The following is a 225,065-nucleotide window of genomic DNA, read 5'->3' as shown; positions in this document are numbered from 1 at the left end:
AAAATATCCACATCTCCCGGGCCATGGGCCTGCTCTGTTTTGACGCTGTTTACTTTAAATGAGACTGTGTAAAATGTCGTAAATGAAATGCCTCTTCACAACAAATCACACAGCAATTTATCTGGCAGCTTGAACCTCAACACAGCCTGATTTCCATCTTCATCTTTTCATTTTCCTGTTGTCATTATCCACACGTATCATGTCGGAGGCGGCTTGATGGACTCAATGTGTCAGAACGGCTTGTTCTCACATCCATATTACTGCAGGACTCCCCACAGTACAGTGATGGCCTGTCGTTGATAAGACTCTGGGCCGGTTCTCACTGTGATGGTCAGTTGGAGATTATTTTTATTTTGATACAGTTATCATTTCCCATTTCCCCACTTGATTGGAGCTTAAAAGCCAAAGCAGCTCAGATCGTGCCAGCATAAAACTCCAGGCCCATTAATCCGGCTTGGTCTCACCTCTCGCACTGAACTGCCCAATTGTGTCTGGATATTCATAGGGAAATATGCAGAGGCGGCTCACCATAACAGCAGATTGGATTTTAAAATAGATGGGCTGATTTGTGTGTTTGTCGTTGATTATTCTCATACGTATAGGATATAAATTAACTGCATCTGTAGAGACAGTTAAGGTCAAGAGCCTGTGGACTCTCAACTACATTAACTCAAGCAGCCCTTTCTCTTTTATTTTCTGCACCCTGAATTACCGAGTGTGTGACAAATATGATATTGAATGAATAGGAAACCACCTGAATAATAACCAGAGATAAGCAGAAGAACAAGCTTTGAAATATAAATTTGATTTCAACTATATGTTAATGAATATATATTTTGCAATTGAAACAATCACAAGCAGGAAAGACATAAACACCCACTTACTGCAGAGATCTATGATAAACAAGGATCTATTTTTACTTGACCTACACTAACTGAATTTTGCACATTTAAAATACAATTCTGGAACATTTAGTGGTAATATTTCCATCAACTTCCGTCAAATATCTCTCAAATGCTGCACAAAAATGTAGGTTATATATTTTTTTTCATTTGGTGTTCAGACTATTTGACAAAGCAACCATAAAATTATTATGGAAAACTTTTTCCAATTCTATCTAATATGACTTCAGTCATTACATGACAATGTTTTCCACCTTGTATCTTAATTAACTATTTTATTCCCAAAGCAACTCAGAGCCTACCATCAACTTTTAAGGTAATATAACAATTATACAAGCTCTCTTTGTGACCCACACCGGTAATGATTTGGGTCTTCATTGTGTATTGTGTTTACAGTTACCAAGCTGATACAAATAGTCAATACCAACATGTAGTCTGGTAGTCAGTTGAACAGAAACAACTTAACTAGGTCAGAGAAATACAACAGTTCTGCATTAAATCTTAATGAATTAATCTTATGATGTTCCGTTTGTTTTTGGTGAAATTGTTGAAAAATGTGTTATTTCAGCTGTGAGATCATTTGGAGGACACAGTCTGTGCTGCCACTGAACAGGACTGTTCTATTAAAGTGAATTAGACTGGGTGTTAGTTTACTCATTTAGATTCTCACTTCTGATCATCTGAACAATTAGCAGATGCTGGAAATCATTTTGCCATGTTTGACTGGAGGATTGCTGTGACATGGGAAACACTGATTTATTCTCATAATGTCTAGTTTATTTTATGTTCCCATTTTACCTCTTATGGTCCAGTTTGTAAAATGCACACAACATACACACACACAATCTCTACAATATCATTTCTAGAGTCCCCTGGCAGCTAACCAAGTTAAAGTTAGCTATTAACAGTATTGCACAAAGAGGAACCTTTTGTTTTTGTGGTGAATATTAACATCATCCAGAGAAATTGTTTACCTCATTTCTGCTTCTCTCATCCAAAATCTAGTTTTCTTGTCTTCTAAGAAGGATTTGCATCCCCCCCTCCACCGTTTCCATAAAATAATTAAAATATATCCTGTCTTCTTTTAATTTGGAGCTATATTATATGTAATCCTCCTGACTTTAGTCTTTGCTTACATCTTACACTCTTGATTTGATTTTGGTTGCTGTTGTTTTGATCTGAGTTGAATCTTTCAATCTCCTTCTGGATAGTAAAACTGACTCTCAAGATGCCCAATGCTTTAATCCACGGCATTAATCTCAGACTCTGTTTCTTAAGAAAGCAAGGGGAGGGGGGATAGCACAGATTAAAAAATATGTATTTTTTACAGCCTGCTAACACAATATCCCTCTCAGCTGATTTCAGAAACAAAGAAGGAGATGAGTAGATCTGTCCACATTCACCTTTATTAAAATGTTGTTGGTCTCAGTGGGGTCTTCTAGAAGGCAGAGGCATGATACCTTCACACATGGAGCAAAAATACTTTGGGGAGTGAATACTGGGGACATGCAGTACTTGCATACAGGACAACACGGGGCTCTAAAGGTACAGTATAGAACAGCTGACAGAGGGAAAGTACAGGCAAACTTCACTTCCCGTCATCCTTAGTAAATGTGAATTCACCCCATCACACATCTGTAAATGGAGTGACACAAACGGAACAGTCTCTCGAACTAACTCAAGTGGTGTAAGAGTGAACATATGAAAAAAAAAATAAAAACACTGTGATAATTATAAACAAATTGCCTGGCTTACACATCTTACACATCTACTTGACAAAATAAAGGTCAGTGAAATGTCAGAGGTGTTCAAACATTTGAGAAAGTGAAGCCAAAGGCAGTTTGACTATGTGCCAGAATTACTGACACATTTATTATAAAGGATGAATACTGCTCTTTAATGCTCTGACGGAAGAGATGGAACTAGACGAACTGATTGTGAAAAGAAAAGAAACATTTGATGACATTAAATGTAATGAATCTCAATGTTCTTGAAAGTCAATAAAATTAAATGTTACTCTCACCCCCCGCCCTTTGTTACTAACTTGCTGAAAACAACAGAGTTTTCCACCTCTAATTTACTTATCTCTGGTTAATCTCACTAGCACTGCTAGCACATAGCTCCATAAGGATCCTGGTTATACCACGACACAGATGACGCTGTTAACAATGGAATAACATTAGGTCATTACAATAGATGTCACGCAGAGAGAGTGCTTCCTTGTCATGTAAGAGACTGAAGTCTCAATGTTTTATCACTGTGTCAAAAAAATTACAAAACTTTTGATCAGTTATTCACTGCAATGACCCGGACAGGGAACTACTCACAACACAACCAAAAAGACCAATGTGCTGCCTGTAGCAGAGACAAAAACATAACAAAATGCTTCCAGGGGACACAAAAAAGTGATAAACCCAGCTGCGATGTTAGTGTATCTTTCATGGCGACCGTAGAGAACAAACACAACACACACCATTAAAAAAAATCTAAATTTCTTGCTTAAGAAATCATGCTTATCCATCCAGAAAGTAATATGAGGCTCTTTCCACCCCATTACACTGATGCAACATACAGCAGCTGCACAAAGACAGATAGGCTTGTCCATAAACTTGGGTACAACATGGTCATCTGTATTGCTTAAGAAATATTATTTTGGGAATTAGTTTGAACTGTTTTATTCATTTACCATTTTTTATTTATTTATTATACTGTATATATATATATTTTTTTTTTTTTTTTGAATGGTCAATCTAATCTGAAACCATCAGTCCAATTTGGAACGAACACAATAACAGCAGGCTAAAAAAACATCAATTCTTGTCACAATTTCACTTGGGGCCACACATTTTTCTGAATATGAAAATCTCTGCATCAAGCAAACACCAAAGCACCGAGACAGAGACTGTGGACAGACAGGAGGGAACAGTACAACATCATGTTGTTTATACCTGCCAAAAACGAACTCAAAATACATGCAACTGCCCTTTAATGTTGTTTTGTATAACTTCTTAAAAAAGGCTATTTCCATGATGAGTATTCCTTATCATGTTTCTGCTACTAATTTTGTCAGGGTTTATGTTCTGGCATTATTGAAATTGACTTATTCAAGGTCTGATCCTTCAGTACTTGGCTGTTTTGACTTGAAGTTTAAATGTTAAAGATTGATGAGCGTGTAAGATACATTCAGGTGTTTATAAACACAAAATGCATGAAATTAATTCTGACAGAACTGCAAACAAACAAAGCAAAATGAAAACCTGACAAAGCAAACGCTGGAGGGAAAACATTTGATGCTGGGTCAGTCTTCTTTGGACCTCACGGAAAGGCTATTATGTGTTCCCTGGCAGTACACCACTCACACTCTGAAGAGCTATATCCTTGGAGTTTTTAGGACCTTGGATCTAGTTATCGTTGTCCTCCTCATCACTGTCCTTCATGGAAATGCCCTGCATCCCGCCCTCTCTCACTGAGGCAGTGGCTTCTTCCAGGGTCAGACGATTTCTCACGGTTTCATACATTTTACTGTTTAATGTGGAGTCCAGCACCCCTTGAAGACGGAAGTCACGGTACTTTTTCTGTCACACACAAAAGAGTCAGAGACAATTGTTAAAGGAATAAAAGAATTCAGATGTTCAATGATTCTTCATATTCAATAAGACAGCAATGGTTTTTGTTCTTTTGATAAACTTTAAACGTCCACCCATATAGCTTATCTTCTAGATTTTATTAACAGACTAAAATCATTAAAATCACATGTACTTGAGACAGGAGGTTGGTGTGGAGAAATAACTGTTAATAAAAGTTGACTTAAATCATAGTCTCCATTTAAACCCCGTAGTCATAAAAAAAAAAAAAATGCATTCTATCTAATGACCATCAGGGGGCTACTCCACTGGTTGGAGAAGTCAGATTCTATTGAAGGGTCTGCATGAAGGCATTGCCTTCACACTGTGTGACTGACAGTCAGGAAAGACTACAGGATAGCTCAGATCAACAACTCACTCATCTTAAGCTCCACCTTCTCTTTCAAATGTGATTTCAAAAAACAAAGGTGACAATGATTCAATTACAAAGTGGAGGCGTCAAAACAGCAACTCATAAACCAATTACTTTTGGCACTTGGTCTGATCATACACAGTATCTTATAAAGGGTGTAGAATAATCAGCAAAGCTATAAAGTCATTAAGACTAGTCTAGTTTAAATTGTTTGTGTTATGATGGGCTTTTAATTCATATTCAAAGACATACATATATTTACAAATTTGACAAAGAAGTTATTTGTCAGAATTTCCAGGAGATCAACAATGATATTTGTGGTGAAATTGAAAAAAGGTCATAGAGGTCAGATCTAAGGAAGGTAAATAAATGAAAATTGACTGAGCCTAGAAACGAGATGTCATCATTCTATCTTGATAAAATAAACTTACTTTCCATATTTGATTTTAACTGTAGACATCAAATGAAATAAAAGAGGTCACCGCTTCTGTTTCCTTTAGGTTTTCAGGAGAGATTAAGTAACTGAAGGAGGATTTCACTTATCACTGTGGAAGGTTCTGAGTCAGTCAACCACATGACAGGCATCAAAGCCTCTGAGGGCTTCACCATATTAATACCTTACACTGGATTATTATTACTGATGCACTAGCATCTACCCAGTAATTTGAGGTTTAAGTTGCTTTAGGGAAATGCAGGATTTGTGTGCTGGTAGCTAATCATGTTCCATAATTTGTCTTGTTTAGTTACAAGTGGTCCTGAGACAACTGTGTCTCAATTCAGGGACCAGATCCATTGGAGGTTCTATTTATGTAAGGCCTCTGAACCTCAAGGACTGCGCAGGCCGAAATGCAATGAGGACATTTGTTTCATGTGTCCTTAATGGCTATTTTATATGCAGAGTCCTCTTTTTGGAAAGTGATTAAATGGCTTGTTGTGAACCTTGGTTGGGCTATGGAATATCCAATTCTCAAATCCTTTATAGGACTAATTTCCCTGCATTAGTGCCATATCTTAAGATTGAGGTTTCTAAAACATATTAGGCAGCTGATCATCACCTTGACGATCCTGATGAGAATCTTCAGCTGATAGACATGGAGCTGGAGGTCCATGCGGTCAGTCAGCCATGTTCCTATAAGGTTCATAGTGCTGGTGTACCATTGCTGTAATACACATAAAAACACATACCCAATAGATATCACTATCTGTAAAGGTTGTCACCTTCAAAAAACAGAAATTCAATGCTCAGGGCAATAAATACAAAACAGTTGAAATTAGCATGTGTAATCCATGAACTTGCTCATAATGAATTTGGCAGGATGTGATGTCAACCTCACAGTGTATCACTTGTGGATGTGAGGGTGAGCACAGAAAAAATGTCTCTAGTGGGAAGATCATGTTGTGTCACTCCATGGCCTCATCACCACTGAGCTGTGCTTCTTTGCAGCAGGGTGTTGTTCAGCTGTAGCCTCCAACACCAAAGCCTAGGACATAAGCTTGGAAAATAGTTTCTCTTCTTGTCATGTGGGTCTCCATCAGATGCAATCCCACAGGCTTAGGATCTATTTAAGTCTGGACTATGGACCCCGGGAAGGTCCAGCAGTGCCAGTTCATAGAGATGCTAATCAAGAATAAGGTTTGCTTTGCTCCTGGCACCCAACTGCACGTTCTGAGACTGCCAGTGACTTGTCAAAGTGTATGCAACAAATCTTTTAGTTGTCAGTTTATCCATATGCTCCTGACTGTGTTGCCGTCTAGAACTGAGGCATTGCTCCTTAATGATGCACACGTGTCTCTTTAGGGCTCTAATGACAGACAATGACAATGAAATATAAGCAGCATTAATGGATAAGAGAGTTTAGGTAAAATATATTTATCGGATATTGGATTAAAATATTTTATTGTATTGTATTCAAGTGAGTCAATCAGCTGCAGAACTGCAGGACCAATAACAGTTCTAAGTTGAGTCCAACTGGTGTCATTACCCCAGCAAGAGTGGACCAATTACACCCCAGTGTCACAGGCAAAGATTTCCTGGTAAAAGTGTGGTTAGATTAACTTGATTGAATATGGCCTGATTATTAAAGTCTTCACCAACATTAAAAACAGACACCTTTTGCCTGAGGTGGTTCTCTTATGGATGTTTAATACAGTGAATTTGATCTCAGAACTTGTAAGGACAACTTAATATTTGACATGTCAAACATTCTTGAAGTGTTGGAATGAACATAAACTTTCAAATGTCATCTGTGGTTCGAGCAGTGATCATAGACTGGCGGACACAGGCAGAGAAGCCTATTTTGTGTAAGTGGATTAGTCGCTGTAAAATTGCCTCTTTTCCCCCTTGGGTGACTAAAACATTTGTCTGGTTTACCTCTCCTGGCCAAGGACCTTTAGTACTCGGAGGTGGAGACACATCTCTATCCAAAATTGATAGATTGCAGCGTATATAAAAGTGGATGTAGACTCTGGGTCTGTAAAGTACATTCTATCTAATAACTGTTTGGGGGACAACTCCCCTGGTTGTAAAAAGATTATCTTGAAGACAGTCTGAAATTTGCTTCTTCTCATAAGAACAAGTGTACTAAACAAGACTATGAGAGGGCTTTAAGCGTTGAATTATCACAGCAAGCCCAGCACTGTAAACACAATGACCACAGGTGTTACAACTTCATTCTTCAAAGCAGGGCCTCTGTTAAGACAGGCCTCCTGTAAATGGTGACCTCTGTGAGGCACTACAAGCTCGGAGCAGCAGCCGCACTCAGACTGAGCCGAGAGGCTGCAGATGTTTCTCTGTGGGCCCTGGCTGTTGCCAGTCTAATTGATGGATAATGATGAACGCAGGCTGATACTAATAGAAGCGGACTGACTTTCAACAGTCAGGGTCACAGCAGATTGGATGAAGGGCTTCGGAAGAATGGGAAACGAAAAAAGGGGTGGGGCAGTGTGAAGAGAGTTTTTACGAAAGCAAACAACCGATGAAGTCTCCGTTCAATCAAGCAGATAATTCTGGCTTGGTGTGATCAAATTAGTACACAGTAAAACAACATCAGAGTCAATTGGGCTGAAGAGGAATTAACTCGACAGATTATTTAAAGTAGGGTTGTCAAAAGATATAACCATGATAATTATCTATAAAAAAAATTTCATAATTTGAATTCCTCTTCACCTGCTTTATTGTATGTTTTGACTTCTTTTCCCTATGAAAAAATGACAGTAATAGTTTATTAGGACACCACTTATTTGGACTAACAATTAATCATCAACAAATGTCATTGATGGTAGGGTTAGTGATTTTGGACCTGCAGAGGCCATGACAGGGAGAGGAGATTTGCATGTAGGTCAAGCTCAGTACAAGGAGCTGAGGCAGTGCTGGGGTGAATAAGTGAGGCGACCCGGTGCCAGCAGCTTCTTATCTTTCTCTGTGTGCCTGTGAAGGCTTCGGTGTGGCAGCAGGCCTGTGATCTCGCCCCGAGCACAGCCCCCCACCGAGAGGCCAGGCCTGGAGTGACTGATCCACATGCTGGCTGCTTTCCCTCTCTCCCACCATCCACTCCTCCTTTGCTTCTCTCTTATTCTTAAGACTTTGCACCACGCCACACAGCTCCCATCTGCAGCCATTTTTTTGCAACAGCGGCCATTTTTTGTTTTGTTCTGCTTTACTCCCCTTCTTTGATATAAAAAGATACTTCACAGTTATGTCGCCGGCCTTCGGAGGTTTGTCAGGGACATCTTGTATAAACATGATGAGTGTGATTTTCATCATTCTTTAAAGCCAGTCTGAACATAGAGCCAGATAATATTAATAAGATATAATAATAATAACAATTACAGTGAATATTGATACATCATTAGAGTGCCTGTCACTTCAGGCGAAATATTCAACTGTGTTTATGGCAGTTTTTTCTCATCAAGTCAACGGACATAATTTCTTTGAAATTTTTGGAACTGTAAATAGTCCTCATTGTCATTGAGATATCAGATGAACCATATTATTTACTGTTGAGGAAACCGAGGGGTCCAGATTTCCATATTCAGATAGGACAAAATTGTCCAATTGAAAGAATAAAGCATAGCGTCTGTGTGATGAAACCAAGATTGAACATATTTGGAAGACACCTGACATCATGTTGTGTAGCTGTTCTAGTAGCTTCTCCACAGCCTCACAGGACCTCTGGAACTCAGCCAAAGTCACCATCAGGCTCTTGGTTTCCAGCTGTTGCAAGAAACCCTCTCCCTTATATTAGCCTTAGTCCAGCTCTAGAAGAGTCCTGGTAGTTCCAGACCCCTTCATGTCAGAATGATTGAGCTTTTGGACCTTCAGTGAGCCTAACTACAGTCCTGTCTGAGCTCTGCAGCAGCTCCTTCCCCCTCAAGGTCTTAGCTCTGATCAGCTGTGAGACCTGACATAGACAGACATGTCTGTCCAAATCAGGTCAGACCTGCTGGCAGCTACTCTTTACATTGTGTGCTTACCATTTCACCAAACTCTTGATAAAGATAGACCCATAGAAGCTCATAGTGATATAAAAGTGGACATGACTCTGGGTGTGAAAAGTGATGCCAATGCTGTTGAGCCAATGCTGTTGAGCCTCAAACCTGCATTCTCTCTATTGACCAGCAGGAGAAGACTCCACTCCTTGGAAAAAAAGAAGGTCAGATTGTATTGTACTTTACCTCTGACTGATTTGATAGCTCAGAAAATGTTTTCCTGAGTTTCTGGTCTCAGTCTCTAGATTCAGGTCTTCAATACAAGACGATGTCATTTAGAGGATAATAGACTGGAAAGCAGGGCATCCATTAATGAATTGGTAAAGTTATATAACCCTGTATAGATGTCATGAAGAAGGAAATTATGTAGACAAAATTATTTTTGTACCAGGCTGTAAGATAACACAGAAGTCAATGGAGACTAACTTGGTGATAAAGTCAAACTCATTCATCATCTGATCTGAGATCTCTGAGGGGGTTCAAACCCTCAGTCCAGGATTGAGATCCTGTAGCCTTTGTTTGCTAATAAAGTTTAGTGCTGGGGTCACTAACTCTGGGCCTGGAAAGTTACTGCCCTGCATGTTTTAGATGTTTCTCTGCTCCAACTCCAGAACTGGAGTTGATGACCCCTGGTTTATTGCCATAGTGACACCTGCTCAGTTTGTTAACTGAACGATGACTGCACTTTTTGCTTTGTTCCTTTTGGCAGAACAAAAGAAAATTATCAGAACAGAAGACTACGCCCCAGCTCTCGTTTTTAGTCTGCATGGGGATCAGCGGGGGGGGGGGGTGTGGGGTGGGGGGGGCAGCACTTGCAGACAGCCAAAACAAGCGTGACATGGCTCTGAATTCATAATGCCATAACCCGACAGGAATCAAATCAGTGACATTCTAACGAGTTCCATCTGAAGGAAGGGCTCGGATCCTTCAACCCCGTCATATCATTGTGTGTGTTTTGTCACCTCACAACATGCTGATGAAGCCCTACCTATACACAGGTGACACGTACGCCCCACAAAACATACGCTATGACATACACATATATAGATCTGCCGGTCCACCCCCCCCTCCCAGTGATAGCTGGGAGACAGAGCAACCTCCTGCCCCCATCTGACACCAACCTACCCATCCCACCAAAGAAACCTCTCTCCCACCAACACACACACATAAACCACGCCTTGAAGCCAGCATTCACACCCAAGTCTTCACATGGCACTTGGCAGGGGGCCCTGCCACCAGCAGGATTTGATGCAAAAAATGGCACACTTTTCTTCCTCCTCCCCAGCCACCTACTCACCTCTTTCATGACCCTTTTGCATGCATTTGCTGTGTAGTGTCATGAAACAAAACTTACATTTTCAGATTTGTGGGCAAACAACATCAAAAGCAAAAGTTTTATTGGAGCTGCCGCAGAAAGTTTCCCCTCAGACTGAGAACAACCTGAGTAAATAAATGGAGCCACCAGAACTTAAACACAAAAATTTAGTTTTTCAAATTATTAACATGTCTATGTAGTGTTTGTGTTCTGCTACAAGACATTTCAACTGCAAAGTCTCTAGTGCGCACCATAACTGAGCATTTTAGATTTGAAAATGCAGTTTCAAAAACAGATCTGAAAAAGTTGTATTCAGTTTTTCAGCTCCTCTGTTGGATTTCATACGTCACAAATCCTAGCAACCAATCCCGTGGATTTTCTTTCCCAGTTAATTTACATAATATATGCAAAGACTGGTATGCATGAGCAACGTAAAACAGACAGCGATGGCGAATGCTTGCTCTGTGTTTGGGTGTGGAGAGGCTAATCGTGATACCAGCCTTCATCTTTTACAAAAAGATCATACCACGCGGGAGAAATGGTTGCAATTTGTTTGGAATGATAATGTCCCCGAAAACATTCCAGCTAAAACGTCGGTCTGCAGCAAGCATTTTGAGGACCGCTGCTTCTTGAACCTGGCGCAAAAACGGATGGGTTTCGCCACAAAGCTCATCTTGAAGCATGATGCTTTTCCGAGCTTTTTCCTGGGGTTTCGGCAGCGCACCGCTGTTACCGAGCAACCCAGATCAGGCAGTGGGTGGGTGCAAGTCTGACATATTTGCATGCTCATGAATATTCATAAAACCTGGATTTTTCAATGAGGAAGAAATAGTGGACGTGTTTTTAGCTTCTTTGAGAGCTTTTTTAAACAATTTTTTTGTGGGAAAGCAATTTCAATCAATAAATAGTCATAGCAGAGCATTTTTACACATTTTAAATTTTTTGGTTGGGCGTCTTTAAGTTCCTCACTCACACCAGTAGTTGATGGCATCATGCTGTAGTGTGGTATCATGGGAATTGTTGTGTTTGATCTGGTTCTTTCAGAGGTTCAAAAGGTTTGGACCTGCAGCTGGATTCTCCAGCAGGTCTGCTACTCTCCACAGTAAACAGAGCACCTGATTCTAACCAATAAAGCAAACACTGAAGAAAACAGTGAAGCACATTTTAAGTCAGTGACTGAGGGCTGCTCTTCAGTCACACAGGAAATCTTTGAGTGGATGGAGCTGAACTGTGTAATATTTACTCAGCTGCTTTCTCTGAGAGCTGAAGATCCAGACATCCAGGAGACGCATCTCATTCAGATGCAGAACCACTGAGTGTCTCCTTCTGTTGTCTGATGTCACCTTTCCACAAGTACATAGTTGCATTGTTCTCATTAGTGAACTTTAGATTTACAGGAGTGGGGTGTTGTCTGTTGTATAAGATCACGACTCATCAGAGATGGGATGGCATCATGAGAGGACTGATCTTAGAAAACTAAAAGTCACTCGAACATCAAGCCTCTTGAGGTTTGGGGTTCCAGTTTGCTGAAAGTGTTGCTGTTGGCTAAAACTGCAAACATAATACATCGACAGTATCGATTTCATCTTGACTAAACATGGTCAAGTAAATTGAAAGCAAATTGAGAGCAGGTCAACATATTGAATTAAAGGAAGTGTAACCACCACAGGTGTGAGGTCCAAAACAAGTTCCCCTTAGTTCCCCTTCTTTATTACAACGGAAGTTTGAGAGTTTACAGTCAACCATTCACAGTCTACTGAATCAGTTTAAAGAGGATCATTACAAATTAAAGTATGGACTGTGAAATGATAAGAACATTAATCTTAATTCTAGGTAAGTTAAGGGTGTTATAAAAGTGCATGAGAGTGTAAGGGGTGAATAAACTACACACACACACACACACACACACACACACACACACACACACACAAACACAAACCCCAAGAAAGCCAACCGATTTGTTAGGTCAGAGGCCCCTCCTTGGTGGGGCCGCTCAGGATGCTTTTGTGCTGCTGAGAGCTAGGAATGTTGGAACTGAGGAGGGGCCTCACCACAGGAGGTATACAGGGATTACAAGCAACCTGGGACTCTGCCTCTTTCTGCCTCTGCTCCTGTGTGTGTGTGAATTCAGGGCTGAGTAAGAAACCACAATAGCTGTTAAGTGCTTACAGGAGAGCATGCAAAACCTGGTGAGATTATCGTCTGGTATATGTTTTTAACAAATGAAATTACAATTGAGCTTTGGTGTTTATTTGGTGCTTTTGATCTCACACAATGTTCTCTTGCATTGTAATGTTTTATTTAAAGACAATGTCATTAGTACTGAAATAATTGGCAAAAATAAAAAAAAGATATTTGTATAATGAAAAAGTATTGTGACATTTGGCCTTAAATACTTCACTGTATCAAAGATAAGGAGCATGGTTGAGATTTTTAACATGTATTTAAGTGTTCATATTAGTGACTTCAGCAAACGAAAGTCATCACATATTGAGAAACACAGACGTAGTTGTTTATTCCTTGATTACATAGCAGAGAGTAGCAGTGACTACTGAACTTCCCTGCCAGTACAATAATGAAAGTTTATGAACAGTCGACCATCTAAACTTCAAAAGTGTTATCATTAAGGCCCAAATGTATCAGGCATTAAAAATTAGCAGATTGAGTGAACACAAATATTTTTTTCTTCCTTTTTCATCAGAACTGTGAAACAGTTCCTTAAAAACATAGCTAAGCTGACAGGTTAAATTGTAAGAATGTCAATAAGCTAAAAGGCTAGACCAGGGGTCGGCAACCTGTGGCTCTGGAGCCTCATTTGGCTTTTTCATCCCTCTGCAGTGACTCCCTGTGGTTTTGATAAAATAATGTGTATAAATAATGGCTATTTAATTTAAATACATTTTATTCTGTGTGATTTTTTTTTAGTGTAACAGTTATGATTCTGGAGGTTCAGGTGATCTTGAATTTTTAATATTTTGTCAATCAAAATATGCGTCCCAGCTCTTTTGCATCACCTGTTGCAGACAGACTGGTGACTTACTTTGAGCTCTCAAGCCCCGGTAAGCTAACCATGGATACATAAAAAAAATAAATAAATAAATAAATCTGAGGAAAACAATGTAGTTCTTTTATTTCATAAATGAAAGAAACAGTTCGATATACATGGCATGACTGTAATAAAACTATCTTCATTATAGTGGTCAAATACATTTTGTGGCTGCAGGTGGGTTTAATTTGGTGGGAATCGCGTGCGCCTAAATGGCTTTTTTGATGCTGAAGGTGGCCAACTCCTGGGCTAGGCTATGAAAATATGTAAATGTGCAAATGGGTCAAAAAGGAAGGAAGTGTCATGTGGGTTGAGGTTGAATGGAAAGATATTTTCTTACTTTTCATCCTCACCAATTAACCATTTCATTCAAATTGGAATGGGTTCTTTCACATTGCTTGATGACTGACTTTTAGAAATCAAGCAATCCTTCATTTTTTAGCAGCTCCTCAAGCTTTGAAAATGTATCCACATTTCTATGGGATTGTGTGATCTGTGGATATTTTATGTTGTCAATTGGAGATAAAGGTGTTGAAGTGTTCTTCCGGTGTGCTCTGCAGCACTACACCTATGCTGCCAGACCACATGAGGAGGGTGGTGAGACCAATGGAGTGACAGATTCACACTCAGGAGACTGTAAAAGACATATGTTCAGAGATGGAGCTCTGCATTTCATTCAAGAATATTGGAATGGTCAATTTTATTTTATGTCATATTTATTTTTGTACCGAAATAACTGGTCCTAAAACATGCAAAATGTTAAAACAAGCATCAATGTACTAACACTAAGTGTGTGAAAAGTCAGACAGATTGTTTAATGTTTATATCAATGCAAAACTACTGACTCCAAGTGCATGTCTCAAAAAAATGATTGATTCAATTCACACTTTCATTACTGTTAATTACTTACAGGTAATCAACAGTATTGAATGATGGCTGAGCCCCTTCAACTGAGCACTCAGTGTGGATATTTGACCCTGTACTGCTCTACTCAACACAAGCGATTAAAAGTCTGCATTGTCATCGCTACACTAAAGCCCTGTATGCAAGCTGAGATTGTGTGTTTATTTGTGTGTGAGTGAGAGAGCGAGTGAGAGAGAGAGAGAAAGAGAGAGAGAGAGAGAGGATGTCCTGCTGAGACCCAGCTGTGTCTGCAATTAGCGGGAGGCAAAGAATGATGATTGCTGGTGAGGCAACACTAATGCCAAGTGACAGGCTTCCTTGTGAAGGAGAAGGAGGCTGCTGAGCACCATAACGCAACATTACTTCTTCTCTCAAACACACATGCTTATTCTGGTGGACACATAACCAACACTCACATAGATGAGGAATCCAAACATGGATGGTGTTGTTTGGAAACGAGGGGGTGTAAAATCTGACTGCAAGACATTATGCAGTTTGGACAAAGGGTTTGTCTAATCCTACCTGAGTCCACTGCTGGTCTATTCTAATCTTGCTCAGCAACTCAACAGAGAGGCCTATTGATGACAACACTAAATTACCATAGTAACTCACACCCCCCACCCCTCATTTTTTTAAACTGGTCACCCCAGAGTTCTTCAGCCACACTGTTATTAAATATGCATCATATGAGTAATTAATATGACCAAAGACCAAAGAAATAGATAAGCTGCCTGAAAATATAGAAAAACCTGTCATCTTTTTCCTCAAGCAAGCTATAATAAGCTGTCTATGGCATTCCTCCATACCCTGCCTCTTTCTCCCATCACAGGTCCTCTAGTTGAAGGTAAGATTCAACTACAGCACCTTTGTCAGGGGCAATTATTTGTCACCATATGGACTGGGGATTGTCTTAATTTTTTGACAGTGGATTTGGTTAAAGGCCACCTGATTTGACCAAATGCAACAAGTTTATATAAAAATTTCAAACAGCAATTTCAAGACAGGATAAATGTTTTTGTTGCCAACTACACCTCTGCACTGATGGCCAATCCCTTAAAGTGGAACGAAGACGTTTTCCCCTTTCAGAGAGTTATGAAAATTGTACCCATCCTCCACTCAATTTTTCTGTTCTTAAGAGGGACATATATTTTAACAGGCATTTAAAAAAGGTGGATCTGAAGCAAAAGCACTTTTCAGTGGGTTAGATCATACTGTGTCAGGATTATCCAGCCCGCTCAATGTTCCTATGGTTGTGTTGTGTGTATGGATGAGAAAAAAATTATATGAAGGAAGCTGCATTCGACAAATCAACAAGAGCACCTCAGTGTGGAAAGAAAATGGCCTCGTCAAAGAACCTGAATGGGGCCCTGCATCTGGTACTACATACATACTACATAAGTGTCCCCTACATACTACTTCCCTTAGAATCTCTCTCTCTCTCTCTCTCTCAAGACATTAGACAAGTCGGAGCAGAGGAGGCAGCCTAGAGACTTTGAAAGTAGGACTACAGTAAAGTTTTGAGCTCAACAAGCTGCAGTCTCAAACTGTTTTGATTGTGTTGGTGGCACAAAAGACGAACCGCAGCTGACCATTGACCATGGTCTGAGCACAGCTGGGATGGCAAAAAAACAGGCTCAGTGGGGATTTTGGCCAGACAGCTGGTTAAGGAAGCTGAGGAACAGGATGGCAGTCAACCCCCAGTGCAGCATCACAGGAGAAAGGTAAATGTTTATCTCAGGTCTGGGTTTCTTTTCAGGACGGCAATCCAGGTCTCTTACGAAACAGCCAAGTCCTTCTACCAGTAAGTGTCAGTTCAATGAGCAGGAGACTAAATAAGGAGCAACTTTATAAAAACACAGTGGTTTGGAGAAGGGATGGGTGTATATTTGGGGCAATGGGTGCAGGGGGTTGGGGGCTCATGTTGTGAGGAACTAAACAGTTGGAATTACGGTCAGCGACCAGTCATTGAGTAAACATACAATGAGCGACAGAAAGGCTCTGTGGTGGACAATAAAAAAAGAAAAAAAGCCGCCAGCTTCAGGCCCTGAGAAAAGTGAGCCATTCTACTTACAAAGAGCCGCTTAGGGGTGGACTGAGGGAAGGAAAAAGAGGGCTAAAACACTTGTGGGCTCAGGGAACTCTATAGGGGGAGTGAAAATGGAATAAGCCAGCAAGCACTTGAGGGTCCCGCCGAGCACCTGAATGGGATAAAGGGGTGGAGCACCAGAGGGGGGTCTGGAGAAGGTGAATGGCCTTCTTTTTGGGTCCAATTTGTTTCTTTTCACCTCGCTCGCCCTGCTCCGGCTCTGACAGATGTACAAAGAGGGAGCGGCACTGGGCCACTCATCCACATACGCCCGTGAGCAGCTGTCACTTTTGTCAGACAAGTTAATCAAACAAATGCCACCGTACCTCCCTTTTTAACAAGGAAGAGGAAAACAGGGATGGAAGGGGACTGTAAAAGGGTGATAGAGACCCCAGAGATGACATGTGTGTCCTCAATCAATTCACCCTGGCGGCCCTCATCAATAACCCAGCGGGACTCAACAAAGGAGAAGTCTCTATTAAACTTGTATTTTCCTCCTCTTGAGATGATCGTGGCTTTAGTGTCCTTAGCTGTTTCCTCCCAGCAACAAGGCTCTGGGAATGCTCGCAGAGGATTTACAACCAGAAAGAAATGAAACAAAATGCTCCCTCTCGGTAATTATCAAGGACTCTAAGCTGCTTACAGACTTCATTAAACGGAAGTGAAACCTTTTCAGAGTGTGTTTTTAACAGTCACACAGTCAATCTAACCTATTCTGCTTGGCTGGCCTTTTTTTAATTATTGCGACCAATGACAATTTTTTTCTTTCCTGTTAGTTGTTTAATCCTGTTGTTTCAACCTAAAAGAGATTACTGGCATAAAAAAAAAAAAAAAAAAAACAGAGGGCGTTGAAGCAGTGCCACAGTCATATTTTTGTAACAGACAGAAACAGAAAATTGATCTCATGATATAATGATGAGTATCAATGTAAAAAGCATGTTGCTGCTGTTGCAGTGTTATCATTTATTGGTCACTTTTATTGCAACAGAAGCACATTAGGTTTTTATGTCATTTTACAATTTCATCCAAAATTACAGTTTCAGCATATTTTATTTAAAATCTGTGGCTAATTAATTTTAAAGGTAGTCTTGTATTTGTCATCTTATTTGATTTGATAATTGTAAATATCCAGATTTTAACTACTATCATATAAAAATCTCTTTCAGTTGCTCAACTAAAATGTTTATTTTTTAGTTAACACCCACAGTCATGGGTTCATTGTGATTTCATCCTCTAAATTTGATCAAATAACAGGAAGAGGTTTCCACCTTTTCCACAACGGTAATTAAAACATGCCGTCTTTACTAGGTCAGTTGAACAGAGTGAGACGTGAAGGGGAGTGAGTTAGACCTGTGTGTTGACTGAGCTCAGTGTTGATTAAATTGTTCACTTGCTGTAGCTGTGGGGCCAGCAGTTTGTGACCGGAGCTGGCAAAATGGTTAAGTGTCCTCCCAGACAGCAAAGTGGTATGACGGCAGCTCCATCAGCACAACAGCCCGCCCCCCCTACGACATCAAAATACACACACACACACACACACATACAGACACAGATCAACTTTCCATGACCAAAGTACGACGATGGCCAAGACAACAATCCCAAATCCTCCAATCAGCATCTGAATCTGACCCCTGCCCTCACTTTGCTCCATTGTCCAGCAGTTGGTAAGAGGAGCGAGACTGCAGCGATTAGAAAGCGCTTTAACTCTAGTCACACAGAAGTGCAATTTTGCCACGCTTGTGAATCTGATAACTACTCAAGGTCAACGGAAATACTTCAAATCAATCAATGAGTCACGCTTCTAATCCCCTCTGGGCAGAGGCAGATTAAGTGTATAATTGACCTGCGTAATCCCAGTATCTCCAGCGACTCTAGTTCCATGGGAGTAGGTAGATGGGGGGTATTTGTGTGTGTGTGTGTGTGTGTGTGTGTGTGTGTTGGGGGAGGGGGGGTTCTGAACCATCTCTATCTTCCTCTTCCTTCCTGCTCTCTTTGTGGTGTATCAGTGCTGGGCTGGATTTGGCTCAGGCTAAAGACATGGCTTTTTTTAATCAGTGATCCCTGTGCTGTGCCGTGTTAAGCCCCCCCACCAGTGTCATTTAAGCACATCTGTTTTAATCCGGGCCTCTTCAGCCACTCTTTCAAGAACTAAATCAGGGAGGGGAGGGAGGAAGGACACCAAATTAATTTCTCCCTATTCTCTGTCCCCAAACACATGGACATGCACACATCATCTGCAAAACAATGATGAGCTACGGGAGGAATTTCAGCACATTTGACCATCCCTCCATGTACACAACTGCCTTTCTCCAATGATCTGGTCTAGGTTGTGGTCCTGCATGGTACCACATATAACTATTTAGCTCCAAGCTATTTCTGGGAGATCCTGAAGCTTTCCTCAATCAGGTGGGCAATGTCTAGCATTTCCTGCAATGACTTCAATGCACTGGAATGTTGGCCACCAGCATCCATTAAAAAGGAGATGATGAGGAGGATAACAAACCATACATGAGTCACGTATGAGTCATATTATTATTTAAAAGTGAATGAGCAGAGGGTCACCCTGAGGTCTTCACTCTGCCTCATCCCTAGAGGGGAGCCAAGTCTCTGCAAAAATTGTTCAAACCATGACAGGTGAGTGCAGGACCTTCAGTACTGCAATGCACCACCAACTTGTCTTCCACGTGTTCCTCACCATCTTACCATCCCTTGTGAGAAGGCCCTAAGATAACTGAACTTGTTCGGCTACATTTACTCCTGTCCAAAGGTAGACAGAAGCCCATTTTCTGGCTCATCACTGGTATCGCACCTTATATCCAAAATGTTTCAGTGATGCAGATTGTCCAATTGTACTCAGTGAATTTCATGGTCTGATGGAGGCAGTAGAAGCATTTCATAAACAAAATACGTATGCAGTCCTGAAGCCATCATACTGGACTCTGACCAGTCCGCCTGTGTCTACAGATTCTGTCCATATGAATCACAAACAGAACGAGTAACAAAGCAGGACCCTGCAGGCTGCATCCAGTACCCACTGAGAATTTCCCATGCAGGTGCAACTTCCTGCCAAGACTGAGGACAAAGCTGTCAGTCATTTACATAGTTGTACAAGGACAGGTCCTGATAACCCCTTACTGCAATGTACCCATAACAAAATACCCCAAGGACATGGTACCAAAATACATACACTGTAGACTTGGTGAATTTCCATGATGAAGCTATCTCCATTGGCAGAAGGCAACACCAATTATAACTCTATTCCCATTACAGATTCTTCATCTGTTGGAGCTAGCATGGCTTGTTAGTATGCACTGTAATGTCCAGTCTGCCCTGAAGAAACTGCTCTCCTCCAAGTCTCCATTATAACCGTACAACTTCTACAATAACATTTTTAATGCAATGCAATCCAACGATATCTGACCATTTTTTCTTACTCTGCCTTTCACCAAGCCCACTTTAGAGCATGTGAATGCTCAAGACTTTGAATTGTATCTGTCTCACATGGATATGATCACGGCAGGCAGGGGTCACAAAATAATAATAACACCCTAATAGGCACCTCTCTGCAAGGGATTTCAAGGGAAGTTTCATCACAATACCACAGACATACACCTGCTTTCAGAGTAATTTTCACAACAGCATAAAATTAAAACGATTCCATGATTGGATTGCTGGTAGGGATTATGGCTAGTCAAATGGCATAAAGAAAATCTGATTTAAATGCCAAAAAGTGATGAGCAAAAATAACAAGTGGAAGCCCTTTTTCCCTTGAACGATTGGCCAAAGAAGTGGGTCACATATCAATTAAAAATGCCCTGCTCCGAGGAGCCTCACTGCCCATAAATCTATGTCACAATATGGGTATTAGCTCCTTTTAATATGTCTCAGATTATGATGCAATTCTTGAGAAGTTGTTGTTTGTTTAACATTATCAGCATTAGGCTGCATATGGGCCTATCTGCTGTCACTCTAGACATGCAATTGTTGACACATATTAAGAAAATAATCTTCTTAGTGTGCCTGATATTAGAAGTTGTCTTGAAATAAAGTATGTCATAACCCCAATTAAAATGGCACATATACGTCTTATTCACTGACAGGCAAACATGATAAAGAAATGATTTTCAGGCACATGCAAAGCCGGTACTCCATATCATACTGCTCTTCTACCACACACCAGGCACGTGTAAAACAAAACACGCCTAAAGGACTTCATGCATTGATGTGATTTGAAATCTAATCTCTTCACAATCAAATATGATGGTGCCGGGATTTTTGACGGCATTGATAGATTTGAAGATGCTAATCCTGTCATCCAGAATAAAGACTGTCCTGGTGAACAAAACATCATAACTATTTTTCTTTTTACCTGTTTGTTGCTTTTCTTCACACATTTTCCAGTTTTTGTTTTTTTAGCTAAACATTTGATAACATGTATTGATTAAATGGAGAAAGTATGAACTTTATTATTACCTGTAATTTATCATTGTTATTCATGATGGAATTTTGCTTCATTAAAGGGCCTGAGTTCAAACAAGTCATAAGACAATATACATGAGTATATGAGCCGCCTTGTAAGGACACAGGTTGAAGTCATCACCAGGGAAAGAGATACAATAAATTAAGTCAGAGAGGGGAGGGGACGTCCAACAAAACACAGATTAAGGGAGTCCACGATGACCTTATTTCAGACACACACAGACACACACATCCTTGTGGGTAATGCATCATCGACATAATACGTCTCCATAACCCCTTCCCTTGTTTGAGTAACATTTCATCAAACTCCTTGCAAGACTGTCAAGGAGCAGTTTTCAGACATCACTAATGTAGTGAAACGAGGTGGCACACGCTTGCATGCACACACACTGGTATCTGTTTTGATGGCTTGTACTTCTCTAATTTAAGGGGAGTTTAGTCCTCATCCTCGCCCCCATACTGAATTATTGAAACTACAGGATGATCACCAAACACCAAACTTTTATATATATTTTTAACATCTCTTGCATTCCAACAATTTGAAACTTGAATTTGGTAGCTTTATTTATTGATCGTAATGCTCACTCACCCTCCCTCTAACTCATTTTCTACCGCTTATCCATAAGGGGGGTGCTGAAGCCAGTCCCATCCAATGTTTCAGGTGAGGGTTAGCCTGGACAGGTTACCAGTCTATGGCAGGGCCAACACATAGAGATATACGTAAACAAATAACCACTCACACTCATGCCTACAGGCAATTTAGAGTCACAAATTAACGACCATGGGAGGAAACCAGAGTACCCAGAGGCAACCCATGCAGGGACGGGGAAAACATGCAAGTCTAAACAGAAGGGTTCCAGGACCAGGAGTCAAACCCAGGACCTTCTTTCTGTGAGGCAACAGCTCTAACCACTATTCCGCAGTACTGCCCAAGTTATTTCCATTCCACAAATTTCAAAAAACAATTTGATGTAGCAGCAAACAGCTGGTCAACATATCAAACTCTTCGTCAGCTCCTAGATGACAGATGAAATTGCATTTTCTGAATGGCCTCTTTTACTGTACTGAATTTCTAAATCATATTCACAATCAGAACAGGAGGGCTAGTGATACTGTGTCTTAAATCCCACCTTGTTGGAAGTTGCAGTAGTTTAAATTTTATCAGGAAATATATCCATGATAGTAAGCGTTGATTAAATGGAACTGAGACAGATGGAATGCAAATGTACATGTCTGATGCAATCTGCTCAGTTATCATCCATAACAGAAAAGAAAAAAAAAATGAGAGTAAGAAAGAGAAAATTGTGTAGTGACAAGAAAAGCACATCAGAGCTGCAGAGAGCAGTCAGCGACACCTTCATCTGCCTCTGCAGTGCAGTGGGTAGAACTGATCAAGAATGACAAAGAAGAGAAGCCGGGGCGAGATGAATGCCGGCAGTAATGCTCTTGTGGAAGAAAAGGAGATACATGGCAAGGCAGCGGATCAAGACACAGCAACAAACAAGAAACATCCAGCACCGGACACCTCTCTGTCACCCTCAGTCAGTTTGAGAGTGGAGAGAGAGGAGAAGAGACAGATCACACCTCAAAGCCTCAACTCTACACAAAGGCATGAACACGGACTGTTCATTCTGCAGAGACTTGGCACTAAATCAGGATTAAGAGCTGGCAAACTGGAAGGCTGCTGTCACCCCTCAGCCCTCAATGACATAAATAATCATCTAAATAGCATTTATTTTTCCATTTATATAGCTAGTAATCTCCCTATGTAAGTTTGATTATTAGAATATCAGTGAATGAAGAAGCACATGAAGAAGCAAATGAAGCCAAACACAGTTAAATAGTTGAGTAATAGTTCTGGTTATCTGAAAAGACAAGGCTTCATCTGCATGTCCACAAGACCAGCATGGCCAATGTGGCCAATATGGCCTTCAAGATGGGCTAAGTTTGAAAAGGGTCAGAGTTATAGAAAACATGTTTGTGCAATTGTTTTCACTTGAAGATCAGATACTTTCCTCAGTAATCTTTTAATCCAGATTACTTAGCTACACAGTAAGGAGACATTCAGGAAGTCTTCATAAACCTGTTATTTTTAAAAATCATTCCACTGTGTTTATTTTTTGTCACCGTCAATCTTCAGGTCTCCAGAGATGCTCCATTGTGTTCAGATTTATCCCAAAGGTAATCACTGGCTCTTGGCTGTGAGTTTGGCAGTATCCTGTCCTGCTGAAAGGTAAGTCCTACACACTCTTGACCAGGTTTTCAATAGTGACTTCTGTATACATTGCTTCCTTCAGATTTCCATAAACAATGACTAGTTTTCGTGTTCCTGAAGCTGCCTCCATCATCCTTCACTCTTGGGATGGTATTAGGTAGACGATGTGTGGTGCCTGGTTTCCTCCAGACATGAACATGAGACCAGTCAATTTAATACTTGTTTCATAAGACCAGAGGATGTCACAGTTTCAGAGCAGTTGAGGTTTCACAAATTTTCACAGAAGAAAGGCTTCATGCCAACACTACCATGAAGATGAGTGGAGTACTTCCTGGTCACCTCTTCAGGCCCTTCTCCATCCATGTTCTTCCACATTTCTTTTTGTGCAGACTCACAATTGCAGCCAGTTGCAGTTGCATACAATTTTTCTTACAGGTGAGCAAAAGGATTAAGGTGAGTAGTTAAGCTAGCGGGTAAATAAAAAGGAACAGGTAGCAGGAAGGATCTCTGACACCCAGCAGGGTTAATTGTTTAACCTTTGGCGTACTAGCCCTCAGCCATCTATCTAAGCCTGATGGAATTTGTCAGCTAGAGTATGTAAGTCTCCAGTTTTTGCTCTGACCTACTATCTTCTAGCATTCCAGCCTCAAAGAAGGGACTGGCTGAAGGCATTAACTGGTTAGCTATGACATCACAAAGTCCCAGAAGTCCTCCTGCTGGTTTCAAGTCTCTGAATGCAGGCAGAGAGCATTTCTGTGTGGACTGAGACCGTTGAGATTTTCACTGTATTAACACAGAAATCAGAGATCACATGGAAATCTAACTTTACAACTTTACAAGCCTTCTGTTCAGCTTAGTTTTAACCCTCTAACATTAGCTTTAATGCTTTTGTAATGGCAGCTGATGACACGTCCTGTTTGTCTGCTGTTGAACAGAAAATGTGGAGAGATAAAATCTGTGGTGGACTGTAAATATGAAGCCACCTCACAAAATAATGTGTTGTGTCTCTTTTTCAGCTGAATAACTGCTGTTTACTGACAATCCCTCCTCAAGATCAGCATGCACTGCACACAAACACCATGAGACAAAGGAAAGAATGCAATCATACAAACCCAAGAATTTGATTCTGGCCCTGTTTGAGGACCAGAGGTGGCGCTACAGAGTGAGATGCAGCTCATTATGCTGCAAGAGATTGCTAGCATGTTTTATGGAGAAAACAGAAGCGAGGCGTAGAGAGCTGGGCAATGGAGACACAATCTGCCATTACACTGTTTTGCTTGCACTAATGTGTGAGCCAGTTTCATAAATCAACACACAGAAAATCAGAAAGACATATATCTGCAGTAGTCAGCGGAATGACTAGCTGTAATGTTGTAATAGTAATGTTGCTCCCTCTGTGATGCCGCAAGTTTTATTTGGCATCATAGCAGAGGTCCAAGCAGCATCAGAACACATCAACATATCCCAAACATCTCAAATATGCCCATTTGATTCATAAAACCATAATGGTGTTACGTGTCTCAATAAAACTGATTGCTAATCATTACCAGATTTTGATGGTGGAAAACATGAATTCTACTACTGCAAGAGGGGTTGTTTCATGCCAAAAGCATGCTGAAATCTCACATCATTAAAACATTCTTTGAAGTTGACAGCTCACAAAGTTGAAGTTGACAAATTCAGTCTTGATTTTTATCAGGAGAAGTTATCAAAAATCTCTCCAGTTGGGAACATTCTTCTTTATGCACAGATGGTGTTTGGTTTTGCACTAGACGCATAACGGAACTACACTCCCTGTGAATTCTCCAGACAGTGACCTGCTCAATTCACAAATCAGCTCATTCAGAAATTACACAGGCATCATTCTCAGCAGCTGGTTGTTTAAAGTTAAACTGATTTGGGCATTTGTGTTTTCACACACAGCTTCTGCAGCTTATATATAAAGTGCAGGGTTGCAATAATTGGAAGCAACAATACTGACTCCATTGCTCTTTCACATCCTCACTGTCTGCTGAAATCTTTTAAATTCTAGTCTTCTAAATTCACCACTGAACTGCGACTCAGACAGTCCCATTAACTTTTTGTCTGTGCAGACATCTCATTTTAAAACATGTGTTTAAGATAGCTAAGTGTGTTGCAGTCGAGCTAAGACTTTCTATTTTCTGGTTCTTCATATATAGACAGAGTGAAGAAAATCTTGTTGAAAGCAGCAAAAACTATAGATGAGAAAAAACATGGAGGGCTAAAGCTCTGTCATTCTATCGAATTTCAATATTGTGACATTATGTTTTTTTAGAATTTTCTTCCTGTTAAAACTGATGGATACACATTTGGCCCAAATTGTGTTTTGCAATATTAGAAAATGACAAAGATGGAAATCAGAAAATGAAAGTTCATGTGCGCTGAGCAGATATCAAGAACGTATCACACCCCCACCTCCACCCCACATATCGGCAGAGGACAAAGTGCTGTGGTTTACTCACGTCAAATAATCTCTCTATGTACACCTCCTCATTGACCTTCTCCCGCAGCATGTCCTGGGAGTGACGAACAAACGTTACATAACTGTCGGCCACATCCATCCCTGGTTTCTGCAGGAGAAGGAAGGGAGAGAAGGGATGTTCACGCACATACTGAGATATCAGGATATTATTCATACAAACAGCAGCTAGTGGTATTGCTGGTAAGTACTAAATTGAAGCAGCCTTTATTCTGAAAGGTAATCTGCAATTTGAGGAATGTTTCCATTCATTGTTAACAACAGTTAAAACTCTGCCACCTCAATTAAGATCCATGATGAGCTTTTATATTGAAACAATAAGCATAAGAAAGTGACTGTAAGTTTGTGCCACAGCTGTTGATCAGATCCCAATTTAGTCAGTGGCTAGATTAAAGTTTGAGTATAGACTTTTTTAAACAAGACTAAATCCAAACGGTAGGGACACTGGTGACAATGAATGTGTTCAGTCTACCTTAGGTCATGAACAGTTAGTCATGCATGCGTGTGCTATTGTCCCAAAAAACAAGAAAAAAAAAAAAAACCAAATTGATCGATAAATCTATCAATCCTAAAATCTGGCAACTGAAATAACCCCAGTTTTTTTTTTTTTTTTTAACCCCAAATCTATGGCTTCTACCAAACTTGCATTGAGGATGTTTGTGTAAAGGCAACTAACTGACTCATGCTCGTCTACACTCTTCTACACTCTATAAATATATAAATAATATAAATATTAATATAAATATTTACTATTTTTTTACTATAATTTTGACTGGAGCAATCATTTTAACAATCAAACTGACGCGGGTTTCTCAAATTTTTCCAAAGGCAAAGAAAACTTTGTTCCTCCAAAGTAGTGTTCCATTTTCAAGGATGCAGACTGATGCAGAGTTTTCAGGGCAATTCTTCAGTCAGCTCCAGTCAGTTAGTTTGGCTTGGCTGTGAACCAGCTGTCAAATTGTGGGCATGTGCAAAGTAAGGTGGGTTTAATGAAGATAGCAGCTTGTTCGGAGGCCTCCCTGCCATTCACTGAGGATAATGCATTTGTAAATGGCACCTGAGCTTCCCTGCTTCCATTATCTTGTCTTACAATTTTCAAAACAACACACCCTCTTAACCTTTGTTCCCTTGCATGGATCCCAAAGTTATGTGAAGAACTTGTCACTAACTGCCACTAAACTTCGTTAACACATCTGCAGTGGGGCTTACAATGTGTAAATGAGTGTCTTTTTCACCAGCGAAACTCTAATTTTGGACATTAAGGACATAATTAGCGTGCCAGGATGGAATCTGCGACCCCTGCCAGTGTACACAGTGCCTTGTCAAATCATTCACAGACAAGGCATTAATTTGAAATTTGGCATGTTGATACTGCCAAAGCGTTGTCAGCAAATACAGATCTTATGCACACACACACACACAAATACACAGCCCCACAATCACATCACCCTGACAGTAGAATGGGCATGTGTTGTCCAATATGGACTCATAATACATACTGCTCAGAGACAAGGCATGCCTGTCTGTTAATGGCCACATGCATGTAAATGGACTTTTGGGAGAAGGAACAGGAACATTCGATGTGGAAATAGCACAGCTAGTACCGTCTGGATGTCAAAGCATGGTCAAATATTGTTAAATGGGATTGAAACACACACAAATACATACAGTACATCACAAAGCAAAATCCCTTGATTAAAATTCTTAAAACCACTATAACCACTGTAACCACTCATTACATTATTTAGAAGAAACTGAAATACCAAAGACTTAAATTTTCAATGCTTCTTTTACATCTGATATTAAAGGTACCGTGCAAAGTTATCTTGTAAACAAACACAATGCATTCATCCCTAACACATTTTCTTTAGTTTATACTGTTAGGAGGTTGCATTTCTTGGCACGTTTTTTACTAGAAAAACAGATCTCATGTCACAGGTCACTGTGTCATATATTTGCTGATATATTTGGGATACTTGTTTTGGGATCAGTGTTTTCAGGGTTTTACTTAAGTACCTGAAGAAACTGCACATGAGCCTTCGGGCCTCACCGATAGGAGCGTGAAATACAGCAGCCCCCTTTCAACAATAGGCCTACTGCCATACTGGGCCTAGGTTGCCATAGTTACAATAATAAATACCCAGAGTTTGCCACCAATGATTTGATGTTGAAGAAACAATCATACTGGAAGTACTTCCTTATGTTTATACAATCTTTGTTATCAAGGTTATCAATTCATTCATATAGTTATTTCTGCTCTCATTTGGAAACCATAACCCTAATGATCATCCTAATTTGGTAAACCATCCACAATCCTCATTTGCATTGAAGCATTGAGACATTTCAGTAAAGTCTCCATCTTCCTCAAAACCAATAAAAAAGAGAGGACATTTCCTCTGAAACGAAATGTGTCTTTAAAAGGCTAAAGGTTGCTTTTCCTGTAATGAGCATGCAAACAGAGTCAGAAAAATGCATAAGTCTCACTTACAGGTACGTCCACATACTTGGAAGCAGCTTTCACCTTGACGTAAAAGGAGAGAGAGTTGGGTGAGAAAACAGTCTGGACTCCAACTGTGGCACCATTTTACAGAATAAAGGCTACAGCGCTGACACTGAGCAGCCTGCAGTTTAGAGGCAACAATGACTTCTGATTTCAGCTGGAAAAGTGCACTCGCAAATTCAATAACCTGGCTTTTGTCATGTTGAAGGAAACCAGCTGAGTTGTTAAGCTATTTGGTGCTGAGAAGCATGAAAGATCAACAGAAGAATTTAAGAAAATAATCAAATAAAATGCACATTGCAGCTGAATTTAAACGCATTGTCATGATGGCGAAAACAACAAGATCCTACTTCTACATTTCTAATTTATTCATCAGCTCAAAACAGCTATTGCTGAGCGATACTAAAATAATAATAATAAAACAGTTGGAGGAAACTTTGTTAATTGTAATATGACAATACACCAATCAGCCATTACATTAGGACATTGAGGTGAGATGAACAACATTAATTATCTAGTTACCATAGATACCTGTCTAGGGGAGGATATATCAGGTATCTAGTGAATATTGTATACTCAGGTTGATGAGTTAGAAGCAGAAAGATTGTCCAGTGTGAAGATGAGAGAGACTTTAACAAAAATCAAATTGTGATGCTGAGATGAATCAGAGCATCTCCAACACTGCAGCTCTGTGGGATAATCCTGGTCTGCAGGGGGCAAGACCTACCAGAAGGGGTACAAGGAAAGAGAACCAGTGGACCACAAGATAAGGGGGAGTGAAGGCCGGGCCTGTTCTGATCGAGCAGAAATGCTATTGTAGCTCAAACTGCTGAAGAACTGCTGAAGAAGTTCATGCTGATTCTAATAGAAAGCAGTCAGATCACACAGAGCATCACAATTTGTTGTGTAGTTGCAGACCAGTCGGTGTGTCCATGCTGGACCCTGTCCACCACCAAAGCCTCCTACAGTAGCAACAGAAGTGTCTGTGTCACCTTCCTCGTGAGCACATGGTACTAGGATGCATTATGGGAAGAAGACCAGTTGGTAGAGACAGTGTGACATTTTGGACAACGTCCTGCAGGGAACACCTTGGGTCCCTCATTCATTTGGATGTTACTGTGACACATAATACTGATCTAAACCTAGACCAGACCAAGTCCAGGTCTTCATGGAAACAATATTCCCTGATGTCAGTGGTCTCTTTCAGCAGGACAATGTTCCCTGCCTCACTGCAACAATAGTTGAGAAGGTTTGAGGAAAAACAACCAGTTCAAGTTGTTGACCTGGCTCCCATATCTCAATCCAATGCAGTATCTGCTGGACAAACAAATCTGATTCACTTCCACTTCACAACGTTTTGCCATTTAAGGATCTGTTGATAATGTCTTGGTACCAGTTAGCAAAGCTCACCTTCAAAGGTCTTGGGATTTCAGTAGTCTAGTGGTGGCTAAAGATCTACACTTTTTTTATTCAACAGGTGGTCATAATGGTGTGGCTGACCAGTGTACTCCCCTTGAAATAATTTGTTTCCCCAACAGGGTTACACTGTGGGCCCATTTCAAAGAGGCTTCATCACTGATGATCTCCCAATGTACTGCACTGGATATTGGGTCAAGAATTTTGCTTCAAGGGGTTTTAAAGAAGAAAATGGCATACTTACTGTGAAAGATAGGAAGGAGGAGAAGAGTGTTCCTTCATCATATCTGGAGAGCTTGGCTAATACACTCTCCAGGATGACCACAAACTGAAGCGGAGGAGAGGAGAGTGATTAATGGAGTCTTCATTCTGCTGCAGTGTAGTGGAAGCCTGGATCTGATATTGAGAGCATTTCCCAAATCTCAGAACAGTACACCATCAACTTTGCTCTGAGGATATTGGACGATCCATCCTGCCCATTTCACGCTCACTTCTACTGCCTCCCTTTTGGACACGTTTCGAATACCCGAAACAAAAACAAAATGAAGCATTGCCGCCTTTGTACCCTTTCAAAATGCACTACCATAATTTCCAGATTATAAAACAGATTATGGATTTTTACGTGTAACGAGTTTACATTTAACGTCAGATCAGACCACGTTAAAGTCGATCGATCTGGCGAAAAGGCGAAATCTTTCTGTGTAACATAATTCCTGCCATATGCCATTTCCTCCCATATTTCCAACACCTACGGCTTATAAACAAATGCGGCCTTTGCATGTACAAAACTGTTTTCCTCTTTAAATTTAGCAGGTGCGGCTTATATTCATGTGCGCTCTATAGTATGGAAATTACGGTATTCATTTATTCATTTCATAGTTTGTAATTAGTTTTAGGTATTTTGTTAAATTTGTGGCTCCTTTGTCTGCAAGACAAACTCCCCACCAGAGTATTCAGACCCCTTCACTTCATGTCAGCAGATTTCATTTTAAATAGACATAAATGCAGTGTCATTCCAGGTTTTCTGTTCTGTTGTCATGAATTATTAATTATAGAAGGTAATGCACAGTTTAATTGATTGGAAATTAAACCTGCCACAAAACTCAGCTGGCATCACCTACACTCTTCGAAATGAAGTTTGGGTTGGAAAAGAAAATTAGGTTCAAACTCCTATGCGAGATAAGCTTATGCAGTCTCTTTCTGATTGTAGAGGCATGCACTCTCACATCAGCAGTAGCAGAAATATTTTACCAGACCCATAAACTGATACAATCTTCTTTTTGAGCCCTCAGACAGCTCTTTTGATCTCGCCATGGTGTTCATTCTCACTTCAACATTCAGGAGCACACCAAACTAAATGTCGAAGGTTTAAATGGGGTAAATTGGGTCTATTTTTAAAAATGCAAAAAAAAAAAACTACAACAACAAAAAACAAACAGGCTTTCACAGGCATTCATTGTTGGTTGGTTTTATATGGCAATATCAAATTTGGAAGGCCAAAATATAGTGACATCAGCTGTTGTCACAAATTGTCCTCGTATTCACTGGGTCAGAACCGACATTTAATGAAATACCACTGCTACCTTTTTAAGTGAATGTTACCAACACTTCTAATATGCCTGGTGACATATTGACAAATTGAATAAAGGGTTCTCCCTTATCCCTGAAAAAAAACGCAATGGTCATTGTGCGTGTCATAGAATCTCTCGGCAGTAGTTCATTTGCAATCGCCCAGTGTCTCCTTTCGTGTCTGTCTGTGTTCATATGCTCTTCTTTCCAACAAGAAATGTTCACAGTCATCCATTGGTGGTTTAAATGTTTTGTAGTATATATACCTTAGCTACCAGCAGAGTAATCATCTCCTTCACCGTCTCCTCTATTAGATTGTCAATTTGGGAGTGGTATTGTCTCTAAGGAGGAAGAAAGAAAAAACATGAATCCTTTTATCAGATCACTGAAACCCACCTTGAAGACACAGTACACATTAAAGGGAACAGACATCAATACTTGTGATTGTGAAATTGAGAGTTAGAAGGACCACTTAATTTGGAAAAGGTTTTGGCTCATTGGTATTCAAATTTAATTATGACTTAGACACTTATGACTGTCATCGTTTTTATAGCAATATTAACGGTTTAATATTTTTGAAGAGCACTGCTAAGTATGACAGGACATATTTGGAGAGACACCTGGAAGTCTTGTCATTCATTGGACAGCAGGGTAAAAATTATTCAAAATTATAACCAGTATGAAACTCCTTTAATTAAGCATTGACAAGTATGTGATTCATGCACCAGCCTAACAGAATAGACTATTAAATTACCCTTAGATGCAGATGAAGACACTAGTTCTGAAAAGTGAAGCAAACTCCACTGGTTGTAAAAAGCAGTCAGATTGTCTTTAAGTCCATGTGAAAATGTGACTACCGTTCAAACATTTTCCTACTGAGTGTAATAAAGTCTTCAATACAACATGTTTTAAAAGATGGTTCAGTTTCGAAGAAAATAAAATAAAGCATAATTCTGCTCCAGAAGTGGTTTCTTCTGGTTTCATATAAACCAAGATGGGCAAACTGGAGGCTTCAAAACATCAGTTTACAAACTAATGTGGAGATTGACTGAAACACCATAGGAACCAATTGTAAAGCATGTTTTTTTTTTTTTTTTAATAATTTGATATTTTTTTACTATGCTTTTATTTTTATTTTCATCATTATTATGCACATGCCGTTAGGTCAACAGATGAAAGGTTTTTAGAGTAAGGTATTAGTCTAATTAGTTGATGTTGTCATTTGCTCTCACAAAGCAACAACTTTAAACAGTAATAATAATAATAATAATGATGCAGTTTTTTTGCATGAGTTCATTGCTCAGTATTTCAATTTCTCATATTTCTCAGTACAAACAGTGGCTGTAAGTACTCCTTATTCATTATACATTAATGAAACATTATTTTTTACATTAAATAAGCTGCTTCATTGTTCTCTTTGATGTAAAGTCTTATTTATTTATACTTTTTGCTATTATCATTTCTCTTTGTCTTTGTCTTAATCTTTATCTATTTTATCTTTGTCAGGGGCGTAGCTCTTAGTCAGCCTTTTCAAAACCAAGATGTTCTTGAGTTAACCAGAACTCAATGAAATGCTTGCAGAATTCATGCGTTTGAATTACTGCAGTCATGGACACCCAGCCACAGCATCGTCGTCAGAAAACCTTTTGCTTAGTTTTGTCGCCCCAACAGAGCAGCGAAGGAATTAGCAATAATTAATGCATTGTTAGTAATTGGTATCAGTCTCAAGATTCTGTGAAATGAAATCTCTCACTTCTACCACATGTATATTCAATGCTATCTACACTTATGATAATGAAATCCAAACAATTCAAGTGGAGGAAGGCAGACAGTCAAAACTGATGACTAATTATACATTTGGGAACTGGGGGGTGAGATTTCAATTGAATTCATAGCCACACTTACCCAGTCTCTAACAAACTTTCACACAGGACGGAAAAAAAAATACCAGCAGAAAAGAGGAGAGACAAAGGTGACAGGGAACATGTAAAATTCTTTGAATGCTGCAAAATAAGTCACACAAAAAAGAAAAACATCACTTATCACTATCACTCTCACACGTTATTCTGGTAATGAAAAACTTTTCATTCACCTCCATACAAGAATGATAAGATATGTATGAGGAATGAGTGGCAGATTAACTCGATCTGAAACGTGGCGGGGGTTGCTCATTTGAAAGATGAGTTTTCAGGTCACTACTTCCTACCTCCTGTCCCAGGTCCATGGCACACAGCTTGGCTGATTGGGCCTTGGCGTCCACCATGACGTTGAACATGGTGCAAATGGACTGCGGTACACGGAAGTCGATGGCTCGGCTGCTCCTCTGAAGCTTGGTCTCAAACGCAGCACGCGTTCTTTAAGGGGAGAAGAAAAATTTCTGGGGATTTATTTTCTAAAAATATTCATTTGTACTCAATAGCTTCCCCACATGAAGTGAAATATTTATTCAGTCTCAGTAACCCAGTAACCCTTTTTTTCTGCATAAAAATATTTAAAATCCATTATATTTATGATATTTATGTTAATATTTTATCCATTATATTTAAGTTTCCAGCTTGTTGGTTTTTCCCTCCACAATCTAAATACCTTTTGGATGGATAAAAATTCAAACTTGAAAAATGAAATGGATAATGGTTATAAGAAGCTGACACTGTACATGGAGGGTGAGTTTCTAATTTCAGTTTCATGGTCTGCTGATAAATTTTCCCACCATGATCTGTCACAAAAGGTTCCTGTGTTGAACTTGTCGCCTTTAATTGCCATGTCATAAGTACATCAATACGCACGTGGCATTAAAATGTGTCTCAGCATCTTTAGATTAGACCTCCTTGCCTCACTTTGCGGGCAGGCTCCACTTTTGCAGTCCAGGTGAAATAAGCAAAACCTGTTTTGCTTATTTCAGAAGATTCAGAAATTAAGTTAGACCCCATAGACTCCAATGTTAAAATGTTTAAATCAATAGCAGAAAAGATGTTGAAAGCCTGCAACAAAAAATATATATATATATTTTACTTTCTATAAATAATTTTGTCCCTTATTGCAACTGTATGATGGCATGTTTTTAAACAAAATTTGCCCTTTTCACATTTTTATTAAGGATTAAATTTAAGTACTATCCATGGTGCGACCCTGCATAAACCCGCGTCTCAGCTCCAGCTACCTTAGGGGGAGTCACTTACTTTCAACAGTGGAACAGCTAACTCTGAACTTCAGAAATGTGTGGATGGCATCGCAAAGCCTGTGTCCAACTTTGCCTTTATCCTAGTTCACTCTCTCTTCCACTGAAACTCACCCCAATGTTTTTTCTTTAGGGGGCTTGTTGACAGACAGTTGATGGTTTGAAAACCCAGTTTACAAAAAACACACATTACTTCTAGAGTATACACAAATCACAAATTACTCACTGTTCCTTACAGACACTTTTAACCCTTACATACACAAATGGGTCAAAAATTTTATTTTCTTGCAATGTTTTTGAAACGAAAAGTTATCACTTCATATTCCAGCTATTACCCAAAAAACATGTTTTTGATATCATTAAATTATTTATTTATTTATTTATTTTACCTTTTATACTTTTAAAGAAATTGTAATTTTTGTATGACTACCCAAAGCCATAAGTGGGTGACCCATGCATTTCTTATGGAATCTCATGGGAATCTGTGATTCTTATTAATTGTGGCTGTCAGAAATATATTTAATGTGGACCAAACACTATGCCAAAAGCGTCATTGGTCAGGAACATTCTTTTACATTGCAAGAATCTGAAATCTCTGACATCTCAGATGTTGAGGGCATGCTGGAGGCATCTGTTGTCCACCTGGAAATCCATCTCTCCTAACTGAACAGGATCAATCCCACCACCCAGAAGAGGACACCCAGCCAAGTTCATTCATTCTACCACTTAACCATTTCCGGGTCGTGGGGCTGCTGGAGCCAATCCCAGCTCATATTGGGTGAGGGCGGGGTCACCCTGGACAGGTCACCAGTCCATCACAGAGCCAACACACAGAGACAGACAACCATTCACACTCACACTCAGACCTACGGACAATTTAGAGTCACTAATTACACAAATATGATGTCTTTGGACAGTGGGAGGAACTGGAGTACCCGGAGGAAACCCACGCAGGCACGGGGAGAACATGCAAACTCCACACAGAAAGGCTCCAGGCTCGGACCGAACCTGCGACCTTCTTATTGTGTGGCAACAGCGCTAACCACTATGCCGCTGCGCTGACCTCCTGAGAAGCTGAAAAGCAGAAAAAAATGTTGGCTGAAAACAGCAGTAAGAAAAACCAAAGGAGGTGTTGACACCATGGACCAGATGGTTGGCACCTGCACCTGAAGTTGCCCATGGTGCTGTGCTACTATAACATCCTCGACATTGCCACACTGAATGCCTACACCTTTTTAAGCACCCTGACTCCAACAGACAGCTCTTCCTCAGAAGAGAACTTTCAAAGGCTCTTATCTGACCACACATGAAGTATGGACTATAAGGTTGCCCACAACTGCAAACCCTGATCATTGAGACAATGGGAAGGTGTGGGGTGACAAAAGCCACAACCCAGCTAGAGGAAAGGAGCAGGCAGGACCAACCGCCAGCAATAGGTATGGGAATACAATTTGCATGTGTGCAGTCATCACAGCCAGAAACAGTCAGTTTGTCACAACTGCATGTAGTTAGGTGACAACAAAGCAAAAAATGGACACTTGCCTGCAAGAGAATACAAACAAGAAGGGAACTGTTATTGACGGGACAGTTACACGCACACACACAAACACACAAAATGGATGCTGACATCTTTCTATTTCCTTTCTGTGTAATATTCTTCTTTTTCAATCAGCAAAATGTTCAAAATCTGTTATAAAGTGAAAATGAACATATTTCAAACATGAAGTCATTCTTGTGTGGAACAAAATACAATACAAACAATAACATAAATGATTATGCTTAACCAACACAAAGATTCTTAAACAGGTCAAATTTTTTTACCCATTCATGGAGGAGTGTCGGGTCAAATCACTCGTGCATTTCAGAGTTATCACTGTCTTACCGTTTTATACAAGATTCAATCATGTCACTGGACATCAGCTTCAGCCGTGTCTCCAGGTGTTTCCCAAACTCCTCCTCGGGCCAGTGGAGGTCTCTGATGAAGGTCTGCAGAGCATCTAGCTTCCAGAAGAGGTCCTCTGACGTCCCTGAACCATGGCTGTTGGAGAACAAGATCAAGAAGTTTGAAAAAGGGAAAGTGATGGTTCTGCTCAGACGAAAGTTCAAGATCCAATGTTTGAGAGCTTACTTTGGGTTCCTGCACAAGTCGTCCTACATAATTTTCACTATGTGATCCTTAGTTCAGATGAGCTCCATTTCCTTGTTTTTGCTTCAATGATGAAAATAAAAAATGTTTTATAGTGCAGATATAAAGCAGATCTTTGCACAGCGTGTATGTGATGTGATGGTGATGCCAAGTCTGGCTGCAGCTTCATGGTCTGCTGCTATATACATACAGTATGTGTGCTGCAGTGTATATTTTAATGACGATGAAGTGCTCAATCTGAGTGTGTATAGTCAACATATAGTGCACTGAGTGCAAACACAATCCCACCTAATAGTGCTCTACACAAACACTGAGTAAAGGTGATAATTTACACACATCCCATCTTGTCATTTTCATCCTATCACCAGGTTAGACTGTGAATGTGTTCGCAGAGTCCACATCTTTATGCTGTATGGGTGTCTAAAAGACAAAGATAAGGATTGAATTCATTTTGTAAGGTGTAAAATATTTACAATTAATAAAAAAAGACTTTTGATTATTGCTCCAATTTGAGGTCCCATTTGTAATCCTAATAACATAGTATATCTTGTAATTCAATAAATAATTTTTTGACATATTATATTTTGACATTTTTTGACATATTAGAGGAATATCAATGGCTATTAATAACAGATTTTCCAGGGTGTGTGGGGACCTGCTGCAGGGCTCTTTTCATCATTAATAACATCAGATAGCATCATTACATCATTTGGTACCTTTGTTTGATCTTATTCTGCCGTGATTAGCATACCAGGTCTAGAGTACCGGACAAAAATGCGTTTGGTGAAATTTAACACCAAATTTTTCAGCTCATCCTTGAATCCGAGGGTGAAAGTCTGTCCTCTGTTGCTTTGAATTTCAGAAACATGAAAATACCTCTGGCACTTAAAAAAAGTTCACACAGGTTGGGGGGCCTACTCAACCATCCACCCCAGGAGAGGAGAAGGAAACCAGGGCCAGGGGGTGTACAACACCAGGTAACTGAGGGAAAGGCTTTGGAATAGAGGGATGTGAAAAGATGCAAAAATGAATTACCAGGATTAGGAACCCCCGACGGTAGCTAAGGCTGCAGCCAACAATGCACAGATGTTTGCTGACGTACACATTCATTTACTGGTATCAACACCAGTAACACAGATCTGCTGTTGCCTAATCACAGGCGTTACTCACTTAGTTGCAGGAGTTTGCTACAGTGATGAGAATTATCATCATTATCATTATGTAACATCATGAAAGCATTTAGCTTTAAATTAGTTGAGAGATATGCAAGTAGACATATAAGCTATTGTTTATAACCAAATATGCTCAAAATCAAGGACAGTCTGCAGAGATTTTGCAGAGATTTGGAGAATCAACAACAAGAAGCAATGAGGCCTCAATGACACACTTCATGTTGTTTTGCCCTCAGTGTTAACAACATATATGATTTTTCTTTGTTTGAGTTGTTTTGTTTTGGCCTTCCTGATAAGTTGTTGCTTTTGCATCATTTCAGTCCATGGAAAACACAAATGTGGGAGTGAAAAATGTGGGGACAACGTGGCTTTGTCCATCCACAAAACTACACACGCACATGTTCTGATGTTGGTATGAACATGGCTGCCAGCCTGTATAACCCCAATTAGTCTGTTATCTCTGGCAAGTCAGTATGTCAAGCTTAAACTGCAGCTCTTCTCCTTTTTTTCAGGGCTGCGTATCGACCAGATCCCAGCAGAGGGAATAAGGAAGGAAGTGCTGCAGTGACGACGTCGCACTCTGTGGGGTGCTGTGGCATATGAAGCTGCTTTTACACCTTTGAACTTGCAGACATTTCTTTTGTTTTAAGAGTGGTTTAGAAGATGTATCAAGTGTATTTTGAGATACGCAGAGAATATTTAATGTCAGCATATGTTTTCAGTTGATAAAAGTGCCTGAATTATGATTTTATGCTCAATATGTACAATGAAAAGGAGCAAGTTATTTACTAAAAGGATATACTATTCAATATAAGAGAACAGTACAACAGTTTATTTCCCTTTATTGGTTGCATGAATCATAATACAACTAACTATGGAAAAAAACTGATTTAAAGCACAATCAGGAAAATGTTTTGAATATTTAAATATTTGGGGTCATATGGCTTCAATTCCATGCTCATGCTGAGGACATGTGCGCATGTCTCAGGCTGCAGATACACACTCTGAGTCATGATTGGCTGCCATCCAGTTGTTTGGAGAAAAGCTTTGTGGCACTGTTAGATTTGATACTTTGGGCATTTGAATATTGACATTGGGCAGAGAGCTTGTTACACTCCTGTGGAGAGAAACAGAACAACGGGAGACAGACGTCAAAGCTGATGCAAAAGAGCAACTCAGGATAAATAAGAGACAGAGCTTTGATTAATATGAAGCCATTAGCACCCAACTGGAAAGTCTCACTTAGGTCACTGTGTCTGGAAAGTCTAAAAGCCCAATATTTTATTAATTCTGAAAAAAAATTAGTTTTTGATTTTACTTAGAGCTAAACCTCAGATTCTGGGTCTAATCAATGGGACTGACAGACCATAGGGCCTGAAAAACCGGCATTTATTTATCCCCTCACTCATTCTTTTCCCCTTTTGAAAAGAAGACACAAAATTGAACTTTCAACAAGACAATTTCTCAGACCTGAATTCATTAGTATTAACAGAAGCTTTACTCTTCAAAGCAAAAAAAAAAAAAAAAAAAAACTATTTCGCATTTCATAAACAGAAGACTTGTTTCCTTTAGTATTGTTTAATATTAGGTTCTCATTATTTATTATGGGTCATTCTGTTTATTTTAATGTTTCTTGATCACAGTTTCAGAGCCTCCTTAGACTGATGAAGATGTGCCCAAAATCCAAGTAAAACAAGGCAAAATTATAAATTATGAGTCTTTTTATAAATACAATAATACTTTCTCATTATATGTTTTCATATCAAGTGACATCTGTCTTTTGGTGCGTCCTTTTTATCTGTAGTTGTGTCACCTCTAACTCTGTAGTACTTTCCTTAATGTTCATTTCAAAATGCCTTAGAGGCAAATCAGAGATCAGATCCGATGAGGAGATGATAGCTTCAAACTGAAAAACTGAAGAAAAAAAAGAGGCCATATCCTGATACTAAAAGAATCATAGCGTGGATTTATGGCTGATTTATAACACAAGAGAGTGATACCACTGATTGAGTCGACTCTAAACAAATGATAAATGACATGGGGGTGCTGTGGCAGAGGCAGAAAAACAATAAAGTACAAATACAGAACAAAACAGATTCCAGAACATTATCTTCATGTTTTTCATATAATAAAAAGGATGACCTGAGTACAAACAAAAGTAAGTAATCACCCAAAAAAATGTCTTTGAGAGGAAATGAAAAAAATGTCTTCATGTCAAAAAAAGAGAGTGAGAGATTTAACTAACACAAAGGGCATGATGAAGAGGACAGAATCAGCAACAAAAGCATTGCACTAAATGATATTTATGGCTAAAATTAATTAGCATGAGTGAAAAGGACATCTTTTAGCAAGAGGGCACCACATGAATCTGTCTGGAAGTGTAAAGAAATGTGGTGATAGAGTCAGAGGAGTCCAAGTTCAGTATAAGCTGTGAGAACGTGTTTCTTGATCCTTAAATGATTGGGCAGATTAAAGGTCCAAAGTCTGCCTGAAGAGATCTGCCCTTATTACAATTCAGAACCAATGAGAAGAATTAGTCCCGTTCTCCATCTGGAAAATGACCACACCTCAAGCCCTGATCTCTGCTTTGCTCCGCACTGCTTTAGTCTAATCAGGCTTTGAACAGTCAAAGCATACTGGCCCCAGAGCAAGAGGTTGGCGATTTTACTCCTGGCCAGACAGACATATAAATTCCTCACTCTGTCTCTCTCTCATTTCTTGTCTGTCTTCCCTGTCCCTATTAAACATAGGCATGACAATCCCTGAACTTTCTGAAGTTGTTCCAAGTCACTGAGATTCTAGGACTTCTCAAAGAGAATTCAAACTTTAGCTTCCATCATTTTTACTGCTAAACATGTTTATGATGTTGCTGCAGGAATCTGGTTACACCTTTGAGGTGAGGAAGATAAGGGTAAGTGTTAAGTTAAAATAAAGCATCCTTACTTGACAGGTTCCCAGGATTCCCTCTCAAAGCCTCTGTGAATGGACTGAGCAATGGAAGACTCCATCAGGTCCACGTATCGCACCACTAGCGGGGCATACAGGTCCTGCAAGTGTTTATGGAACTTGCCATTGCATAGGTTATCTGAGGGAAAGAGTAGAGAAGTCATGAAGGTGACACACCTGAGCACTTGGCAGCAGATGCTGCGGTATCTATGCTTCACATGCTCATGTTGGATCACAAAATGAATGTGAAGGACAGTGAGGTCCTGGAAGCTCCATGCTCAATGCTGATATTGGATGCTCGTGTTTGTGGCTAAACTCGGCGCTTCATTAGCAGGCATGACACAGCATATCCACTTTTCATAATCTCTAAACAAGAAGTCAGAGTCTCAGGGTAATTCTAAATTGCAGTCGTCAAGCACTCTGACGGCTCCCAACTGGTAAAAAGCCAACACTGACGAAGACCACAGGAGATAAAATGGAGGCCAGTGTGCACTAATGTGATGCCTTACGGCTCCATGCAGTGTGCTTGCTTTTTGTTTCCCTCTCCCTCTTTGTTTTTCTTTCCCCCTTTGAGCATGTGCGCAATGGTGTTTGTGTGTGCTGGCATTGGAGTCAAGGTCGATGATACGCAGTAGGTGCAATGATCATTGTGCTTCCTTATTGCCACTCTCCCAATTAGCCACTTGAGCGGCTGCTGTCCACTTGGATGTGTTGTGTCCAGGAGTGTATTCTCGGGGCTTGCGTGGCCCAGCTACCACAGCTTTAGACATAATTAACTCCTCGAATGGCAGCCCGACTTTGGCGCCTGTCTGGTGCCAAGGCTATTTACTGCTACATAAGTGCACCGCTGTGGGGCAACAGCACAGATGACCTTCTGTGCAAAAGACGTTTGTGATGATATGTTCTTCTACAGTGGGTGCTTGTTACACTGTGCGGGCAGTGGGTGGCTCCAGTTGGCAATGATGATGGCCTGCAACTCGTTCTGGTGATAACATGCTACATAATAACACTGTGGGTTGAGCATGTGTTTGATGGTGGTTGGACAGAAAAGGACAGAGGGGCCCAATGTGTCTGCATTCCAGGCAGATGGTTAAAAAAAGGGGGCTGTTAGGCAATAACTGAGGATATAACAATGCAAACTGTGCTTTCAGTAAATTATAGGAAGTTTATTTACATCTTTATTTATTTATTTTCCATATTATTATTATTAACATGTTATGCTAGCCTTAGTTTGCAATTTATTATTCTTATTTTGAACTTCATACAATACAAAAACAGATTGAATCTTATCTTTTTTCTTTGTAAAGTGACGTATGAAGTAATTCCAACCTGAAACATTATTCATGAGGTTATTCATCTGAGCACATTAATAAATTGTTCCTAAATTTGCTGGCTTTAAACTGTAATTGTGGAGTATTTTGTTAAATAATCATCAAAGTCACTCTATAGTGAGGACATGAGAGTAAACAGTAACAGGTTTTTCTTTCTGGTGGGCTGCTTGTATTGATAAAAATTAAAGCAGACAAGGGCCTTAAATACTACTTATCACGAAGACCATTGGCATGTTTCTTGATTTATGTCTACGATAAGTTGGCTATATTCATTGAATCATGCAAAAAAAAAAAAAGAAAACTTTGCATGTATATTCAGAATGCAGACTGTGAGACAGAATGACACGCTGCTGATTTGATCTTTGTGTTGGATTTTAAAACATTAAGTAAAACAGAGAGTTTTGCAGTCCTATTCTGTGCGGTCAATCTAGGTGTTATGGGAGAAAAGACAAAGGTGCAAGCATTTGATGTTGCTGTTTTCATCTGAGGGAAAAGAAGAGTCGAACCAGTCCTGCAGCTTTTTAACACACTCTTGGACCGATGCACCCATATTATTATAGATAGCTGAATGATTTGTCATTTCTCACTGTGTAATACCAGGTACTTCTGTTCCTCTGTTAACTGCTAGCTGGTGTAGCTACGTCCATTGCTATGCACTTCAATTGCCTTTTTCACGCAACAAAGAATATGCGACAAATGAGACAGCAGCAAATTTGATGACAATAACAAGTGAGCATAACGAGCTATTTGCAGTTGTCTCTGTTCAGCTGAATGAGTGGACGGCGCTCTGCCTTCTCCTTGACTCCCGACTGGCAAACTGAAAAGGGGAAGCATTCCCCAGAGACAATTAGCACCCTGCAGATTGAGTCGGCATGGTGAACAGTGGAGCGTATCCTTTACAGCACCACGGACAGCTCCACAGTGTTCCTTCAGGCGAGGACGTGCAGTTCATTAAAGAGATGACTGGCCAGCAGCAACCGGCATCAAGGGCTGGCCATTATCTTCAGTGAGACACTGCTGGCTCTGTTCTCTCTCTCACACACTCTCACACACATACACCCACACACACACACACACACAGGCCAGTATGCAAACTGCTTCAGGCCAAATCTCATGTTGACAAGGATGATTTCAGAGACATTTGAGGGATGTTTGAGGGTGACTGGAGGATGCAGTCGACAACAGCTGTAAAACTTCATTGGAAATTCTGTTGATAGGTGATGCAAATGTTATAAAAACTGTTTATTATATATACATATGCATGTATACAGTTATACTGGTGCACTTAGCAGAACACATCTGCTTCTATTTCAGTTTGTCCAGCTTGTATGGACCACAAACCACATAACAGATCACATCATGCTTGAGCTGTACGCTGAAAATGGGCAACTGAAGTGTATTGTGTTATGTGTCCTACACTGAGCTGATACAATGCATCTGACCTACACTTGGTATTTTGCTTGCACACATCCTATGTTTCCACAGCTGCTGCTAACATGCTAAGCACATCGTGCTTCCCTGTAGACGCAGGGAATCAAAAACAAGACAGAGACTGAAAACTGGCCAAGTAAACGACAAGCAATGCTTTCCTGGTAAAAGTTAAATAGCTGGAAGAAAGAGGTCTTATGAGCCTTAAACATTCCTCATCAGCCTCACCCTTTCCTCCAAATATGGTTTCTTCGAGTTTCAAAAAGCCAATATATCAAAAGACAAATTACAAACCAGGTGATTCAGTTAGCCAACCAATGAGCGAATTCATGGGGTTTGACAATTGGTCAAGAATCTATCATAGCACTAACATATAGAGACAAAGAACCAGTCACCTGACATTTATGCCTTCAACTGGCCCAATGTACAAGTCTGTTTACTGCAGTGAAAGTAACAAGGAGAACATGGAAACTCCAAAGGCCCTGGGCTTTAAGTTCAAACCAAAAATCTCCTTGCTTTGAGCCTTGGTTGCTAGTTGAACTATCCTCACCTTGTCATCAATACATATTAAAATAATATCAAACAGAAGGAGAATAAATACTATTGTCACTATAAATAACAAGGATATAAAGTTAAACAATGCAAATGGGAACAATGATTTCTTTTGATGAATTGTCAAACTGTTTTAAAGATAAAAATAACTTCATTTCTGCAAAGTTGGCTGTTAATTCTTTTCAGCTTTTACCCTCAGACCCACAAATAACCCCCGCAATCAGCCACAGGGTTTTTTTTTTTATGTAAATGGTGAGTTATGCTCAGTTTATCATACTGTGTGTTCATTACATTTTTTTCTTTTGTCGCTGTGAAATTATGTCACAGTTTGTCAGTTTATACAAGTGGATAAAGTGACTTTCCATCTGATCTTACTCTTTATCAAGCCGAAAGACCCAGTGCCTGATCCCTTCAATGCAAATCAGGCACGTTCAGCTACTTCAGACCCCTAACTGAGCCAAATGTGTTTTCTGTTAATTGTACTGCACTCACAGTCCATCCTCAGGAAGTCGTTGAGCAGTTGGAAGAGGGGGAAACTGTCCCAGCTGTCAGGCGGCTGAACCTCAAGAGCTGCATCCATGTCAGCTGAGTAAAGACACAGGAAAGTCTCTGCGTGCTCCACCATTAGGTCTGACCACCAAGCAAAGGCCTTTAGATGGAGAGAAGAAAAGAAACGAGAGAAGAAAGGGAGAGAACAGGGAGTGGAAGGAAAATCAAGAGGTTGAGAGTGAAAGAAAAGACACAAATTAGACCGACAAGGGACTTATCAGAGTTCTCCAATGGGAATGTTTTTAAGTATTTAGTTATTTATTAGAATCTCATTTACCATTAGATCATTAGATGTAAATGATCTACTGATTGACACACTCTCTGACTTTCTATCGTATGAAATGAAGCTGTTGTCTCAATGACTTCACTGCGTGATCTCTGGGGAAGGATCCTTCACAACCCGGAGCAGAGGAAACAGCGTGTGGGCACAAAAAAATTCACACAGCTTTCTGCTGGCCCACAGAGGAAACGGCAGCAAGTCCTCGACAGGCATGGTAGGAAGCTACTTAAACACTCACCCACAGCTCCTTCAGCTAGTCAATCAAAACAAAGGCACCAAGTTGCACCACGCTCCCATCTCCCCATCAAATAGACGCAGTGAAGTGACTGTTAGGGACCAGTGCTGCTCTCATGCACATCAGAAACAATTGCTTTCCTCCATGCACCCCCGCTATTACTTGGACTCCTCAAAGGGATCCCTGAGGACCCATGGAATATGCTCATTCACATCAAGCTTTCAACACTGTAATGTGAATGTACCCATAGGCTTACAGGGTGGTGGTGGAGGTGGATAAGGAGGAGTGAAAGGGTGGGGGAGGGTCATGCATTTGCCATGGTAGCTCTTGGATTTGAGAGTTTGGGGTAATTTTGCAACGAGCCATTCAGTGCCGCTCATGTAATCCTCATATTCATGTTGAGACTTGATTCACAGAAAGTCTAAGTTCTCTCTCAACACAAACCAACTCCAGGTTCCATGCAGGTTCAGAATTCAACTTCAGTTTTCAAGGTACTTTCCCAAACTATCTGGATGTTAACTATCCCAAATAAAGATGGTGACTAAGCTCTAAACTTTGCAACCATCTTTTAGAGGAGGTCCACCCTAGAAAAGATTTCTGCACACAGAAATCACATTTCTACTTTCTACTTTCTGGAGTGGAGTGCACCGACTGAGTCAGTGACGGCTGGTGTTGTTACTGGATGGGTGGGCGAACAAATGCAACTGACCAACTAACAGTTCATTCTTAACCAGCAGTAGCATCATTTCAGATACCATGCTGCAGCAGCAGAAGTGCTCTACAAACTATTTTGCAAATGACCAGAGAACTTCCTAGGGGGATTAAAAAAAATTCTCTATACATTTCCTAATTTTATTAGATAAGTGTTTCAAGTGCAATAATTGAAATAAATTTGTCCATATGTATTATTTAGAACTTTCTTTGAATATTGTTTCCTCAGTCACTTCAAATTTTCCGACCAGAGAAATCTCTCAAATGAATGAGAAGGTAAATAATCACCCTTGTTAACGTCAAGTGTAACTTTTTGTTCAATCTGCCAGTTTATTCTCTATCATTAAGAGGAATATATTTTGGAGCGGCACAGAGGAGTAATTTCTGTAACCTGGAAGGATTAAACAGCCTTAAAATCTTGAAGTTAAAATTTCTGATTCTATGAGAGGCACTGAATCAGGAAAGTGAAGAAGATGCTGATGCTGAACTGATTGACCTGACGGGGTATGACATTGTGATCTCTGATCACAAGAAGCGTGCCTCACATTTCCTCCATTGCATGTGCCTAAGGATCCAATGGAGAGAGATGGGTTTGATTGCAGTGACAGATCACCTGGATCAAGCTTTCTGACTGGATTTTAGAGTGACACAGTGACACATGGCTTAACACAGGAAACAGGTTTGCATATTCAGGGATGATTGGGGCAGACTCATAGAAAACAGGGGACAGAGCAGGACTCTTTGAAATGTACACATTCAATATACAAAGTCACAACTCTGCACTTTTGTTTTCTCAGAGCTGACGTTAATGAGCTCAACAAATAAAGCACGTTGTCTAAGTGCTTGTCTGTGTTCCTCATCATCAAAAGGAAAAACTGCTGCTAGCTTATAAGCTAACAAGCACCGCCACAAGCACTTAATCAGGAGTGATCACAAGCTGATAGGGGTTTTGGTTCATTGTTGAGAAGAGAAACATTAATGGTCCTCCTCAACAATAGCTTTGTTGTTAAGTGCATGCATAGGACTTACAGTGAGGATCGGGTAGGAGACGGGACATAAGGCACTAAGGCAATCACATACCTCTTTTCCCTGTTCAAACATTTCCCCAGCAAACCAAATAAATCAATGAAATAAAAAACAGAAAAGGAATAAGTCAATTTGGTTTTGGTTCAATGATGAAGGGGCAAAATAATGACATTTAGAGTAATGTGTGTTAACTGCACAGCATTCAAAGTAAAAGGGCAGAGAGAGTGAACAGATTAAAAAAACGTTGAATGTTTTCTTTTTCCTTCTGCTGCATGATTTTTCTCCTTATCCTTCAATATCTTTTGCATTTACCACATAAACAGAGATGTTGCTCTGCTCTGATATAAGGACAGACCAGATTTATAATACCACACTCCTATTACAAGACTGTCATAGTGTGTATTTGATTTCAGGCCACCGTGGAGGTACGACACACATGATGAATCAAAGCAGCAGGGGGTCGCTGGTGGAGGACTTTCTGTCAAACATTTCAAATCTTATTCTACACAAAACTACAAGGAACAAAGGGAATCTGAAACCATTCCCAAGATCCCCTGTAGATATTTGAATGTATAGGAATAGTATAAAAAAACAATCAACCTGTACAGCAAATAAATGTGGAAGAGAAGTAAATGAATAAATAAGAAAAAGAATAAACATGTTGTTTTTTCTTGAGTGTCTGTCTAACAGGTTGGCCTTTCAGCTATTTTAAAATTAACGCTTCTTTGAATTACATCCCATTATATTTCAACATTGCAGTATTTTCTCATTCCCGTTCACAGCACTTCTATCTTCTTTAAATTAAATTCAATGGGAAGTTGAGTGATGCATGTCCATATGTGAAACTTCAGCTTAAACACATTTGGAACAATATACTCTAAATGTGTCACTTCCACTGTCCATATGTGACAAATATTCATTAAATTCTTTCCACACTTTAGATAACTTTTCCAGGTGATACCTGGAACTGTGAACACTGTGGAGAAGATCAGCTGATCTAAACATATTAGGATGATAGTTTCAGTGCTCTGATAATGACATTGGCAGCGCTAAATCCACTTGTTGGCTTAGCTGGCATTATTTTACTGGAACATCACATCTTCTACAGGCCATTCTATTTCTACACAACTGTAAGACCTGGTTTGGCCATTCTCCTCCAGATTCATGGTGGTTACTTGAGTCCCTCGTTCTCCTTTTTCCTTATTCATGGTCGCAACTCAGCTCTGTGAGTTGCATGGCTGATTATGACTACAGTTTTTACACCAGATGCCCCTCGTGTCGCAAACCCTCAAACCGTTAAGTGTGCTACGTCCCTAGGTGGTCACTTGACTACTTATAAAGCAAAAAATATAATAAAGTCACTGTTTATTGGCAAAATGTGGATAAAATCGAGGCACAATAATAGCAAGAATTGCAGAAATATTTTGCAAGAATTATATCTTATTAATATGTATAATATATGCAAGAGATTTACGTGTGACTTGAAATACAACAGTAAGTCAGTTTGTGCTGTTTTTTAAAATATTGAGCAGTAATAGTTAATAGTTTCTTCCCAGTTTCTTCATGTTATCAGTAATGTAACACACTGCTTTCAACAAGGTTAACTCACACACTTATACGCAAGATACTGAACAGTATCTGAACAGTAGTATGATGATGACAGCTTGATGATAAATATTATGTGTATTACTACATTATGTGTTTGTGTGTGTGTGTGTGTGTCCACAAGACAGAGAGAGACAGAGAGACTTGCACACTAACCTCAGCATGGTGCTCCTCGTTTTGCTGAAGGACCTCAATCACCAGCTCAGCCAGTCGAATGGTGTCCTCCAGCTTTTTGGCGGGAGTGACTAACCGGCCTACATTTTCTGCAGCACAAATGGAAAAGGTCAGCGTGGGAGGCTTTGTCAGGGTCTGATCAATACTATCTGTTCTTTCTGAGACTGATATTATATGCATGCATCCTAAGGTGTACAGCAACATACCTGGTCTGAGATATAAAGATAGATGTATTCAACATGCATATGCTTTCTCCCCGCCACTGCAGCTAAAGTTCACTCACAAAGTTTGGACATAGTGTAGCTGTTGCCTCAAATGTCCAGTGTAAAGCCTCAACCTAAATAATTGGGACAATCTCATGGTCATATTAAAAGCACATAATTTCAACTAGTTATAATTAGGGCTGGGTATCAGGTAGAGACAATTGAAGATTAAACTGGGACAATGACAAGTTTTCGAGAAGATTTTGACAGATTTAGATCATTGTTGTGTTATTTCTCTACTACATCTTCATTAAACACATTGCATGATTTACCCAGCCCTAGTTATAGTCCGATCCCAGCTCAACAACACAATGATTGATATCAACAATATCATCATGAATGTTAAGTTGGTGGCCGGAGGTTGTGATCACCTGTGGCATGTAGCTAATGAGTTACATCTCTGTCCCTGTGACAGAGCAGTGATGATGCTGTCCAGAGAGAACATGGGCATGAGGAGGGATGTAAACAGCATACACACTGAACAATCATCATGCAGGAAGGTGGTTATGTTGTGTTGATATGGGCAGTTTTAACTCAGCTTAGCTTTATTTTTTGACCATGAAATGATCGTTGTAATACACTTTAAGAAACACCGCCATTTCATTCATTATTCTAAAGTATCAGGACACCCCGTTGCGTTTTGTCACTAACAGTAGAGTCCGGAAAGGAAGATAGTTCAGTTGGACAGCCACAGTTCAAAGGGTAACCATTGGGATGGCTTTCAAATTCATCTTGTGCTTCAAGGTACAAAATATTTTACATAATAAAAAAACTTAGCGGTCCCTCAGAGCATTACAGCGAAAGAAATCCAATCGGAGAGCTTCGAGTTCTGCTGTCATGTCATTGGTGGCAAGGGTGAAGTTAGAGGAACATGAAGTGGCAGATCGTGGGCAGAGACCTGAGCTGAGGCCAACGATGCCAACAGGACATTTGTTTCAGGGGTCTAGTGCAACATATTGTGGCATACTTATTTTATACCACATTATCTTTCTAAAACGTAAAAACTGTCCCCTGAACCATGTGCTTATTATTGTTTCTATGGTGACAAAGGCTCAGCCTTTTATGGGCAATGTCCCAGGGTAAGGACAGGGTTGGGCAGGGTTTTTTGTTTGTTTGTTTTTTTTTTACAATCATCTTCATGTCTCTTTCATGTTGGTTTGGCAATATATTATATAAATAAGCTTACTGACTGTTACTTAGTCAGGAAGCTAAATACTTGAAAATGTTGAACCAGTTCAACAGTCCATGTCATAGTCTTGACTGTGTTCCGTCTACCTCCTCACAGCACTGGCAGATCAGTGGGATGACGGGAGATGCCATCATGGCCTAAAGCTTCCACAGAATGGAGCTTTGTACTGGCTCAAAGGGGGCTGTTGGGATCTCGTAAAATCAGAGCCATTGCAGCTCTGAATGAAGGACAGAGTCTTTCCTAGAATATATTAAACTTTTATTTTCGATAACCGATCTATGGACTTTTGTCAGATATAATCAGGTCAGGAATTTGACAGCATTTCATATGAAATGGCAGCTTCATAATTGTCATGTCTTATGTAAAATAGCACCTCGGGTTGCGATGGTGATTAATACTATACAGTGAAAACACTGAAAAATTGGTATTTTATCTAAAGTGATGTCTAATGCAATTTAGTGGCTTTAAACACATATGAATGATCTAAGCTATTTGAAGATTGAAACCCCTTGAATGCCACCTGCATACAAGCAGTGATTTTAGTCAATGTGTGGATGTTATTCTGTGTATTTGCTTTTATTTTTGCTCATTTTAATTTCATTCGACTGAATCTGTGTTGAGTTTTATTTATTTTTTCCAATTCCTGCAGCTCAACAAAAGCTTCCATCTCCATTGTTTGATTGAAAGCAATGAAAAACAACACATGCATGAGAAACAGTTAATATGTCCCAACGTTCCTGAAACATTTTCGGTAAAGTTGGTGTGCCAATGCATCAGGAAGGTGGTGACAGGGATCATGGCGCCATGGGTTAAGGAAGACTGAGTGCTTTCTGGTCAGTAACATCAGAGGTCATACATACAGTACAACATCACCTGAATCCTTCAGTTTTTTCTGAGAATTTTCCTCTCAGTAAGAGTTAAATTTGAGAAAAAAAAGAAAGAATATGTTGCAAGGAGGGACAGAAGGTAGAGAGGGAGGTGATAAAGTTTGAGGCAGAGGGTGTAAGAGAAGAAATCATTCAGTAAAGATAGAATAGGCAGAGATAATGGAATTGTAAGAATTAAAGGTCAAGGTTATATTGATTCTTCATTATCAATGCTTTCAACATATATGAGCAGCCTCTGAGCACAAAACACAAAAACAAAGTATCTTCACTTTGACCTAAAATCCAATAAAAGGAATGGTATTTTCATTTCATTTCAAGACAGATGCATGTTCACTTCAGTGGGAGATGTTTGCTTGGTAGCTTCTCTGATCTGAGTCCAAAGACGGTTCACTGAAAGGACTGAGATGTGACCCTCTAAGTACCTGCAAGATATGGGTACCCTGTTTGACTGTACAATGATCTCACACACTTGAGAGGATTTACACACAAGCAAAGTAAAAATGCATTCAAGTCACAGACAGACAAAGAACAGGTGGTGCTGGTGTCACAAACGGAATGTATTTTGAGTGGCAAAGAGGAAAACTGAGCTTGAAACATATTGAGAAAGTACAAGATGTAGATTTTAAAGACTACTGCAACAGAGACAAACCAAAGGACAACAGAGACACATAGTCGCTTGAATTGGGTGTATGTGCAGACTGGTCATAAGAGAAAATGAGTGCAGAGGTAGGGGGAGGAGGGTTAGGCTGGGGGATGAGGAAGGTACTCACGAATGGTTAAATCCATCACTTGAGACGCCAAGCAGAAGACAGGATGCTCATACATCTCTCTCTTTTTCCCTAGAGAAAGAGGGAGGATACCGAGGCATGCGAGAGGCCAGGGTCAGAGTGGATGAGCACAGAGGTTCACTAGGGTTCGACCGACATGAGGTTTTAAAGGCTCAGACCTGCACTTTCTTGATATTGAACTACTTTCATGCCATAAAGACAAACAGGTACATGCACAATCAGTGCATTGAACGAAAATATTTTGACCATCATATGTGCAATATGTGTGATTTTAAAATGTTTATATATAATCAGATTTAAGATTTCACATGACAAAATGAAAACAAGCTAAATTAAAAATTTAAATACATACTTTATATTTATAGGGAATGTTCAAATTCTTTGGTTTTGTTTTTCCATTGTGACATGACGTTTAAATCAAGTCACAACTCTGAAAAAGTGTAGGGATCATTACATATTAGTATCGTCCAGCAGAGGCACACACAGAGCGGACAAAACTAAACGCGGATTGCCAATATTTTGAAAAAGGAAGCCAACAGGAGCTTTTACTTTCAAGAGGAAAATGAAAAACAATGATCACAGCCTCGGGGAATAAGTGGTGACAGCCAAGTATACTCAGTTGCAGCCACAGTGTGAATGTGCATTGCATTTAACTCCAACATCAAGGCCTTCTTTTGCATGTCACTTGTCGCATGTCGATAAAATGAATAAATGTTTGATTGCACAATCGGCAGAAAGTTAATGGACTGGTGGGCCAATTAACCAATTTAACTCAATGAGTATGACATGATTATCTCTTGTCTCACACTTGGCTCTACAACTAATTTCTTATCTCAAAAAAGATGAATCTGAAAATGACTCAAAGTCATGACTACACAAAAACCTCTCATGATGCACCAATTTCTACATTCTCTATGTATGGTAGTCATGCCCAATACTGCACATGGGCCATTAAGACCCCAGTGTCCTGGGAAATGCAAACTGGAAACATGTAAATGAAGATTACTAATTTGGCTATTGTTCAGAATAAAAAGCTCCTCACGGCGACAGTGGTGAACAAGGGCACAGAGTGTTAGTGACTGCCTACAGTCACACCACTGATTGCTGAAGTTGGTCAGGAAAAGTGACAAATTATTTTTTTTTAAACCAAACACCCTGTCCTATTTTAGACCTGTGGGAGTCTCAATTCATTATGTTGACACCAAAAACAGCATTGCTTGTGCTGAAAACCTTGAAGATCCTCTCCACGCAAAATCATAGTCAAGAGGCTTCTGTGCCAATCAGGGCTTGACATTTTGCAAATAAGACCCATCTGAGGCATTTTGGACTGAGACAGCATCTATGGTAGATGACACAGAAGCTAAAAGTATCCACTCGACAAAGCCCTGCCTAACCCTACTTCTACAAGCACGCTTCATTACAGTGATCGGAAGACATTTCTAAAGAGGCAAAGATTGTCGGTCACCCAACTTTTCTGTCAACGTTCAGGCTTTTGGTGATTTCTGTGTTGTTCTTTCTGGATGAGATTAGTTCTTCTATTCATTTTCATAGAAACATCTTTCGATTAAAAGATAAAATATGCGATTCAGATATGATTGCATAAGTTTTTACAGGCTTAGCATTGCAAATGTTTGTGTTTCATCATATTTCTCTGATGTGGCTTCTATCTTTGCAATAATTATTCAAGCCTTTTTTTTTTTTTTTTTGAAGACCCTAAAACAGTGTTTGACTCTGCATGGTCTCTGAATATAATTTCTGCAGCATGTTGTCTGATACAAGTCATCAAAATGAATAAAAAAATTATGTAAAATATTCAAATTAATAAATTAAAATGATACACAATGCACATTTTACACACAAATTGCATGAAATCTGAGTTCGATGATGGTAATTTTCACTGATTGGCCAGAGTCAGAAAAACAGCAAGTCAGTTGACCCTAGCGATTATAGTTTCCAGGTGATGTTTTAGCCGGGTAGGCACAGGTATCTCTGCAAGCCAGCAGGGTGAGCAAGATGGTATTACCCACGTTACTGTGAGAGACAGATGTATCTGGGGTTCAAAAATTATGGGGTGTCTACATTGAATCAACCATTTGTTCTGCCAAGCAGAGGTAAATCCTAAATCCTTTTTCCCCCATAGATTAAGAAGCCCACCAGTATGAAGGAAAGGGACTTTGGGGATTGTCAACAATCACAACTGAGATACAAAGGTTCAGTGTTTCCCATGTATTGATTTATGTGTTGTGGCCCACCACAACACTCAGCACTGATCACCACATACAGACTTTCTGTACTTTCCTCTTGCTTAGCTATTTATGATTTGCTGAGCCCTTCTTGACCAGTTTCTGTGTCTCCTTTCTCCTCATTAGATATGTACTTGTCATAGACTGTTTACAAAGATGGACTTGACCTCCGTAACATCAACCTCAGGTGCCTGAAGAGTTGTTGTGAAACTCAGAGTGAGGGAGGTGGTAAGCAAATACAGCAATACCTGCCAAGTGCTACTAACATAACAAAAATTTCTAAATTTACTCCCTACATTAACTCAATTGTTTTCTTGTTTACAATCTGCCTTTATCTCTAAGCCACAGCCACTCACATGCTGCTGTCGGAGAGCCATCGAGACCAGAAGATACAGGTTAGATAGACAGCAAACACTGATATCATGTCAGTTATGTTATTGGAAAAAATTACTAAGCAACTAAATACCATACAAAATACCTTCATATGTGATTCCTTCCTTATATAAAGCTCTCGCCACCTGGTGCCACTACACATAGAATCTAACTCTGTGGGAAACACTGAGGTCATCACCCTTGGTATCTCCAGAGAGGTGGTGGTTTCTTTATAGACATCGTCTTAAATTGTCCATTTGAAGAAGTATCATGTTAATACTTTGGGAAATGTGCTCTTTCTCTTTTCCTTTCAGGGAAAAGAGTCAATAGAGTCTGATTTTGCCATGATCTTGCTACATGCCTACTGTAGTTAAGAGTCAAGACTGTTTATAAGAAAAAGGACAGAGCAAATTGGTAGAGGTTGTCCTCTCTGAGATTAACCTTTGCCAACATTCTCATATAAATTCAATCAAACACATTTTGCTTGACTGTGTCTGTGTATTACCCAGAAAATAGAAATAATAGGTTTGGAGATTTGTCCTGTATATGTTTAGCCTCTCAACTGTGGGGAAGCAGCCTAGTTGTACCACATGTTAATTTTCAGCTCCACCTATATCTAATCAAATCATGGGCAGAACTGGATCAACAGTCGCTTTAACCAAAAGAATCCATGACTGAACATGACTGACATGAATGATGGAAAAACCTGAAAAACTTCTGTTGGTTTGATGTAACAGAAGACTAAGGCTGAGCTACCAAAACGTTACAAAGTTCTTACTATGTCCTCACTGGGCTCTGGCTGCAATTCAGGACACCTGTGGCCTAAAGCAATATGGCATCTCTGATAGTATCTCCAAATGAGGCCCTTAGGTCAAGCTCTCTGTCCACATACTTTGGAAGGCGTATGTACCAAGAGACATTATAGATCAAACTTAAAACGGCTCTACTCAACTTACTTACTTGCTGGCCGCGAAAAAGGCTGGCACTTTTTGCCACAGCTTAAACTGGGGTGGCTGAACCAACTCTTGGAGGTTCTTCATTTTCACATGCCAATGCCTTCTCTTTCCCAATGGATTGTATTATCAACCTTGTTTCCTTGTTTCAACCCTTCTCCTTGGAGAGTAAGCTAGCATGCATTCTATTCTATTGTTGCTGTTGATGAGAAAATTGTCTCCCTCCTTGCAGATCTGGCTGAATGGGATATCTTTTGAACCAGAGTAGAATTAAATCAATATGGCAACTATCTCAAAATTGTGTTTGGCGTAAACAAAGTTTACTTCTGCAGCAGCAGCATTCTCTTGAGTTCAACTTCCTTTCACTGGAAGGAAACAGCTAATCACATCGTGTTACTGGGCCTGTTACTGGGCCAGAAGTTCTACATCATCTGCAAATACTTTATACTTTATTTATTTAGAGGTCTCTAATGGATTGTTGACTACCTTTCAAATTACATTCAACATGTACAGTACATAAGACAGCTTTGGCAGTTTTGACTTCCTATTTCTAAGAGGGTATACATAACAGGACTGATCTACGTGCTGGAAATACAGAGATGAAACTGGCCCAAACCTTTGTCACTCACTCTGAATGAGACAGCAAATTTCCCAAATGTTCCTAAAAAATTTTAATGTCACATAAACATCAACATAAGAGAAAATCAAATTTGAAGACCTCTTTATGTAAAAATAGAGAACTAAATAAAAAGTAAAGAAGCTACCAAATCAGTGTACAGACTTGGGATACGCTTGATATGTTTTAAACTTGAAAAATGTTTATGATGCCTACTAAAGAAAACTGGTTCCATGCAACAGAAAAATACCATTGATCTTCCACAAGTGGCAACCCATCATCTCGTGTTTATTGGCCTTTGTGTTTTCAAACAGCAAGTAATGAGAAGGAGCAAAAGCCAATAAACAAGGAAAAGAGAGGAGTGAGCATGGAGGTCATCAGATAGTGAGGAAGAAGGAGGCAGAGGAAAGAGAAAAAGAAGGAGCAACACTTCAGCTATTTGTAGGGCCAAGGTGGGAGGCAGAGGCAGTGTAGGACTCTGAAAGAGAAGCTTAGCCATGGTGGACGAAGTCAGCAAAAAGATTGAATTGAATGCATTTTTACTATCAAGCCTATCAAGCCATGAAAGAACCTTCTTTCGGTGTTACCAATGCTACATAGTCAATGTCAATTTCAGAACAAGAAAAAAATCTACTCAGAAAACAAATAAAACTGGTGATTTTCCATGTCTGGAGTCAGCCATTGATGAGTGAAGAAATAAAGTTTTAAGCTTAGATAGTAAGATTCTCCCAGGCTGGTAAGAAAACAGCTATTAAAGCTAACAGCGGCTACATAGCAATAGCAAAGTCTACAAATAGCTCCTTTAAGAACATTGAAAAAGACAACAATACTGGATCTCTTCAGCTGTGAAGAAAATTGAAATTAGCCTTTCTTTCAAATTCACAATTTCATTGCCGTTAAATAATAATCATCTACACTTAAGCTGTTTACTTCTAGGGACCTTTATAAAGGGGATCTCTGTTGCAACAAGTGTTATTAACCGTCCAAATGAATTCCAGAGCAAGAAAATGTGTAATGCAATTTGTTTTATTAATATAAAATTTAAAATCACCAGAATTTAGGAGGAAAGTCTCACCCGAGCCTGGCAAATGTTACATGAGTCAAGTCTTGTGCTTGTAGTGTTCACGTAAAAGTCAGAGTCACCAAAGACGAGTTTGAGTTGAGTCTCCAGTTGTGTTTGTTTGGTTCAGTCTGAATTGTGTTACAAGATAACCTCAAATGGGCCCACAGGCATGTGAATGCTGTCTTGGAATCCAAATGCAGTCAATCCTCATGTGACCCGATCACAAAGGAGCAGTGACTCACCTTCCAGCTTGGCATACTCTGACAGGCGTTGGTAGTTGACCAGAGCTGCCTGCTCCAGACACTTGTGGATCACAGCTTTGACTTCCTCTTGTGGAACCGGAGTGACAATGTCTTTCATCAGAACCTAAAAACCGTATCATGGCACGAAAAATTGAACGATGAGGAATGAAATCAGGTTGAAACTAGGAGTTAAGGCTGAATGTGAATACATTTACTTGCTTCATATTCATCATTCATAATGATTTACCCTTTCAAGTAAGGACAAAGTTGCTTTCAGTGCTCCTTCTGGCCGTCCAAATGGAAAGCAGTACCTGTGGAGGTCACAGAGTGGATTTTTGTTTCAAACCCCAGCAAGCTGATGTAACACAAAATTGTTACTGAGCATGTTTTTTACCTGAAGTGTGTAATCTGGTTTTCCAGAAGCACCCGTAGTCTCTCTTTGATCTCCTCAAAGCGTTCCTTCTCTTCCACAGTCACTGTGCCAATACCGTCAGGCCTGAAACACAGTGGCATTCACCAATTAAACTTTTTGCAGTCCCTGTGTAGATACTTAGAAGGAAAATGTGAAGTTAAAACTGATGAACATTGCTGGATATCATCGCTTGATAATGTCAAAATCAGAGAGCTGGAAGCCTCGCTGAATCTGTTCAGCTTCTGGGAAAGCCTCAGCTGTGTGAGTCACAGCTCAACAGCACTTCAGTCCAGATGATGTTAATAATCTGAATTTAAGTTTGGCTCGAGACATTTGATTTGCATCCATCTGTATGAAACCTGTGACGAAGATTGCACAGAACTCAGTTTATATATCGCCACAGCACAAAGTGATATTTTTAATGTTGTTACTAGCAACTACTGACTACCTCATTGATGTGTTACTAAAAAAAAAGACATTTGAGTCTGCTCAGTTATTAAAAGTGTAAATCAGGAAAATATGGGGTATTGGCTCTGTGCTACATAAAATATTTACCCAGTTTATCCTTTTTATCATCTGGAAGTAAAAATCTGAGCAATGTTCAGTTAAATTTTTTATCATTATTTTTCATTGCACAGTAGTCTTCTTATCATTTCAAAAATGTTACAGCAGTTACAGCTTTACAGGCAGGTGTATGCATATGTGTGTCAGATGTGTTTTTATTGATTGTGACATGGTTGGGTCAGGGGTAGTGTGAGCAGAGTGCATGTGACAGAAGAGGCGCTGGACTGGTGGCTCTGACAGCATGACAAGAAGCAGGAGACACGAGACTCTCTGCCTGTGTCTCATTCCCCCAGCTCACCCACCCCATTCCCCTCTCCGACACACACACACACACACACACACACACACAGACACAGGCCCCCGACCCCTCCACCCCTTTCACATGTCATTTCAGCACAGTGACACGCTCTATGCATGCTTGCGTGTTTGTGTAAAGGGGGGGTGTTGTGGCGGTACATTGAGTGCTATGTTTGATCTGGAAAGGTACCAGTTTGCTCAACATCAGCAGAGATCATCTCATCTGGACCTCTCTCAGTTTGCATGGACATTTGAGCAGACACTGTCAGAGTGTCACTGCCACCTGTAGGCCTCTGCTGTAGGGAAACATGACGCTGAGGAAGAAGATAATGCATGACGCTCAACTTTTTCAGCCTGCAGAGCGTCTCATCAGCTGTGTAACAGGGAAGATTTGCTCTTCAGTGAATCGTGAAATAACAAGATTATGTAGAAGTCACATGAATTGTAAAAAGGGTTTGTTTTCCAAATTAAAGCAGCCTGGTCTTTGTATTAGTGAAATGCTTGTTGATTATTGTTCCTATCGGAGACTAATTCTTGTAGTTTATACTTCCCTTGGTTGATTTTACTATTTGCTTTGTTTTTTGGTTATTTGTTATATTATATATTATGCAATTTAAAACTTTCACAAGAAGTGCCATCTCACCTTTCACGTGGTGACAGAAAATTAACCGACAAAATTTCACACTAATTAACTTCTGCAGGGCTCTTTATTTTTTCGTTTTTGTTTTTGTTTTGTGTTTTTTTTTTTCTTCCTGCCATGTTTTGTTTCTTGACAGCATCCTCATGTTTGCTTGACCAGATGACCTCACAGCCCACATGACGACAACACGCAAATGAGCCATCAGTGACAGACGGATAGCAAAGGCAGCAACACTATCACACACGCTCCCTCTCTGTGCAGCCGGTATCCACTTCAAGGCCTTGAGGTAAAAAACCATACAACATGAATATTCTAACAAGAAGAACTGCTGTCTTGTTTCAGGTGAGAATTTAGAGTTTCATTATTTATGAATGACAGAAAATTGACAAAAAAAATGCAGTATTTTATTAATAATGGTGTTGAATATGTTGACTCTATATAGTATTTTTTAAATGTTTGATTTCCACAGGTTATTTAAATTGGTCTTTAAAATGAGTGTGTTAAACTTGCATCAGATTTGTTTTTACATTTTGAAGTAAAGATTCCAGACCAGAACACTTGCTATACCTATGCATTTCAGCTTATCTGTATGGCCAACATGACTCACAATCTACAATGGAACTATTTCTTATAGATGACCTCGTTAACGAGTGATGATTTATGTACACATAACTATTTACAATTAAATATATAAGCATTTCCTGAGATTTTTATATGACACCAAATGTGCAATGACTTTTGAAGATTTCATTGATTACAGCCATGTAACATAACAGTGAATGTAAGCATGGATTTAGGTTTATATTTATAAAATTATTATTTTGTAGCAATCAGTCTACGTTGAGTAAACATTCGGCTGGACGGAACTTCAATCCTGACATATAAACTACCGACTGGGCAGCATAGTCCAACTTGGAGCACCTCCAGGCCAGCAGGGTAAAAGGAAGGGGGGTAGTGAAAGGAGAAGGGAGAGTAAGGGGGGGCGAGGTGTGTGCACAGGGGCAACACCACCAGTGGCAGCAGTGGAGACTCGGCCCATCACACATGACAACCTGTCAACCTGTCATGCCTGCACCTCCAGGCATGATGGCTGCACTGAAACACCAGGTTTCTGTTTGATGTGCAGATATGTGGGCTGGCTTTTTTTTTTTTTTTTTTTTTTGGGGGGGGGGCAACATCTCTGTAAATATGAATTTACATACAGATGCATTGATATCTAATACAGTTTAAGTTTTTAACAACTTTTTAGTGTCTGTAATGGAATCAGTACTTCTCTCCTTGCATACCACCTGCTGTTAAAAGAATATGATAACTCCGCATTTCTTTCCCCACAGATTTGAATGAAGTCTGTGGAGAAAAGATTACTCCCCTTGCCTTTAATTTGTACCTCCTTCTATTCTATCTTCCTCTCGGAGCAACTGCTGTCCATCTGTCAATGCTGATCAGAAAAGACCTCTGTCCTCAGTCATTATTTGTCAGCAGTACAGACGGAGACATGGATGGATGGATGGATGGATGGATGGATGGATGGATGGATGGATGGATGGATGGGCAGAGGGGAGCTGGAGGGTTTAGGGGTGGGGGGTGGAGAGGAGGCACTGTCAGACAACCCTCCCTGACCTTTGCCCTCAGCACTGGAGTGGCCCTCGTCTATCTTTGTTACACTTCATCTGCAGACGGCCAACTGTTATGTTGACAGATTTGATGTCCAAATACATTACAGCAGATAAGACACAAGATAAATACTGCAACTTAGATCACAGTGTACAGCACAGTGCTGAAATACAGGCCAGATAACTCCTGTATCCCAAACAACTGAACCTTAAGGACATAACACATGACATCTGGTCTTGGACCAAAAAACTGCATCTCTTAAAGTTAAATAATCGGCCTTTGTGTCTAATTTAGTTTTCTACCTGGGGGCATACCTTGATTTCTCATCGTTTTCTTTAGTCATCAGAATATTAGCCCATGTTTATTGGCCTGTAACCACGATCAGAAGTTCAACCTGCATTCTATATTATGAATTTTATCACGATTATCCTGTGCCAATTCAATTTATATTTCTGTTCTCAAGTATTGTTTTCATATTTTCCAAAAAGTGAAATGATGAAGGTTGTATCACAGTTGGCTTAGAGTCTGTCAATTTCTCATACACCCTAAATATTCACATACACCCAAATGAACTTTCTTTTGTTGAAAGTGTTGATAATTAAAAAAGAACCAGAATGGGAAAGCAGGATTTAACTAACAGCTGTTTTGAATTTTTCAGCGGAAATATCAAACTTTTCAAAATAACTCAACTCTGGTTGGTTGTATGTTTTTTGACCGAGTGATATGGGGTTTATTGGGAGCTCACCATCCAGCCCTCCTTCTTCATTCAGGCTTGGGATAGGCAGCGTGATCAAGGGACTGCTGCAGTGAGACTGACTGTCTGACTGCTCTGAAACTGGGGAGGGGCTCCCTGCAGCCCCTGCTGCTCATTAAAGACATGAACTGCTGAACGAAGGACGCTATGTGCTATCATGTCAAATCACTGTCTCCAGTACAGCCAGAAAACGTAGCTAGATTTGTCGCTCCTTTGTACTACTCCAAGTACTCCTTTGCACTTGTCTGGAAAGTAATCATATTTAGCCAGTAAGTTGCCATTTTCCTGCTACTGCTGACATGACATCATGTTGTAACTGTCCACTCCAGATGAAACTACATATATAAGATTGCCCCATAACAGTCTCTAGTTTCAAGTCTTCAATCCAAGATGATGCAAATTTTTTAAATGATAGCCCCATTTAGAGGACTATAGACCAAAAAACAGGGGCTGAATTATGGATGGATGATACTTTGTGACAACCAGGATAGAGTACATTGCAGGTCAGATCTACCCCTCTCCTCCTCAGCTCAACCTTCTCCAAACAATATCCCAGACACATTCAACCATCAACTTTTTACAACGAGTGGAGTCTCCCCTGGCCATTATACAAATGTAGGTTTGATACACTATACAGTCTCAGAGGCAACATCTATTTTTGTATACAATTCATGGTCCTGTGTTATTCTTTTCCTTTGACAACATTTCAGAGCTTCATAAGCTACAATGTTAAAATGTATAGCTTAATATATAGCTCAGTTGAAACTCACAGTTCCAGGGAATATGCTTCAGGCATGCAGTCTTTCATAGATGGATATTTGATCATTAAAAATCATCAACAAAAACAATGAGTGTATCTCAAGTGGTGTCTCAAGTAGTGACAAAGATTGAGCTAAAATTAAAAAAAAAGAAGAAATCACCACTTACATCACTTAGCTTAATTGTGAGATCACTTACCTTCTAGTTCCAGAGAAAAATGGGAACATAAAGTCCTTCTTCTTCATGAACTCAATAATTTTGAGTTCTCTCTTTGCGGTTTGGTTGGGGAGGTCAGGGACAGAGGTGCAAAGGGCTTGTTCAAGTTTGGCCTGAGATAATGGCCAGTTTAACAGCTCACACACACGCTGACTACATGCAGTTGTGTGGAGGGGTGGTTGTGGGGGATGGTGGAGGAAAAACCATGTTGTGAAGGTGAACAAGGATTCAAGAAAGGAAAAGTTAAAATAAGACAGGGAAGAAAGACAAGAAAAGAAGTGAGTGAGGAAACATGGAAACTGAAAAATAATCAACATGTAAAAATAAACAAAATAGAGGACACATCTGAGGGCATTAACAAAAAAAGTTGTGGGCTGAAGAAGGGTCATAAAATGCTTGTGTAGGTTTATGCTGACAAACCTGTTTGTCATCTGTAATAGTTTATGTTTTTATGGTTTTGGAATCCAGCATGTAGGCTGAGACTGGGACTGACACGCAGTTCAATCTGTACCTGTTTCCATGGACATGAGAGGCACAGAAGGCAAAGCTGTAGTGCAGCAGGGTCGGGTCAATCATTGCTCCATTCTCTGCCCTCTCCAGCAAATCGCTTAGGTAACATAAATGGCGATGACAGCCTCGAACACCATAGCGAGCGCAATACTCGTCCAAGACAAACACCTGACCAGGACTGAACCAGCCCTGAGGACAACAAACAAGTAAACAAGAAGTGGCTGTAAAACTGGCCATTTATGGATTCAAAGGTCAATGGTCGATGGCCAGGTATGTGTTCAGACTTAACTAAGGACTTTTTTATTTTTTAAATTTTTAATGCTTACAACAAATACAACCGTTGCAGACTGGACTGAAATAAAGCCTTTCCTCACCAGGCAGGAGTAGGAATCATTGAGTCTGTGGTCCAGGGTGAGGCGCTGTACCAGCTCGAAGAGTGAAGCGTGGTCAAAGTTACAGGGGTTGGCTGAGATAAACTCATCCATGCCATGTTTCTGGGCTCGATCAGCATCTGTGCACACGTATTTACCCATCCAATCAGGAGACAGACAGACAGACAGAGAGAGAAGTCAGTTATCAGAAGCAACAAAAAGGCTAAATGCATTGATATGTGCAATAAAGATCTAATGATGCCCACAATAAAGAAGCATATTTAAAGATTAAAGTGAAATCAAAAGTTGTGTAAATGTTTCTCAAAAGAATCAGTTTTAATGTAATTTAACTTTTTTCTACACAAATGATAAAACCAGATTTCACGAAATCTGAATCCTGATGATTTTATTTTTATCTTATCTATCTATCATAAATTCAATGACAAACATGTAATGTCACAGAAGACGAAGCTGCCAGTCATTAGGTTGTGAGTTCTCTATAGGCCTTTCATCTGGGTTGCCAGTTTTGACTCAGCGGGCAGACAGGAGAGTTTTCAGGAGTGTGACTGTGATGTGGAGGTTGAAGCTTAGTTTTCGGGTTGTGTTTTGGTCATGCCTCAGATCCATACACTGAAAACAATGTTTCAGGTTCAAGTTTATTTTGCCATGACTTGTGCTTGGAACGAAAGGCTGAGACCGCAAAACCAAGACCAAGAAGGTCACAAACAGTGGCGGCTGACATTGTGACCACAGTATTTTACTGCTTTAGAGGTACACACTCATTAACATAAGAACTACTTCCCTGACTGTAGAAGACAAATCAATCGAGTAAATAAGAAAAGAGAATAATCCATCTGACATTATCGGTATACAGTATGTAACCCATACCAGCTGAGTACTGCTAAGAATCGGTTTATGGCAGATACAATATCAGTTGCTGGCAAAGACAAAGAAGCACTCACAGAAATTAATACAATATGACATAAACATTGTAAATCTTGCTTAGGCTGCACAATTTGCTTTTTTTTTTTAGCAGTGATTCCTTGTGGGAATTTTTGCTTTGCATCACCAACTGTTCAATCACAAAGTGTGGCTCCTATGGCCTACCACCCTGACAACAAATTACTTTTTTCATTAAAACTGATATCCTTGGTTTTTCCAGTTGTGTGATTAGCTAAAATTAATGCCCACATTTAAAAGTCTTCTGTTGGTGTTTTTTTTTCCTTTTTTCCAGTAGATAGATAGCTAGATAGATAGATAGATTGGGATAGTTTCAGCCACTTATGATCCACCTGTTCTGGCCAGCATTTCCCAGAAAAGGAAGGAGCCTCTGGACTGAGTTTTGTTTTCAAAAGAATGAGCCCTCTAAATTGGGACATAGCTAAAGACCACAGAATCATTTACCCAGTGGGCTGTGACACTGTGAATAGCCATTTCAGAGGATGCTAACAGTCTTTCCAAGAATAATGTGACCACCTGCTTCAGGTCAACTCCCCTGTAAACAGGAAATACTACATATACTAGTATGTTAATCCAAACACTTTAGCTTCAGTTTGAGATAACTATGGGCCAGAGTTTCCTAAATTAGAGAATATAATCCTCCAGTCTCCATTAACAATTAAATTTCTAATACCACTTCTAATACCACTACCAGCCCCCTGGTGTGATCCCTCCTGAAAATCTTGTGTTTGGGATGGTTGCTGCCCCGCACTGAACTGAAGGCTTTAATAAAGTTTGACACCAAATTTTCACTTGCTTCAAGTCGTGTGTTACACTTTAATTAGGCTGGAAAGCAGCATCCAACTACCTGTCAGTCACATTACAACTTTATATTAACTATGTATATAAAATGGTGAACCGTTTAGAAAATAATTCTATGAAGTTTATGGTATATATGGAATGAAAGTCTGAATATGTGGAACGAAAGTGCAAATATATTGAAAGAAGTTTGAGTATATGCAATGAAAGTCTGAAAACATGGAATGAATGATTGTCAGTGAAAAAATCTTAGTTAAAGTCAGTGGTACCAATGATAGCAGTTTGGGTTGTATAATGTGAAAATTATATTATATTTGAAATAGAGGAAGGATTTTTATTTCGGGATTGTAACTGGACAAGTTCAAGAGAATTAATCAAATATCAAAAACAAGGCAGTTATGGCAGATTTTGAATGACAGAAAAAAAAAAAAAAAAAAAAAAAAAAAACAACTCATGACATCTTGGTTCATTGGTACTGTTTTAAATGTTTGTTTGAATGAAACCACATTAACACTTACCATCCCTGCACCATAAATTGAACTACAATGCATGAGGAGGGAGAAGGGCAGATTTGATTTAGATATACGAGTAAAAAACAAAATGGAGGTTTGAAAAAAAGGTTGTTGTTCACTTACTTTGGGTTATGGTTCTATTCATGAATAAGATTAATGCAGTTTTTTATCATTTATAGAATTTTTATTGTTAACATAATTTTATTTGATTCATTTTAGTGCACTATCTCTTTATTCTTTATTTATGATGAATTATTCTATTATTAGAATTTTTATAACTCTTAATTTTTTTAGATTTTGACCAACAGATCGTATGATTAGAGAGTTTTTGTTTGTTTGCATTATAATTTTATAAGAAAACAGAGAGTGAAAATGAGAGTTTCTGCTTACACAAACCTTCTATCAGTTAGGAACCAAAAACGCAGATATCAGGACCTGGAACCAGGAATTATTTTTTCAGGTTTTAGGACTAACTCCTAAAATCCACACTGTATTGAGTAAGTAGCATTCCCAGAATTTTAACATCATAGAGATGAAAAAATGAACAGTAAAAAGGACAAACAGTAAAAAGAACTCCACAGTCAGTAACTGTACAGGTCATCTGGGACTCAGTGTAAGTTTGACCATGTGGACACAGTCTGTCCCATCAGTAAGGGCAAACTTTGGATGGACGAGAATGAAGGTTATACCAAGCTACAAGGCTATCTAGAGCTTTATGAAGCAAGTCTTCTTCACTGCTCAGTGAAGGCACCCCAACTGTCAATCAACAAACAAAACAAAGAGCAGGCCGCTGGGAGCTGATTGTGTCCCCTCAACAAGTCCCCCCCAACGAAAAAAAATCTAAAAAGGTGACATTGTGGTGCCCCTTTTGTCTGTATCTGGTGGCTTGTCAGGTCTGCTTGATATGAGTGAGCAGGAGTGGCGGCGGGAGGGCTGGACAGTAACATGCAGTGACATTAGTCACCCCGTCCGTCTGGGCTGGAGAAGGACTGCCCTGACTGCCCTGACAGTGATTGATGGCTGCTATTCATTTATAGATCCAGAGGAGAGGAACCGGAAGGCAGCAGACACGCCGCTCGGCTGCTGATCACATGGCTGGCTTTGTTGTAGTCTGACCACAGAGCTGGCCTAATGAAAGAGCTCGCTCTGTCACCAATCTGCTGAAGATTCCCATCAATCCTCCAAATCTATCCCTATAACACTCCATATATTCACTGCCTAATTTTCTAACAGCTTCCAACAGCTGACACTTTCAACCTCACAACTCCAGTTAGTCAATAATAGATTTGGGGGAATTTCTCATCTCCAAATTCTGCTGTGAACTGTGTTGAATCAGTGGGTTGTTACTATAATAATCAAGCGGAACATCAGTGAAGCGTCACAGTTGTATTGCATTGAAATGTTTTTCTTTGTTTCTTTCCTTACTTTGATTGTCATCTGTGACACACTATGAGTCAGTGGTAGCAGCTCACCTGCATTCAGTCCAAGTTTTTCACACAAGACAATATAAGATCTAGTTCCTGTATGTAATTCAGTCTACAACACAGCAAAGTGTACAAAAGATGAACAAGTCTGAAAGATGTCAAATGCTCGAAGACAAACCTTACAGACCAGATTAGTCCATGGTGAACAGGGCAGCACGTGAATTAAAAAAGGGTCTGCACAGCAGGTGTTAAAATGTTTAATCCTGAGGCCATTTGGAGGTGATTAGGGAAGACATTTTTTGTTTTTGTTTGAGTGTGAGATATTTAACAATGTTTATATGATTCATACAATGTTGATGTGAGACAGTATTTTCTAATTCTTTGTGGACGGTCCCAACAGTTGATATCGGCAGTCGTTTTCTAAGGATTGAGAACAAGCCCAACCGAGTGTCAAGTCTCCAGTTAATTATTTATCTTTCAGCCTCTTGCTTTTCAAAACCAGAATAAACTTTATCTGGAGCTCTGACCTACTCTGCAGTCCGTCCTTATTGGGTAGTAGTTACACGGTGGCTCTGTCCCCTATTCTAACCCCTACTTCCTGGTCTATGTTCCTCTAAACAGGAGTATCATCTAAAATATTGACATGATGTTGTATTGAAGACTTGGAACTAGAGACTGAGAACATAAACTCAAGAGAACTCAAAACATTTACTGCTACAGTTAATAAAGTGAGAAGCGGGAATATTTTCCAATAGACTTCACCACAGGTGAAATTGCCTCCTGGTTGCCATTAAATGCAAAGTCTGAGCATTTTTTTAAATACACATATATATACACCAAGTAGCTTGATATAACTAAAACATATGTACCCTCTTACTGGAAAAGAACAAAATTGCCTATTAAATTTCATAAAGCTGTTTTATTGCACTAAAATAAGTGAAATCTCACTATCATTTTCAGAGTTGAAGATGGATTTGTTGTCTCAGCAGCTGAAAATAAAAACTGTCTTTGTTGTTACAATGTTTTAATATAGTCTATTCTGATTTGGATCAGAGGGTGGGAGTGACATGATGTTATATTATTCATTGCGCTGATCCAGGTGTGAACCGGCAAGTAGTTATTTGGTAACATTGACTGATTGCTGCCTGATTAAATTGTGCAGCAGCCACACTGTATTATTCATGGCCTGGCACTTTTAACTTGGTAATTACCAGCTGCTGGGACTTAGTGGGATTACAGTGGTTGTGTCAAAAACAACTTGCTCACTGAATTCACTTAAACATATGCAGTTTGATATTTTTTTCGTTCACTGGTTGTCTTGATATGCATGCACTTGTCTTTGAGGTAACTGTGCATTTTGCATTCTACAACCTAATTTTTCTTTTTGTGTAACAAATAAATGACCTCTGATAAGCATTTAAAAACATCTGTTTATCCAGTTGGAATAACAGATGAATCCAGATGGAGGAGTTGAACAGCAGTAGCTCAGACAAAGATTAAATTCCAGCTGATGTAAAGAGACCAGTGCATCATGTGTTTATAATGAATATCATACTACTAATAATAATGAATCAAATGTATATAGTGCTATTCATTGTATGCAAATACGCTTTACATAGAGACACACAAAAAAGAAAAGTAAATACATAACAGGACAGATACATATATATAATATATGTAACATGTATAATGAATATTGACATTACTGCTCCTATTTCTGGAATAATAAGAAGTGAAAGAAGAAGAGGAAGTATAAAAAGAAACAATCAAACAGCCAAATAAATTTTTGCTTTAATGCAAACATCTTGAGGTCAGAAGGAGGATCCATAAAGGCTGGTTGGAAACTGCACTTTTAAATTTACTTAATTTATAACATATAGACAATAAGTAATCATTTCATAACCTCAATAACAAAGCGAACCGAAATTTTGAAAGAAATTTAAAAGTTAAAATAAGATTAAAGGAAAACACAGAAGTCAATAAACAGTTTGAATAGAAATATAATGGAAGTCAGGAAAGAAGTGGGTGGTCATGCATATAATATCCAGTTTCCTGGCATGGAAACCTTTGACTTTATTTAATTTGTTAAGTAGAGAAAAAATTACAATGAGAGTGAAACAACATATCAAGTAATTTGTTCTGATGATAATGTGCAATTTTTGTGTTCTTGTTCTTCATGACTCCCAAGAAATCTATATTTATGGGTCTGGAGCTTAGCTGATCACTACATTTGCTCTTTTGTTACAAGGCCGGACGGATTCTATTCCGAAGGAAGGTAGCAAAGAGTTTTTTATGTTAATGGAGGTAATAGATCAACAATTTAATGAATTTTTGCTCCTTCCCTCTGCATTAAAAGAATTGGAGCAGCTCTCAAAACAGTATTGACATTTTTTCAGTAAAATGATTTGTTCAACCACAGCTAAGAAGCAGAGGCAAAAAAATAAAAAGAGGCAGAATAATGACAACAATGAATTGTGCCTCTGCTGTACAGCTTGCAAATATGCAGACAGAGGCGCAGCTAATGCAAACTGCAGGTCACAGAGACAATAAACGGGAAGTTGTTAAATGAGGAAAGGTGATGGATGACAACAAGAGGAAAGAGAAAGTGGGGAGGAAAGCACTTACCTTGTAATCCAGCTACAAGAAAGCAGGGTCAGGGGTTAGAAGAAGAAGGAGAAGAAAAGGAAGAAGGAACAAACAGAGAAACATAAAGACACACAAAGAGCCACCAACACTTAAACAATACAGCTGTTATACAACAAAGAGCAAAGCAGCACACAGAAAGAATAACAGTAACATGTAGAGCACAACACCGCGAGCGGATGGACTAAGGGAATCATTGGCTGATGCGTAAAAATGTGAATTAGGCACAAGAAGAAAAATCAAGAGACGAAGAAAAAAAGAAAAATCTTTTTTTTAACCTTGTTTTCTTCATGAGCTGATTAGTGAACTGATTTGTTCACTTTCTATGATGATGACCTCCATGTGACAACACAATATGATGATGGAATAATTAATGACACCTTAAGGTGCCAATTGAATGAAAACTGATTTAATAATAGACCAACAAAACGGATGTTATGCCATCTGATTAGGTGGCTTTAGGCAATTCATCGTGAAGCAAAGAAGTAGAGGTTGAAACTTACAAAATTGAGAGATAGGTGCATCCAATTGTGGCACTGTGCCCCCCCTTGAGTTCAGTTTCTGTACTTGGGTGGGAGGAACCGGCTTGTGTGATTGACCAGTGGCTCGGTACATAGCCTGCACCCACAGGATTCGGTCCTGCTCATCATCGCTAGCAAAGATCACAGTGTCACCCTCTTTCACAGCATTGAAGAACGTCCGGCCACCGTCCAGACCTGAGAGAACATTCAGAGCTTAACAGGATTCCACATTCCTTCTTGATCATCAGAACATAGATCTAAATATCTGATCTGCACAGCTTTATTCTTCTTTCTCATCTGTCTGCACCAGAGAATTGTGACTTTGTGTTTTAGTGATGTTACAAGTGTGACAGTTCAATAAATCAAATCAAATGTATTTATACAGCACCAAATCATAACAATGTTACAGCAAGGCACTTAAAATTTAGAGCAGGTGTCACAGCATGTTTACAGCTATGAGTCTTCATCAGATCATAATGAAGGGATAGAGTTTAATAAACAGATTAATGCCAAGACATCCTCACTCGCACAAGAATAATAACATTTTAAGATGTCGCCATAGCTGCAAAAAATCACAGAGCACAGTGAGAGAGATCTCCCCATCAACACGCACCAGCCCAGTCCTGAAGAACCAGTGTAACCGAGCAACATGAGGGATCTGACATCTGCATGATGCTTTTAACGAGAAGTGATCTGTGTTACCTGGCTGGGGATCAGTGTAGTCCACAGTGTAGCCATCCAGCTGCAGCAGCTCCACAGGCTCGGCCTTCTTCTCCCTGTAGCTGCACATGGCAAAGGTGTACTGGCTCACCTACACCAATCACACACAGGACATGTCGACTCAGCAGGAAGGAAGTCGGCTATCAACCACCCAACTCCCACCAAACTACCACTTTCTTCAAAATGTTGGGCTTTTTTTTTTTTTTTTTACAATACCCTACAAATAAGATAATGTACGACCAACATTTTGGAGATGGTTATAAAACTGATATTGAAAGTTGTAACAGTATCAGAGAGAATGATGCTGTTGGCCTCTCTTCAAGGCAGATAATAGATGGGAGGACCAAAAATGATGAATGAAAAGCACAACAAACCAGCTCAACCCAACAGCTCATATGTTAAATGCGACAGACTTCATTTAAGCAAAGTCAATGTCAGGAAATGAAATTAAATAAAATTACCTTACACTTAACCTGTTTATCAAATCAAGTTTATTTATATAGCGCCAAATTATAGCAAAGTTACATCTAGGCACTTTACATATAGAAGAGGTCTAGACCAAACTCTTTATAAAATCATTTAAAGAGACCCATCAGATCCCCCCATGAGCAAGCACTTGGCAACAGTGGCAAGGAAAAACGTCCTTGCCACAGAATGTGTTAGTGGTGGAGCACTAAAATCATCTGTCCTAACAGAATATCAATTTTTTATAACATTTCTACCAACATGTAAATACATCGTGGGAGTAAAACATGAATATCAGAGAGAGAAAAAAGTGTTGAAAAAGATTATTTGTTGTACATTTTAGTTCAGACACTGCATATTTCAACACTTCATCACATCATCACCTGTATTTGACCTGTAGTCTTACTCTTCAGTGTTAAAAGTGACAGACAGGAAACACTTGTCATCTGCATAAAACATGTGGTGAGTGTAACTATGTTTGCTTATTTCTTGATTTGAAAGTGAAATTTACTTGTATTTGGGAATGAGTATGAGGAATATTGAGTGTAGCAGGGTTGGGGGGGGCGCTTACAGTTAAAAGTGGAGAGAGGGGTGTGCACGCAGTTAATGCGCCCTTTTTATATTTTCATCTTTACCCTAACACTGCTGTGAGGTCACTGCATTCTCATCATAGGGTAAGTTAAACCTACACTACAATTTTGGTTTTGTTTGCAAGTTAATGTCACAGTAGCATGACAGAGTGGCCATGAATTATTTGTTGTTGACTCTATCAGACAAAGAAGTGTGTGACCTTGGCAACTGTGCGTGGATTGTGGATTGGTGTCTGTGGGTGACATTTGACCCGTCTGACTGAACCCACCCTTGAGCGAAAATATATGAATCCCAAATCCTTTTGTTTAGTCTGCTCTGTAAAAACCTGGCGCAAGGAAATTAGTCTTTTTCTGGTTATTCTCTATCTTTGTGTTGTGTGACGCCAGTATGGCCTGTTGTGGAGACAGCAATTATTTTTTTGTGAAATTGTTCATAAATGTGTGTAAAAATTTCAAGGCGGGGTTGTCAAGAATTTCATTCTGACACAGAAGTGAGGAGGCGCTTAGACACAATTCTCCCAAAGGACAGACCTTTGACTTAAAGACAGGCTTTTCTTTAGTGGCCCCTTCAGGACACATGGAGTGGTGTAGTGTCACTTGGCCTTGACACTAGTGCAGCCCTGGTTGAGGTGAGTAGCTGTGGACTTGATGCTGCTCTCTGCATTGGTGACAGAAAGTGTAGTCACACTGTGTTGCTACTGTAGCTGCCAGTCACACAGGCAGGTCATCACAAATCACTAGGCCTGGCCAATCCGCCACTCTCGCCACCTCTGCCGTTGCAAGTGGCAACTCTCCCTTTATTTGCAGCTGCATTCGTGTTTGTGTGTGTGTGTGTGTGTGTGTGTGAGGGAGAGCTAGAGAATGAGTGAGTGTCTGTGTTGGATTTCCCTCAATGTGTGACAAATGAGATTCTTCACGACAGCACTGATGAGACCTGAGGCGAAGCAAAAGGATGGAGGGAATTGGACTGGCTCTTCCAGCAGCTCCGTGGCCTCCAGGACACCACAAAGGCAAATCAGTCGAAACTACCCCCCGCCGCCCCCCAAACCCCGTTCACCACTCCACACATAACCCAAAAACACCAGCTTCCTTTCTCCCCATGTCTCTCTCTCTATTTTTTTTTCAGCTGTCAGTCAGCTGAGAGGAGGGGTAGAGAGACAGTGATGAAGAATGTGGAAGAAGCAGAGAGTGGGTTGGGGGGTGCTGCAGTCGTTTATGTTCACATCATTACTGGAAACACATGGATATGAACACTGGAAATGATTTTCTGGATGTGGCACATGTGTTCACAAATTTCAGAGGCCATAAGCAAAAGTTCCTATTCCAACTATGACACGGGACAGATTTTCTTCTTTTTTCTTTTTTTTTAATAAGATCCAAAATTACACATCTCCTGTCAATATAGTCAACATGTGTCCTTCTGAAATATACATTTTCAATTTTATAAATTATATTGCTCGAGTTAGAGTAAATTCATTGAAAAAATTTTGAATTTTGGGGACGATTTTTTCACAGACTAAAAGGAGTTAGTTAAATTAACTCAATGGAGACTAGATGAATTAACACGACTGAATGAAAATTAATTCAAATCAATTTACCTGAACTCAAGTGAGATGAATTATATTCATGTTACCTTAGAATAAAATGAAGCTGAATGACAATGAACTGAATTAGACACAAAGACAGTCATACAGATGTGGAATGATGCAGACAGATGTGCAATCACACTTGGCCCACCCTGAACACCTGTAATTAATCTGAATGCTCTGATCCGGGTCAACTCAGGCCACGACCACTGGACTGATTAGAAAGTTCTACAGGAGGATGAGGAAAAGGAGGACAATGAGGAAGACATGACAGGCACAAGCTAAACGAAGCGACAGAGACTGGGACAAATGGTAAGAGACAGAAGTAGGGGAGAAGACATGTGGCTTAGCCGTGGCATCATCACAACTGCCGATACATTCAAGAACATGTTGTGCCAGTATATAATGCTTTGAACTAAAACTCAGCAACTGTAGCTGTAATACAAAATGAGGCATTTTAAATGCTCTTCACATTAAGCCGTTTCAGTGGTTAAATCAGGTTTAACTGTTTCTTTACATACATTGAGCCTTTCAAGGGAGATTTAAAGGACAGGAGGATCAAAATAACATGAGTTCTTATTTGTCCACTTGTCTCCTACAGGTGAAACAATAAATTGTCATCAAGAATCATGAATGAGAATCTGATGACTGTGTACTGGAGTGGCTCAAAAGGTAGAGCTGGTGTGTCACTGAAGTTTGAGCCCGTTAGTCCAGTCTGCATATTGAATTATGCTTGGGAGTGTATGAGTTAGAGGTGCAATATGAGATGCAGTAGTAAGCAGTGTGAGAATGGGTCAAGTTGACTTTGAAATAACTTTTACTGATCAGTATGTCTGGAAGTGTTTTATGTTAGTCCTTTAACGTTTACTTACTTTTAAAACACACATCATTTCATCGAATTGAAATTCATGAAATTAAAAAGTTACTGTTTTGTAGACGCTTCCACATACAAAACGAAAAAAAGTAGCATTGACATGGTAGACCTTTCCATGAAATCAAATTTATTAAATATTAATTATTAAATTAACATTATGATGAAAGGGTATGACTCAGTGACACAAGTTAAAAGTCTGAGCTCAACTTAATTCATAAAAGGGAAAACACATGTAAGACCCACGGAGCAGCAGTCGATACTCAAAAAAAAAGGGGGGGGCTGAGTGAAGGAAAAATGTCACAGTCTCAACAACACATTTAAAACAGCAACAGCAACAACAACAACATGAGCACTCAAACACACAGCAACAACTAGAGAGTTAATGTGTTCCTCAGAACAAATATCCACAAACAGACCTCCATCTGTCTCCCATTTACAACCACATGCACATTCTTATTTTACTATATTGGTGAGAACCTCACACATTGAATTTCCTATCCCTTCATGCTCTCATCCTAACTTAGACCATCACGACCCAAGGCCTACCTCTGACTCGAGACCTGGTCTTAATCCTCAAGGTCCATCATTTTGGTCCCTGGGACAGTCTCAGATCCTACGAACACACTGGCTTTCTAGATTTATGACCCCATAAATACAGTAAAACAAGCCTTCCCTACCCAAAACACACACACACAAACACACAAACACGCAGGCATGTGTGCAGTCGATTGACCAGTATTTGTCACTTGCTATATATTTAGCTGGGAGCAAATGGGAGGCTTCAAGTTGGCGGCACTCAGGCTTTTCTAGCTGCAAGTGTTAAACCAGCTAGTGTTCACTCGACTTTGTCAATCCCCTGTCAACTTGTAGCTCTGAGACATATCCTCTCCAACGCACAAGAGACAGGCCGCTACCCCCCCCAACCCACCCACCCACCTCCCTGCTGCTGCCCACTTCCTAACACAGAGCCACCAGGAAATGGCCGCTTCCACCACCCATCAACAAGCACGCATGCACATAAACACACACACAAACAAACACACACTCCCCACCCCCCTCTCCTGACAAAAGCCTGCTTGGCCTCTCTATCGCTCCTCTGACAGCCACGGGAAGACAGCTCGGCTGCATCTCTCTTTTGGGCTGCACACACAACATGTGGCCAATGAAAACATCATGGTCATGAAATATAGCTTGTGATGACGTGTGATCGGGTCATACAGCTTGCTTCAAATTACATTTGATCATCTATTGTTATAAATGATAACAGAGTGAAGATAAACTTGACAGTGTTTGGCCACCGTGTCTTTCAGATGATATTAAATAATGTTATCATGCCAATCCTGTGGCCCTGAAGTTGCTTCTACAATCTGACTTTCATTTAATTTCATTTCTTTGCCCACACTGTGGGATAAAGTGCCCAACAGCTTGTAAGAAAACAGAACTTTAGAAACAGAACTTTAGTGGAAGATATAGTTTTGACCGCATCCTTTAAAAAAGCAAACATTTGTGGCATCTAGTGGGCAAATTACCAACAGCTACATACACTTGCTATTTCAAAGAGTTTATGGACAAACAAAAGTAGGATTGATGTAAAATAAAAATATCAAAGGTTTCTCTTGAGCTAGTGTTTGGACATCATGGTGAGCTCTGTGTGATAAGACCTTTACACTGATAAAGTGTGGCACAGAATATCAGTCCTGTAAAGCTTCTGTCACGCCAATGTAGCATGGAGATTTTTTTCATCTTTTGTACTTCTTCAAGTATATTTGTCAACACAAAATACAACAAACCTTGTGTCAGCATGTCTATCTGTTCTTACCTGAACCAACACAAAGAATCTCTTTTTCCATCTTTTCCACACATTTTTGCCAATGGCCCACAGATACCTGCAGGGTAGGGAAAAAACGTAACTTAATACAAAATGTACTCAGTATGATTTTTATGCAGCTCTTCTAAACTGTCATCTCTGTGACTGCCCTCTAATTCTCCATGACTGAAATGATTGCGGTTGAATTTGCCTCATGGTAAATGCAGCATCAGTGTTGAGCATCAACTGACATCTCCTGGCAAAGAACCATCACTGCAACCAGTCACATTGTTCTTACCTGTTCATCTCCTCACCCTCCATAGATCTAATTAAATAATTATACTTATAGTTAGTTATTGTTATAATTGCAAACATTATCATTCATATGATCTCAATCTGCAATACTGCACAATGTTTGAGTCAGTGTCCTGCATATGATCCGTTATCCATACTACAACCAATAAAACAAAGTAAATGTGTCAGTCCTAAGGCTTGTTGAGTTTTCTTTTAGACTGACATTAAAACATGCTGCAGACAAGTAGGGGCTTTTATTGTAAAAGAACATCCGAGGGTGAAGACCCCAGTTTGATCTGCCTCTGCTGCTCCTAGCTTAGCTGTGGGTCTCTCTGGTGAGCCTGCCTCGGTCTGCCTCGGTCTGCCTTTCCCCACAGTGCCTCCCAAAGCTGCTACTGTCTGTCATCCTATATAAACAAGCATCCAGGAGGCGACATCTGAGGGCCCTGCCCACTCACTGTGCAGAGGGTGGCACCAGTCACATGACACTGGCAGGCAGAGTGTGCACTTTACAGGGCAGCCCAGAAGCCTCCTCAAAGGCTCCAAAAGAAAGCATATGGAGGTGAGGAGGGGAGATGCATGTACAGACAGCTTCTGAAAGCTGAACCAAATCATGTGGCTCAGAAAAACTACTGTAATTCAGCAATGTTTCAACCTGCATGCACATAAATTGGTTAATTATTCGAGTACTTACTCAATGTACTCTCCAAAATATGTATACTTACTTATTCTACATTACTCTTAGTGTAAAAACATGAATTACACTAGCACATAGGATCTACCCTTCAATCCTCCTCAGCTCTACCTTTTCCAACTACAGTTTCTGCTTGGTGAGGCCAATTAACAAACTGTAGGCATCAGAATGGCAGCATGCAAACCAATAGGTGATGCCACGGTGGGTAGATATTTAGTTATTTCGGAAACTACTTCAAATACCTCCAAAATCCAAAACCAAGATATGGTTAGATACTGTAGACAGTAGAAAATACTTTAATAGATAAGAGAAAAATGTTCTTTTCCCCTCAGGCATAAGACAATCTTACTGCTTATCCACTTACAAGTACCAACATTCATGTCTTGTGATTATTTTTCCCTTACACTGATCTCACTGTATACTATATACTACTATATATATATATATCCTAAATTAATTGATTATGTTAGTAAGTCTTGTTATTCATTGAGCTTCCTTCTTGCTATTGAAACTGCTCTGTTAATTGTTTTATACGAACTGGACAGGTTAAAAAGAACACGACCTTGTGACTGCAGAGCTGTGTCAGATAATTATGTGAGGTTCATTGTCCAGACTTCATGAGCTAACAGACCTTTGTCACAGTGCATTGACTATTCATATCAGATATAATTAAAGCTTGTTAATGGCTGGCTGCAAATAATTTAGGCCATTTCCATCTGCTGTTCTCTGAGGTGACTCATCCATAATTACTGTCATTTACATTTCTCCTGCAATGACAAACTGTCTTCTATAAGAACATCTTTAACAGATGCTTTGTAAGTTCAACAATCTACACTGGTGAAATAGAACTGATTGGAATGGAAAACCATTGCTAATTACAACCTTATACTGTTTTGATGTTAGTCTGTAAAATCAGTCAAATCTTCTACTGTGATAGAAAACACTGCAGTGGCATAGTGGTTAGTGCTGTTGCCTAACAGAAAGAATGTTGCAGGTTTGGTTCCCGGGCCTAAGGCCTTTCTGTGCTGAGTTTGCATGTTCTCCACGTTCTTACGTGGGTTCCCCCCACCCTCCCCCGGCAACCAGTAAATGGATAAGCAGTAGAAGATGAATGTACGCAGTAACAACTGATTACCACAAGAGGGAAGCAACATGTTGTTATTTGCAAATAACCCCAGATAAATAACCCCCAGCAATACATTGTCCCACTACACTCACAAAAAAATATCGATATAGTGATAGTACACAGTAGGTTAATTCTTCTCTCTGTTTCTTATCTTCCAATTAAGGCCAAGTAAAGAGTAGACTCTCAGATCTTGCACTAAAGGTCTGATACAGTGATGGACTCTGAAACAATGACAATGAAGGTTTCACTCTTTGGAACAACCATGACTCTATAATGTGCTTAGCTGAAAACCTGATTAGCCTCATTACTAGCATGCAAGTTTACAGTCACTTACCCACAATGCTTCATGTTTTGTGGTTTGTCCATGCGAATAGCCAGTTTAATCTTGAGGTCACTGTCAGGACACCCTTTAGACACCGTCATTTTGTGGAGCTCAGACTGCTTGGGACTGTTGGGAGTCGGGTGGAGGACAACCTGAGAGTAACAATATAACAATAATGTACGTGAGCTACACCAGGACATACAAAAGTTAAGTGACTTACCTAAAGCAAACTTTTACTGAAGTCACATCTTACCCTCCCCAGCTCCTTGTCTTCCAGAGCCAAAACCCCTGTGCTCTCAGTGAACAGCTTCACTTTCACAGCAGGTAATGGCTGGGTGGTGGTGAAGTCACCCTGAGTACCCCAACTAAACACACACACACACACAGACACACAAGAAGTGAGAGAAAAAACTGTGTTAGAGACAATGCATCAGAATCAGAATCAGAATCGTCTTTATTGTCATTGTATTTTACATTACATGATATATCATGCTGTGTGACTATCCTAGCTTTAATTTACAATGCATCAGGCTAAATTAGCCCTGATGTAAAAAGTCCAATTCAGGCATCAGGCAATTTTTCAGCCCAATTTCAGTTGAGACAGGTGGCAAGGCAAGTTTATCTACATCGCGCTTTTCATAAATAAAGGAAATTGGACTGTGGACTGTGGGAGGAAACCCACGCAGGCACAGGGAGAGCGTGTGTGCCGGCACTGTTATGGACTGGCCATCTGTCCAGGGTGTACCCCGCCACTCGCCCAGAGTGCAGCACCCCTGCGACCCGGAAACAGTAAAGCGGCAAAAGATGGATGGATGGAATAAAAATGGGAGATGTATAGAGTAAATAGGAACATATGTGAGTGTGTATGTATGAGGTTGGAACCTGTTAAGTGATGGACCCAGCCACACAGGATGCTAGCCAATAGAGTGGTGAAACAGAACGCTGGTTAGTGTTCACTGCTTCACTCAGGTGAGGCCAATGGGCTTAAAAAAGCCCAGCTGACCTAAGTCACTGCAGACCCATCTCCAACCTTCCCTTCATTTCCAAAATCCTTAAGAAGGTGGTCGCCACACAACTACAGTCCCACCTTGACACTAACAACTTCCAGGAACCCTAAACTGGTTTCCGCCCTCAACACAGCACTGACACAGCCCTGGTCAAAATCACAAATGATCTCCTCCGTGCACCCAGCTCTGGATTACTCACCATCCTCATCCTCCTCGACCTCAGTGCAGCCTTCAACACCATCTCCCACACACTTCTGCACCGCCTGGCCGGTATTGGGCTCACTGGTGTTGCACTCTCATGGCTCTCATCCTATCCTATCATCCTATTCAACTTGGCAATCTCAAATCTTGGTGTTCAGGTGTCTCACTGGGTGTTCCCCAAGGTCCCTTGGTTCCCCTCCTCTTCACTTACCTTCTCCCCCTGGGCAAAATCCTCTGTCACTTCCACTTCTGCTACACCGACAATACACAGGATATCAGGAGCTTCATGAACAGAAACTTCCTAAAGCTCAACGGCAGCAAAACTGAGGCCCTGCTCATTGGCTCCAAATCCACATTCACAAAGTTACACCTCAACTCAGCTCCACCCATCACCATTGATGGATTCCCCATACCCTTTTCACCCCATGTCAAAAGCCTCGGCGTCATTCTTGGAAGCACCCTTTCATTTGTACCACACATTAAAAACATGACCCGGGCTGCATTCTTCCACTTCCACAACATCTCCAGACTCCAGCCATCACTGAAATCCTGGTTCACTCATTTGTCACATTCCGAATAGACTACTGCAATGCCATTTGACCAGATTCATCAACAGACTGCAAATCATCCAGAACTCTGCCGCCCGGATCATCACCTGCACCAAATCAACTGAACACATCACTCCTGTTCTTATCTCACTCCAATGGCTCCCTGTACAATACCGAATTCATTACAAGAATCTCATTCTCACCTACAAAGCTCTCCACAATCTGGCCCCCACTTACCTGTCTGACCTCCTCCAGGAATACACTCCTTCCCGCACCCACCACTGAACTCCTCTTCACTTCAACCCCACACCTCGGCCCCATGGGCAGAACTCAGAACTCATCTGTTCAAACTAGCTTATTCACTACAACTCAACTTTTGCTTTGCATTACCCCCCCCACCTCATCCCCCCTCCCCCACAAAATAAAATATCGTCTTTACTTTATTGTTTTGAACATGTTTTATTATGTCCCATTCTTTGTTTATTGTCTATTTCTTCACGGTTTATCTGTCTTAAAAATGGTTCAATCCAATCGGTCGAGGCATTTTGATTTAATATGCTTGTATTCTCCGTCAGTTTTCCCTCTTTGTGTGTGTGTGTTCCTGCTGGGCATGTTCTCACTCCATGTGTCTGTATGCCTGCCTGCCTGCCTACCCAAGAGGTCTCCAATCTGCTAGATTGTAGACAGAGACAGAAGGAAACCATTTCTAACATAGTCTGAGAAACCTTAAGTGTAGGAGATGAGGCAATGAATGAGTGACTACCATGGAAACATGATGTTCCATGATGTTTTATTATCATTGATATTTAATTAATGAAATAATCATGTAACTGAAGACTTGTTACTTACGTCAATCTTGAAAGTAAATGCTCACCCTCTGACTCTAAACACTTCACAACGTATTTTCTTAGACTCTCTGCATGCTAAGCACTTCAGCAAGAATCATGCTTTCATACACTTTCATTCGTGAACAGTTATGAGGAAGTGTGATGAATTCTGCCCCTGAGTTCACAAACTCCCCAAAGACAGCCTGAGTTAAATGAGACTTATCTGAATATGGACTCTAATGCTAATCATAATGCTGATTGTTCAACCATCATGTAGAATTACATAGGAACACTGAAGAGACAAGATGTGGATGTGTGTGAATATACAGTTTATGGACCTTTTATACCTGCCTGAAAAACAAAAAGAATGAATTATAATAATCTCTTAAATTAAAATGTTTGAGTCAGCAGCAGAAGGCATTGAAGCTAGATACACCAGCTCAGATGACAAAATCCAACAAAAGCACAACATATAGAGCTCACAAATCCTCTGGCATTTACCTGAGATCACAGAAAGGCTGTTTTTGTTTTCAGGGTGTTTGTGTATTTCTGTCTTTCATAGAAATTTGTTCTAAAGGGTTGTTTAGCCTTGTAGTACAGTAAGGCTGGATATTTACACAGATCAAGCACTTCAGCAGGAAGACCTGTAAACCATGTTATCTGTGCAAATATAAAAATCCTGCAGATCCAGTCAGGACCTTCACTAAATGCTCACAGCAAACATTAGAATGAAGAAAACTGTGATCTGAGTGACATTGATTGTGACATGATTTCTGGTGTCATGGTCTGAGGAGAAAGGACAAACTGGTTACAGTCACTCCGATAATCACTCTGTAGTGGACCCAGATTATGGGTTAGTGGGGGGCAAGAGATTTTTTCTTGGTTCTTTTTGGGCCCTAATTAATCTGGCTATCAGCTCTCTGAGTACAGTTGCAGCCCATCATCATTTTCCATATTTATTATATGTATGCTCTTTTAATCATCTAATGGTTACTTCCTGCAAGATAATGTTCCATGTCACAAAGCTAAAGTACCCCCCTCTCAGTATGTATGTGTGTATACGTACGTGGGCTTGGACGCCTCAGCTTGGTCTGTCTGCAGCTTGTGTCCTCCTTCCACCTCCATGGTGCAGTAAACAATCCTGTTTGGAGCCAGTGACTTAAGACCCTGCACCTCCATAATCACTACCTGCAACACACAGATGCACAGTTCAAAAACAAAAAAACAGACATTTAAAATAGCCAAACTCACAGTTCTGAACAGCTACTTAGAAAAAAAGAAAAAAATACAGCCAAGCTCATCGGCATAACACGGTATTCAGAGGCCTCAATCACATGACTATTCTATAGTTAGCCAGTTGTGTGATTGTATAAAAATATCAGTGTTGACACCACTGTTGAAATGCTCAATTTAATCCATTCTAAGGCGAGTTGAACTGGAAACGTAGGAGCTTGACTCCAGTCTATTCAGGCTGTTTACCACATGGCGGCAGTGTTGTAAAATAAGATTTCTTTTTCATTGAAACAGAATGTGGAAGTGATTGATCCTCCTCTTTTTTGTTCCTTTTTTTTTCTTTTTATGTCTGCACTTCTCCTTATAGTTTAACACCTCATGGGGTGTCTACTTTTGATGAGATTGATGCACTTTTAGTCTTCCAGCCACAGATTTTATTTCAGTGCATCTGTGACCATCACCATCCCTCCCTAGACACTAATTTGTCCATCTGTATTGAGTGAAATTTCTCTTTGTGAAGCAGAGAGGGCATTACTACACCACAGTTTGTTTTCTTCTTCCGTTCATGCGCAGGGTCTAATGTCATATTAAAATAAACAATGTTAGTGGACAGAAGTTTACATTACATCATTCATCATTTCCTTCCACCTTCCATTGTCTTTCATGAACAAATGAAGCCAAATGAAGACATACATGTTGAAATGAATGTCTAAATATTCAAGGACAAATCAGTTGTTGTTTGAAACAACAGAATGTTTCCTCACGTGTGTCACCAACCCATGAGAAACTATTCAAACTGTGTAAAACTAAACTCTATACGTATATATATATATATATATACTTCCTCGATTGGCTTCCCTGTTTCTAGAGATTCAATAAATAGTGCACATTAAAGCAATCACAAAACAACTTTAATCAGCAAATGAGACAGTGTTGAGTGTGAGTCACACTCACAATTAGACATACAGGCAATGTAGAGTTGCCAATCAACCTAAACATGCATGTCTTTGGATAGTGGGAGGAAACCCACACAGGCACAGGGAGAACATGCAAGCTCCACACAGAAAGGTCCCAGGAATCAAACCTACAATCTTCTTGTTGTGAGGCAACAGTGCTAACCAATATCACACCATGCTGCCCCAAGTCAACATTACACATTTATACTCAGACTGATTAGAAGTTGAACTTCGTCCTCAGTAAGGTTCCACAGAGGTGGTCTAATTTGGTGTAGGAAGATTTCTGTTGATGTCTTGAGTAACCATCTTCAGAGAGAAAAGAGATACACAAACTGTGGGCAGGTGCTGCCAGGCTTCAGAAAGCAGCATTTCTCCCACCACACCCACATTGCTTTTTTTTTTTTTTTTTTTTTTTTTTTTACTTGAAGATGGAAAAAGCGCCTTATTTTTCTCAGGGATGCTTAAAGGCATCAACAGGGAGGTAATAAGGCATTTAGGCTGCTGGCAGACTGATAAGAATTATTTGATCATTGTGGAAGATAAACACCCACATAGATGCTGGACAGGAAAGTGAGCATCAGAATGGAGAGTTATTTACTTGCTCTTCTTTTCTGCTGGATGCACAAGCCTGTCAGCCATTTGAGGTGGTTTTCCAAAAGTCTCTCAGTCACCGGAAATCCTCAAGATTTCTCATCTCAATATCAGTTGCAGGTGCTGATCCAGAGAAGCTAATTATGGTTCATGGGGGGGGGGAGATTTCTTAAATACTCCAGGCAAGAGCAAGGTGTCACTTGGGATGTAAAGCTCTCAGCGTCCTGGACTAGAATATGGTGACTGAACAAGGGTGGCTGAGAGAAAAAAACATTTTATCGCTGATGGTAAAGCCTCTCTGTGGAGGCCTTTTCACTTGCAACACCAAGGAGCAGTTCTTCTTACTGTGAAACTCTCTCTTATCTCTCTCTTTTCTTTGTGCCTTGCTCTCAAAAACACATTTTCAGATTATTTCTTCCATGTGGCAATTTCTAATGACCACCAGAGTCTGCCTCCAACCCCAGACCTAAAGATAAGTCAGTTTCATCACCGCAAAATGAAACCAATGTCAAAGAGCTTTAAACCTGCTGGCTCGGAATCGAAGTCAGACTAAAGGAAGTCGATAGGAAATAGCCCCTCTTCTCATTTAATTTATTACCTCGGAAAGCATGATCTAATCTAGTTTGTACTTTTTTAGTCTGTGGTTTCTTCAATAGTCTCCTTCAATAGAACATATCATTTCTAAATGATGCTACCATTTACAGGAAAATAGACCATAAAGCAGAGGACTGACAGACGGTACCACACAATCAAAATAGAAAACAAAGAAAGAAAAAAGGAAAATGCTAATGCTAAATGCTAAAAACTGAAAGCTTCTAAAAGGCAACAAACCAATGTCTAAATAAGTCTTTGCATTTGGCTCCACCAGCAAGTCGGACTCCATAGACTACCATATAATGTCCAATATTACAACAGAATTAACATGCTATAGTTTCAGTCTCAGTTTGGTCTCATGGTGCAATTTTGGTGATTTTCTTATATAACCATCTGCTCACATGGTTTCAGTACAATTGAGGCCATGTGTCTGACAAAGTTGGGTGGAATTAGGTACTCAAATACAGCAGCAAGCCCATTCAAACAAGAAACAAAACAAAGTAACATGTTTAAAATTAGCCAAAGAGATGAAACTTTCACATTTTAAAAATAATCTGCATTTCATCACATTCATAAAGCAGTGGAGGGCTGTCTTCCCAGGTGTAGTATTTACCTAAGGACTCACCAGGGGTATACAGAACTTAGTCCTGGAGGGCAGCAGTTTTAAATCAAGGTCAAAGAAAACATTCAGGGTCAGGTCCTGGATGAATACATAAATACCAAACCAAACCTCTACTCTCCCTTTCTGTCAAACATATCCTTTTGATGAACAATAATTTTCCTGTCCTTCAGGCAGAGATACGTCTTAATTCTTTGAGTCTGTTCCAGAGCAACATGGCAGCATGTCCAAGCACAAATGATTTTTTTTTAAACAGGGTGATTTATGGACCATGGGACAGCAGCACTCTGACAAACACATTTACCAAAAGGTGCACTTAATGAACATTTTCCAAGGCTTCCAGACTTCCATCCCCTGGTCTTCATTAGATGAGGAAGCATACTTGGTTGTCATGGAGATGGTTCAGTTATTATCTCATGATCAGGAGATGCAATTTTATTCATGTGATTCAGGAAATCCTGGAAGTGGAACTTGTGTTATACTGAGACAACCAAACCCTGTTAGGGTGAAATGTAAAAAATGTGTTTCATTATACTTTCTGCCAGCATTTATGTTCTCATGAAGATTTCGTGTCACCCTCGGGACAACCTGTTTGTTTACTCAGTTCACATGATTAATGGCATGTAGCATCAACCAGCATTTACTACACAAAAACAGTGCCAGAAATCATTAATAAGGACTCTTCAGAAAGCGCCGACTCACCTCGAGGGTGAAGGACAGCACCACGTCGGATTTTGACAGTGTGTTCTCATCCTCCTGCCCCATGTCCATGATAGATGTGTTGTGACCTCGTTTGAGCTTCTGCAGCTTGAATTCTCCTCCCTTGGACACTGGCATGCTCTCCAGATTAGCCATCAACAGGTTTACAGAAGATCGCAGCTCCTCGATGAACATTGCCTCCATCTCTCTGGAGGAAAACTTAGGAAACCTTCCACCGTGCTGGAGAACAGGGGTACAGCCAGTCAATGTGCACTAGCCACACAATGTCCAAAACATCAACCTACTCAGCCTACTCAAGTGAGCATGTCGTTAAGCGCCGCATTAAACGTTAAACAAATATTTTAATCATGTAAATAAGAAAACTTTCTACAACTCTCTAGCCATCAACAAGCCCACTAATCTATTCATTTGTCCTTACCCGGGCAATCTGGTCTGCCATTTGCAGCCGTCCATCCAGCTCTCTTCTGATCTGTGCTGCCTGCTCATCAAGGTTGTCGAGCTGAGGACACACAAAAGGTGTTCAGGTAAAGTTACTGCACACTCTCAACCAGATATTGGGAAAACTGAACCAAAATATAAACAGCAAGAACGATGTTCTCATATGACCAAAGAATAAAAATTCATCAATATGCAATCAATCAGCTGCATGACTACAATGTATGCTAACCATAGCACTTCATATAAGTACACATTTCTTCCTGACCTACATATTGCCTTTTTCAACATATTTTGCGTTTGCTAAATAGGTTGTTAGGGGTTAAGCATTGGAATACTTGTTGGGATGCAGGTAGCTCAAAGGGACAAAGCACGGGGTTATTAAAGAGAGAAACTTAAATAGTCTGGTTCTTTTTGATCTTGTTCATACTCAACACAGCTCAGGTTGAATCTGGTGTGTTAGATGTTAGAGGGAGTAGACAAAAATATATCTGATGACAGATTGTTTAACAACCTGATAGTATTTTTACAGCATGTTGGACATTCACCTTGTTGGATATGTTTTCATTGTTTGGCATTTTCAGGAGTTGGCTGAGATGTTACATCACAGAAGCTTGGATCAGTACAAGAGAACACAACTTGTTGGTGCTTGTTAATTCTTTCTTTGGCCTACTCCTAGTTTTCTGCAGTAATGCCAGAATTTACATTGAGTGGACAGACGAATTAACAATAGCTCAATGTTGTGGTAAGTTGATGTCACATAAAAATCATGCTTTCTGCTTTCAGATGTCATTGATAATAATAGAGGGTATCAATGTGATAACCTTGAGGAAGTCATTACCAGCCCTCCCCTCCCCGCCAGGCTGCAGGATCAATACTTTCTCTGCAGCCCAGAAGTTGTAGTTGTATTTAGCGAGTGTCTATTTGGTGAGAGTTTCATCTGCAGACTTGAACAAAGCAAAATGTCAAAGGCAATATCTGGGAACAACACACCAACTTAGCCTACATAAATATAAAAAGCACAACAACTGAATTTCATGACTGACAATGCACACAGGAGCCAATGTGCCATTCATCCTGATTCGCACATTCATGTCCACATGGCATTTGGATACACATGCCTCAGAAATATGCAAAAAACACAGACATCCAACAAAACAATATGACCTGCACTCTGAGAAGCTCTGAGAAGCTTAACTTAAGCATAAAGCATAAATTTGGTTTTATTTAGGTAGAACAAAGAATATATGGTTAATTTAAGAACAAAATAGTGAATGATTAAATTCTTCTTAAATTCTTTGTTTTGTAAATATTAATATATTGCTGCTGTGCTGGGATGTTATTAAGTTTATCTCTTATGTCACAGGCTGCCGCCTCCCCCCTACTTCCTATATAAATTGCTGGATGGTTGCCTGGAGTCTTCACAGTAGGGCAGATGGTAGAGTAAGCGTGGGCAGACAGAGCTGTTTGGAGCTGGGAGATGAAACAGGCTGCTGCAGGGGGGAGCCAGAAATTGTTTTAACTGAGTGACGACCCACCACAAACAATATGTCAAATGAAAAACCCATGATCACATATAACCTGGAAGAATTACTCTATAGAACCTGTTTACCTCCCACAATCTGTTATTTACAGCTTTACTCTCTCTCTCTCTCTCTCTCTCTCTCTCTCTCTCTGTAGTAAAGATAAAAAAAATAATTGTAAATTAAAATGTGGATCTAATGATCCTTTCAGTGTCTTTAAACTCAGAATTTTAGGTTTTACAGTTTCAAACACAGCTCATTCACAGCTAGTGAACACACCGTGAAATGGTTATTGCAGTTGCTCTTTTTTGTTGCTTGTGTAAATACCCTCATATTCAGTCCATATCAATTCCACAATGACAATATATGTTGCTTTTTTTTTCGGCTTGTTGCATTGCATTAACCTCATAAATAACTAATTAATGCAGGTTCACTGTTGCTTATTAAAAACACAGCTTTGTAATATGTAAGATGCGTCTAAGCAAAGTGAAATAAATCAGTTCCCTGACATAAAGCTATTCAGGTGGACTGCTAGTGATATAAAACAGCAGTTTTGGAAATAACAGTAATTACACAGCATATTTCTATTGTCAGATGACCATGGTCCACAGAGGATGAAATGTGATCTGTTGATGCTGATCTATAACTTCACTTTGCCTTTTTTCTTTCTATCTTTCTAGCTTATTTTTATACAAAATCTTGACTGAACTAGTGGATCTGGATCTAGTGGCCTCCTCCTCTAGCTCTTCCTCTACTGTCACCAGCAGGACTGAAATGCATTGGAATCTTTAAGATAATGAAACTCGACTGAATTGCCTCTAAGTTGAACAGGTTTAGCAGTTTCTGCTGTAGAGAGTTCAGCACCAGCTGCGAGTCCCAGTTGAAGAGAGTGTGTGTGCTAAAGGCTTTGCTTAAGTGCTGATCCATACAATCAATTGGTGAAAAAAGATGGTTAGTATTGATACCAACATACGTGCTGGTGTCAGGCGTTCACTTGTGATGGTTCATGTTAAGGAGCTACAGAATAGGTCAACAAATATGACCACAATTATAGCAAGACCAATGCAAATAAACTTGTGTCTATGCTTTCATTCACATTTGTTTACTGTAACTACACAGAATTAAGAATAAAGTCAAAGGGGAAATACAGACATAAACATTATAATGCCTATAATACAGTGATATGTTTTTACAGATCTTACTCCTGCCTTATTATTTTATGAGCTTTACATGCTGTGTTACTGACATGTGACAGATTGACAGAAAAAAGCTCCCAATGATAAAAAAAAAATTGATTGGTTTTACAATGAAATGGCAGTAGTATGAAAAAGTACGAAAATCGAATGATGATAATTGTAACACAGTTAGTCTTTGCCCCTCTGCTTCTGCTACTCCATTACATTGGAGCTCTTGCTGTATTATCTCTTCCTGTTCTCTGTCTGACCGGGTTATTCTTCTTATCATTGTGAACCTTCAGAGACTCTCAGGCTCCTCCTGCAGAGAAGCATCCTCAAAGCTTGATGTTGAGACCAACTGGATTCACACTGAGCTTTATTTATTATCACATAAAAAAGCTCACATTTGGTTTCCTCACACCAGGAAATCTTCTGCCAGATTGTGTCTCCCACATGCTGACTGCTACACAACAGCCCAGATATCATGTGTGTCTGCAGTTCCTTGATGCTTCACACTCAGTTGGGACAGTCAAAGGAAATCTTTTGAACTTGATGTCTTTAAACAGAAAAAGGCAGAATCAAGCCACCAGCAGAGTGTAAGATGAGAGAAATTTTAAAAAAATGTCTCAAGCGAGTGAGACGCTGCCAAAATGGCAACAGAGGAACAACAAACTCAGCTTCAAAAATGCTCTTCAGAAACCTGTGGGTGATGCCACAGAGACGCCACAGAGACTACGTTTCTATCTCTATTTATAGTCTGATAGATTGAAGATTGAAGATTCCCAGTCAGACAGCAACAGGCCAAAAACTCAAACTATATCTCATGCTGAAAGTGACCAGAGAGACCACTTCTTTAATTGGCAGAAATGAAACACACCTATGACAAACGTAGCAGAAAAACACAGCACATGCTAATACGCTGTCCACACAAGTTCGGCACCATTTATACATGGACAGTTGACAAAAATGATGTCATGCTGAACCTTGTGGTCTCATGATTGCAGCCAACCTGTACTGGTAAAAGTTTAAAAGAGACAGCTGAACTTCTCCAAGTGTGAAGAGCAGACACTGACCACTCCACAGGGGGTATTTATTCAACTGGTGGCAAATAACTTCCATCGCAGTCTCCCCAATCTTTCTAAACAGGCTGACATTTACTGAGGGTAAAGTTGCATATGAGCCCTTCTGCACTTCATCAAATAAGATCTAAATATTTAATAATATATCTGAGTTATGGCTCATATAACCATGATATTTCTTAATTATTTTCAAGCATTTTAGCTTCTACACCTCCCTTTGATTTGTTGTGGAGTGAAAGTTCCAGAATACCAACCCCTGCTGTTACCACCGACAGACGAGCAGGTTTAAATTACTGCTGTTTCGCAGGCATACGGGACACACACATCAAGAAACGTGCAGAGCAATGCTTTGAATATCCTCCCATGTTGGTATTCTCTCCGGCTGAGGAAACAGCAGAGAAAATGATAATTTTCTTTTTAGGGTAAAATTAAAGAGTTTCGCTGTCACTGATCTGACTCTGATGTCCTGCAGACTCTCCTTCAGTAAAATCACTTCAAAGTAGCAATAAAACCATTTCCTGGTTTGCTGTCCTTTTCATACTGCCTCTCTGTAGCAATGGTGATATCTTCTGACAAACTCTGCTGTGTGAGTTGGTATCAACCTCTGTAGACAGCTGCAGACTGGCAAACACATGGTCTAAAATACATTTCACACCTGTGAACAACAAGATAATGACTTCACAGTGGCGAAAAATGTCTATCAAACTATTAAAGCCTAATACACACTGGACTAAACAGCAGTGGTGCATTAACTTAAAGTTCCATGCTTATCAGCAAATTGGAGGAGACATACAGGCTATGCTAATTATTATTTTTACAAATGTAGGGGGACCCAGCCGACCAGAAACACCTGAAGTCTTCAGTGTGGGAGGGGTTTTTTTTGTTGTTCTCCAAAGCAAGAATGATCAGAACGTTAGTCAAGACCTCAGCTTACAACTCTGCATGACCTGTTTGACAAGTTTGAATCTCTGCAACATGAACTAACTCTACCCATAAAACTAAGGTAAATTTTCTAAACCAAATTACATTTTCTGAGTGGCAATTTGTGGATGGGTAGGAAGGTAGGGGAATTACATCGAAATGTATCATTTACAATCAGCATCTTATTAGTGAGAGCTGCACTTAATAATACAGCTTCAAAGATGTTTTCAGTCGCCTCTTTTTTTCATTGTCTCCTCACCTGTGGAACAAACATTCGGAAAACCTGAGGCTTTCAAAGTCTGTAACCTCCTTCAAGACAGGTCTGAAAACATTCTTATTTACCACTGCACTCACACATTATTATTATTATTATCTCATGCTTTTAATGTTATAAATTGCTGAATGTATGAATGGTCCTATAAAATTAGTGTTGCCCTGCCTGGCCTTGCCTTCTGCAAAATTTGTAGAAGATTTAGTTTCTCAGTGATGTGAGGTGGCACAATCAGAAAATCTCCTTCTCTGAGGATACGGCTCAGGGGTTTTAAACCACAGGTTGCACAGGTCCAGGCATGCCTCTGCAAAAATTTCTAAAGCAATTCATACATATACTATTAAAATGTTTACAAGCTTCCTTTCCAACAGCTAAATATACAATTGTCCAGTGCTTTCAAATGAGGAAACACTTCTATTTATTGCTACAGAAGATACAGACAATTTGTTTAGTTGTCTACATTTATAAACATGTTCCAGAGTACATGAACATAAACATTTTGCCAACCTTGATGTTTCAGATCAGAAAGCGTTACAATTTGTTTCACTTGTCACTCAGGGCAACAAGTGAGATAACATTGACACAGTATCACCTCACAAAGGTGATATGTTGAACATGTTGTAAACCACAGGTAACTGTTGATGCTGTGAGGCAGTGTTGAGTGGAGTACAAGAACGGGAAAAGTGAAAATTTGGACTATAAGCTGTTTGAAGCACAAGAAGTCTATAGAGGACTGGCAGAGTCATCTGTTTTTTCTACCTTCAACACTGCATGTACTCTCTGATTATTATATTATTTATACAGAAAATATTGATTACTGCAGATTTAAGTCCTTAAATTGACTTAAAACTAAAAACGCAAGACTTAAGTTTTACCAGATTTTACTTGAATTGTAATAATTTAAACTTTTATTTATTGGGCACTTTTAACAAAGGTTAAAGACGCTTTACAGGAAGGATGTAAATAAAAAAATCAAACAAATCACACAAAAAAAATTAAACCACATTTATAGCAACATGCAAAGAAACACTTAACACTTAAATAATGTGATAGTCCTGGCTGACATTGGACAAGGACTTGGTTGCTATATTGACACCTATCAAACAACCATTCACACTCACACAATTCACATACAATTTAGAGTTGCCAATTGACCTGTACATGAAGAAAACAAAGAACGAACATGCAAACATTGATGCCAAAACCTTCTTACTGTGATACCACAGCAACACCATGCTGCCCTATTCTATACAATGTTTTGTTGAAAAAAGATTTTGCTGTGAGCAACATCCAGCCTTCCATCCATTCATTCATTGTGAGTATTGTGAGTCACAGCATTTCGACAAAAGAGCAGAAGACTGAGATTATGTGTAGGGGGTGATTGTCTAGCCATTCCAGCAATACAGAGTCTGAGACGGAGCATCAGGCTGAATGATAAGTTCAAGCAGAATGAACCTGCTTGAAGACAGACCATGGAGTTGCATGGCCATTGAGGTAGCATTACTGCCTAATTGATTAAGGGACTATGAGTGGGTTAGTGGAGGTCAGTGAACAGTGGAGTTAAATGTGACCTTTTGGCCTAACTGACGCTAGACTGCTGCACCCTGGTCCTTCTACAAGGCATTTACTGCAGGTCTGAAGTAGTCAAGGCAACAGGAATTATGGACGAAGGGCTGGGTGGTCTACTGAGTCATGTAGGACCTGAACTTCCCAGAGTTGCATAGAGCAAAACAACACTTGGTGGTGTAGGCAAAGTTGTTAAAGAAGGACACCACGTAATCAAACAAGGCACCCATGTTTCTTGCAACCTTGGTTGGTGTAACAAATTAAAAGGTGATGTTACAAGTATCTACAAAAAGTATCTAATGTATTGAAAAATCATTAGGGCCATCGTTTAAATTTTACAGACTTTTGCAAAATGTCACCAAATTCTCTACATATTCTGCATAAGCTAATTATATGTATAACACTCAATAAAAAAATGTTTACGCTGTAATGGGGGATAGTACATGTAGCTCATAAAATAATAAGAAAAAAAAACAGGAGGGAAATTTTCCAGATTTTCTATATAATCTAGTTAATTGTTAACCAAAGAAAAATTAATCACAGAAAGTTCCTCACATGTGTTTGGGTTGTTCTAAAGCTGATTTGAAGTTTCTATATTGTTCTGCTCACGCTTTGGAGCAGTAATGATATCAAATCTGTCTCTTATCTTTTAATCTCTAAATATCTTATTGTCTATGTCTCTCTGTCTTTGTTCTGTCATCAGAGGACCAACCTCTCCTCACTCTAAGATCAGAAAAATACAGAACTGATTCCCTTTTGGCTATACAAGCAGCTGACAGCTAGATCTCTGTAAGACACTCTGTTTCACCCATGAGAATCAATAGCAGTGTATGATGTAGAGACGTAGCTCTAGACATCACTATCAAAGATGGAGGATGGATAAACACAGAATTAAAGCAGCAAAGCTCCAGTCAAATCTGAACTAATTTTGCTCATGATTGTTCCAACCAGTGCCATTGTTGCACTCAGTTTAATACGACCTTACTAGAAAAGAATTAATTCTGTATTTAAAGAGAAACAACAGCAATTTGGCATGAAACTATACTCTACCTGGCTCAAAATAAATTACATCAAGGATGCAGAAAAATCCCCATGATCAGGATCATCTTTTGATTCTATTAATAACCTCCTTGCTTCCTCATCCTTCCCAATTCATTCCACCCATCTCATCTATCAGTTGTTTTAAGCTTGCTGTTATCACCTCTGGATGGATTAAAGTCCTCATCGTAGTATAAAAAAAAAAAAAAAAAAAAGCAATCACTCACCTTCAATTCAGATAAAGGGGCAACGGACGGTATGACAAGGGGAGGGCGTATTAACAGTAGCCTCTATGTACAGGTGCCATAGCAACCACATAGAAACGGATAAAGGGCACTCAGGAGTGTTTGCATGTGTGTCTGTATCTGTCTGTTGCAAAACTGTTTCGATATTTCAGGAAAGAGTTTAAGGTCGTCATCAGGTCACAGATTATATCTTTATCTCATATAGACACTGAAAGCGGTGGTCAGAGCAGTTCTTCTTTAATGAGGTTGTTGCAGGTTGTTTGGTTTCTCAACTGCTCTTTTGTGTTATCAAAAAAAATATGCAGAGAGAATTCAAGGGGTTTCAAAGCATTTGAATGGATCATACACCACAGCACACATCCTCTGCTGTGTTGTTCCGCAAGCTGAGACTTTACATTGACACAGAAGCTGTGGACAGATAAAGGTAGGTTAACATATTAAAAATAATATTTTAATAAAAGCTCTGAATCTCTCTTTGAGTCACAGCTTTGAATGTGTGGCTGTTGTGGCTGCACACATTTTGAAAGAGTCTCAGTGGCGTCATATTATTTTGGGACAAATTGTCTTAAGAAGAGAAGCTTTTCTAAAGTGGTGCTGCCATGAGAAAGCCGGCATAGTGTCGGGTCAGGCGCTGGAAAAGCTTAGCAAGGTGTTTCCTTGGGCGTGTGTATTTTCTTCTAGGTCACCTACAGCTCACTGCTGAGCAGGAACAGAAGCTATTTCTCTTTCTCAGAGTAAGTCCACCTGACTGTTTCAAACCAAATCAAATGTATTTTCATAACATCAAAACATAACAGAATTACATCAAGATTATTTATATGCAGCAGGTCTAGCCCACACTGACAGAATTATTTAAAGAGTTCTAACAAATCCCACCATGAGCAAGCACTTAGAGAAAGTGGCCAGAAAAGCTCAGACAGAACTAGACTCAGGGGGCGCAGAGCCACCTGGCTTGACCAGCTGGCTTGAGAGAGAGTGAGAAAGAGGGATAGAGGTAGGAGAAAAAAAAAAAGGACGAGAGAGGGAAGAAGAAAGAACAAGATCAGGCAGAGAGAAAATTGAATATGTGTATAAAGTATACAGATGAAAAGAGGTATTAATGCAGGTACCACTTAAAATGTTAAATATCTGAGAATTCAACCTTATCTACTCTAAGTCTATACACAGAGCAACAGGAAATGGAAAAAAAGACATGAAAGCAAAAGACCATTGTTCACAAAGCAGAGGGCAGAAGGCAAGGGACAACAAGTCATGGTGGTAATTTTGTTATGACAACATGACTGGGTAACTTGCTGTAAAGAAGATCACAGGATGGATCTACCTGAGTTTGCAGTTAGATTACAACTGGTAAACCATCACGGAGTAGCATCTGGACCTCCTTCTGTTTCTATAATGTCCTGAATGTCTTCTCTCCAGTTCAGATCAAGTGGGTGCTGAGCCGTAGAGTTCCTGTGCAGGTGCTCAGATTACTAAGAGATTGATAACATCTCAATGACCCTCACTAGCTTCTCTTCCAGGGGCAGCAACTTCTCGATATACCTGGTAATGTCATAACAACTGAAAAGTGAAAGACCATCACCAGTCAATATGTCATTAGTAGTTGAGGAGATATTTCATTCTTTGGTGGAAGCATATGGTTTAAAACAAGATGAAACCCCTATTTTTACAACAGCTCTGTTCACTGAAACATGGCATTCATAGGTTCACCAGCAGCTTGCTGTATCTCGATGTCCCTGTTGGGGTTTTACTGTGGACCATGAGGTTTTGCTCTTGAAGCAATCGAGAACTGATTACAGAAATAGTCATTGATTGTTTTCCTATGATGTGCTGATTGCTTCAGCACTCACCCAGCTTTTCCCTGTGTTGTCTCCAGTCTGGTGTGACCAGTTAGATGCTTTCAGTGGATGCTGACTCCACCACAGCCCTAATGACCATAACCCATCTGATAAAAGGGAAGAAGCCTCTCTCTTCTTCCTTCACTACACATCCGCTGCGTTGGCCGACAATTCGATTTGTCTCCCAGCTCCAGCCATCATTACTGCTGAAGGCACATTCATCAAAGGAGACGCGCCTCACTTTTTGAACCAACTGCTCTTTATCTGATGTGTGCAGTTTATTCAAGAAGAATCATTTTTATTTGACCCCTTCTTTTTTAGCGTTACTAAAATATACTAAATGGCTAAATTATCAGGTGTATTTGGACAGATGATGAGGAGCTATGGGGCTAAGATCATAAACAACAATATCAGTACTGTACTGCCGATGACCACCAAACCACACGGAAAAAGCTGCAGTTGTGGAAGGAGGACGATTTCCCACCAGTTATCAAAATAAACCCACAGCTCCAAGCCATTATGGTTAGTTGATGGTTTTAAGTATGGGAGAAACTATCAGCTGCTGTTTCCATATATCTGTTTTTGTCTGCAGTGAGCAAAGTGTCCTTCCTGTTGTCATTTTCTGATGTTCAGATTTAACAACAAATTCACCCTGATCAGAACTGGACACACTAATCATGACTGGATACAATGATCAAGACTAAAGTCACTGATCAGGACTGGAATTCTGATCAGAACTGGACACACAGCATTCACGACTGGATGCACTGATCTTGACCTGATTTGCTGGTCAGGAGTGGATTCACTGATCAGTACTGGATGTGTTGATCAGGACTTCACTCACTGATCAGGACTGAATTCACGGGTCGGTCACAACATGTGATCATGTCTGAATCATTCTAACACTCAACCAAGACACCTGTTTTTTGTAAAGGGAATGGGAGACAGCTCTCAAATTTGTGAGTGAGACTCAGAGTGAGAGTCTCAGTTTACCCCTCTTGAACCTGGATCAGACGTAGTTTTTTCTAAATATTAAAATGGTCACATCCTGAATGCCCTGTGGAATGATCCACAATCCAGCATGAGAGTTGTGGTCACTGTCTGTCTTTTAGTGTATCTGAAAAAGGGTTTTATTTCATTCATATGTTTGATGTTTTTATCATTTCTATTGTGTATTCTTTGCTCTTTGTGAAGTGCTTTGGCAACTTTGCTGTTTTTAAAATGTTCTATATAATTAAATTGGATTGCATTGGTTAAGTGATAGTTCAGTTCATTGCTTTATATGTAGAGTACTTTATTAAAGTGAAAATGATCAATTCAGTTTGACAGTTCCCAATTGTGATCAATAAAACATATACATGAAACATAAGGTGATTGCTTTGGTCTGTAGGACAGTGAACTTAAATAAAAAGCCATATCTGAATGTTTCTGGGGTCAAAGTATAAAGGCATGCAGCACTGGGCGAGTTGTGCATAGGCCAGGCAGCCGTCAGCCCACTAATGAGGCTTTTGAAAGATAGGATAGGTGGGGGTGGGTTAGGGTTAGGGTTAGGGTTAGGCTTGTAAAGCATCCGACCTGAGCCACAGGGGGCAAAAGTTGATAGGAGTGGACAAATCCCATTCCAGCCACCTTTACTTATGTCTGTTGTCAACTTGTTCGACACAGAGTCTCCAGGGTACACATACGCTGCAACAGCAGCAGGCTGTTGTGCCGCATGTGTGCCACAGGGATGTTTCAGCATCTCATTTAGAGCAGGGATTTCATGCAATGTGTAAATCCACACAATGCGGATTAAAGGATTACCTCATGCAATGTGCTTTGGCTTTGGATGCAAAGCTTGTTCAAATGATGAAGTGTCAGATGTGCATGAAAAATACATTGAAAGAGGTTACTTGGCGGTATGTCATAACTCAGTCCTGTCATGAGGCTTCATTCATATACAGTGGAACTAGTTCAGTTTGACTTTAAAAAAACAGCAGCTACTGGTGAACTGCAGCTTCAAACATCATTGCCATCTCTGCTCCCACTGAAAGCCCTGTTTCAGACTAACCATATGCTTTTTGTGAGATTAGTTATTTAGCCGTCACTTGGTGTTGCTGGATTTTAATTGGCGGTTATTAGCTTCCGACTGTAGCTCCAACCTAGAAGCCAATATTTACTCTCTGCACTGATAACTGGAAAACACACAGCTCATTTAATTGTAAATTGCTTTGTTTTTTGTAAAGTCTGGGCCCTCTTTGCCTGCCTGCCTCCTCCTAATCACATCCCTCTTTACAATTGAACTCTCTGATCCTTGTCCACTTCCATTTTACACTCCTCCCTCCTACACCCCAGTTATCTATCTCTTTTCTATCCTCTCCTCTACAGTGAGAAATTATTCACTTTAATATCCTGTAAATACTGCTCAAATTTACCTCATGTAACTCCAACATTTCATGTTGCTTTTGTCTTGTATTGATCAAAAACTGCCATAATCAAAAGTACTATTTGTGACTTACTTTCCAGGGTTGGTAATAACATTATAGTGTAGTTTGACAGGTGTAACATCACCACTAAAACAGTTCACAGTTCAGAATTGCACTTGCAGAGCTATCTATATCATATATCTGCACTGTGCATTTCCACATCAGCTCATTATAGTCATGTTCACTCTTGTGATGTGTCTGACAATCAGGATGCAGATTACAAACTGGTCACCTCATAATGGCATATTCATAAACTTTACAGCACAGCATCGAGGTAATTTCTATTTTAAAGGTAAACAAACCATGCTGTGCCTGAGTCTGATGGGGAAATAGGGTGTTAGGATACAGCATGAAATGCCAGAAAGAACTGCAAAAATGCTCTTCTATGACTTAAGGTGTGCAGCTTTTCTCAGGAATATCCAAAGTTTTGTGTGTTGATGTGTTTTCAAGTGCACTTTTACACTTTTAGTTGACTGACAGTAAACTCCTGCTCTTTATGGTGGCCTCCATAGTAAAATCTGAGTCCAGATCTGTCTGTGGTTGAGGGATGGTGAAGTTTAGGTGAATTCAGATCCTTTTTCAGAAGCTTTAAAACCTATCAAACTGTCTTAAGCTGTAGAAAATGTTATGGTTTCTATGGAAATTGATGTGTTGACATGCAAGCTGCCAAAAAGCAGTTATTGAGAATTCATCCAGAGCACCGTTAACAACCCTGTCCTTGGCCTAATGGTATGTAGTATGTAGATAAAATCAAAAAAGCTATTAAGGCCTAAAGCGAACAGATGCTTCCGTAAAAAGCTAATATGTGGCCTTTGGGGCTGTTAGTACGTCACTGTTTCAACTTCAGAAATGCAGCTTTTACTTCATAAGTAATGACTGATTTAATGACCACCACACCTGTAGAACCAGCTTTTATTCATGTTTTCTTTTCTTCTTTTTTTTTATGGATCTTAAAGCAAAGCTGTGGTCACGCTTCTTCTGATCAAATCCAGGCTACGTCACATTTGTAAATGAGAATTGGTGATCAAACATTTTACCTGGTAAGATAAAGGTGAAAAAAAAAAAGAAAGAACGCGAAAAAGCGGGCCAGTGTTTTGTATTATTTTCCATCTGATTACTCATGAGGGAAGCCACAAAATAACACTACATAACCATACATATAGCAACAACAAACACTAAAAAGAAGCCTGGCATTCTGGGGTTTAGAGTATGAGGGCGCGTTAATTTTAACCTTGGATTTTCTTGCCAGATCTCCTGTGCTTTTTTGTTTTTCCTCCCACAGACTTTCATATCTATGAAACTATTTCACATTAATTATACTCCAAGCTTGACTCTTGAAGTCAAGAGTCAAGAGTCAAACCCCCAAGCCTGGTTCTGGTTTGCTTCACAAGGTCTAGACCAAACAATTATTGGCAGATTAAGAAAGAGGAAGACATTTTTCACAGCTCTAGGAAGATGCAGCTGCCTGAGGTATGTCATAGAACAACTGAAGGCCAAATATAAAGTTGTTTTCAGCAGACTGACCTGACAGGCGTTATAAAGAAGCTGGTGCTCAAACTTCTTGATGCCCAGGATCTGCTGAAACATTTCATATAGCTGGTCTTTGCTGAGGATGAGCTCGGAGGCGGCGCTGGCGGTCATCCTCTGCTGGTGCTTCCTCGGGTCCTCTTCACCACGGTAGATGGTGTCAAACTTGGCAATCCAGGAACTCAGCACCGTCTCTTTGCTGAGGCCATCAATTTCAGGGAGAATGCGCACCCGTTTCTCTATGTGCTTCTTAAAAACCTCCCGAGAGTCGCTGGCTGAGCAGCCACCACTTTGTACCATCCGGCACACACGATCACTTTTTAGGAAGACCTGCAATCAATGTTGTGATTAGTATATGAGAGGTCAGTTTGGATAATGTAGCACCACACTGATGCAATGAAACAAGTTTCATCCTCCAAGCATCTATAAAAGTTCACTGACACGGGTCATTGTACCTCAGGTACACCAACCTGCTCTGTGATGTACCTGTATATCTATATGTTCAATGAATTTTATTTCACTGCACACTGTATGGCACATCTTGTACTTGCCCAACCAATTCCATAATGTGTCCCTGATTAAAAACAGATGGAGGAGTAATGGTGTCCTGAGAAGAGAACAGTCACATTTCATCTGAATTATTCTGTTTAAGTGACTAGTTTGATAAAGTGGGATATACTTCATTTTGAGTCCACCCTTTTTACTACTTCCCATGTTTAAATACACCAGCACTACCTATACTTGAGCTGTGGCATTTAAGTGGAGAAGACCTTCCAGAATTTTCTCCACCAAAGGCTCTACCTTTCATCTACAAAGTCTTCAGCCAAAAAGAGTTGATTTGATTTGAGCCAAACCTGGCTCAAATCCTCGTGATCCGGTAAAACTGCAACCGCAGATAAATCCCTTCAAGAATTTATTTTCCAGATATTCTATTTAGCCGGTGGACTGTCAAAAAACCTGGAAAATCTTTTTAATGAGAATGTCCATGAAGCTGATAATGGCTTTAACAGGATGGAGAACTCATTGAGCTTCTGTGATGTGAAAAGCATCAGTGAAATTGAATTCACATTGAACGTTCATCAGTTCGGATTAATAATAATTATCAATCACAATCCTGTCACCTGATGCCATCACTGTTGAATTCTTTCTGATTCTTTGTCTCCTTTTTATTTTTCTTTCTATTTCTGTCTACTCTCCCATATCCACTCTCTCTTTGGCTGCCTCCAGTATTTTTAGCCCACAGCTAAAGCCTAGCTGAGATCTTTGGGTTTTAATTGAATTGGATAACGTGTTCCACTGGTGCCATCTGTTAGATATCAGACCATTGTCATCTGGCTTGCTTCTACCACCACATTAACTGGTAAGAAAGCATCAGCCAATGTTTTAGTGCCACAAACTCAAAACAGATGTTCTGTTCCCCCACGCCACGGTGATCTTTTTTATTAGCAAATACGCATGCAGTACACCACAAATTACACAATAATATATTTTAATAAATGAAAATAACATATATATATATTTTTTGCTATGTGAACTGAATGAAATCTGAATTCCAAGCATAGAAGGTTAGCTTGAAATATAGGTTAATGGAAATGTCATTAAATGTCATCCATGGCTTTTTACGCGTGAACCACCAACCATAAAGTTTTGCCAGGAAGGTAAAGAATGTAACGGATAAAAAGATTTAGGGAATCTAGCTTAAGTTAATTCACAGGTTTGTTTGGGTATTGGTATGTTTGTCTTGTTTTGTTTTGTTTTTTGTTTATGACAGAAAATTACGACAAATGGGTAACAGTTATGCTAATGTCACACTATTTAATACAAGTCAATTCTTCTTTGCTGCTGAAAAATAAATTGTGATTGCTGTGTTAAAGCAGTGAAGAAAAATGGATTTACCATCAGGTGACGGTTTGGCAACAACTGTTTTGTGAATTGCCAACACCCCTAAAAGTACAGGGGTTTGGGATACCAAACAGGTATTCTGGTGGAACAGAACTCTGGAAAAAAGACAATAAGATCATAAAAAGAGAAAGACTGGGGGCAATAATGTTAATTAGCAAAGTTGGAAAAGTATGCCAGAAGAATCATTTTTTGAATCATTTCACGATCAAAAGAATGAAAAAAACCAAAAGTAATTTTGAGTTACGAGTAATTCCTTCTGAGGATCCTGATGCAGACTTGTAGCACAGACTTCTTGAATAGACAGAGTCATCAAATGGAAGGATTAACATACATATTTAAAAGTAATGCTCTTTTGTGTCCATATCAGGTGGGTCTTTGGGTGGTATTTCTTGGAGTGAGACATCAGAGCCCAACAAATAAGTGATGGTAGAGCTGTCTTCTTCGTTATGAAAAAAGCATAGGGCATGCTCTTGGAAAAGAATTAAACAAATAGCCCTAAATATCAGTTTCCTGTGTTATTTCTGTCTATCTACTAAATCTCAGCATTAAATAATAAAAACGCAATGTACAGTCTGTTTGAACTATGCCTTGCAACCATTCTCTCCTCTGTTAAACTATAGATAAAGTGTATTTGGACAGACTCTGAATAAACTTGTATTTAGACAACTGAAGTCACGTGTTCATGTTGCAAAGTCTGACCAAGGTTTCTGCACAATGTTGGACGTTTACCCCACTATGAATGACACAGCTTTCATTTTTACACTACACAAATGTCAGTCAAACAAGCCCTTAAAGAAACCTTCCAGTAGATTTGATGTATAATGTTAGAATAGTATGTGTTTTTGTTGTTCTGGGTTAGGGTTAGGGACATGAACATCTCTCTATGTTTTTAATCTATTCTGCATTAAATATGAGAAAGACTTCGAGGAACCATAAAGTATAATGCTACTGATCTGCGCCACAAACTACCACCACTGAAATTAACAGCCTCGTCTCCTGGAAATTACATTACTGCAAAATTATTCTTTCCTTCGACCTCCTCGTAATTTCTGCTTGGATTATGTTTCCTGGCAACAGCTCCCCAACCCATCTACTGTTCTTGCACTTGACAAAACCCATGGGGTGATTGGGGGGAGGGGAACTTATTATCCCTTACACAGGATGAAGTCCTGCATCTATATCATATCCCATGTGATCGAACTAAGGATAAAATGTCATTTGAGGGCAGTATTCACTCTGGAGGTGCGCATACATCTTTGCAGAGATGGTTGAGGCGCACCTGGCTAAGCTTACTTAAAAATTAGACCATTACATGAGGCTTATTGAGAAAAGTTATGAAAACACCTACACTGCTGTTGATTTGTAATGAATGCACATGTTGCACATTCAGCCCAATGAAAAACATAACAAAGACTTTCATACTGAGTATTTGCTGTATAAGTCCTTAGACTCTTTCACTGAAATTCAGTAAATCTGTAAAATCTGTTAACTTAATTTTTCCCCTTAAAAATCAACACCCACACTATGAGGTGAAAAGGGAACTCTGAGCAGTATATGAAAGGTTCTGAAGGAAGAGCAACTTTTTTAAGCCATCTGATGTTAGTGACTCACCTACTGAGCTGGAGAGAAACTGCTTATTCTCCTTTGTGAGTCACTCCAGATGCTCCCTGCTGTCAGATGTTAAGTTTTAAATGAATGGTGTGATACAGACTTTGATGCAGGAAAGACTCCTCTTTCATCACATTTTATTTCCCTCTGTACTGGATGGATAAACCCAACTGGATCCCGCCCACATGGGAGCCCATTATTAAACTGTCCCAGAGGAGCTAAGTGCACACTCTGCATCATTTATCAGGGCGGACACCAGTCCCCCACACTGAGCTTTACCAGTAGTTCACTGTTAGTTCACCACTATTAGTTTAGATTAGATTTCTATAATGACATGATTTGATTGATTCTACTTAGAAACTGTAGGGAGGTCAGCGATCAGATACCAACAGCAGGATTAATGTTTTTTTTTATATGGAATATATTTGGAAATGAATGCAAAAATCATATTACTATCATCAAATTGTTATTTGTGAGTGCAAAGGTGTGAGAGACAGTCAACTGACCTCATAGTAGCTCTGCACAGCATTGATAAAGGCTTCATCAGCCACAATCTGAGTATCTCCATTGAGGAAGGCCTGGAAGCGCTCTTTGACCGTCTGCAGCTGCTGCTTACTGATCTGAGGAGAAGGAGAATGCACAAGAGACAGAGAATAATGTAGTTGAAGAAACCCGTGGCTGATTCTTCCTCAAAACTTACAGCGGTTTTTTAAAAATCCAACTGAGTAACAACATAAATATACCATAGGATGCACAAGTGCAATACAATGCCTGTCCCATCTGGGACATTTGACTGGTACTGTATGTCAGATAAGACAGATGTAACCAGGGAGAAGATGAAAAATTAGACTGTTTTATTTTTCCAAAGAATATAAGAAGATAAGCTTCGAGTGCAGAATTTATTTTTTGCGCAACACTAAAACCACAAAACTATTTTGTGGAAAGCAGCATTTTCTTATACACGATAAGGTTACTAAAATCCAGAATGAAGGAATGAGAATGATGCCTTGCTGTTAACTGGATCAGGCAACAAACAATAGCTCAAAGCAGTAAAATTAGCCAAATAGAGCTGGATTCACATTTACTTAAAAAAATAGGTGAATAGGTATCTAATGATGTTGGGTACCACCGATGAGCAGAGGCAGCATGAGCAGGGAAACAGGCTAATGCGTCGTGCTTCAATAAAGCTGCTGTGGTGTGAGCAGTCACCACTGCCGACAGCATCTGTTCAAGAAGACCCACAGGACTGAAAAAAGTAATGCCAGAGACTCACTCAATGATTTTCTGTAAATGACTGGCACCTGTAGTCTCTTGATTGTGTTTATTCTTTAAAACCCCCCGTCAGCGAGGCCAGTGAAGGTGTTGGATTATTAGGAGACTGAAGATATAAAAGAAGCAACACATTTTTAAAATCAAATACCTGACATATTAGCTTCAGTTTGATGTGCAGCTTGAGGCGCGTCAAGCCTGATTTATCGTCTGAACGTGCTGTGAGCCAATCAGCCGTCTGCAGCATGGAGGGTTCACAGAGAGCTGCTGTCAAAAGGTCCATTACAAACTGTGCAGAGCTTTTCTCAGTTTTACGCCCCAGACCACTATGATGTAAAACTGACTTTGAACTTTGCTTCATAACTGACAGTCCTTATTGTCTGTCTTTCTCCAGAGATGTGAAGTTCCATATTTTTCCCTCGCCTTTCATAGGACAAAAGCACAAATGGATTCTGACTGTCAATCTTCATCCAGAGTCATTGTGTTTGAATAAACCTTATATGACTTTGGCAGAAGACAAAAGAAGCCAGTATGGGGTTCTGTTCTCTGTCAGCACTCACATTTCTAGTGTGCAAGTAGATAACACTCACAGCTTCTCACGACATACATGACAAAACGATTTAAAAATACACAGAGGAAGGTACTTTCATATGTCTTTATTTGCCGAATTATCAATCATGTTCTGTAGCAACATTTGAGTTGCTGCAAAGGTCATAGTGAACATCAGTTAAGAAATATTTCAGGGAATGTTCAAACTGTTTTGAACTTGGGAGTCCTCAGAGGACTGATGGATACGTTGCCTTTTGGCTATCTAAAAGGCATTAAAGAAGCACTCCCTCCTGACATCTCCCTGTTATGGTTCAGGTATATTCATCCTTTTATATTCTGTACTGTTCGCTGCACAATTACATGTTATTATATGAATCATCCTTTATCTGCAACAGCACAACAACGCGATAGCCAATAAGAGGCCCCCTCCCTGCCAGGAGGCTTAAAGACCACTGGTCAGTCCTGAACCGTAGCCCTGGTAACCGTTACCAAGGGCACTGGAGGAGGAAGTGGTTTGAGGTTACAGCTCATTAATCGGTGGGTTCAAAGCTCAGAGTTCAGATGCACCAAAGCAGGGGGCTTCTGTGTGCTACTGTTCATTCATGATACATCTGCACATGGCTGAATACTGGTAGGGACTAGAGAGTAAACTGTTGCTCAGTGTCTTGTTTCCCTCCAACACATTTGCCTTGAAATAAAGTGGTCTGAAAAAAGACACATCACAACTCTTGTCTCTCTCGGAGGAAAGTTCTGGGATTATTTATTTGGTATCACTTAAAGCCTCCAATATGCATCAGAAAAATTATTTAAGATATCATATGACCAATTTTGAAACATGTTACCAAGCAAAGTCAAATTAACTTAAGATAGCAAACATTAAAAAAAATGGGGAATTGCATGAAATTGCATCTGAAGATAGGATCTACTAAAATGCAATGCTACTATGACTAAAATACTATCTGTTGTATTTTTTGTGATGAAAACGGACTTTTTAATTAAAAATTTGCAGCAGGATAGCAAACTCTTGATTTGTGCTGCATTTCATTGTCATGCTCTGCAACAGAAATAATTGAACAAATTAATTAAATTAAAAACAATGACTCTCAAGGCTTTTCTGATCTACCACCTATGAAGATAAACTCAGAATAGACTGTGGTGAATCCTGAGGGTTTGCTCTCTCAGTCATCCATCTTCAATCTTCACCTTCTCCCTGCAAGATTCTGCAGCTATGTAACAACCTCACATCCTTATTCACAAGAATAAAAGTTACATGTGTTTTTGTTTTTGTTTTTTTTATATGGCAAGGCCAGTCTCTAAAATAAATATTTTCACCTACCAAGCATGATTAAATTTAAACGATATTTGTTGTGGAGCTCCTTGTACTGAAGTCCTTATTCTCTCTCTGTCAGTCAGGCTGCAGCCAATCGAAAGTGAAGCAGACGACTGCCTCAGTGAGTTATTAGAAGTGCCAGTGCTCGCATGAGAGAAAATTATTTTGTTTCAGAGCTGTGCTTCTCTGCTGTGTGCTTTTTACATTATCTCCACAGATAAGGGCTTTTAATTCATATCTCTGGTTTTCAAACTGTATCCAGGATCTCAGGCAAGAGGTCTTGGGAGTCTTTCAAGAGCCCTTCAAGGCCCTCTTCTTAATAAAGAATAACAAGTTCTGTTTAATGTATTATCAGTCATCTCCATTAAACCTGGGTCTCAGCGTAGTGAAGTCAAGTCACAGTCAAACACTGTCATCATTTAGATGACATAATTTCTCCTTTATCTGTAACACTGGCGGAAAGCTCCAGTTTCCAACATCTTGTTTTAATCTTGTGGGGAAGTTCATATTATTCACTCTGTACACTGGAGAGATGATGACAACCAGCAGAGGCCTTAAATTAACTGACTTCTGTGTATGTGATCTTGCTTCATGAACACTGTGTGGCAGGTGGAACAGGAGCTGTTGCACCCGCTGGCACAGGTCCTTCTTCTCTAAACCTGACACTGGCAACACTTTTCTCTGTTCTTGTTGCCAAATTAAGTGGCAGGCACATACTACCATAGGTCGTGTTACAGCTTCTCTTGAGACCCACGTGGTGACATTTACTTGTTCAATGCAGTGCATGTGGTGACTGACAGGTTTTCCACCCAGGGTTGACCTATTGGGACAGTCGCTGCGTCAGTTCCCTACAAATCCAAATATTTGACTCAACTCAGCTGCTGCTGACATCAGCTCTCGTACACACTTGCTGTCCTCGACACCTCCCACATATGCTGAATTGCAGTCTGCATGCTGAAGAATGACAAAGAGACGCTCAGAGCTTGACAAAGTCATTCCTGTGCCACATTCAGACTGTTGGCTTGTTAATCTTACACCGGGCTGTAAAGTGAAGCTAATGCTGAAATGCCTTAAATCTGCTTCCAAACTAATGGACATCAAGGGGTGATTTATTGGCTTAATGAACACTATCCTAATGACCTTGAATGAATGAACTGAGATGTTAACAGCCAGTTTCAAAACTGGAGGTTTCGAAATTGCAATAATGCAATTAGATAATATAAATATTTAACAATGCTTGCATGTTGAATGAGTTTATACTTTGTCCAGATACACAGACTGGGTAAATATGATTTATATGAAGTATTGCAGGTATTTACAACTGTATCTTGTGCCTAAAAGTATAGTGACACAAATATAGGAACCACTTAACCCTTCAGCAACAGCTCTGCTGCCTAAAACTCTCTTCTGTGAAAATATGGTTCCACTCCAGTAGTGGATGGTAAGAGGCATCTGTTTTAATGTGACACTTTGTTAGTACCGCCACTCTCGGAGGAGTGGGTGGAGGAGGGAGAGAAGAGACAAGCAATCTTTGGATAAAGGAGAAGGAAGACAGAGACACAGGAAAGTCTTAAGTGGCTCCTATAACAACAAAATGCATCTAATGTAACACTGCATCCACACAAGGAATATTTTAGCTCAATATCAGAAACAATCTCTGCCCTCACACACCTGAAAACATGTATCACTTGGCCATTCACATACACTGGATACATAGATTGTTTGCACCAGTGATTAGGTAGATTACTAAAGACAGTGACTGAAGTTGCAGTTTGTCTTTTCACAAAACAAATAAATATAAATTTCAATGTCAGATGAGGACAGGTTGTTTGTGTGTAAATTCTAATGCAAATGTTACGTACTCTTGTTTGCACAATTTATCTGCACGTGGCCTGATATTCACTCGTGAAGCATATGTGAAAATAAAGAATTCTTAAAAAGAGACAGACAACAGACAACTGCAACAAAATCAATGGCATGTAATACTGTAATTCATTCTCCATGTGACTTGTCCACTGGTACTCCAGGCTAATCAGAGTCAATCAGGGGGTGACTGTGGGGGCCTATGTTATTGTAACCATTTTAAAACAAATTGTCATCATGTAAAAATGGCTAAATGAGTCAAAATCCCCCTCCACAACATAGCCTTGCTTACCACCATGCTGTACACTCTGTACTGAGATTTAATTTTCAAAATTAATGTAGTAACAGCTACACACTACAGTGTGCAGCCAGAAATGCGAACATAGTGACTCTATATTGTTACATTTGAAGCTGCACAATGTTTTTATATGAAAAAATGTAAAAGGTGAGCTTTCCCTCCTTCCACGTTACACCAGTCTTCAGAATGTCTTTATTTTAACAACGTCCATCCATCCATTGTCTTTACTGCATATCCATGCAAGTCTCACAGGCAGACCGGTCACCAGTCTTTCACAGGCCCACCATATGCAGAAAACAACTAGTCACACTCAAACTCACACCTGTGGGATTTTAGAGCCACAGGTTAACCTAACGTTCATCTCTTTGGACTGTAGGAGGAAGCTGGAGAACCTCGGGGGGAACACACACAGCCACAGGGAGAACATGCAAATTCCACACAGAAGAGCCCCAGGCCTGGGCTCAAATCTAGAACCTGTTATGAAGCAACAGTGGACATATATCATCATTAAATGAAACGTTACTATTGCCAATTAGTTGTTTATAACATGACTATGTTGCAGATTATTCTCTCATTGTATTATTCATTTATTTTCAGTCAGAGCCTCAATAAAAGACCAACAGACTCTCAGTGGAAGAACTTTATCAATGGATGCCCCAAATGAACAACTTGAAGTCAAATGAGGTGTCATATGAGCACACTGTAGTCAGTCCATAATTAATTTTACAGAAACTGCTGGGTTACCATGGGGATACAAAGGGTTATGTCCAGACAGAGGATACAAAAAATAATGATTGACCTACGATCTAAAAGTATTTGAATTAAGCATCTTAATGTTATTTCTAATATGAAAGGGAAACTATGTTCTGTTGATCTGTTCATCTTCTCTCCAGCCTTCAGGAGAGGTCTGGCAATCTAAAATGCTAATTTTCAGCACCGACAGCAGTGCAGCATGTCAGCTGAAAGCCTACTGACCAATCCCTACAGCTGCCATCTGGGTGCTAAAAAACCAAGATAACAGTGCTTAGTGTGTGTGCATGTGTATGCGTACGTGTGTTACATCAGTATGTTGTGTCTATCTGCCAGTAATTGCTCTATCCAGTGTAGCTACTGGAGTGCAGCTGGATCTGGCACACACACAACCTGAGAACATTGGGGTATTTTAAGAGCAAATTAATTTTGTCACATAACTTAGATTCAGCCAATATCACAGTCTATTTGTCTTTTCTGAAAACAAGGGCCATCTTTGCTGAGAGCTGGCTTGGCAATCATAGGTCAGGCAGGTTGTTTCAGTGTTACAGATCATTATTTTTTGGCACCTATTACGCCCCACACTTTGTATCATACAGACTACAGATTGAATTTCAATGATCAATGAGAGTCTCATAGTTTCCATTATTTTTGTGATACAATTTCCCAGATGGTGGGTTTTCTTTTTTGTTTTGTTTTTTCACACTGAGACAACCAAAGCTCAATGACAGAGCATGAACTAAAAGCTTCAAAGTGGCAGGAGGACCAACTGCACCATTTATTGTGATGTAAACTGTGAGATAGCAGCAGTTAACTGTCTTTGCTCAGACTTGGTCAGAGCACCCTGTGTTTTACTCAGCAGTAACATCTGAATGTTGCTTTCAGTGTTGTTAAGCCACATTTTCATTATAAAGTTGTTACAAAAATGTTCTCATTTTTGTTCAGTCAATTTATATTTTTTCTTTGAGGAAATATCCATTATATACCCACAGAGTCCTTATTGCTGCATTTGAAATCCTGCTTCTTGAATGTTTTTTACCTTTATCTAACTAAAACAAAGATAGAAATAGAGCTAGAAATAGTATCTCTGCGATAATTTAAAGGACCAGACCACCATTGTTTACTCATCAGCGTCATAGATACGTCCTTTATGCAACATGTTACATATTAACATCAGTTAAAAATCAGCTTGAAATTATTTCCAGCTGTCTTTGCTAAAGACCATCATCTCTCTGCAAATTCAAAATTCAATTGAAATATATTTGGAGCAGATTCTCAGGATCATCACCTTTCATTCACATCTCATTTTTGAAATGTAAATACATAGACATATGGCTATGTGGTGTGTTAATGTGGTTGTGTATTTCATTTTAACCTTGTTAATCTTGGCATGATCTGAGAAACTTTTGTTAAATCATCTTGTTTTGTGCTTCTCAGTGCTACAAAAATGAATTAACCTGGTTGTTTTGTCTTTGAGTATAAGATGTGATAATTTCAAATATAATATTTTACACTTTTTCTGTGTTTTTTTTTTTTATTAATGACCATGAGAAGATTTAATTAGGAATCAAAACTGTCTCTATGTCATTTTACTTCCTCAGTCTCAGGCTTATATCCGGAAGAGCCGAGACCTTCAGTTACTATAGAAACTACAGGTCATTTCACACCCTACTGTGTGTTTAACAAACATTGCAGACAAAGACAGTGACCAGTAAATGTTTAATGTTCTTTCCTATTTACATTTGGTTACAATTTGTCTTCCAAAAGGAAAACAAGCCACATGATCAGCTCTGAACTGAGAATTTAAGAACTACACAATAAGCTGTTGTTAGCATGTACTTTTTGATTGGCTAACTGTTTTCTCATGGAATAAAGTCTCATGTAAAATACAGCTGATTTCAGACCAGCCAGGTGTGGCTTGAAGAAGGGGGTGATGGTGGGATTGACTGTTTTGTGACATTACAAAATCCCAGAAATCCTGATGGCTGGTATTAAGGCTCAGTTTCTGAACACATGTAGAGGCTGCATGTATTTCTCTGTGGATTTAGAGCTTTGATGCTGTCTCTGTATTAATATAGATGCTAAACCTGATTTATAACCAAAGACCACATGGTGGTGTACCTTCAGAACATATGAACCATTAGCATCTACGTTTAGATCGTATGAACCATTAGTGTCAACATTTAGACAGTTCGGGCCTTTAATGTCTACCTTTAGGTCATATGGAGTGCTTTTTGCTTTAAAAGTGTAAATAATTGACCAGCTATAGCGTAAGGGTCAGGTTCATCATTTTTTGGTGTCCCATGGAAAACAGCCATTCTCTGAGGATTTGCATTGCAAATATTATGAAATTGATGAGGACATTCTCTGCAGTTCTTTGTGTTTATCTGCTTCTTTGAATAGGTATGATTTTTTTTCTTTCCTTTTTTTTATCTCTCATGTTCACCACAGAAAGAAGCTCTTCAACCAAACTGTCTGAGTGGCACATCATCCCCAGCAGCTGTGAAGAAGAAATCCCAGATGCTGCAGCGTCAGCCTCATGACAGTTTTTACAAAAACACCAGACAACATCTTTCTCACAGGAAATCAAACAGCTCACTCCGTCTTAGTTACCAGACAAAATACTCACAACACTACAGATAAGCATGGCCAGGCAGTCTACACATTAGGATTCAATGTAAGCATGAGCATACACACACACAGTCACTTACTCTGTCGCACACATTAGTTCTGACATTAACTCTTTCTCCTTCTATGCGTGACCCCAATGATGATGATGTAACATCAGATGCTTGGTAATCCCAGATTATACTCTGTGCATTTTATGAACAAAGGATTGAGAAAGCATTCATACAGCAGGGCTCCCAGTTAGAAACACACCAAGCTTTGAGATGGATGCAGGACCTAACAGTATATACACCTTCTTCTCATTCATGCCTTGGATGCAGTTCTAAAAGCAAATTGAAAAGGAAGAAAAAATGCAAGGCCACAGGATTTTTTTAAATATTCCATCATAAACTAAGTTATTAACAATCAATCAGAGACATGGCCCTGTTATTGGTCCTCACAAACCTTCATGTCAAAAATGTATGTATTTTTCCCATTCAATTAATACATATTTAACGTCACAGACCATGAGCAGCTTTCGATTTAGATAGCTTTCACTAATCTAACGCTGACAGCTCAGGGATTTGTCCAAGGAGTAATTATTAACGAGCATCACTGACCGTCAGGCGGTCTTCTGCTTTCTAGCCTAACACTATCATGCTTTGCAGTCTGTGCCTCAATTAATCCAGATGTATTTCTACTAAAGCAGAGCATTTTAGCTTTGCCACCATTCTTTCTGCAAAAGGCCACAAGAGAGGGCCCTTTGGCCTCTGACCTGATTGGAGTCTGCCCCCAATTTTTTTAATTTTTATTTATTTATTAATTTTTTTTACTGTTAAATTTGAGTCATATGAGATTGATGCAGTTATTGTCTTGCAGCAATATATTTTATTATTTCAGTGCGTGTGTATGACCATCAATAGCCCTCCCTGGTAGCTAGTTTGTTGATCTTTATTCAGTGGAATGACCTTTGTGTGGCAGGGATGGCAGTGCTACTCCTCAGTGAAAAAAGGGAAGAATAAAGGACAGAAAAGACGTGGAGGGATGGACAGGGGAAGGGAAGCAGGTGGTGCTGGTAGGAAATGGTGGAGTGAAGGATGCTGAGCTTTTCCTGCCATCTCACTCAGGATTAAGAGAGTTCAGAGGGTTTCTGTGCAGATCTCTGGAGAGATGAGAGTCTGCATCCCTGTAGGGAGCTGAGTCAAAGATAGGATACGTTGTGATTTTTTTGGAATCTGAGTGGTACATTAAATGTCTGCAATTGTACAGATGTAAACTGTAAAAATGTACTTCATCCAGTAATTATTCTTTAATTTGAGCAACTGGCCCTTTCAACATGCATGACCCTGTAAATCATATTAATTAAAGCCTGAGAACTGCTGGTGTGAAATCTGACGAATGATGGCGTATACCAGATACTAGGAGCTGTTATGGGCCTACTACTAATGGTTATGGGAAATTTTTTTCCACAATTTCACCAACTTTGAGTAGGAGCAAGGAATTATCTCTGAATCAAACAATCTCTTTGCAAGAAAACATGAGAACAGAGACATTATGTGACTACTCACATACACTTGGCATATGCGTAGTGGTTGTGCTACTTGTAAGTTGTCATCCATGTTGTCTGCATCACTGGCAGTCAAGCATGATGTAGTTTTATTTGTAGAAAGGGTCATTTCACAAGGCATGTTTCGAACCTCGGCATCTCTACCATGTCTGCCTTACCATGCTTAATCACAACTCTGAACTTTTTAGACTAAAATGAGGCCCTAGAGTTTAGGGCTTCAAAAACTCTGGTACATTTTGGGTGTAAAACATGACATGGCAAAAGTCTTGCATAATCAAATCTAAAGGGTATCAGTAAATCATACAACTATGAAATTCAAATTATGAAATTTGACAATGATGACAATTTTGCTGAAGCAACAAATGAGATACCACTCTAGTCCAAGCCCATCCAAAACAATTGCCATAAAGACCTGCTTCGACATTTCTCGATACAAGCATTGTGGCATTTGCTGCAGGATCAGTGTGTAGGAAATTAGACGCTACTTTTCTTTCTTGTTCATGAGTAAGCATTTCAGGTGAGAAGGTGATGTTCTGCCTAATCTCCACTGTCAGGTTCTGACCAAACTGAGTTAGCTGGTTTGTTCTCCATTAACAGGATTGGTCAAGCAACAGTGTTAAATTAACACATTCGTATTTTGGTGAAGTGTGAACTGAAGAGTTCAGTTTTCAAATAAGCAACGAGAATTGGAACTGATGAAAACTCTCACGAGTGCTGACAGAGCTCTTTTACGGCATCACGGTCCAGCAGCCAAATGCTAGCAAATCTGATGTAGATGGTAGTTCTACATTGTATTTGGATTTCATCTACAAACAAATGAACACTGGTCACTGTTTGAAAGTGGTACATGCATAATTTGCTTCATTCTGGCTAAATAAAATTCCCATTGCACTTACAGTATACATTAACTGCACCTATTTGTTTTACTCTCTACAATCTACACTAGGTGGTAAAATATAATACCACTGTTTTTCCTCGGTTTTTAAAAGTAATTCCTATACATGATTCTTCACTGGTAAACAATAATTTGTTTAATTTTGGAGTGGAAATATTTATAGGAGGAAGTTCTATTAACAGTTTCATTTATTTAAAAAAGTCTACTAAACAGAATTGACAGAACAATCTACTATGTGTATCATCTGGTGGAGATTTCCTCTGCGCAGTGGTTATATCAAGAGCACCCACTATTGTCTATCTTTATCATCTTCATGTGACGCTTGTGCTGTTGTGTTTTATACAAACGTATGGAGCTTCCCTTGTGAAGCACTGCTTTGCCAAATGCAACAAAGAGCCATGTTGTCAGATGGATAAATAACACCCAATGTGTTATTATTAGGTCTATTTTCAACCCCAAACAGCTTGAGAACAGTTTACTTGGGATTTTCATGAGCAGGAGAACTGTTGCTGATTTTAATAGTGTGTATATGAAAATAATCATTATAGCAAGAGGGATTGTATTTATGCTGAATGCAATACCTTGGAAGGTCAGTCATGTCTTTCGTTGTTCTAGTTGTGACCTCAGGAGGTGGTAGAAAAAAGGGTTGAGAGGGACTTTTCATGCTAATCGTCCTGTGGCCCTGCAGGCTGTGATGATGAGTATAATATGAGAGTCACGATAGATTAGATTGGTAAAATGACTCACCCCAAGCCTAATTACACCACACTCATTGCTTTCTATAAGTGGATGTGTCAAAGGAGCACCATACACCGAGGCACGCGGTGTATGTTCGTGTGCAAGTTGTTTGTGTTTCCCTGTGTGGGTGTGCATTTGTACATGAACACAGCAGGCCATCTGACAAAGCTTTCATCATCATTAGCAGCCTACATCATGTCTTCATGAATTATGCAGATAGTATTGAACTGTTTCTACAACACACACACACAGTGAACCTTGGTGGCACAATTCAAAAAGGCTTCCCTCCCTTCTCTCCTGCCTGGTTTTGCGTTGCTAGGAGAACTAATGATTTTCAGTGTCAGGTTGGAAAAGGCTCAGCTGATATTATTGTTTAAGTGGCTTCCACTTCCTGCTTTTCCTTTTCAGCTGAGATCTCATATATAATTGAGCCGAGAACTCAGACAGGGTAATAATGCAAAAAAAAAAAAAAATCTGTTTGTTTCCTGACTAATTGAAAAGTTTTGCAGCTTTTTCTTTTCAGGGATCCATATATATTTTGACATAAAATTCTTGTAGTTGTTTTACCCTCAAATGAGCAAGGAAATTAATGAGTTTCTTTTGTGAGACCATGATAAATGAAGAGCTAAGGGGCTGGAACAGTAACGTTCACAATTTTGGCAGTAAAAATGGTTTTGTTGTGAAAACAGAAGAGGCAATGGCTTTGAAAGACTTGTATTAGCGTTGAGACCGTTAAAAAAGTGGATGTTGATCCCATGGCTGAATTGTAAAGCTAATGCGATTAGCTGAATTGTAAAGCTAATGAGATTTTATTGAAGTCTATGGGAAAAGTAGAAGTTTTTCTAATGAGTTTATGGTCTCAGTCCCTAGGTACATGTCTTCAAGACGTTAATTCTTTAAATGATGGTCCCATTTAGAGGAAAGTGAACCATCAAACGGAGTATACATTAGGGCAGTGGTTTTCAAACTTTTTTTGCCCAAGGCACATCTTTCTTGATAAAATGTCTATCAACGTTAAAAAAAATAAACATTTCTATTCTGCTCCTTAAGTTGTAACATGTCGTGACACAATGTGTCGCTTCACGTCGTATTCGCCTCCATGTGAAACTGAAAAATAACTAAAGTTTCACCAAAAATCTCTGTGAATCGCCTTGCACCAACTTCACCCAATTATAAGTTGTTTCCCGGTCTTTGTTGTATCTGTATTTCCTTTTCTTCTTTACTGTCCATCATATTAATTCCACCTAAATCTGCATTGTGATTTTTAGTGGTGCCTCGCAGACAGGTCCCCACGTGTGTCCAGTTTGATTGACATCAAATACAGCCCCATGATGACAGCCTTCCCTGCTTTCTTCACAGCCATTGGATAAAAGCCAGATTTTAGAAAAGCATCCGAGTTGTAGTGGTTTGACTTTTGAAAACTAGAGCCAATCAAAATGTGACATCTGACATTGTCTCAATATGTGGAACACAAAAAATGGCTAAAATGCTGTGCAGTCCCACAAAGCCAGGAATGCTGTTGTCTGCTGAAAAGAAATGGTATCGCTACACAAAGTGTTCATTAAGCTGTCCCTTCCTGTGCACAGCTACACAATGATTTCACCACAGTTATTGCTGCAGTGCACTATGAAGAGCCTGGGAACCTCAAGTCACCTGCTGCTGCCTCCAGAGAGCAGATACACCATTTATTAGTCTCATATTTTACTGCTAAGTAATGAGACAAAGGCTAGAGCAGGAAGACACATATCACAGATATTTTATTCCAGGTCCTCAGTACAACTCAATGATTTCTGATATAAATGCACAAACAAGCTGATGGAATATCACTTTCTCAAGCAAAGTGTCATGCCCTCCACTTCTGCCTCTGCCTAGCTGCAGCCACTCTCCCCCTCCCCCCCTGTTGTGCATGATTTCATGATAGGAGACAAGAGTGCAGGAGCTAGGCCACCAGTTGCCCATCATCACAATCAACTCTGCTACAAAAGACCAGTACAACCACCACCACTCTGCCTGTAGATTCAGTCACGTTCCTAAGGTGGCCTTGAAGTGCAAATCAGAAAACACAATACCAAAAGTGAAACAACGACAAATCAGAAATCACAACGGCAAAAGAGAAAAGACAACGAGAAATCGAAAAACACAACAGCAAAGAGAAATGACAACGACATTAACCAAACAGGAATGGGTAGGTACCTTTGAGTAAAGAACAGGTCCGTCCTTTGACTCGGATTGACATGTTTTCAAAACATGAGCAATGCCATTGATAACCTACTCGCTATTATCAACAGACGCTGGACCTGTTCCTTCATCCAATCAGTGATAATTCATGTTGCCCGAAGGTACCTACCCTTTCCAGCTTGGTTAATGTTGTTGATTTTTAATCTGCCATTGTTGTTTCTCTTTGCTGTTGTGTTTTCTGATTTAATATTGTGATTTGCACTTCCAGGCCAGCATACATTCCAGCCAGTTTTTTTGATTAAATTCTGCTCTCTTTGTACCAAGCAGGTTAACTTCCCCAGTTTTCCTTGTGTTATGGATGATCAGCCTGGTTGCCTGCCCCTGTCTCCTCTTGTCCTAGCTTCCTTCACCACTGTACACCAATCTGCTCACCTGCTTTGCAAGGTGACGCAGTATCACTTGTGAACCTGGAGAGATGAGAAAACTCAGAGTTCATCTCTTTGGAGCCATCTCCAAGTCTATAAGGGACCACATCAATCCTTTCATTATCTTTACTGCTTACCTGTACAGAGTCACTAGGAGGCTAAAGCTAATCCCAGCTGGCATTGCTAAGCACTGCGCCATTGTGCCACTTTGGGCCACATCCCCAAAGTTGAAAACCCTGCCTGGGATCATGAGTGAAATTACATGAGAATAACTCATCCAACCTGCAGAGCCTATCAATCCTCACCTGAAAGAGGTTTTCATTTTGAATTCAAAAAAGTAAAAAAGTGTTAAGTCACTGCACAACTTAACCTTTCTTTTTATTAACCTGAGGTGAGGTTCCAAAGATATGACCTACAGATTTAAAGACCGTGAAATTGTATCACAAGTCATCTTTCATCATGTCTGGATCACTGCAAACACCCATCTGACTCAGAAAGCTTTAAATGGCTTAGAGAGAAACTTTCTGTCTCGCCGTTCAAGGCACATGAATAGGCAAAATATGTAAAAAAGCAGGAGATGTTGCTGCTGCCAATAAACTGGACAACAGTAGTGTTACCATTAGACTGGCTTCTCAGTACTGACATATATAGGCAAATAACCATTCACACTTGTGTCCAATTCAGCATTACGAATTAACCTAATGTTCATGTCTTTGGACTGTGGGAGGTGGCTGGAGAACTAGAGAGATCCCACACACGCAAAAGGTGAGCATGTAACACTAGAGGCATCACACAACTTTATTTAAATAAGAAGAGAAGAAAAATAAACTCTTTATTTATAAGGCTGGAAAGTATAGTATACCAAAGCAAGAACTTAAGGATGAGCATGAAGAGGAAACTGGAGTGGCTTCATCACAGCCCCTATTGTGGGGCAGAAAACAAGCAAACAAATGGCCTGATTGTGTTACTGCATGGAGAATCTCACCTGGGAGGACTAATCCCCAACACCCTGATTAGGTGAGAACAGCGACGTAAATAAAAAAGAGAGAACAAGAAAGCATTAAATGACAATTAATCAAGACCTTGTGTTGCCCCCTCTGATTACTGAGAGGGAAAATAAAGGTGCTCTGAGGTGTGTGGTGTCAGAGAAGTCTGACATAGACAACCACCAGATATTCAACAAATCACCTATGAAAATCTTCAAATTCATACTAAATATTTGATTTATTTGTTTTGTCGTGTGTAAATGGTCGTGCTGGACTCAGAAATAAGGCTTCCACTTAATCATGTTTCCAGGTCTTATATAATTAGTACAGTAAAGTCACTCAGAGGTAGTTCATTACACAGTGAAGAAGTGGTCTCAGGGGAGCCATGTTTAATGAAATGAAGGAAATGTTCTCATCAGACAGAATATCAGTGGTAGGAGAATCAACATAGCTTTACTGGAGCAAAGAAAACCTCCTCACTGATCATGGATGCTCACTGGCGTCATATGTGAATCTACAGATGTCCTGACGGCACCTGAGGATCAACTGGTATTCAGCTGGCTTTCATTTTCTTATGGACTGGTCGTCTGCCTAAGGAAGGATTTGTGTTAAATAAACTCTGGCCTATGTTGGGTTAGGGTTAGGGTTAGTTTATGTTTTGACATGGAGTTTGATTAAAAATGTTACCTTTACCTGGTCCTGATGCCATGCCACAGTATTAACGTAATAAAACTGCCAGAGGTGGATTCCAGGTGTGTGTTAATTCCACTCAGAGCCAATCAGCAGAGGTCACTGCAAGTGGGCTCCAGTCCATACGTATAAATATCTTGGAGATAATCCCGAGAGCTGGAGGAACAGAAACTAAACGTACAGGGTCACAGTTAAGTGTGTCGTATGTCAGTGTAACATATCAGTTTTTGTAGAGAGTTTTGTGTGCCCCAGTGTCTCAGGGATCTGTGTCACCTGAGGCAAATGTACCCTGGTATGGCATCCCAAAGCAAATTGATCTCAGTGGATCAACCACACAAAGAACAACTCATTTATTCATTCATCTTCTACCACTTTTCTGTTTCCGGGTGGTGGGGGGTGCGGGAGCCAATTCCAGCTCACATTGGGTGAGGGCAGGGTCACCCTGGACAGGTCACCAGTCCATCGCAGGGCCAACACACAGAAACAGATGGAGACAAACAACCACTAACACTCACACTCAATTTAGAATCACCGATTAACTCAAAGATGATGTCTTTGGATGGTGGGAGGAAACCAGACGACCTGGAGGAAACCCACACAGACACGGGGAGAACAAGCAAACTCCATACAGAGGGACCCAGGCCCAAGAATCAAACTTACAACCTTCTTGCTTTGAGGCCATAGCACTAACCACAATGCGTGCTGTAGACACAATTAGGACAATTATCACTCTTGTTTTATATATGAGGGCTTCAAAACATTAACACATCATCTCCTGTTTGTTCAAGTTTGTGTTGGTGAGAATTGTGATCCTCAGGTTTGGGTAATTGGCTCTGGGAAATTGTAACTCTTTCCCAAAATAATAACTCAGATTTTGGAACACAACACAATTTTATTGTTTGCCTTCATTTTATGGATAATACACAGTGTTCCCAGGTCTTAGCAATTAACTTGGCGTTGTTCAATGGATCAGTTTTAAATCCCACTCCAGCTGCACCAGTGAATGCGCCCTGATTAGCGTGAATTATATCAACCCTGCATATACCCATGCTGGAGTTACACTGCAATCCACACAATGTGGTTCCAGATCCTCTGTTCTCCATGTCTGACAGTTCATTTACAGACCCAGTTTGCATGTGTTTGGGCCCCCCCCTCATGTGTCCAGGGTGTCCCGCTCCAACCCACTTGTGACCCTGACAGTAAGCAGTATAGCTAATGGATAGATGGGTGTCTGAATGAGGTTTCAACTGATAAGGCACAGATTTATAATCATTTATAATCATTGAAGTATTCAAGCCTACGGACTACTCTTCTCAAAAGATAACATCTGGTTTGAGTTTAATTTGCTGTTGATCCTCCAGGGGATCAAACAGCAGAACAACTAAGCTATAAAAGTATACACTGTTCCTCTAATATCTGTACCTTTCTTTAAACTCTTTTTGTCTTCAGGAAGTAATTAAGATTTGCCCAAGTACTCGAGAAACCCTCAGGTGGTTGACCTCCACTGTTAAAACTGAGTTAGTGTACATCAGTATCTAGCTGCAGCAGGTTTCTAAACACGTCTTGCCACACCTCATCTCCTCCTTAAAGCATGCCAGAGTTAATTATTTCATGTGTAAAATAAATGTGTTTGGGATTTGGCTATATAAATGTATTCATATCCCAAATGAGGGATAAAATCCAAATTCAAATTATAGTCTGTTTAACGCAAAAGTTGTATTTAAAGGTCATGAAAGAGCCTGATTAAGTCATTCAGGAAATCTGAGCTGACTCCATCCAAACCAACACCTTAAGTTTAAAGTATATTCCACATGGCCAATTTTTTTCACATCTTTTTTATTTTACAATCATCAATGTAGCATCAGCCATTACTAGTGGATGAACATATACAAATATAAGTGTGCTAAGTGTTTCCACAATGCTTTCACATCTGATGCATCCATGGAAAGATGTATTCATTGTCAAAGCAGCTCGCCCAAATATAAGAAGATGTAAAACTTCATTAAACAAAGTTTTCATAAACAGGGAAAAAGAAACCTCTCGAACAAGGAACAGCCATGCCTTTATATTTACAGCCCACAGCATCTCAGGTCCAGTTCAGTGCCACCCACTTCCCAGCTGACGGGGAAATGTGTCTGAAACAGACGAACTCTGCAGTGTGAAACTGAGGAGAAAATGTCAGATTAGACTTTTGATTTTCTGCTTCCTGCCTTGTGTCCCCCTTAACACACAGGCTGATTCTGACATTGTGTTTGAACTGTCACGCTGATGTGTTTTTGAACAGCTCTCATTCAAGAGCCTCTTCAGTGGTCGTCCCTACTCTGTTTGAAATTAAATTAAAATTTTCTTCGATTCAAAAAACTGCATGTGTCAATTTCCTCTCTTGTTAGTGATGAATGACTCAGAAATGGCATTTGTGCAAGGTTTGTATCAGCGTTGCTACCTGAAAAAAGAGCAGGGTGACTTTCAGGCACGGTGGTTTGTTCGGATATTTTCATGAAACTATCTATTGTTCTGTCGATCTATCCTATTAATAAACACATTCAGATTAAATAAAAATGTTTGCCTTTTGTCGAGCATTTCACCCTTGACAGGCTCACACTCAACCAACAGGTGCAGGTTCTTGAAAGTGCAGCAGCTGAGGTTTGTGTAAAAATCATGGGTTAGGGTTTACAGTCTATAATCTATAGCACAGTGGCACTGTGGTTCTTGGTAATATCATTAAAGCAAGATGTGGGCATGAAGATTGCGTATATGTTGCTAAATACAAAAGGGTATTTAGAAAGGGGACTGTCTACATTTCTGGACTCAAGATTGTTGAGGTCTCAGTGAAGTACATGGTACAGATGGAACTTCACTGTGGTGCACAAAGTCATTGTTCCTCAGATTAGCACACACAGCAGCAAAGAAATCCTCACATACTCATACATTTTGTGATCCAACTAGAGAGGATCCTGCTCACTGGTAGCAGACACGATCAAGTATCATCATGGTTGTCAGTATTTCTAATATTTCATTGTGGATATATGAGAGTTTGCTCTCCAGGAAATCTTAATGTGATCAGACACTTTTAGGGAAGACTTTTTTTTTTCTAATGTGTAGCCATGATCCGTAATTTCCTAAACACCCCACCAGCATCTTTATGCTGTTGCAAAGCTGGCAGGCAGGACAGTGATCAACCTGAATCCCTATTATCTGCCAAATGTGAGACTGTATCTTGTTAATCATACAACATCAAACATATGCCGCAGGGGTGCTTTGCCTTAGAGTAACCAACTTCTTTTAAATACCTTCTGCAACCCACTTTCATAGAGTTCTTTTCATCTGGTATTGTTTTCTTATAATTTTTTGTATATGTTTTTTTATCCTGTGTTCTATTGTATCTATTTTTATTGAAGATTTCACTCTCTTTAACTTCTTACAGAGAAGCTGCTGACCTGTCATTGTAATAACTATACTTTCAAAGTACATGGTAAATTTAGTTTTTAAAAGTGCTATATTAATAAAGTTATTCTTAAGATTAGCATTTCTATTTTTTATTTGTATTGTTACTATTATTTGTTATTAAATACCTGGCCCATTAAGTTCATTTACACTTGATGGACTGTGATGGACTGGCGAGCTGTCAGGGTGTAACCTGCTCTTGCTCACTGTGAGCTGGGATTGGCTCCAGCAGCTGTGCAACCCGGAAACGGATAAGTGGTTGAAGATGAATGAATGAATGAATGTGAAAAGAAGGGCATCTGTTGCGACCCTAAACAGAGAAAAGCTGAAAAGAGGTAGAAAAAAACTTGAATGGGACCAGTTCATATTGGAAACTCAATGGTATACATGTAGTCCATGACTCAAATTGTGGACCACCCTGTTAACCATAGGCAACAGCTTCCTTTATTAATAGATAGGTCACAGGGCGTCTTGCATCCATATTTAGTCTCGGACATTAGTAATGATCACTCGATTGCGTTCATTATATCTTATATTAGATATTCTTCCTCAGAGTGTCACCAGATGTTGTTGGTGACGTATCTTATCAGCTGATGTTTCCGAAGGCGTGACCACCTAGTACCCACAGCCAACGTCATCCCCAGGATTTACGGCACACCAAAAATACACAAACCAGGAACACCATTACACCCTATAGTAGACAGCATTGGCTCAATTACATACAACCTATCAAATGCACTTGCTGAAATAATCAAACCATTACTGGGACTCACAGACCAACACTGCAAAAATTCAAAACAACTGGCAGAAGAACTAAACAACATCATAATGCAGCAAGTTTTTATATCACACAACGTCATATCTCTTTTCACCCATGGAAGCCACCATACAGATAGTGCAAGACAGATTAAAAACAGACAGGACGCTCGGGAGACGCACAAACCTCACAGTACAAGACATCACTCAACTCCTTCAATTCATCGCCACAGCCACATACTTTCAGTTTAGGAATACAATATACAGACAAAAGGAAGGATTTGCAATGGGAGACCCACTATCGGCCATCGTGTGCGGCTTTTTCATGGAAGACCTGGAGCAGAAGGCACTCACTATGATACCGGCAGAATACAGACCAACACTCTGGAAATGTTACGTGGATGATACTGGAACTGGAAAAAGTGAATACGGGATACACTCAACAACTCACCGATCATCTCAACACCATAGACACTACCGTCAACATCACATTCACACACGAAGAGGAAACAGAGCAGTCAATAGCATTTTTGGACCTAAAAATACAACACACAGAGAATGGGGGCATCAAACCCACACACACCGACCAATATTTAAACTGGACTTCCGAACACCCCATAATGCACAAATTATCAGTAGTCAGAACATTACATGAACGTGCAACAATAATCGCAGACCCGCAGGACAATGAACAGGAGGAACAACACATACAACACGCACTGAAGGCATGTCAATATCCACATTGGGCAATATTGAAAGGGGCAGAACAGGTCAAGAACAACAAAACACAGTAGAAAGAGAAAAAACAAAGCAACAAACAAAAACACAGGGGAGTAGTAACATTGCCATACATTAGAGGAATAACGGAACGCATCCAAACAGTAATGAGGAAACAAAACATCAACACATGCGTCAAACCACAAACAACACTCCATCAGATCCTGGTTCATCCCAAAGACAGAATACATCCAGAAAACAAATGCAACATCATATGTGAGATTCCATGCCAATCATGCAATAAAACCTAAATCAGGGAGACAGGGAGGAGTTTCAACACAAAAAATTTACATAAGAAAGAGTGCAAAAAGGAGACAGCTACAAGACAAACCCAAACAATAAAAGAAAAGGCACAACAGGAAAATGAGAAGTCAGCCATAACAGACCACTGCAAAAGAGAAAATCACATTATGGACTGGGGGAACGCCAGAGTCATCCACACAGAAGATAATAAACATCAGCGCTGGATCAGAGAGGCCATGGAGATCCGAAAGCGAAGCCCGAGGACCATCAACTGGGATGAGGGAGCATACATGCTCTCCCATAACTGGAGTACCATCTTGCAGGGGGTGAACAGACAGCAGAAGGCGTGACCGACCTGTCAACCCAGACAGGAAGGTCATGACTTCACAAACATCAGCTGATAAGATGCGTCACCAACAACATCTGGTGACACTCTGAGGAAGACGGCAGTTACGTATGTCGAAACATGTCAGGTAAACAAACCTAAAACTAGATGTCTGGTAAAAAAGAAAAAACTAATCACATTAGCAATGATAATAACACAAATGCTTTAAGTGAACCTTTAATTTGAAGCAGTTATTATGACTTCTAAGTCCTAATTTTACAACTAATCCCAGTTTTCCCTAAAGTTGTAGTTTAGCAAAGATTAGTTATGTTATTCACTGTGTTGAAAAGACAGTTAATTAAGTGAACTCTGAACTGCCTGTAAAAAAAGTAACCTGGCTGCATCCAATTATTGTCATTGAAAATAAGGAGAATGGGGAAATTCAATACTTCACAATTCCCACATTCAGTTAAAAAGTCAGCAACAAAGCAAGAAGTGAATTCCCATTATTTATCCCCTACACAGAGAGTAAGTGTTTTTTGCTTTGCTTGTTCTGTTTTGTTTGTAAAAGTGTATTAAATAAAATTCAAGCTTGACTTTATCTAAATCTAACCTAGCCCAAACCTATTTAGTTAGTTAGTCTTTACAATGTGCAGTATGCAGACGTATTATTGAAATCAGTTTCACTCGTTTCATATTTCTATTTTTAGAAGACTAAATGGAGGTTGTTGACTACAGTTGAGTACAGTCCCAGTGGTGTCTTTCATCATGCATGTCCAAGTGGGGTTAGTTTGGGGAGGTGGGGGGTATCTCGTGGGGATAATGAAGTAAAAAATATGTAAAATTATGCCACCTAATAATATGTTGACATCACATACAAGTTCTGGGACTGTGTTTTTCTGAAGATGTCCACTGTTACAAGATATTACAAAACAAAAATGCATGCATTGCATGATAACGTTGTTGAATGTGTTACAGTGTTAATATCTTAACTTTTATTTTCACAGGCATTCAATTCTACAAAGACAGCCTATAGGTTTTGTGTTTACAATTCGATGTTATTGGTTAAAAATGCACAGTGAAACTCAATTAAAAACACAACTTGACTCAGTGAGGTGTCATATGTTTATAGAATGGCAACTTGGGAAAAATAATGCAGTAACGGAATCTGGTATCTTCAATCCAGCTTGTTAATCAGGTTCACAAAGCCTTCTTTACTCATTGTTTCATAGGCATCCTGAGCCAAATATCATCTGATGGGTTGGCTTTCCTTTGTGGTGCAATATTGTAATCTCTTGAGGAGTTACACTGGCAAAGCTGATGAATGGATGTCTGTTGGACTATTTTGCTGCAACTTGACTTAATGTCAGTAGTTTTGCTACAGATCTTTGTGGTTGTGTTGTGGGTGGCTGTTTCCTCCTGCAGCTGCTACAAGTGTTTGGCAAGACTTACTGAGTACCTGTGTTTGTGTTTGTGTCCTCTCTTGTAAACAAAGTATTATAGAGTAAGAGATGTACTGCTCTCTTTAGCCTCATGTTCTTCTTCACTCACAGTTTCTTTATTCGTCTCTCAGTCATCGCAATGCTGGGCTGTATCTCCATGCCCTTTTACTACCTGAGCCACACTGGGCATTTAGGGCAGTAGCGCTCAATCTCAATGGCCAAATATCTTGACATGCAGAGCACGAATGAGTACATAATACATGGGAATACACATTTATGTTTTCTTCAGTGGTGGGTTCATGCATTGAGAACAGTTTTCCTGTCTTTCAGATTCAAAATGCACTCTCAAAAAGAGGTGCATTTATAGTGGAAAGATGGCATTCATGAATTACACAGTCTTCTTCACTACAACATTATGTCTCATTTAGAGGAACATAGACCACAAAGAAGGGAATGCATGTGGGTGTGGCTTCTGCAGGTAGACAGCACCACAAAGGACAACCTGTCTGACAATCAGGATAAAGAACAGAGCAGTTTAGATCTGGCCTCACTAATCCAGCCTCTGGATTCAAAAAAGCAAAATAACTGACAGCCAAGTAACAAGGAGGTCTCAAAAAAGGTGGAGGGAGGAGGAACCTAATCACAGCTTTTGTGATCTATGTTGTATGATGTATATTACATGCATATTAACAGCAGGGTAGCGTAGAGCCTCACTTTAGCTGCTTTTCTTGTTCCAGACACTTCAAATTTGTTGGTATTTATTACGTATTTCCTATTTTCAGCTAATGCCAGGTGAGGACAGGTTTGTGGTATTGTCATTCTCATATGATAAATAGGCCTATTTCTCAAACAGGTAGAAGAGACAGAAAAACATAACAATCCAGGTGTGTGTGTGCTGACATCTGATGAGGACAAAAGTCTGTTTTAAAGACAGCCACCAAGATTTTGGTATCTGCCTTCATGGCTGCCATCTGCTCTCATCAATGGTAGAATCACATGTCAAGCTGACATCTCAGTTTGTGTGATTTATACCAGCTGCTAACTCACCGAATGAGGTCACTGTGGGGTGTTAATGCTTTCAAATTGAGGGCTGAAGATGGATTGTATCTGTGGCCGTGATGCTCCATGTACAATGTAAAGATGACAAATCAGTACCTCTTTGTTTGCTGGAGCTGAGCCAGAATCTGAATTGGAACCCCATATCTTTCTATTCTGCATCATAGATAAAGAATCCACTGCTTTAGTTTTTCTGAGCCATTGTGGCATTATGAGGTGGCTTGTTCTGAGTATTTTCAAAATGTTTCAGACTTCCTTTGTGTGCATCGCTCCACCACAGCCCCCAGTGAGTGTAATCTGGTTACAATCACAGAGCCAGGTCTTTCCACCAGTATGTCCAGCCTTTTTGCATCATTTTGTTTTGTGCTGCCCTACCAGCAGACTACACCATAGAACAGTATACTTGCGAACAAAGACTGGTAAAACAGCTGATGTTTATCTTATCTTCGTTTAGCACAACAGCTGGCTTACATCAAACATAAAACTAATCCATTAAAAAGGCTACAGTCTTTCACCATCAGAAATGCAAGAATGATAAAAGGTGTGTGTAGGCTACAGTGGAGGACACACTGGAGGTATTTAATGGCAAACAGCAGCCAGTCTTAGTGACTTTATGAAGTCCTGGCTGGTAGCCTGGAACACTCACTGTAATGTGAAGATACTGTGAGGACACAGTGTGGTCACTCAGCCATCTGACTCATGTAACAGCTTTAAATTTGTCCATCAAGTTATCAGAAAAGCATATGGATCAGACCTTTGTCCTCCTGACAAGGACTTGGTGTGAGTCCAACACTAGCTCACTTTTACAGACAGAGAGCAGTGATGAGAAGAACTGTGTTACTTAAAGTGTTACTTTTTTCAGTAACGAGTAATCTAATAGATTACTCTTCCCATCGTTATAACACCATTACCGTTACTGCCAAAAAATGCTCCACATTACTATAATTGAAGCTGAATTTTTTCATCAGACCAACTAGATCTCTGAGCCGAGAGGTACAGACGTTTTTTTCACTGTTCTTCATTCATTGGACAATCACATAAATGATGACAATAGGCTGAAGTAGAATAAAATTTCATGGTGAATCAATCAGAGGTAGAGGTGGGAGGGTGTTGTTTACAGAAATTCGAAAGCATGCATAGTCGGACTCAAAACATGAACATGCACATATATTTTAAGGCCCGTTGAAGAAGGGTGGAGGTCAGACATCATACATGAAAATAGACTACAAGCATTACAGGAACTGAAACAAATGTTAAACCTTCCAGGCACCACTTTCTTTTTTTATTTAGAGCTGAGATCTGCTCTCAATGCCTATGGGGTTCCCTGGGGTACAAGTATGGACACTCCTTCTCTACATAGACTGTACATATTAAGTTCCCACCGCAAACTTGTATCCAAATTGTATGCCCTACTAAGATAATCTCTTACACAGCACCTATCAATATGCAATAGCTGGCCAAAGGACTTAAAACAAACCAATATCAACTGGTCTAGGATATGGTGCAACATTTGACTATCTGGCCGGAACCCAGACCTTCAGATGATACATTACAATTAAGTTCTGAGAACCCATCTCACTCCACAAAAGCAGGTCAAGTTTTCTCCCAACCATTCTACTAATTGTCCATATTGCACTCAGGGTACCCCAGGCACTTATCTTCACATAATGTGGGACTGTATGTAAGTTAACACCTTTTGGCGATCAGTTGTATCACTGTTGTCTGTTATTTTTGGCAATACCCTCCCTTGTACACCCATGCTGATTTTGTTAAATGATGATTCTGATTGTCATCTTTCAGTTCCCAACCGTCGCATTCTCCTAGCTGGCATCACCACAGCAAAAAAAAAAAAAAAATGGTAACAATCAGATGGAAGCAACCTCACATTCTCAGCATCCCACAATGGCTGGCATCTTTTATAGATATTCTATACAAAGAGATTTTAGCGGCTAAAATACATGGTGCCAAACAGGTGAATATAGCAACATTGGAACAACCAAGAGAGCAGATCACAGCTTTAATGATTTAGTTAAGACAACATACACAGAAATATTATTATGGATAATAGGTAACGTGATACAGGACTGGGGCAAACTAGAGTAGGGGTTTAAGTGGGTTTTTGTTGCTGCTTTATGGTGGATCCCTGTGTTTAAGTACAATTTTGCTTCAAGCTTGGTCCTCACATTTCCTTATTCAATTTTATTATTATTATTATTATTATTTTTAATTAATCAATAAAAAAAAAAAGCTTTCTTTTTTTTCATTTGGTGTTCTTGTTTCTGTTTTGTACGGTTACATATACTTGCAGATGGCTTTTTGTGGTTGTATATAGTATATGTTATATGTATGTTGTGTGTGTAATACTTCAATAATTATATGAACTGTTCAAATGAAATTAAAAAATAAATAAAACGTTCATGAAAAAAAGAGGGGTGGAGGCAGGGTCCAAATTCTGACACATTTGAACATTTAAAAATGTACTTGAAAGTAACACAATAGCTACGCAGAAACTATTTACTTTTAGAATTTGTAACTGAGCAACTAATTTAGTCACTTTTGGAAGAAGTAACTAAAGTAACTAGTAACTGTAACTAATTACCTTTTTAAGTAACTTGCCCAACACTGACATAGAGCAGAAGATGGAAAAAGTAAGCATGCACGCATACAGACAAAGGGCTGAAACTGAGAGGAAAATTTGATCTGCTGGTCATTTTATGTAATTCTGTGGTTTATCAGAAAGGGTATGGAACAACACAACAGCCTGACATCTCTGGTGACAATGACAACAACGCACACAGATATCTCTTGTGCATGGAACAAGCATCTTTGATGTCTGATACAGGTACACTGAAGAACAGGTCCACGTTGTATATCACAGCCTAAAATGATAAAAATTACATGATGGATAACAATCAGACACAGTGATACAATTTGACGATATGAAAATACCACAGGACCTCATCATACAATTAGATTTTGCATTTGAAGATTAGAAATGCCTGTGCTGTATTTTCAACAGGATTTTAGAGCCATGATTTCATATGATCATATATAATAACCGAGAAACGTAAGCAAGAAACACTCCGATTTTTTTTTTTTTCCAAACGATTAAATTAAGAGATTAAATTAAAACAGCCACCTTCCTGCAGCCCACTGGCTGCTCACTGGCTTCTGAATCTTTGACCTTTATCCATTGTTAGCAGAAGGCCAAACAGAAGGATAAAGTCTAGCACCTGTCCATCAGAAGATCATTAAGTTGTCCATCTGAAGGAACCTGCACAGGCATCTGCATTTGCAGAACAGCCAATAGGAACACACACTGTCTCGCTGTTTTTCTCTTTGTCTACCTCTGAAAAGACCTGTGATTGGCCAAAGTCTCCTATCTCAACAAACATAGCCAAGGAGGAGGAGGTGTCTCATTTGCTCTAAGACCAACTGAATCACAATACAATGAAAGGGGACAATGGCATTTTTAACCATTGATGCCAAAAAAATTCTGCCCACCCAGTTTTCATGTAATTAATGGAAATCAGCTCTGCCCTGTACTGAAATCGTTTTTTGCTTTTGCATTAAGCTGCCACATGATGAGGCTTCCCTCACTTAGGTTTGGATGTCTTCTCATTAGAAGGCTGCTTCTCAAGTTGTGTTTAGTCATTTATGTACTGTGTGCAAGGACAGTCAGTGATAGTGTGGTGTTGAAGCCACTGCAATGATGCCAATCCAAATCTTTATACATTCATGGCCCTCCTCCGTCGGAAGCAGATCATTGCTCATTATGAGGAGAGTATAAGAGAAGTGAGAGTGAAACAAGCAAAAACCACAAAGTCTAACCACAGAGGTTCACAGACGTCACCTGTATGGAGCTGCAATTTGTATAAAGTCCATACAGTCCAAAGATGAATCTCTGACTATATATCAAGACTAGGTTATATATTAATACTGTGAAAGTTTTAAAGGCTTCAGTCCACTCAAAAATGCTCACAGTCTTTATACAGAAAACTGAGCCTTAAAACCAGCTTCAGGACTTCTGAGACTTGATATCACAACAAAAATGTCTAAAGCCCAGCTCACCTTGACCCACCATCCAACCTTGCAGGATTTGATTTCTCTAAGTGTTTGCCTTAATGTTTTATTTTTTATTTTTGGTTCATTTAGAAAACAATTAGCCAATGAGAAGACAGGGATGGTGCCTCTTTTCCCTTCCTCCCTCACCTGAGAGAGAGGATGGAACTACACCGAGGTGGGTTCTGGTTCTTGGATCACCACAGTATTACACAGCTGCTGCTGACATGTTAGTTTCACATGTGATTGCCTTCAACAACAGCAGTTTTCTTACTGAGTGCAAACCCACAACATAAAAAACCCTATTTTATTTCAAATATTCAGCACCATCCAGCCCATCCACTCCAGACAACATGGGGTCTTTGGACTAGTTGAGAAACTACTAGAGTCACAGGTGCATCTTTAAAAGCTAATATGTGACAAAACAACCAAACGTAGAATGCAGGGTTTATGCTGACTGTGCAGAGCATCTCTGCAGAGCACTGGTTTCCAGACAGAGGAGTGAACAGCCATGATGCTCATGTGCCCAGAGGCAAGTCACATATGCAAGAGCTACGACAAAAGGTGGGAACATCATGAACCTACCTACTCACTATCAGGCCATCTTTCAACTGCCTCCTTTTGTTTAGTTTCAATTATAACACATTTCATCGTTTTTATGCCTTTATGACAAAATTTTGCTTTGTCATCATCATTCCCAGATGTTGAAGTAAGGCACAAGAGATTTTATTTTCTAGCAGAAGGCATTTCCTCCTGTGGAGTTGTTTCAGTCCTTCTTCATATTACAGATGCTTCATATTGCAGAGCATTTATCAACTCAGACTGAGCTTCCTCTATCATTGATTATTCACCTTTTCTAATAAAAGTGCAATGGTGTGCATGATCTCCCTGTGCTGAGCCACAGGTGGAGTGGACAATGAGGACGATTAAGATGAATTATATATTTAATTCTTGGAATATTGTGCCATGAAGCCCCCAACAACATGGTGTGGCTGCAGAAGCAACAGTTGGTACCACATATCTTGGAGAAACCCACCAGAAGTGAGGGATGTGTTTAAATCACGGTGTTGGGTGTAGGGATGTTTTCGGGTGTTTCCCCTTGTCCACACTGATCCTACCTTTTGTTGCCTTCTTGCCATATCAGTAGGCTGCTTTGCGTTGAAGGGATAGGCGATGCAGCGCATCACAAACACATACAGCTGGAGTCTCTTCTTCCTCTCCTCCTCCTCCCTCTGCATCTTCTCCAAGTCCTCCTTCTCCTTGTCGCTGCCCACAGACGGGCTGGGGCTGGAGGGGCGCCCGCCGCCGCTCCCTCGGCCCCGGGGCTGAAGCGCCACGCCACCGTGGCCGTCGGCGGCTCGGCCCGATGACGGTCGCAGTCCTCCGAGGCTCTTCGGGGCCGCCACCTCCTTACGTTCAACCTCCAGTATCTCATCCCCTTCTTCCTCGCTGGAAGACGGGTCCAACATGCTGCTCCGGCTGTGGAGATGGAGACTACACACCTGCAGTAAAAGTAAAAGTGCAAAAGTAGAGAGAAAGATGCGGATGAGCCTCAGAGAGCGGCGCTGACAGGCAGATGGAGGCGCATAACCTGAGGAGCTCTGCAAAAAAAAGCTGCGGCCACACAAGTCAGTCTTAGCAGGAAACCCTGTGGTGGTGTCTAGTTGCGTTTTCCTCGCCTTTTTCAACTCTGCCAGTCAGTAGTACAGGAGGGATTTGTGATTAGAGCAGATATGAAGGGGGAGGGGTCGACAGACAACAGGGGAGCAGACGCTGATGTTGATGCTCAGCTGCCGGGGTGGGGGGGGGAGGAGGGGGCAGGCTCGCGGCTGAAACCGTGCTGAAACCCGATCCCGGCTGCTCTGGGATCAGTTTGATCAGGATGCGAGCATAATGGATGGACGGCCACCTGATGAGCCAGCAGAGTCAAGACAACGCAGCTTCAAGCAGCAAGCAGCACATAGCGGAATCAAAGGGTTTGGCTTTCACAATAAAAGCTGCGAAAGCCTGAACGAATAGCTAAGTGATAAATAAATATAAACCATAAATTATAAAACATCAAGACCTGTTGATTGCGGATGTTTGTAGACTTCACCGACTCCACAGAGACCAGCCATAAGTCATCATCTGCAGCTGGATGGATGGTTGGATCTGTTTATGCTTGAGATTTCACAACAGTTCATGTTGTGAAAACTGAATGAGAGTTCAGTTTATTTTATTATGAATCAGTTTAAAATGACATCCAATGAGAAATGAAAGCTGTAGCTCTCTGTTATTCGGAATCACTATAAAATACATGTTTCTGTGTTACATAAACCTGCCGATCTGACTGTAGCCTGCTCTGTATTTCCCTTCTGTATAGCAGTACATGTGAATTTCTGCAAATACAAACAGTGTGCAATAATTGCAATAGTCTATATGTACCATATAATTGCAATAGGTATATGTGTTTCACACACATATTTGGTAAAAGCTTAAAGGGATACAGTTCAAACACTAAAAGCAATGCCTGTCATTCTGTCTGATGAAGGCACGTACTTTTTTCTTGAGTTGTCACATCCACGCAATGAGAAAATGTCTTTTGTCATTGTTCATGTTTATGTTTGTTTTTGTGTTGCCTGTCCTGTTTGCTGTGGTCCTGCTTCTCCTGCCTCTCCTCCCTGTGTTCTGTCACAGTGGGCGTTTCTACTCCTCCTCCCTTGGCTGACTAGGCACACCTGAGGGATATATTACGGAGGGATCTCAACAGAGATGGGCTTTCTTTGGGTGAGCTGGCTCGACAAAGCCGCAAGCTCCAACCAGAGATGACGAGTATCACGACGGTGGATATCAGCTGGATTTGTCGACCCAGGCTTGCCTCTTCAGACTCTGTGCACGTCCACATAAAAAGGGGCGTTTAGGCATCATTTGACGCCATTTCCGCAGAAAAATGGACCAATTACGTGCCAAGAGAAGCAGATTATGATAATGAGAGCTATGAAGAATTCAGAGCGATAAGGACAGCTAAAAGCAACACTGTTTCTACAAACAAGGCAAGAGAGGAAGCCTGACAAAAATTCCAGATCGTGTAAGTTAATATAGCCGATATAATCTAATATAATAAAATATATAATTATATAACTTTAATTCCCTCCCTGACATTGTCTCACAATGAAGGATACTTGGAAATCACTTAGATGTGAAATTAATTGGATTTGCCTTATTTGTGAAAAAGTCTAAGCTATTTTGTAATTGGTGTTCTACTACCGGCAGTGTAAAACGGTCTTGGCAGCAAATCTGGACCAAGCACAGAAATATAATCCAAAATCGTATGTATTTGCTGTGCATTTATCACTCTTTTAGTGGAATGTGAATGATATACTGCGTAACATACAGTACAGGCCAAAGGTTTGGACACACTTTCCTATTCATTTGAATGGAAGGTGTGTCCAAACATTTGGCCTGTACTGTATTAAGTGTGAATATTATTTTAAACTAACAAGAAGAAAAACGAGGGGAGAAAGAATGGAGGGCCCCGCTCTAGCAGATTATACGACCTCAGAGAAACTCGCCCTTGCAAACAATGAAGGGTGGCCGATCATGGAGGGGATACAAGGGGGTATTCAATCAGACCCTGGTGCTGGCAGCTCCCAGCAATTCTTTGTCCAGGGTATATATAAGTGCTTTGGTGATAAAATACCAAATGCATATTTATTGTTTCTCAATAATGAAAAAAGTCTTAAATTCAATTTACAGTTGAAGGAGACATATTAGTGTTGCTCAACCCGCCAGCACATATCCTTGCTGGCCCCCACACAGAGGTAACTGTCAAAGTTGTCATGTACTCTTAAATGAACACCTCAATGTCCCATTAATACAGGTTGGAGCAGACAATGTGAGGGCCCTTTATAAAAGGAATCTAGAGCTGGATAATCAGAAAAAAATGCTTGAAATCAAGAAGTTAAAATTTGAGATTGAGCAACTGGAGTAAGAGGAAAAGGTTAGTTAGTATGTGTTTGGGCGTTCAATTCATTATTTGTTAGCAATGACTCTACGAGAGACAGGAAATGGGTCACAGGATGTTGTGTGTTGTCACAAGTCAATCAGGAAATGGATCTACATGTCAGTAAAACAGCTAGTCCAGCTGCCTGTTTCCATCTAAAGACATCTGCTAACAGCTCATGCTTTATGAAGCATCATCATATGTCCTTTTGTTTAATCATAGTGCATTATTTGTTGTTTTCAGAGTTGTTTGTGAAGTTGAGGAAATATTATTTCTGTGAATGTCTGTACGTAAGATGGCTACTTAGCTAATTCACAGATTAATTTACAATTTATGCTATGTTTATGAGACAGTAAATAGTACAAGTGAGAACACATTTAAATGCAACAGGTTGCTTTGTTGACTTATTTAAGAAATAAATAAGTAATAAATAGGCAGTTCATTTGTAAACATGAGGGAGTTACAGTTTGGTTTCTTATTAAGCATGTTACAGTGTATTACCAAAGTTTAAAAGAATATATATATATATATATATATATATACACACTGTATAAGAAGTACATTTTTCAAGCACATATCCTTTTTTGTCTGTTCTCAGTTTCACCCTTTTCTAGTCAATAAACCTGTAATCATACTGATCACTGTCTCCAGAGTTTTGATGAACGGAAGGTGTTTATCTTACTGCCAAGTTATATTATGAACATATAACGAGGGCGGCACAGTGAAACGTCTTCAGTGCAGAAGATAATGCAGGTTACGCTGGAAACAGAAAATGGAAAAGAAAGAAGGCACATTACGGACCAGGTCCTACGCCTTATGCTCTTCAAAAAGGACAAAGGCTTCTTCCACTGAGGCTGCTGCTGCCGCCATGGCTGGTGCCAAAGCAGAGGCAGCCAAGGCATGCCTACCTTACGCAAAGAAAAAAATGGGCTTGAAAGTAGAAAAAAGCACAACTAGAAGCAACGATGAACATGTTTTACTCAGACCAACTATCTGCTACCCATTTTGACCCTATGGAGTGCACCAAAAAATAGGAAAACAGAGTACAGTTAGCGCCAGTACTGCGTCAGCTCTATCAAGATTAGAATAGACATTTTCATGCTGAGCCAGCATCAGTGTACTCCAACAAAACCTCACACTACAAAACACTGCATAGTCAAGCCGATGCTGACCCTTACCCTGCAACACCTAACCAAACAGTAACAGCCCAGCAGCCCAGCAGCCACAGCCTGCTCCAGATACACGTCACTACTTCAGTAGCATACAAGATAATAGTCACACACATGGAGGAAACCACGGTCCTCCTCTTTCCTCTAAGCCTAGCCACACACCTCAACGTGCCCATGTAAACCAAGCAAACATGACGGACTTTGTCAGGTATTTGGCTTGATGGGAACTAGTCACCACAGGCTTGATCCAATTCAACGATTAATCATATAGCTACAAAGCGTGGAAACGGTCCTTTGGGAAAATGGTCAGAGGTCTAGATTTGACGTCTAGCAAGGAATTAGACTTACTGGTCAAATGGCTAGGGAAAGAGTCAGCGGAGCATGCTAAACAGATAAGGGCTGTCCATGTTAATTTCCCAGACAGAGGACTAGGGATGGTATGGGATAGACTGGATACATTTTATGGAGCTCCTAAGTGATTGAAGAAGCACTTCTCCAACGTATCAACAGTTTTCCAAAAATATCCAGCAGGGATGACATGAAACTCCATGAGTTAAGCGATTGAATGGAACTAGAGGCAGCAAAAGAAGATGGAGAGATCCCAGGCCTTCAACATTTAGATACCTCCCCAGCAGTAGCCATATACTGCCTGAGGCAGTCTGTACAAGATGTAGAGCCAGACGTCAGGCACTTTGTGAACTGCGACTTCTACGTGGACGACGGCTTGAAGTCTCTCCCTACAGCTGAAGCAGCGTTAGACCTGCTCAAGAGAACGCAAGACATGCTGTCAGACTCCAACTTATGTCTACACAAAATTGCTTCGAACAAAAGAGAAGTCATGGAAGCCTTTCCGTCTCAGGACAATGCCAACGACTTCAAAGATCTGAACTTCCTGTGCAGCGTAGTCTTGGTCTCAACTAGGACCTTATGTCAGACACCTTTATCTTTAAGATTTCTGATGAGGAGACGCCTTTTACTCGTTGAGGCATCCTATCGACTGTGAACAGCATCTACGACCCTGGGATTTGTTGCCCCAGTCACTATACAAGGAAAGGCAATCCTGCGAGAGCTTACTCAGGACAATGGTGACTGGGATTCACCCCTTCCTAAAGAGATGGAAGAGACATGGCTCAAATGGCGATCTTCATTGAAAGATCTGGTTAGTCTCCAGGTTCCAAGACCCTACACTGAAGTCTCTCCCACAGATATGTCATGTAGAGAGCTAAATGTCTTTTGTGATGCATCAACAAAAGCAATTGCAACTGTTGCTTACATTAAACTTACAGACAGCAATGGAGTCATTTACGTGGGCTTCATCATTGGCAAGGCTAAGCTCACTTCAGTCCCTGAGCATACAGTCCCAAGACTTAAGCTCTGTGCTGTAGTGTTAGTGGTTAGCTTGCCGAGCTCATCTCTTCAGAGATCGACATGAGGTTGGATGACACTGTCTTTTACAGTGACAGTAAAGTAGTCTGAGGCTACATCAGTTATGATGCCAGACACTTTTACATCTACATTCTCCCAAACAATGGTAGTACATATCAACAGACATAAATCCCGCAGATTTAGCCACAAGGTCTGTCTCTCCTGCTTATCTCAGACACCAGTTGGCTTTGCAGATCAGCATTCCTGAAACAAGGTAAGCAAAGCATGAGGAATGCAGTTTCGAGCTGGTGAACACTTCTTCGGGGGCAGAGATCCGTCCTCAGGTCTCCACAATGAAGACAACCATGTTGAGCAAATAACAAATGTCTCAGCACTTGTACAAGTTTTCTCACTGGAAATCATTGATTCATGCCATTATTCGCCTCACTCACATTGCTCGTCTCTTCCAGAAGACTCCTACAACTCAAGCTAGTAGCTGCAAAGGCTGGCATTACTTTCTGAGTGAGTAGGGTTGGCAGTGTCAGCAAGAATGGCTCGCCTGGATCAGTCAACACTGGTACAAGAGGTCTGGTATTGATTTTGCGACAACCTCCGCCATCAGTGTGGAGAGTGCTTCGTGAGTCAGCTTTGATGTCCTGAACTGCTGGAACATTGAGTCCAAGATTTTTCTTGCTATGCCAATCATTCTCTCCCATGAACCACCCAGTGATATTGCTTTAAGCTCTGCCCTCATATTTCCTCATTAAAATGTTTTCATTTTATTTATTTATTTATGTATTATTTTAGTATTCATTAATTATATTTTTTTCCTTTTTTTTATTTAGTGTACTTTTTTCTGTTTTGTGCAATTACATATGTTTGGGGATGGCTTTTTGTGGTTGTATGTAGTATATGTCATATATGTTGTGTGTGTAATACTTAAATAACTATATGAATTGTTCAAATGAAATTAAAAATAAATAAAAAGTTGGTCACAAAAAAAGAAAAAAAGAAAATGCCAACAGATCACTCCAATCTGGAAAAGCTGTGTCCTTCCAAAGAGTACCAATAACAATTGGGGCACCTAAATCCACTAGATTTTCCAAAAATGGTGAGGCCATGTTCAAGGAGAATGATCAGTGAAAGAGCGACACGTTTTATAGCCCACTTTACGCGGAAACTCAGATCATAACTTGGTCTGGACCAGGTTATGTTTGCAACATAAGTTGCCATGGTGATATAGCCATCTTAAAAGAGAGTCAGTGACACCGAAAAGTCTGGCTTAATTCTCAACATAAATCGCTAAGACACTAATCTCGTTTCGTAGTATACCCCTACACTAAGGGGTGTAAGCTGGCTATATCACCATGGTAACTTATGCTGCAAACATAACCTAGTCCAGACCAAGTTATGTTCCGAGTTTAAGCTTAAAATGGGCTATAAAACATGTGCTGCCCGTTATTTGGGCTGTTACTCCAAATTAAACTTTCTGTTTTTGGCTTTACATTCAGTTTACAGAATAATAATCCAATAATTCTCTTTTCAAAGCAGTTCATTCACTACATTACTTTCAAATCAAATCAAATCAAATCAGATTTATTTGTACAGCGCCAAATTATAACAAAATTACATCAAGGCACTTTACATATAGAGCAGTTCTAGACCAAACTCTTTGTAAAATATTTAAACAGATCCAACAGATCCCCTGATGAGCAAGCACTTGGCGACAGTGGCAAGGAAAAACTTCCTTTAAGGGGCAGAAACCTCGGGCAGAACCAAGCTCAGAAGGGGGCGGCCATCTGCCTCAACCGGTTGGGTTGAGAGTGGGAGAGAGAGAGAGAGAGAGGGTGAGAGTGTGGTGGGCAGAGGGGGGTGTAGGCAGGAACATGTTGCGACATGAAGTCCATGGAGATGAGCTGTAGTACAGAATTCATGAAGATATGGGACCAGCAGGTGTTGCAAGAACATGGGATGGCAATGAGTCACCACCTGCAGGATAAGGACAGGGAGAGAGAGGAGAGGAACTGGGAGAGACAGAGACTTTGGCAGAACATGGTTGGTAAATGCAGTACACATGCTTAGAACTCGGAGAAGCAATTAGAATATCATTGGAGACTTTAACCAGCACTGTTTCTGTGCTATGATGGACTCTAAATCCTCACTGAAACGCTTCAAACAAACCATTCCCATCCAGGTGGTCGTGTAATTGTTTTGCTACGTCTTTCTCAATGATTTTAGAAATGACTGGAAGGTTCGATTTGGGTCTATAGTTATAGACCCAGATCGATACTATACTCTATAGTATAGCCAAAACATCTGGATCAAGATTTGGCTTTTTAAGCTGGGGTTTGATGAATGCGGTCTTAAGAGCCTGAGGTACATAACCCAAGGATAAAGTCGAATTAATCAGATCTAGAATGAACGGCTCAATTAAATAAAAAATCTCTTTAAAGTGGCTAGTTGGTACTGGGTCTAATAGACAGGTTGACAGTCTGGATGATGAAACTATAGAAGCTAGCTCTGAGAGATTCAGAGGTGAGAATGACTCCAGATGTAAAAGAGGCGCTGCAGTAGATTCAGGAGTTGTTGTATTCAGTAGAGGATTATTGTCTAATGTAGGTAACAGCTGATGAATTCTTTCTCTGATTATGAGAATTTTATCTGTAAAAAAACTCCATGAAATTGTCGCTGCTTCGAGCTAAGGGGATCACTGGTTGTTTTTAAGCTATCTTTCCAGGCTCTGTGAGACTCTTCCAACTTAATAGAATGCCAATTTCTTTCTAATTTCGTTGATGTCTGCTTTAAGGCACGGATTTGGGAATACCAGGGAACAAACCTCCTCTGTTTGATTACTTTCTTTTTGAGAGGGACGACATTGTCAAGATTTGAACATGGTGTGGCCATACTGCTAATTGGGTCAAATTATTTGAATGTACTGTTTCAGCACACATTGTGTTGCGATGAAAAGTACTTTTAATAAGTATTTTTAAAAGAAAGCACTCCTGTACTTTTACCCTAGTCATAGTTTAACTTAGCTACTTTCACTTTTATTTGGAGTGACCAGGAGGATCTGTAATTTGACTCAAGTACTGGAGCTGTGTACTTTGTCCACCACTGATGCATCACTCAAGTATTAGTGCTGTTTTGTAACTTCTGCCAACAGCAAAATCATTGTTGGTGATCACCAAAGTGTAGACTGTATTGTGTATGTGTATGTAAGTGTATGTTTGCTGTTATAAATGAGCACACCAGTCAACAACAGCCGCTGCTCTGCTATGGAGCCTGGTTGGAAGAGGGAAAAAAGGACTAGAAAATCCCATTATATTTATTTTATCTTGCAATCAACAAAGTGAATCTAATTTGACAGATCATCTCAACTGAGCTGAGTTTGTACTATATATATTTACCAGGCATAGATTGAACTGAAATTAAACAATGAACATTAAGTACATTCATATGAAACAAATAAATCTGTCAATGGATTGTTGGAATCTGTGGCACACTAGATAAAGAGAGCAGGTATTACTGGCAAAGCAAGACAATGGATAGATAGATTTTCATTGTTGCTTTAATGCAGATGGTCAGAGCCCTAAGTGTTCCAGTTACCACAGGGGCCACTATTGACTTCACTTTATAAGCATTATCTATATCTTTTCTACCTCTTCTTGCAGCTCTTTGTATTTCTCAAACTTTTCATACTCCATATTCCTGGTGTTACATCTTGTGTTGGACTGCGACATTTATCACTACTGCCTTCTACTACTCTTTGCCCATCCTTACTATTTTCTTTTGTTTAGTCATCATCAGTTTGTCACTGTGTATCTGAAAGTTTCATGGGATCTTTGTTCAGTCATTCTCAACAACCCAGTGTCCAATTTCAACCTTGGAACTTCCATCCCATAATCTGCACAGATTTTGCTATATACTACACCAGCAGTTTGGTAATGCCGTTCCATGTAAACACCTGTTGGTGTAATGGACAAGACAACATGCTCCTTTGTTGTCTAGACAAAGGAGGGTCCTTTGAACTCATTCCCCCCACAACGCCCATCTTTTTTAAACCCAAGTGAGAAGACAATCACAAACTACTGTATATGTCCAGCTCATTTTGGTGACAGTATGACATGTGAGCCAGATCTGCAAAAACTTGTTTATTCCTCCTCTCATCTCTCTTCTCCCGAGGCTCTCACTTCCATCATGCCCATTGGGGCCCCTCCCTCTTGGTTCCTGGATCATCTGAGGCCTCCCTTGGATTAGCTCTCCAGACTTGGAGGTTGGTCCTGACCCCCTTCGCAACTCTTGTACAGCATGTGTTTAGGTTTTTGGTTAGCCACACCAGGAGTTGATGTTGATTGTTGTCTGTTGACACACGTTTTAGAATATCACTCGCCCTGCATACGACTAACCCTCCCATGTGTGTCAGCGTGTTTCAAGATAGCAGCCACCCCTTTCAGCGTGATCTTGAAACGCACAGACACAAGTGCCTGTGTTACCAGTAGCTCTGCAGTTCTTAGTGTTTTTAAAGTATTGGTTTATCTTCTCTTTTCTTATTGTGCTCTTGTCACAGAAAGTTGGTGCTTTTATACATATCCGATGGATATTTTTAAGCCTAAAGCTCAAACTTTAAAGCCAGTTTTCTCACTTACTTCAGAGAGGAGTTACTGGCTCTGAAAACAAAGGGACAAGCTGGAATACGACACCCCAATCTGGTGGAGCTGAGAAGGAGACGCAGAGGCTGCAAAGCCGGGGCCAAACTAAATGCTAAGCTAGTGGAGAACTGTAGGCAGTACAAACCTTTTATCCCCTCTGTAATTCTGTAATCATGGGGAATGTGAGCCCACTTCCAAGCAAGATCTGCACTTTATCTGCACTAATCAACCAGAGTACTCATTGTGAAAGCAACTTGTTCATCTTTACGGAGAAGACATGGCTAACCCCTTTCCTACTGGATGTGAATGTGTAGGAGGTGGTCCCCTGAAATGGATGCCCTGAGAGAGTGCTATGACAACATGGATTGGGATGTGCTGATGGACACGGTGAGGATATAGAGGGGATGACACTGTTTTACAGATTATCTCAAGTTCTGTGTAGATGTGATCTCCCCCACCAGGACAGTCTGGTGTTACCCTAATAACAAGCTATGGGTGACACAGCAGGTCAAAGCTGCCCTCAACAGGAAGAATGCAGCCTTCAGGAGCAGAGACAGGGAGGCATTAAGAGCAACACAGTGAGACGTGACGTTGTGTGTGAAGGATGGAAACGACAACTTCAGGAAGAAGGTGGAACAGAAGCTGAAAGAAAACAACATGAGGGCCGTTTGGGATGATGTAAGAGCCATCACAGGCTACAGCACAAAGACCAGATATGTAGAGGGGACAATGGAAAGGGCAAACAAACTGAATGACTTTTTCAACCTGTCCAACCAGCCCATGCTCACCCTCACCACCCCCCTCACAGCAGCCACCTCTCCCTTCCCTTCCCTGCCATGCATCACTGCAAATGAGATCAGAGGACAGCTGAGGAAGGTGGACTGGCACCTGTCCAAGGTGTAACTCCTTCGCCCAGTGTGAGCTGGGATTGGCTCCAGCATCCCCCGCTACCCAGGGACAGATAAGCGGGAGAAGATAAATGAATGGATGAGAGTTCATCCACCTATGACGTGACCTTGAGTGTGACTTCCTGTGTCCAGTAAGTGGCATTCCAAGTCTGACTCAACATAGATTGATACGTCGACATCTTTAGTGAGCGTGTGTGGCAAATTTCGACCTGACTGAACAATGTTTGCTGGAGTCATGAGGACTTCCTAATTTATGGTGAAACATTTCGCCATAAACTAGCCGCACTGCCCCTTCAAGCGGATCGAACGAAAAAATAATTTTACATCCTTGTGTTCTTGAGATGATATGCGCAGATACCAAATACAATTGAAAAATACCAATTTGGATGAAAATTGTGGGAGGAATTCGTTAAAGTACGAGGCGCGGAATTTGCCAAATCCTAAAATCTAAATTTCAAATTAATATGACCAACTTCGTGTAGGAGTGAGGGCATGGCTCCTTGAAACTATTTTGTGCAACTTCTGATGATAAATATGTGTACCGATTTTCTTGCTATTCCAGGTTGAGGCATATTTGACGTGCATTTCTGCATCCAGTGAACTATCGAAACTGCACACAGTCTTGACATGCCCTCCGAATTTCATGAGTTTAGCTGTGATTATGTCCCCAAAAAGGCAGTCGAAAGGGCGGAATAATAATAATAATAATAATAATAATAATAGCAAAGGGATGCGATAGAGCTCTCGCACAGTTGAGTGTTGTGGCCATTGTAAAGCTATATCAACATCAAAGGCAGTATAACTCGGTTAAAGAAGCAAGAATTCGCAGATGTCCCTGAACGCATCATGACGTAGCAGGCAAGGCAGGCAGGGAGAGGACGTGCGCGTGGCCATGCATTCTGGAACCCGCCCCTTTTCGACGACCCCCAACCTACGAAATGAGCGTTGCTCAGGCCGCGTCCCTGATACTATAGCCAGACTATTTCCATCTGGAAGGTCAGGACCCGAAAAAAAGGACGATTCGTCGTTTAAAGCTGGTTTCCTCCGCTGCCAAACATCAGCCGGTCGTTCTGGGTCTTGGCTTCTGTCTTCTGGGTCACTCTCTTGTCCGGTTGCTACGAGAACACGGAGGCTGAAGTGACATTTAGCTGAGTTAACGTTAATTCATTTACCCACAACATCAACAACAATGGCAGCGCAGGATTTCAATTTCTTGCTTGCGACGGATTCCTACAAGGTGAGTGACGCCGTCCCTGTCGTCCATCTCCGTTTCTGTCCCGTTTCAGCTTCTTCCCAGTGAATTTGAGGAGATTGTGGTTGTTTAGAGGTCCAGTTAGCTGAAGAATCTCACTATGTGACACAACACATCTCTAGGAGGTGTAGTTGTAAGTCGTTATTGGTGAGATGAATGCTTTAGTAGTAGTAGGTGGTAGTCAGGCAATATCAGCGATCATGTGAACTCAATTTTAGGCATACTGTCGTTATTACACTTTGTTCAAACCAGAAGGGGTAGAGTCCCTCAACAATTAACTAGATGTCATTTATGAAGTCCTATCTGAGGAGGTATGATTTGGTTAAAGTATGAATCAGGTAGATGGCTTCATGGCGCCGGTGTCACTGTTCACTTTCGTTTCCACAGAGTCAAAACCGAACCCTTCACATCAGCCCACACTGATTGTGAGTACTTAAAAAAAAAAAAAAAAAACGTGTCAACGTTGGGTCCACTGCTCACATTTCCATTAAACTCTCTGAACCACGACGGCTTCACGCAGCACGACATTCACTTGTCAAACACATTTACATTCTATACACCATCTGTAAATCTGTGGACATGTTCTTGTTCACACACAAACACACACACATTCACATTCATACAACCAATGAAATTCATGCCTACTATCCACTCTGACATTCAAGTTTAGCTCAGAGTGCATACCAGTACTGTCATTTCATAATTAATTTACAAGGGCCTATCAAGGTCTCAATCAAATCAATTTTGGGGGAGAAAATGTGTCACCAAATTCAAGTGATAACAGGAAAGGTAGATGGATAGACATGACAGGCAGAGAGAAAGACAGATAAGAGAGTTTTTTTTTTATGTAGGCTACAGAAGACCAGACATAGGACTTCAGTGTGATGAACCGAGTTGTAAGGACAGAGGACATGTAATGGTGCTATTATTTGTTGTAATACTGAGCCAATATAGCCCGCTATGTGTATCTTTGGGTATCACACAACAAAATGCTCCACTGACAGTTTTGCTTTCAGTTTCATGTGGGTGAAATTCCTGCTAAGTGTTCATTGCAATTCTAAGGTGAGTCACACCGCATGCTCAGCTTGGTAGAGTTAAATGTCAGATGTCACCATTAGATGTCATTGAAAGGTTTGCACTGCACCCCCATGGCAAAGGGCTGGATGATGACTAACTTGCATTTTTATTAGCTCCAGTGACCCCTGCAAACTAGCCCAGCCTAGAAGCACAGCCAAGGGGATTCCTCCAATGTCTCTGTCATCAGTTGAGCTAATCTGAAAGTCCACTGGCATTGGCAGATTTACAATGCAAAAACATAATAACATAAACACTACAAGAATGAAACATTGCCATATGCTCCACTTTGTAACATTTTGGTTAGTCACAAAACTGAGACACAGTTTTGAACAATTAAAGCCTTTTATTAACTTGTCAGGAGATATTTTAATGAGATATGCTCAATCTACGTCAGTATCACTTGCCAACAGTTCATATTGCGGTTTTTCAAGATGGTCACATGCACTGTCATTTGTATCCATCGTTTCATTGTTTGTGTCAACTGGAGTTTCCCCCATCAACTCAGTTTGTAGATGTTGTTAATGAATGCAAGATAACAGGTCAGTGTGATCAGCCACTTAAGATACAAGTTGGCAGTCTCACACATGAACTGTGTGGCCTTTGCTGTCTGAGGCAGCAGATCAGGTTGTTGTCCCCAGTGGTCTACGAGGCTTCATACATATTATTATTTTCTGATATGAGTAGAGGGTTTGATGCAAATATCCTGAGACCCGCATTCTATTTAAGGAGAAGTGGGGTGATTTAACTGGTTGCAAAAAGATAGTCAGATAGTAGTAGTCAGAAGTACTGAAATCTTTCTTACTTGATTTATTACCTCAGTAAATATTTCCTAATGAGTTCATGACCTGTCTTTTGTTCCGAGTCCAATAGTTCTTCTTTTTAAATTATGGTACTATTTTGAAGAAAATACACAATAAATCATGGTTTGTATTAGGGCTGCAACCAATGACTGTTTTGTCACTCATTGTGATTAATCACAATGAGTGATTAATCAGTTGATTTTTTTTATTATAATTAATTGATTATTGATAGAGTAAAAAGTAAAAAATCAAGTACAAAATTTTATCTCCAGCATTTCAACATATTTAAAAAATGTGTTGTTTTTGGGTTTTTTCTTTTTTTGCTGCAATTGTTTAAAACAACTGACACATTAAAAGCCTAAAGTTATACACATTAAGAGAGCAAAAAATAAAAAAATATAATTTTGTGGCAGGTCTTTTGACAATTTTGTCAGACAAATGCACAGTTTCAAACCAATTTAAAAACAAAATTAACATGCAGAAATACCTTCTGTCTGTCTTCTCTACTTTTTTTGGCAGATAAGTAATAACTTGCTGCAAACAAATTTGATGGTAATGGCCAAATCATCAATTGAGGTTTAAAAATGGAAGGTCATCAAACCAGTGGGTGATGCCATGGACGGTTGCCTCATGGAGTTGTTACACATACATAACAGGTTCACAGAGAAGGGCGGTTAAAGGCAAAGAGAGTGGGTAAAAGCTTGACAAAGTTCTTGATGGTCCACCAATCTGATCCCACTTTCTCTAATAGTAGGTCTCCAAAATGAAATGTTACGCCAAATATTGAATGGATCTTTGTTATGTGTTAGAAGAATCCTACACACTAGGGAGATTCCAAATATTAACATCAAATGAGCAGAGGGTTGAGGGTGGAGCAGCTTACGCTGAGCTTCTGAGTAGCTCAGACTTTTATTTTCTTTTAGTTTGCTTTATGACTTAAAAACAATTGACATTCATAGAAGGAAGAGTTTCACTTTCACCTCAAATGTTCCATCTTTTTTTACATTACTTTGTACACTCTCCAAGACCAGAATTCATAATCTGCTCTTGCATAATTTCATTTATAGCAGTGGTGAGGCTGATTATGATGTGCCAGCTTAACTACATATTTCGTCTTTGGAGCTTGGGGCCAATGACTATCTTTGTGTTTTGTTTTCTGCTTAAATTCTCAGTTGCATAACTTGTATAATAATTAACAGTTAGATTTTATGTGCTTCAACAGCTGTGAAAGCTTTAGTTTTCTCTATTGAAGCTTCTGAGGAATTCACTGATAATACTTTAATGCACCCTGCATTTTTTCTGTTAACAGTCATGTAATACCATAATCATGCTGGTGTGTAGACCTGCTGCTTAGTACTCTAATTCTTTGGTGTGCTCCATGTCTTACGTCAGCACCCCACACCCACACACACAGTGTGTGAACACACAGTGTTCCAAAAACACTCACAGAAAGGCCCCCAGACAACTCAAACCAGACACTTTTAGCCACCAAGAGACAAAACAATTGATTTCAAAACATGAATTTAATAAATTTGATTTAGAAACTATGATGAACCTTATTAAAACCTTATTGTTTCATAATATTCATTTTATACTGACCAGGCACAGTATTGAAAAATCGGATTCTTCAGTGTCTATTTCCCTGGCTGTAAACTTGGCGCTTTAAATGGCATCCTTTCATTCTCTTCCTCACCCATAATGACTTGTTTTCAATGATTTGTTGACATCATTGGACCCACGTGATAATTTCGTATGGAAATTGCGTTTGTGATATATTTGTTTTGGTGAGTGCTTGCTCACAGATTGTCCACCATATTAAGCACCATCTCAAATGGAGTATGGTGAAGTGGAAGTTCACTTTTAAACTCTCAAATAGCTTGTTTGCATCAGCCCAGAACAGAGGAAGAAACAGCGTAGGTTCCAACCTTCAACCTTCTTTGTCGATTTTATTTTCAAACTTTATCATGCCGTGATTAAAGTCACAAAATGTGACTGAGAGCAAAGGGTGTCTCATTAGATCCATACTGCCCACCTTTCTTTAGAAGTGACTTCTGCTGAGAGGGAAACTTGATATGGATTGACAATTAGTGAAGTTGTAGTGGTTAGGTTTTGGTTTGGGATTGGCCCTTGACATGTTGTTATGACTACCAGGGGTCAAAAACAGTAGCTCACATGACTTCTGTGGCTTCACTGAATTCCAATCATGTGCAGCAGATCTATTGTTTTCTGTTTTGTTTTTTGTTTTATTCTTTTTGTGACTATCATGATTTCACAAACAACGAGTTCCAAACAACAAGTATATTTTTTTACTTTCAATGTTTTAATAAACTATAAATTAATGGCTGATGTTTGAAATGTTTTAAATGTTTCTAATACTGACTTATTTGGTGTAAATCATGGTATGGATCAGAGGCACATTACCTAATGCTACTCAGTTTTCTGTAATAGCCGACGTGTATCATGCGTGTATCATCATATTAAAATGTTTTGTCAATTTCATTGTGTTATATAGCCATTTATTAATAAAAATAAACAAAAATTAAACAAATAAACACCACACAAAAGACTCATTGATTCTAAACTCTACACAGGGAGAAATTAATGAAGTTGTACACAAAGCTGTTCCCCCTGTCCTCTTACTTATACTTTTTTTTTTTTATTTTATTTTATTGAAGCTTTTTCAAACTTTTTGTTACAATGGATAAAGAAAAACAAAAACAACAGCACAAAGTTCAAGTATACCTTACCCGACAATGTTACATAAAGTAAATGAAGTAATAAAAGGAAAGACAGAACAGTGTAAGGTTGTAAACAATGGCCAAAATGATCCAGTGTTCTCTGTCCCAAGAAACCGTCAGGGGGTAAAAAGGAAAAAATTATAAAAAGCAAGACAGCCACTGAAACCAAAACAAAGAAACAAACCCACATGAGAAAGGAAGAGAGAGAAAAAGAAAAAAGAGAAAAAACAAAACAAAAGCAGAGCAAAACAAAAAAAAAGGCCCCGAGAGGAAAATCAAAAGCTTTGGTCAGTACAGAAAATATACAAGAAGAAAATACAAATATTACATAGCAACCTACTTTTTGGTCACTTAGGTCTCATTAAGTAAGGTCAAAAGCAGCTTCCACATTTTTTCATAATAGTTTTGGTGCATTCCCACTGCTAAGACACATCTGTTCCTCTTAGTAATTCTTAATGTGAATTGCAATGTCATAAAATGCTCAGTGCTGATATTTTTCTGGGCTGCAACAAATAAATCAATGTATAGCATGAAATTTTGGGTTCATATAATTATTATTATTGGATTCCTAAAGACTGAGTGAAATATCCTCAGTATATGTGGCATGGAAACAATACCATAATTCTCTATATAAAGTAAAAGTGAGATACCAGCGAAATGGTACTTTTCTGCCCCTCATTTCTTTTCCACATGATCTTATTGAGCAGACTGATCCTAAAACTACTTCAGCTAGACATGGGTCACATTTAGAAACTTCCAAGTTTGTTGTGAAACGTCCTGAAGAGCAAGAGAAAAGAGGGTGCAGCAGTCACAAAATTTAGAGTCGCTGCAGAGCAACTGATTGTTGCAGTTGATTATTTAATTAGTACTGCATGAGCAGAAATAGAGATTTGCACTTTAAGCTGTCTTTCATTCCTTCCATCATCAATCCAGAAAGAATGCTTGCATTACACAGAGCCCCCAGTCTAATGCTTATTATTAGTGCACTAACCAATGTTTTACTTAATGGTATTTCATTTCACAAATCTGTGTTACGCGACAGGATTATCGTCATCTTGCAGTTGGATGAAAAAACTGCATTGCAACGATTTTGCTAAGAAAATTTGACTTCTGCCTGTTTCTTTCAGATCACACACTACAAACAGTACCCACCAAACATCAGCAAAATCTACTCCTACTTTGAATGCAGACGCAAGAAAGGTTCCCAGTTCAGTGAAGTGGTTGTCTTCGGTCTTCAGTATTTGCTGAAGAAGTATCTCACAGGTACATTCACCTCCTCTATTCTGATCTCAGAATAATTGGCAGAATGAAATAGCCTTGTGTCATCACATGCAGGACAGGTATCAAGGTTTGTTCTCCACAGGGCCTGTGGTCACAGAGGAGAAGATACAAGAAGCAAAGCTCTTCTATCAGATGCATTTCAAACAAGCTGTCTTTGATGAAGAAGGCTGGAGGAAAGTCCTTGAGGTGAGATTTCCAACTATGATCTTTTCAAACAGATTCATAGACAGCTACATTTGTAATCATATATGAGACTGACCTAAGTCACTGTCTTAACACTTTGTCAGAAACATGATGGCCGCCTCCCTATCCGGATCAAAGCCGTTCCTGAGGGAAGGATCATCCCCAGAGGCAACGTGCTCTTCACTGTGGAGAATACAGATCCCAACTTCTACTGGCTCACTAACTACATTGAGGTGTAATCCCTCTCCTGCCCTTCAGTATATAATAATAATAATAACATGATTATTTACTAGTCATGTCTTTTACCTTCATGTCCATGAACAATACCCCAGTGAAACACATAACAATCTTAAGTTTAACTTCCAAATATCATGTGGTCTTTAGAGCGGTTTTGCTTTGATGATTTAAGCTCAAGACATGTTTTTATTTTTCATAAACTAGACAGTCAGTCCTTTCTGACAAGCTCTGACAGCTATTGTTGCCTCCTTCCATCAGTACTCTTGTTAAAAAAGTTGTGTAAGATTTGGATCAGTCTGACACTTTGACTAGAACTTTGCTGTTTTACTTCTGTGTGCTTAACCATCGATTCTCATTGTTTAGAATCATATCTTTTCCATCATTACTCAGGGCTCAAAGTATTCTGGTACCATGCCAGATCTCCAGCAAGTCGTTGGACTGCGATTAAAAAAAGATCAACATTAAAAAACCTGTTGATGCAGGAAATTGTCAGGTGAAGCCTGTCTGGCTGCAACTTGATGCCATTTTGTAGTGTGTAAGAGTACCAGAGTCATAAGTGTCATTGATTGACTATGTAAATGACACATAAAAAAGTGACTAGTTTTCTGATCATATTACGCTTCCAAATGCATTTCGACAGACAGTAATATTTGTTAAACAGGATTCCCTCTGAACCTGTTATAACCTGTGCGTATCTCTACATTTTAAAATCCAACCTGAGTTCAAGATGCTTGAATCATAACGGGACAGTGTCAGTAGAATGAAAATCTGTATCACCCAACCTCCTTCTCTTAGGTATTTTTCTTTCCAGCTGATCACTCACCATTACACTGTTGTGCCCCCACCTCTTTTTTGCTGTAGACCATGCTGGTTCAGATGTGGTATCCCATCACAGTCGCCACCATATCCAGGGAGTTTAAGAAGATCCTGGCCAAGCACCTGAAGGCCACCTCAGGGAGCCTGGAAGGCCTGGACCAGAAATTGCATGATTTTGGCTACAGAGGAGTCTCCTCACAAGAGGTCAGAAAGAATTTAACTAACTTTTTTTATTCTGCAGCTGTTGATGCTTTAGTGCATCCTCAGGAACTATGCTTACACTATAGCACAGTCAATGTTACGAATAATCATCTAGAGCAGCAGTTTTAATAGTAAGAGGTGTGCCTCCCTGCGGGGCCCCAGAAAACTTCGGGGAAGGCTCTGTGTGGAAAATGGATCAACTTGTAGTACCTGCAGTGAAAAAGGGGACAGTCTGTGGTGAGCAGAAAACAAATTAAGTACAATTTACATGTAACCCTAACCCTAACCCAATCTCAATAGTGCATCCTTCGAGAAACCACCCATGCATAATGAACACTCAGTGTTCTACATCAGACCAGTACAAAGCACAAAAGAAGTGATTTGGTTTTATTATGATGCTGACAAATGCACTTGAGCCCATCTGAGCACCCATAGGCATATTGGTCTTAAAATTAGATGAGATCAGAAGGTGCACTGCTGTCTTACGGTGGCAAGTGATCAACAATGATCTGGTCTCAAGTGGTGTACTATTTTTGGGGGGGCAATGGGGCTTTTTATGCTTATATTTCAAATGTTAAGTGGCAAAGTGGCCAATAGGAATCACAAAGAGAGAGAGTGGTGGCATGCAAACTAATCCCTCAACCTGCAGTGCTGCTGTGCTATTTAATTTTAAGGATGTGATACCAATATGCATCTACATGTGTATGCACACAGATGGAATACACTCTGTTGCAGCTCACTTAATCAAGAAGACAGTTCAGCCTATAAGAGATTGGAGTGTCCTTCATGATATGAGGCTCTGTAGAGAAGCTTTTTTTCTTACTGCCTGATAAATGTGCCACAGTGTTTTTCCCTTACATTTATTCACTCAAGGTATATTATGAAAAGTGTGACTTTGTAATTTGACTGTTATACCTTTTGAGAGCTTTGCACAGCTACTGATTCACCAAGTCCTCCTATTCCACTCAGTCACATAAATAGGAGGCATCGTCAGTATTTTTGCTAAAAGCAAATATGGAAGGATTTCTGCACCATATCGAGGCAATGACATGAAAAGTCTTAAGCCTGACAGTATATGAATTTGAACACTGACGATAGCAATGGTAAATAAAGTAAGATGAGGATGGGATTGCTAACTTTTATTTTCTCCGAGACACGAGTCAGATCAGAAGACCAGATCAGTTTTAACTGATGTGAATGGCCTACACAACAAATGGTCATCTTGTGATATCCGTTTTATGCATATGGCTGTGTCATGCTGATGTTTTCACTGATTACAGACAAAAAAGTTAGATTAAGAAAACTCAATGAGAGTCAGAGGGAGACTTAAATGAATTTACATTGCAGTGTTTTTCTTGTTATGTTATCAGTGTCTGAGCCAAGGAACTAATGAAAGGTTTCAGTCCAAGAGTATTAAAAAAAAAAGAGAGAAACAATTGGCTGACTTTTGAAAATAGATTAACTGAATCACCATCATAGACTGTTTATAAACCTTGAAACCAGGGTGAAACATGAAGGCAATGCAAAAGAGCCTTCACCCTGCATTCTATCAAACAGCCATCTAATAACTCACTTCTTCTCACAGCTACCTCCACTTCTTCTCCTAGTTTACTGTCTCATCCTCTAGTTTCAAGTCTCCAATACAACATGATGTTTATTTTTTTTAATGATGGTCCTACTTAGAGGAAACAAACCAGAAAGCAGGGGATCATCAAATACATGGCCGTGATTGACAGACTGTACCACACACAGTGAGATTTCTGACAATTAGGATACAGGACAGAAGTCAGATCCAGCCCTTGCTCCTCCTTAGGTCCACCTTCTCCAAATATGGCTTCCTCTGGTTTCATAAAACCAAAATAAGAGCATAAAACCAGTGGGTGACCTCACAGTGGGTTGACACATACTTTTAATATTGGAGGTTGTCTCACTAGTGTCTGAAAGTGACATCTGAATGACTGAATGGTGGTAACTCTGAAGAAAGATACTGATACTGAAATGGACTCAGTGACTGATGATAATCACTTTCTCTCTCCAGTCTGCAGCACTAGGTGGAGCAGCTCACCTTGTCAATTTCTGCAGTACAGACACAGTAGCTGGGCTGCTGATGGCTCAGCGGTATTATGGCTGCCCAATGGCTGGCTTCTCCATTCCAGCAGCAGAGCACAGGTATGACACACACACACACACACACACACACACACACACACACACACACACACATGTACCCTCACAAACACACAAATATGTAAATCAATATACCCTGTGGGGATTGTACTTGCAACAACTTAATTTGTTTTGGGTTTTAATGTTGAATATTGTTTCATAACCCGTCGGTCTCTGTCTTATATCACCTCATTCTTTAATCACGATTGCATGCACATTGTGTAGAACAGTCCAGCTTGTCCAGTTTACTTTCTGTCTCAGTGATTTGTGAATGCATTTTGAGTCTGTATGTGGAAATGAGGATTTTTAATTTTTGGAAAATCTATATGATATTTTTAATAACCTCCTTCCTGTCATCCAGTACTATCATCTCCTGGGGAAGGAGCAAGGAGAAGGAGGCTTTTGAACGAGTCCTGGACCAGTTCTCGTCAGGGCCAGTCTCAGTGGTCAGCGACAGCTACGACATCTTTAATGCCTGTAAACATATCTGGGGAGACAAACTGAAGGAACGAGTCATGGAGCGTAGTCAGGACTCCTGTCTGGTCATCCGGCCAGACTCTGGAGATCCTGCAGAGACTGTTATTGAGGTAAGTCACTGCGCACAGATATTTAGATTAGACCTAGCAGGAAAGTTTAACTCCAAGGATGTTCTCTGTAGCCATTTCATTTGGAAATCATGTTGGCAGGCTAGAGGCTTGTCTGGCATTATGTCTTTTTTCATTTAGACCAAATCAATCATTATCAATATCAATTATTACAATCTGCCAATAGCACAAGCTCAACACAGGTCAACTTCAGGTCTTGCAGTAGATGTGGCTGATGTGTCTGGCTTTAGAAGACTGAAACAAATCCCAAATGGGACATGACCTTTTTCTACCACAACCTCCTGTTGACGAAATACAAAAAAGATTGCGTTGCATCACTAAAAGCAACTGGCACTTCTCACATGTGTCATCGCTGCTTATTTGCCAGATAAATAATATGTAGTTGAATCAGCAAAAAGTAACTCCATCATGCAATAGTAACTGTGGGAAGAAAAGGCGGTTCCAGCAGAGAGCAGCAGGTACCCAGGTAAAATAGTGAAAGACTTATCAATATCAAATTCAAGTTACTTTTTTGTTGTGAAGAATAATGAGTTCGACATCAAATTCATCAAGTAACAGTTTACATTGATACATCCTGCATAAATTCACAGATGTTTATGATTTGGAAACCAGGAGCAAGGATTTATAAGTCAGCTTGTGAAAAAATAACATATTACCTCATTTAGCACTGGATGTGCACGTGTCGGAGGGATTTTAAAAAATGAGCTTCAGTCTCTAGTGGACCAAGTTAACATATGCAGCTGACACCTACATGCATAAATCAATCAAATTTCTGGTGTTTTTCATAGGTGATCAAGATTTTAGAGGAGTGTTTTGGTTGTTCCCTGAACTCATTTGGATATAAAGTGCTGCCATCCTACCTGCGAATTATCCAAGGAGATGGCATTGACCTCAGCTCAGTGGATGAGGTAAGAAAATGTTTGGTTGTTGAAGTAATTTCACCTTTTAAGTTGGATGTTAAGAGCTTAAATTCTGAAGTGGCAGGACTTGGTTTTGTGTGTTGTTTTACTTTGGGCAGAAATACTATTGTGTCCACTTTCAGCAAGGCCAAGCAAGGCAAGGCAGCATTCTCTGAAGTTTAGAGCCATGATGGATTTTTCCATTCAAAAATTTGTTGCTACATTGTCTGTAGATCATTTTTGAACCACCAAACGTTGGAAAAATTTGATGATATCCTCTTAAGCTTTGAATATACTGGCCAATGAAGTTCACAGCGGCTTTGCAAGAAAATGGTAAAATAGCCTTAACGGGATTGAAATAATTAATTTGAACACATATGTTCATCCAGTTGGAGTAACAGGTGAATACAGGTGGAAGAGCTGAGCAGAAGTAGCTCAGACAAAGATGCAATTCCAGTGCATCATATGTTTAGTTATTCATTTATCTTCCACCGCTTATCTGTTGTTATCTGTACACCCTGGACATGTCGCCACTCCATTGCAGGGCCAACACACAGAGACAGACAGAGACCAACAACCACTCACACACATGCTCAGAACTACGCACAATTTAGAGTCTCCAGTTAACGCAAACATGCATGTCTTTGGACAATGGGGATTTCCCTTCAAAATACTTTTATTTAAATTTTTTCATTTTTTCTTTTGGAATAATTTGTGTGCTTTGTGAAGATTCTCCAGAAGCTGAGTGATGAAGGCTGGAGTGCTGAAAACGTTTTCTTTGGCTGCGGTAGCGCTCTGCTTCAGAAGCTCAACAGAGATACACTAAGCTGTGCTTTCAAATGCAGCTATGTGGAGACAAATGGAAAGGGGGTAAGTGAAAGGATCTGGTTTGATGCGGATTTTGTTAGCTCTGAATTATTTTATTTTCCAGAGGGAAATCATGTATATAATAATTACAGTGCATTTCATCTGTTACTTGTAGGGCAGTCACAATACGAGTCAATTTGATTCTCAATTTTATTTTAGTCCTTCCGGTACAGTCATTTTAAGAGCAGTTTAATCTGGTGGAGTGTAATTGGTTTTATGCCACAATAAGTCATTCGTTCATTCATCTTCCTCTTTTCCGGGCCGCGGGGGTGCTGGAGCAAATCACAGCTCACGTTGGGCAAGCGCAGGTCACACATTGGACAGGTTGCCAGCATCCAGAGACAGAGATGAACAACCGCTCACATTCACTCAGATCTACAGGAAATATAGACTCACCAATTAGGTGGACGGTGGGAGGAAGCCAGAGTACCTGGAGAAAACCCATGCAGACTCAGGGAGAACATGCAAACAGAGAGAACAGCCCCAGAAGGGCTAACCACTATGCTGCTGTGCTACAATAAGTCATTAAAACTTTTTTTTTTTTTATTGTCGTTTAGCAAGATGGTCTGCATGGTGTCATGAGTGATATAATCTCCATCAGTTCTTTGGAATTTACCACACAATGGCCTTATTGTCATTTCAAAAATTTTATAACCTTATAATGTAACAAGTACTTTTTGCACCAATAAACTGGAAAGTTATTATACCACAGCTATGTAGTAAAATGTGACTTGCTTGTCACAACATGGTTGTAGTGCAGTGCTTAAATCTTTAAAGAGCTTTCCACCACCAAATAAGATCACATCCCTGTACACAATTCTCCCTTTAGTTATTGTTTAACGTGAGCTAAATTGTGTGGCAGTTTAGCACTAAATGAGTAAAAACAGCTGACGGTATTAACATATTATTTCATGGTTAAGTCTACTATTTGTTGTGTTTCCTGTGGACACTTCTACACACACCGAACAAGGCTTACAAACTATAGTCTTCTTGCTGTCAATGCAAACATTGTGGACATAACCTTGTGAGGGGGGGTATGAGTATTTCCACACTGGTGATTTCAGGAGGGGTTCAGTTTGGTTAATATGTCCATATAAGCAGTCATCATGGTGCCTTATAACAGGCTGCAGATTCACATTGAAGGGGGTCATGTTGACTCATCACACTTGAACACATGTATGCGTTAGGTCCAAAAGAGAGAGGGTGAAGATGAGCTTATTCTCTCAGTCTACCTGCTCATAAGGACAATGACTAACTCCTCCACATGTCCCCAGTCTGCACCTCCATGTCTGATTCACAGCAGATGTGTAGAGAACTTACATAGTGCACTATGTGAAAAATTAAGAAATATGGTGCATATTTTTGGACTGCCATTAACATTTATATGTATACTGAAATTCTATTCATTATTCATTTCAACATTCCCTACTATAATTTCCTTTAAATGTTATTTCTATTTTATTGGCATTCTATTTCTCTATTTCCCCATTTATCCCTGTCTGTTTATTGTTATTAACTAGCATTTTGTTTTTTGTTTTTTTTTAATCAGTTTCACACACACAACATTTAACTGCACATTGTACTTTGTATGGTTGTGTAAGTGACAAAGAAATTTGAAACTGGCTCATTCTGCAAGTCCACAGCTTTTTATTTAGGACCCTCCTGGTTCCTATCAAGTTCCTATCAGAGTAGGAATGTCCCTCCCTGTCTTTAACTAGCGGATCTCTAATTTATTTATCTCTAATGCATGTCTTAACTTGCACATATTATCTAATGCATTTATTTAATAGATGAAGTGCTTAATACTTAAAACGAGGTATTCCACTGCACTGAAGCGTTACCAATATCCCTCATTATAACTCACTTTGAATAAACATCAGGCTGATGGCTAAATGTAACATTTGTTTTTCACTTAATGCTAAGGTCTTATATCAGCTTCAGGGAAATTCTGAAACACAGAGCATTTGATCCCCCATCACCTTCATTAGATGGGTGACAGGAGTGGATCTGTTAGTGGACAGTAGGAACAGGAGAGGGGACTACGCAGAACCTGGTTTTCATGTAAACAGGAACAAACTATGTCACTTATATGTTTTTCTAGGCGCAGTTGACTGCAAAATTATCTGACAAAAAGTCTGGATAGATTTGAGTATTGGGTTGATGAAGTAGAAGAGTGCAAGAGGGATATTTAAACAGTTGTGTCTAAACTAACTTCATGTCTCCTCCCCAGATGGATGTGTACAAGCAGCCAGTGACCGACCCATCCAAGCGATCAAAGAGGGGTCGGTTATCTCTCAGGAGAAACTCTGACGGCTTCCTAGAAACTGTGGAGAGAGGAGCAGGCAAACCTGAGGAGGTCAGCCCCAGCTGTGTTTTACACTACACACTGTTCATTTTAGTATGACAATTAATTATTTGATGGGGTTCCATGAAGTAGTTTTTTTCTCGAATACACATTTCTCAGTTCAGATCATGCTCCCTGTTTTACCTGTCATCCAGTCATCTTCTACATTTTAACAAGATCACATTTCCACCCAGTCAGAGAAATAAAGTTTCTGTTGTGGTTACAGTTGGCTTCTAAAGTGGCCAACTGTCTTTACAATGTTTTTTTTTTTTTTGTGTGTACTGTAATGTACTGATATAATATGAACGATATACAATCAAGTCTGTATCGTGTCAAGTCAACGCACTGTGACATCAGCCATCTGAGGTTGAGGTAAATATGAGATGAGGAAGACGAACAAGAGCAACAACTACTGAGGGAACATGAGCTCAGATTAAAATTGTGTTGCGGATGATTTTGCGGTTAGAATTAGATGTTTTGTGAAAATAGTTGGATTCAGAAGTGTTAGAAAGTGTTAGAAAATCACACATGGGTTAAAGACAAAACTGATTCTTCATAATGCAACCAGATAGCATCTTTCAGGTGATTTTTCCTGCCTGTTGATACTTCCCTTCAGGTAGTATTGACTGGATTATGTTTTAAATATAAAAGTGCAGAGATGTCAGGTGATTTGCCGAAGGTTATGCATAATCACAAAACATGGTACACCAAACATAGGCTAAATCAGTCATATCTTTTAAAGATCTATATTTCCTTCTCTGTGTTTTACTACTTTATCCCTAACCATCCTCCTCCTGTTCGGGATGATTTCATCTTCAGGACTTGCTGGTGACTGTATTTGAGAACGGCAGCCTGATGCAGGAGTACTCCCTGGAGGAGATCAGGAAGAATGCAAGGCTCCGTGAAGAAGAGCTGAATCCCCCCACCCTGCACAACCATGAACAGGAGCTTCTGCACAATCATATCATCAATGGCATTCATTGACAGTCTCTCTGACGCCACACTTCAGTGTTCAATAAGATGCACTGGAAAGAAGACTGCACTGATTTAGAGATGCACCATTCTCAGTTCAAACTGAACACATTGAAGGGGAGTGAAAAGCAGTCACCAGCAAGCACTACCAGCCCCCCCCCCCCCCCCCCCCCCCCCCCCCATTCCTTCCGCACTATGTCATCCAGAGGAATCCACTTATCATAGATAATGTCAATTCTTTCTCTTTTGGCCAAATGCTGTGCCAGTTGACAGCTCACTTCTCTGTGGTCAGACAGCCAGAACTAAAACTCAGGGTGACATACAATAAGCTACATTAGTTTTTTCTCTTTCAATTTTTGGAACACACTCCCAGAATTTGACAACAACATTAAGGAGTATGTCTTCAGAGATATTTTCGTTGCTGATATGCAGTATCTGAGTGTTTCCAGGCCAAAATCATTTTAACTACCAAATATACCAAGCTTCCATTAGATGTCTTTTTCTGTTAGAGAACAGAATTCTTTGAAGCAGCTTTTTAGACAAAAAAAATTATGAATGAATAGTGACAGTATTACTGACTATTGTATTAATGTTGCATCGTTAGCAACTATGGCTTATCCGGGGTGTTTGGTCCATAGTGTTTAATTATCAGCAGAGCAATGTAATGCTCCAGCCTTAACTGCTACGATTCAGCTCTGACAAGATTACAGCAATGACAAGTAGTGATGACTAAATAAGTCACTGGTTCAACAGTTAGACACCCATTCCACCACAGTGCAACCTATGGAAGCTCAATGTTTTCAGAATATATGTGTGTGTCCATATATATATATATATATATATATATATGTGTATATATGTATATATGTATGTATATATATATATATATATATATATATATATATATATATGTATGTGTGTGTGTGTATAAACACACACACATAAGAAATACCTGAAAATAATAATAGAGATAAGATAAAAGATAAATGAATTCAAAATAAATAATTGATCAATCATATGAATAACCAATGTTTTATAAAATAGTTGGAAGAAATTATTGAAACTCCAGTCATTGTTCTTATTGTTCTTGTCATCATTTGTGTCATAAGCATTTTATTTTATTCTATAAGGGATCTTTTTATTCATTGATATCACTTCTGCTTCTTTCAAGTTAACATGCTAAGCTGCTGCAGTGAAGTTGAGCTAATTAGCTCCTGTTAGCAACTACATCAGTGTTAACGTACTTGCTAATCAACCAACAAGACTTTTCTGTCATCAATTAGCAACTCACAGCTTTAGCTTCCAAGGCTGCACTGCGAAACAGTGTTGCCTCCTGACAGATGTTAGACTCAGTGTCAGTTTACTGCATGAAATGACAGCAGTACCTGGACAGTACTGGGACTTTTGGAGCTTCACATATTTTTTTCCATCTTGTAATCATTTCTGAATTTGAACTACTTGGCCTGTGATCCTTGACAGTGAAGCAGTGTTTGATTTTCACTTTCCATTTTAATACTTGACTTGCCAAATCTGTTTATGGCTCCTGTTAGAGTGAGATACAAAACAATATACAATAGACACACAAATATTGCCATACAATATTGTACTATCCGTTTCTTCCGGACTGTTAGATAAGTGTTATCACTGACCACGCTGACAGATGCGTCCTAAAGTGAAGCTTCAGTGAACATGGAGCGTCATTGAAAGACACCACACTACTGTCTGTAATGTGTAAAGAGTGCTGCTATAATAAGATTCAGCAAAGATACACTGCTCTCCTCTGTCACATTAACACAGACCTGATGCTCCCTTTGTAAATGTAATGTCACTTTGTGTTATTATAAAATATTAGATAGTTATCTTGAGAGACTGGACCAGACAAAAGAACAACTTGTATCAAAATGGGTCAGGTTATTATTTTCCATATTTCAAATTTTATTTTATTTAATTTTTTATGAATGAATTTATTTTTGTTCAAGGATCCTTTGCTGTTTGATACAGTTTTTATTTTGACTAATGACTCTTTGCAGATAAACCTTTTAAACCATACTGGATATAAAACTGCCTCATTAAATTTAAAGTAGGAAAGCTTAAAGACTCCAATGTCCATAGCGATCAACCTTTATTTTGTAGTGTATTTGTAATGTTCACTCCTGACGTGCTCTCATTTTCTTCATTCAATCACAGGACTAGGAGTTGTGCAGACTATCATCTCAACACCTGCCCAATGTGATTTAAAATATACCAAATTATGATGTGGTAAGACACTCTACTGTGGCCAAGCTGGTTCATCTGCCACATTAGGAGAAACATGATGCAAAAAAGCTGCAATAAACAAAAACACTAGCTTACTTTTTTTAATGGGTTGCGCTAATAACATAGTAACTGCTGCTGATTTCAGTTGTTGTTGACACCTTTCAGTCCACTTCATACCCTTTTTATGTGTTCAGTTAATATGATGGTGCCCCGTGACCCGGAAACGGATAAGCGGTTGAAGATGAATTAATGAATGAATAATATGATGGTAGGTGTTTCTTTTCAGTAATTGATTAAACAGTGGAGATTTTAACACAGGTCTGCACAGGCCAGTGTTTAGATAAATGATGCATTGGTTAGCCACCAACACTTGGCAGCACATGGTTTACCTCCTCTATGGTACCAGCAATAATTGATGTAATTACTTTCTGTGAATATCCTTTTGAAGCTGATTTGCCTTTGAATGATCTGTATCTTTTTAAATGTTCTTCACCTTTGATTTTGCTTTTGTTTTAAAATTCCACCTTTTCTAAGATAAAAAATAAATAAATAAACAGTTTCAAACTGGCCTGAATAACTTTGTTAAACCTCAAAATTTAAATACTTGTAAAGGAAGTACCGTTTTAAATTTCCATCGTACTATGGCATCTAACAGTGTTGGGGATACATGTTGTTACCACGGATACTTGTCAATGAGTATGTTGCACCTTGTTACCATGGATACCTTTTCAGTGGGTGGAATATACCTGGCTACCATGGATTCCTATTAGTGGGTGGGGTCTGTCCGCCAGCATTTAGTCTCAAAAATTGTGTTGAAACAAAAAAATGGTACCAGAATGCATTGTGGGAAGAAAACTAGCTGGTGGAGTGTAATGCTTCGGACATGTCCTGCAGTATTCCCTGATGTCAGTGTTCTCTTCCAGCAGGATCATGTTCTCTGCCTCACTGCAGCCTCATTTAGGAGTTTGATGAACAACAACCAGTTCAAATCAGTTTTTTTCTTTGCTCCAATTAAACCACCAGGGGTCAGCAAAGTTAAGTTAAAGCTGTAGACATTTCAGACGTTTTTAGCTGTTCATATCAAAATGACACTTTGATGACAGGAAAACATCCTGTCTCTGATATAACAGTTGATTTTTGTGTGTGTGCTGGGGGTGTTTATAGTTATATTTGTGCTACAGTAACAAACTGTTAGATTTTAGGCATCCAATCTAATCTAATCTGATCTAACTGATCAGGAATTGTGCATCACTAAGTTGAGATCTATGTAGGAAGATCACTTGTTTGAAACTGCATGGCCATAATGTAACTTTGGATTTTGAACTTAAGTTTACCTTTATTACAGCTCTCAGATTGTTGGCTGAAGATAAAGTTCATTACAGCTCTACATTTCACATTATTTTCTTCATTTCAGCACACTGGAAAGCAACAAAGGTTAAAGATTACCTTACCGAAGGCAAATGTTCGGCTGATCAATTCATATTTGATAAAAGGCCTTCAATTAATTCAGAACGCTGCTGCACGAATATTAACAGGAACTAGAAAAAGAGATCATATCTCTCCTGTGTTAGCTGCTCTTCATTGGCTGCCAGTAAAATATAGAGTAGAATTCAAAATCCTTCTTTTAACGTATAAAGCTCTTAATGGCCAAGCTCCATCATATCTCAGAGAGCTCATAGTTCCTTACTGTCCTAGCAGGCCACTCCGTTCTCTAGATGGAGGTTTACTTGTGGTTCCTAGAGTCTCCAAGAGTAAATCTGGAGGCAGATCGTTCAGTTATCAGGCTTCTCTTCTATGGAACCAACTTCCAGTATCGGTCCGGGGGGCGGACTCTTTAGTAATTTTCAAGACCAGGCTTAAAACTTTCCTGTATGACAGAGCTTATAGTTAAAAAGTTAAAGTCCTCTACTCTTTAGCTATGCTGCTATAGGCCTAGGCTGCTGGGGAAGGACTGAGCTTCTCTCTCTCTCTCTCTCTCTCTCTCTCTCTCTCTCTCTCTCTCTGTCACCCTCTCTCCCCCTCTCCCTCTTTCTCTCTCCCTCCATCCTGCAATTATACTGCATTTACTAACCATGTTCTGCCAAAGTGTCTGTCTCTCCCAGTTCCTCTCCTCTCTCTCCCTGTCCTCATCCTGCAGGTGGTGACTCTGCCCTAACCCTAACCCGCCATCCCATGTTCCTGCAACACCTGCTGGTCCCATATTTCATGAATTCTGCACTACAGCTCAACTCCATGAACTTCATGCAGCAACATTTCCTGTCTATACCCCCCCCCCCCCCCCCCCCCCCCCCCCTCCAATGCCTGTCTCACTCTCTCTCTCTCTCTCTCTCCCACTCTCAACCCAACCAGTCGAGGCAGATGGCCGCCCCCCCTGAGCCTGGTTCTGCTTGAGGTTTCTGCCTCTTAAAGGAAGTTTTTCCTTGCCACTGTTGCCAAGTGCTTGCTCATCGGGGGATCTGTTGGGTCTCTTTAAATAAATTTAGAAAGAGTTTGGTCTAGACCTGCTCTATATGTAAAGTGCCTTGATGTAACTTTGTTATGATTTGGCGCTATACAAATAAATCTGATTTGATTTGATTTGATTTGATTTGATATTTTGTATAAAAATTTGAAAGCTATATCTCAAAAATTTTGTGAGTTAAAGGTGTCTCTGCTGGTTGCTCCGGCAGACTGACGCACAAACAAAGAAGAAGTCAACATTCATGGTCCCATCAGTGAGCTCTGCATATCGTATCTGATTATGATTCTAACAGCATGTTACTATGGAGATATCACTACTGAGAACAAACATGTACCAACCCTTTAGCAGCTTATAGGGTTCTCCAGCTCAGTAGGATCAGCACTGGCTCCAATGTCAGACTGGGAAAGGAACCCAACCTTGGAATTTCTCAGTGTTTTGGTAGTCCACTGGCTGGACAGGATCTGACTGAGTCTGACAGAGAAAGTTGTGATGAAATGATCACGAGCAAACCATGTTTTGGCTTAGTGCTCCCCACAGCGAGCTGGCAAGTGTTCTGGTCTCATCTCTTTTTGTTTGGGGACATTTTCAGAAGAAAACATGGTTCCTTCACTGGTGGACATCCTGAAAGTAGTCAGCTGGTGTGGAAGTGCCTGTGTGAAGAAAGACAAATTCAAACATGTGAACATCCCACTTTCTGAGATTGTTGATCACACCCAGAGACATGCAGGCACATGCAGACCACCACATACTGGTGGACATAATTTCTGCTCTACATCTCTCCGGAGGAAACTGCTGGTTGCAGAGTTGTGGTTTGCAGAACCTTTAGGTGGACCTTTAATATAAATGAAACAATTGTGAAGTTTCCAGGCCTGATTTTAAATAGTAACTATCCATGACAAATGATTGGATGGGTGTTGGCATGGAGATGACAGGACACGTGAGCGGAGGGGGCAGAGAGAAGGTTCAGCCAGAGGTTATTTATGATGAAGAGCGGAGCGGCCTCAGCCTCAACCCTGATCCCTCCTGTTGTCCCTGAATGCAGCTGCAGCTTCCTCACCCCCTCTGAGATCAGATGTGACGGGCTGAGCGCCACACCACATTTAATAACACAGCACCACACTGCTGCCGCTCTGTGCGCTCCTCCGGTTGGATCATGGGGCGGGAGGTGGAGAGCTGCTGGCCGCGTCCGCTCCGGCTGCTCCTCCTGCTCGGCTGTATGACCCTCCACAGCTCGGCCATCGAGACCGGTAAGACTCGCACACATTCATTGGCAGGAGCAGGAGTAGGAGGAGGAGGACAGTGCGCTGAGTGAGGAGGAACCATGGTATCGTTTAGAAGTCTCTGTTTACGCTGATGTCAGTCTACAGACTACAGCAGCTGTAGTCGGAGAACACTAAAACTGTCTGTATATACTGGCCACACACCAGTCACAGTGTGAGAGCTTCAGTCAGAGCACACTGCTTTTCATTAATGTCCAAAAAATTTAAATATTTTTTTAAAACATATAAAGTGTTGGGTATCATGAAATGATCACTGAAAGTGGAAGTATTTGGTTTGACTCTCATAATGATTTCTATTGATGGTTATTGAAGTGATGAAGTGACCAGCATGTTCAGATTGAAGGAACATTGTGTTTACAGCTGAGAGTGATGTATGCTTCTACAGTGTGATCTCATTGGCTTCCACTCTCAGTATACCTTGCTGAAATTCTTAAATATACAGTGACACAGTTATGCTTGTATTAAGGACTGTAGAGAATTTAGCATTGTTAATGCATTTACAATGTAATTTGAGTCTTCTCAGCATCACTGCATTTAACAAAAATGTAGGACATCAATCAAAAAAGTTGGGCAACTTTCAAGAACCTATTCATATATCTTGTATTATCAGAAGCCACAGGACGCCTTAAACAATGGATTGATCTGTAGAGGCAGTTCAAAGAGTCAGATGATCCCATAACTGATCAAGACTTAATCATAAATTATACATAGGTTCAGTCAATATGAATATAAGTGAGTCAAACTGATTTTGTTAGAGCCGAAATGTTCTTATTTGTTGCATCAATATGATGACACCTTTAAGCATTTAAAATGATTATATAAATATTGTGGTATAAATGGTCTGTCGTATAATGGAAGTGACCCCGTTATAGTCACATTTCAACTCTGTCACTCACGGTGTTTGAAGAGCTGAATTGTCAGCCTGTAAAAATGCTTTTTGGGGACTCGGCGTCTTTGGGTCGTTTTGTTTTCAACTTAGTTTCAGAGGTTTTGTATTTGCCTGTGTGGTGAAGCGAGGGCAAGCAGCTTCCCACTAACAGGGGCTCCTGGCCTTCGGGACATTCCTGGAGGTCAGTGCAGGAGGATCTGGTGGTCTCCCAGGGTAACAGGGCTAATAAACTCCAGGGGCGGTTGTAAATTTTCTCATTATTTGGCTGGGAGCCCAGAGGCAGGAGCGGGGTTGAGGGGGTTAGTGGGGGACTGTGTGTGGGGTACTAAATCCAGATCTGCCCAACTGTTTATCAGAAACTATCACAACATTTTTCCCCTTTAGAAAAATTTGAATTCCTTTTATTTCATCACTTATTTCTGTCCACTATCAGCACAACTTCTAGATCTTTTTTTTTTTCTTTTTTTTTTACACAGTTTTCTTATCGTGAATGCTTGTTTTTTACCTTTTGCTCTTTTGAAATCAAAACAGGTTTATAAATATACAAACAGTTTACTGTCACATATTTATCGGCCAAAAAGAAAAATTACATAAGAGGATAAGTAAAAATGCTGTTACCACTTTATAACTTTCAAATCAAGTCAAAGAACTTGATTACGTAGAAATGAAGATTCAATTGTTTTGCTTTTATTCTGAAATAATACAGCCAGGCAGCACAGTGACATAGCGCTGCTGATTCAATTCCTGGGTCTGGAGCCTTTCAGTGCGGAGTTTACATCTTCTCCCTGTGCTTGTGTGGGTTTCCTCCATAGACATCATGTTTGGGTTAACTGGTGACTCTAAAATGTCTCTAGGTCTGAGTATGAGTGTGAGTGGTTGTTTGTGTCTGCCTCTGTGTGTTGACCCTGTGATGGACTGGTGAGCTGTCAAGGGTGACCCCGCCCTCGGCCAATCAAATCAAATCAAATCAGATTTATTTGTATAGCGCCAAATCATAACAAAGTTACATCAAGGCACTTTACATATAGAGCAGGTCTAGACCAAACTCTTTATAAATTTATTTAAAGAGACCCAACAGATCCCCCGATGAGCAAGCACTTGGCAACAGTGGCAAGGAAAAACTTCCTTTAAGAGGCAGAAACCTCGAGCAGAACCAGGCTCAGGGGGGGTGGTCATCTGCCTCGACCGGTTGGGTTGAGAGTGGGAGAGAGAGAGAGAGAGAGAGAGTGAGACAGGCATTGGAGGGGGGGGGTGTAGGCAGGAACATGTTGCTGCATGGAGTTCATGGAGTTGAGCTGTAGTGCAGAATTCATGAAATATGGGACCAGCAGGTGTTGCAGGAACATGGGATGGCGATGAGTCACCACCTGCAGGATGAGGACAGGGAGAGAGAGGAGAGGAACTAATGTGAGCTAGTACACCCTGGACAGTTCACCAGTTCTTCACAGGAGAAGGTTTACGGGGAGAAAAATGATTCTCCAACAGCTTGTCAAAATGACTGAAAATGTTTGAAGAAACTGTAATTATGGAAACCTCAGAGCTCACATGCAGGTTTCTCTGTAGTGTGTAAGCCTGTATATGCTCAGTATATCTCAGAGTTGTATTATGAATTAGACAATGATTTCAGTCAAGTTTGGTCTCAGACCTGGATACATTGGAACTCATCATTGGGATGTGGTGGAACAGTGGCCTGGCAGTATGAGTGCAGCTGGTAAATTAGCAGAAGTGATGTGATAGAGCAGAGATCAGATGACAGTAGCTCACTGAGTGTATCCTTTTTTTGGTGCTGTAGCATTGGTCAGAATTTAAAGCTCCTTTGTATGTGCCATTAACCTGTGTATGTGTAGAAAATTACATGTAAGATTTAGATTTTATCCAACTTTTTCTTTTGTGTTGTGACGATGTCATTTCAACGTTGGCACAGTTTCTTTTTCTTTTTTTTTTTATGTCTATTGTTGTATGATCTGCACCAAAAATAAGACTGCAAAAGAGACAAGGCAGTTACCTCTTTAAAGTGAGATAGGGTTAGGGTTAGATGTTGAAAAAAAGAAAGAAAGAAAAAAAAAAGCCAATACCGAGGATGCTGTCTTTGGTATCTCGTCCCTGTCAGTGAATGTGGTGGACTTCTGCGGTCAGATGATCCGGGGTGACGGCATGATCGTCAACTCACACCAGGAATCCAAGAAGTACTATTTTGTGACCATGGGGACGGACTGTCACCTCACCATGCAGGCCAGCTCTCCAAAAGACAAAGTACAGTTTCACTTCCGTTTCTTCCTGGTCTACAGTTTGCTGCGAGTGGCCCCTCTGAGCCCGGCTCCTCTCTTCCCCGAGTCCCCTCGTGACTCAGCCCCCCTCAACCCAAGACTGGAGCCCACCACTGGTGAAAGCCCAGGCGATCCATGTCATGCTGGTTCATACGTTCAGTTCTATGATGGGTGGGACAGGAGCTCACCGCCCCTGGGGCCTCCTCTCTGTGGGAAGAGCCCACCCCGGCCAGTGCTGTCCACAGGAAACTACCTGACCCTGAGGCTGGTGACCCGGGGGACTCAGCCCAGGGTTGATTTTGTGGGGGATTTTACCTCCTTCAGACTGGGTAAGGTTAGAAGAAGATAACTCTTCAAAGAAACCATTGCTCCATCACCTGCACCTCCAGTTAAAGTCCTTGATTTTCACTTTCTTTACAGGTTTTAACCAATCAGAGTGCAATAGTGAGCCTTACTTCACCTGCAGAAATGGGAAGTGTATTCCTCTCAGTCTGGTGTGTGATGATAAAGGCATTGACAACTGTGGGGATGGAAGTGACCTGGAAGAAAACCTGACCACGGGCTGCAAAGGTCAGTCAGGTGATGAGTTGGAGGATTCCCCCCCCCGACTTCATTACCTATAGATATAACAACTCCACATCTCGCAGTCAGCACACAATTGACCCAAATCTGTCCGTCATCAGCAGGTCAGCTTTTACCTCCTGAACCCCTCCCCCCGATAGTTACCCCACCATCACCTTTTGTGAATCCACCAACTGTGCCACATGCTACACACATGAACTGTGGTGTGCCAGACAGCACTCCCAGCCATGAGTCAGTCACAGGTGAGTGCAATCTATTAAATCTTCATTATTTCACCCAGCAGGAAAACTTCCCTCTCTAGGCCAGACTGAGTCACAAGCAGTCCAAAATAACCAAAAGCTCATTTGAATGCAAAGTGTCCTGATGACTGGGCATAAAGTTAATGGAACTGGCCATTGAGTTGTTCATTTCAGCGAAAGACTTGATGGATTCTCTCAACAAAGGGCAGCCCTTTGGGTGATCCATCTTTATTCCAGCGTCAGAGGTGCAAACAGAGACCGTCTGAACTGGCCATCAGCTTCTTATCCCATTCAAGCCCCAGCCGAGTCTGAAAACAGCTTTTCTTCTGTTCTGACTGTTCAACTGAGAGTGAGAGGGAGAAATGTGTCTGCTGTGTGTTTTGGCAACTGTTCATCAGTTAGCATCCATTTCTATTCACCCTGAGCCGTAAACAGCCTTGGTGGGCTCCATGCATAATAATATGGGAGGTTTTTTTATGCCACAGCTTGCTTTAAATTAGACCCCCAGAGCAGCTTTAGATGTGCTAGAAGAAAGGGTTTTGATGGACTTGGACCGGGATCCCTCACGAGTTGACTGATACTGATACTGGTGCTTGTTCTGAACTGGGGGAAAAACAACACAGGGAGATCTATTTGGTGCTGTAGGAATGTTGGTAAAAGTGCTGTGTCTTCATTTATGAATTCTACAGTTGTAGTATAACTCTATGATTTTCACTATCTATTCAAGTGGTCCCTGTATTCTTTCACATCAGGGACCCTAAACCAACCCAAATTAGATAAACTGATAAGATTATGGTATTTAGATGTTTTACTCAAGAGTGTGTGAAGCCTGTATGAGATTATATGTATTCTATTTTTGTGAATGAATTCCATTGTAGTTTCACTTCCTGTGGGTGTTGTTTTTTCACACTTCGTGATGATTTGACCTTTTGGATCATTCTCATGTTCTGATCATTAGTGAAGTTTACACTATACTGTATTTTATCACCACAGCTGAACCATTGGACCAGCCTTTTGCAGCATGTGGTGTCAGCACACAGTCTAAACATAACAAAATCTGCTTGGTGAAATGTGAACATTTATTATTATTACATAATAAAGCATGGCTGCCCTGTGAATAAAGGATCTCCCCTATCTTTTCCCCAGACTCTCCCACCTCCCTGTCCCTGTTGGCTCTCTACATCGCCCTGGCCGTGGTGGCGGGTGGCATGGTAGTCTGCTGGTGCTGCTGGTCGCCTGGGTGGCTCCTGTGGCGTGTCAGCATCTGTCGGTTTCTACCGTGCTGCAACTTGGCCTGCTCTTCCTGCCAGTTCTGTGTCCACAGCTGCAACCCCAGCAAAGAGCACAGACTGGCGAAAGTGACGCCGCACACTCCTGTCAACGGGTGCCCAACAGGGACGCCAGCTGCCGCCAATAACCCGGAGGAAAATGTTACCACGGCAACTGTTTAGGGCAGAGGGATTGAGTGCTTGGTTGGCTCTGGCAGAGACATCAATGCACTCATGCTGGGCATGTATTACTCAATGTAACATGACCAAGAGTCTTTTTTAGTGCAGGTTCAATTGATGTGGTCCAGGACATGGTGCTGGACTGAGCTGAGCTTTAAACATGATGAGACAGCTGTGTTGGTGTTGTTGGGAAAAGGTAAAGCAGGGTATGAATGTATGAATGTACCTGAGATAAGAAGATTAAAGGCTCTGGGACTCACTTTAGAAACACTTTTGTTCATAGCACCTGTTTCTTTCATGGTGGAAGCGTAGCTCTGTTCTAAAGCTTGACAACTGCAGTCTTGAACAGAAATGAAGAAGATGAAGTTGTTGATGAAGTTGTTAGCCTGAACACTTTTTTGCTAAGTCCTATTTTCTTATAAACTATAAACTTTTCTGCAAGACTTCAGAAGTAACAGGTTAGAAAGCACACTTCCCGCCCTCAGCTCCAACCAAAAGTCAAGGCCCATGTTGAGGAAGCAGCCTCAGAGAGTCAACCACCCGGTGACAGCAGCTGTTCTCCCCTGGACAAATTCCTTCAAGCTCTCAGCCTTGTCCAGTTCAACCCAAACAAGTTGGCTGAGGTTGAGGTCAGCTCTGTGCAGGTCTGTCAAACTAACTATGGTGGATCTGCCTTTGCGCACATCGGCACTGATATGAATTGTGGGCAGTTGAAGGCACATTGTTGTACGATGAAGTGTTAAGATTGATGTAATTTCACTGGAGCCAATGGAGATAAAGTCAGGAAAACTGAAAGCCTATCTGTGTGTCGTTAATTCTACAGAAAAAAGTGAGGGTATGAACCCACAAAACCAAAAGATGGTGTTAATCTTCTGATATGCAGTCAATCAAAGTCAAAAATACATTCTTACAAAGCCCTCTGTTCTCTTCCAGGACTCCTGTACAGTAGAACGTAAAGTATGTTTCACCCCTGTCTTGTCTTTTACCCAGGCTGAAGCTCCCTGTGAATGGCAGCCTCTCCATGTGTCCACCAGGCAAACTTTCTTTGTGGTATCCTCTAGATGGAGTAGCTCTATAACCTTTCCTCACTCTGCCACTCTGTGTATTGCATAACCACATTTCACTGTGCTGTGTTTCTGTGCTGTCTTTTTAGAAGTTTTAACCCGTGTCTCTGTGCAGACAGAACACCATCTGCTTGAACTAACAGTCTGAACTGGAGGTTGCTGGGCTGCAGCACAATGAAGCATGTACGATCTCCCAACCTGTCTGTCTTTTTGCAGAGAGTGTACATGACGGCAGGTGGATCCTACCACATGTGAGACAGCACACACACACGCAGGGCACATCCTCTGAGCTTACACAGAATCAATGCATTCATTAGTGCTTCACTCTGTGGAGAAAGTCAAGGCTTTGGACTTTTTCCTCACATCATTTAAATGAGTAAAATATCTTGTTTCAGGGTGATTTTGTAGTGTCTGTCCCAATAAACTGTGAGAATTTTTGGGAATCAACCTGCTTTCTTGTCCATTTTCTGATGGTGACTCACCGTAACCATCTCTTTGCCCTGAAGGACGTATTATGAATGCTCATTTTGAAAATGCAACAAGGGCTGAGGCTCTTTCCAACAGACAGTCATCTTCACATGTTCCTGGCAATAAACCTCCAGAAGTGGTGCGAAAACTCACAAATAGCCCCTTTAAAGCTGTCGCAATCAATATTTTTTATAAAAACTATGGATAAAATGTGTAAAGGTAACGTGAGCAAACAAGCAAACAGACACATTCAGAGCTGGTGAACACGATAAAGCATTTTGCAGCTCTAGTTCCCTCAGACATTGGTGGAGACCAAACACATGGCTAAAAGAGAGGGAGAGGGGGAGCTGGATTAGATTCAGGTGAAAGAGTCAGGTGGACACAAACATCACTTCAAATAGTTCAAATAACAATAGCTATTGTTCAATGTCTGCTGGATTTGTAACCAGGAAACTGCTGGGATTCTAGTTTGTTTTACTTTGACACTTTTCTACTTTGAAATAGTATAAAAAAGTTTGTAATGAAGCAGCATTAAAGAAGGTTCATCTTACTTTTAAATTAATGTGAATTCAAAAATATTTTGATTTCATTTGTTTTATAGGAATAAGAACCAACATTTCACACCAGACCATTTCTGTACAAGCAAAACATGAGATATGTGTTTTCAACTAATTGCAGTATCATGTAAATAAATAATAGCTTCAGATATTGTTGAGATAAAGAACATTGTGTTACTTTTAAATGTAGAGGCTTTTGTTTTGTATTTTTTGACTATTCCGATCTTCCAGATTCAAGATCCGTACTCAGTGTTCTCAGTGTTAGTTGGTCATATGTGAATATTTTTACATTTTAATAAATGTTGCATGAGGAAACCTTGTCCTGGATCTTTCCTTGAAAAATCTTGTTACTAATTAAGATTTATAAAATAATAAAAAGGTTTTCATAATGTGTGACACTCTAAAATACAGTGCGTGTTAATACTCACCTCACAATAAAGTTGTATGGATTAAAGATTAGTGTTTTGGTGTTCACCCCACTTACTGGTTGGTTTAAAACAATCTACAAAGAAAGTCGATCTTGATGCCACACATTTTTAGCACTGTGTGGTTTTTGTTGGTCTTTATCAGACTCAGAGTCTGCTTGGTTAACACCAGAGGGCGGGAGCTTGACAAAGAATCACACCGTGTGTTGCATCTGGTTTCCACTGGCAACCTTTCAACTCAAATCCCTGTTACTGTGAAAGACGTAAAAAGGACTCGTTCCCAACCGCTTTTGTCATTTTGATTTGACCCTCTGCAACTGACCTGCTGGCCCCTTGTTAAATTAGTGTGTTGTGCTGCCGGAGGGTTAATCATTTTGTCCAACGTCTTGACTCAAGTCAACTTCACCGTGGACGCATTAAGAAACGGAGCCAAAATCACTTCTCTCTGTTTGCTCAGCTTCTTGATTGTCCCACAGACGTACACAGTGCTTGCCAAGTGCACAGTCTTATCTGTCTATGGACCATCTATGGAACAACCATATCTCTGCTGCACAGCAGTAACCAAAACCATTAAAATGTAATGAAAGGTGTAAAAGGAAAGACTAGGATGGATATCACGGCTGAAACTGGTCCTCAACAGACCACAGTGAAGAGCTGCAAAGTTCACCTTTGTCCCAATGTTTAAGGGCTTAAACTATTCTGTCAGGGTCAAACTATTCTGAGACCAAAGGGTGTCATGTTGAATCATTGCTTCCCACTTGTTTGTAGCACTGTCACATCTTGGCCTCTCAGCCATGCTACTGGATCACGGACTCATAGATAATGGGCATGCATGTAGGTGCAGGTGACTGACTGTGGGGACAACCTGATGACGTGTTCTCAGGACATAATAGAAGAAGCTCTGACTGCAACTGTGCGAAGTTTTAAGACCCTTTCAAGTTAAATTATGCGTAGTCTTTCATTTTTAATAAATTAATGAAACACTACAACAAAAACCTGCTGTTGCTTCACCATCATGTAGTATTGTGTGTGGACTGATCAGAAAAAAATGAACTGAGTCCATTTTATGAAGAGTCAGAAACATAACAAAATGTGGAATAGATAGATAGATGGGTATACTGAATGAACATGTAAAAAAAAAACCACACGTCATGAAACCAGGTTAAATAAAACAAACTTCATTGTTGTGAAAAAACAGATTGCATATTTACAGCATTTGCACAATATATACAGAAAAGTTCCTCTTTAGAAATAGAGTATGGGTGGAGTGGCAGTCTAGACGTGTACCTGTACTTCTCATGAACCTTTACCTAGATGCTGGGAGGGCATTTAAATCATAAAATATCAACAGAACGAGACTCTGTGTGTCTGCAGCTTTCTTTGAGTTGTGTTCGGCTTTTGTAACAATGTGAAAGTAGTCTCATGGAACATTCTTATCTTTAATATATTTCTTGTACTTTTCTTGGAAGCTTATTCCAAGAAGAAAACGGAAGAATTTCTTCCATTTTAAATTAATTAGACGTTGGGTGCAGCTGTTCATCTTCTTCATTCATGGATTTTCTTGGAGAACAATCACTTGTGATATTCCTGCATTCTATGTGGGAACAGAGCTTAGAAGACCCAACTGGTGGATCTCTGCAAAACCAAAAAAATATTGTTCCAACAAACAAGTGGACATACATGACTACTTATTTTGTGTATATTGTGTTACTGACATGATTTCCATGCTCTAATCACAGTAAAAAAAAAAATAAGCTCAACTTTCCCAGGTGCCACAGGGGCTGCTGGATATGCATTGTGTACCAAGTGCAAAGAAGAATTTTTATAAGATTTCTGGCAGCACTTGAAGGCCCCCTTAATAAGTAGTAGATAATCGCTGGCAGCTCTGACTCTTGTCTTTCATTTGTCTGTAAAGCTTTAGACTGTGTGTATGTAGCACAGCTCGTTGGTGTGGCAGGAGCAGCTCCCTAATAAATAACTCAAGTCACTTGGGGTTGACCCTGCTGGCCTCAGGAAGCGTGCAGCCGGTTGGCCATGCTCCGATGGCTGATTGTGTGAGTCTTGGAGAGGGTCACGCTCTGGGTCATGGTAACATTTTCATGAGCTTGTTCCTCTTCCTCTTCCTCCTCCTGATCTCCCACATTGCTTTGTGTATCGACCTCAACAGTTCTCTGCTCCCGGGCCAGCATGAGGAGCATCTCCGCATCCAGAGGCTCTCCAGAGGAGAAGGGGTGACACAGTGTTTCAACCACTCCAATGATGGTACCCAGAACAGCAAACACAGAGCCCACCAGATAAATCTTCAGCAGACCCCGCGTGGGTCTCTGATTCAACATTTCTTTGGCAAAGGGAATCAGTTCCTGCATGTTCTCCATTTCCACAAGCTCTGCTTCAGGAAGTTGGACCTGTTCATGAAAAGAGAGCAATAAAAAATTGATCAAAATAACAATTTTATCCCTTTACCATACAGACTGCTAAACAGCAGGATGTTATTCAGTTATGAACATTCTCATAAACCAATGTAAATGCAACAATTTGACACTTTGCTTTGTCTTTTAAGCCACTTAGATTGACACACAATACAAAATGCATTTGATATGAAAATCACATACTCAAATTAAACCTACAGCATGTGTGAATTAATAGCAGATGAATAACCCTGCTGTGCTTAACATACATAGCATATACACTTGTTGAAACTGACCTTTGGAAAGCAGAAATAGTGACTTGCTGTGGTGCCGTTTGCTGTTTTTTCAAGTGACATGTAGACCGGCCTTCAGCTTCCAGTTTGCTGCAGGAACACACCTTCAATGGATTCTGAGGTCATTTATACTTGCACTCTCACCACCCCCCACGTGACACCTCCTGAATATTCATGAAGCTCAGACACTCTCAAAGCCACAAACTTTGACCCACTGTGTGTAAGTGTGTAAGTGTGTGTCTGTTTGTGAGTGTGTGTATGTATGTGGTGTTGTCTTTAATGTTCAAACTAATAAATAACATTCTAATACCGTATGATGTATGACTATTTTGTTAAATTTGATCTCATCCATTACTTTGAACTGGTGCGTAACTACTTGTTTGAAGTCAGTTGAAAAAGTGCATAATTCCAGAATCAATCCAACAATATTGGCTTGTTTCATAGCTGACATTTATATTTGTTAACAAACCTTTTATATCTAAAGGATCCACAGTTATTGTTTCTCCATGTGCACAATAATTCACACTGATTACTTACTTCAAACCAATAGATGCAATAAACAGCAGTAGAATAAAACCGGCTTTATTTGGTCAAAGTTCAAGATATTTGTTTGTTGTCATCTTGGTATAGTCTGGCAGTTTGTAGGCTAAAAGCCATACAGGTGAGTAGGGGCTTTCCCAATAGCTCAGTGAGTCCATGTGAATCTTCCACATCAACAATCACCAAATGAGGGGAAAGGTTGAAACCCTGTTACCCTGCGGAGACAGTGTCTGCAGCATCTGCTGCCATCAGAGAAGCACAATCGCCTAAATCTGTCCATGTTGTCACAGAGAGGAATGCTTCTCTCAAACAGCAAGAAGCTGACAAGAAGATTGTTGTTAGAAAAATTCAAAATTAAGGCAAACCTGACTGAAATGATAACTGTTCATATCTTCTTAACTTTTGATAGGTAACTTACACTCTGCTTCTGCTCATTATGTTAGTCTGATCAATTACAAACTTACAAACTTTTTTCATTGGCATAATCTCTGGTTCCTCTCTGCGAAGGCACATTTGGATGATGTCGCCAATAGAAGGCGCATCTCTGTATCTTCGTGTGTCAGATCAAACTGACAATGCAGTAATCTGTCAGTCAATCTCCAGCTGCATCCTACTTTCACTCGTAAACAAATGCTCAAGAGTCTTCAGCTCTTTTACTTGGGGCAGAAACTCGGCCTTAGCCCAAAGAGAACAGTCCTCCAACTGCCTCATGTTCAGCTGCAAATCTCCACAGTGCAGGTGGAAGACTCCAATCAGGTAATGCCAACAAGCCTAACGTATCTGTGTCAGACTGATTTTTACCATGAGATATAAAAGCCAGAACAATGTTGTAAGTGGTGTAAACATCATCTGTTGTTCCAATGACAGCAACAGGATCTACGGTGATTACGGTGACCCTGAACTATGTTGACCTAATCCTTCAGGAGGAATTTATTTCAGAAAGCTCAGGCAGTGAAACTGGACGAGTTGAGGTAGGGAATTATTGCATTTTCTGATATGTTAATCTTTAGCAGGACCCCTTGAGAGCTGAGAACTGAGACCCTTAAGCCTCTGGCTGACATTTAACATGTGAGCTTTGGTTATTAGTTTGTGTTTGTAAGGGATTTCAGAACGTTGTTGTTCGCACTGGTGGAAAGGCCATATACAGATCATTTAAAAGTTTAAAACTTCAGCTTTATGAAAAATTCTTTCTCAGTCACATGCTTAAGGTCACCTCCATGGTGAAAAGCATAAAGATAAAGAGCACACAACACATTTCACACTGGATAGGGTTGAATAGTTTTGACCGCTGCTGCCCTGGACCAGGGTGACTTTGTCCCACAGCCATTAGTAAAAAAATAAATAAAAGCATAAACTCATCCAGTCCGACTGTTGTTAAATCCTCTACAAACACACAGAATGAACTCTTGATCCACTTAGTTCAGCCTGCATGGATCAGCTGATTCGTTGTCATGACGCTGACATACAAGAGGTAGCAGTATGGATTGTTTCCCTTGCCGTGATTAATGACCAGGACTGAACTCTATGGGGTTAACAGTCCTGCAACAGAAACACATTGTGACTTCCTTGGAGAGATTTCATTACTTCCATGTGCTTTGATTCACTATGTATTATCAACAGAACCACACAACACTACTGTAAAACTGAATTCTGGACATTTCCTAGATAGAGCATCTATGGAGCAACCTAGAGAAGACAATTGATGGACACTTCATGTCTTCTATGTCCTTCTAAGTGGTCCCAACTCTACAAGAGTACTGGTTCTTCTGGGCTGCTGACAGATGTCTACAATATTGTCCTGAACTGGAGTGAACTGTGCGATAAGCACAGGTGAGAGTTTCTATAAACTAAACATTTTTATGAACACATTTTTCCACTTTGTGAATTATTATGATGATGTAATCAGTTCTTTTATTATTATTTGAAATCTGCAGCCTCAGTGAAGTGAAGATATCCAAACATTTTCTGAAGCCACTGCCTCCTGCAGTAACACTGAAGTTCTTCCAGTTTTTCACACAAACGTAACCCCTTGGGGTATTTAGTGAGAGTAGACTTTTTATTTCCCCTGTGTTTTCATTGTGTCTCCTTAGCTTTATGTCGGAATCTGTGTGGAAAGACAGGAGACACCAGGATGTTTCTCAGAAACAACTCACAGCTACAGTACGAACCCCTTGCAACTGGAGGCGTGACAGAACTTGTCTGAAGTTGAATGTGCACAGTGGCCAATGTGAATGTTAGTTGAGTCAGAGGACACACCCTGGACTTACTTGGTGTGTCTGGATGGAGAGCATATATTCAGCTGGCCCCCAGGCTACAGTTTCTTCCTGTACACAAAGGACAGGATCAGAACTCAGCACAGTTACCGCAGCCCGGTAAAAACACTGCCTTAAACACTGCCCACAGGGCATGGATTGTGTCCAGGAAGGGAGGGAGGGATGAGTGAGTTCCAGTCTCAAAATGGAAAACTCCATGAAATTCTTACGTAAACATTTTATAATGAATAAACAATGAAATCACTGCAGATGATCATATTGTGAGACGCTCCTAATGAACCCCTTATAGACATTTGAAGCAAGTGGTGAACATAGAGGGTTTTATAGAATGTCTGAATCACTTGTTTTGTCATTCAACAGATCATATTTTGGACAACTTATTTTTACACCATTTCCATATTCACCAGAAGTATAAACAAGTGTAGAATCATATTAGGAGAAAATATTAGAAGATGGTTCGTTTGTTATACCCTGTTATAGCGCTACCTGTGTGTAAGAGTGTGTGTGTAGGAGTGTAGTATGTTGATTGCATGTCTGTGTCTGCCTGCTTGTCTGTGTGTGTGTGTTGATTCATTGAGTGCAGGGTGCGGCGGTGACGGGTGTGACTCTGACACACACTGTATCATAGTGTTCAGGTGAGAATGTGTTTAAAAAGCGGCAGCCGGGCAGCAACACACATTTCAATACAGAACCAACCACAGGTGAGTCTCTGCTTCAAACACACACAGCTTCGTCTGGCTTCTGGCTCAGTTTACTGATAATCTGCTGTTTGGTTTTTCATCCCTTGCTCCAGACTTTTTCATAGGAGGAATACATAATGAGGATACTTTTACTTCTAGCTGGTAAGATTTTTTTTTTTTTTTTTGCTTCTTTGTTCTCTTGTTCTGTCTCAGAGTTCACAAAGAAATGCATTTTTTTCCCAGCTGGGCAGTAACATATGTAGAATTGGCAGGAACAAGAACTTCCATACTGTCTGGTCATGATGGTACATGTTTAAGGAGCTCTTAAAACGAAAGGGACACAGAAAACAGTTGCAGACACGGATTTTCTAGAACAAAGTACTGCAGGAATATCCTGGCTTCCTTTTGGCCTCTTTTCAGGCAAAGTTATTATGTAGAAACGGCAACTAAATTACTTTTTTTTTTTACTTATGTCTCAATTGAAAATCTCAAAAATGTCGGTGGCCCTGTCTGATCTATAAAATATAGAGTCCAATTACCATTGGGAGGAGTTTTTATTTTGATGAAAGTAATCACATTTTGATTCACATGAACTGAAAGAGTGGTAGCTCAAAATTACTTTGACATCACTTGTTGATTTAAAATCAATCTCATAAGGCTTTTACTGCAGATAACCAGCTCTTCATTTTGATCCTCTGCTTTTTGTCCTGGGTTTTCGTGCATATTTTCAAGACCTGAAATTGTTCTTTTTTCTTTTTTTTTTTTTATTGTCTGACACCGGTTGTTGTTATAAATTGAGAGCCAGGTTGCATCTATACTAATGTCAACTAGAAGCCAAGCTGGAAAAGATTTTTATATTCTCATTTGAGTGAAGCTTGATCATATGATGTGTTCCAATAACTGATGTTATTAGTCATCAATGACAACTAATGTCAGTGTTGACAGCTAAATTGTTGTTTCAAAAACAGTGTGGTTTTACATTTCTATTCAGTTTATTTACATGTTTTTACATGTTTAGATGCATGGCCTGCATCAGATGGACTCAAAGGTCTATAATACAGATTACATTTGCTAAAATGCTATATATATACATATATATCTATGTATCTACACTTGTGCTGTCAGTATTGATGGTGAACTTAGATATTAGATTGATGAATGAGTGGCTGTGGTGATTTATTTTCTTGTACTGTCTTCCTTCCTATAGCCGTAGCTGCAGTATCACAGAGTCAAAGTGACTGCACTTGGGGGGCTTGTTACCCACCCAGCAATGACTTGCTTCTGGGCAGAAGTCGCCAGCTTCGTACCTCCTCCACCTGTGGCCTCACAGGCTCAGAGGTCTACTGCACCCCATATCAACTGGTAGGAGCACACTTCATCTCTCTAAACACTACATTTGTATCAGCCTTGGCAGAAATCGTCAGTGTTAATGATTTATGAATGTATGAACAGCAGTTCAGGTAAAGATATGAATTCCCGGTAGGCCTACAGTTTGTCAAATGGGGAAAACAGTATGGTGATAAGAATATCCAAACAATGGCACCATTTCATAAATATCACTGCCTTGGCCAGCTGTGTCCACTCAGGCCACGCGTGGTTCTGCAGCTGAGCACTGCAGGGGTCAGGGTTAACAGACAGACGTGCAGGTCATGAGCTATGGTGGGTATGGCTGGCTGTCTGCTTATGAAACAGTCTGAAGGGATTGCCAGAGTGTAATGTTGCAACTATACTCTTTGACCAAGGTCTGGTACACTAGTCATCAGACTGCATGCTGGTTCAGCACAAATTATACTAATATATCAAATATTCTGATTTTCAAATAAGGCTTTGGACAGAACCTGGACCAAACAGGAGTTAAGACTATGTTCCTGTATTTTTGAAAACTCAAAAGTGTCTCCAATATCAAGTAAAATCACACATATTATACGAACTACTACTTCTTTTCAAACAACTGTTTTACATAATTTATCCAGATTTTTTATGGACATGTATTATTTTCAGCAAAACATAATGGTCCCTAACAGAGGGAGCAGTACAGGTTCCTGATATTCTCCAAGCAACCAGAAGTCCATAAATAAGGAAAGTAAAGTAAATGATATTTGTTTTGAAGCTCTCAAAGTAATCACAAACAATTGGTTTATTTTATGATCTAAAAATCATTTATTCAAGTCACTTGCACTTAAAAACATCTCAACCCCACCTTAAAGGCAGTGAAAGTGCTGCACAGTCTTTTTAGAGCCTACTTAACCCACAGCGTATGTGTAAAGAATGGAGCCTCAGGTAACAAATAGTTTTGTAAGGTGTGGACTGATTGATTTTTTTGCTTTTTGCCTGAGCCGCACCTCATGCAGACAGGGAGGGGCAGTAACCCTTGGTTCAGATCACAAGGATAAACATAACCACAGTACACATGACTACCACTAAAAAACAAAACCTAGCTGTTGATACAAGTCAGATTTTGCAACAAATGATTTAATTTTAATAATCAAATGACTGAACTCAAATTGAAGACTCTATAGCAATATATTTGCAATATATTTGCAATAGTAGGGTGCTCACTAACAAATGACGCAAAACGAACCATTGGCAATAACGGCTAATAAAGGGCCTGCAGATTGCAGCTATCATTATTTATACAAATACCATGTGGTCCTCTTCACACTATCCCTTGAAATTATTATGATAATTATACTCTATTCATTGCATAAAAGCATACATTTCAGAGTTTAATTGATGAGTTTTTTTGGAGGGTTAGATTTCCAGTAGTTTCCATTTTCCATTTCAGCATTCAGCCACAGCAACAGAAACTATGTACCTGATCCTTATGTTCTGTATCTTCATGCTTCCACACTGACCTGACCCTGCATTATACCTGCAGCAGATATCAGTTATTTTGTTGCACACTAGTTTTAGACAAGGAAAGGTGAGGCAAGTCTATTTGTGTAGCACATTTCATACATAAAGGCAATTCAATGTGCTTTACATACATACAGAGAAAAGTAAGAACAGTGGCATGCATGAAATCAAAGTCAGAAAATTCTTTTTTCATTCATTCATTCATCTTCTATCGCTTATCCATTTCCTGGTCGCTCACATTGGGTGAGGATGGGGTGCTGCTTCTCCATGTTTAGTCAGGACTCTGGTCTGGACTAGCTGACCTGAGACCTGCTAGGTTTATATTCTCTGAACATATTGAAGATGTATTGTGGCCCCAAACCATTGTCTGATTTGTAAACTAGCAACAGCGTTTTAAAATCTGTTCTGTGACTGGGAGCCAGTGTGCAGACTTTTTAAAACTGGTTCTATGCGCTCTTATCTCTTTGTTCTGGTTAAAACTCCAGCAGCAACCCTAACTCTGGATGAGCTGCAGCTGTTTAATGCTCCTTTTGGGCAGTCCAGTCAGAAGACAGTTACATTAATTGAGTCCTGGAGATGAACGTGTGGACGAGCTTCTGGACTGTTTGGGTGACAAAACTTTTAATTCTGTTGATGTTTTTGAGTTGGTGAAAGCTGTCTTGATGACAGCTTTCATGTGGCTGTTCAAAGTCAGATCTGGGCCAAATTTGCTTAGTGGTTTTTAGAGATCGAGACTCAAGATATCTGCTAATGCTGACCCTCTCTTTGTCACCAATCAGAATAAACTCAAGTTAAACTCCAGACAGTGACACAGTAAGTCTAATGGGCTGCTGTTGTCTAGTCACAGAGACTCATAAAATTGTGTGCCATCTGCATAACTGTGATAATCGATATTAAAGTTCTGTAACACTTGATCTAGATGTCAAGGAAAATAGTTCCCATTTAAAATAATTTAAATGCAACCAGGGCTTCCTTAGTGCCAATCCAGACACAATTTTTTGTCAAAGTGTTTGCTGTGAACTTTATAATTTCACTCAGAATCAGGCTGAGTTCATTGCCAGAACTGACTGAATACAAACAAAAAGTGTTTGAGGTGACACCACTGTGTCAACAAAACTGAACCTCCACACTGAATCACCTTTTACCCACATAATCAGTTTAGAAAAATCTTCCCATCGTGGTTCATTTAGTCTTCTGCAACAAGAACAAATTTACACACAGTCAAAATGACTTGCAACATAAAAAATAGCCTCGATAAGTGGATGAAAATGGATGGATGGATAAAGAAATAAATAAATGATTTGGATATATGGTTCAAATGTGTCTGCAGCGTTAATTTATCTGCTGGGTTTTATCTGACTGACACGTCTCTGATCATGAACACAGATAATTCATCTCTTGCAGAAAGCTATTTGGTTAGTCTTGACTAACTTTAAACTTTTAAACTTTAAACTAAAAATGGCCCATCCCTGACTACCATCTACCACCACAAAAAAGAGAAAAAATCTCTGCAGTCTTTCCCTTCCTACTACTCGCTCCTTCAAAATCTTAGCAAACCTGAAATCCCGAGCCATGTTTACCTGTTCAGTCTGAGTTAGCCTAGGACGAAGGTGTCTACTATTTTTTATTTTAAATTAGTTAGTCCTTACTTTTATGGGACGGTCTGACTTGTATCAGTATATGAGACTCTGATCTATAACATATGACATATTCTGACGCGAACTTAGTTGAGTTAGGACTGGTTTATTTTTAACCTTTGGTGTTCATCTGTGTGTGTGTGTGTGTGACAGAGAGAGAGAGAGATGCTTAAAGCCAATAATGTATTATTTGGTTGGTTAGTTGGATGGCTGTCAATTTCAAACCTGCTATAGTGTCTAAGCGAGAATTTCAGGCTTATATATGAAAGCATTTTTCCTGATTTGTGGATATCCCAGATGGGCCCTTATAAACATTACCTTCATTCAGTCCTCATGTTTCTAAAAAGAAGACTTTTATGATTGCTTATGTAGTGAAAATAATAAAGAATAAGCTCCCTGTTAATTTATAAAAAGACTTGCTGCAGGGGTAAACCTGGAGAAGTGTTGACTGTAAATTATTTTTATTGTTGGTGACTGAGGCACAGAGCTGGAGTACAAAATGCTGGTGAGTCCAGAATATTGCAACAATCTGAAACTCTGAGTGACCTGAGCCCTGCAGGGAGGGCAGATATGGTCAATGTGCCAAAGTGGCAGGCATGTCCATAGTAGGGAGGGCAGTGGCCCAGCTGTCAGTGAAGGGAATCGTCCAAGTACATTAAAAACAGCACGTAGCTCCTCAGCTGCTTTATGAACGTGATGTATCTGCTTGTGTGTGTTTGCACATGGATATGTCACTTCGCAGGAGCTTTAACAGATTCAGGGTTGTATGAATTTAGAATTTTTAAAGTTAAGTTTATGTATTTATGTATTTAATTTTTTTTACTAATTATTCCTTCCTTTCTATAACAAATGTTTCCCTGGTGCCACAGAGGGCTGTGGTCAGACTGAAAGGGTTAGATTTTAAGACGGGTAACATATTTTCCTCCCATGTTCCCCCCACGTCTTTTAGTGGGGCAAAGTTTATTTACCAGTTCAATCCAAAGACTGTTTACTATATAAATATAAAAAGTGGACTGTGAATCACTAGGATTTCCAATCCGAGGTTCATCGATCTTCTGTCCCTGTTCCCAGTGTGTGGCCTGCTCAGTAACACATTTATCTCCAGGTCTAAGCTCCTGGGGCCATATTCAGGACATGTACAGTGACACAAATATGTACACGATATTAAAAGTATCAGTCTGCTGGAAAACCCATTCATACTGTTTATTTGTTTCTCAGAGGAGGATGAAGTGCTGTCCATGTGACTCTAGGAACCCAGACAGTCAGCTGGCTCACACCATCCAGGAAGTCCTTTCCACAACTGGACCTGACAGGTGGTGGCAGTCCAGGAAAGGTGGGAGAAAAAGAGTGTTTCCATTGTCATTGACCTTTGAACTGTTTGTTTGTGAACATCTGAGATAGTGTCATGAGTGAATCTGATGCAAGTCTGTTCTGCCTGTTTATCCTGCAGAGGTGAATCCAGTCACTGTTGAACTGGACCTGAACAATCTGTTCCAACTTGACAACCTGGTTCTCAGCTTCAAGGTATGATACAATCTGCAGTATATCATATGCTCTCACTCAAATTTTAATCTATCATATTGGGCCTGTGTTATTTGAAGTCATTACAATAAATTTAGTTTGAAAATAAATCTCCTTTGTAATGTTTGGTCATCGATGTGAAACAGTATAATTTTATTTATTAAAATTTTAATTCCCTCCAAATAACACTAACGTTCAAGCTGATTGATGTCTTTCTGCGCAGGGTCCTCGTCCCAGCACTATGATCATAGAGAAGACCCTGGACAATGGCAGGACTTGGGAGCCTGCTCTCTACTTGGCCACAGACTGTGAGAGAGCTTTTCCTGGAGTTCCCACATCTACACCGCTCACCCTGGAGGACAAATACTGCTACACACTGCCCTCTACTGCAGCAAACCCCTACCAAGATCACACAGTGAGAACCATACCTCTGCTCTTCAGTTTTCTTGAATTATGAAAATACTAATCTCCCTAATTAATACCTCTTTCCATTTTCATTGTTATTACTAATATTACTGACAAATATAGACAGTTCTACAACACAACAATGCAAATAAAACACAATTATGTCATATATGTTCATTTCTAATCTCTAGATTGAGTTCAGCCCTCTTCGCCAGTACACTTATGTCCCAGTCCCCAAAAGCCAGAAGATTGAAGGTAAGTGTGTCTGTCTGCTATGTATCAGGTGGTTCACAGCCCTGATTAAAGCTTGTAGCCTCCTAACTAACAAGTGTCTCTACCACAGATGTGTCGGGGATGACAGGGCTGAGGGTGAGGATGACAGAGCTGGGGGATGTTCCGAGGCTGCCAGGCAGAGCTCTCAGTCGGTTTTATGCCCTGAAGGAGATGAGGGTGATGGGCAGCTGCATGTGCCATGGACATGCTAACCGATGTCTGCCAGAAACCCACAACTATCCACTGTCCAACAGCATCCAGGTACATACACTGATGGGACCCACAGCGTCTCTGTACTGAAAGGAAATTGATGCAGTTTGTGTCTGTCTTCAGCTTAATGTGTTTAATAAGATCGACAGGGAATGTTTCTCTTCACATGACTTCATGACATTTTCCTCTGCGCAGGTGAATCCACAGTGCGACTGTCAGCACAACACAGCAGGTATGAACTGTGAGCGCTGTGCTGACCTCTACAATGATCTGCCCTGGAGACCTGCAGAGGAGGGCAACACCCACACCTGTCAACGTAAGATATTACCTGTAAACACTACATAACTCTTTTGGCTGTGTCCCCCTGCCTCCCCAGACTGGGTGGGTGTACGTACTGCCAACTAAAACCTGTATCCTCTCTTCAGGCTGTGAATGCAACAACCACGCCCAGCGCTGTAATTTCGACCCGGCAGTATATGAGGCCAGTGGACAGAGGAGTGGAGGTGTGTGTGAGGGTTGCATGCACCACACAACAGGGCCCAAGTGTGACCAGTGCGCCCCAGGATACCAACCAAACCCCCGCAGCCGAATGGACCGTCCTGATGCCTGCATACGTAAGCAGCTTATCACTGACATTAAAACATAATATTTTTACATTGACACTATTGCAGATGAAGAGCGTGATGTCTGTGTTGTTGTATTGCTGCTAGGCTGTATCTGCAGCACTGAGGGGACGCTGAACGGAGGCCAATGTGACGACAGCTCTGGACTGTGTCAATGTAAAGCCAATGTCGAGGGGCCCCGCTGTGACCGCTGTAAGAGAGGCTACTACGACCTGAGCGAGTCCAACCCTCTGGGCTGCACCAGTGAGTCATCTGCACCTGACTTACCAACACTGCACTCTTCTGTTTCTGCTGATACAAAGAGATCAAATCTCTTTGTTGAAACACAATTCCAAAATCTTTGTATTTGTATTTAAAATCACTATAAATGTTTTAACTCCTATTCCTACAGTGGTACTTCTATCAGTAATACAATTTGTGTCCTATCTTTGCTCCTAACTCTGTCGTCCAGAGTGCTCCTGTTCTGCAGATGGGTCTCTGTCTGATGTTTGTGACCCAGTAACTGGCCAGTGTCCCTGTCGCCCCCACTTCCACGGCCTGACCTGTGAAGTGTGTTCAGAAGGCTACTGGAAACCTTTCTCATCAGGCCGCTGTGAACCCTGTCGCTGTGACCCCACCAGGTCATACAGTGACACCTGTGACCAGGTATGACATCCTGCATGCTGGATTCTCCTAGCAACAATACCTTGCTAGTAGAGTAGAATCCAAGAGACAGGACTCACTTGATTTATATGTGTTTTTGATTAAGGGTCTTGATTCCATGCCCACAGATGAATTAGATAGCGGGTTGCCCTGGTTTCCACTTCCCTTGTGATTTTGATGACTTTACAGATAAAACAAGAAGGATTCTCAGCTTTTTCAAAGTTGAGATCAGCTATATTTCTTTGTGACAGTAATGAGACGTGCTGTTCCTTCTCTCCAGGTGACAGGTCAGTGTAGGTGCAGACCAGGATTTGGAGGCCGAACATGTACTGAGTGCCCAAAAAACACTTTCGGAGACCCGCTCATAGGCTGCCAGCGTGAGTCAGCTATCTTTGATTTTTCTATTGTTGTGAAGCCGTTTTTTGGATTCACAGTGAAGATTACAGTGATTTGCTGATGATGATGATGATTTGGTGATTCTAAGTGATCCTATTAATAACCGGGGTTCCTTCAGAGACCCCCTCCTTTCAAACAGACTGCAGGTTTAAACCTCTGACAGAGACATGACCCAAATCTGCTACTGTTATACTGTTATACCACATATTTGCAATAGGACCACCTCACATGGTGATTAGATTCAGTCCTAAAGTGGGCCTCTTTGTGACAACCAATGGGATACATACTTTCCCTTCTCTCTCACTTTATTCCATCAAATGTTTCCATAATAATCTATTGTATTCCTTTGTTGCATTCCTGTTACTCTGCAGCATGTCTGTGTGACACTGAGGGGACTCTTCCAGAGGTCTGTGACCAGCAGACAGGAGCCTGCTTATGTCGGCCAGGAATCACTGGGACTCGCTGCGACACCTGCACTCGAGGACGCTGTGACTCCTTCCCCGCCTGTGAGACATGTCCTTCCTGCTTCTTCAGCCTAGATGCACAGAGAGAGAAACTCAGCCTGGCTTTGGAGGCACTCTACCCTAGCATACCCTCTCCAGGTCTTCCAGATCTTGGAAAATTTGGTCCTCGCATTCGGGGACTAGAGGACAGACTAAAGGTTATCCAAACCTCTATCAACCTTCCACCAAGTTCTGCCAGGAAGATTGATGATGTTCTCTCCCAGCTTAACAAGCTGAGGTGAGTGACTGCTGAGATCCCTCGGGAGTTAAACATCCAGATTCATAACTGTCACTCATATATAACTGATCCTTTGTCTTTGTTTCACAGGGATCAGAAGGACCAAATTAAAGATGACCTTTCACCCCTGGAAAAAACTCCTGGTCTGGACTCAGAGCTGGACAAACTGCAGGCTCTACTGGATGAGCTCACTGTGATTTACAAAGCTAAGAAAGATGCCATTGAGAACTCCATCAGTCCTGACATTGCAGGTATGAAACAGAAACAGACTGTGATGCATCACATTCAGTCAGTGGTTTCTTTTAATTGAAGTTTTAATCCTCTGATCAAAATCAAATAAGGCCACAAGCAGACCCATCACATTACCATGTTAAGTCAAATATGCCTACTGAGTGTCTAGTGTATAAAATATATTCACATGACTCTTCAGGGGAAATTTCTATCATCAAGAACGCCTTCGACGAGTCAACAGATGCTGCCAAGAAAGTCAATGCCAGTGTGGACAAGGTGAAGGAGTCAGCTGCCAACAGAGAGGAGACAAAGGACCTTGAGAACCAAGTGCAGCCAGGAAACATCAGAGACCTGGAAAAACTGAACCAAAGTATGGCTTCCAGACCTGACCTCACCCCTGTTGCCAAACAGGTAATTGCAGAAACCCAAACTCATCAACTTGATGCTGTGACATTTGTTTCGAATCTGACACTTTAAATTGTAGTACAGAACTAAACATCTCCCCAGTCTGTTTCTTTTCAGAGCTGCTAATTGAACTTTGAAATACACTAAATTTATGACATGAAAAAAACTTTTATTTGTTTTGATTTAGTTTTTAGCTGAGGAACTGCACTGGGGTCATAATAATAAAAATTCTGATTCAGATTATCTGACCAGTAGATGTTGAGCTTTCAGACAATAATTGTCCTTTGCCTTTGTTTTCCAGGTATGTGGAAGCACTCGCTCCAAGCCCTGCACCCCTCTCCAGTGTGACGGCACAGATTTGTGCCCACCAGCGGGAACCCCGGCATGTGAGAAGGGGACAAAATGCGTGGGCGCACTGCCTCTGAGCAAGACGGCCAATGCTGATGCAAAGGATGTGAAAGATCAATTGGACAAGCTCAATGACAAGATCACAGACGCTGTGGAGAAGGCGAGTTTCACTTCACTTAGTTTGACATGCATAATATCAATATAACTATTTTTTTTTCCAATATTAATATTTAACATGTATTTCCTTGCAGCTCCAAGAAACACAGGACAAAACCAATCAGGTGAGACAGTCTGCAGAGAAGCTTTCGGGTAAGATGAAGCAAGCCCGAGATGAGCTAGAGGATGATTTACAAGAAGCACGGGATGTCGTCAAAGAGCTCAAAGACTTCCTGTCAGGTAAAGGTAGCTCTGGATACATTGATGTAAGGAAGAAGAGTTAAGGTTTACATAGGTTCAGTAAAATAACTGACACATTTCTCTGTGTTCAGACCCCTCCTCCAACCTGACTCACATCCAGGATGTGAGCAACTGGATCCTGAAAGCCAAGCTGCCACTCAACCTCGCCACATTGAAGAGGAAGTTGGACGAGCTGAAGGACCTTGCAGCAGGCCTTCCAGACAGCACGGCCGTGCTGGAGCAGGCTGAACCACAGCTGGACAAGGCCAGGAAGCTGCTGAAGGAAGCCCAGGACGCCAGGTAAGTTCTCACTCTCCACCACAGCCACTTAATAAAAACACTGTCAGGCTGGCATCTAAACACAAAGATGTTTCACTAGCTTCTACACCAGAGGTCTCCAAATCTGGCTCCTGATCAGACTTCAGCAGAGCTTGATGACGAGCTGGTCATTTGAATCAGGTGTGCTGGAGCAGGAAGCATCTAAAACATGCAGGACAGTAGCCCTCCAGGATCGGATTTTGAGACCTCTGTTCTACACAATGTCATTAGATTGAACTGGAATTAAAAAGTGGCAGCATGTTGGCATAGCGGTTAGCGCTGTTGCGTCACAACAAGAAGGTGAAAGATTTGGAGATTTCCTCTTCAGGAAGGATGAGTCAATAAATGTAACTGTGATGTAAAAGACTATGCTTGTTCACAGGGACACAGCACAGGGAGTAAAAGCTGATGTGGATGGGCTGGTGGAGGGCTTTGGTTCAGCAAACAGCTCCCTCTCTGACCTGGAAGACAAACTGCAGGACACTATGGATCTAATAGATGAGCTGAACAGCAATGTGACCAAGGTGGGAAGCACGAACACATTAAGCAGCAGATGGTGCAGTGGCTCATTTATTATGCAGTGTTACTGAGAGTAATCCTCTCTGTACAGGCCAAAGACCAGCTAACCCCAGCAGAGAAGGCACTGGATGACATACCAATGTTGGTGAATCCAATGAAGCCCCAGCTTGATGAGCTGAAAGACATGCTGCAGAATGAAGACCAGAAGACTCAGGAGGCTCAAGATAAAGCAGATAAAGCTAAGGATGAAGCAACTGGTGTAGATGAGGTGAGAGACCTGACAATGCATTTCAACTGTAGATGCCTTCATTTCGCTGCAAATTGACACTATCTATGTCTTGAAAATGGTCCTGATACAAGTATGTGTGTGTGTGTACAGGATCTGGTGTCTTTGAAAGAGCAGCTGGATCGTCTTAAAGAAAAGGCTGCAGACAGTGGGCCAAGTGGAGAGTCAGGGCCAGTGGGTGAGAGGCTGGCAAAGCTGCAGCAGGATGCTGGAGCTCTGGGAAACACCACTGAGAGCATGATGAAGGCTTTGGAAGGTACAACTGCAAAACCACCGCAAGTCTATTTAAAAAACACTGCTTAGTTGAATACTATGCAGCCTAAAATCACTCCATGCTGTGTTTTGTCTCAATGCACTTTTTTTCTAATGTCATTCAGTAAAAATACAATAAACATCTGGGTAGGAAATACTGAATCTTTGAATAACTTTGTCTTGGCCTTTAGATCATGTGTATATTATGCAACATGAAGTTGTAGAGTGTTAATTAAGTTCATTTAAGTCCCAAATGTCATTAGCTGGAGGTCTGGTCATATAAGGTGATAATTCATCAAACCAATATGCTTCAGATCCTCAGGTCACATTTTGTCCTCTCCTCTTTCTCCAGGTAAAGCAGATTCCCTGAGGCAGCTCCAAGATGAGATCCTTCAGAAGTCTACAAAGCTTGAAGGACTGGATACAAAGCTTAAAGAGCTTTTGTCAGAACTGCGAAAGAAAGCCCATGACCTCAGCACCTGTCAGGGCTGAGCAGCTCCAAACTGCAGTGCTTTCATGTTCACACACTTCACCATCACAAAAAGTCTTTCTGAACACTACTATAACTCTTCTTAACAATTAATCTCAATTCTGGCAGACCATTATAAGGCATGAGGAAGATATAAATTATTGCATTAAAGATCCATGCAAGGCAGGGATGGTACAGGATCTCTCAATACCAATATGTGGTCAAAGCATCATTTTCATCATTTACATTTATCAAGAACACTTGCTTTTTATTCTTTTTTGTACAATTCACTGTGAAGACTGTATGACAGTTATTATATTTTTCTAAACTATTTTCTGTGTTATATCTATTGTATGTATTATTTAAATAAAATATATATACTTTTTCTGTTGAATGAAAAGCTTGATTAAGACACTTATCCAAGAACCACCACTAGTTACTATACATTTATTGAGAAATACAATACAAAACAAACCCTGCACGTCACTGCATGTGCAATCCATGACATCACTAGTGCTTACACCAATTTGTGGCACTTGATGAATTCAGTTGCTTTACAAGAGAGCAGCTCATATGCATATCAGAGGACACGCAGTAAACACAGGGGATACTGTGTGGATGTCCCCACTTCCAGATGAAGTTTAATCTCATGAACAGATGCAGAATCTGTGTGTTATATGGAAATTTCATTCATAATCTATCAGTATTAATCAGCATAAATGGCATATATCTGCTGCCTGCAATTAAAGGTACATACCCAGATTCTGTTTTAGTGTCCAAAAGCAAATATTAATTGACCTTAATAATGACATACAAAGAACACAAAAACAATTTTTTAGCATTCACATTGTATATGTCACTTACATCTATTTAAAAGAAATACATTTCATTTCATTTAGTAATATGTTTAAAGTAACATATAATAGGTATTATTAATTTTAAGAAAATAAATGTCATCAGAAAAAAGATTTTGTTTGATTTCTAATTGCTGAATTTCTGCTTTTGTCTCTTTTAATTCGTTGCTTGACAGTAATTCCTCGCTTAAACATTATTCAGTGTGCGATGAATTTTCTGTAGCAGACAATTATGTCAGACACAATAAAGCCGATCAGCAGACACACCAAGCCCGTCAACATTTGAGAAAGAAGTCAATGTCACCTTCAGGAATGCATCTCGGCTCAGTAGGCTTATCACATGACAGAACAAACTCCTGACTGAAGCTGCTGATCCCTCCTTGGAGCCATAGCATCCATGCTGCAAAAGATCACACAATCATAAGCGCAACACACCAATGAGAACATCATGAAAAAAAGAAGAAAATCTTATAGACCTAATGAAGAATATTATTCATTATGCCCATGCCGAGTAAACCCCACTGCACTGTACTGTACTGCTACTAAACAGCTGTTAGATTTAATGCGCAGCAAACAAAACCGGCTGTGCACACAGCAGGAAATATTAAAGGTCTCAAACAAGTGGCTTTAAAAGGTATTTGAAAGGTATATCAAGATAATGACTTTGTCAATGAAAACAACAGCTAAAACATGTGGAATGGATTAATGAAGGTTTGCTGGCTAGTTTTCTGACTAGCCAGCAACACTTGTCATGCAAAAATTTCTCATATATACATATATATGTGTGTTTGTTTGTGTGCATGTGTGTAGTTTTTGACTGGTACTGGGTATGTAAAGAGAATGAGAGAGAGGGTGTATTTATGTTATGCTGACATGCACTGTAGCATCAGTCTTGATATGGGGACACACAGCATATGTTATATGTCTCACCTGTGAGATGGCCTGAAAGGAGCATTGCTCTCTGAGTGGAAGCTCTGAACCTCTCTTGACTGCTCAGCGGTGAGAGCATGACCTGGTTGACTGTGACTGGCTCTCAGTGGTGGACAGAGTCCTCTGCCCGGCTCAGAATTACTGCAGGACAGTTCATTGGCAGCATAAACAGGATTCCCGTTGGGGTCAAGGGCAGCAGCACCATCATTGCAGGGTCCCAGTGCCTCCATATCATTGTGGGAAGAGGACTGCACTATGATGCTGGGCATGGTGAGGGGTGAAGGGGAGGGCTCACTATGGGACAAATGGAGTTTCTTCATGTGATGGATTGCAGAGGCTGCGTTGAAAGCTTGCTGTTGAAAAGACACATGAGTAGAGTTACGTTGGATGTGAACTCAGGGGCTACAGGGTTCCTATTGAGTAAGCCTGAAACAGGTTGATTTACTTGTTAAATGAGAAACTCACCTTCCATTTGGATTTGGCAAAGTTTCTCTCCATCTGTTCAAAAACAGACTGATAAATATCCAAGTCTTTAGCTGTATCTCCAGCAATCCTGCAATCACAGTGTAGTTAGCAGTGGCATTGACATTGTGTGTGAAGATATGTCTGTGTGTGTGTCTGTCAGTAAGAGGGGACTAACCAAGAGTGTCTGAGAGCTTCCTCAGTGGTAAAGCGCTTTGTTGGGTTTTTCTCCATCATGTTCCTGATGAAGTCTTTTGCTGTAGGGACATGAGGTGGACAGATGTCAATCTACATCTATGTGAATGTTGTGATTTGAATTTAAAGTGATTGACAAACCAACAAACAATGAAACATCTTCAATGATTATCCATTTCTGGGTTGCAGGGGGTGTGGGAGCTAATCCCAGCTGACACTGGGTGAGAGCAGGCTACACCCTGGACAGCTGGCCAGTGCATCACAGGGCCAACACACAGAGACCAACAACCACTCACACTCACATTCAGACCAACGCACAATTTAGAGTCACCAATTAAGATGATGTCTTTGGAACGTAGGAGGAAACTGGAGTACCTGGAGGAAACCCACGGGCACATGGGGTGAACATGTAAACTCCACACAGAAAGGCCCCAGGCCTGGGAACCTTCCTTGTTCTAAGGCAACAGCAATTGCGCTGCCCAATCCTTAATTATTCTCAAGTGTGCATTAAACAGCCATTTAAATGTCTCCTAAGTGATTTATAGACAGGACCATCTCTAGCTTTGTGGGGGGCACTGAGCACAGTCTAAGGAGAGTGAGTTACATATTTGGCCTCACTCAGTTACAGCAGGTAATGATAATTCCCTTCGACTGACCATTAATCATAGGGGGCACCCCTAGTGGCTTGAAGGGCCGTATGTATTTACATAGCCTGCATATAGCAGGAAATGGCCCTGCTTATAGATTTTGCAGACAGCCATCTAGACTATAAACACTATACATAATAACAAATTGGACTGGTCACATCATGAATCTGCACTACACAGGAAAAGTCAGAGCAGATTCTAGGTCTAACTGAGGCAGTGAAGAGGGCACTCCTGAAGACTCTTCCTCATGATTTGGCACTATACAAATAAATCTGATTTGATTTGATCCTTAATATGGCCTAATTTAATCTCTGAGGAAGACGAGAATAGTCCTTGTCCATGCAGTCTTTAGAGTACTTGACCTGATCAAAATGAGTCAAACCACTATGGCTGCCCTCAGGAGATGATGTCATCCGGCATGCTGCTCTATTTCAGGTTAATCTTTAACAGTTACATGAACAAATCCTGACCCATACTTAGCTAATTCTGAAGTCAATCATAGTAATGGTGTTATTTCGGTCAGAGCTGGAGCTGGAGGTGTGAAGACTGTAGCTCAGGGCACATGCTGACTTTATCCTGGACACGACATATCTTTATTTGAATATCATCAGAAACACCAGAACAAAAGACAGTGTTAATTAAAGGAAAAGTTGCATTTATTTCACCACCTTTTTGTCATGTTTTTATATTGTTTGATCCTTATTCTATAATTTTCTGAAAATGGGAATTTGGTCCAGGAGTTAATATTTGTGCCCTAGCAAATCAAATTATGTTTTTTTCTTTCCTATCTTATTTGGGAAAATAAGTTATTAAAAAGAGCTGTTGTATTTAATTGTGTGAGATGCATTGATATATCTGTTGTTGCTGAAGTGTCGTTTGTAAATCTTTAGAGATCTCTGGGAGAGCAGCCTCTTTCAATGTAGCTAAAACAATATACCTGGATAAACAGAATAATTCCCTTCAATGTTTCCAATAACTTCTGCCGACATGAGCTACAGAGTAAAAGAGGTAAAAGAAAAAAAAACGGTCAGCCAAAAAGAAAAGGTCACAGATTTTGGTTCATATCATTGCTTCTCAGTGCTGTACTGCAATGGTTAGCACTTTTGTCTCACAGCAAAAAGATTTTGGACATGAAGCATTTTTGAATGTGAATGTTTCTTTTCCAGGTGCTGCGATTTCATCCCACAGTTAGGTTAACTGGTGACTCTAAATTGTTTGTAGGCAGGAGTATGAGGGTGAATGGCTGTTTGTCTGTGTTCACCTGACAGTCGCCCAATGCCAATCTAGGCCCCCTGTGACCCTGCACGGATAAGATATACAGAAATAAGGATGGATTTGTGAGGGTGCCTGAAGTAAAGATAAGACAGAAAAGAATAAAAGCTAATTTTAAAGCTAATATACCAGTTACCAATTAGGTCAGTGGTATGACAGTATTATTACAGCACTTCCTTCCATTTTAATCACCAGAAGAATTCATTTTGAAAGCCTGATGAAAAAACTACATAATATTTTGTTTGGGAAGGTGAAATGACAAAGTCTTCAAAAATTTTGATTCAACAGCGTCAAAATAATTTAATTGAATTTCATGGAGGGGCTTTCACTGACTAAAATAGTTTTTCATACCTGACTCGGAGATGTCGTCCCAGAACGGTGAATGAAACGCATACTCAGCCCTCATGATCTTTGAGAAGAGACGAGTCTCGTTCTCTTCAAAGAATGGAGGGTAGCCACAGAGCCTGCAACAAACAGATTACTGAGCTAAAGTCTTCATACCTGCCCTCCCTGGATCTCCCAGCAACAAGGTAGTTGGTCAATTTTAGCAGCTATGATGCATCATATTGTTATCAGTTATAATTATAATAAACTCTGGCTTCACAGTTGTCTCCACGGAAACACTCACTGAGGTACAAAACTAAAGAAGCTCTGAGGGAAATGTGAAAAAAAGTTGGAAAAAAAGGAAAAAAATATGATTTCTTGAGTAGTCTGTGGTACATTAACCTTCTGAAGTGTGCATAAATGTCCACTGTTCAGAATATGAGTGCACTCACAAGATGTAGGTGATGACCCCGATGGACCAGCAGTCCACTGCTTTGCTGTAGGGCTTCTGAGCCAAAACCTCAGGAGCTGCAGGAGGAGACACAATAGTATGGATCATGTGGCAGATGGAAGAAGAACTTATGATGATGTTGGAATTAGAACCACAATATCACAGACACTGCTTTTTTACCATATCCACTACTTATGTCAGCAGATATTGGAAGCCAGAGGGGAGAGTACAGCCGAGAGCGTGACGCAGTGAATACAGCTCAGATATGGTTTGTGTGGTGAATTCTTTTGGAATCATTATGGATGAATTATACTTTCCACAGTGCAAGGTAAAGTGTATTTGCAGCAATATGTGTGCGCCCCCCCGTCCCAGTAACTCACCAACATATCCAGGAGTGCCACAGGCTGTTGACATCACACCATGCTCCAGCGTCTTTGACAGGCCGAAGTCACTCACCATGATCTTGGCATTCTCATCTGTGTTGTAGTACAACAGGTTCTCCGGCTGGTCAGACACAGGGGGGACAGAGAGAGAGAGATGGAGAGTCAAAACCTGCATATATATATATATAGAGAGAGAGAGAGAGAGATGTGCACATGCGTCCGTGTGTGCATGCATTACCTTCAGGTCCCTGTGTACGATGCTGTTTTCGTGCAGGTAGCTGACAGCCTGCAACACCTGTTTGATCACCATGCTGGCATCCTTTTCTGTGTAAACACCTTTGTCTAAAATGCGATCGAACAGCTCTCCACCAGACACCCTGCAAATGCACATACACAGACTTAGTAGTGTAACAAAGGGACAATAACAGATAAAATATCAGATCAGATCAGATAGACATAATGATGATAATGACAGTGATGACGATGAGGATGATGACAATAAGTGTACTTACAGCTGCATGACCAGGTAATAGTGAGTTCGAGTCTCATAGAAATCCTCCAGTCCCACCACATTGTCATGTTTTATCCTGATAGTGAGAAGGGGAGGGATGAGTCACTGCTGAGACCTGATATGATTTGATCCACTTCCTTCAACCTTGTGTTTGTGTGTATGAGTGAGTGTGCTTGGATGTGTGTGTTTATAGGTTTTACCGTCTCAGTACATTGATTTCATTCTCCAGGTTGGTGTGCGCAAGATGCTTCTTTTTCAGACACTTGAGAGCATACAGTTTTCCTGTCGTCTTTTCTCTCACCATAAAGACCTCTGAGAAAGACCCCCTGTACCAACACAACAATGACACAAACAGGCACACAACAGAGAGTCATGTCAGAGACCACAGACTACTACATTTCTGCCAGCCAATGGGCTGGTTTTTTTCTTTTTCGCATATTGAACCATATTTGAAAATGTTCATGTGTCTTGCAGTAACTCCATGGGTTTTATCATCAAAATAAAACAGGTAAAGCCAAAAAATAGAACTCAGAAAGCAGCCATATAACACTCGCACTGCCTCATAATATGAACCTATCCAACAACTTTATTTTCGTTCATCTTCTACTGTTTCTCCGTTTCTGGGTCGCAGGGGCTGCTGGTGACAATCCCGGCTCACTCTGAGTGTGGGCAGGGTCACCCCGGACAGGTCACCAGTCCATCACAGAACCGACACACAGAAACAGATAGAGACCAACAACCACTCACACTCAGACCTACAGACAATTTAGGGACACCAAATAACCTAAACATGAATGTCTTTGGATGATAGGAGGAAACTGGAGTACCTGGAGGAAACCAGGGAGAACATGCAAACTCCACACAAAAAGGCCGAACCTGCGACCTTCTTGGGGCAACAGCGCTAACCACTCTGCTGTCATACTGTCACTATCAAACATAAACTGTCCTGCTTTTCAACCCAGACACTTATTTCATGGCTGCCATCTTGGAGGATTAAATTAACAAGTAAAGCCGATTTGATATCTGCACCCCTTTGCTATTTAAGTCACTGCATTGGCTGCACAAAGTCTGCCCTGCCCCACTCAGTTCCAGCTTATGAATAGGTCATATAGGCCTGTTAAATATTCTAAGTTCTAGTTTTGTTTTGGGTCTTTTTTTGTGGGGGGGGGGGGTGTCCAGTTTATCCACAAATAGTTTTAGTTAGCTGTTGGTTATCCTGTCTGCTCCCTGCTGCTTTCACAGACGCTCTGCTGTGTTTCTATGTGCCCTTGTTCATATGTGAATATCACAACACATTATGTGAATTACTCTAGCAATTTCAATGTAGTCTTGTCTCAGCATTTGTGCTAAACATTAACCACTTCATCATATTCACTAATACTGTTATAGTCTTCTTATGGCTTTAATGAGTGTAACTACCAATGTTCAATAAATTGAACACACCTTTTCAGTAAAACCTACACTGGTGTGTAAATTTGTGTTAACTTTAACACATTTATGCCTCATGTTTTTGAAATAAGCCCTCACCTGCACATGCTCGTAGCACCTCCCTCTATCCACACACTAGTATAGTCAGCGAGACTTTTAATCCTATAATGAAATGGTGCTAGGATGTTCCTGCACTGCTGTTCTGACGTCAGGGCTCAGGAACATCAGACACACACACACACAGGAGCCAGCCTCATTCACAAGGTAGGTCTTTAAGCAGCTTTGGGAAAGCAGGATGGCTCTGAGAAGGAACCACCTTCAGTTGTATGTTACTAGTCATTGTTCTGGACTGTGATCTGAAGAAACCAGAGGTCTGATAAATAAATAAATAAATAATCCTTCTGTGCAAGGCAGCAGATATGCATGTGCTGAAGCTAAAATTATCATTTGTTTATTAATTATTATTTTGAGGTCCAAAAAGGCAATTTGCACCTTTGGGGCCATTCTTCCAAACAATGTTCCAGAGTCTTATGGCTCAGTATATCTGAATATCATTAATAGTTTGTGGAGTTAGTCAAAATAATTTTGTTAATGGGACAATCCAAAGTCAATGAACTGCAACATTGCGAATTCCTGCGTTGATCCAGGATCAGCTGTAAGTGGATTACACAGATAGTATAGGGAGCTCCATTGATAAAAAGCAGCTCCTAGGGAGGTGATGCGTGTGGGTCAGTGTGAGTCTGGGAGTTCACCTGAGTCTTACAGAGTCTTCTCTGAGCCCTGCTAATATCACATGTGAAGATGCCTGCCTGCCTGTCTCTCTCTCTCTCTCTCTCTCTCTCTCTCTCTCTCAACCCAACCGGTCGAGGCAGATGGCCGCCCCCCCTGAGCCTGGTTCTGCTCGAGGTTTCTGCCTCTTAAAGGAAGTTTTTCCTTGCCACTGTTGCCAAGTGCTTGCTCATCGGGGGATCTGTTGGGTCTCTTTAAATAAATTTATAAAGAGTTTGGTCTAGACCTGCTCTATATGTAAAGTGCCTTGATGTAACTTTGTTATGATTTGGCGCTATAAAAAAAAGAACAAAAAAAAAAAAAAAAAAAAAAAAAAAGATGAAATCAGGTTTGTGGCTGCTGATGTGGATCCATCCTGTTAATGGTTCTTGTTGAACCTGGAATCCAGCACATTCCCAGCAGAGTCAAAATTCAAAAACCTTCTCTGAGCATCTGTATTTCAGACAGTGTGCATCTGCTGCGTTGGGGATCCCACACTGTGTTTCTGAAGCTGACTGTCTGAACTTGTGTCTGAGTCTTGATGTCAGTAAAAGTCTCTATATGTCTACAGTATGCCAAAGAAATCAGCTTTGATAGTCAGGAAGCAGCTATATGTGTTTTGGACAGCCATCCCACCAATCCATCTCCTACTGTGACACTCTAAACTTATCACAGGCTGAACAAAACACCCAGCTTCTGTTAATACTCACGAGCCCATTTTCCCCTTGAAGTCAAAGACATCCTTGATGTTACTGGTGCTTTTCTTCCAGCTGCAGATTATCTCCTTCCGCCCCATCTCGGCTCTGATGTTGCTGCAGACTCCTGAAGGACCGACAACAGATATAATTATTTCTTACTGAGCTACCATTGAATCCTTGTTGAATCTGATTTTGTCATATCCTGCTAAATCAATTTTCAAAAAAACATGCATTTTCATCAATAAATGTACAAACACTCCATTTAGATGTTATGATGCTGTATGCAGTGCTTACTCATACTTTCTGGCAAACAGATTTCTATTTGATTGTCAGGTACATTTCACTAAGCAGCACCAATCAAAGACTGATTAAATGAAAATTTAGAAAAGCCGAGCAGGTTGCCTTTATATCTGTTCAGCCTTTGGGTTGGAATAGATTGAATATGTTTGTAAATCTAGCAAAGGGCATTGCTGCAGGATGTTAGACTAAATACTAAATATGTTACCTGTATAACTGGTAAAACAGCAATGAAACAATGACAAGAAAAAGGATTGATCATGAAAAATTATAAGTAGTAATCAGATTAATTAGGTAACCAATCACTGTATAACTGTGTGTGTATTAAATGTAACTACTTTTCAATTAATATTTTGGGCAAACTATAGATTTTTTCCCAATCAGACAGTTAGTCTTGTCATGTGAAGAGATGTGGTCTGGCTGAAATTTTCCTGTACCTTTTGTTAAATTTTAATGAATCCACATTTTGATTATGATTGCTTTGAAAAGTTTTGATAGAACCCTCAAATTGTGAAATTAAATGGGCTTCAGCTTTTCTTCAGAATTGTGGAATTAGTCTCAGGGCCTGACTACAATGGCCAATAAAGTCAGAGAGGGGATGAATCTAACCTTTTCCCTGTTCCTTGACCATTTAAGACCCCACCACCACCTGTTCTTTATGTCCTCGTTATATAAACTGTTGCATGCCTATGACTGAGGTAACTTGTCACTGACTAAAGCCCGTTTGTACCTATCAGTTACACAAGACTCAAGAATACAGAGGATTAGAGGGTAAATAGGGTTGGTTAGTTAATCTTTCCCCCCTCACCCTCTTGTGTCTGCTGCTGTGGGACCAGATTAGCTGATTCCCTGACAGGACAGAAACTGGGTCGTTTTTACAGAATCAGATATCATTGACCTTTCAGGTCCGAAAGGTCAATGATATCTGATCCTCCAAAAGTACTTCCATGCATTCACAATAATACCTGATGAATGATGAAATTCATTAATAATTTTCTCAGAACATAAACAACATTTTCGAGACTGTTTCCTGATTATTAAATGCAAGAACAATTCACCTCACTATACCACCTCGTCATGTCAAGAGACTAAGAGCAACCCTTTAATCACTCTTTTACACCCACCTGTAGTGACTCCAGAATCATGTAACTGGTTTATGATATATTCTGTTCAGAATTTCACGACTCCTGGTGCAGGTCAGAGAAAGAGTCTGGTCCACTGATTGGAACTGACTTCAGACATTGAACCTAAAAATCTGTCACAGACCTGAAGCAGCCTGCTGGACTCTCAGGTCACTGAGAGCAGTTTGGTGTAATTAGAAAAAAAAAACCAAACAACAACAACAAGGAATAAAGCAAGTTCCTACCTGAGGAGCGGAGTGACGTGTCTGAGTTGAGGTATCCGAGGATGAACCTGATGGTTTTCTGCTTGGCGCGGCTCTTCGCCGGAGTGAGGGGGCGGGGCCTCGATCACACCTCCCATACAGTCCGTTCTCACCTGCCCAACGTCAGTCACACAACGTGCGACTTTCAAAGACTTGGGAAACTGCCCCATGCACGCGCAAGTTGAAAAGCGAAGACTTCTTTTTTTTACTGAAACATTTCTGTGTTTATTTTGTAATCACTCCATGCCAATGTAGATGAAGGCTTTAAACACGTTTTTTGTTCATTTTATTTCTTTTAATGTAAGGAATTCTGTGCATATAACCATGTATCTTTGTTGTATGCTGTTTTTCATTTGTGAAGGTTGCTCTACAAATAAAGGTTATGGTTACACAGTTGTTTTTATTATTATTATTATTATTATGACCTCCATTATAACTTATTACTGTTGTTTTTGGTGCTACATCTCACGCAGGATGTGTTTTTCTGCCAGTCTGGTCCAAATTCTGGAGGCTCCAAAATCAAAATACTAGTTTGATTATGTCTTTAAGAATATATGTTTAAAATATGTCATTTTTCCAAGACATTTTAAGACATTTTGCTGCCATCTGTGTGGACAACAACATTAGTGCTGCAAGTGATAATAATTATTTTCACTGCTGCCAATGTATGTCATTGATCTCACTGCTTCTTTAGGCCACAGTAGAAAATGCTTGAATATTTCACAGTTATATTGTTCTCGTAGATTCATTTACACACACACACCCTGCTGAGATAAAAAGAGAGAGTAATCAGTAATCGGTGCCATTTGTAGTTAACAAATGTGGGTATTTTGTATAAAAAATTTAAAGCTGTATCTTTAGTTGTGTGAGCTACAGTTACAAGCATACCCCTACTTGTCTTTAAACTGCGTATCATTGTTTATGGTACTTCACGTTGGTTCTGTTAAAAGTGACATATTTTAAATCTAGTCTGCACCTGCTGACATAAACTGCACACTTGTGAACAGCCACAGAAACAGCACAACGATAATATTGAGCTTGATTATCTCATATATGTGCAGTCAGCATATTGGCCATAATGATTACATCACTTAATCTGCAGTTGCCCTAGGTGCTGGGTTATTTACCATCCTTCCATATGTGCTATACTGTTCACAGTCTATGTGCAAACAATTTCACTTTTTATATTTTATATTTTCCAGCACCAGCAAAATCTTTGACAGGAGAAAATGTGAAGTTCAGCTGGTAAAGTACTCCACTGAGTCATGTTTTTTTTTTTTTTTCACTAGTTTGTGCAGCACAAGTAATGCTGCAGCATGAGACGCCCCTCATCAGCAAGGTATTGAAAGTAATGTGATAAGATGATTATACATATCTATGTAAGCTGCTAATGGAAGACATTCCTAGTAGATCACTGCATCATTAGTGATCTTAATTAGATTAATACATAAGCCAACTGCAAGTGAGAGCAGCACAGGTCACAACCATAGCATTTTTGAATGCCAACATCACAGACAGGCATCATGTGACACAGTTGTGTTAACAGGGCAGGGAGCAAAATATAATTTGTTAAAAATGACAGCGAAATCTTGGTATAAATAAATGCTTTGATTAAACTCCACCAGTTAACTTTCTGTCCTACTTAATTTTTTTCATTGCTTTACTTTCAACATGAGCATTAAAATACAACACATTGTTAAAGATTAAACAAACATGTTGATGCTGCTGATATTTAAGTACACAGTACACATCAGGGTAAAGTCTGATGGCATTGGGAATCTTCTGGATCTCCCTATCCTGCATCGTGGATGGATTAACTTGCTTACTAACTTTGATTAATTTGCCGCTGTAGTTTCTCTGATCCACTCTGCAGTGGATGATAGTATTTTAAGGTAGTCTCTGCTTTCCTCTGTGTATCACTCCACCACAACCTCCAGTCATTATCTAGTTCCAGTCACATAGCAAACTCTTTCCACCAGTTTGTCCAGCTACATTTCATAGTTTTGTTTCATGCTGCCTCCCCAGCAGATTGTAGCATAGAACAGTATACTTGCCCCTAAATATCTGCAGCATATTTCTGCAGATGTTAAAAGATGTCAAAGTCAAACACCATCATCCAACATGAAAGATAAACTCACCCAGCTCACCATGCCAGCCATGTTTAGTTCAAACATAATCAAGTCCTTCTACTACTCCTAGATGCATCAGTTATAGTGCAGGGGTACGGATATTATTCTGTGATGAAAAATAGACTCATTCATGAGGCATGTACCCCGGTAAAAAGTTATTGGCGGCGTGCATGACCTCGGATGACCTGTCTGTGAAACTTCTAACGTATGCAGATGACACAACGGTCATCGGCCTCATCCAGGATGGCGATGAGTCTACCTACAGGCATGAGGTGGACCGACTAGTCGCCTGGTGTAGTCAGAACCACCTGGAGCTTATTCCGTTAAAGACTGTGGAGATGCCCTCCATCCAGTACCGTTACAGGTCCAGAGTAAGGTACCATTGCTATAGACCCCTCAAACCCCAGACACAAACTGTTCCGACTATTTCCCTCTGGTAGGTGCTATAGGGCTCTGCTCGCCAAAACTACCAGACTTAAAAACTGTTTCTTCCTCCAGGCTGCCACCCAGGTCTGCCCACAAGGCCAACTGTCAACCTCATGCACATTTGCACATTACTGCGCTATTGCACTACTTTGCAATACTCCACAACAAATATTTTCAATTTCAATGTATGTGTATATTTATATATGTATATGTATATGTATATGTATATATATATATATATATATATATATATATATATATATATATATATATATATATATATATATATATATATATATATATATATATATATATATATATATTTGTCTTTCCCTTAACATGTCCAAGATTGAAACACCAGAGTCAAATTCTTAGTATTTTTATATATACCTGGCAATAAAATCTGATTCTGATCTCAGCCCCCTTGAGAAAACGAGGCGACTCTGCCTTTTGTGGTACACCTGTGTAAGGGGACCAGTCCAAATTGTTGTCCAGGTGTACTCCCAAGTATTTGTAGGGCGGCACCACCTTGATGTCCACTCCACAAATGACTTTTAGAAATCCATAATAATTTCCTTTGTCTTTGAGATGTTCAGTAAAAGGCATTTTTTTTAACAGGTCACTGAATGCTTTTATCAGATCCCTGTAGACTATTGAATTCTGCTGTTTTGTGGACATTTGTGTACCCCCCATGCTTTAGTTCTCCAACCTTTTCCTTCCTGTTAGTTTACTGACAAGGGATACATTTTTGCATCATCAATCTTCGCTGATGATTACGTTACACACACTCGTATTTCGTAATTTATATTTTAGTGCAGTGTTTTTGTCACTTGAGCTGGATTCGGCTATTCATTACGAGGATTAAATTATTTTTTCTCTTTTTTCATATGGGCAAACTGGCAATCAGGAAACGCGTTGTTCCGCTCTTACTTTGAAGTGACTGACCGGAAACCCATAAGGTGAGACGGACGGGCCCCTTTTTCAGAACTGCGTAAATTCTTGACAAAGCCTATAGCATCTTTGTACAACGAGATAACATATTTATTATCCTCTTATTATAATGTGCGATGACTGACATCGGGACCCAGTGATGTAAAAGACAGCATAATCCACTACAATTTGTTTTTAGACCCCCCTCCCAACTTTAAAATATATATTATTATTATTATTATTTTTTTTTTTTTTTTTTGGGGGGGGGGGGGGTTCCTCAAAGCAACTAGCGACAAATCCACTGCTCCTCCTACTGTCACTCATTTTTGCAATTACACAGTGTGCGTGTGCGGTCCGTCTCTCCTCAGCCTCAAACACATCGTTGCAGGCTGGACATCCATGTCAGAAACTACACGTCTGTCCAAGATTCTTTCAAACATGGATGCAATACTACATAAACCTATTCACTTTAATGCTAATACATAGTTTCATAAAAAAATACATTAATGAGAATAATCATCTGTAAACCTTAAGCTGTTTGAAAAATAATACACATGTGAATACAATCAACTGAATAAATAAATGAATTCATTCATTCATCTTCTGTTGCTTATCCGTTTTCGGGTCGCGGGGGGTGCTGGAGCCAATCCCAGCTCATACTGGGTGAGAGCGGGGTCACCCTGGACAGCTAGCCAGTCCATCACAGGGCCAACACACAACCACTCACACTCACACTCAGGCCTTCGGACAATTTAGAGTCACCAATTCACCCAAACATGCACGTATGGCTTACTTAGGTGGGGAGAAACCCACGCAGGCACAGGGAGAAAATACAAACTCCTCACAGAAGGACCGGGAACCAAACCCGCGACCTTTTGTTGTGGGGCAACAGCGCTAACAACTATGCCTCCCCAACTGAAGAAAAATCAATAACAATAATGATTGTGTTATAGGACAACCGATAGCACCAACCCCTCGTTACTGAGGAGTTGGCAACAGTGGCAGTGGATGAAATGTGTATTTGACCTCCAATCTCAGCAGGCGAAGAAGCAGCCGCTGTAGAGTTATTCCTGACGTGTGAAACGGGGGCCACGAGTGAGCGTGTAATTATAATATCTGCTTGGAATTAAAATGTTAAAATCAGTGTATTTATTTGTGGTACTTGTGTTCTCCAGCTGCCACTTGTGTTCCGCCTCGGAGGACACGGCCTAGTCTGTCATGAATAATACATCCCTGATCCTTTCACCCCTCCAGTCACAACGCCGAGACGTCGCCGACGTCACTTGTTGACGTCGTGTTGATTTTCAGCGGAGAAATAATATATTTAAAAACTGACGCAAGGGCGCTAAATCTAAAATAAACCGTGAATAAAATGTGAAAATACATAAATATTTTTGGTGAAGCAGCTGCACGCATTAAGGTTCGACATTATTTGACCTTAACACAATAAACTCGCTATTTTAGCCTCAGGTAGCGTTAAATTGAAAGTGAAGAGAAAATGACTTGCTAACACTACCGGTCGAGCTAGCTACATTTGAGCTAGCTACCCATCGTTAGCACAGGGGTAGTGCTTACTTCTGACGTTATCCTGCAAATACAGATTTTCGGGATTTACTGTACATTGCTGCTCTGCTCTACATGCTGCTGAGATATGAAATGATACGTTCACCATTCTAGTTCAATGGAGTACTGAAGGAAGCGTTGAGCTAATGTTAGTTGGCTAGGTTAAATAGCACAACAGAGCTAACGGGAGGTTGCTTCGGAGGAACCAAGCTATGACCCGCAGGAACTTAGTTAGCTCATGCTAGCCGGATATGTTAGCATTCATACAAACTGTTTTGCTAACCTTGGGCCAGTGCATTCTTTCATTTTCGACTTATATATCCGACAGTGTGATTGACGGTACGTTCTAGGATCATGGCGCCCCGTGTACAGCTGGAGAAAGCGGCGTGGCGCTGGGTGGAAACAGTGAAACCAGAAGAAATTAGACAGGAGCACATCGAACTAGCATATCGTGTCAATCTGCCGGCCTGCAAGAGAGGAGCATGCAGGTACGATGTTAACGCATATCAACAACATTCTTCTGTCGCTGTGTGCCAGTAAGAAAAATACAAGTCTCATAACTTGTATTTCACCTTAAAGTTGAAGGGTTTACGGCTAAGGGCCAGCTGCGCAGAGAGAGGCTAATGTGCATCAAAAGTCTAATTCGTTCCTTTGCCTGTGCTCAAGTTTTCTTAACTTGGAGAGCTGCTCTGTAGCCTTAGTATGACAGATCACGATGATCCACTCTTCCCTTCGACATACCTTCAAACTTGATCTAATTTACAGAATCATCGGCATCACAGTGAACACCACTTCCAACAGCTGTTATGTTAGTGATCTTAATCTTGGTTGGAAGTGGCTAATAACAAAGAATGTGTGTCTTAACATACAGATGATCTTTGATTCAGTGATAGATTTTGTAATTTGTTTTGTACCAGTAAAGAAGGGTTTGTAGTTCTGTGTTATATGACAAGTCCACAGTAGAGCAGTAAGGTTTATTGACTTCCTTTTACAGGAGGAACTGCAAAGGGAATCCCAACTGTCTCGTGGGTATTGGTGAGCAGGCATGGCTTGGGGAGATAGACGAAAATGCGTTCCACAATATCGATGACCCAAATTCAGAGCGTCGAGACATGGTATTTCTTTCATTATGTGCAGATGTTGCACAAAGTTTCATCAGCTTTTTTAAATTCCTGAGCTGGAAGGACATCTAATGTGGCAGTTGATCCTCCGTTTCTTTCCCTGACACTGTCTCCTTCCAGAACACATTTGTTGGGCTTACCAACCTGGGTGCAACGTGTTACGTCAACACATTCCTGCAAGTGTGGTTCCACAACCTGGAGCTGAGAAGGAGCCTCTATCAGTGCCATAATTCCCGGGCACAAGAACACAACATTGAGTCTGGTACAGCTGAAAACTAAAAACCGAGGATATTTCTTGATGTCTGCTCATCCTCTAATTTAAAGCTACATATAATAACTAGAATGTCATATTTTTGCTTTTTTGTGCATTAACAGAAAGTGTTCCAACTACCATCAACCAGAATATTATCACCCAAAGAAATATTTAGATTTAGCTGGAACTGTTTTGAATTGATATCAAATTACAGTAACAGGTACTCCTAGAATAAAGGCCTTCATCAAAACAGAACAATTTTCAATAAATGTGTTTGTTTGTTTGTTTGTTTTTTTACTTTATGTTGACCGGACTAGATTGAGAAATTTCCAGGGGCAATAATTACTAAATTACTAAATAACCATAAAGTAAACATCACTTTGTTGCTGTTCTTTAATTGAATCGCATATCATTCATAATTCTATTGTTTTTGGTAATCAGATGGAAGGTTAGGCCCAGGCAAGTGTTCAAGCAGCACACCATAAACTTGCATTTAAATCACTCTAGCTTTTTTCCTTTTTATTTTGTCATCTCATACAAGTGTTTCTCTTTTTCAGATTATGAGCCTCAATCTATCTGTGAGCATCTGCAGTATCTGTTTGCGCTCCTGCAGAACAGCAACAGAAAATACATAGATCCTTCAGGGCTGGTGAAAGCATTGGGCCTGGACACAGGACAGCAGCAGGTGAATTCTACCATCAGATTGGCAATTTATTAAGAATGTCACCTAGACATACAAGATTAGTATTTTATTTTAAAAATATTTTTAATATTATTTTTATCTGTAAAGCCTGTAAAGTTCAGAATGTAAATGTTAAAAAATACTAATCTGAATTTCCTAAAAGCCCACTGAATTTAAACCTCTTGCTTTCAGGATGCTCAGGAGTTTTCAAAGCTTTTCTTGTCTCTGTTGGAGGATACGTTGTCCAAGCAAAAGAACCCTAATTTGCAGAATGTCATCCAAAGGCAGTTCTGTGGACAGTTTTCCTACGTTACTGTGTAAGACCTCTCAAAGATCAAATCTGACACACATTTATACAGATGTGAAAAAGTGGGGGACATTAAAATTTTAAATGCCCCAGGTTGGATGTTGTTTACACTGCTATAAGTGTGCAAACATTCCACCATCACCTTTAATATTATATGCAGTCAAGTCCCACCTATTGTTTTGTTTTGTTTTTTTTTTGTTTTTTTTTTTTATTTCAATCCAGTCTTCTTTGTGTTATATGGGTAAATTATGAAATTGTTCTTTGTTGGTGTATTAATGAAACCAAAACACAAATTGATCCTCATGCTTTGGCTAGCAACTTTAATGGTTAAAATGTCTATTTTTATAACAATTAGTCAATGATTCTTTGGATAAACGAAGTTAGAACCTTCTTTCGTACTTGGTTATGTCAGAATGCAATTGTGTAACATGGTAATTGACTGACTTTTCCTTGTCAGTCAAAGAGATGTGCCTTTTTTTTTTTTGTGTGTGTTAAATGTTCTGAGGTCATGATGTATCTGATGTGTTGGCAGTCACAGATGAGTGTGTTTAACAGTTACATTCTTGAGGGCAAAGGGAGCTTTGCAGTTGTTGTATTTTGGCAATGTAGATATTGGGCATTTTTAAAGGCTTGGTTTAGTAAATGTATTAATATTTTTATTCATTATATATATTATTTATTATTTTGTTCAATGTAAGTGTTAGCTTATTGACAAAATACCTCAAAAACATACACAAGTCTTTTTCTATTGGGCTGTGATGTAACCAATTGGTTTGGTCTGACTCTTCTCTAGCTGCAACCAGTGTGGACGATCCTCCGCTCTCCCCTCCCGATTCTACGAGCTGGAGCTGAACATCCAGGGTCACAAGAATCTCACTGAGTGTGTCACAGAGTTCCTGAAGGTAACTCATGCGGCACCACACTCACTACTCTAAATCATTTGGGATGTGTTCTGTGAAATGTTGAGTGTGTTAAATAAGAACATAGCATAAGAAAGAAAGTAGGATCCCCACAAGCAGAAAGTATAAACGATAATGTCTATGGAGAAAACAGACATCCAGATCCAGACAAGTTCTGCAGGAAGGCAGAGAAGAGCCAATTTATTTTTGGGTTCTTTCTGATCACTCTTTCAAGGGCTCTCCTCTCTGAACAGTTCGCATCGCACGCTGTATGCCACTATACTCTTTATGGTGGAGCAGTAAAAATACACCAACAGCTTTTCCTAAAAAAAAAAAGAGAGAAGCTACTGTTTTTTCTGTTTTGTTTTGTTTTAATAACTTCTACTGAAGTGTTTGGGGACCAGGAAACATCATTTGCGAGGATAATAATTCATCTTGATGTAGAGTGGGGCAGATTTTGCTCATTGTGCACCACCCTCTGTATACCCTTCAGATCTCAATTCAGGCCTCCTTGAGATTTCAGGTTTATGTGATGACAATTCTGCCATGTTTACAGTAAAGCAAACAGTTATATGGTCTAGGAGTAGAATGAGAGTATATTTCATAGAGCTGACTGTGCCTTGGGAGGATTCAGTTGAAGAAGCATATGAAAAGAAAAAGCTCAGCTATGCAGATCTAGGTAAGGATGCTGAGCAGGGAGGTGGAAGGTTAGGATTTGTCCAGTGGAAGTAGGATGTAGAGGGTTTGTAGCCAGATCTTTTGTTGCTTTGTTGAGGGAGTTAGGAGTGTGAGGAAAACAGTGAAGGAAATGTCAGATGAGGCAGTAAGATTCAGTCAGTGGATTTGGATTCGAAGAACTAATAGTAGCTGGGGGCCCAGCAGGGGGAGCGCTTAAGGTAGACAGACTCTAGGGAGAAGCAGAGGAAGAAATCCAGGAAGAGAAAGTATATTTAAGTGGAGGGTGTGGCCTGTTTGAGACCAGGCGGTTAGTCCATGTGAGTTGGTCTGTATTGGTTTGATTGTAGGACTGTTCAGGTGAGTTTAGTTGCTGAATCTGCTAGTGTAGCTTGTCCTCCACCTGCTGCACCCTCTATAATTTCATGTCCCATACCCAAACCAGAGTCTGTATCCCATCTTGACTTTTATCCCCACCTCTTCTATTTCTCACCCCTACCCGAACCAGGGTCTTTACCCCACCCTGCTTTCACTGGTGCAGTTGGTGAGAGGTCAGAGTAGTTGACGGTAGTGCTTTTTGAGAGTGTTGTCTTTGTGTGAGGAGTGGTGATGGCTGGCATTAGGGGGGGTGACTCTGGGACGCCAGTGATCACTATCTAGCCTCCTGGAGGTGTTGTGGGCCTAACTAGACGAAAAACCGGTGAAAGTAGGTTCCCACCCGATGACCCCAAAGACATGTTAGCTATCACTGCTCACTGGCCCAGTTAAATATTGTCTGTAGGGCACATAGGGAAAATCGGAAGTTTGTTGTTAGGGAGTTAGACAGTGAGTCTGGTCCATTTTTGTCGCATGTTTCTTGTGTTTACTCTAAATAAATATTCTCCCTCAATTCAAACTGTAATTGAGTGCCACAAGAAGAACAAATACATATACTTTGTATGCCACGAGCTCTGGTTGATTTAGTTTTACCTGTTCTGAAATTAGCAGCATTCTACAACAAAAAGGTATAAATTCATTATTTAAGGTTAGTGTGTGTTTAAGTTTTTGGCAAAGACTTGACTGTATGTGTGTCTCCACTGTGCAGGAGGAGAAACTGGATGGGGAGAACCGCTATTTCTGTGAGAGCTGTCAGAGCAAACAGAGTGCTACCCGAAGGATAAAACTGCACAGTCTTCCTCCCACTCTCAACCTGCAACTCATGCGTTTCGTGTTTGATAGGTCAGCCATTGCTCTGTAGTGTACGGTGTATTGTAACACTATACCACTAAATTGCTTTGGCAAGACATTGGTATCTCTTTATAAATGGTTTGAGAAGCCATTAAAACGACTTGTTTTGCTGTTTTTTGTGCTGTTTTTAGTACTTGATGAGCTACCGAGGTCCCTGATGTGTAAGAGTGCTTTATTGAACTGTGTTGTCCTCTTCTCCAGGCAAACGGGTCACAAGAAGAAGCTGAACACATTTATCAGTTTTCCAGAGCAGCTGGACATGGGACCTTTCCTGGAAGGAAAACCAGGTATTAACAGAATGATTGTATCACACACACACACTGTCACGAGTCAGATAAACAACAAAATACTCTACAAAATAGACTTGGCTTCTGATCTCTTTAATATAAAAAACAAGTGATTTTAATTCCAACAGCAGGAGGGAGATTTTGTTTGTCCATTAGGGTGAATGTGAAAATTTTTATTTAGTCAAGATTTTGATATTGATGGACGTTCGGACTATTTCTACAGACCACAAGTGTGTTTATGAACTGAGTGCGGTGCTGATCCATCGGGGGATCAGTGCCTACTCAGGCCACTACATCGCCCATGTGAAAGATGCTCGTACTGGAGACTGGTACAAATTCAATGATGAGGAAATCGAGAAGATGGAGGGCAAGAAGCTGCAGCTTGGCATTGAGGAAGACATTGGTAAGTAGCACTGAAGATAAAGGGAGCAGCTCCAACTTTTTGAAATCCATGTAACCCTCACTGCAGTGTTTTTATTATAAGGACATTTTATTGGAATCCAGAATAGTTTTTAATGCAAAATAATATCTTTATAAGAATGCTGAAATTCAGCTGCAGTAAACACATTTGTTTGTTTCCATGACCATGGTGCCTTGGAAGTATGGGTTAAAGGATCTGTCTGCAAATATATCTACTTACTCAAAGTTATTGTTCTTCTCCCACCCTCTTGGTTTCCAGCTGAGACAGTTAAGTCCCAGACGCGGAAGCCCAAGTGCAGTAAAGGCTACCACTGCTCCAGAAATGCCTATATGCTGGTGTATAAGGTCCAAGAAGAGGAGAGCTCAGATCCCTCCAGGACCAATGTCGACGTGCCAGGTAAGTAGTAGAAGTTGAGTGTGCTTCATCATTGAGTTTGCGTTTCTGTCACTTGGTTGTGTGCAGTCTGTAGTATTGCTAAGTAATTACATTGTCTCATCTAGATCTAAAAACCTTTTTTCAAACAGACTGGGAATGATGAACTGGATCCCTGATTAGACTGTGCGTAGATGTTGACCAAAGGAAATTGCATTTCTCCAATCTCAAAATTATTACACCATTGCTAAATATGATTAAAATTTTTCATATTTAGGTATATATTGTTGAAACAGATAAATGACAGGAGCTGCGCATATGTATGTTTGTTTTTTTTTTTTTAATGAATGATCCCAATGATGAGCCATTGCTTTTTTTCTGTTAAGTAAATATAGGTTGGATGGGTCCTAACAATGTTAATACGGCCCATTTCTCACCACTGTAATTTGGTTGGAGCCAAAGAAAATGATTTGCCTTTTAAATGTAAAGTTGCTGACTGCTAGAGAGCAAGTTAAGACTGTGCCAAAGGGACACATTAGCAGGACAGCTAATTGATCACAGCACATTAATACTGACAGCCCTAAAATAAATATACAAAACTAAAATCAAACCAACAGATATGTAGAGGAGGCAGTCGAATTGCATAATTCAACTCTGTTATTGGGCAAAGGGGCTGTGTGGTGTTATCGCAACTGGGTGCGTTGTTTGTTGTGTAGCCTGACCAATGAATGCAGGAAGGACCTGCATTAGTGTTCTTTCACAGAGTGTGGGTGGAGCAGCTTGTCACTGAAGGAACTCTCCAGTGCTGTTAGAGTATACAAACAAAATAGAATACATGTAATGGACAAAACATGGATGTTATTTTGTCAAGCAATTGACAGTGCAACATCTAAGGTACATGTTGGGGAGAAATTACATTAATTGACAGTGACATTAGATGAACTACAGTAGCATCAGATTAAAATGTAGTAATTGCAGATTTAAAAATAAACAAGCATTTTATGGGAGCTGAGTATATTTAGTGTATTTAAAAAGCTTTTGGTTTGTTGTGGGATTGTGCATGCATGTATGTTAACACTTTATTGGAATCAAGATGGAATTCCTACAGAGCGTGGTTCTCTTGAACTGCATGTATGCATTGTCCATATATTCACTTTTTTCATAAATCAGAAGAATGTGAATCATGCCAAAGTGAACCCAGTAAAAATAATTAAAATCACTGTCCATCATTACTGACCATGTTCCCTTGTCTAATGTTTTCTTTCACCTCTCTCCCATTTTCGTCCTTTCAGCCTTCCTTCAGAGGTTGGTGGACCAAGACAACCATAAATTTGAGGAGTGGTGCAGTGAAATGGCAGACATGAGAAAACAGAGTGTGGATAAAGGCAAGGCCAAACATGAGGAGGTGAAGGAACTCTATGAGCTTTTACCGACAAAAGATGGTAAGTAAAAAAATTTCTTGATCTCACACACACTTACTACAGACATTTCAATTAATTAATTGATCGCAGAGCACGCATTGATTTAATCCTCTCTGCCCCCACTCCCAGGCGAGCCATATGAGTTCATCCCATTGGATTGGCTGAAGAAATGGCTGGATGACTCCACTGCCACAAAAGAAATCGATAACTCACTCTTCCTGTGTTTTCATGGCAAGTTGCACCCTGACAAGGTGGGGGACTCCAAGAGGGTTTCACTTCAAGCTGCTCAGCTCCTCTATGAGCGCTATGGTGGAGGACCAAGGCTGGATGGTAAGTCTAACCCAGTTGAGGTTTCTTCTCAAATTTTTGTGAATTCACTGGTTATAAATAAGTAATTTTCATAGCTTTATGCATTCAGAACATAAATTACATCAGAATCAAACAAGCTCTGTACTATCTGTCTGGTTCCCTTTTCAGAATCCACAGAGTCCTTTGTCTTTTAAAAAGATAAATTGGGTTATTGATCTTCTGACATCTGTGAAGTCGATAGACACTGAATGCTTTTCCTGCATTAATCCAGCAGGGAGAACTAGGTTTTGAGAGCAACACAACAGTAAAGCATAGAGTTATAGTCTTCTAAGTGCTGCTTAATGGCATTAGTTAATTCTGACCATACAAAATTACCCTTACGGAAAACTAGCATTACAGAGGTACAGAACCCACCCGGAAGCCAGAAGGGGGAATTGAGACAGTCTATTTTCAAGCCTTGATATCAGTCATAGCCTATGCCCTCATATTTTTAAACTTTCAAGTCAGATCTATGTAGTTACTTAGTGTAAGCCTATCTGACAGGTGCATGCAACAATTTGTGCAGGTGCTGCTCTCCCTGTTTTTCCTGTTCTTGAAGGAAGTCTCAGTCTTTGTCATGTCTGTATCCTAATTAAAACCAGAATGTGTACATATCACAGTTGTGTGTGTTTGTTCAGACTCCTCTCTGTGCAGGGAATGTGTTGGTCAGCGATGCAGAGTACTGCGGTTAAAGAACCAGCTTAATGAAGATTACAAAGAGGTCTCCAACCTGGTCAAACGGACACTCAGGTATCCACATTCAGATCAATAGAAATACAATGTTGACTGTCAAACCTAGATCAGATGATAGTGTGATGATGCCACTGCCGTTGCAGCTAACAATTATTAACAATAGGACAGAGAGAGAAGTAGTTTGAATTACTGGTAATCTAGAATCAGGGCAATTGCACTCTGATGTAATTGTGTGTGTGTTTATGTGTCTCAGTGGTGAGGGCTACTGGGTCGGTAAAGCTTCTCTTCGTAGCTGGAGGCAGTTAGCTTTGGAACAACTGGAAGAGGATGAACATGAAACTAAACACAGCAATGGTCAGACAAATGGAGAAGGACCACACATCAACAACAGCAAAGGCTAGTGGACTGGATCTGATCTGCTTTCTCTCTGTTCATTCTCTGTGACTCTTCTGTTAAAATTGATCTTTACAAAAGTTTGCCGTTTGTCACTGCAGTGGAACTCAATATACGTGGTTTTGGGAAAGTCTATACAAAAAAAAAAGACTAATTAATGCCAAACTGTTTGCAGAGTTTGAGTCTGAGGGCAACGATGATGAGATGAAGACTTTCAACGAGGACATTGTTTGCAGCCACGGTACTGTCCCTATATATGTACTTGCAGTGATCCTAGGAACTACCATGTCAATGTTGGTCTTTGAAATTTCTTTTGACAGGTAATTTGTTTGCTTTCTTTGAGAATCTAAAAAACCACTGCACACAAATGCTAACCATGCTAACTCTCATTAAGAATTCTTGGAGTAAGGAAGAGTAAACTTGATCCAGCTCTCAAACTGTTGTTTTAGGAAATTAGGCCTGGAAATCCTCTAATAATCATTCAAGGTACTGTTTAATCATTGATATGGGGGCTCTGAAATGTGTTTGGTTGTCCCTGCTGCAGGAGGTCTGAGTATTTTGGAGACTGAACGGAAGCTGGTCTCCTCAGAGGTCTGGACCAAGCTGAGAGCATACTTCTCCAAAGCCCCAGAATTCACCCAGAATCAAGAGCCTTGTCAGCAGTGTTTGGTGAGGAGATTCTTGTGGAAATTGATTCTTCACTTTCATTCATAGATGGATTTTCCCTGCTGTAGGTACCTCTGGTGGAGTAGGCCAGAGGTACCTACCTCATAACTTGGACCACCACATTAGCTTCTCACAGATTTTATTTATTTGGGGCTGGTATTTAGGTTCTGTTGCTTTTCTTTCATTCTTTAAAGTAGAAGTATTGATCAAAAAAAGGTTCCTCTTGTGTGTCCAGACGTTAGAGCAAGAGGAGAAGGACAATGAGGCAGTCAGTAAGATGATGGCCCTGGACCAGAAGAACCAGCTGCTCAACCTCTTCCATGAAAAGAACCGGCCTACACTTACCAAGTGGCCTCAGGTAGACATAAATCACCAAACGGTGTAGGTGTGGGTGTGGGTGTATGTACATTAATCTTTTCTGGTTTGTCTCCATAGGGAACAGATGTACTTTACATAGTTCCACTGTTTTTTGTGGACGAGTGGAGAAAATTCATCAGGTACGTTTGTTTCAACAGTGAAATGAACAAAGTGTCACAGTTTGCTGTATGCTGTCAAACTGGGAAAAAAATTTTATTTGGCTGTCTGTTCAGGACAACAGGGGCTGCCGAAATGATCATGCCTGAGGCCTGAAATGTAACTGCTAATTTTTGTTTTTTGCCACAAGGCTTATCTTTGACCAAGCTATACTATGACATCATGGGACTCGTTCTGTGTTTGTGTCTGAGGTTGCTGTGGTTATATTGTTTGCTGCAAGGAGTTGTTCATCAAGATCTCAATTGATGTAGATGAGCAAAGGACTCTGAAAATGACAAGAAAGGTCCTTCTCTATCACCTCTTGATTCTCAAGAGTCCACACTATTTGCCCCCACTGCAGGTCTTTGTTTCCGTTTTGACTTAGTATTCATCTTATTTTTTCTTCAATGTTTTGAATCAGATAATTGATAATGTTTATATCTTTCATTCATGACTTTTCATCAGTAGCTGTGATGTGACAGTCAAGTTAATAAGCTAACATAAGATCAGTGGTAAGTAAATGCTAGTAGAGGCTTTGCGTGGAGACGTGCAGGTATGGTATTTTCAGTTAAGTAAAGTAGTTAAGCTTACCTGCCCTGGTTGAGTGTTCCATCGACTTAGCTGAGGGACAGTTTTGAGACCTGCAATGTTCGTCATTTGGCACTACAGTTGAAATGTTGGATTGGTTGTAATCATGTGAGACTCTCCTGCTGACTTCTTGGCAGCACACCTTTTCTACATGAGATCGTGTTACAGGCCCCAGACAACTAGAATTGTTACTCTCTGCATGCTTCAGTCCAGATTGAGGGTTCATCTGCCTGTGAGATTGAGACTGTTGCTTTCGATGTCAGACTCTTTTTGTTGCTATTGGCTCAAAAGCAGAACGGTTGGGTTTTTGACTTGACCTTTCTAAATGGTCAGTGGTCAAACATACACTTGTGACAGCTGTGACAAACAAAGATGGCAGTGTATTAGCTCTCGCAACAAAAAAATCATAGCAATAAGTGGATTCACTTTTATAATGTGGTTTTTACTGTGGTGAATCTGAATAATCTAATGGTCTTTATCGCACTATTTCATCTGCTCTTTGTAAGGTGTTTGACCTGGGTTTGACTTTCACGAAACACTAAAACTTACAAAGTTAGCCAGTATCTGCCAATGAATTGCATGTCGTCTTTGTGTGTGTTTGTGTGTCTGTCTCGCAGGAGGCCAACAAAATCCTCCCCGGTGTCGAATGTGGGGAACACTCTGCTGCTGTGCCCCCATGGAGGATTTATGTTCACCTATGACTCCCTGGTCACTGGAGATGCACAACAGTGAGTTTCTCTGATTTAATGTTCTGTTGTGGAGTAATCAAAAAAAGAGTGGTATTCAAAGTCTCAGTAACTCACATTTTAAATTTAATTTAAATATTCCACTGCATCCATCTGTAGCAGCTCGCTCATTTGAATCATAGACAGGATTGTGTATTGTGTTTCACACGCATGCTTGGTTTGTGTATGTGCAAGAAAAACAAACCAGGGCTCAATCATAGAAAAACTACTTTATATGTCCAAACAGAGGGAAATTTTAAGTATGAGGATCTGACCTGAGGTGTCACTGTGCGCACACTGGTCTCATGTTGTGCTATTTGTCCTGCACAGTATAGCTCTGCTCTGGCCTAATGAATGGGAAGTAATCAGCAGACTCTTCATTGTGGACCAACCAATCTCCATCCACTGCTTCAAACAAACCAGCCCCAGTGGTCCTACCACTCAATACACCACTCAGCCTGGTAAGACTACAGAGTTATGTTAAAAACAGATAACTTAGTAAAACTCCTAGAGTGTGATGCTAAAGATGTTGGATCTACTGTTCCCTCCTAACAGCCTTGACTGATTTGATGACAATGTGGGTATGTGTCTTTGTGTTCAGATCTGTGTTGGGAGTGCAGAGAAAGCTTCCTCTTCCAGCAGCAGAGAGACCTCAGAGAGTACACCCAGGCGACTATCTACATCCGTAAAGTGGTAGAAGACAAGCGGGTATAAAAGAAAAGACATGTCAGGATGCCCAAAGAATGACAAGTGACATCTAAAATGAGATGCACAACAGTGTTTCCCCATGGATTGTAGCCTTGGGTCGTTGTAGTTGTACAAAAAACATGAAGAAAGGATTTGAATTCATAATATATTTTAATGACAGCAATATACAATACAATTTATCTATCTTATCTATTTATTTATTTATTTAATAATTAATTTATCTCTATCTTATCTAGCTATCTGTTATATATCTATCTTTTATTTATGTAATGCATGTATTTAATTACTTGTTTAATTACTTACCAATATCAGTCTTGTACAGCCAGGGGGAATATTTCCCCTCTGATAGCCATGCTGGGTCAAAGCCTGACATGCGGTGGTGAGCAGACTTTTGCTGCAGGTCGGGGGCAAGGCATGCAGAACTGTCGCTGCTTGGACCCGGAGCAGGAGAGCTGCTCTGGCTGCTACTACCAGAAGAGCGACTGGTGTTGCCAGCATCATCTTGTGAGCGTTTAAGAAACGCTGATATTTTGCTTTGTTTTTCTTGTCTCATTTTTCGACACTCGCTGGGGGGAGTCTGCTCACCTGTATGCGCGCATCGAGGCAGAACTTTGCCATGTGTGAACTGTGCAAACATGGAAAGACAGAAATGACATTCTGTCGCGTAAATAAAATAACATATTACTATGTTATTTAATAAAAGCACAAGGTAGCTATAGAGGTGTTCTGAAGGAAAATGAACCTGAAATAACGTCTGTTATGATATGCCGCTATATAGAAAATTAAATTATGTTAAATTAACTTGACCTTCTGGGGGGGGCGCCCCCCCCTAATATAATGGTCGGGGAAACACTGCAGGAATCCTGTTACAGTCTGGAACTTTGTGTTTTCACCCAGATGGTAAAGGAGGCAGCCCCTGAGATAAATGCCAGCAGCTCCGAGGCAGAGGAGGAGAAAGAAGAACACCCAAAGATCGATGGAGAGAAAGACCCAGACTTCAGCCAGGTTAGACTGGCTTGCTGTGGCAGTACATCGAAGCCTAGTGACATAGCATCCTAAAACATGAAGTGCTTCAGTTTGCAGTGTTGCTTTGAATCATTGATTTTCCTTGTTTTGTTGCTATAGCCACTTGCCTCTAGTTTAAAAAAAAAATGTAGAAAGTAGCATGAGTAAAAGTGGAAGGAAACCAAAATAAATATAACCTGATCTTTTTCTTTTTTTTTCTTTTTTTTTTAACTTAACAGTTTGGGAATTTGCAAAGATGAAGAATAGCAGTATTATCCCAGTAGTAGATAATTGTTTTACTTTTTCCAGTCCCAAGATGGTGCAAAGCGACTTAAACTGGGTGAAAGCAGTGCCACAATATCAGCTGCTGCTCCTGTGACCAATCCAACCAAACTAGGTGGAATCAGGAGGAGCACTCGGCACAGGAAACTCAGAGGAGAGAAAGCGCTCATCGTTTCAGCTAACCAGACACTTAAAGAGCTAAAAATACAGGTCAGGGCTCAAAGTGACTGGACAGAGGGCTGCAAGTAAGAAGTAACTCTGCAGTCGTAAAACTAACTTTACCGTTTGTTATGCTGTAGATCATGCATGCCTTCTCTGTGGCACCATTTGACCAGAATCTCTCCATCGATGGAAAGAGTCTGACAGATGATTCAGCCACTCTGGGAAATCTGGGTGTCATTCCAGAGAGCATCATCTGCCTAAAGGTATGTTCAAGTGGGATTTCCTGATAACTATCAAAGAAGGGAGAAAGATGAATTGCTGTGGCTTTCATCTGGTATTTAGACATTTTGTTGGTCATCAAAGACCTTCATTCATTCTATCCTCACAGGCAGATGAACCAATAGCAGACTATGCAGCAATGGATGATGTCTATCAGGGTAAGTGTCATCATCTTCACCCCACCACAGCTGCTCACTTATCTTGATTCATAAAGACAAATTATGATAATTATGTGTTCTGTGCTTTTATGGACTCTACCACAGTGAGGATGCCTGAAGAGGGATTTAAAGGTGAGCAAACATTTTTTTTTTCCTTAATAGTGTAGGAAGTTTACATCACTCTTATGTCTGAAAGGAATGACCCCAATAATCAGACTCAATCCACTACATTACATACATCTCTGAGAAGTTGGCAACCACTTCGGTCTGGACCCAGGATACCAGAGAGACGCAGAAAGCCATAAGCTGATGTGTGCCACATCTTCAGTATAGCTTTGTTCCATGCATTTTACCTTGTGGTAGAATTTCCAATTTGCTCAATTTATGGAAGATGTGGATTCCGCCTTATTTTTAAGAGTCATTATTCAAGATAAATACTTGTCTTTACCAGTCAAACTGAGTTTGTATGGCTGTTTTGACTGTTGAGCAAATGCTTCACCAGAAGATCATTCTTCATTAGATGATATCAAAATTCTGGTTTTGGTGGATTATTTTTTTTTTCTCATTTCTGTTTTTCTTCAATTCTGACTAGGTCTAACACTTAGTGTCTCTCTCTGCAGGAACTGGGCTTCTTGGGCACTGAGGACATCTGTTTTGTAGCCAAGCTTGAATTGGTCAGATGACAGGTGGAAATTAAAAAAGAAGCTTGAATTTGTCAAGTGTCCATATATAAATAAGTGCTTTAATTTGTTTTGTTTTGTCTTTTGTTTTTTTATATATATTTTGAGTAGGCTTTCTTTAATAAAACTGTGACTATGTTGCAAAGCCGCTGTTTTTCCCAACATAAGGTTAGCTGGCCTTTGATATTTAAAGTCTCAAATGATCTGAAGGACTCTAGTAGTAAGTCTGCCTAACTAATGGAAACATGTTGAGAAAGCGGATATATCGTATGCTGAGGCTTGTCTTCAGTCAAATTCTACTGTTACTTATTAAATGGGCTATGTTTTTGACAATTTTAAAATATGGCAGAAAAATTTAAGAAAATGTTCTTTCCATAATGTGGAAGCTTTTGTTCTCACTGCAGTTTTTCAGGTTTGTCAAGAGAATGCACGAGTAATTGTTAGATATTACGAATATAACTGCTTCAATGTTAGAACATTTATTACCTCTATAGTAAATCTATATCCATAATACTCCATGTGGCATTTAGAGATACATAGCTACACGGTATGTATGCAGGCTGACTCCTGCAGAAGATTCAGCAGTGCAAACCTTATGACTTGGAAGTGAGAAACAGAATGCTAGCAATGTCCTGTTCTTTTCACAGTAATTTCTTATGAACAATAAAGTTATTTTCAAATCACTCTTGTCATAATTTATTTGAAATCAATAGAACCATTTCAACATTTTGTAGCGGTAGTCATCATTACTCATCAGAAATATTTATATTTCTATAAGAAGTTAATGGAATCACTGCATATTAAAAAAGGTTTATTTAATAGTTTATTTCATATATTCAGTTCACACACACACGTATGTGTGTGTATGTATACACACACACACGCGCACACACACACACACACGCCACTTTATTAGGTACACCATGCTAGTAACGGGTTGGACCCCCTTTTGCCTTCAGAACTGCCTCAATTCTCCGTGGCATAGATTCAACAAGGTGCTGGAAGAGTTTGGAGAGTTTGGTCCATATTGACATGATGGCATCACACAGTTGCCGCAGATTTGTCGGCTGCACATCCATGATGCGAATCTCCCGTTCCACCACATCCCAAAGATGCTGTATTGGATTGAGATCTGGTGACTGTGGAGGCCATTTGAGTACAGTGAACTCATTGTCATGTTCAAGAAACCAGTCTGAGATGATTCCAGCTTTATGACATGGCGCATTATCCTGCTGAAAGTAGCCATCAGAAGTTGGGTACATTGTGGTCATAAAGGGATGGACATGGTCAGCAACAATACTCAGGTAGGCTGTGGCGTTGCAACGATGCTCAATTGGTACCAAGGGGCCCAAAGAGTGCCAAGAAAATATTCCCCACACCATTACACCACCACCACCAGCCTGAAC

At 40.2% G+C, this 225,065-nt stretch overlaps 7 protein-coding genes across 19 annotated transcripts; 4 read left to right on the top strand and 3 right to left on the bottom strand.

The window, feature by feature from the left end:
* Positions 1 to 2,301: 2,301 nt before the first annotated feature.
* Positions 2,302 to 133,442, bottom strand: cadpsa (Ca2+-dependent activator protein for secretion a). 8 transcript variants are annotated; one of them, XM_029501196.1, is made up of 30 exons: positions 133,092 to 133,442; positions 104,230 to 104,343; positions 100,211 to 100,543; positions 86,552 to 86,632; positions 86,116 to 86,352; positions 82,487 to 82,608; positions 79,091 to 79,202; positions 78,850 to 78,989; positions 76,414 to 76,480; positions 71,062 to 71,170; positions 70,342 to 70,554; positions 63,505 to 63,641; positions 63,132 to 63,319; positions 57,759 to 57,860; positions 57,612 to 57,675; positions 57,365 to 57,488; positions 51,858 to 51,926; positions 48,731 to 48,837; positions 47,024 to 47,032; positions 44,661 to 44,817; positions 40,855 to 40,996; positions 38,915 to 39,028; positions 36,476 to 36,631; positions 33,622 to 33,769; positions 31,682 to 31,756; positions 30,091 to 30,174; positions 28,419 to 28,451; positions 25,914 to 26,021; positions 5,954 to 6,058; positions 2,302 to 4,477 (listed from the first exon to the last, which is right to left on the bottom strand). In XM_029501196.1, the coding sequence occupies exons 1-30, from the start codon at positions 133,440 to 133,442 to the stop codon at positions 4,304 to 4,306; spliced, it is 3,975 nt and encodes a 1,324-aa protein (XP_029357056.1). In that variant the 3' UTR covers positions 2,302 to 4,303. The 8 variants fall into 8 exon arrangements, with proteins under 8 accessions (XP_029357056.1, XP_029357055.1, XP_029357057.1 ...); XM_029501195.1 differs by lacking the exon at positions 47,024 to 47,032; XM_029501197.1 differs by lacking the exon at positions 51,858 to 51,926.
* Positions 133,443 to 144,963: 11,521 nt separating this feature from the next.
* nampt2 (nicotinamide phosphoribosyltransferase 2) lies at positions 144,964 to 161,347 on the top strand. The gene is made up of 11 exons (XM_029501952.1): positions 144,964 to 145,283; positions 151,041 to 151,176; positions 151,277 to 151,380; positions 151,482 to 151,610; positions 152,476 to 152,634; positions 154,670 to 154,800; positions 155,159 to 155,384; positions 156,191 to 156,310; positions 157,031 to 157,171; positions 159,399 to 159,524; positions 160,332 to 161,347. Exons 1-11 carry the CDS (start codon positions 145,236 to 145,238, stop codon positions 160,494 to 160,496), a joined length of 1,485 nt encoding a protein of 494 aa, XP_029357812.1. The 5' UTR covers positions 144,964 to 145,235; the 3' UTR covers positions 160,497 to 161,347.
* Positions 161,348 to 166,347: 5,000 nt separating this feature from the next.
* On the top strand, positions 166,348 to 171,909 carry ldlrad2 (low density lipoprotein receptor class A domain containing 2). Its single transcript, XM_029503103.1, has 5 exons — positions 166,348 to 166,448; positions 169,481 to 169,966; positions 170,058 to 170,207; positions 170,321 to 170,461; positions 171,605 to 171,909. The coding sequence occupies exons 1-5, from the start codon at positions 166,355 to 166,357 to the stop codon at positions 171,907 to 171,909; spliced, it is 1,176 nt and encodes a 391-aa protein (XP_029358963.1). The 5' UTR covers positions 166,348 to 166,354.
* Positions 171,910 to 175,634: 3,725 nt separating this feature from the next.
* Positions 175,635 to 177,189, bottom strand: LOC115043694 (G0/G1 switch protein 2-like). The gene is made up of 2 exons (XM_029502352.1): positions 177,125 to 177,189; positions 175,635 to 176,825 (listed from the first exon to the last, which is right to left on the bottom strand). Exons 1-2 carry the CDS (start codon positions 177,182 to 177,184, stop codon positions 176,430 to 176,432), a joined length of 456 nt encoding a protein of 151 aa, XP_029358212.1. The 5' UTR covers positions 177,185 to 177,189; the 3' UTR covers positions 175,635 to 176,429.
* Positions 177,190 to 180,527: 3,338 nt separating this feature from the next.
* Positions 180,528 to 193,785, top strand: lamb3 (laminin subunit beta 3). The gene is made up of 23 exons (XM_029502349.1): positions 180,528 to 180,635; positions 180,728 to 180,776; positions 181,822 to 181,976; positions 186,326 to 186,440; positions 186,558 to 186,631; positions 186,852 to 187,043; positions 187,225 to 187,288; positions 187,377 to 187,567; positions 187,712 to 187,832; positions 187,942 to 188,130; positions 188,227 to 188,382; positions 188,591 to 188,784; positions 189,062 to 189,158; positions 189,549 to 189,918; positions 190,009 to 190,169; positions 190,349 to 190,560; positions 190,856 to 191,062; positions 191,154 to 191,298; positions 191,391 to 191,598; positions 191,999 to 192,140; positions 192,227 to 192,403; positions 192,515 to 192,677; positions 193,026 to 193,785. The coding sequence occupies exons 2-23, from the start codon at positions 180,752 to 180,754 to the stop codon at positions 193,163 to 193,165; spliced, it is 3,498 nt and encodes a 1,165-aa protein (XP_029358209.1). The 5' UTR covers positions 180,528 to 180,635; positions 180,728 to 180,751; the 3' UTR covers positions 193,166 to 193,785.
* Positions 193,581 to 203,990, bottom strand: LOC115043693 (calcium/calmodulin-dependent protein kinase type 1D-like). Of its 2 annotated transcripts, XM_029502350.1 has the most exons (12): positions 203,729 to 203,990; positions 202,078 to 202,189; positions 199,372 to 199,497; positions 199,173 to 199,247; positions 198,899 to 199,037; positions 198,658 to 198,781; positions 198,279 to 198,354; positions 197,854 to 197,966; positions 195,567 to 195,645; positions 195,392 to 195,479; positions 194,927 to 195,279; positions 193,581 to 194,396 (listed from the first exon to the last, which is right to left on the bottom strand). In XM_029502350.1, the coding sequence occupies exons 2-12, from the start codon at positions 202,161 to 202,163 to the stop codon at positions 194,333 to 194,335; spliced, it is 1,323 nt and encodes a 440-aa protein (XP_029358210.1). In that variant the 5' UTR covers positions 202,164 to 202,189; positions 203,729 to 203,990; the 3' UTR covers positions 193,581 to 194,332. The 2 variants fall into 2 exon arrangements, with proteins under 2 accessions (XP_029358210.1, XP_029358211.1); XM_029502351.1 differs by lacking the exon at positions 203,729 to 203,990 and having other exon boundaries at positions 202,078 to 202,472.
* Positions 203,991 to 208,521: 4,531 nt separating this feature from the next.
* On the top strand, positions 208,522 to 223,804 carry usp48 (ubiquitin specific peptidase 48). Of its 5 annotated transcripts, XM_029502537.1 has the most exons (28): positions 208,522 to 208,651; positions 209,123 to 209,282; positions 209,789 to 209,909; positions 210,036 to 210,177; positions 210,726 to 210,853; positions 211,043 to 211,167; positions 211,951 to 212,059; positions 213,816 to 213,949; positions 214,160 to 214,245; positions 214,469 to 214,648; positions 214,925 to 215,062; positions 216,331 to 216,480; positions 216,589 to 216,789; positions 217,446 to 217,557; positions 217,754 to 217,896; positions 218,069 to 218,134; positions 218,438 to 218,562; positions 218,795 to 218,917; positions 218,995 to 219,056; positions 220,278 to 220,388; positions 220,716 to 220,846; positions 220,987 to 221,093; positions 221,991 to 222,098; positions 222,408 to 222,590; positions 222,680 to 222,805; positions 222,931 to 222,979; positions 223,085 to 223,111; positions 223,600 to 223,804. In XM_029502537.1, the coding sequence occupies exons 2-28, from the start codon at positions 209,149 to 209,151 to the stop codon at positions 223,620 to 223,622; spliced, it is 3,144 nt and encodes a 1,047-aa protein (XP_029358397.1). In that variant the 5' UTR covers positions 208,522 to 208,651; positions 209,123 to 209,148; the 3' UTR covers positions 223,623 to 223,804. The 5 variants fall into 5 exon arrangements, with proteins under 5 accessions (XP_029358397.1, XP_029358396.1, XP_029358401.1 ...); XM_029502536.1 differs by lacking the exon at positions 208,522 to 208,651 and having other exon boundaries at positions 208,769 to 209,282; XM_029502539.1 differs by lacking the exon at positions 208,522 to 208,651 and having other exon boundaries at positions 209,149 to 209,282; positions 214,160 to 214,247; positions 214,474 to 214,648.
* Positions 223,805 to 225,065: the final 1,261 nt, after the last annotated feature.

Source organism: Echeneis naucrates, chromosome 5 (genome assembly GCF_900963305.1).
Source record: "Echeneis naucrates chromosome 5, fEcheNa1.1, whole genome shotgun sequence".
Classification (NCBI taxonomy): domain Eukaryota; kingdom Metazoa; phylum Chordata; class Actinopteri; order Carangiformes; family Echeneidae; genus Echeneis; species Echeneis naucrates.
The sequence above is the reverse complement of the archived record's forward strand: the minus strand, read 5'-3'. Positions and strand labels throughout refer to the sequence as shown.

Bases quoted from the DNA above. Each gene is read 5' to 3' on its own strand.
- usp48 (XM_029502537.1), top strand. From the start codon at position 209,149: ATGGCGCCCCGTGTACAGCTGGAGAAAGCGGCGTGGCGCTGGGTGGAA. The intron at 213,950-214,159 runs GTCAGCCATTGC...CCTCTTCTCCAG, and splicing joins ATGCGTTTCGTGTTTGATAG to GCAAACGGGTCACAAGAAGA. The intron at 218,563-218,794 runs GTGAGGAGATTC...TTGTGTGTCCAG, and splicing joins AGCCTTGTCAGCAGTGTTTG to ACGTTAGAGCAAGAGGAGAA.
- ldlrad2 (XM_029503103.1), top strand. From the start codon at position 166,355: ATGGGGCGGGAGGTGGAGAGCTGCTGGCCGCGTCCGCTCCGGCTGCTC. The intron at 166,449-169,480 runs GTAAGACTCGCA...CGTCCCTGTCAG, and splicing joins CAGCTCGGCCATCGAGACCG to TGAATGTGGTGGACTTCTGC. The intron at 170,208-170,320 runs GTCAGTCAGGTG...GTCCGTCATCAG, and splicing joins CCTGACCACGGGCTGCAAAG to CAGGTCAGCTTTTACCTCCT.
- LOC115043694 (XM_029502352.1), bottom strand. From the start codon at position 177,184: ATGTCACTTGAAAAAACAGCAAACGGCACCACAGCAAGTCACTATTTC. The intron at 176,826-177,124 runs GTCAGTTTCAAC...TTTCATGAACAG, and splicing joins ACTATTTCTGCTTTCCAAAG to GTCCAACTTCCTGAAGCAGA.
- LOC115043693 (XM_029502350.1), bottom strand. From the start codon at position 202,163: ATGGGGCGGAAGGAGATAATCTGCAGCTGGAAGAAAAGCACCAGTAAC. The intron at 197,967-198,278 runs GTGAGTGCACTC...TGTTTGTTGCAG, and splicing joins GGGGTCATCACCTACATCTT to GCTCTGTGGCTACCCTCCAT. The intron at 195,480-195,566 runs GTTAGTCCCCTC...CTGTGATTGCAG, and splicing joins GAAGCTCTCAGACACTCTTG to GATTGCTGGAGATACAGCTA.
- nampt2 (XM_029501952.1), top strand. From the start codon at position 145,236: ATGGCAGCGCAGGATTTCAATTTCTTGCTTGCGACGGATTCCTACAAG. The intron at 145,284-151,040 runs GTGAGTGACGCC...TGTTTCTTTCAG, and splicing joins TTGCGACGGATTCCTACAAG to ATCACACACTACAAACAGTA. The intron at 155,385-156,190 runs GTAAGTCACTGC...TGTTTTTCATAG, and splicing joins CTGCAGAGACTGTTATTGAG to GTGATCAAGATTTTAGAGGA.
- cadpsa (XM_029501196.1), bottom strand. From the start codon at position 133,442: ATGTTGGACCCGTCTTCCAGCGAGGAAGAAGGGGATGAGATACTGGAG. The intron at 63,320-63,504 runs GTGAGGAAAGGC...TGTTGTCCTCAG, and splicing joins ATGATTCCTACTCCTGCCTG to GGCTGGTTCAGTCCTGGTCA. The intron at 57,676-57,758 runs GTAAAAAACATG...TGACCTCCACAG, and splicing joins AACCAGATTACACACTTCAG to GTACTGCTTTCCATTTGGAC.
- lamb3 (XM_029502349.1), top strand. From the start codon at position 180,752: ATGAGGATACTTTTACTTCTAGCTG. The intron at 187,289-187,376 runs GTAAGTGTGTCT...TCTCTACCACAG, and splicing joins CAAAAGCCAGAAGATTGAAG to ATGTGTCGGGGATGACAGGG. The intron at 191,599-191,998 runs GTAAGTTCTCAC...GCTTGTTCACAG, and splicing joins AAGGAAGCCCAGGACGCCAG to GGACACAGCACAGGGAGTAA.